The 212,391-nt window shown below is 40.9% G+C and overlaps 11 protein-coding genes across 20 annotated transcripts in view; 5 read left to right on the top strand and 6 right to left on the bottom strand.

Annotated features, from left to right (window-relative positions):
• The window catches only part of scml2 (Scm polycomb group protein like 2), a 29,820-nt gene extending 17,813 nt beyond the window's left edge, over positions 1-12,007 (top strand). Inside the window, exons 7-14 of one of the 3 annotated variants that reach the window (XM_053676590.1) lie at positions 1,843-2,114; positions 2,808-2,919; positions 4,683-4,886; positions 7,345-7,521; positions 7,722-7,847; positions 9,329-9,565; positions 9,846-10,000; positions 10,142-12,007. In XM_053676590.1, the coding sequence (XP_053532565.1) occupies positions 1,843-2,114; positions 2,808-2,919; positions 4,683-4,886; positions 7,345-7,521; positions 7,722-7,847; positions 9,329-9,565; positions 9,846-10,000; positions 10,142-10,267 (1,409 nt within the window). In that variant the 3' untranslated portion in view covers positions 10,268-12,007. The remainder of the gene's footprint in view (positions 1-1,842; positions 2,115-2,807; positions 2,920-4,682; positions 4,887-7,344; positions 7,522-7,721; positions 7,848-9,328; positions 9,566-9,845; positions 10,001-10,141) is intronic. The other 2 variants (XM_053676591.1, XM_053676592.1) reach the window with 2 other exon arrangements.
• On the bottom strand, positions 10,798-21,015 carry si:ch211-161f7.2 (retinoic acid-induced protein 2). 2 transcript variants are annotated; one of them, XM_017459254.3, is made up of 3 exons: positions 20,708-21,015; positions 16,546-16,617; positions 10,798-14,262 (listed from the first exon to the last, which is right to left on the bottom strand). In XM_017459254.3, the coding sequence occupies exon 3, from the start codon at positions 14,226-14,228 to the stop codon at positions 12,759-12,761; it is 1,470 nt and encodes a 489-aa protein (XP_017314743.2). In that variant the 5' UTR covers positions 14,229-14,262; positions 16,546-16,617; positions 20,708-21,015; the 3' UTR covers positions 10,798-12,758. The 2 variants fall into 2 exon arrangements, with proteins under 2 accessions (XP_017314743.2, XP_017314744.2); XM_017459255.3 differs by lacking the exon at positions 16,546-16,617.
• A 3,597-nt stretch (positions 21,016-24,612) lies between these two features.
• Positions 24,613-81,654, bottom strand: nhsb (Nance-Horan syndrome b (congenital cataracts and dental anomalies)). Of its 2 annotated transcripts, XM_053676589.1 has the most exons (10): positions 81,108-81,654; positions 39,605-39,757; positions 37,901-38,034; positions 36,706-36,750; positions 35,253-35,315; positions 33,792-33,987; positions 33,286-33,417; positions 29,034-32,024; positions 28,790-28,913; positions 24,613-28,628 (listed from the first exon to the last, which is right to left on the bottom strand). In XM_053676589.1, exons 1-10 carry the CDS (start codon positions 81,385-81,387, stop codon positions 28,031-28,033), a joined length of 4,716 nt encoding a protein of 1,571 aa, XP_053532564.1. In that variant the 5' UTR covers positions 81,388-81,654; the 3' UTR covers positions 24,613-28,030. The 2 variants fall into 2 exon arrangements, with proteins under 2 accessions (XP_053532564.1, XP_017314746.2); XM_017459257.3 differs by lacking the exons at positions 37,901-38,034; positions 39,605-39,757; positions 81,108-81,654 and adding an exon at positions 37,372-37,555 and having other exon boundaries at positions 36,706-36,753.
• An 8,986-nt stretch (positions 81,655-90,640) lies between these two features.
• On the top strand, positions 90,641-102,780 carry ace2 (angiotensin I converting enzyme 2). The gene is made up of 18 exons (XM_017458347.3): positions 90,641-90,868; positions 91,228-91,386; positions 91,736-91,829; positions 92,753-92,896; positions 93,146-93,258; positions 93,490-93,595; positions 95,200-95,297; positions 95,476-95,648; positions 95,801-96,027; positions 97,303-97,447; positions 98,369-98,467; positions 98,679-98,801; positions 99,491-99,669; positions 99,811-99,869; positions 99,989-100,089; positions 101,265-101,381; positions 101,816-102,010; positions 102,461-102,780. Exons 1-18 carry the CDS (start codon positions 90,686-90,688, stop codon positions 102,561-102,563), a joined length of 2,418 nt encoding a protein of 805 aa, XP_017313836.2. The 5' UTR covers positions 90,641-90,685; the 3' UTR covers positions 102,564-102,780.
• A 169-nt stretch (positions 102,781-102,949) lies between these two features.
• On the bottom strand, positions 102,950-109,523 carry LOC108259566 (uncharacterized). Its single transcript, XM_017459150.3, has 5 exons — positions 109,397-109,523; positions 106,052-106,247; positions 105,506-105,622; positions 105,148-105,287; positions 102,950-103,888 (listed from the first exon to the last, which is right to left on the bottom strand). Exons 1-5 carry the CDS (start codon positions 109,403-109,405, stop codon positions 103,643-103,645), a joined length of 708 nt encoding a protein of 235 aa, XP_017314639.1. The 5' UTR covers positions 109,406-109,523; the 3' UTR covers positions 102,950-103,642.
• A 5,675-nt stretch (positions 109,524-115,198) lies between these two features.
• Positions 115,199-121,458, bottom strand: LOC108259565 (uncharacterized). Its single transcript, XM_017459147.3, has 5 exons — positions 121,405-121,458; positions 120,358-120,961; positions 118,361-118,492; positions 116,876-117,012; positions 115,199-115,851 (listed from the first exon to the last, which is right to left on the bottom strand). Exons 1-5 carry the CDS (start codon positions 121,411-121,413, stop codon positions 115,612-115,614), a joined length of 1,122 nt encoding a protein of 373 aa, XP_017314636.3. The 5' UTR covers positions 121,414-121,458; the 3' UTR covers positions 115,199-115,611.
• Positions 121,459-124,074: 2,616 nt separating this feature from the next.
• LOC108259564 (uncharacterized) lies at positions 124,075-130,857 on the bottom strand. Its single transcript, XM_017459146.3, has 7 exons — positions 130,550-130,857; positions 130,311-130,417; positions 130,076-130,172; positions 127,404-127,761; positions 126,861-126,989; positions 126,115-126,254; positions 124,075-125,049 (listed from the first exon to the last, which is right to left on the bottom strand). Exons 1-7 carry the CDS (start codon positions 130,556-130,558, stop codon positions 124,825-124,827), a joined length of 1,065 nt encoding a protein of 354 aa, XP_017314635.1. The 5' UTR covers positions 130,559-130,857; the 3' UTR covers positions 124,075-124,824.
• A 136-nt stretch (positions 130,858-130,993) lies between these two features.
• Positions 130,994-147,987, bottom strand: LOC108259563 (cytoplasmic tyrosine-protein kinase BMX). Of its 2 annotated transcripts, none has more exons than XR_006981233.2 (19): positions 147,832-147,987; positions 146,825-147,001; positions 146,410-146,514; positions 146,008-146,089; positions 145,725-145,844; positions 145,358-145,419; positions 145,049-145,230; positions 144,495-144,548; positions 143,566-143,604; positions 141,704-141,758; positions 139,627-139,706; positions 139,337-139,464; positions 138,944-139,006; positions 137,641-137,812; positions 135,816-136,032; positions 135,323-135,387; positions 135,089-135,196; positions 131,674-131,831; positions 130,994-131,540 (listed from the first exon to the last, which is right to left on the bottom strand). XR_006981233.2 is itself a non-coding variant. In XM_017459143.3 (19 exons), exons 2-19 carry the CDS (start codon positions 146,993-146,995, stop codon positions 131,466-131,468), a joined length of 1,947 nt encoding a protein of 648 aa, XP_017314632.1. In that variant the 5' UTR covers positions 146,996-147,001; positions 147,832-147,987; the 3' UTR covers positions 130,994-131,465. The 2 variants fall into 2 exon arrangements, 1 of the variants encoding a protein (XP_017314632.1); XM_017459143.3 differs by having other exon boundaries at positions 135,078-135,196.
• A 4,284-nt stretch (positions 147,988-152,271) lies between these two features.
• Positions 152,272-159,608, top strand: zgc:113276 (uncharacterized protein LOC553748 homolog). Of its 3 annotated transcripts, none has more exons than XM_047151495.2 (10): positions 152,272-152,375; positions 152,695-152,866; positions 153,023-153,195; positions 153,321-153,536; positions 153,930-154,224; positions 154,334-154,491; positions 156,907-157,146; positions 157,375-157,536; positions 158,706-158,795; positions 158,943-159,608. In XM_047151495.2, exons 2-10 carry the CDS (start codon positions 152,695-152,697, stop codon positions 159,111-159,113), a joined length of 1,677 nt encoding a protein of 558 aa, XP_047007451.1. In that variant the 5' UTR covers positions 152,272-152,375; the 3' UTR covers positions 159,114-159,608. The 3 variants fall into 3 exon arrangements, with proteins under 3 accessions (XP_047007451.1, XP_053532515.1, XP_017314627.1); XM_053676540.1 differs by having other exon boundaries at positions 153,321-153,543; positions 153,967-154,224; XM_017459138.3 differs by having other exon boundaries at positions 152,300-152,375; positions 154,358-154,491.
• Positions 159,609-160,760: 1,152 nt separating this feature from the next.
• On the top strand, positions 160,761-172,136 carry pir (pirin; the record flags this gene model as incomplete). The annotated part of the gene is given in 9 exon segments (NM_001200994.1): positions 160,761-160,859; positions 160,944-161,036; positions 164,998-165,078; positions 166,205-166,411; positions 167,389-167,473; positions 169,163-169,207; positions 170,598-170,680; positions 170,780-170,846; positions 171,781-172,136. Coding segments are annotated over 9 exon segments (876 nt in total). The 3' UTR covers positions 171,900-172,136.
• A 141-nt stretch (positions 172,137-172,277) lies between these two features.
• On the top strand, positions 172,278-193,658 carry vegfd (vascular endothelial growth factor D). Of its 3 annotated transcripts, XM_047151497.2 has the most exons (8): positions 172,278-172,872; positions 173,001-173,156; positions 182,650-182,869; positions 183,733-183,923; positions 186,091-186,218; positions 186,641-186,747; positions 190,916-191,066; positions 192,762-193,658. In XM_047151497.2, exons 2-8 carry the CDS (start codon positions 173,064-173,066, stop codon positions 192,775-192,777), a joined length of 906 nt encoding a protein of 301 aa, XP_047007453.1. In that variant the 5' UTR covers positions 172,278-172,872; positions 173,001-173,063; the 3' UTR covers positions 192,778-193,658. The 3 variants fall into 3 exon arrangements, with proteins under 3 accessions (XP_047007453.1, XP_017314631.1, XP_017314630.1); XM_017459142.3 differs by having other exon boundaries at positions 172,278-173,156; positions 190,916-191,063; XM_017459141.3 differs by having other exon boundaries at positions 172,278-173,156.
• The last annotated feature ends 18,733 nt before the right edge of the window (positions 193,659-212,391 follow it).

Below are 212,391 nucleotides of genomic sequence, written 5' to 3'. Positions count from 1 at the left end.
AAGCTAGGCGCCCTTTCAGCCTTGCTGAAATATGAGCACTTTATCTGATCTCATTTGCGATGCGGTGTACAGAGCCAATAAAGGAGAGAAAGCAGCGAGAGACAGAGGAGAGGAGAGGTAGAGAGAGAGAGAGAGAGAGGACAGGAGGGGGAAAGGGTGCTTTTGTGTGTTTTCCACAAAGCTTTTCCTTGTGCCATTTTGCACCTTTCATTGATGGATTGGTTGACACTTTGAATTGCAGATATCTGATCCTCGGTCGTCCTGTGTGTGTGTGTGTGTGTGTGTGTGGACGTGGGCCAGAAAGGCAAGGAATTGAAGGCATCAGAGTTGTTTGATTAGTACTGGCAGAAAGCTTGGAGCTGAGATTAATATTTTATCATCAGGTCTCTCCATGAAAGGCTTTGATGAATTTAAGATGAACAACCGGCTGCATTTCTAGATGCTGGATTTACTCTACGCTAATTTTCTGACGTTTTTGTTTTCCAGTAGCGTTTTCTCCTCATAAAAATGTTTTTTTTTTGTTTGTTTGTTTGTTTGTTTGTTTTCTTTTTCACATAACAGCCCATGAAACCATTCCCATTGAATACATCTGCGTTCGTTCAATTTGGAATCAAACGATTCACGTTGAGAAAGGACTGTAGCTTTGTTTGGGAAATTTTTTGGAACAAAGAGATTGAGAGAGAGAGAGAATCTGGTGATAAGATCAGTAAACATATGTCTGTTTAGGTGGGTTTTTTTAGCTTACAGCTGCATGTCACACAGACACGGTAAACCGTGTGAAAAGCGCGACGGGAGTAAACAGGCTTGTCTGTTTGCTGATGAGTGCATTTTGATGTAATACATGCCGACAAGGTGTGGAAACCCCCCCACCCCCCACACGGGCATACCTGTATGTCAGGTGATCGGGGTTAGCACTGTCGATGATGATGGCATGTTGTTTACGTGTGCTTGCTCAGTAACTTATTACGGACCAGTAACGCGACTGTTATAATACGCAGAGGATCCTGTTTGGGAGCGCAAGCAGAGAACTCCGCCTAACTGTCCTGTCACACACTCCTGCGTCCTTTGCAGAAAACGTAAAGTGCTGACACTGGAGACTCCTTCTGTAGGCTAAATGTTAAATAAAGGCTACACTTCGCCATATCAGCTAGAGGTCGGACGATAGTGGATTTTACCGATAACCGATTAATCAAGCGATTATTATTAAAGTTATTAAAGTTGATACTGAATGAGAATGTAACACTCGGAGGAAAACACTGCTGAACTTTATTGCAAAAATAAACAGCAATGACTGTACCGTGTACAGCACTGAAAATGTACTGTGCTTTTTTCAGTGAAATAAATATTAATATATATGAACTATTAGCTAATAATATTGAAGTCAATAAAAGATGTACATTCAAACAGAACCAAAAAGTAACACTCCAGATAACAAATAAAAATACAGACATCTAAAATGAATAAAAAAAAAACACTTCAAATAACACAACAAAATTGGTCAGTGGTAGTTCTTATTTCGCCTCTAGAGGCCGCTCTCGTACAGTATAATGACAGCGGCTCCTTCTCAGCCGCGCCTGTAACCGACGCAAACGCTATTGCTGTGGATTTTTAGCAGATAGCCGATAGTTTCAGCCACCGCTTATCGGTCGACCTCTAACATCGGCAAGTATGCGTAAAAGTTCCTGACCAATCAGATTCGCTGTAGTAGCCTGTAAAAACCTGTACATTATTGTAGATATGCACGTACTATACTGTGTATATATGTTTATATAATATATGTGTATACACCCACAAAAAATCATATATATGCCAGTCTAATTCATCTTCTTCTCCTTGCTGCAGGTGCTCTCCCTAAGAGCCCGATTCCTTCGCTGTCCCCGTCCCGATCGTGGCGCCGCTCCATGCAATCCCCGTACCAGCTTCCGCACCCGCTGCCCCCATTGCCCGTCAGGAAGGGCGTGCGGGGCCGCCGGCCCAAGAGCCAGACCATCGCCATGCTAAAGGCCATACAGAACGGACAGACGCAAACGCAAAGCAGCGTGCACAAGAGCGTCGAGCCTGAACACCTGGAGCCCAGGCTGCACAAAAAGAGAGGACCCAAACCTGGCAGCAAGGTAGGAGTCACAGGAGGGTTAACGCGCTTCCCTCCAAACGATGTCGACAAACGTTCATCCATCCGCAATGAAGCGCATTTTTATAACATGACTCTGAGCGGAAAAAAGAAATGAACGTGTAGGGTTTGTAGGCGATTTGACAATTTATCTACAAAGGAAATGCAACGTAAATATTTTACGACAGTAAATATGAGACTATGACGTTTCCTTATGGCAGTTCATTATGAATGCGAGAGATCGGCATATATATTTCAGACCAAAAGAAGACGAAGAAAACGATTTCTCTTTGTAAATGTGACAAAAGAATGACCGTTTTAGTTTTAGATGACTGTTTGCTATTAGTAAAAAGAACAGGACCCCACACCCACACCCAAACCCCCCGCCCCGAGTTAATCAGAACCAAGCGTTGGTGCTTACAGAGGGAGTAAAATAACTGAACAGAAATGAGTCGTACTGTTTTGTTTAGGCTCTTGCTAATGAGACTAAATGTTGGTTAGCATGTCAGGAGGGATTATCCAAATGCAGTGTTTATTCACAGTGAAGGATCATTTCCTTCTGAACGCTTCATTAAGCACAGCACAGGAGACTAACAATAGTCAAACAGATTTCCCAATTTTAACTGTAGCTTGCTGATAGTCAAACCCAGGCCTTTGTTTTCTCCTAACGTCGTTTTTACTGTCCGTGTCTCTCCAGAGGAAACCGAGAGCCCTTCCTCCTCTGTCCAGTCCGTCTCTGTCCTCGTCTGTCTCGGATGGCCGACTCTCCAGTCTCCAAATGACCAAAGACTCCGGAGTGTTGACCACAGGTAACTCTTGTCTCTTCACGTGTGTATATGCGACGGCCTCGATATAGTTCCCATACAGTTGGTGAAATGTTTCTCTTTTTTTGTATTTCGACACTAAAGTTCTAGTTGTAGTAATTTGGCGCTAGTACGCCACAATAATTTTTTTTAAACGGCCAGTCCACATACATCCACATCCGTCCAGACTGAGGACAGTCCTCCCCAGCCTGCACAGAAACTTGTCCCCATTATCAACGAGTTCCCACCGAGTTCATCTTGATTCACGAGAGTGTGTTTTTACCGAGGACCAAATGAGAAAAGAAATTAGCTGGCAAAAAGATAAGAACTTCTTACCTCTAATTATCACTCACTTTGACCGAAAAGTCTACATGATCTAAAAATTAGTTAATCGTACGTCGCTCTGGATATGGGCGTCTGCCAAACGTCGTAAATGTAAACGATAAGAATGTGTCAAGGATGTAGAACCATAAATTATTGTCTGTATCAGGGTTCTCAAACATTTTTGGTTAAAAAAAATAAATAAATTCATGGACCCGTTCAGTACAGATTTATTTCCTGAACATTATAAATACATACAATAACAGGTTGTGTATTTATTACAGCCAGGGAGCTTTCTACTGAAAGCTGAACATGACACATTAGATCAAATCTGGGATAATTGTGATTTTCAAAATGAAACACCCCGCCCCCCGGCTCTAATTCCAGGACCCCATTTTGAGAACCGTTGACCTATAGAGGAGCTGCTGTGTTCCATTACCTTTCTTCTTTATACGTGTGTATATTCACTCTCAGGCAATTTTGTATACCCGTTTGTATACAGTGTAGCAACGATATCCCTGTGCGCAATTTGTCTAGGTGTGTGTGTGTGTATATATTGTATATTATATGTGATATATTATGTAATGCATTATGTACGAAGTGCAAACCCGTTACTATACACTAGGTGGAGTGAATATAAATAGTAAATAGAAAGCCATTTGGGATTTGGCCTAACTGTGGTATATATATATATATATATATATATATATATATATATATATATATATATATATATATATATATATATATATATATATATATATATATATATGTATATATATGTATGTGTGTGTGTGTGTGTGTGTGTGTGTGTATGTGTATATATATATATGTATATGTATGTGTATATGTATGTAAATTTTTTTTGTTTTTTAATCCATGTGAAGATTTTCAGTGTAAGCATAATTTCCGTACATAAAGCCTAGAGAAAAGAAGAAAGTGCAGCGTTACTGGTAAATGCAGTACAGGCGGGTTTAGTACCCGAGGGCCTTTAAGAAAGCCTACTTTGTCTGAATTGACATTTTTAAGGTATGTCTTCAGTTTGAATATATGTGGTGTTAACTGATTTTAAACCTGACTGCAGCATCTGTAGTGTATGGTTGGTTACCACGGGCAACAATACTTAAAAGATGAAACCCCTATGAAGCCGCTGCCTTTAATGCACTCCTGTGTTAATCAGTGTGACCTTTAAGGCCGTTTACGCTAAAAGCGCCACCAGTGGAACCAGAGCATATGTATTTGTTGCTCGGGGTTAATGAATGAATAACACGGAAACAGCTGTCCTAACATTCCGTTAATTGCGACTGCAATTACGTGCTACCGTGCTCATTAATCCAGTGAGGGTTTTCCCACCGGTGCCGCTGGAATTTTTCGAACCGGAATCTGCCGTGCACTGTTTAGACGGCGAAGTCGATCTCGTCTCACAGCGAAGTCTTTCTCTTCTTCAGTGTGCGTGTACGTGAATAAGCACGGCGAGTGCGGCCCACATCTGGACCGGAAGCTGATGCTGCAGCTGCCGGATCATTTCGGGCCCGGCCCGGTGAACACAGTGCTGCAGCACGCCGTGCAAGCATGTGTGGACTGCGCGTACCAGCCCAAAACGCTCTTCAGCTTCCTGCAGTCGCAGTCAGACGGCGGAGAGATCATCCGAGGTAGGACTGTGTGTGTGTGTGTGGGTGTGGGTGTTAAACACGTAATTAAATCTAAACAGTCGCAATATAGTCGTTGCGCGAGCTGAAATATGCACGCTCGACTACGAATCCCGTACACCGCCAAGCCGGCGCGTTTATGAAATACGACTATATTACTTTCCTAGATAAAATTGTGTCTGCTTGTCTGTGCCGATACGAGATTTGGAAAGCTCATGTGTCCGTACGAATTAATAAGAGGAAAATCTTATAAAGGAAAGCAGCTCGTGGTGTGTTTGTGAAAGGAAGCCTGTCTGGGCAGCGCTGATGGTAATCAAGAATGACATTGTGTGTAACCTGGTTAGGAGCATTAGATTGGGGCTTCTCTCGGGGGGGAAGCATATACTTACGTGTGTGTGTGTGTGTGTGTGTGTCGGTGTGGCCATCTGTTGTGATGGTCTGCTTCCTTAATTTAGCCAAACCCTCACAATTGAAGACTGGGAATAGTGACAAAGGAATCTCCCCTCATATTGCGAACAGATAAGAGGGCCTAATAACTGCTGCTGAATTCAAGTACAAAAGAACTATAATGTGTGTAACTATACACGCATCGTCAGTTCAAATGTTTGTTGTTTGTTTACATGCAAATATAGGCTACACAAACTGCTCTAGCTCAGTAAAATTCAAATGACATTTGCAAAGACATTTATTTGCATAGGGGAAGCGTCCCTGATTCGACCCCGAGCTTGGGTTCAGCTCTCCGTAGAGTTTCCTATTCTCATCAGGGTTTCCTCCGGGTTGTCTGGTTTCCTCCCATCTCCGAAAAAAAAAACATGGCTGGCGAAGAGAAATTACCCAGGAGTGAATAAGTGTAAGAATGAACGGTGTCCCATCCAGGGTGTGTACCAGGATCGACTGCAGGATAAAGTGCTTACTGAACGCGAGTGAGTGTGAGTGAGTATTTGCATGGGATTGTATCATGTCCTTATGCAAAACAGTCTCTTTTTTTTTTCTCCAGAAATGAGATCGAATTAGCGTTGCTTCTCCTGAATTGGGAAGCATGTGGAAATTGCATTTGCGTGGACGTGTAAGGAAAACCGAGTGGCAGAGAAACTGAGCCGTGATGTGCGTGTAGGTGTGCAGCATGTTCACGGTGTTACCGGTTGTACATGAAAAGAGCGTGTAGCACATACTAATAAATAAATAATAACTTATCTTAAATGAATTAAACATAACTCATAAATAAAACACAACTTTAGCTGCATACGTTTTTTTTCTGTAGTTCACACTGTCGTGTTAAATGATTGTTAGTGTATTTATTGTGTTTTAGTGATGTTTCATATATCAAAGCCACAATTTGTTCTGTAAATTTCTATACACTGGAGTTTGTTTGTTTTTTTTAAACGGAACGGGTTAATTCAATTTCATTTACTCGTGTTAAGTGGTAAATATCTGCATTATTACAGGACTGCTCGTCTTTGTTTGTGCTGTAAAAGTGGAATAATAGGACGTGAAGTAAATAAATACACTCGGTCATTCGTTGTGTTCATGACAGTAAAAAATTGCGACAGGTCTAGTTTACATGCACTAAACTAAACCGAACATTATTCGATTTTGGCAGGTTTCAGACGGAACGAGTTTATCCAAAGCGACTTACAAACGAGGAATTGCAATTGGGAGTTTGATTTGTTTGCGGCGACGCATTGCGACGTCCAGTTCCGTTTTACGTTCACGCCATCTGGAAGACGCGCTCATCCGGACCAACTTCCATTTGATCTCGGTTATACGACTGGGCAGTCGAGGGTTAAGGGCCTTGCTCAAGCTCCCAGCAGTAGCAGCTTGGCCGTGCTGGGATTGGGATTTCGCAACGTTCCGAACTCAAGAAGCTCGTTAAAGATTGTGTTTAGATTCTGATATACAACATAAAGACAGCTCAAATGAGGACACTGTTACCTGCATTATGTATGATCTGAAATCGTAAAACCTTTTCAATAAATATTTATCACTCTACCAGCCGGTAATATTAGTGAATTGTGCTTCCAGCCAAGCTAAAGGAAGTACGTGATGGAGGCATTATACGGTGTGTGTCGTGTCAGTGTGGATACAGATCAGAGGATAACGAGACGGACGGGTGTGCTGGTATAGGAAAAACTATCCAAAAAACTAGTTAGTTCCCGATGTCGCTTACATCATAGCAGCTGTAAACAGTTCCCTCGCGTTCTCTCTTAAGACGGATGTTCGTACGACACCAACCGCAAAATCTCACGCCCGCTGTCCGTTCGAAAGTTACAGCGTTACCGTCCCGTCCACACCGGAGACTCCTTTAACAAAGGTTCAATAAACGTGTCGTTACGGAAAACTTCCACCCTAGCGACGGTGCTACATTTTTTTTCTCCCTTTGTTAAATGAACGTTTTGTTTGTTGGGTTTCGATTACGTGAAGTCCGTGTGAAATACAGAGATGTTTTCGCCTACTTTCTCAGTTCGCTCTGACGGAGGGATCCACTATGTGAAGTTACCTCGAGCCTCCAGCGCCTCATTCGTGCTACGCTTCCTCGAGACCCTGTGCCACCATTTGCAGTCGGAGAACCTGTTCAGCAGCCAGCCGTTCAATCCACTCACCGCTAACACACTCAACGCCTACGACAGGAGCAAGTCAGGTGAGTGAGAGAGAGTGTTAACGGGGTTTTTAATAGATTGTGTCATCATATTATCTATGTATATTGTCTATCTACATTCCGTACATTTGGTCAGAATATCAAAGGACGCTGATGGAAACGCGGATGTTTTTGACCCTACAGGATGTTGCTTGATTGCGAGTAAGTAATAAATGACAATTGTTGTGTTGTCCGTCTTGCAGTGAAGGAGGAGACGTCGGAAGCATTGTCTATAGTGCGCGGTAGCAGACGCTTCACCAGAGACTCCTCCGCCTATAGCACGCCGACTCCTACAAACCCACCGAGGACAGACACACACCCCTCAGAAGGTATACTCATACTTTGTTTGTCTGAGAGTTGGGAGAGAGCGAAAGTGTGGACGGTCGACGTGTTTGTTGATGTCTTTATTGGTTGCATGTAAGCCAGCTGGGTTTCTGCAGACTCTATAGAACCAATCATGGGTGAGTTTCCCGATAACGATGAATCTTAGTGAGTAACGAAGACGTTAAGGACGAGCGTTAAGTACGTAAGTTGATGTAAGCCACGCAAATGAATGCATCAAGTTAACACTAGGGCAATGACTCGCACTTACTCGATATAACTGGAAGATTTTCATATAGAAATTAGTGACCTCTGTCTGTTTCGGGTGGAACTGCATTTAATCGCAGAAAAACAGTTTACTTGTTAATTTACGAGCGAGTTTACACCCTAAGTTAATTCCGAAGGGTTTCAGGAAACGCTCATTAAATTAAAGAATGTTCTAGCAAACGAGATAACGATGTACTTAGCGGTACGAACGTTTCAGGAAGCCTAGCCCAGACATGGCTAAACCTCACAGCTTAACACAGAGCCGAATGAATGGTGTTTTTGGGCTCACACCCCAGTGCCTCTTACAGTATCTAGCATTAGCATTCAAGTTAATTGGCGGGATAGAGTGTTTCCTGCTGCTGCAGCTGAAAAGCCCGTGGCAAGAGTTCGCCGCCTCTCTTTCCCTCATTAAGCGACGAGTGCCTCTGTATTCATCCATTTCAAATCCCTCACGCAGCCCCCCGATGCTTAATTAAAGCACCCACATTGTTACCTAATTAAGTGCCACAGACGTTGTAGGACCTTTGACAGCGTTTGGTTTGGTGGTGGGGTTTTTTTGGTTGTGGTGGTGTGTGTATACGTAATCATCCAAAAACCGCTCAGTGTGCTGCTTTCTATTTTTCTGCGAGAGCTCCCGAGTTTGTGTAAATTCACGTATTAGGAGACTCACCATCATGAAACGTAGTTCAGCAGCTTCAAGTCATGTAATTGACGAGTTTGTGTCATTTTATGCACACGGCCTAGTTTATTTGAATCGCACGCAGAAATGTACTGAACGGCTACGTTTCATATCAGTGAAAACAATCCGACAAAAACAACCATAAATGAAAACGAATAAGACTGCACAAAAGAAAGTGATGGCACCCTATAACAGAAGGAAGGGCTAGTGTGTGTCGAAGGCGGTCAATACGCGGCACCGGCTGCGCTGCATTGCTGGAAGTTTTAGCACGTGCCATGTTTAGTAGGCGCTCTTTCACCATTTAGTGGTCATTTTGTTGTTTTCAGCTCTCTGTGAGCTTTGCCTTTTATGAGGTTTGTGGGGGTATGTAATTCGGCTGTCCCGTGAACATGCTTGATAACGTGCTGGTGATTCGCACCGATCGACGTATGGACGCAGAATTGCTTTTTGTTTGGTCTCTGTAGTACTGTAATGTACTTTGGTCCAAAGTAAGTACATACTTCAGTCTGGTCCCCTGTCTCCCCGGTCCCTGCTTCTTCTCAGCAGAAACTCTCCCCTCGGAAAACAGTGTCTCTGCTGAGCAGCATTTCTCTGAGGAGCCCATGGACACGAGTTCTGCGCCAGCTCGGCCTCCCACGCTGCGCGGTACAACCGAGCATCGCAATCCAGCCGGGAACAGCCCGCACTACGCTCCCCAGCAACCCCCTCTGCGCCGGGTCACCTCCAACCCATCTGAGCTGGCCACCACACGCATGCTCAGACGAGTGGAAGGTACGCTATGTAAGAGATTTACTAACATTTACTTTTATGCCAAGTTGAATGTTATGCCACCAAAAATATTCCCGTAATCCCTTTTACACACTAGAGGTAGTACTTTATCATGCTACAGATCAGCCGAATTTAATAATAACCTGATTTGCACTGGGGGTCGCATCATTTTGATTGCAGCTGTACTTATTTTAATATTTAGTGCAAGTGGAACAATACTCATAGACCTTGTGTGTGTGTGTATGTGTGTGTGTGTGTGTGTGTGTGTGTGTGTGTGTATTTGTTCGTTCAGCTGCCAGCTCTACCACCGGTCCAGATCACCACACAGCTGAGCGAGAGGCGTCCAACAGGAGCCCGTCCTCATGGAGCATAGAGGAAGTGATGCAGTTTGTGCGGGACGCAGACCCTCAGGCCCTAGCGCCGCACGCCGAACTCTTCAGGAAGCATGTAGGCGCTGTATACACATGCGATATAAAATGTCTCTGCCATTTATTATAAGACCTGTTCTAAACGCCTTACAGGAAATTCATTAGAATGAAGACACATTTGTTAAATAGCATTCGACTTTCTGCTGTTTTCTGCTTGCAGGAGATCGATGGCAAGGCTTTAATGCTGCTGCGAAGTGACATGATCATGAAGTACATGGGCCTAAAGCTGGGTCCTGCTCTTAAACTGTGCCATCATATTGAAAAACTGAAACAGGGCAAACTGTAGCCGGAGTCACTCGAGCACGGCGAACGCACTCGGCCTCCAGCGGGGGGCGTCCGAGCACATGAAGTCCCCTTGCAGTTAGAACCGGACCAGGACATGAAGATGGATTTGCTTGGAGCTGACGTAAACACCAAACCCTCGTCTCGAAAAAGTTGAGCTGAATGAGTTGAAGTGTGAACATTGGAAAAACAAGCAACAACAATCATAAAATAAAGCAAACCGTCGAGCATGCGTGAGACGGGCTTGTCAAAGAGTCTTTTAGACAGCAGGGGGACAAAATGCTCCTCTCACAACACCGTTTTTTTAATAGGGATCATTTTAGACACAAACGCGGGTTAAGTACTGCCACTACCGACCTCAGCGCCTGTTTTCGTGAGAAGGAACAATGCAGGTACTATTCAGCAGCTGGACTAAGCTGAATCCCAAAGGATTTCTTTGTGACAGAACCATGCTGACACTGTACCACCCCCCCTCCCCCGCTTTTTATACTGTACTCCCTTCATTTAGAGATAAAAAAAAAAAGGAGGAAAAAACCCCCACAAAACACACAAGAGGTAATGGAACCATCATTTATTATTTAGTAGAGAGATTTACACGCTCGTTTATATGTCAACAAAAAATCTGTAACATTGAACAAAGCTGTTATAAAATAACCACTAAAACCGTTTACTATAATTATATTTAAACTAAATTTCCTACTGTTAAATCAGGAGTGCTTTTACTGCAGCAAGACCTGATCAACATATAAAAGGCAGCTATCCGTGTTTCATTATATAGTATGAAGTCGAGGGGGTTAGCACAAATCAGTTTAAATATACTGGAACAACTGCTTTTTTTTCTCCTTTTTAATTTATTACTCCTCAAGATGCCAATGTTTTATGCTTTTTTCATTTATTTATCCACTTGTTAAATCAGGCCATCGTTTATCAGACAGTTTAGCAAAATGTTTTCAATTGACGTAAACGTCTGTATACAATCATCCTTATTTATACGAGTTATATACGGGTTAATGTTTACAAAAATAGGTTCTGAAGACATCTGTGGTGGTTTCAGTCGGAATCACACACACCACTGGACCTTTTCATAGATAGGATAGTACTTTAAGGATACCAAATTAAGCATTGATTCATTCATTAAGAATAACCCCCGGGGTGTGAGTTCATCGGCAGAGAAATGTACACGCAGATACGCACATTGTTGGTGGGGTGAAATTCTCCAAGCCTAACCCTGCTACCATAGAACTGAACTGTAAATCCGTATGAGGGGAACCATTTCACCAAACCAATGATCAGACTTCACACTGACGTCACGTGTGACCGAGTTCTCAGCTCAGTCACGATAATCTAATCCCAGTCATTTTATGCTAAGTGATCTATTGCTATTTTCTTTTTGTTGTTGTTGTTGTTTCATATTTCTGTGTTTTGATGCTATTTCAATCTTAATGAGCACAATGCTGCTTTTCTTTATTTAAAAAAAAAGAAAAAGAAAAAAAAAAGGTATACATTTATACGTGTGTTGTTAGTTCTTAGGGCATCTCTACATTTCTGTTATTCTCAGGTTCAAGTTTCCATTTATTTGTATACTTTTCTACAACAGCGTAAATTGCTTGCATCACATAAAAAAGGTCACATTTCTTTCGTATATTTCACTGGAACGAAACTTGAAAAGAGGGTTCATGTTTGACCTCATTTTTAAAAATATAGCCATTTCCAGTACACCTTTTAAAATAAAATTTCACAATGATATCGTTGACGCCGTGTTTTACTTCTTAAATGATTCACTGTAATAGATAGATAGTATTAGTAGTATTGATATTTAACTTGGGCCTTCACCATGGATCACCTGCAGTGACCGCTACTTGAAACGGATTATAGCTATTCTAAACATGGCAGATGCTCTAATCCAGAAAACTTGGAAAACATATCCTTATACTTTTCCAAACTTGCAAATTCGAAATCTGAAAATATCGAGTTAAGAAAAAAACAAACAAACAGGAGTTAGGGCTGACGCGTAAGTGAATACGTTAAAAACTAATGCATGGCATATAAGTCATTTCATATGATTAAGCTCTAATAGTTTGCTTTTCTAAACCTAAAAGAGATTTTAAAGTACTTGCACAAAAACACAAGCTCAAAAAGAAAACAAACAAACAAAACAACCTTTGGCCATTTAGTGCATATTTGATTTCCCCTCCATTCTGACGTCGTTCCGACGGCGCCGCCGGGTTCTAAGAGACTCCACTGTACTGCTGCAGTAAATGGGAAAGGTTCTGCTGTTCATGGGTTGGACATGAGGACAGCGGGCTTAAATATGGCAGATATGGCTGATCTAAGATCGGTGCTGAAGTGAGGTAGCCTGACTAGACGACCAACAATGCAGCCAGGTTGCAAGGAAACTGGCATTTTGAGAATTAAACCCAGCTACGGTTCTAAGAAAGCAACCGAGATGGCTGAGGTCCTGCAAAAGCTCAATCCAATGTCTGAATCGGGAACTCCTAGAACTTGCTCGGAAGAAATGTCATCAAATCCTGTTTTTTGATTGGAGGAACATTTATATTCTGAGAGTTCATTCTCTTTTGCTTGACAACTCTGCGCTTTAAAACTTGTCCCTGTGGTGGCCTTACTAGCTTCTCACAAAACATGACCGACGTGTCCGTGGTAGACCGAGTCACTCTTGGTATCTGCTTTGGCGTCATGACTCTGCCATTTTGGCCTGAATACTTTATGGCATAATTTTTAAAATGCTCTTGTGTTGTCCATCCGTACTGCATGCTAAACCCCACATCAGAGTAGCCGTTCGACTGACCGGTCACTCGTGTTTGCGGACACTTCACGGGCAGGATCAGCTTTGTTGATTCTTCATTCGTTGAATTCCTTCCATGATGTTTTAGCTTAGAGTCTTTGCCTGGCTCGAGGCGTGATTTGTTCGCCATGGAAAGGTCCAGAGCGTTGTCTTGACAGAAAGAAAACTGGGCTTCTTGCTTTGTTTGAATTGGCACAACCTTAACTGTGAGGTCAAGCACTTCTTCCTGAGAAGCTGGAGGGGGAGGCTGAGTTGGTAACTGCAGGAAATCATAGCCAGACATTATGTTGTGGGTACACACTGGAATGTCTTCTGTTATGGTCTGGGTGCTTTTACTTGTTTTCATGGAATGATTTGCTCTGGAGTCCGGAAAGGGTGGGATTGGGATTGGTATAGGTAGAGGCACTGGCAAAGGAACAACAAGTGGAAAGGGGACTAGCAAGGTGGCAGGAGGAAGCAGGGAAACCAACGGAGAACCAGTATAGAGGTGAGACAAAGTGGCGTCTGGGGGGATGAAACCTCTACTAAAGGCATTTAAAGGAAACAAACTACTCCGTGGACAGGCTGAGGAACTGTAATTTCTAAGGAAGGGAAAAAATTCTCGCAAAGCAGCTAAAAATTCAGAGCTGTGCGTGGCGGTGTTCTCTGAAGGTTGAGACATATTTGACTTCCCATCGCCACTCTGTGACAGGTTCTGAGAGAGTCCGTTATTCTGCTGCAGTGACTGCGGAAGGTTCTGCTGTGGAGTGATTGGACATGAGGACAGACAGCTTAAACACTGCATATGAGGCTGATCAAAGATCACTGGTAGACGGATACAGTCTGATGTAGGTGTAATTACAGGTGTGGCTATTGTTTGAGGGTCTACTTCCCCTGCTAGTTGCACTTCAACAGGCAGCATGACTGGACTGCCACCAAAGCACACGGGCTGCACGGAAGCTGGCGTTTTCAGAATTAAACCCAACAAAGGTTCAGAGTAAGGAATGGAAATGGTTGAGTCTTCGACAGCCACTTCTGAAGAATGGACTGGTCCTGTAGGCGTGTTTGAATTTTTGCTCCAAGTCTCAGGAGGAAGAGTGTGCTCTTCCAAAACCTCTGCTCCTTTATGTGCTTCGGTTTCATCCCCTCCAAACTGACAAGGCTCACATTGTAAGCCCTCCATGGTGAACACTAATACCTGAGCATTTGTGGTTTTCCTAGAAAAGAATAGAACGTATCGTCAGTCAAATCTATATAGAATTATATATACATTATTAAACTGTGAAAACACACAGACCGTTCATTTCTCCCGGGATGAGCCAAAGGATGTGTTCCATGCACGTATACTCAACGTGTCCATGATAAAAATGAAAACCTGAGCACTTAAACCAAATTGCTTGGCCAACATTAGTGGTTTTTTCTTTCCCTCGTCATTTGTGTGATATTCTGTTTCTGGGTTTTCGAGCTCTTAGCTATGTTAACATAACACTTCAACATAAAAGTGTCTTATGAAACTGAACGCGTCATAAAGTGTTGCTCGTCTGCGCCCTGCGCTGCTTCATTTCCTCACCGCTCGTTGTCATTTCGCATGCATTGTTAGCCAATGAAGTGACGTAATCAATAACCAGCCATAAATTCGAGCATTTGTTTAAACCCTTGGAATACAAACACGTGTCTGACACCGTGAATTCTGCTTGACGGGCCTGAAAATGACCAAACAGCCTGCCAAGAACTCTGAAATAAATAGTGGCCATAAAAAAAGGCCTTTTAAATGGTAATTCAGAGTTGGAAAGTCTACAAGGTCGCCTGCCGACTGTGCCGATGATTTATACGAGCTGAGGAGTAACTATGTCATAAACCAGAGATTTAAATGAGTCAGCGTTTCCAAACACACCAAGTACCCGCCAAGGTGACACTTACTTATTCACAACCTTCCCAAAAAAATAACTCAAAGGATCCAAACTCTGATTCCGCCTCAGAGCATAAAAGAAAGTTTGTTTTACACGCAGCGTGTTGTGGCAATAACCGAAACCTTTCGACTTTAGAAAGGACCTGTAAACATCATAAAGTACTTATGTAGCAATTGATTACAATTTTTTTTTGTTTTTAAATCTGAGAATGGACAGGCAAAAGTGCTGGCACTGGAGACTCCTTCCAAAAAATGTTATGCTCTATTTTTCTTTGTTAAATAACAGCAGGATTTTTAATCTGTTTATTATCTAGTCTTAGATTATGTGCCGCATCTGCCCTGTGAATTAGCTCTTAGCATAGAAATGAGAAACCTCCTGACCAATTAGATTCGAGAATTCACCAGTTTTTAGGGTATAAACAGAAAATTAGTAGTCACTATTCACTGTTATCGACTCTTGTTCATGCACTGTGCATGCTTTATGTCTACCGAATGCCTAAATCAGCCTGCGCTACATCAAGCAAAGTACGATGTCCAGACCTACACACGAGTAAATATTAGTATGGCGAGTGAAGAAATTGTACGTCTTTGTACATCTGCGGTTATGGTGCGCTCGGCGTTTACATGAATCACCATCATGTCTAATGATCACCAGCAGAAAGCAGCCCTGGTTTGGATTACTCTGCGTGAAGCAAAGAGAGGGGACCGACCTCACAAAATATCAGGCACTGTTTACACGAAATCTTTACAGTCTCATAAAGCTCTGCATCTCGAGGCTTTCGAGCTAACCCGAGTCACATGTTCAGGTGAAGAAAACGTTAAAATTCAGTAAGTGTAGATATTACCATAGAGAGTAAATCGATGTTACTGCATCTGAAAGGCAGGTCAAAGTCAGGGATAAAAATTTTTTTTTTTTTTTTTAAAGCATCAGTAATATGCTCTAAGTGGCATAACACAACGCCACCGCATCTGCACTTAATATTCTTATCTGTTTTCATATTCAGATTTAAAATGGAAGTGGGTGCAGTCTACTTACACCGGTTTTGTTTGTGTGAGCCCGACCACTATTCCCTGGAAACACGGGAAAGAAATGCTCAGTAATGTGGGAGAAATGGTTTTTTATGTTTTGTTTGGCCTCCTGGAGTAAAGCACGCGCAGATACACGCTGGATTCGTGCAAAATACACAAATGCAATCTCTGGAAACATGAAGAAGGACTTGACAAGCCGCAAGAAATGTCAGAACTTTAATACCAGTGCTCATAAGACATTAACGTGACTCAGGTGCACGTGATCTCTTGTGGAGTGCAGGGGCTGATGGGGAATGAGATGCCTATGAGATCTCCTATTCGAGTAATGCTAACAAAGATGGTCTTTTTTCCGTGAGCGGAGTTGGCGTAATGTCCACATATCGCAGATGCTGCAGATCAGAAATGCGTGCGCACCACCGTGAACCCGTTTCCAATGCAGACACTGAGAAACACTTCACATGCGTCTCATTTTTGTCTTTGCCCGAACATTATGAGCTGGTTTCTTAGTCTTTTGGGGTATTTTGCTTTCATTTCAAGCTTCATATGAAAGTAACAACCTCACCTTTGGTTGTTTTGTCCTGCGGGAACACAGTCTAGCTGTACACTCCTAGTCTGAAGCCTTCGGGCAAGTTTTCTGAAAGTAAAAAAAAAAATAATAAATAGTCTGCAGGAATTTGTATTTGGTGACGCAAGTGAAGGACGTTGTGTTCAAACTGCAGGACGACCTGAAGGCCGGTGTTGAGATCCTTAGCTCTTAACCCTTCACTCATTCATACATGTATTATCTTCAGTCACTGTTTTATCCTGGTCAGGACTGCTGTGGATCTGGAGCTTATTGTGCACAAGGTAGGAATGCACTCAATCACAGAGCATTAACCCTGAAACGCGGCGCTATTACCTTAGATCACACCGAGTCCTCTTTATAAGACCCACGCCTAGACCTCGTTAACAAAAAATGGTAAAAAGTGAAATTCTTGCTTGACATCCCGACGCAATAAACAAACGGAAAGGGTACTGCAAAGCGTCGTGCCGTATCCGTAGCAGTGGATATAATCAGTGTTTGGCTCCCTGCCTTCGTTTCCTAAAGCACCGAGATGTTCCTTTGAGGCCAACGTTAATGAGCTGAATAAGCCATATACGGAACTTAATATCCTCCGTGTGGAAAGCCACTGGGCCAGCACAAGAGAGGCTAAAAGAAATGAAAGAAGATTACGAGTGAAAAACGACCCTCTCTGGTGGGTTTAAGGAGAAAATAGCACCCATTACAAAATTAATATAACTATATTGGGCTTTTAAAATCATATAAGAGGAGCGGCACCGGCGTTGGTCTCATACTGGTGTTGCTGATTGCTATTCAGTGCAAGTTTGCGTTGGACAAACACGTGATTAGAAAATATTTAGACATCCACGTTATATATGCTATTAGACCATGTTTTTTTGTTCCTTGTGATAATTTAGCCAGTGTGCATGTTGGAAAAAGTCTAGGGTGCCATAATTTAGCATAATGGCTTACAGGTTTCAGACTCCATCTCTCCGCTTAAAGAGTGGGTGGGACACTTACGAATGTGGCGGGACAAGGAAGTTGGCTCTAGGTACAGTACTTCATGCTGTTCTCAGATATCAGTGTAAAAGTTAGTATATCGTTAGGAAGAAAGGCATAAAATTGCGCAGGTTTCCGCGTTTCGCGGATGTTCCTTCATTATTTCAGGTATCAAAAATGAAACGATTTGCATCACCCAATATAGATGTGATTCAAATGTTCTGTAAACATTTCGGAGTAGCACGTCCTTCTCAGCAGCTGTTGCGTCCTCGCTGCTGTATTACTCGCCCAGATTCTGTCTGATATAGCTTTTGATGTCTGTTTTATCTCTCGTACACCGCGTTCTTTGATGTGGAAACGTGATGCAGGTACAGAGCTTGAGAGAGTCAGGACACTGACGTCTTTTGATTTAAAAATGATTTGTGGAATTCGAGTTAGTGGTTAGCACGTTTGCCTCGCACCTCCGGGGTTGGGGGTTTGATTCCCGCGTCCACGCTGTGTGCGCAGAGTTTGCACGTTCTCCCCGTGCTTCGGGGTTTCCTTTGGGTACTCTGGTTTCCTCCCCCAGTCCAAAGACATGCGTTGTAGGCTGATTGGAATTTCCAAATCGTCCATGGTGTGTGAATGGGTTTGTGTGCGATTGTGCCCTCCGATGGGTTAGTCCAGGGTTTACCCTGCCTCATATCCCTTCCCTCGTGCCCCTGCCTCATGCCCCAGGCTCCCCCATGGCCCTGTGTAAGTTCAGCAGTACAGACAATGGATGGATGTTTTCAGAGATAAACTATAAAACGATGAACAGGTAACACTGCCACCTGACCCCGCCGAGGTCCCTGATTCGATCCTGAGCTTGGTTTACCGTTTCTGTGGATTCTCATATGTTCTCCAACCTCCCAATTCCAACAGTAGGTGGACTGGCTACTCTAAATTGCCCCTGTGTCTGTGTTTGTGTGCATGGTGCCCTGCAACATGTCCCCACGCCACACCTGACCATAAAGATGCATGAATGAACGAACGTCTGAGCAGCTAATATCAGTCGCGATGAGATAATCTAAGGTGTATTACTTTCAAAATGTCTTGATAATCTCTATCCTATATTCAACAGAGGTTATACGCCACCATCTTTGATTCAGGTGGAGACTGAGATGGTCATGGCATCTTGTGTGCTGGTTTTGGATTGTTGCCCTCTTATATATAGAATAAATTCACATTTCAGTTCCAAGTTGTTAAAGTTATTTTCGTGTTTGCAAAACACGTAAATAAGCGACAGAGACTGCTTCCACTATCCAATTAGAGATGCGCTGCTTTGACCCAGCATCACCTCTACTGTGGATAAAGCTAGCCCAAAGGGAAGAACCCGATATTGGTATGTGTTATGTAGGGGAGTATGTGGTATGTAGGGGAGGCCAGACAGTAGTACTGGGGGCTAACTGCCCAAATAACCTCATGTCCCCTGATACGTCCCTCCACGGCCCCTCAAGACCGCTCCTCCTTTGTCTGCTTGGCCTTTATGACCATTCTCAGATCAGGCCTAGTAGCAGGCGACGACTGTCACACTCGCCTTCCGTGCCTCCCTTGCACTAGCGCTGGTGAACTCGACACAACAGGGAAGGAACTGGCTGAGTGCCGCCGTATGTCCGGCTCGCCCAGCAGGTCTGTCTGGTAGGCCTGCAACACTGTCATTGTCTGCAGTGACCCAAAAGCAAAACCCACTACCGCATAGGCCTTGCCCACCTATGCCGTGGTGGTCTTACATGGCTTGGAGGGCAAAGCCTGCCCCACTAAATTAACTGCCAACAAAGGAGTGAGGTAGCTTGCAAGAACCTCCTCCACCTTCAGCATTGCTAAATAGCCGTCCTGTCCATTCCCCACGATGGCCGGATAATCAGACATCGCAGTGTTATGTATGATTTTCCCCCAGAAGCGTGATATTTTGTCATTCACTTCTGGAAAAAAAGTGGAGTTTTTTGCAGTGTGAGGGAGATTTATTTTCATTGGGGAGAAAAAAAGCTCATCCAGCCTTAGTAATCACTTCAAGCAGCTCTTTATATGCTTGAGAGCTGCTCTGAGTTTTTAGCACACCCTTCTGACTCCTCGGAGTCCGCCATAGCGAAAAGAGGAGTCGCGACGTGAGCTCCAAATTTCAGCGGAGAGCAGGACCCGAAAGACAGAGAAAGAGATGGAGCAGCGCTCGTCTCCGGCTCCTCTTCCAGATCCACACGAGATCCCCCGGACCTGAGCTAAGCGAGGCTCTGAAACCCATCTCCCTTCGGCCGAGAAGAGAGCGAGTCACGAGCGGAGCTGCCTAATTGTAAATTAACAATGTGTACAGTCAGACCTCTGGAGGATCCACCCCTAAACACTTCACACAGAAAGTGTGAAAATACTTCTCTCTCTCTCTTTAAAGGGACAGAAAAGTAAAGATATTTATTTATTTATTTATTTATTTATTTGTTTATTTATTTATTGAAAAGATTCAGCGTTTCTTAAAAAAACCCAGAGTAGTTTTGAGAGGTCCACAGTCTCACTGAAGATAATAAGGCTGACAGCGCGGTCCGCAGGTGCTGTTTTTATATCACGCGACACGCTAATTGACACGTCACCTGATCACAACAGGCCAATAAACAGTCACGACGTTACACACGCTTCAGATACCGGTCACGCGCGAGGGCGCTTCCCACGGCGTGTCGCTCGCGCAGCGTTGCGTTCCACAGAAAGATCATTTCAGTGGATGGAAATAAAAGTAGTCTTAAAAGGCACTGCACTGGCTCAGATCCAATCACAGCTCCATTCTCTGTAACGTGTGGTTGGAACATGGAGCACGTCATGAAGCTGATACCCACGCAGTGAGCACCAGACTGCTGCTGGCTGATGGGTTGGTCTGGCGGCTGCGTTTATAAACCATTTCATGGCTCGGTTTGGTTTTGTGACCGCTCCTTTATCGCCGTTTGCTTTGCTACAGCTGATAACAAACCCTAAAAGAGCACTAGTCATATACCTTCACTTCTGCACATCATCATCATCAACAACAACAACAACAAAACAGAGGAAAGGAGTAATGGAGTGGAGTAAACATCCACACCGCAGCGGAAGTGCGCAGTGCAAATACGCTCCAAAGACGCGGAGTAACTGCGCGCGAACCAATACATGTGTTTATAAATATGAATAAATTACCCCCAGGTCTTACCTCTCATACGCGTATACAGCTGGAATCCTCTTTCATCACACACACACACACACACACACACACACACACACACACACACACAGCCACGTTAACCGCTCCGATACTGAGACTGCATGCCGGGGTCTTTCTGCTGGAAGTGTGTTATTGGGCAGTCGCGATAAGCAGCGCACTCCATGGACAGCCTTCTGGACCATTCTGCTCTGCTCAAGACCATCACACTGTTCCACTGGAGGTGGATCACACAATCACACAAGCATCAGAATACACACTGCTGGCTTTATTTCAAGTCACTCACACTAACTAGATTTGTGTGTGTGTGTGTGTGTGTGTGTGTGTGTGTGTGTGTGTGTGTGTGAACATGCATTCTTGAAATTACATTCTTGAGCATAATAATAATAATAATAATAATAATGATAATAATAATAATAATAATTATTATTATTATTATAACAACAACAACAACAACAACAACAATAATAGCACATCTGGGGTATATACTACTACTACTACTACTACTACTACTACTAATAATAATAGTAATAGCACATCTGGGGTATATAATAATAATAATAATAATAATAATAATAATAATAATAACAACAATAATAAATAAATAAATAAATAAATACTTTAAGGAAGGGGTTCTCAAACCTTTTGCCACCAGGGACTCAAAGAACAAACAAAAACGAATAAATAAATGTATTTCATGAACTCTACAAACATTAGCCTCATTATTCAAGTATATTCTGACTATTAGAGCATTTCAGTCCTGAATCTTCACCTGACTTTAGATCCAGTCTATAGGCTTTTATTTATTTATTTATTTAGTTAGTTAGTTAGTTAGTTAGTTATTGAGATTTGGATTCATTTCAAGTGAGCAAACAAACCGGGTATAAAAACAATAAGAACTCTAACTCAATAAATACAACTTTAATAACTGTGGGTTTTTCAAGCAGTAACAACAGACTAAACCCATTGATGGCTGTACCTCTAAACCCCGGCTGTACCTCTTTTAGAATTCTCTGCTTTAAGGTAATTTAGCAATGTAGGTCTTAATTCATCACTGTAAGAACTGACATTTACATTGTAGGTGTTAAAGCACCACTATGTTGATGCAGCACTGCAGGTGGTAATTTAGCACTTGTGCCATTTCTTATCAACGTAATTACTATCATTTAGATTAGGAGAGTAACATCAATGTAATATACATTATGATTAGGATTCATTCTCGCAGAACACTATTACAAGGAACGTATCATGGCAACATGACAGATTATGATGATGTGATGCGTTTCCCACAGGATATAAATGTTGTCATTGAATTAGTTTTGTCATACGATGCACAATATGAGCAAACTGTACTTCTTGGTGTAGATGTGAGATTCACCAGGCCATGGTATATCTTATTATCAGCCACATAACTGAATTAGGTCTGGAGGTTGCATAGAGGAGTGAGGAATTTGAATGTGGTCATCATGGCCTTTTTCGCTTGTTATCCCTAAAAGGCTCATTGTTTTCACTGCTTGCCTCAAAGACTGAAATCTTCCCAGTGTCCCAAAGCCTAAAAGCCTACGGGTCAAAGGGGACGACCATGGAGCAGCCCTCTTAATCGGCCTTTAACCACGTCTCATCTACCACCTTAATCAGCTCTCAATGGCTGGGTTTTAGTTTCCTACAGAGTACTGAGTGGTGCATTGTGGGCTTCCACTTCAACTGAAGAGTGTTTGAAGGTTGTTTTTTTCCCCCGGTGATGTTTTACTGATTCACATGGTGAGATGGATAAAGTCTGGTTCATAACAGGATTTTGTGGCAATGCATAAAACAGTTTACTGATATTTTAAGCATATTAAAGAGCTTGGTAATGCACTGAATCATTTTATTCGCCACTTCTAAACTGAAAAAAAGAAAGATTTTAGGGGTTGCCAATGGAAACGTTTCTTGCTTCAGCCCACTGAGTATGATGTTCTGTACTGCCCTCTTCTGGTTACATGAAATAATATGCAACATAACACAGTGTAAAGTCAATAAATACTATATTGTCTCATCAAATGGACTTCTGATCATTTAAACTAGCCAAGCAAGTGTCATATTGCACTCTGCATTGCACTCTGGGATTAGAGTCCAGAATTTGCCATCTCCACTTCACTTCACTCTGATTCAGCCAAGCCTTACATGCAGAATTCAAGCCCATAATTGAAGAGGCTTAATGAACTGCTATGTCAAAGCTACATGTATTTAGCCCCCTCTTCTAGTAGTAATTTATTAATTCATTTGGATCAACTTGGAAAATTTGCTTTAACCCTGGTAAGGAGGGTGTTGCTTGCCTTATTGTGTTATATTACTGTAAAGCAGTAGAGTTTCACAGCAGGCATAATAATGTCAGTTTACCTTGATTAAAAAAAAAGGGGGGACCACAGTGCATCCTGGTGGTTGATGGTGCATGTGAAAGTAAACACTTGTGCTTTTAATAATTTCTAGTTAGTAATGCCTTTTTCTTTTACACAACTAACTGCAGGGTCAGGACTATTAAATAGAGTGCCTACATAATATTGATGCACCTCGTGTACTGATAAACCATTTAGGACAGTAGTATTTGGTTTGGTGTATTATTTGTGACACCAAAGACATTATTATCTGCTGTCATTGTTTCATTAGTACTACGTAAATGTTATGACAATAAAAAGTTTAATGTGCACATCACAACAAAGCTGGTTCACTGATGTAAGCTGGTCAACTTGTTGTCTTGGGCCATTAGTACTTCGGTGTGGTCCCTCAGCGCTATGCTTGTGAATCGATGACCTGATTGGGGATGCCGTGGTCTGTGCAACTGTTTGTGCTGTGAGTTCAGAAAAGAGCAGAGCAGAGCCAATGGTTGTGAGGTAATTTGGTAACACTGAATACCACTGACAAGTAAGTTTACATGCTTTATGTAGGGCTTACATGTTGGGTCTATTTTCATGAGAATGTACCATCAATCAATCAATCAATCACCCAACCAACCAACCATCCAGCCAATCATTCACTCAAACAACCAACAAAAAGACCATTTATCCAATCAATCAATCAATCAATCAATCACCCAACCAACCAACCAACCATCCAGCCAATCATTCACTCACACAACCATCAAAACCACCATTTATCTAATCAATCAATCAATCAATCAATCACCCAACCAACCAACCAACCATCCAGCCAATCATTCACTCAAACAACCAACAAAAAGACCATTTATCCAATCAATCAATCAATCAATCAATCACCCAACCAACCAACCAACCATCCAGCCAATCATTCACTCACACAACCATCAAAACCACCATTTATCTAATCAATCAATCAATCAATCAATCACCCAACCAATCACCCAACCAACCAACCATCCAGCCAATCATTCACTCAAACAACCAACAAAACCACCATTTATCCAATCAATCAATCAATCAATCACCCAACCAACCAACCAACCAACTATCCAGCCAATCATTCACTCAAACAACCATCAAAACCACCATTTATCTAATCAATCAATCAATCAATCAATCAATCAATCAATCACCCAACCAATCACCCAACCAACCAACCATCCAGCCAATCATTCACTCAAACAACCAACAAAAAGACCATTTATCCAATCAATCAATCAATCAATCACCCAACCAACCAACCAACTATCCAGCCAATCATTCACTCAAACAACCATCAAAACCACCATTTATCTAATCAATCAATCAATCAATCAATCAATCAATCACCCAACCAATCACCCAACCAACCAACCATCCAGCCAATCATTCACTCAAACAACCAACAAAACCACCATTTATCCAATCAATCATTCAATCAATCAATCAAAATCAAATGAAATAAAAACAACTGAGGTTCTTTTTTTTTTTTAATGCAGTCACATTTATTGGCCTTCTCTATGCACAGTTACTAAGCAAGCCAGTTGGGCTGGCAAGGAATGGTTTAAATTTACAATGGAAATTGTCACAATGTTTACTAAAAAATAAATACAAGGACACAGAGAGTTGCACAGCTCAAAAGTATACAAAGGCGTGTAATTAATGTAAACTTTGAAAACATTTTTACAAAAAAAAAAACAAAACAAAAAAACAAACGACCGTGTAACAATTTTTTGTTTGCTTCTTTAAAAAGATTGTATGTACATGTTTATACAAAAATACAAAAAACAGATGCGATCTGAAGTGAAGAGACTTTGAGTGACAATGCTGTCCAGCACAGAGACTTTTGCAGTTTAACCCCCGGTCATTCATCCAGTTTCTGCTTTCTTTACTTCTTTATTCACGTTCGTACCTGTACAACCCTTTGGCAAAAGCATAATGTGCTTCCCCATTTGTGCAGTGTGATATATCCGGTGATATGTGTAATCATTTCATTAAAGGAAAACACAAGCTACAGTAAGATTCAGTGAGGACATGAAACAGCAGTATGTGACCTGATTGGAAATTATTTCCTCTGAACATGTGATTGGACGCTGAGGTACTGACAGTCGGATGAAGCTAAACTTCGGAACAAATACTTCTAAAGGCTTTGCATTTCATTCTCCTTTTCCAATACAGATGTCAATGTAAAGCCTGAACAATGTTTAGGATTCCTAAAATCCTAAAATACAGCTACCGTAATCGGAGTTTTGTAATAGGAAGATAACATGGGCAAATACATGTACACTGCTACAATATCTTAAGATTTATGATGTCACTAGTGTTGAAGGTATCTTCTTACATAAGCCAGTTGGTGGGATTTTAAAAAGCTGCTATGAAAATGACAAATGGCACGTTTAATGGCAATGGAATTAGTAACAGAATATGACCTGGGTATAAAATCAGTTTAGAGCACCAAAAACAGCTGAATTAAGTTTCATATCTTACAGCAAATATGTAAATTATGCAAGTTTACAGCGAATTAGAAATATTTCGTTTTAAATAAGTACAGTATTTTACCATTGGCTAATACACCCCTGATATGAAATATGTTCAATCATAACCTTTTTAGTTAAATAAAGCTTTATTGTTACTCTTTTCTATATTCATTAACAAAATAATTCTCTGGATAAAATATCCCTTAATGAAAAATATTTGATATTTTATTCCTATTAAATGTTGCAATCTAATAGAGGATTTTACAGATTTCGTATTTCTATAGGTATGCATATGACCAAACACGGATTAAAAGGTACAGTCCATATGTTTTCAGTGTTCTGATTTAAAAAAAAAAAAAAAAAGAAGAAGAAGAAAAAAAGATGATATTAGACTAAAAAAATAATGGAAAGCATATGGAACATTTTTCAGTGAATGCTGTTACTGGAGTACTGTTATAGCATATATAAAAAAAATTTATACAAAGTATTGTCAGGACATACATAAAGTATTGTCAGGACATACAGTACATGGTAACTGAACAGTCCAGAAAAAAAGGCTGACTTATTTTTTTTTTATATATATATTTGTTAGTCACACAACCACATATATACAAATAATGAGCAAAGCATTCTCCTAGCATTGCAAATCAGCAACGAAGAGATGCAGCTACATAAACGCAAAACAGTTGATCATTCAAAGTTGATCCCCTTTCTTTTCCACAATCTTTCCCCAGAACCAGCGCAGATATCCGCCAGATACACCCATCTAGTCTAAACCTGTCCACGGAATTCTCTAGATTTGTATTACATTTTTCTTTTATACCAACAGTGCTTTAACAGATTGTCCAGTTCTTCCACATAAGGGATATAAAGCTGAGTCTATACATCCAAAAAAATAAAAATAAATCAAACATCAACATACTCATAAAACATATCACCTACTGAACATACAAATACTCAATGAATGCAAATGATTTGAAAAAGATTTTTTCCCCCCCTTCAGGTAAGTATGTCCCTATGAATTATAGACCCTTATTGCATGCTGTACAGAAGACAAAAAAAGGGGAAAGGGAGCACCGTGACAGTACTCAGCAGAAAACTATGATCTGAAATGCACTGATTCACAGCTTGTCCATCCTCCGCTTTTCGGCACAGTGTAAGCTTGACAAATCTCGCTAATTTCTAACATCTCTTGCTGAATGGAGAAAAAAATAAATAAAAAAAATCACTGCAAACTGAATTCAAAGTAAACAGCTTGCACAACGCTAAGGGTATTCATAGAATACAGTTCGTGATTTCATTACTATTGTATTCATCTTAGACGTTAAACCCCGTCATGTTCTACACCTACAAAATGTGTACACAATTAACATAACAAGTAAGTGCTTTAAAATGTAAAATATAACAGAATCTTTTCTGGTAGTCTACGCTCAAAGCTGGTGTTAAGAGAACGATAGTTAAAAGCAACATGGCCGCCGGTAACTGAAAATATATGCTCTTAATGTCATGTGAGAACTAACACATGGGCTCATTTCTATCATACATGAACATTGCACCATTCCTTTGTATCCAGGATGTTTAAAGGAATTATCTTTGCCAATCTCCGAACAAGTGCAAAATATTTGCAGGTTTTGCAAACCAATTCCTTTATGCACAGAGAGTTCTCAGCCATAGAAAAATGCCTATAATCCTGGAGACTCATTCTGTCCTCCTGAATTTACAGAGCGTCTGTTAGGAAAGGCCACAGTGTGATTGTCCTGTGTAAGCCTAACTAAAGTCCCAATTATGATTCACAACATTGGGAAGGTCGTTATTTGGTACTGTAATAACAAGTGTTGACAATGCTACAGTCCACATGTGCTAGTTATATGTAAATTCACTTTAAAAACACCAACTGATCTTGGGGAAGCTTGGAGTACTTCGATACTTCCTGACTGAGACTTTAGCAGGGTCGTGTCTAACATTTCCTTTTAATTTTGCACCCTACCCAATACTAATCACTCCGTGAACGAAATCTGAAGATAAAGGAACCGGAAAGTAAAGTGATATGTTTTCTACATCTACACACAATGTACACCTTTCACATTTTATGAGTGGAAAAAAAATAAAAGAAAGGATTGGCTAGTGGTTTGGTTTTTAGGAATCAATATCCATCACGCATCCATATACAAAAAGTACCACTACCACAAGTGGTACTTGTGGTAGCACAAGTTCTAATAGCTTAACAAAAGTTCACTCAATTAATGGAATACAAAGTTCAAAGTGAACAAGGAGACTTTTTTCCACTTAATTCTTAATTTTAAGATCTAATAGAATTGAGAGAAATATGCCCATATATCACTTTATTGTTCTGTATTTTATTCTATTTTTATTCTGAGGGATTTGTTGTTTTGTCATTGGTTAAAAAAAAATAAAAATACCAGAAGGGACAAGAGATACCACTAGGAGGAGCGGTCATCATGTGGACTTCCATCAGAGTTTTCAGTTTCTCCTTCAGAGATTGCCTGCATGGGGGCAGTGTATAGCCGGCTGCGAGTACTGTACCTGCTGCTGCTGGCTGCAGGTGGGACCCTAGAACGACCTTGCCTGGAGGCAGCAGACATAGTAAGGGTTTTTGTAGAGAAACCCTCAATATTTGCCTTGGGGAAAGTACTGGGGAGTGGCTCTGTGCTGGCTGGAGACTCCTGCATTGGTGAAGGGGGTTCCTCTGGTTGCCTGGAAGCCTCTATTTCACCTGGGGACTTGGGAGTGATGGGGCTCTTGAGGATTTCTGTTGCAGACATGCGGTAACTGGAGTCGGTGCGACTGCCCTTCTTCAGCAGCAGTAACTTAAACTCCTCATTGGAGGTGCTGGATTTTTTGGCACTCCTGTAAATGGGTCCTGGTGCTCTCTGAGAACCGGATGCAGGAGCTGGGATAGTTGGAATGATTGGACATGTCACAGGATGACTAACTGGACCAGTGACAGGAGCGACACCCAGACGACTCTTCCCATTGAGCTCCCCTGAGTCTTTCCGCCCAAGAACTTTCCTCTTCGATCTAAAATAAAATAAAGTTGCACAGGATTACAAGATGACAGGATTACATATACTATGAAAGATTATTCTTATGGCCACCAAAATAGGTTATCATATATTTTAGTATATCTTGTATATAGTATTTTAGTTTTTTTTTTTTTTTTTTTAAATATTTGAGATTACCTGTGTATCATGGCAAACAGATCTTCAGTTGTGCGTAGTTTATTAGGCGAAGGGAATATACTATCATCATCAAACTTAGAGTCGTCAGTCAGAGGAGAATTTGAATTGTCACTAGGCGTTGAGTCTGTGGAAAAAAATGACACTCTTTTGAAATTCTTTTTTTTATGCAACGTAGAAGACTTTTATTTCCCCCCTATAAAAATGCATTTCTGCGCTTCTATTAATATGTTTCAATCTCTATTACCTTTGCTGAAGTAGTCTTCTGTGTCTGGGGTTGACTCGTCCTCGTGTCCATCATGTGAGGCACTTCTGGTAGTGACACATGTCTCATACGCCTCCTCTTTGCTTTTGATGTCACCCATTGTGTAAGTGTGTGACGAGGATTCTAAACTTCTGGCGGGCAATTTATCTGGGCTGTTGCACAGTACAAAGTCACTCCTGCGTATTTCACTGTAAGCAGGAGGAGACAGTGTGCTGCTCAATTTCAACGATGGTTCTGCCAGAGGTTGTGGCCTGGGTGCTTGACTGTGTTCACATTTAACACTTTCATCTGACAATGCTTGTTCCTCATCTGTACACCTGTTGCACTCTGCTTCTTGCTGAGCATCATGCGTCTCACAAGCCTGGGCTGTTGGGGTTAAGAAGTCTTCTTGTCCGTTGGTTGGTTGCACAGGTGTTCTGAATGCTGTCATGGCCCAGTACGTTCCCGGGCCATGCCTTTCCTGCCTGATTTTAATCCCCTCATGTTGTATAACAATGGCTTCTGGAGGTGGGCACTGAGATTCACACTGCTGCACAGCAGGTGGTTTGTAGGCTGGTGGTTTCCTGTTATACCTATTGTCAGCAGGCATAGTCTCAACTGTTACTGTGGGACACTTGGGTCGAGTTGATTGATCAGCATTAGAGTGCTCAGAACCATGGTTGCCCTCTGCTGGTTTATCAGTAGATCGCAGATGAACTGACCTCAGAACAGTTGCAGTGATTGCCGTGTGGCTTGAGCTTGAAGCCTCTGCACTTGCAGCAGCACGAGCTTCTGCTAATGCAGCTGCTGCTGCAGCTGCTTTCTGTTTGTTCTGATGAAGGAGGTGTATCTGGTTCCTGTGGGCAAAGGGCTTGGTGTGAAGAGCACTTAGGTCAAGGTGACTAGGTGGTGCCTGGGAATCCATATCTCTCCTGCAGGAAGAGCTTGCATCTCGATGGGCAAGCTGCTGCTGCTGTTGAAGAGAGGAGAGTGATGATTTTCTTTCTGGCACTTTGGGTTTCCTCTTGCCATTGGTTGGGGAAAGTGGAGCTGGGAAGAATGCAGATGGAAAGGAAGATGTAGGTGTCTCTGACTGACTGGAATATCCACTTGATGGGGATGCCAATGCTGCAAGTCTCTCAGGAGAGCCCAGTCTGAAGTCACCTTCTTGTGGTGGAAGTGTTGGTGAGGTGGGTCTTGACCTGGGGCAACAGGCCTGAGTTGCCAGATTCTCTGGTGACTTGACACATTCAATAACTGTTGTACCCGTAGCAGTGCTGGAGTTGGACAGTGACCTGTAAGGATCACTGGATTTCAAGTCATTAAGGAGCCAAAGGTCTGCATAGTCTGACTGCACAGCACCCTCATCCTTAAAAGAATGTGTGTCAGAAGAACTAAATGGAGAGGAGCAGTCTAGCATTTCTCTGATATTCTCTAGACCCCAGGTGCCAAGCTGCTTGTCACAGAGACCTGCAGTGTCAAGGTGCCTGTCAGAACCAGCCAACTCCAGCTGCAGCTTCATCTCCCTGGAAGACAAAGGCAGGGGCAGCTCACTAGTAATCTTTGGTTCATTCTGCTCTTGAACATCCACACTGCTGTTCGTTTCCTTTAAAGAAGAGCTACGTTTTGGTGGGGGTGGCTTAGCCTTTGGTTTTCTTAAAGAAAGACACCCTCTTCCAAGTGTACTCACTCCCTTGTAATCTGGTTGAGGGTATTCACCCATGCCAGGTGCAATGTTCCCACTTGGGCCACAGTCGGGGTCAATGGCTGCATAGTTGCAATAGCTTCTGCTACCTTTAAAACCACAGTCCAAGTGAACAGAGGTGTAGAAGCCTTCCGTGTCAACAGTGTAATGTGTAGAGCTCTCTAATGTTTCACCCGAAGTTTGCCCACTAAAGCATTCATAAGTTTCTCCACTAGAATAACTGGGACAACTTATACCACTCTCATCTTCTCGAGAGCGCTTTGGGCTAAAGTCTGGAGGACAGGGTTGATCCTGCTGGTCCTGGTTGCAGTTCCACTCCCCATCACTAGCAGTACTAACACCTGCATCATCCATCTGATCTGTAGCTGAAGAAGTGAATGAACTAGACCTGTGTCCCTGACCTTGTGACCTGTCCATGTGGTAGGGGTCAATAATGAAGCCAGTAGTATCGTCAATTATATGAGACCCAGTGTTGAGAGACAGTTCTGAATCACAGTGTGAAGAACCAGTCAAGGGAGGTGAGGCAGCTGGTGGTAGTGTTTCTGAGGTCTGTGAAGGGCATGTTGAGCTGCTTCCGCTCCAGTTTCCACTCGAAGACTGATGGTCTTCTTTGTGGTCAATTTGGCTGCCAAGCACACCTGTGGTCGAGACAGAGTGGATGGGGCTGCTGAAGGTGTCTGAGCTGGAGGAGATCTCACAGCTTCCCATGTCAGAGTTACGCGGAAGCCGAGACCTACCCCTCTCAATCCAAGCATTTTCAGGACTACCTCCATGCTGTATCCGCTTTAAACTTTCCAACTGGAGCTCTGGCATGGCTTGGTCATCTGTGCTCTCCTCCTCATCCTTGAGCATCCTCCGTCCTGGACCTGGAAGGAAGTCCTCAGGCTCATAAGGAGAGAGCTCTTCGTCATCTTCCTCATCATCATCATCATCATCATCATCATCGCTGTCATCTTGCTCATTGTCCCGGAGCCGACTTCCTTCTCGGGGCAAACTTCTTGAACGCAGACGAGTGCCCAAAGCAGTGGTGTAGGTTGGATCCGAACGATCTGGTAATGAAGTGATATTACCAGTGGAGTGGGAGAGGGAAGCTGGAATTCCTTGGCCCCTCTGTGCACGGATACGCCTACGGGATGGAGCAGCAATCAAGAAGTCATCGGTCTGGCAGCCAGAGTCCTTGGTGTTTAGTGTCCGGCCACTAAGTGACAGCTCCTCCTGGTACAGGGACATGTGTTGGTTGCCGTGGGCTACCGTAGATCGTTCTCTGGCCACAGGAGATTCATCTGAGTCTGGTGAAAAGTAAGAGCATCTTACAACTCCAGTTTTGATTTAGTCAATTAGATACAAAAGGTTACTGTATAAAAAAAAAACGAATGATTTTTAACTGATTGTTAACGAAAATTTCAAGTAAGTGTGATGTTTAATGCTTCAAAGCCTTAATGACTTAAGCTGAAGAAAGAAGCGTTGCTGCATTGCTGTTCTAAATGACAGAAGAAGGAAAATTCTGGCAAACTGACCTTCCTGTTCATGAGCTACCTGCAGTTTCAAATTCCAAGGTAGTTTGTCAGAGACCTACCTTTAACGAAATCATTGAAACCTAGCATATCTCATCAGTTACGACATTAGCATCACTGTTAATTAAAACATAACTGGAAGCATTTGCTACATCATGAAAAATACCACAAGATCCCAGAAATGTGTGTTTTAGCTTAAAGTTACGTTCACATTTATTCATTTAGCGGACGCTTTTATCCAAAGCGACTTACAAGTGAGGAAATACAAGCAAAGCGATATATCAAGCGGAGAACAATTCAAGTAGTGCTGCCGTACATGATTTATAATCGAGTTCTAGAGAACATTAACATTGGTTGACATACCAACAGTAATTCCGAGTGTAACGGTGCAGGTTTTATCAAAGCCTCTAGTAATGACATTGTGTTTTTATTTTACAATAAATAATTGAGCTGCCAACCGGTAAGTTGCAGTTCAATATAATATACCTGCAGAAGGATATCATGAATAAACATGGGCTGCTTTTAAAAGTTGTTCATTTAATAATTGGCAGCTCAATTTTTTATTGTAAAATAAAAACACAATGTCATTACTGGAGAATTACAGTTGGTATGTCAACCAAGATATAATGTATGTTTCAACATGCATTTTATGCTAGTTTATGAGCTAATAGCTATAGGCAGCTTTGGACAGGCTTTAGGTGCCTATAAAACGTTGCAGATGCATAAACTGTAGATAAAATTGCTTAAATGAACAATACAATTTTTTTTGTTTTGTTATTCAAAGGCATTCTCATTAGAAAATAGTTCTCAATCTCATTTGCAATCAACAATTCATAGCTAAGTTGATTAATCAGCATAATACTCAGTTTTAAAAGCAAACCTAACATATTAGGCCTAGATGGTGTTGGTAATATAGGTTACATTTCAACTGTAAAATCAAAAATGTGATTCCAAAGCATATTCTAAAAAAGACAAAACGAACAAAACACACACACAATAAGACATTGAATGAGCATAGTGTATCAGGTAGTCATACCCATGTCTTGTTGCACTCGTCTGGGAATGCCTGTGATAGTTTTCCGCCTCCTTAGTTTCCTTCGCCGCTGCAACACAGACTGGGAATGAACCAACGAGCAGCGAGCACTGGCTTCTCGGTCAAAGCCTGCACCTGCAATCCGAGACATTCAGCTTCAGAAACAGGTGAAGGTATCCTTCTTACAATCATACTTATTTCTAATAATCTAGTGCAGAAAAAACGCAGAAATGAGATATACAGTAAACATTTTTGACATTTAAAGGTAGCTGTGAACGGGTTTGAAATCCAGATTACGTTTTATGAATCCTGCTTGTGCAGTTATTGTTTTTTTGTTTGTACATGCACGTGATATTTCCTAAAAAAATTTAGTTGGTCCCAGTCACAGGCCCCATGTACTCCAGGCCACACGAAAATATGCCCTACGTTAGAACAGTCATCTAATCTGCACTCACACACTACACTTGAATAATCTGATTAGTATAGCAGATTTATAAATGGAGTTTTACCAGTAACATTGATAGGGATGATGCAGGATGAGATGACTTGAGACTCATTCTTCACCCTTTCATCTGGTGTGGGGAGTGGAAGGGCTTTCGACCAGTTGGTCTGCTTGTCCAGTGTCGTGGGAACGTTGGGAATGGGACACTTCGGTCTGTGGCCCAGGGCCACCAACTCCCCGTCTGTATTTGTATTGGTTCCAACCTGAGTCACAATCATTTTAGAAGAGTTATATGGAATGGCCTCGTAAAACTGAAAGCAGACAAACATTCAGCATACAGCTGTGGTCTTAAAGTGACAGGAACTACATTTTCTGCACATAAATGTTGCATAGTATCTTCGTCAAGGAAGCAGTAGTGACCATGGGTCAGAGAAAGAACTAAATAGGAAGAGGCAGCGAGGAACGGAGATAAAAGAGGCACAGAAATAGCTGGAGAGAAAAGAAAAGACAGAAGTAGAACTGTCAGGAAAATATCCAGAGTCAGGAATTTGGTCCAGATCCTATTCCATTAGTACAAAATAAGAACAAAGGAAAAGGTACCAAAGAATTCAGCAAGGTTGTGACCTGCAATAGAAGCTTAAAATAAGTCACTAACCTCCTGCCAGATAAACAATAGCTTTAAGGGGGGCATTGTTCCAATCAGGTACTTCAGACAAATGATATTTCCCCTTCATGTGAGCCTTCTGAAATGTTCACAGTGGAAATTCTGGCCCTGATTTACTAAAACAATGAGCACTGTAGGCAACACTGTGCAAAATGTTTTTGATAGGCTTGGGGAGCTTGGATACAAGCAGATAGTGAAATATAATTTAAACCGAAATTGAATGTAATCAGAGTGTTTCTTTGCTTCCGAAAGATAAATGTAAAGAAAGCATTTTCACAGGTTCTGTGAAAAATAGGATGTTTTAGGTAGGAACACCCCGGATTGCGTATTCATTAAGGAAAAAAAAAACACAAAATGGATGAGACATGCTTATTTTCTCATATAAAAGACACACTCCTCCATGTTAACACATTTTTATAGATGGAAAAACGATATTAAATCAAGGCCTATGAATAAATGTTAGTATTAATGATGATACGTTGACCACAACAGCGTTTGAAGATGAAGAATCTTGGGGAAGTTAATGACATGAGCAACGGTAAGACATGATAGCATGAAGCACATGACTACATCTACCAGGGTAGCTGTGCTATAAGACGAGTACGAGAAAAGAAAGGTTCTCAGACAGAATTTACAGTATGATGTAATGTCAAAGAGTATTATATAAAATAATATAATATATAATATTCTAACAATTTGATTTATTCCGTTTGGAGAGTTTTCCTACACACGGAAATGATATGTCTGCTAAACCTCAAGCCTTGCCCTTAACGCTACCCATTAGTAACTTTCCATACAAATTAGGACGTAAGATTTGAAATGAATTTGCATTAGAAGTCAGCTCTCAGAGAGCCGGGAGAATACCTTTCGCATCCAGGGGATGAACACGCAACACGTTGTAGGGGAGGTGGGACGAGAACGCTCATGCTAAAAATAAATAAATAAATAAATAAAAGACAAACACAAAGGCTGAACATTGATGGTTCAAAAGAAAAGACATACGGGCAAAATGTAAACAAAATAAAACCAATATAATAATAATAATAATAATAATAATAATAATAATAATAATAATAATAATGGCAACATGAATCAAGGGAAGATCATCGTGACACCAAACACCAAAATCTGGTTGTTTAGAAAAGGAAAGCAAAGGCAACCGGCTCATGTTTTCAACAGCTATACTGAAAAAACCCCATGAGTTAGGATGAGTTACAAGGGGAATATGTATGGAATTCAGTTTGTGTCAAAAGTATTGAACGTAATCTTTGAAGGAAAATGCGATAGAAAAATAACACTCTGAAACGGAACACAGTGACCTGAGTGTCTTCAAATAAACAGCGTTCTTTACGGAGAGTTTTTTAAGCTTCGTTTCCGTTACTCATGGTTTATGAATGCGCCGCCCGAGTTTTCACTGATGCCTTCACAGTTTACGTTCTGGCACAAGCCTCTCGTGTAGGCGGGGCTTGACAGTGATTTACTCTCATTGGCTAGTGAGATTTGGATGGACAGCTCCCTGACCTGGAAGTAGAGAGTTCAGTGGCGTGACTCCTGGATGCGGTTCTCTGTGTAGTTATATTGTTTGCGCTTTGTAGTGGAAATAACTTCCTTCAGTATATTAGTTTGTAATTAATATTTTAGGTGTGGGTCGTCTCATATGACTATGAGCTCCCAGGAGCGGCACGGAACCTCATCATCATCCTCCTCAGCTGGACGCTCGAGCTGTCGATCCAAGTCTCACTAACCAATGAGAGTAAAGTGCTGTTAAGCCCCACCCACACGTGAGATTTGTTCCAGAGTGGTGAACGTAAACTTTGTTGTTCATTTGAAGACCATGTTACATTTTTGCCACTGAGTTCACTGTTTTCAGTTCCAGAGTGTTTTTCTTCTTTCTCAAAAAAAGTAACCTTCAATTCTTTTGGCACAAGATTAATTCCATAAATATGGCAATCTGGAACACAATGCTTAAGCTAATGAGACATAAAACGGTTATGCTGTACTTCAGAGTCCTCCAGACCTGAAACTGTGAAGGACGGGATAAAGACTGCATTCCTGCACTGGTTTTAAACCCTCCTGGACTTCCCCTCGCCAGTTCCTCATGGACTCTTTGTCACGATTTTAAGGGACATTAGAGTACAGTAACACTGTATTAGCACAGTGGAAATTAGTCAACATACAGTATGTATGGCGTAGGGATGATATTGGATGTGCTTCATGTCAGTGTCCAGCCCATGACCTGCTTAACACCTGAAAAAAAATCTAACCCAAGCATACTGAGAACACTTCATATCTTTTAAGTCACCCTGTTATCACTTACCTTTCTCTGTGCTGGCTGAGACTCCACCTCCCTCGAAGGTCTCTCCTGCTGCATTATGGGAAATGATAAACGTATCAAGAACCAGAAGAGTCTCCAGGAGAGCAGCTACATCATACATCAAAATGCTTTGCGAACGATATAGCGATGTGACCTTTTTTTAAATGATAAAAACTATAAAAACATATATAAAGGGTGATCCATTTAAAAAAAATGCTTGATGATTGTGAACCACACAGAAAAACTAAAATACAACAAAATAAATAGACAACAGAGTGGTATTTAGGGTGACCAGATGACCGCTGGGGAAAAATCAGGACAACTGAAACTGATCATATAAAAGATTGACTTTAGACATGCTTTATTTAAACGTTTTTACATCTATTTTTAAAAAGATATTTGTTCAAAGCGTTCACCTGTCAGCAAGCAAACCTTAAACGTAGTCAAATTATGGAGACCAAGTGGCATAGTGTGTAAAATCGGGACTGTCCTGATTTAGTTACGGAATCTGGTCCGCCTAGTGGTGTTAGAAGGGATATAAAAAGGAAAAAAAAAAATGCTGGTAAGAATGGAAGTCGTTTTACCACCATGGATCTAAACCAAAAATAAATGACATTCATGCGGGCATCCTTTAGAATAAAAATGACAACATTAAAGCAAAAGCAGCACCTGGATAACTTTCCTGGGGAGAGTCTGCATGTCGGACTCTCTGGTGCTTCTTTCCTATTCCAAGTGTTGGCGGAAAGAGGAAAGAAGGAACCTGAGATCTGAGTGGATCTTAATACAACTCAGTCAGTAAGAAGCCAAACATAACTAATCATATAGCACTACGGCCAAAAATGACTATTCAAATGTTTTATTTCAGTCACATTGTGGATCTGATTGGTGTTTCTGAAGGCCAGCTGCCCAATGGGCATTAACAACAATGTGAATTACCTTCCTCTGCATTGTCTGATATTCAGCTCTGTCCAGCTGTGCCATGAAATACAATCAAACAAGATATATAATTACAAAAAAACTTACAGTATCACTGAAAAACCTTAAGCTTTTACAGCACGAGTGGTTTATAGATAACGCAAGTTAACAGCCAAAACGTAGGAAAAATAGTTACGTTAGTTTCCGCCAATCTCAATCAAGATACAAAGCCCAAGCGCCATTCTAGACGCTAGTACTGTACTATAACTGTAATAACGCTTACCATATGTGAGTGTCGACTCCTCTGGTCCTGTCTCCTGATGGAGTGAGGGGAGGGGAATGTGGGCATGGGTGGAGCCACCGAGATGGATATGGTGACCCGATTGCGCTCTCTGCTGGTTGAACGCTGGCGCTGCTCTGTATCGGACAGTTTGGGTTTGGATTAGCAATATAGTAAAAAAGGGGGGTTTAATAATTACTCCACCGGTGTTAAACGGGCAACTGTCAGGTATTTCTATTCTTTGGGTGGACATTTGGTCCCCACCAAGATTTAAAAAAAACAAACAAACAAAAAACACACAAACACAAAACCATAAATTTTCTGAACCGCTTATCCTACACATGTGTGCGGGGAGCCTGGAGCCTTTCCCAGGGGACTCAGAGCACAATGTGGAGGGCCTTCACAGGAAACCATCACCGGGCACAATCACACACACTATGGACAATTTAGAGATGCCAATCAGCCTACAGTGCATGTCTTTGGACTGGGGGAGGAAACCTGGAGTATCCGGAGGAAACCCCAGGAGCACAGGGAGAACAGGGCGGTGCCAGGAATTAAATTCGCATCCGCGGAGATGCAAGGCAAATGTGTAACCGCTACAGTCATTGTTCCTCCCCAATAGCTAGAGTCTGTGAGTGATCAACACCTTCTGATACCACTGTCTTCAACAGTCTCTTGTGGATTACTCAACCATCAAGAAGTCTGAATATTCAGCTTATCCTGGAACACAACGTCAATATGTCTATCTTGGTGTGTTCTCTATCATCACGCTGTTAACAGCTGTCGATTGTTGTTACGTACATTATCTTGCACTGTATTACAAGATAGCTTGTTCAACTTGTGTGTCAAACTGCACTGTGATTAGCATTAGTAGCCCACTTGTGTAAGAGCCATCTTAGCAGCATTCCTGGACTGTTATTTCCAGGCAGGCAAAACCGTTTCTCCAGAATAAACGGCGCAGAGGCTTGACCAGAGAGTAAGCCGAAGGTTTAGTAACGCAGCCGTCCCATGTTAGCCATTACGAGCATTACCACCGAACTGCCTCTACTTCTTGTACAATGTAAATAACATACTACTCATTCATTTGCATCAGATTGCTTCATGCAAAGCTCACCTGCATTCGTGAGTGAAACTTTCTAACACCAGGGGGCAGTATCTGCCATATATTACACAAAACTCTTGATGCTTGTAAGGCTTGTTAAACTGTATATTTGTTCAGAATATAACTAGGATTATGATCCGCATCCAGAGGTACGCATGCGTCATTCATAATTTCACTTTTTCTTGCTACATGCCGATAGGCTTAAGTAAACTGAGAACAAACGGGTCTACAAATGTTACAGTATTTAACCCTTCTGGCCTGTTAGGGTCAAAATAATCCATCTTAAATCTTTTTTTTTTTTTTTTTTTGAAGGTGGACCAATACTAAAAGGTATGCGACTCTTTCTGTGCTTGAATCTAGCAACAAAAGAGGTGATCGTTAGTACCTGTCACATCTCTTACGTGCATGCTTAGTTACCATCACAAAGCTGCACAAAAATGTGAAGAGATTCTCTGTTTGGATTTTCTTTTATTTATTTTTTGTTGTTATTTTAACCCTATCACTATCGAATATATAAAAGTAGGTGGCTTGGGCCAACGGGACATCAGTGTCAAGCAGTGAACATGGTTATACACCGCAGTTGTTGAGAAGCTGGGCCAACTTACCTCTGTGTAGTGCCCGTAGACTGAACTGGGCATGGCGGTGCAACTCTTCCAGACATGGCTGCCGTGTGCTGGGGTGAAACACGCTGTGCTGCTGGTGCCATGGGGCTTGATAGTGAGATGTTAACTTACTCTCAACGTCCAGATTCGACACCGCTGCAGAGAGACACACAGAAGAAGAGAAACGAACCGTTCAAAACATGGCGAGAGGTCAAGAGGTCACCTGATCATCACACCCATACCATATGTGGACCTTCATCACAAAGTTGGAAGTACAATTGTATAGAATGTATTTGTATGATGTAGAATTACACTGAAACGAAGAGGCCCAGACCTGTTCCAGCAGGACAATACCCCTGAGCACAAAGCGAGCCCCATGAAGACATGGTTTGCCGAGGTTGGAGTGGAAGAACTCGAGTGTCCTGCACAAAGCCCTGACTCAAATCCCACTGAACATCTTCAGGATGAACTAAAGGACTGACTGCACCCCAGACCTCCTCACCCAACATCAGTGCCTGACCTCACTCATATTCTTGAGGCTGAATCACCACAAACACGCTCCAAAATCGAAAAGAGCGAAGGTTATTATAACAGCAAAAAGGGGGCGGGGATAAATCAACAAGAATATATTGGTCATATATGATGGTCAGGTGTTCACAAACTTTTGGCCAAACGGATCATTTTCCTTAATAAATAAATGACCAAGTATAATATTTTTGTCTCCTTTATTTAATTGGGTTCTCTTCATCTACGGGTGGCTGTGGTTCAGGTGGTAGAGCGGGTTGTCCACTAATCGTAGGGTTGGCGGTTTGATTCCCGGCCCACGTGACTCCACGTGCCGAAGTGTCCTTGGGCAAGACACTGAACCCCAAGTTGCTCCCGATGGCAAGCTAGCGCCTTGCATGGCAGCTCTGCTACCATTGGTGTGTGTGAATGGGTGAATGAGACACAGTGTAAAGCGCTTTGGATAAAAGCACTATATAAGTGCGCCATTTACCATTTACTGTTAGGACTCGTATGAAAATCTGATAATGTTTTAGGTCATATTTATGCAGATAAATTCTAAACGGTTCACAAACTTTCAAGCACCACTGCATAAAGTGAAAAAGATTTCCAGGTTTGGCCCAGATTTTGTCACGGGATTAGACCGCATGCCAAACAGAAACGCAGTTCGATTCCTAGCACTCGTTCAAACTCAGTACAACTCACGCACATACACCGAAAGATGTAAGGATGCATCAAAAAGAATCTTCCGTCAGTTTAAATGATGAGTATTTCTTTGCTCCCATTTCTGAAACCTCAAAAGAGAGAGAGAGTGGAAAAAAAATATAGACCATCCTCTCTCCTACCCTCGCTCCTCTCTTTTCTCTCCCTCTTTAAAGCAACATCTGCCCATCAGTATGCACCGTGCGGCCGTGCCCGTGAATAGCCCCGAGTCAGCCGTATCTAAGCAACCCTTCATATCTAATTTACAGTGAATTAGCAGATCCTTATCAGACCACAATTGCCAGCAATAACAGGAGATGCTCTTTTTGCCCAACAAACAGAGAGAGACTGTTTGAGTGAGAGAGAGAGAGAGAGAGAGAGAGAGAGAGAATATTAACTGCCTCCCTTTCTCCTTCTAACATAATGTCATAATGCTTCAAGATGTATGTATAAACTTCAGGAAATTGCATCATTTGTTAGGTTCTAATCTACATCAAAACATTCAAAATGAACAAAGTATTCATACCACTGAATGAACTCATGGAGGGTCTGGAGTCTATCCAAAATACACTCAACCCAAAGTTGGAGAACATCCAGGATAGGATGTTCTCCAATGCACACACTCACTCAAATTTAGAGGAAGCAATCCACCCCCCATACACCAACAATAACCTGAGCTTACGATCCAACCTAGTACCACATTATACTAAACATAATCAAAGACATGGAAGAAATTCCATCCATTCGTCTTCCTTAACCCCTTCATCCCGGGCAGGGCCGCAGAGGAACCGGAGTTTATTCCAGAACACTGCATGATACCTACACACTGCTTGGGATGCCTGTCCATCACATGGCACCATAGACACCCATTCACACCTAGCAGCAATTTAGAGGAACCCCAGTGGGACACAGGGAGAAGATGGAAACCTTTGCACAGAGAGCAATCCAAGCTCATCAGGGAATTGAACCAAGGACCTCTTGAGCTACCTGTTGCACCAACATGCCACCATTACGACCACTTTTTCAGTCTCCCTGACAACAGCGTTCCAGTTTCTCAATGGAACCCACACATTTTACACACTTCATCGAGTTCTTATTGGCAAGTTAGTGATGTGATAAGCAGGTGTTGGAGTGTGTCCAGGCTAGATTAGTACACTGCTACTCCCATGCAACAATAAATCCAGGAAGTACATGAAGAGTATTACTGAACATACGTGGACGTATTACGGTTCTAGGAACCTGCCAAGCATAACCGTCTAGCTGCAATTTATTTCCGTTATCTGGTTTCTGGTCTAAACTACAGAAGATGGATGATAGCTTAAAATTCGGATGTCGATTTAGGTCTCTGAAGAGAAAGGGGTGAGGAAACTCTACCTGAGACAATAGAACAACAAAAACGTGAGAGGAACCAGACTCAAAAGGGAACCCAATCTATTCTGATTGACAAAAGACTGTCTTTGTTTACGTTTGTCTCCATGCTGGTAACATCTACACTCTACACACAGTAACCCAACAGTGTCCTGACTCATCTTACACCAGACTCTCCGCGCAAAAATAATTCCTTTGTTTGTTCTGATTGAAAATGTCCGATAAGTCGATTACGCCAGTGCGGGTTGGACGGGTTCAGTAAAAAGACCACTTTTCTCTCAACCATTCTTGACATCCTTCTCTTTTAACGCTCTTTTAAATCTCTCTTAATCTCCTCACCTCAACTTCCTTCTCTTCCTTTTTCTTTTCTTTCCTAAGGTTTTTATTGGGTCACATTTTCCTTAACACGCAACAACCTCTGCTTGTCGTCTTTTCTCGTTCCTCTCCTTCCTTGTGTGTCATCTCATCTCGCTTTACATTTCCATTTCTCTTCATTACCTCCCTAGCTGTGTGGCTTAATGACCAAATCAGATCTGATGCTGCGGTGTTTTAGAGCGCACACTCTATTACTCAGCACCAGCCCCAGCGCTCGGTTTCTGCTTTGCATCATCATAAACCGGGTGCTGCGGACCAACGACGTGACCTCTACTGAGCTCTACTCCAACGCAGCTCTGAATGTGGATGAGTCCAAACCGAATCAACTGGGACGGGCGACATGCAGAAGAAGGGCAAAGTGGGTGTTGTTTCAATCCCAATCACTGAGAGTACTACACAGATACGAACAGCATTCATTCAGATATCTCACACACAGGGTAAGTCTGGACGGAAACCGAGAGTTAGAGTTAAGTCCACTGCAGAACGTTGTCAGAGAGCAAATCTCAAAAAGACGAGGCCTTTAGTTACTGTTCAAGCCCGCATTGAACGTGTAGGCACCCTACCTGCAGTGTCCTCCCCCCGTCCTGCATGTTTACTCTTCTTCTTTACCCTCCTCTTCCTCTCCTGCGGGCCCAGAATGGGTGTCTTTCTGTGCGAGTTGCCCATTCCTCCGCGGGCCGGTTAATGTCAGAATGCAGAGAGGAGAGCTCTGCACCTGCTCCTATTGCCTTCCTTCTGTCTCTCCTGCTCTCTATCCATCTCTCTCTATCTCTCCCCCCTCCCTCTTTCTCCTCTCTTTTGCGCTGTCTCTCTCTCCTGCAGGTGCATGGTCAGCACTGTGAGTGGGGAACAGATTCTTTGCCAGTGGCAAAATACACACTACTCAAACATCGCTCAAGAAATTAGCCACAACAACAACAAAAAATCCAAACGATTACAAATTCTGTCAACAAACACTTTTAAAACGATTGAAACCGCCCATGTGAGTATATTCACCCCAGTTCATTCCTGAACAATCTTGGGTTACTGTCTTTGTGGTGTTTCGCGTGCTCCACCTTCCAAGAACACGTCAGTTGGTGGACTTGCTTCTCTTGAACGATTTGGTGTGAACAAGTGTGTCAAAGCATGTGCATGTGCATGGCGCCTTGTGGTGGACTGGCGTCCTATCCGGGGTGTGTTCCTGGCTCATGCCCTGTGTTGCCAGGATCGGTTCTGGATCCACCATGACCGATCATTACAGGATATTATACGAATGAATGCGTATTAAAAAGATATAACTCTGGACACTACTCTGAATAGATTCCAGTTTGGAAAATGACTTGCATGCTTCTAACATTCATCCCATTTAGAAGGTTTAATATGGAAGGTTTATCTTCAGTAACTGCTGATCGACTGGCCAGTCGTGGTGGCTCTGTCGCCGATTCCAAGAACACTTGGCACGAGTCAATAACACGAAGGTCGCTTGTTGCGAAGATGCTAAGCAATAACAGGTATTAGTCAGATTTTATGGTTTTTATACCTCAACTCACTTGAAGTACATTCTTCGAATAGCATCCATTTGTGTGCTTTTGAACAGAGTGACAATAAAGTGTCAGGCCTAATTAGACATGGCTGAACCGCTGTCTTAATGGTTTTGATACTAAAACACACACTGATAAGTTCTGAAAAGAAAACAGCCGAGGTTTAGTGTAAGATCTTCTAAGAAAATGCCAGAAAGGAATCTATACGTATTGAAACCATTGTGGGAATATGACCAAACATGGTTCTAATATAGCACCAAGCTACTCATGAGTGCTTTTGTCATTTCTAAATATACAGATCTATAAAATCATGATGCATCATTTACAGAGCCTACGATTTGACCCAAAGCAAACACAAGCTGTGACTGTGACCTAAAATGCACTTCCTCTCTACTGCAAAATTCACATCCACACTCACCCATTTTTAGAAACATGAGGACTTTAAAAAAGAAACGGATAAGAAGATATGGAAAAGGAATGTTGTTAGACACTTGGATGTAGGGCATCTCTCTCTCTCTCTCTCTCTCTCTCTCTCTCTCTCTCTCTCTCTCGCTAAAATTCACAATTTCTATAATAGGCAACAATTCCTAATTAGATCATGCTAGGCATTAGCCATGGACCCTTTAATTCAAAGCTGCCATGACATCTCCGGTAAACAACCCAGTGTGTCGGGGTCACCAGTGTACTGTAATGTACCGTGTGATGCCACAGTCATTTCCGGCACTGCAGCAGGTCACAGAGACAGACGTAAACAGAGACGGACAGTCTGTGTAATAGACACATCATCGACACGGCAACTTAGAGGAAGCTGTTGCCCCACAGCTTTCCTCATTCTTAGGAACATCATGAATTAAATCAATGATAACACTTTGGAACTTTAAATGAACAACTTTCTGGGCAGACAGTGATAGTACCGTTACTATTTTCATCGTAAATCTCTTGGAATACCCGAAGACATAATGCTTACACTTCACATGAGGTTTTATGGATTCTCCGGATATTTTGAAGAAACTTTTGGAATGATGAGAAATTCTGACCTTAAAAGACTCCACTGTTGTTTCTGAACCGTAAACAACGCAAAAACTATGTACATTTTTGTCTGTATAAAACGAAATACGTTCAAAAATTGCTACGAGATCTAACATTGTAAACAAAATGTGCTACAGGTTCGCCCATTCGATTAAATAATAATAATAATAATAATAATAATAATAATAATAATAATAATAATAATAACAATAACAACAACAACAACAACAATAATAATAATAATAATAATAATAATAATAATAATAATAAATCAATCAATCAATTTTCCCAATTTTATTTTACTAAAATAATAAACAAGGTGTCTGACATGGGGACTTTAAAAATAATAATGAGCTCTGCAGCACAAATAGAGCTCCAAGTCGGCTAAAATGACCTCTTTCCATAGCCTTCTGTATTGTCCGAAAGCTACCGTAGAGCACTTTCTAACCGTTATAACATAGTTGTATGACCGTATGTGACCTCTTCACAAAACAATGCAATCATGTGACCAGCATGCTACGTATTTTAACTCCATGGGCTGTGCAGATTGGGACCACTTGTGTTCAAACAGTGAAACGGCGTTACACGAGTACCTGACAGAAATCTGATTTCATGTGACTCGCACATTTCTCATCACATTTTTGCGTCGCGATGCATCGCGTCACGACATCTCCCTACACCCCTACCAACTAAATAAATAAACAAATAAATACATGCCCCTTCACAGCATAACAGAGCCAGTTGTTTCAGGAGTTCCGGATGTCAGGCTCGGACACAAAACTTTCTCAGACGCCGAAATTGTGAGAAACAAAAGTGATCTGATTTCTCACTGTGTGTCGATTTGCTTCTCAAGCGCATCTAACTGCCACCTGATCATCGAATAAATACTGTTTATGGCAACAAAACAGGTCTATATACAGCATCATTAACATGTGAGTCGACTTCACAGTAGCACGTAATGCTGTAGTAAAGAGATCAGGCATTATTATTGTTATACAGCAGACTAATCACACAGTTAAAATAGACTCTAATGCGAGAATGAAGGCGTACGGTACCTCTTGATCTAATTGGAACACAGCAGGCCAGAGTGATCATGCTGGAGAAGAGACTTGTCTGACACACAACACGGTAGAAAATGAATTTTTATGCCCACATCTTCACAAAAACACACATAGGCTCAACTGCAACATCTGTATGCCTAATATCTAACCCTTTCTCCTCATTTATATCCTCCATCCGAGGATGGTACGGCCCATCAGCACTTGGTTTGCTCTTAATCCCTTCGCAGGACGGTGAATATCCTGACTGAGAAAGGAAAAGGGGGGGTTGTATTAGGATAATCCACAATGCAGGGCTACACCATCTCTAGAACACTCTAGAACACTCTATAACACTCTATAACACCATCCTCTGTACGCTGTAATGAACATCATGTAAGTTTCAGCACATCCACAAGGCACATGGACTCACGGAATGAGGATCTGTTGATTGCAGGTTTTAAGCATGGTCCTAAAAGATAACGAGGAATCTTTGACGGATATTATCATACTAAATGTCTTCACGATTGTAAACCCTGAGAGACACACTCGCACACACACACACACACACACTCGCACACACACACAAAGAATCCATATATACCAAAGCAACGCACAGAAACTATACAATCGCACACTCCTTTTTCTCTAATAGTATTGTTAAGGCGTACATCTACTGTCTGTACCAGTCAGTGAACTGAATTTCAGTATGTGTGTGTGTGTGTGTGTGTGTGTGTGTGTGAAAGCATCCCTGCTGTCCTCATTCTTAATCCCCGTTAAGCCCTCATGCCTATGACCTTGGCGCCAATGGCTCCTGCGCTAGGTGAGTGTTTAGCACATTTAGAGGTGCAAAGCGCAGTCATACTTTTACCCAGACAAATCCAGCCTTGACCACTGCGACCGGCAGCCTGAGGCTCTACACGCAGTCCATTACACGCACATGTTCACAGGCTGAGTCATGGGCCAAAGCCAAAATCGCCACCGCAAACCTCCTCCTGGTCAAGCGTTCAGCAGCGGCTCCTGACCGCACGGAGGTTTTCGTGAGGAGGGACGACGTTAATAACGACAACAACGTGAAGCCCAGAGCCTATCGCACAAAAACCCACAGAAAACACCTGAAATTTGGGCCTGTGATGAAATTGAGGTGCTTAGTCACCGTGGTGCACACGCATTTCTAATGTACAGATATCATCCAATCTAATGTACAGATATCATCCAGTCTAATGTACAGATATCATCCAGTCTAATGTACAGATATCATCCAGTCTAATGTACAGATATCATCTAATCTAATGTACAGATATCATCCAGTCTAATGTACAGATATCATCCAGTCTAATGTACAGATATCATCCAGTCTAATGTAGATATCATCTAATCTAATGTACAGATATCATCCAGTCTAATGTACAGATATCATCCAATCTAATGTACAGATATCATCCAGTCTAATGTAGATATCATCTAATCTAATGTACAGATATCATCCAGTCTAATGTACAGATATCATCCAATCTAATGTACAGATATCATCCAATCTAATGTACAGATATCATCTAATCTAATGTACAGATATCATCCAGTCTAATGTACAGATATCATCCAATCTAATGTACAGATATCATCCAGTCTAATGTACAGATATCATCCAGTCTAATGTACAGATATCATCCAATCTAATGTACAGATATCATCCAATCTAATGTACAGATATCATCTAATCTAATGTACAGATATCATCCAGTCTAATGTACAGATATCATCCAGTCTAATGTACAGATATCATCCAATCTAATGTACAGATATCATCCAATCTAATGTACAGATATCATCCAGTCTAATGTACAGATATCATCTAATCTACTGTAGATATCATCCAGTCTAATGTACAGATATCATCCAGTCTAATGTAGATATCATCCAGTCTAATGTACAGATATCATCCAATCTAATGTACAGATATCATCCAATCTAATGTACAGATATCATCCAGTCTAATGTACAGATATCATCCAATCTAATGTACAGATATCATCCAATCTAATGTACAGATATCATCCAGTCTAATGTACAGATATCATCTAATCTAATGTACAGATATCATCCAGTCTAATGTACAGATATCATCTAATCTAATGTACAGATATCATCCAGTCTAATGTACAGATATCATCTAATCTAATGTACAGATATCATCCAGTCTAATGTACAGATATCATCTAATCTAATGTACAGATATCATCTAATCTAATGTACAGATATCATCCAGTCTAATGTACAGATATCATCTAATCTAATGTACAGATATCATCCAGTCTAATGTACAGATATCATCCAATCTATAATCCCCGTTTTCCCTCTCTTAAATCTTTTCAATGTATCCTACAACAGAAATACATCTCAGACACACCGTCTGACACGTCGCCTTTTTGTTGTTGTTGCGGAAACGTACGATATTTAATTGCGATTACTCGCTATAAAACAAGATCTTGGCACCATAAAAACACACAACCCTGGCAACCCGGACTGGACCGTTATGAACTTAAATCTAAATGATTTGGACAGCAATGTTGTTCCAAGCTAACACAGCCCTTACTCCTACCACACACACACACACACACACACACACACACACACACACACACACACACACACACACACACACACACCTCCCTGATAGAAAACAGCCAAAAACAGCACTGTAATGAGCTGCAGGAAGAGTTTGACTCCGTTCACTGTCACTTCCTTTCATTTTTCTCCATCCCATCCTCCATCACTGTCTCTCTACTTATATTTATATTACAGGGTTTTTTTTTTTTTTTCGTCTTCTCCTACATCTTATGAAGCAACTCTGATGCTGATATTATCATCATTAAGATTTGAAATTAATTTCCTGGATACTCTGAGAAAACTGAGATTGAACCTCCGGGCCACATTTCCATCTAGACACACACACACACACACACACACACATTCATTTGCAGCTTAATGACTACACATACAAGTGTGTGTGGGTGTGTGTGAGTGAGTGTGTGTGTGTGCGTTTGGAGGAAGGAAGAGAGAGACGTCTGTTCCATCATCCTTTGACCCGCTTTATGTTGTGCCCCGTCTGGTGGAGTTGTGCTGGCCGCTCCCATGCCCTCTGCTCTGCTGCAGGAGTGATGGAAAAACACTGAGTGTATGTATTTCGCTTTAGGGTAAAAGGTTGATCCTAACTGCTATTTATAGGTTTATCAAGGCACATACTGTACATGTTTTCTTTTCCAGAGTAAAATGATTTGAAACACCGCCCCCTTGTGGCAGGAAGCGGACATCATGATGCTGCATTCACATTATTAGTTTTAGGACGAGATGTTCAGCGCTACAGCGCATCTCAGTCTCACCTTTACAAGTGCAACTATTACAGCAGAATGCACGCAATAAGACAGCTCTTTGTTTGAAAATCCTGTTCCCACAATTTCTGCTGCACTATTTTATCTCTACATTTATAACCGAATCTACTTACTACTCACAACACTACTGCCAAATTTGAAAGAAATGAGCCGCATCTATTTAACATCACGATCATCGGCGTCATCCAAATCCGTCACTGTCTCGTCACCAGTCCCTACAAGATTTTTACAGCAACTGTGCAGAAACTAACGCGAAATCCGCAATATTCACGGACGCAATATTCCGAGGAGCTTGCCATTTTTCAAAAATAATAATAATAAAAAAAGAGTCTCTCGTTCCATTGCACCCTTTACAGGCCTGAAAAGCTAGTATTAAGGACACTTAGTGAGAACACTATCGGTCGTCTTGATCAGCATGTTTATGGTCCTGTAGGTCATTCAGGGTCTGTTTGAAGTGCAAGATCTCTCACACACCTCGTAAACCTTTACACACACTCATGTTGAGACATCACCACGGCTAAGGTATCACTCATTTGCAAGCCTGCGTGCAAATTTGCCCGAGGGAACGAGGCCAAGGCAGAGCTTAAAACAAGCGAACTGGGTTTCTCCCCTCAACCCCCCTGACCCTTGACCTACTAATGTACTCGATCGTCTGGAGGAGCCTCCAGGGGATAATAGTAGACCAGACGGCATTCAAAAAGAACTACAGAAATAAAGCTAATTGAAGGTGATGCATGAACCCTGTCAGAGAAAATGACTACACACACACACACACACACACACACACACACACACACAGTTAATGTGATACTGATAACATAACATACATCCGCTATAGATGTCCACGAATGAGTTGTTTCTATACAAACAACAACGTATCAGAATCTTAAAGGTTGCAGCCTTCCTGTGCACACACGATGCAGTATTAGACCATAAGCACATCATAACGAAACTAAAGCCGAATCCTGGACTTTTTCTCAAATTTAGAAATCCCGGCCGGACGTTTTTTTTTAAGGTCTGAAAAAGAGGACGTTTGGTCACTCTAACAAAAGCATCTCAGAGAACAGCTGGTGTTCACTTCTACCGAATTTAAATTTATTCGCGTATTCGTGAGCGCAAGAGAGAACCAGAACCGAGAGAATCAAGCAGCTGTCTGTACTGTGTTACGTCAAAACATTCATTTCTTTGGTTTTAAATGGAATTTTTTTTTCATCCTCATAGTATTCCCTTTTTTTATTTATTTATTTTTTTTTACCAAATGTACAGCACACAGTATGTACTGTAATATACAGCCTAGACACGAGTATAAGTAAGTATACGTTCACTGTAGCGTTGATACTACACATTCAGTAATTAAACAACAACAACAACAAGTTTCTTAAGAACGAGTCTGAATATTACCCGTTACGCATTGTGGCAGCGCTTTACACCTTCTCGTCACTAGAGTGAAACATTAAGCTTCCTGCACAGGGCATGACGATCCTCTCTACATGCTTTATAAACGCTGGAAACGCTACAATGGGAGGAATAAAAGGAAGAGTGTAAGGAGAAGATTTTGAGGTATTATCGAGTAACGGTGCTTCGCACCATCTTAGTAAATCCAAGAAGAGAGTAGAGAGTGCACACTGTTACGGCTAATCGCGTGTGTGTGTGTGTGTGTGTGTGTGTGTGTGTGTGTGTGTGTGTGAGCATGCCACTGCAGCGGGGTGGGGTACAGCCACATCGTGCAGCAGCACTGCGGAACCCATGGGGTGAATAGAAATCTTCCCTCCGTGTGTGTGTGTGTGTGTGTGTGTGTGTGTGTGTGTGTGTGTGTGTGTGTGTGTGTATGAGAGAGAGAGAAAGACAGGGAGAGAGGAAGTGTGTGTATGGAGACAGAAAGACACAGATAGAGAGAGTGTGTGTGTGTGTGTGTGTGTGTGTGTGTGTGTGTGTATAAAAAAAGAGAAGCGGGAGAGGTAAAGACTGATGGCTGGGTTTGTGTGTGTGTGTGTGTGTGTGAGAGCGCATCGGAAAGAGAGACACAGACTCATATTCATCACTATCTGAGCTGCCCATTATGACAATTTTTAACGTCAGCACTCACCTCATCAGAGCAGTAACTGTGTGTGTGTGTGTGTGTGTGTGTGTGTGTGTGTGTGTGTGTGTGTGTGTGTGTGTGTGAGACATTTCGCGTCAGGCTTGTTGGCTAATGGTACAAGAAAGCCATCGCCCATGTTATTTTTAACTCTCAGTTTCCATGGAAACCAGCACATATGCTGTGAGCCGTGTGCCCTGCTGTGTGTGTGTGTGTGTGTGTGTGTGTGTGTGTGTGGATGCAGCAGTTCATCCTACTTCGTTCAGTGTTGACGTTACTAACAGTATGACGTGTGTGTGGTTTTTTTTGTTTGTTTTTTTTCCTGCATTTTGTTGACGTCAGACTGACAGTAACGCGCGTCTCGCCCAGACGTCTCGTTTCCTCACAGCTCGCCGAAAAACAATCCGAGGTCCGGAAACACACGAGAAAGATGATGACGGGAACACGTCACACGCACCGACTCGACTCGGCGTCTAACCCGTTTCCGTGAGAATAACTCGTTAATAACTCATTGCGTATCGGTCGACACAACACGACGTGGCGTGCTACGTGTGACTCGTTACTCTGAGGAATGTTTCCATACGAAACACAGAACGATAAATAACGCTTTTCATCCAAAAGCTCGGTCTTGAGGATTCATTGGCTCTGAATCTACTGTCCTGAGAGAGCTCGGTTTTCTACACGGTGAGTTAGTGAGCATTTCCATCGAGTATGTGAGGAAGAGTATATTCCACGGCCAAAAACAAACAAGCCCACAGACGGCTTTTCATCCCCTCTTGCAATGTAAGGTTACTATGGAAACTGCTTAAAGATCAGGGTCTCATGGTGCTTTCACACGGCACGGAGACTCCGAAACTTCGGAGATGAAGTCTCGTTTTTATTTATGAAAAAAAACCAGCTGGTGCTGAAACACTTTCTGAGTGTACACTGGATCCGGCGCTCCAGATTCATTCAAGTCCACGATGAGTACGCACACACACACACACACACACACACACACACACACACACAGTCTCGCATGCTCCCATTCAATAAACCCTAATGGCAAATGCAGCAGAGAGACTGGGAGGCCGCAGCCAATAAGATGGCAGTGTGTGTGTGTGTGTGTGTGTTGGGGGGGGTTGATGTGAGGCAGTTTTACGCCAGCAGTCAGAGCCTTGCTGCTGAAATGAGGTCACGAGCGACGAGGAAACACCTACCACCATCGACAAAAAACGACGAGCAAATGCAAAAGATAAAACGTACACTCCGCTCACACCTGACTAAAGCAAGAGGTTCACTGCATTTAAAAAAAAAAAAGTCAGTGCAAATCACCTAGACAAAACATTTCTGGATTTTAACATTTCCTGCGTGTGACTATATTCAGGAACAAACCATATTTACTGCTGATAACAGACGTTATATGATATTATATTATGTTTAGCGCCAAGTAATAACTAAAGGAAATTCCACACGCTTCCCAGGATTCAAAATCCACAATAAATAAATAAATAAATAAATAAAAATTCCTTATCCGTACACTGTAAGATTGGCCATGATGTGTGTCATCAGGACCAGAGGTGCCGAAGGGGTGAAAAGCTCTGAATGGTTGAGTGGTCTTGTACTCAGAGGCAGACTGGTGGGATGGGGATGGGGTTGCCAATGTAAGCATTTCTCAGCGGGGCCAAGACGGTTTTATTCTCACTGCAGGACACAAGGCGGGGGGACATCCTTACCAGAGTGCCAACCCAGCACAGAGCACGGACAATGTGGGAATGCCAATCAGCCTCCAGTACAGGTCTTTGGACTGGGAGAGGAAAGCGGAGTACCAGGAGGAAACCTCCGAAGCACGGGGAGAACATGCACACTCGGGATTCAAACCCCCAACCTCGGAGGTGCGAGGCTAACCACTAAGCAACCGAGTATATAAAACTATCCTCCCATATAACTGTTAAAAAGTGAGATCGAACACCATTCATTACTCCTGTTTTGAAGCAAAAGATAATTATTAAAACAAATAAATAAATCTAACGTAGATAAACGGAAGAAAAGTGTGTATTCTAGCGGTGCCACAAAGATTCTGTCTTCAGTGAGGCTTATTCAGTGATGTATATTTTATACGATAGACCCGAGGGAAGTACTCCCCGCTCCGAAATGGAATACCGTACATGGCACACTGAGTGGCCATCAGCCAATACAAACACTGTGTGTGTGTGTGTGTGTGTGTGTGTGTTTTCCACCATCCCTAACTCCCACCGCAGTGTATCCTGACCTATATATCCTCACTGTCTGCCACGCTCGGATACTTCACTGCATCTCGTGAGCGTTAATAGTGCGCTAATCTCACCAGCAGTGCTCAGTCAGTATTTCAGTCGAATTCATTAATCAATGAATGAATTGACGTATTATCCACCCATTTCTCCGAGTGAGGGTTGGGTTTAAACATGCTTTATTAAATCTACAGGGAACACATTTATAGCTTCTCGGATGCGCTGTTGACCATCAAACGTTTGGATCAACGTCGATTCGAAATAATTTAACGCAGCATCGTTTCCTCACGGAGCGCCGACAGAAGGAGGCTGATGAAATCTGAATCACCTATTCTCAAATTAATATTGATAAAAATATACACACCCCCTGTCTTTTTTGCTTTTTTCGTGTCTCACGAATCCTCCTCCGCAGTCGTTTAGTCATCAGAGCCTTCTGGTCATCCTTTTCCCTCTCGCGTCAACAGGAAACTGATGTCCTTTTTAACCGTTTGCAGCTATGTTTAATGTTTCATTGTGGAACGTCGGCGATGTAAGTTACATTACGCGAGTAGTGATGGGGGCAAGATGACCGGGACTGGAGTCACCGTTTTGCTTCATATTAACAAAGACTGGCAATCTGTGATCATTTATTTCATCATCTTAGTCTCAAGTCAAAAGTATGACTTCTAGAAGATAAACACGAGGTTTCAAATCAGTACAGAAATGGTACCAAGACTGTATCTTTCCACTCTGGAACGCAAAAACCTAGCATTCTGACCCGAACGGAACAGAACACCAGGGTTGGACAGCATGCATGAATAGAGACCGTATACAAGTCCAGTCCAGACAGCACTTAGATCCGGGACATAACTTACACGCGACTCTCCGCACAGATACACAGTCTGCCTTGGGCTACAAACCACAGCTCAGAGCCCATGTGGTTTTCGGGGGTACCGCATGTTATTGGATGACTGATGTAGGTGTATTGTATTCAAAACAAACCATCCGCCCTAGAACAAGTTTTCATTAGTGTCTAAAAGAGCAGCCGGATGAATGGAGTCAAAAACTGCAGGATGTCACTGGTATTTTAACCATCCAAAGTGTTCACAAAAGGTTATTTCCGGCAGCTAATGTTATGCAAAATCTTCAACAAACCGAAAGCACGCACATGTAATTATGTGAATATCGTAGTTAAGATACATATGTAAACATCCATCCATCTTCTACACCGCTTCATCCTTCTCAGGGTCACGGGGAAACCTTGAGTCTATCCCAGGGAGCATCGGGCACAAGGCGGGGTACACCCTGGACAGGGTGCCAATACATATGTAAACAGGTTGTTTCAATATTCCAGATTTTTCTCATTCAAAATGATATCAGTTTCGGGCAACCAGTCCTACACAACCTGTATACGCGGGATCTAAACGATGGCCGATTATCCACGTCCCCGTTTTCCCTGGATTACCTGTTGAATTCTCAAATCTGATTGGTCAGAAGGTGTCGATTCTTTCTCCGACAGTCATTCAAATCACAGCTTGATACAGTACTACTGCTCTCGCTCTCATCCGTTAGAATTTCTGCAGTTACACACCGACGTGAATGCAGGACGCTCTCCAGTAATCGAAGACTAATAATAAACAGACTTAAAAAAGGCCCTGCTGTTATATATTCAAGAATTCATTCATTATAATATAATGTTTACGAGTTACGTTTTCTAGTAGTTTCTTTATCAGCTTCGGTATTTTTTTTCTAAACAGACGAAAGCTGTTAAGAATTAGCAGATGTGGCGCTAATTAAACGAGGCAACTGTATCGCCTTTTTGAGATGCCGAGTGCCTGATTTACCCCAACCTTAAGCTTTAAGAGTTCACTACAGTCTACTCACGTGATGTCTCACACGCTGTCTCCACATACAAACATTACATAGATCAGGGAGAATGTTTAAGACATTTTGAAGATAATTTAATCCTTTAAAAACCTCTTTATTTATTTACTTATTTTGAAATCCCCACGGCAGGTTTTTGTTAGAATTATGTTTAATCATGGATGTGATAAGCGGTTCCTGCTGGAATGGAGGACGCTCCACAGTAATCTAAGACTAATAATAAACAGATTAAAAAAAAGTCTTGTCGTTGAACACAGAAAAACATCCTATGCATTGGTATCGTGACGTTTTCTATAAGGAGACGTTTATATATATATATATATGATGTTTTCGGAAGGAGTCTCCAGTGTCAGAGCTTTGTTAGGTTTTAGAGAATGCGGGGGAACGTGTTTCATGGACGTCCCACAAGGTGAACGGTAACGAGACACAAAATGACATGTCATTCTTTCTTAAATAAAAATGGAGATCATTGGCGAATTGCTGTAGTAGAACAGAATGAAAAGATCCTGAAATACTACGCTCCTGTCATGTAGAGTCGATGATATTAAATCTGCTTGTCTGCCACAGGGAGAAGTGTTGTTTTTCTTCTTTCTTTTCCTGTGCACGCTCGGTGGTTTAGCGCTCTGTTTTGCTTTGCAGAGTAAGACCAAAACCACAGCCATAAATACTGTGGGAAAAAAGTGCTGGATCTACAGCGCGGTTAGCTTAAGTGTAGCGCCTGACAGCGAGACATAGAGGAAATGTGGAGTAGACGAATGAGATTTTTTGCACAAGGTGGAAATCTGACTGCTAGTTTCACGTTCTTTCCTGTTTATGTTTTGCACAAACAAGCCCAGGCTGTAGTGTTTATAAGAAACAGGATATTTATCACCGAGTGCCAGGCCTGATGAAAGCTAATGGGAAGGTAATGTGTCGAGGCACAGGCATGAAACAGCGACAAATTAACGGCCTTAAATTCTCAAATGAAACTTTTTCTAAATATATTTTGATATCTTGAACCAGGATTTTATTTTTAACCTTTTTTTTTTTTTTTTTTTTTTAACTACAAGCACATTTTCAATTTTTGCCGGGGGGGGTGCAAACTTTTGCACTCATTTATAAAAGTGGAATATCGGTGCCGCATCAAACCCAAGTCCCGGTATTGTACATTAGAAGCCTTACACATATTTGAAAACAGGAGTAAGAGGAGAAAGGTTCGTTTAGAGTGAGAGATTTTTGTTATTTTTGTTTGTTTTCAGCCGTCGGTATTCGCTTGGAAACATTTAGATTTGCAGGAAGGTCTTTCTGGAGTGATGATGTGAAGCACTAATGACTTTATTAAAACATGCATCCTGCAAGAAAGACTTTTCAGATGGAGACTCCATGACCAAGTAGGACATGCTATAAGAAAATAAATCAACAACATGGTTGTGTTACGCGGCACGACACAAAGCACGGTTACCCCACTGGAGATTATGATCAGGAGATTGTGATGAACCCCCATGTGGAATTTCTTATTTAAAAAGATCAGAACACGATCAGAAGCTAACAATCTTGCTCTTGAAAGTTTGTGAAAGGGCAAAAGGTTCGACCGGCAGGACATTTTTGACTGATTGCTTCTGATTGGCTTATTAGTGACGCTTATTATTATATTCATTCTGTGAAAAACTAAAGACCAGATGCTACTCGGGAGGCTCCTTTCATTGTGTGTGTGTGTGTTGACGTGTGGTCTCTCTCAAACCAGCCAACTGCAGGTTGACATTTCTTCCCCCCTCCCCCCCCTTTTTTGTCATCACTCTGCCATCAGTATTTGCAAAGATGTCAGACAGGTTTGCCATGTGTGGGGTCACTCCTTCACGAGTCCCAGAAAAGCAAAACAGTTTCACAAAGGGGGCCAACCACAGCGCCACTGAATAGCACCCTCTGTGCTCCGAAAAACGGCGAAGCCAGGTGTCAGACACACGAGAGAAAAAAAGGAGGCGTGAATGATAAATTGAGAAAAAAAAAAAAAAAGAATCACATGATTAACATCACAAGAGGTACTGGTGCTGGAAAAAAAGAAATGTTCGCAAGCCGCACAGAATCTTTTCATTACTCCCGCCGTCTTCGTCTACCGAAGAACCCGCTTCTGATTTCACCAGCAATAAGTCACATGATCAGGTCAACACTCTTGCCACCATTCCAACACGGATAACTCAGCAGCATGCTTGCAATCATTCGCTTGAGACAAGGACCAATCCTGCACTTTAAACGCTAAGGACATAATCTGACCGCAACGCCATCTAATCTGGAGATTAGTAGGGTAAGATCATCCCATGCTAACAGGTTTAGTATCAGGGTGAGTGCAAGACCTAATAAGTACTAGTGAAGCAGAGCAAACACAGGCAGATGAATCCTCCAAACTGCGAAGCAGCAAATGAACAGACTGCTGAGCAAGTTGGTGGCCATATGGCACACATTGTCAGGAACACGCTGTTTTAAGGGCCCCAAATTCCCACATATCTTCATCACATAAGGAAACAAACAAACAAACAAACATATATTTTTAAGTCTTTTCAAATATAAATGCAAACTGAATATTAGTTGGCTGGAATGCGAGCTTTGGGAATTTTGTTTTGAATCAGCTCCACTGTCTCAAGCCATGTGAAAATATTGAAGTAAAACGAACAATATTAGGTACGACTCACGCAGGTCTATTATTGACTACGTGAACTGTTGTGAGTTTTTCCCCCTGGAAATCCTGAGCGCTCCTGGACGCTGGATTCTGATTGGTCAGAAGGTGTTGATTCGTTTTCTATATGTCATGCAACGTGGGTTGGAGACGGATGCAAGAGCAGTTAAAGCTTTTATTAAAGACACAGGAGGACAAATCCAAATCGATAGGTTAAAACGTAGTCAAAAAACAGGCACAGGGTCAGGTGATGAGCAAACGGGCAAAACTAGACAGAGACGAGAAATCAAGAAACGAGGACGAGAGCAGGATCAAAACACCGGGAAATAAGGACAAAGAACAAAGGCGTGGTATGGCTCTGGCGGCAAAACACTGAAACAGGATGCTTCGCACGGAACAAAGACACACGGGGGTTTGAATGTACAATGTAATCAAGGGAATGACGCTCCACTATTGTCAATATCAAATGTAGTAACATTTTAGACCTCATCGACAAGCATAATAAAGTAGGCTTTTCCCCATATTTCTACTAGCCCTAGCTCTGTAACCAGTAGAACATCAAGCTCGAATTTTTTTACAGCAGAATGCTACTATAGAGGACTTATTCCTGTGAAAATTTCAGGTTCGTATCTGGTCCCCCACCAGAGATATTCAACCTGAAAGTGAGGGGAATTTTAAAAAATTGCACTCTTGCCCCCATAAAAAAATTTAACAAGCAAAGTCTCAGATCTGAAATGTTTCGCATGGACTCTATACTTGCCTAGGTAACCCCTAAAAAATTTAAGCCTGAGACTCGAACCCTTCCCATTGTAAACCGACCCTAAATGTGGAACTGTGAGCAATCTTGAGCATCACATTTGGACTTGAGTTCTAAGTCTAAGGAACAAGAATGTCCAAAATGTTCGTAACATCTATATAACCAGAATTCGTTGCGCGCCATGATACAAAATGGCCGTCGCAGTTGAACCAAGTTAAATAAAAAACAAAACGAACAAACAAAATGGTGGTTCTGCAATGTCAATACATACAGGGTCAAAAAAAGGAAAATTCAAAATGGCCAAGCAACCTGTATTGGACCACTTGAGATGGAATGACCCAACAGCAAACAGCCGACGGTGCAGCAGCTAGACATAAATACGTCTTTGAAATCCAGCGTGCTGCTGAGAACTTCACACTCACACGTATGCCAGTTTACCACATGGTGGGTTGGGGTTGGGGGACCCTTTGGAAATTACAAGGCAAGTTAATTGTGGTTCGGCATAGCTGTAATTATTCAACTGAGTAAAAATAGACGCCTTCAATTACTCGGAGGTGGATTTGTTACTGTTGGACAAACGAGGCTCTGCATGCTCCTGTTTTCAGGACTGAACGGACACGCCTTTAAAACATGAGAAAAAGTTTTTTTGCTGCAATTATAGAAAATCTTCTGACCGATCTAGAAGCGTCAACAATGCTGTGGTATGAATACTGTATTATTGCCACTTTTGTGGACAAAAATGATCCTTGTTGGAAAAAGTTATTCTAGTCTTCTACCTATAGAACACTTTAAAATAAATATTTTATCCGCATAATTATTTTTATTGTGTTTCTACTCTATTTTATTATTTAAGGGGATGTAACATAAGGGTTAAGGCACTTTGTGGTGAGCCCTTCTTCTCTTTCGTTCTCGACATGGTCACATGATCAGTTAGAGCACATTTCCTGCGATGTCCACTGGAGCAGCTGCACTCGCCTGCAGCGTGTCTCTGTGCTGTCAGAGCGACGCATGTCGGCGTGGGCATCAAACCACGCACAAGTGCTCCGGCGAGCCAACATTAAAGCTCCCAGAATACACTGTGTGGATGTCCATGAACACCAAATTATCCACCGTGTCCAGGATACGTTTCATTCTCATCAACTACTGCGACTGCAATGTGCCAACCTGTTAGAAACCCCACCGACCAAACCATAACATGTCATGTGTGAAAGTCATCCTCCTTAATTTGACCCAAAATTACATTTGTAAGATTATGTAAATGGAAGGATTTTTTTCTTCATATATATACAGAAACTCTAATATGGAACATCATTGTAGTGATTCTGAACTTTTTTTTTAATGAGTTTGTTACGACATTAACTTGCATAATGCATCCGTTTGCAATATCAGGATTGGTTATTAATATGATACAAAAAAATAAAAAATATACTAACAATGAATCAGCTTTAACCTTGTTCAACGTAAAAAGGGATGCTCTAATGATTTAAGCCACTTTAATGTCTAAATGGCAACTTGGAGGAACACTGCCAAGACCTCAAGGACATGACGGAGTGAGAGGAGAGAGACAGAGAGCGGGGGACACAGCGAGGAGAGGGGGATGGTTGAAAAGAAAGTACGACAGAGAGAGAGAGCATCTGCACTGATAACAGAGAAAAGACAGAAAGACTATGCTGGCCAGCTCCTAGTCCAGACACGCAATTCACCAAGCCAGTAAACAATTGTAAATTTTAGTGGTCAGCAGATTTGCCTCACACCTCCAGGGTCGGGGGTTCGATTCGATTCCCACCGCTGCTCTGTGTGTGCGGAGTGTGCGTGTTCTCCCCGTGCTTGGGGGGATCCTCCGGGTACTCCGGTTTCCTCCCCCAGTCCAAACACATGCATGGTAGGCTGATTGGCGTGTACAAAGTGTCCGTAGTATATGAATGGGTGTGGGAGTGTGTATGTGATTGTGCCCTGTGATGGACTGGCACCCTGTCCAGGGTGTACCCCGCCTTGTGCCCCATGCTCCCTGGGATAGGCTCCAGGTTCCCCGGGACCCTGTGTAGGGTAAGCAGTACAGAAAACGGATGGATGGATGTGTTCTCAAGATCTATTTGGTGGCTACAAAGTAGCTCGTGGTAACTCTTATACTGAGACAGAGTAATCAATAGAATTAAACTGTTGTAGCAACATGAGCCTTTAATCACTGGAATGGTGCATGAAGACATGCTGGAGTCAGTGGTGTTGCGATGTAGAGCATGCCACAGTGAGCGAACTCTCCGAGCGTACAGAGTTTTTTTCTCTACCCATTCCTACAAAATACTTAACTGGAGGTTATGAAGTTGTCAATCAAGTGACACGGTAACTTGTAGTAAGTTTGTGGCCACATGTTATTATAAATAACCACCATGTCATCATGTAAAAAACAAACAAACAGACCAACCAACAAAAAACTTAAATGCTTTCAGTTTCAGTGCAGCGAGAGATTTATACTGAGAAAACCCAACACCTTCATATTAAAAGTACCCAAGTGTTTCTGGAGATATCGGGCCCGACGTGAAACGTCCTCACATCAAAACAAACATAAAACCATTGCATAACCGGCACGCCCTTAAACACAACCCCCACAACATGTGTTTGTTTTTAAGCAGGTAAAATTAGACGAGGAGAACTCTTCCTATTCCAGACAAGCCATTTATGTTTCAGGGTTTTTTATTTTTTTAAATATTTTTTTTTTATTGTTGTGCAGCCTTTTTTAAAAAAAGATGTATTTAAGCAAAGCACACATCCTGCAAACACTTCATTCAACAAGACGGTAAAAGATACACCATTCCCCATATTAAAACATGGAAACGTCAACGGACACTTTGGTTATGAAGTGATACATGTGAACGTACATGCACACTTCCGTGCGAACATTCCCTTACTGTGCTTTGGATCCACGCACACACACACACACACACACACACACACTCATGATTTAATTATGACAATTCCCTCTGTTGCAGCTCATTCAGCCAAGTCTCTCCTCTCTGTTTTTCCTCACTCTCACGCTGTGTGACAGAACCCACTCACACATTTCCACAGCCAAACACACACACACACACACACACACACACACAGAGAGATCCCGTCTGTTCATTTTGCAATAACAGGTTTCCCCTCAGTCACTGAAACACAGAGAGGATTCCTCTCTCTCTCTGTGTATGTATGTATGTATGTATGTATAATATATATATATATATATATATATATATATATACACACACACACACACACACACACATACACACTTAGACGTCCTTCACAGCACCATAATTCGTTTATATCACAAACTTCAACAATTTCTGGTCTACTTTTATTTATTTAGTAGAACTTTTATCCAAAGCTACTGACAACTGAGCTGGTCAGGTTTCTAATTTGCTATTAGAACATCAGCTGGCGTTCTCTGAAAAGCATGCATACTACATAAATACGATTTCTTTTTTCTAGCGTTACGATTTGCGACGCAACACGCGCAACCATTAATGCGTCTCCGTGCAGGAAGAGTTTCGATCTCTTAACGCACAAACGACAAACACAACACAAATGGCATGCTATTCACTTCTTATGAGCTCTACCTAGAGTATAACGTGGCTTCGTGCACCCTATACAGTGCACTACGTTTAGTGTGCACCATGAGATTAGGCCACAGGAACAAATGTAGAAAAACAACAGAATAAAAAAACAAAGTGGAATGAATAACATACCCTGCTTAAGAAAAAGAAAGAAAAAATTAGAAAGGTCGTGAGTGCATACTGTGTGAATTCGCCCTGTTTGTTACGAAACCCCTAAATAAGATCTGGTCCAACCAATTAACTCCAGAAGTCACATAATTAGTTGATTACGGTCCACCTGTGTGCAATCAAAGTGTCATATGATCGTCACGTGATGTCAGTATAAATACACCTGTTCTGAAAGGCCTCTGAGTTTTCAACACCAGTGAGCAAGCGCTCCAAACAGATCAGAGACAAAGTTATGGGGAAGTATAGACAGAGTATTTGAGCCAGATCCTGCAGGGACAGGATCCGGCACCTCTAAAATATAGCACACCTGTGTTTCGGAAGCTTTTTATGTGGATCCGGCACCTCTGCAGCTGGAAGTAAAGTTTCCCACAGCAATATTATCAAAACAAATAGGTTTGATTTTTAATCAATAGCCTCTTTCACGTAACGTAATCACCTCAAGGTCAGAGTTCAGCTGAATTGGTTGTCACACAGCAAAGGACTAGAAAACTGGTCAGGATCGAAGGACCAGCAGAATACAACCAGAAGAATCCGTGTTAACTTCACCAAAGGGGGTTAACACTTTCACAAAGCACTGTAACTGCTCGTTCATTTATTTCTAGAAAGTTCCATGATACTGTGGCATATGTGAACATAAAGTGGACTTCCATGAAAGCTCTTCTTTATAAAGAAGTCTATGGGGTCATGCGCTTCTGATTTTATGTCTCGGAAAAAGTTTAATATAAAATAATAATATGGCGAAGTATGGCAAGCGCTCAAAAAAACAATTCTCGTGCTCCAGCCACAAAATCACAGAGACGCATATATGGACATGACTAAAATTACAAGACCACTGACTTGGTAAAAAAAAAAAAAAAAAAAAAAAAACGCAGGCAATTTGAAGTGCAATTTCTCAGAGGAGGAGGGAGAAAAACATCTGAACCGATCTGAACCGAAACAAATTCACATAGAAGCACACACTTATCATGGAATCACCCCATGGAAGGTCTCCATGTAAATCTAATCCTGTGCGTTAAAACGGTTTTTCTAATCAGCGTAGATGAGCTGAACACAATCAGAAGAGCCAGAAGTACAAGATTCACTTTACGTTCAAGTGCAATGCGCTCCACCCGTCTCTAAGTTTTTCCACAGACCTCTGTGGTTTTGGTTTGCTGGGTGATTGAGCGCAGACAGGAAGTGAGAGAGTGGCTTTAAAAGTTTCGGCACACACACCTCTCACATGCCCGTGGAACGTGGATATACTGAGCCTGGGATGTCTGCCAAGCCACACAGCTTTGGGCATCTGTCTATAAGTTATGAGTCCGTTCTAGCATCCCGAGATGCTTCAGATACACTACTTTTTCTCCTGGGTGCCTTTGCAAGACGTAGTCTTTTAGTCTTTTTTTTTTTGTGTGTGCGTGTGCCAGGTTTTCCCGACCCTAACACAACTGAGCCAACCCGTTAACAAGCCTTTCAGGTGGTTAAAGTGTGTGTGCATCCAGATGGGGTAATAGAGGCATTCTACCATGGTGTATGAGCGTACAGAAGTAGGCTGAATCAGTGACTGGAAGAAAGATCTGTAAATGTCTCACTTTCTCTGTGCACATATTCTACAAATAGAAATGAAAACAGATTTTAGACTGACCTGAAGTCAGTCATTCAAAGTCATACTAAAAGGCCTTCTTCTGAAAGTACCAGGTTAAGTTCTTAACTGTTTAACATTTTCAAAAAAAAAACGCCCAAACGGTGGTCTGTGTGTGGTCTACGTGTGCTTTCAAGATATACAGCATCTAGTCCGTTTAAATGGAATCCTGGAGCATTTTCCACTTTGCTTTAGGTAGCACAGGAATGTGAGAACACCGCAATCACAGCAAACACAGTAAAACAATCCGGTCTGAGAGCATCTCAGTGAGGTGGGTTCTATGCAATGCAGTGATAAAGTGATTCGACTTTGAACTCGTCAACTCGACAGATGAGGGTATTTTTCAATCCGACATGCTCCTCAGCGAAAGTTATTTTTTTTCACTATTCAATTAGCTTATTCACACTTTCCTCCTAAACTATTGGAACGGCAAGGCCAATTCTGTAGACTGATCCCAGATAGCAGACCGACACATTGAATCAACGTCAATGCATCAACCGAACTATCGCTGAATCAATGCTGAAATTTCACATTGATTTTTCATCAGGTTTGCACCCTGAAAGAAGTTCTGTCAAAGATGAAAAATGGATCAAGATGGACAAACATCAATATTTGTCCAACTTAAATGAAATCGCTTATTTAACATCGACTCAAAATACAACTTATGTACAGATTATGATAAACTGGATAACATTGGAGGGATTGACGTTAAATTTGAAATGAAGCCGACCAGAAATCAGCACTGACTCACGGTTTGTCTTTTCAACACTGAAAAGCAATTCATTATCAACGTGGACTCAGTATTATTTAGCAGTGAATATTCAACCTCAACCAAGATGATGATTCTGATGAAATTCCAACATTGAATCAATGTCACCTTAATGTCTGAGAAGACAAGGGTTGAGAATCAAAAGATGAATATGAAGAGAGTTAAGAACTCCAGTTTTTATTTATATATAGCGGTGTTTAATGACATTGCACATTTTGTATCAGATCACCAAATTTGTCGGCGAGCAAAAATATCGGAACATGCGACTGACGGGTGTTTTTTGTTACCCAGGTGTGTCCTTTCATATTGATTGTTTAAACAATAAATATCTCTGAATATCTGACTCTTGGTTTTAGTTTGTGAAGACTGCATTAGTTGTTAAAAAGGGGACGCCAACATGAAGATCAGAGAGCTGTCTATGGGAGAAAGGCAAGCCATTTTGAAGCTGAGAAAAGAGGGTAAAGTCAATCAGAGGCTGATGATGATGAGCCAAAACACACTGCCAACTCAACAGAGGACTTTATCAGGTGGGAAAACGTGGAAGGTTTTAACCAGACATTAACCCGATTGAGCATGCATTTCACATCCTGAAGAGGAGACTGAAGGGAGAAACCCCCCGAAAACAAACAACAACTGAAAAAATCTGTGGTAAACGCCCGGAAAAGCATCAGAAAAGCAGAAACAAACAATTTCATGATGTCAGTGAGTGGCAGGCTTGATGCAGTTACTGCAAGCAAGGGATATGCAACCAAATATTACGTGTAATTTACTTTCATTTACTTCAAGACTGATCTGTTCCAATACTTTTGCCTGCCTAAAAATTGGGTGGCTGAAATCCTAAAATCTCGTATCATATCCATCTTTTGATCTCAAACCCAAGGTGTACAGCACAAACAAATGAACTAGCCTCGCCGTTCCAATAGTTGTGGAGGGGACTGTATGCGCACTGTGAAACCAAACACCAAACCGAAAACGAACCAGCGGTATCACTGTTCCTCTTGGCAAACGTATGTGTGAAAGCACCGTGATAAGTACATGATACTCTATAACAAAGCAGGTAATCCTAATCCCCTAAGATTTTCTGTACAATACCAAACTCCCCAAAACAGCTTTCAGATTCTGCCAGCATCTTCATAACATGTTTTGTCTGTGGTGTGCCACGCTAATGTGCTTACACTAGATTGGGGCAAAGCCGACTGATTAGGTGACGATTATAAAGTTCTGTTATTTAGATATTTTGTTATTAATCTCCACAGTTTTTGCCATAATCTCTCTCTGTGATCTCTATAATAAGAAATCATAAGCTCCATGAGATAACAGAGGAAATCTGATACTGAAGATTTATACCAGAAATTTTACTCGTGTTCATAAATCACCAGGGTTTATAATTCAGTGGAAAAAAAATAAAAGCACCTCAGATAGAGGGATGCTTTTATTCTTGCCTTAGTGCAGAACTGCTAAATATTGCACGCTTATTTAAAAACCTGTCTGACAGCACATCAGCCGGTGGCTAATCTCTAGAGGCTTATCTTATACAGCAGCTGAACTGTGCTCATCCAAAGCCAGGGACATCATCACCATCATCATCATCATCATCATCATCTTAATTGGCCCAAAACCCTATGACAGGCAGCTAGGGACAGTGTGGGTTTTTAAAATGAAGACTCAGCATTCTTACAAGGAAAACATCAAGCTTTATTTTATTTCATTTTTCCTTTATGACCCAAATTTCCCTGAAACTACCTGCATTGCAGTGGCAGCTAAGGGCCTCCAGGACGCCGCTCTATTCATTATTTAGGCTTCAGTCGCCTTCCATTCTCACTTTATACCGCGTGAACAAACAAGGTCAGGCGTGTTTGGAATGAAAGCACCATCACTACTACCCCCGTCAACTCTCTGACCCTCACCCAGACTCATATACATACCGAAGCTGATGATTTAAGACTGGACTTTGCTTGCTCTAGCACTAAGCAAAGCTGCCTTCTGTAGTTATTCACTATAATTCTGCAATTCTGTTAGCAAACAATAATTACAATTAAATTACAACTGTGCCATTAAAAACATTTATGGACACAAACCAGTCAGCACTTTCCAGGCCAAAAAAACACTATTAGCGTGATATCTACGTCCTCATAACGGCACTGAAAGAAAACCAGCCCTAAAAACGCTAAATATGACAATCACTGTGATCAGGACCATAACCAGAATCCACATTATACTGAGGTTCAGGCTGCAGCAAAGTGACCCATATTTTTCACATAGCATGATGATGAATGCCCCCCCCCCCCCTTGTCATTCCACTTTTTTACTTCATTTATGGACTTTAATGTTTGGATTTCTTTATATTTGCAGATTTCTTGAGTTAATACCAAAGTGTGGTGAAAATTTCATGCGAATAACCTCTTGTAAATCTCTGCTACTTGCTTAGAAGCATATTTTGTTTTGTAAAGTTTTTCTACGGCACTTTTTTTGTGTGTATCAAACGGTAAATGGGAACTCATTGCAGGTAGGAACTACAGTCGTGACTGGGGAACTGAAGAAACGACGGCCCGCACACGCTCCAGGACTGGTCCAGGAAATCGTTTGAGCCTCACGTTTGGATGTGTTCAATTAGTGTGAATGAATCCTAATAACCATGAAGAGTAATCACATTTCTATAACCACACCAAGCCAAAAAGCAGCTGAAGCAGAATAAACAATGAGCTGCCTGATTTCTTTCTCGAAGAATTGAATTCACAACAATCACAGACGTCTGGATCTTTTTCTTTCCTCCATGGCAAGTAACATACAAACTGAAAATCTATGCCTAAGGACAAGCCTTATTTACTGTAATTATTCTCCATGATTTATATAGGCTGCTTTATAAACACAGCTAAGAACCTCTAACCTTCTTTGAGAAATAAAACACAGACCACCAACTATTTACCCTACCCTCTAATTCCAAACCAAAAACCCACGTCTCAGTCAACCACGGGAATTCCTACAGGTATCAACATGCCCAGAGGAAGCAGGTCCCACATCCCCGGCCACATGGATAACGGAATTCCTCGCATCAGTCACAGAAACCTGTGGTGACACGCCGATGCATATCTTATACCGCAATATGTAGTCTGCATAACTTATGTGTGTTGGTGGTATGATAATAATGTCATCTTCAAAGCGTTTGTCTGATGTACTGCGGTAGAACAGGATGCTTTTGGGAAACCAGCGTAGTCTGGGAAAATTCAGGAGGTTTCTCTGTCCACGGAAATCTAGACTCAATAAAACAACCACAGTGAAGTAAAAAAAAAAAGATTTCAGATGTACTTCACTGAAGCAGTCTCAGAGGTTGGAAGCAACAGTACAACTACTTTGTTACTATACTTAAGTCTGTTTAAAAAAAAAAAACAAACAAAAAAAAACACCTTTGCTTTACTTGAGTTGTTCTTTCACGTAACACTTTTGACTTTTACTGTCCACATTTTAAAAGAAAAAATCGTACTTCCTACATTTTCAAACAAGTCACGTGCAAAATTTTTAGAATTAGACAGCTTCAAGGAGTTGATCTCAAATCACTACCAAATCTAAACTTAAACACAGACGAATTTTGGGATAGCATTTAAAAAAAATTTAGGTGGATAATTTTTTTTTATTCGATTAGAAGACACGCGCATAAACTACGAATGTACAAAACGCATTTACTGAATAAATTCCTGGATGCGCAACAAAAAAAATCAAAGACTTTGCTTCAACAAATCATGTGATTGGATAATTGGCTCAGAAAAAGTAAAAACGGCGGCGAGCGAGAGGTATGTTTGGATAGATGACGAGGAAGTGATTTCCCCGGAAGTGACGATTTTGTTCTCTTGAACACATAGGATGGAAACAGTGCTTTATTCGCAACTTGGATGGAAACGTAGCTACAGTATTCTATCTGCTGCTACGTACACTTTGTATTCATTAAGGCAGTTTGTATTGTGACAACTTGAGGTCGACTGATTGATCAGTTTTGCGGATTAATCAGCACCGATAAAAAACACACCGATAGTTTTTCCCAGTTGCCGGTCTGTTGCAGAGAGGCTGAGAAGGGTCCGCTGTACGAGAGCGGCCTCTAGAGGTGAAATAAAAACTATCGCTGACAAATTTTGTGGTGTTATTTGAAGTGTTTTTTGATTCATTTTGGACGTCTCTATTTTTATTTGTTATGTGGAGTGTTACTTTTTGTTTCTGTCTGGATGTAAATCTTTTATTTACTTTAATATTTATTAATAGTTAATGTATATTACTATTTATATATTCATTTATTTTATGTACAGTACATTTTCATGGTACAGTCAGTACTGTTTATTTTTGTAGTAAATTCCAATCGGCAGGTACCGCCCAACTTAAAATCCACTATCAGTCGACCTGTAGTGACAACTGACTGTTAGCATTCAGCTAGTTTGTATGAGCAGAGTTCTTATCATGCTACATAACATCTGTGAGCTTAGGAATAAAGCTGTTTTTAGTTAGCCTTAGCTACCTAAAGTTTTCCCACATTACTTGGTTGAATATATATCTTCTTTTTTTTCGGCTATGGTGTAAATTTTCCTCTCCTCACGACCTTTTCTTTCTGGGGCGTGTATAAGGCCTTTCCATCATGCAAGCAAGCATCTCTACGACAAGCCTTGTTGAGAACCTTGATGTGTCTCCAGTGCAAATCAAAGGGCATTAAACATTAAAAGTACCGTCAAAGCCAGAAGCCGTATGAAAGTAGGGCACACAGACAGCTAAGAGGCAGAAAAACTGTCGACGCTACTCGGCTCTCTCTACTGTTTTATTCAGGGATGTATTAAATATGTAAAATTATTGTACATGCATGTTCAAAGATTCATGATTTATGAAGAAAAAAAAAAAAATCGTGTTAAATTTGCAACCTGACTCTCCTATATTTGTCCAGGCACGTTTTTAAGATCAAGGTAATGAGAGATCGGTGTTAAAATGCCAGACAAGGTGATACGTTCAGACACCAAAGAGCCAGTGAGGTTTCATGGTGAAAGATAAGGTAATGGAAAGTCAGCAAAGCTAGTCATATTCCTCGGGGGTGAGACAACACCTGCCACTAACCCCTAAATCACACATCATGTCACCAAGTGGGCATGCTGGGAAGTTTTATAGGCGTGCTTTTAGGATGAGGGTTTTTAGGGCTTCCCTTGTGCTCTCACTCTGCTAAAGTGATGGAAGATGGGACGTCACTTTCTGGAGGATCTACCATGGGCTAGAGTGTTCTCCCAGATCCATTTGTTTATCTTTGTCTAGACCCAGTAAAACACGGGTGTGTTGTAATTCCCATCCCTCAATCCATCTTGGTCTCCACCTTGTTTGGTGGACTGAACAGTCAAATCATTTATTTTTTATTCTGCCAAACAATTAACTGTTATATTCTCTGACAGTTATTCAATCAAAACTTTACAACAACAAGACACTTTTTTCCACCATGAAGCTTTATACTCAACTTTCTATATATATATATATATATATATATATATATATATATATATATATATATATAATATATATGTGTATATGTATATATGTGTATATATATATATATATATATATATATATATATATATATATATATATATATATATATATATATATATATATGTATATGTATGTATATATGTATATATATATATTGTGTAATAATGTTTTAAGCATTTTTTATTTTATTTAAATTTTTTAAATGTGATTTTTAGTCAGTCACATGACCTCTGCAGGTTTTTTTTTTTTTTTTGCAATCCCACGAATGCACCTATGTACATAGTTTGAATTTTTTGTGAGTTTATTTTAATATAAATACACATTTTCTTAAAACTGAGGTGAACCTCATTGAAGTTATGAATAAATTAAGATAATATACGGTATATTGTCCGTTTCATAATTATTGTTAAAAAAAACCAAACTAAACCACAGTAAAAGCTGTTAGCCTGGATAAATCTGATGTCTACTGAAAAGAAAATTAGAATTAAATGCTAAACGGTGCAAAAAAAAAAGAAAAAGAAACGAAAAGCCAAAGAATCATAAACTATTTGGTGATGGTAAGCTAAGCAGTAAGACAAAGACCACAGAGATTAATATCAGCAACCCCCTTCCTAACTTCAGGCCCAGGTGTGTTCCTGTGTTAATCTCCTCATATGCATCTGGCTGTTAGAAAAACAAAAGAAGGGAATGGCAGTGACCCCGCTGTCCTGACTAATTATTCATGAGGGTGGACCCTAAACTCTCCGTCATCACGCGGACGTTTGAGTGACGGCGCCACATTTATTCATCGTATTTCACTGAGACACACTGCTGAGGCCATTATAAACACGAGGGAAGAAAAAGAAGTAGAGTAGAGAGGTGCAGAAAGACAGACTGTTACTCCTTTTTTTTTTTTTTTTTATATATGCAGATCTCCGTATTTTTTAATTATTCTGAACTGGTGTCTAAATACCCAGAGTGATTTTATTGAATTTCATTACCCCTTTCGAAGCATTTTGTATGGAAATGTAATGGCAATTAATTGGACAGTAGTTTATTCTTACTGGGATTCCCAGGAAATAATTGGGAGGCGTTACGGGTAAAGACTCTGCCTTAGTAAGAAAAAAAAAGGACTATTTATGTAGCTGATTTGCACAACAGGAGGAAACGCCCGAGAGTTTTAAAAAAAAAAAAAACGATGTAGATGTTGGCCCTTTGGACAAAAGTAACGTAGTTATTCGCCAAAGGAATAACAGTCAGTCCAGGATGCAGACATTTCTTCCACCAATTTGACTGATTTGTGTTACACTATAACGCCAAAGGCTTGTGGGCACCATGACACTCATATCTGCTGTTTGAACATCCCACTCCAGATTTACTTCCTGCTTTGCTGTTATAATATCCTTCACTCTTCTGCGAAGGCTTTCCACTAGATTTTGGAATGTGGCTGTGGGGATTTGCTCATTCAACCACAAGAGCGTTCGTGAGGTCACGCACTGAGGAAGTCTGGGGTGAAGTTGAAGTTCCAGTTTATCCCAAAAGTGTTGAGTGGGTTTGAGGTGCGGGATCTGTACAGGAGCTCTTTCACTCCAAACATGGCAAACCATGTCTTCATGGAGATCGCTTTGTGCACAAAGGCACTGTCATGCTGGAACAGCTTTCGGCTTCACCGTTCCAGTAATGGGAAATTGTAGTGCTACAGCATACAAAGACATTCTTTACAACTGTGTGGTTCCCAAAAACAGTTTGGGGATAATGGCTAAGCCAATTTCAGAGCAAATAGTTTTTATGCATTTAATTCTTTAAAATCAAAAGGAAAACAGCCTTCTTTATAATTAGGAGCATATATTCCTTCACACGTGTAGGTATTTAAATAAGTCGTGTTAAATAATGGTAGCCAAGCTAGCTATCTAAGCTCAACAATATCAGTCAACTATTTTTAATAATACGCAGGTATGTCGTGATCACGTCCAACATGTGATCAATCGGGCAGCTGCACACGTCGAAATCTGCAACACACGTTGGGTTGAGACTGCACCGTAAGAGTTGCCTCTCAGCACTTCCTGTGATGTCTCATGATGGATAGCTTGAGAGGAAGTTGTTTAACACTCATTTCCACCACATTGTCTTAACCCCGTTGTTAGGCCAAAACGCACCTCAGGGCAAACATTGCAGTGAGGATCTCTTCATGACCGTTTGAACCGATCCATCTGGCGGTGTCAGAAACGGTAATAAATAAAAAGTCTGCCCTAACATCAACAGCATGTCTCAGAGGAGTTCATCACAATGAGCCTGTAATTACAAGTCTACCGAGGTTCGATGAGAAATGTCTAGGGTGAAATTCTACGGTGGATCCTGACGATTTCAACCTTCAACTCTACTTTTCCATCAATTCTGCAAACTCTCTCTGCAAGGACTTGGCAGTATTTCCTGAAACGTTTGATTCCTCTTACACCACAGCAATTACATTAAAAAAAAAAAAAATTCTTACAGAACACATCTTATTCATTGTTAGCTAGATTCAAGTTCATTCCTGTTATCACTTATACACATTATAGCAGCTATAAACAGCCATTTCCGTCTTTATTTTTTTCTTTCTTGAAGTTAACAAGACAGAAAAGTCTAGCTCGTCATTGCTGAGAAACTGAAAGGTGGAAAACCCTCTACCTGCTACATAAATCCTACATATACATCTCCTTAAACTAAACCTTTTCTGTGCTTCTTAAAGGCTGTGTGTGTGTGTGTGTGTGTGTAGCGAAAAAGCACTTATGCTGTAAGACCAGAGGCTGGCCAATCGGAGCTCCACGATGCTATCCAAAACAACAAGGATGATGTTTTACCCACCGTGCCTTCACTTCCAGGTCACTGGAGGCCCGTGGATGATGATGATCATCAGAATGGCACGCTGCTTTTCTGTTAGCTCGAGTAAGAAGCGTGATGTGTGCACTGAGTGCTGTTTGCTTGTCCACAAGCACTAGTATGTGCCTCTATATTTGTTTGTGTGAAGCTGGCCTAATAAACCAACAGGACAATGAATTTCGCTGCAGGGCCACTCTGAGCTGAGCAAGAGTGAGGAGGGGGGGTGCAGCAGTGAGGCCTGGTAAAAGGTCTGGCCACATCTCCCTAAGGTTTCTATTACTAAGCAGACACAGTGTTGAGGACATGGCATTTACATGGCACACAAGCTGGCAAGCACACAAGCTGGCAAGCCAGTCCCTCCATTACACGTTACACATTACACACTGTGGAGTTCGTGCTGTTACGCTGGAGTACTGAATCTCCAGCATCAGTTCTATGCTAGAGTTTTACAGTCAACGCATGTATCATGTGGTTGGGGGTCTATATTTCTGAAGAGTCAAGATCTGACAGGAATGCTGCTTGACTGTTTGTCGTGTTGCGTCATGAACACTTTAAAAAACAAATTTTTTATTTTTTTTTACAGTTTTGAGAAAATCTCAATCTTATGATGAAAACGTGTAGGACCGCCCTCGTCAGCATGTCACAGTGTAGCTCTCTCACAGATAATACGTTACTGTATTTGTTTCAGTAAATGTGTCCGATTCTATGCCTGCACAAACCGCTATACTTCTCATACAGTGGTTCGTCTCGGTGGCTGTGTTCGCCAGATTTGAGATGGATTGAATTACAGCTCTAAATGTGAGACGGAAGATCGTGGCGTAGTTGGTGCCGGGTGATTTTGTCGCTCGTCATCTGAAAGTTCAATAGTCCAGTATTATCTGAGAAGAACAAGCATCAGCCCAACTAATAGATGAAGAACTTAAAAAGGAGGTACGTCTGTCGTTTCCTGAAGCTTGAAGTTGAATCGAAGTTGAATGTTTAATAATATTTTGTAATCATGTTCTCACTTCGACAGTGTTACGCTTTTTCTTGTTCTCATCTTTTGTGATAGTTCTGTTCAATCTCACACAGCAGTCATGTATCGATGAGAATTTTTTCATCAGTTTTAGAGAAACCGTAATATATCGTGAGATATGTCATTTAATAATATTTGGGATATAATAATTAATTAACATAGGGATATAATATTTGGGCTAATGTCCGATCTAAATGTAATCTCTGCAGCAGAGTCTTTGTTAAGCATCAACACATTTACATATAAAAAAATTCAGACATACTCTGCTCTCATGGATATCAAACAATTGCAAACAAAACAGGTTTATCAAAAAAAATTAAATATGTTTGTTAAATATAGGTGTGCAACAATTATTAGCACCCTTATGAATTCCTATGAGAAAAATATATTTGAAGTATATTCCCATTGATATTTTAAAAACCTTTAAGGACACCTGGGTGACTAGGAACAGGAAATTGTTCAACCATGACTTCCTGTTTCACAGGGGTATAAATATGAGGTAACACACAGGCCAAATTCCCTTAGTCATTCATAACAATGGGTAAGAGGAAGGAATATCGCTGTGATGTGCAGCAAAAGGTTGTTGAGCTTCACACAACTACAATCTGAAGTCACCGACATCACCACAAGCTGTTTGGAAGGGTTTCAAGAAAAAAGCCTCTACTCTCATCCAAAAACAAACTCGAGCGTCTTCAGTGTGCAGACACTACTGGAACTTCAAATGGGATCGGGTTCTACGGTCAGATGAAACCAGAATAGAGCTTTTTGGTAATAAACACAGAGGTGGTTTTGGAGCACACAGAGAGGGAGCCGTATGGAAAAGTACCTCATGCCCACGGTTAAATATGGAGGAGGATCTTTAATGTTTTGGGCTGTTTTTCTGCAGAGGACCTGGACATTTTGTTAGGATACATGGCATCATGGACTCTCAAATATCAACAGATATTAAATGAAACCTGACTGCCTCTGCCAGAAAGCTTCAAATGTGCCGTGGTTGGATCTTCCAGCAGGACGATGATCCAAAACATCATCAAAATCAACACAGAAATGGTTTACTGACCACAAAATCAAGCTCCTGCCCTGACCATCCCAGTCCCCTGACCTGAACCCCATAGAAAACCTGTGGGGTGAACTGAAGAGGAGAGTCCACCAGCGTGGACCTGAAATGTGAAGGATCTGGAGAGATTCTGTGTGCAGGAACGCTCTCAGATCCCTCGCCATGTATTCTCCAACCTCATCAGCGTTATAGGAAAAGACTCGGAGCTGTTATCTCGGCAAAGGGACGTAGCACAAAGTATTGACTAAAAGGGTGCCAATAATTGTTGCACACCTATATTTAACAAAGATATTTTTTTTTATAAACCTGTGTTTTGTTTGCAATTGTTTGATATCCATCTGAGCAGAGTATTTTCGTGATTTTTTTTTTTGTAACAAAAGATTAAACAGTAAAGACAAATTTTTCACAGCCTTCTCTGCTCATATTTACCCAGGGTGCCAATATTAGTGGAGGGCGCTGTATCCTAATTTCTGTAAAACTGCTTTGTGACAATACCTACAAATTACAGTTACCAAAAAAATGAAACGGAATTTAATATATCAGATCGAGCTTCAGTAAAGTCTAGATGAATTCGACTGCACTGTCACTGCGAGACATGAGTAGACTCGGGTCTCATTCCCAAAACCTTGCATTAGCAGGTGTAAGCATTTCAGTTATAAACAATGACACACTGGTGCTAAGCGAAACAAATCAGTGGCGCTTCTTTAGATACTGCGTGAAACCGGACTTTTTATGAATCATTATCAAAAAAAAAAAAAAAACTGAACCCATACTAATTACATGGATGCAGCTCCTTTCTAAAATTCTGCTTAGATTCAAAGGAACCGAAATCTGAACCACTGCACATGGAGATGTTTTTTTTTTTTTTTTCAATTTACTGTGTAATTAAATTGTTTTGTACAAGTTTGTACAACTACATAAATAAACAGTCTAATATCTGCCAATTATTTTCATTACTACTAATGATTTTATAATATTTCATAAATGATTCACCTGACACAAGAATATCGAAATCTGAAGCTTTACCCCAGTGACTTTTCTTTTGCCTTGGAGTGCAACATCAGCAAGGACTGCAGCTAGTCAAAGATGCCGAGACAGAAAAAGTACCTACGGAAAGGTACTTTGATGAAGGTGCAAGCCTAACGTTCTGCTTCGTCATCCGTTCCCAAAGTACCATAATCATCTTAGCTTCAAACGCACTATAGCCTCAGGCTAAACCACACATCCTGAGCACTTACACACCTGTGCAATTACCGCCCTTCTGTACAGGACCGTGAGCAGGACTGTAATCTCTTTGGGAATGATGGATGAACCCATGTCTGATTTAGACCAGACGGGGGGTAGAATTCTTGATTCTGATTGGTCAGCACGTGTTGATTAGTGTTCTAGAACAGCAGCAGCAGTCGTCCCAGTTCACAGCCCAAAGCTTCCATCATTTGAAGTGTCTTTTCCACCCACATATTTCCACCTTAAGAAAAATGCGTGTAACTACTAATATGATGAAGTTTCCTGTGCTGCAACGTCTATTTAAAAATTATGGAAGGAGTCTCCAAGGTCAGAGCTTTTACTTTAGGTTTTCGGACACACAGGAAAGAGTGTTTTTGCGAGTGGGGGGGCGGGGGTTCTGTCGTTTTTTTATTCCTTATGTGTTTCATATGATATGAAATATCTTGCTTTACATTACGTTCCCACCATTTGTCTAAGTTCCTGAGGTCCAAGTCAAGTCTCAAGTCTTGGTTCTGTTTTGAACAATAGTTCTTTCTGCTAGTTCTTGTAATGAACTAGTGTATGAGGCTAGATCAGTGTTGAAATATTAAAACTGATCACGTCTACAGAATGTCTTGTTCATTTATTCAAAATCGTCTAATAAAGCACACACGGTTTTTACATAAATCGCTAATTTCATTTTCATACACAATTAAAAAAAAACTATTATTTTCAAGCTATCATATTTGATCCGAGAGTTCTCCCTAGAATTAATCTACCTAGAATTACAAGAAAACAGAACATTCAGGAAAGATATTACTTTATTTATTTTTTTTTTTCGGTCATTTAGTACTTAGACCTAAACAAAAATTCAGAGCTCTATCATCTAATAAGACTTTTCATATTTATGAAATATGGTAAACAACAATGAATAAAAATTTCATTTGGAATTTTTAAGCATTTTTAACATTTAAGCTGGCAGTTTACTTTGCTTTGTTTAGGACCAAACTACATCTAGAGTGTTAGAATTTTTAAAAAAAAAAAAAACATCATCCAGTATTTGAGCTACAGTTACTGTTAATAACGTTTTATCTAAGCATCGTTACTACCAAAGTGTGCATTACTGTGTACGTAAAACATCAGTGAACATGCCATTACGTTACATGAACAATGATGTAAAAATATATCTTTATAGAACTCTGTGAGCTCTCTGTAGAAACACACCGTTTCAATACACGTAACAAGTGTTTGCACCAACAGATACTGATTGTAGCGTGAAGCTAATTTCTACGTTTAGAAGTGGACTATTTGACTGGGAATAATGCGTCTGCCATCTAAATTACAGCTTCACTAAGCCAAGCGTTTTTTTTTTTTTTTAAAACCTCAATCTCAGCCTGGAGACCATACATTTCAGTGTGTTTATTTTGACTGCAAAACGCAGCAGGCTCACAAAAACGCCTAGTCCGTCTCCTCTTATTAGACGCTCGCATGGGATATTATACACCAACCCACATAAACGCCAACACACACGTCCCGGGACCACACACTGGCTCTCGTTTTTCGTAGCGTGTTTGCACAAGCTTACGTCGGACTTTCGTTAGCGATTAATCAAACCGGCTCGGGTCAGGCCCGACCCCACACCTCGAACATGTCGACACGCTCGTCATATCAACACGCCGCTCGAGGCAGCAGCAGAACGGTACGTTTCACGTATCTGTTATGGGGATTTCGAATTCGGATAAGTACGGAATCCAGCACAGTGGCTGACGTGACAGAGTATATTTTACAATAACAGCACGTCACAACGTGTTTTATTCTCCTTATACCCCAGTGATTTTCCAACAATTTCAATTAAATCAACTTTCTGCTTTACCATATCAATGATTTATACATCTTTCTTTGTTAAATAACATTGTTTTTTTTTTTTTTCTGGAGCGTCTGGCATCCAAGTCCCTGTGAATCAGCTGTTAAAATAGAAACGATAACGTATTAGAACGCGTACATTAATATAAACCCTTATGATCTGAATTACAGCTGGCGCTACGGTCAGAGCTTCTGTCACAGAAAATTAATCAACACCTTCCGACCAATCAGATTCTCCTATTTCTCCTCTCCTATTTTTCACAGCACCAAAATAGAAATGTAAAAAGAAGGATTTTCGGCCATGTTGTATTTTTTTTCTTCTTTTCCTCTCACGCTACTCATGATATCACTCACAGAAGGATTCTGCAAGTCCGAGTTTATTCTTTGAGTTTCAAGATAGCTCGAGGCAATCCGTTTGATCCTGCACAAGTTCAGGGAGATCTTGTCATATTGAATCAAGTCAAGTTTGAAATCACTTCCTTCCCTCAAGATGATTGCGTTGACATTCAGCATTCTTAGGGTGCGTCTCAATCAGCTCCCTAGTTCAGTAGCCGGGGCGCTGATCGGGAAGTCGGCCATTTTAAGTCCATCTCAATCGCAAAATCCTTCCGGTGCACTGGGACGTTCGCTCCCTAAAAAAATCCCACGATGCACGGCATAAACCAGGGAGCATCGACGCTCACTATGTTCCCGGACTGGAAATGACGTCATATTTTCTAAATCCTCGACAAAAATGGCAGACAAACTCTCAGCCGACTTCGTTTACAAACGTAAGTATTTTGTTATAGTTGTTGTAGCGCTCAAACTGTTAGTACGAAATCATGTATCCGGACACTGAGTCATCAGTGTCTCAACGTGTAGTGAGCCAGGTCCTTACCAGTGCCCGGACTCGTGTACATGATATACCGATTCACGACCTAGGGAGCTGATTGAGACGCAGCCGGAGATTAGACCCATGTGTGAAATGGTGGTCCTGGAACCGTAATTATAAACTAGGAGGCTTTCGGTGGCTGTTTGGCTACCTGACCTAAGAACAACCTTTAGACCAAAGCTCATGGCTGACATGACCTTTGCCCCTGTGGAGAGACACTCAGACTCTCACCAGCCAAACTGGGCTTGGGGAGGGGTGCAGCGACAAGGCCAGCCAGTCTGCCGGTGTTATCTCAGTCCTGCTGAAGCTCTCTGGGGGACTTTCAACAAAGAGAACCCACGCTGTGCTCTCTGGTGCATACCAAAAGCAGACACGCTCTCTCAGCGAAGATGGCTTAAGCATGGCCAGGCCACGCATAATAAGCCTGGTTAAAGTACATGAAAGTTTATGAACGATATTCTGGCACTGTCTTGTTGCCCTAATCCATTGACGTTCACTATTAGTGCTCATAGCGTTTGTTTTTGATGTGATGTCTCTTTGGTTTGCATCCCCCTACAGGAGATGAGGGGTCAGCCTGAGTGGGTGGAGGGAGCACGAAAAAGAGGACTCATTTCCCTTTTGATCAGACCCTACACGGAAAAATAAAGAGAGAGATTATTCTCTCGTTTGACCTACATGGCTTAATCTTTCCCTGTCCAAATCAGTTCGCTCATGTCGCTCTGAGACCGCAGGCTGCTTGACAACGAAAACCCATGGTCACATACCACAGAGTGCAGATGATTTCCAGCCAGCAACTGGAGTGCTGGATGCACCGCTCCTCCGTCTGCACCTGAGCATCTTCTTGCAATCACAGAAATACAGCCCTCTCTGAAAATCCCCTTCCAGCCCGAGTGCCAGATGTGAATTAAACAAGAGCGCCTACTGCATAAACATGCCCATGTATTACAATGATGTACCTCATCCTGCATATAAACTTCCTACATTATTGAGCTTAAGGCCACATACAATTTAGATGAAAAGGCTCTACGGATATAAAACGAATGAAGCCTGGAATGTGTTTTTTTTTTTTTTTTTTTTTTTTTTTTGCAGTGCATGCACACGGAACATTTTCCTATTAATATTAAACCCAGAGCAGCCATGGCGCACCTCCCTCACCCTGAAACCTCCGAGAACAATCAGCACCACTTACTCGGGACCACGGCGACGTGTAAAAATCGACAAATCCATTAGAGCGCGACTGTTTAGTGGCAGTTTGGATCATGGGGAGGCGAACGCGCAACTGGGGCGCGACGCAGGTGCTGGTTACGCATGCAGGCGTGTGATACATGATAATGTGGAAGTCTGGGGGGGGTGGGGGTGTTCAAGGGCTCACCTATACCTTAAGGACATATTATTATAATTATTATTATTATTATTATTATGAACATATTGCAAGGTAGAAGATAGGAGTCGATGCGGGAGAGAGTCTACTTACGCACGGCTTCCAGTTTGGGGTCGAGCGCCGCTGCTGTCTGCTGCATTTGGCCTATTTTGCCTTGCAGCAGGCGCACGCGCTGGCTCGTGGCGACGACGTCGTCCTCGAGCTCCTGGAAGATGGAGCACGCGTGCCTGGCCAGGTCGGCGAGCTGGCGGAGGCTGCGCGCGAGCGCCACGTTGCTGATGGAGCGCAGGTCCTCGAAGAGCAAGCCGTCATCGTTGGGCACGGCGTGCCTGCACAGCAGCTGCGGCTCCACGATCCGTTTGGCGAACGGCATTTTTTGCAAATCCGAAACCGATCTGCACTCCTTCCCACCAGAACCACCACCAGAACCAGCACCAGAACCAGCTGCAAACTAATCCGAGGAGGGGGAAATGTTAAAAAACAGCGCTGAAAATTTAAGCCAAACTCCATGGATCCACCATCCGGGCCTCCATAGCTTCTCCCATCTCACTTCATCATATCGGGATGGAGTGCGCTGGAGGCGGCGGTCCCCCCCCACCCCAGTGAAAGTCTCCTCTCTCCTCCTCCTCCTGATCCTGATTCTTCCTGCACGCTTTCGCTGAGCTGCTGTCCTTTTCCCTTTTTTTTTCTTTTTTTTTTTTCTTCCATCCAACGATTTGGAGGGGTTTTAAAGGAGAGAGAGAAAACGCGGGATGGAGTCTCTGGGAGAGAAACTGCACCTGCGCAGACCTGCATTAAAGCACACAACCAATTACATCAGACCTAAAAACCCCTGCTGAAAGAAATACAGATAAATAAATAATGGGAACCCGCATATCAATTGTAATGGTTATAATGGGAACTGTATTGGTTTTAATGGACTCTGTAATGGTGGTCAGGGTCGGGGCTTCGATTCCCACCGTGGCCCTGTGTGTGCGGAGTTTGCATGTTCTCCCCGTGCTGTGGGGGTTTCCTCCGGGTACTCCGGTTTCCTCCCCCAGTCCAAACACATGCATGGTAGTCTGACTGGCGTGTCCAAAGTGTCCGTAGTGTATGAATGGGTGTGTGACTGTGTGTGTGTGATTGTGCCCTGCGATGGATCGGCACCCTGTCCAGGGTGTACCCCGCCTTGTGCCCCATGCTCCTTGGGATAGGCTCCAGGTTCCCCGTGACCCTGAAGAAAAGATAAGTGGTATAGAAGAGGGATGGATGGATGTAATGGTGCCTGTGGGTCTCTACAGGTAATTTCTTGCCTTCTATTGGTGGCATGTTATGTCTAGTGGATACCATTAAGTTCTGATAATAGTTTTAATGATTAGCTGATGGTTTGTACTGGTATTTGTAGTGGAAACCATTAGAATTTCTTTGGTTTTTGATTGTTTTTTTTTTTTCCCCCAGCAGGGACGTTTCTTCTAAGGGCTCTTTTCACACTTATTACTCCGACTGCTGAAAGTAATACCTTTTGCTCTGTTTGCTATTTGTTTTTGGGTAACGCCCTGTGTTTCCAAAGAAGTGCTGTGGCACTGTTCGGTACTGTAGCTAGCCAAGCGCACAACACATAGTCGTTTAATTAAACGACATAATGGTCGAGGAAAATACGCCGCAGTATGTAGCGACAAACACATTCATGCTACAGTACATCTTCACACCCCTTCATTAAATAGAAGTTATTCGCTACAATAATATTTCAAACGTGGACACACCCTTATGAAACGACCAAACTTAGTAGGCTAACCTACCTCTACTCTCAGCGACTATCTGTAAATCTGAAATCAGCTACTGACGAACAAACTCGGATACATGTGAACCGTTCACTGCTTGCTAGCTAATGTAACCACTGAAATGTAAGTAGATAGCTAGCTAGCTAGCTAAGCGCAAGTAAGTAAGAAAACGACATAACCATCGTGATGAATACGGCCAGTATGTAGCTACGAGCGATCACATGTAACAGTACAAATAGTACAGTACATCCTCGCACCAACATTTTGTGTGTGCAACCAACATTGTTGTTGTTGTTGTTGTTGTTGTTGTTGTTGTTGTTTTTAACATTCCTAGCATCCAGAACACATGGCATTTCAGCAGTACTGCAGCTTTGTTCTTTGGCTTGGAAAAACATTTCAGAATATTAGACACAAAGTCATAAAATCATTTAGAATGTTAAAGACAGTCACGTGGTATTAGTCCATTGTTGAGGAAAAGTACAAAATAAAGACAACCTTTGACAACATGTGCTTGAATGACTCAGTTTTCAGGCGTGTAAATTAAAAGATGGCACTCACACATACATTAGACACATGGTATAAAGGCAGGACAGCATTTAAATTTATTAATTATTTTTTTGCTACAGGCTTAGTGGGAAGTGTACATAAGGACTTTCTCTTCTTTTTTTTTTATTTTACTTTTTTAGATAAGTCTTTATGGTGTCTTTTGTTCCGGAGATTGTTTGTGCTTAGGGGCAAGCATCATGCTTTAAAAGTGCAAGTTAAGCTAAATGAACTTTTCCCAAGAACAGGCTCAATGGTGAAATGATTAAACCCAAACACAAGAGAAAGCTTGTGACCTTGAGTAAACCTTGAACTTTGGAAAATACTTGACAAACTGACACGGAACATAATGCGTGTAAAGTCATTTTAAACAAGGCGTGCTGAAGTGTCAGATATTTCCCAGTGACAACAGCGGCATCTGCTGGTACTGCAGTGCTACTGCAACTGCTTTCCAGGTGCTGATGTGAAATCAGAATAAGAGGATGAAAAAATAAAGTGCACAGTGGTGGCATGCGGAATCTTAAGTATGAATAAGTTCACTGTTTGAGGTCAAATATATTTATCACTACAATCTACTGGTACTATTCTATACTCTGTTTTATACCGTAACTGCTTACATTCAGTAATACACGTGAAACGTGAAACACCTAGAGCATATCTTTGTTAAATATAGGTGTTAAACAATTATTGGCACCCTTTTAGTCAATACTTTGTGCTAGCTCCCTTTGCCAAGATAACAGCTCTGAGTCTTCTCCTATAACGCTGATGAGGTTGGAGAATACATGGCGAGGGATCTGAGAGCGTTCCTCCATACAGAACCTCTCCAGATCCTTCACATTTCGAGGTCCACGCTGGTGGACTCTCCTCTTCAGTTCACCCCACAGGTTTTCTATGGGGTTCAGGTCAGGGGACTGGGATGGTCAGGGCAGGACCTTGATTTTGTGGTCAGTAAAACATTTCTGTGTTGATGTTGATGATGTTTTGGATCATTGTCCTGCTGGAAGATCCAACCACGGCCCATTTGAATCTTTCTGTCAGAGGCAGTCAGGTTTTCATTTAATATCTGTTGATATTTGATAGAGTCCATGATGCCATGTGTCCTAACAAAATGTCCAGATCCTCTGCAGAAAAACAGCCCAAAACATTAAAGATCCTCCTCCATATTTAACCGTGGACATGAGGAACTTTTCCATACGGCTACCTCTCTGTGTGCTCCAAAACCTCTTCTGTGTTTATTACCAAAAAGCTGTAGTTTGTATACCCCTGTGAAACAGGAAGTCATGGTTGAACAATTTCCTGTTCCTAGTCACCCAGGTGTACTAAAAAAAAAAAAAGTAAACTATGAAATCATAGTGGTAACAATAATTGTTGCACACCAATATTTAACAAAGATATTTTTTGATAAACCTGTGTTGTGTTTGTAATTGTTTAATATCCATGAGAGCAGACTATTTTACTGATTTTTTTTTTAAGCAAAAGATCAAAAGATTAAACAATAAAGACAGTTTTTTTCACAGCCTTCTTTGCTCATATTAACCAAGGGCACCAATATTAGTGGAGTGCGCTGTAAAACAATAAGAATCAGACTTTATTGGCTGGGTGAATTAGAATATACATGGAATCCAACTCCGTCTTGTTCTTATCTGTCTTGTTGTGCTTGTAGATATTACACATTACAGTAAGATAACAGCGACAAGAACACAGGCAACATGGGTAATATGAAACAAGTTTGCTATGAACAGAAGTGGAGACTATATACAGCTATTGCACTGTGAGTGAAGAAGAAGAATAGTGCGCCGAGGAGAAAGATAAATATGGCACACAAAAGTTATTGCTTTGTGTAAACACTACACATTGCTGTCAGTGTTATAGTCATGATATTTCTAAAGATGCGGCAGGAAATTTCTCAGCCACACTCTAGTATAAAGTGTTGCAATACAGCACCCCCTCCTGGTGATTTATTAAATCCCCACATTCTTGCAATATGATATGCAGATTGATTTTAAATTCCTTCCTTCACATGTATTGTCCGTTAAACCCATATTCCAATCTAAAATGGTAAACTAAATGACTTGTTTTCTGAATTTACTCTTTAAATTCTGTCTAGAGCTGGAATATGATGTTTTAGAATCTTACCTTACAAGCGGAAATTTTGCTGTATATTTTGACCGTCTGTTCGACCTGGAAGAAAGGACAAGTGGATGACAACCACCTAGAAATAGCAACTTCTCACAGACTGTAAAATACCTCAATTATGAGTGTGGTGAAAGAACCGGAAATGCAGAAACCCTGGAAGTGTTTGTGTAATCAGCCCATTGAGGTTATCCTCCTGTCTGATGTCATTTCTACGAGGTCGTCATCTGCATGGCAAAACCTGCGGCTGCTCATGGCCGAGCACGCAGCGATCCAATGATGCCATCTTTCCGACGTCTTTTAAGCTATTTTGCCTGCGTTTTCCATATATATTCCATATATCAGTGATTATAAATACCTTGGTGTCCACCTCAAAAACAGGCTGTTTACAAGAAGAGTATGAGCAGACACTAGTTCCTGTGCAAACGTAGATCCTTCGATGTATACCAAATTGCTGGAGACCTTCTAAAAGGTCTGTGGTTGCAAGTACAATATTCTTGCAATCAGTCGGGGGAGCAGCATCAGAGCTGGCGAGGCATCTGCTGCAAACTGGACACCCTGGAGGTGGTGGTAGAAAAGCGGATGGTGGACAAAATTGAGAGGATCCTGGTCAATAGCAAACACTGCTTCCATGCCACACAGGCCAAACAGCAGAGCTTCTTCTCCAGTAGATTATGGCAGCTTCACTGTAACAAGGAAAGGAGAGAAAGAATCCAAAGAAGTCATTCTTGCCCACTGCAGTCCGACTCTACAATGAGCCTACAGTGAGGTTTGGGACATCGGAGATGATGGACATGTCTACTGATTTTGCATACCCAATTACTACACTGTGCACATTCTTACACACACACTGCCACTTTACTTATGACGACTGTGCATTTCTATACACACTCTACCACAGCTGCTCATCACACATGTCTAATGTACAGTTTTAAGCCTGCCAACCTGTAATATATTTTATACAGTTAATCTTAGTCTGTAAATCACTTGGACAGCTACTTATATGTATATTTTAATTCCCTCTTTATTGTCAGTTTATTGTGTATTTTGAAAGTCTTGTGAACTGTTAAGACGTTGTGGCTTTTGTTGTGGCTGTTGTGACACCAATTTTTCCCCCTGGGGATCTATAAAGTACTCTCTAACGATCTATTCGCTTTTCACGTTCTCATATCGCCCTCTGCTGGTGACCTTTGGGTGTGTGTGTGGGTGAAACTAGTTTTAAAAAGGGTGGCTTTATTATATTTTAATTTCTAAGTAATTATATTACTTATAAGAATGAAAAATGAGAGAAAATCTGAAAATTCAGGATTTGGATATTTATTATATATGAAACAATCCGTGATTGTTTTGCTGAAATAAAATGAAAAACAAACAAACCAAAAAGGATTTGAGTTGAATCTCATATTCTATAAGCTTAAAGTTTGGTGTCATTTACATAAAACCTGTATTTTTCTGATTTGAAATTTGTATTTAAGGTTGTGGGTTTTTTTTTTTTTTTAAATTAATTTATTTATTTTATCTCAATATAATAACCCGTAACTTAGGAATTAAGTAACAAATCTTAGTCTGAGGAAGTTCAAAACAAAGAATTCAAATATATGAAATTCATATACTTCTAAGCTCCATAAGGTGTAACAGTATTATATGTAGATATCCAGATTAATATTAAGATTAAGGTTATCAAAATTATATAAGCACTTGCACTGATAATGAATCGTTATTTATAACAATACAAACTGTACAGACTAAAGTATCACATTTATAGACGTGTAATCAGGATTGCTATCAGGATTATTTAGAGTGATACTAAGCTTCTCCTAGCGCATGTAAATACACGGTTAATGTTTCCTGAGCTGCTCAGGAACAAAAAAAAGTCACTTCAGGTGTCTTGGAGAAAGAACAAATCGGTAATGACTCTGTATGTGTAACTGTAATGTATTAAGAGAACTAGCCAGCTGATGGGAACGCCAGTGCTAGTGACGAAACTGGGAAATCATGTGATCTCACTGACGTTGACGGACATGGTTGTTGGTGCCAGAGTTTATACAGAAAACTTCCATTGATCCGTACTTCTACTGGCAGAAAGGCCTTGTTGATGAGAGAACGGCCAGACCGGTTTGAACTGACCGAGATTATGGTAATTGACCATGCTCAGCGGAATAGCATCTCAGAACGCATACCATATGGAACATCGAGGTGGCTCGGGTTCCACTTTTGTCTACCATGAACAGGAACGTGAGGCTACAGTGGCCACAATGAAACTAGACAGTTTCAAGATGGAAAATGAGCATGTTTTCCCACGTAATGATGAAAGTCACTGAGATCACATTTTCCACCTGTTTCTAGAAACAACAATAAAGGAAGTGGGCTTTCATAGTAAAAGTTCTGTTTCTCTTTCTAGAGTGCTAGTTAGGGACCAGATGGGGGAATTCTTTGGAAATTTTAAATATTGCATCATCTTTTTCATCATTTTTGTGCAGAATATAGGATAGTACCAGATGTTATGTCTAAATCATGTTTTTACACAATGGACACACACACACACACACACACACACACACAAAAAAACATTAATAAAGCCAATGACTCAGCAAAAAGCGCACAGTTTTAATCATTCAACTTATTTATGAGTTTAGTCTTGAAGTTTCTGTGCTGTTTAATGTAGGTTTCTTTTTCTGGAGCTGGCTGTTCAGTCCTCAGACTACAACTTGTCCTAATAGTTCATTACTCACAGACAGGTGGGACTTGTTCGTAAACATTATTATCACGTACACGTATCAGGAACGCTGTGACCTAGCTAAGACCTTTCATCACGTCTTGGTGTTTTGCGTTATCACATGGATAACTTCAGCTTAAAAGTACATGCACTTCTTGTAATAGAAATAATCCACACAAATAAGATAACAAAATAAAGAGCTTTATTTATTTATTTATTTTTAAAAATACTGACATAAAATCTCTCGCAATATCTGAGTATATTATAGGCTAAGTTTGGCAGTGTATTTTACTGTGAACAAACGCAGCCAATGGAAACCACCTTCCTGTTTTATGTGAAAAGTGACAACCGGTGACTCAAACCGGAAAAAGTCAGCTTCTCAGTTGTAAGCTTGATTTAATATTCTTGGTACGTCTGTGACCCATTTTACACTGGGTGGTTTTTAGTAAATGTCATGGTCTCACCCGAGTATTTTGAAACGTCTATCTGCTTTGATTTGTGCACTCTTCAGCCCGGATGAACTAAAACAGGTATTATGACCTGTATCTAAGTTTTAGTGATGGGAAAGTTTACCAAGAATATACCTCAATATCTCAAAAACATCAGAAAGAGTAAAACTATGACGAAGGTCGTATTATTAAAGTTTTGGTTGGTTTCATATTACATACTGACACACCTCAATAGGCAACGTCATTTAAACAAACAAACACGTAAAGACAGAACATGTACCGAGCATATAATATTTTATGGGATACCATAAGGATGGAACCAGGGACCCTGGAGTTTTAAACATGAGGGTGTAATAAGTAGCAAGAGTTTTGCTATTGTCTGTTCAAAGAAAATGGTGGCAAACACTGATGAAGTTTTTAATCTACACCAATCACCAATCATTTACCTGGGGAAGAGATGTCACCAGGATGCACTTTGGGAAGAAGGCGAGCTGGTGGAGGGAGTGTGATGCTCTGGGCAATGTTCTGTTAGGAAACCTTAGATTGTGCCATTCATGTGACTGTTACTGTGACACGTAAAACCTACCTAAAGATTATTGCAGACCAAGTACACCTCTTCATGGTAACGGTATTCCCTAACATCACTGGCCTCTTTCAACAGGATAATGCGTCCTGCCGCTGTTAAAAACGGTTTGTTAGAACGGTTTGAGGAACATGATAAAGAGTTCAAGGTGTTGACTTGTCCTCCAAATTCCCCAGATCTCAATCCGATCGAGCATCTGTGAGACGTGCCATGGAGGCCCCACCTCGCAACTTACAAGACGTAAAGGATCTGCTGCTAACATCTTAGTGCTAGATACCAAGCACACCTTCAGAGTTCTCGTGGAGTCCATGCCTCGATGGGTCCGAACTGTTTTAGCCGCAGGGGGCGACTCTCTCCAGACTCATGCTGAACTCTGCTACTCATTAGGCCTAATTTGTTACACCTGGGTTTATCTCTATTTAAACAGCCTTAGACTAAGTCAGTCTTGAGCCAGTGTTACATGTTGCCGGCTGCAAGCTAGGTCTGTGTAGTTTTCTGTGTAGTTTTGTGCTTTTCTTTTTTCCCCCTTTATTGTTGCTCTTTTTACCAGTAAAGACTCTATTGTGGATCGCCTCTGCCTCTTCTCTTGGATTCGTTACTTGGGGACTAGCTCTGTCAGTACACTCAGTGACTGTACATGAGACCAGGCCTCCGACCTACTGGCAAACAACTTTCTGCAAGAAGATTTTCACTTCTCAAACAGAGTTTATGCCCAAGTTTGACCTTTCCACGAGTGGTGAACTCACACTCTGAGTTATAATCCCACATCAAAAGGTCTCAGGGTTTCTCAGGTTGTTTCAGGGAGCCTTTCCAATCAACAATACAAACAAAAAAGGTTTTCATTTGACTCAACCTCACACGTAATATAATAAATGCTTGTGGTTTGTGACTCAATCTGATTTATCTGCTGTAAAGAACTTCCAAAACATCCTCACACATCACTGTGTGTCTTCTGACCTTCTGAAGGCAAGAAAGGAAGCGCAAACCCATCTCTAAACCTTTTAACCAGTTGTCTTCCTCAGCCATAACGTGTACAATGCCATCTTCTGTAACGTTCCTTGTCCTTTAGGCCAAATGTCTTCTACGCAAATCCATGATATTTATCTTCATCTTCACAAACATTTAACGTGATTCACTGAGGAATATCGATAGACCGGTACGTTCAAGTCGGATTGTTCTGATGGACGTCAGGTTGATTTTGGATGTAAGTTACAGTATATAAAATCTCATCATCTTATTAAACAGTTATGAGGGAATGTAAAAAAACAAACACCTTAATACACAGTTAATAAACATAAAAAAGAAAAGAAAAGCTCCTCAGAGGGCTGTATGAGGAAGATAAAATGATATTTGAAATGCCTGTACGTTGAAATGCATAAGCAATGAATGATGTGTGCGTGTTTTGTTTTATAGCTCAGTTCAAAGGGTGTAGAGTACACTCTTGATAAGACGGTGATTTGCTGAGACGCTGTCAGTGCTCCGGGAAGATGTCTGTTCTGTGCGTCTTGGTTTTGCTTACGGCTTCTGCGGCCTGGGCTCAGACAGTCGAGGAAAGAGCCAAAGAGTTCCTGCAGAAATTCGATGAGGATGCATCTCGCCTCATGTACCAGTATAGTCTCGCATCTTGGGCCTACAACACGGACATCACAGCGGAGAACTCCGACAAACTGGTGAGCGCAGTCGGGCCTCTGTTTTCCTCCCGTTCATTTTTTGCGATCTCTGTGTGATGAACTTCCTAATCGAGATGATTTGAGTTGCAACTGCAACCAAATGGAAAAAATTTGGATGCACATCTGACTCCTTTTTAGGGTCCTTTCTAAAAAATAAAAAAAATGCAATTGAATGAGCCTAGAATGCAATAGCTAAAGTTTTCAAATGGGCAACGGATAAAGCTCAAATCTGAGGACTGACGAATATGAGCCACAGTTCAGTCCAAAGGCCTGACTTACTGTATATAAAGTAGTATAAAAAAAGATATTAGTCATTTAATTCTGAGAGTAATGACACTAAACTGGGACTCTTTCTGTAGGCAGCACAGGGAGCAATCTGGAGTGAATACTACTCTAAAGCATCCGAGCAGTCCAGTGCTTTCCCTATCGATCAGATTTCTGATCACGAGGTTAAGCTCCAGCTGCGATCACTCCAGGATAAAGGGTCCGGTGCGCTGTCACCAGATAAAGCCAGCTATGTAAGTACAGCGACGTTGTCTGGCTTAAATGCCAGTATTTTCTAGAAATGTATATCTGTGTGTATGTCTCACTTGTCGTCTTCAGCAAAACAGAAAGATGTGATGTGATGTGATGTGATGTGGTTCGGTTTTATTCAATTTCATCCAAATAATGTCTCAAGCAAACAAACAAAAACTCTAACCTTAACCTGTATCGTGTCATGTGACTTGGAAATATTTATGACTGGAATATGGTTTAATACAACACGTGTATGTTAGATAATCATTTCTCTTCGCTTCAGACACATACCTTACGCTACATGCTTATTCACTTTTTGTCTTTCTTACAAACTGTCTGTCTGTGTTGCAGCTAAATAAAGTCATGAACGAGATGAGTACTATTTATGGCACAGGAACCGTGTGTAAAATCGATGACCCCTTCGACTGTGAGAATCTGGAACCAGGTACTGCCACTAGACGGAGAACACGCTACTTAGAGTCATAAACTGGAGCTCAGTGGGGTTGATTTTTATTCATTTTTTAAAAATTATGCCACAGCGCTGTCGAATTCCCAAATCTGATTGGTCAGAAGATGTTGATTCAATTTCTCTGAAATCACAAGTCTATATCATTTCTAAGACAGTACCACACATGGACACTGACTAGTGCACATAGCCTAAGCCTAATAATTCACTTGAATATGTATAATTGTTGATATGGTGAAGTTTTTTAGGATAAAGGACATGCTGTTGCAGGACAATAATGAACTTTTATTCGGGGTAATAACAGGAACTCTGCATCATGTTAGGACGTTGTTTTCCTTAAGAGCACGTCAGGCTGTTTTATTCTTTACATATTCCAGCCTTCAAACTTGGTTTGGTTATCCATTTTTATTTAATAAAATGAAGATAAATAAATAAAATGTAGATGTGACCGGAACAGGTTGATCTGGATCACTCTAATTAGTCACTTTTAGCACACAGCATATATTTGTCTTACAGTTGATTGATCAAGAAGTACAAGTACAGCCTGTCTAAATGGTGAGAGACGTCTAGACTAGAGAAACGGCTTCACCAGACAAGTGCACTCATTTAAATCTTTTTTTTTTTTTTAAAGCCATTTGAATCTAAGAGTGGACAATGAAGAAAAGGAAGAATGTTTATTAAACTTATTTAATTGGCAAAAACAGGATCAAAATCCACGTATACAAGAAATTGTCGTTTTTAAAGTGCAGACACAATTAAAAAAAAACGTGTTTTATCCACATCGGTCACTTTGATAAGTCACCGATGAAGATAAAACACTTTTGTTTTTGTGGCTTTAAAAAGTTTAGGCGAATTTCTTTCCGCTTTATTTGACCTATATGTGGCGTCTGTTTCCTTCTCAGGCTTGGAAGCAATCATGGCTGACAGCAGGGACTACTACGAGCGGCTGCATGTGTGGGAAGGCTGGCGGGTGCAGGTGGGCAAGAAGATGAGGCGACTCTATGAAGACTATGTGGACTTGAAGAACGAAGCTGCCAGGCTGAACAGTACGGCACCTCGAGTCTGATATAAACTCGACCTTGTATACCATCCACTGTCTCATAATTAGCTAAGCGCAGAACTACTACCTGACACAGAATCTATACATTGGTCCTGTAGAAACAGCCGTTTGAGTGGAGATTGCTTTCGAATTGTAATGTGAAAGGACATGAATGTAGAATTTATTTGTTTATTTAAAAATAATAATAATAATAATTGATCTATTTTCCTGCTGTGTCTCGGCGCTTTTATTAAAGATTTTAAAGACCATGGAGACTACTGGAGATCTAATTATGAAACAATTGATGAGCCACAATACAGCTACACTCGAGATGAACTGATGACAGATGTGAGACGCATATATAATGAGGTATGTCTGATCATTTACAGCACATGTCATATAGGCTAACGAGCTAATTGCCGGTTTTGAAAACGCAGGTTAAATGATATTTTTATTGATGGCGCACAGTAGACGAGTATTTCCTTGCCACTAGATTATATGCACAGTTACTTATGCGACATTGTTAAACGTGCTACACACATGAAATTCAGTTGAATGCTAAGAGTTGTACTTATAACTGGATCTTGTACTCATATTTAGATTCTGCCTTTGTACAAAGAGCTTCATGCATATGTGAGAGCCAAATTGCAGGACGCCTATCCTGGCCACATCGTCTCTAACGGAGGTCTTCCAGCCCATTTGCTTGGTAAGGCTAACATTTAAAAACCATATGTTTGAATCTACACTATGAAATTATGGCTCAAATCGGGCCATTCTGTAGTCCAAAAATTAAGCAGAGGCTGTTAGTTACAGTTACATAGCACTTCTCTAGACAATCAAAGCACTTTACATAGTATGTAAAGGGGGAAATGTCCTCAACCACCACTGGTGTGTAGAATCCACCTGCAGCCACAGAGCACCAGAACTCCCATCACACACCAGCTATTAGTGGAGATGAGAGCGTGATGTAGTAAATTCAGAGATGGAGATTATTAGGGGGTTATAGAGAAGAACCAGTGGGGGAATTTCGCCAGGACACCACGGTTATGCCCCTACTGAGTCAGGACCTCAGTTTAACCTCTCATCCGAAAGACGGTGCTGTTTTTACGCTATAGTGTCCCCATCACTATACTGGGGAATTAGGCCCCACACAGACCACAGGGTAAGCGCCCCCTGCTGACCTCACTAATACCACTTCCAGCAGCAACCTGATTTTCCCCAGGAGGTCTCCCAATCCAGGTGCTGTCCAGGCTCAACCTTGCTTAGCTTCAGTGGGAACCCAGGCGAGAACTGCACGGAGCTCTGGCTATATAATTATATCTATGTAAATAGATATAATGTGGGCTGATCCTGATCCCGCTCATGCAATTGTTATTAGGGCCTGAGCTCGGATGGTGCGAGGACACTATCGTATCGGCTTCATTTATTATTCTTCCACATTCTCTTCCAAAAGGAATCGCATTTTTGAGGGCCTAAACATACTCACTCATGCGTCAGAAGTGGCAAAAATTCACATCTGATATAGGTTTTAGAATTAGGTGCGTCAAAATGGCTCGACGGCGCCACCTACAAAATTTCAACGATATATCTGTACACGAAAATCGGTACACATATGTAACCCATACAAAAAAGTCTCTTAGGTCTTTGTTTGGCCTGTGAGCTTCATATCTGACTCCCTGACAGGTTAAAAAAAAAAACAAACCCTGCTTGCATGACCCCAGCCTGCAGGATCCCAGTCCCGATGCACACTCGTAGTCTCCTATTTATATCTGTATTTGAATACAAAGTGCGTTTGTACATCTGATCTTTGGCTCTGTAGGTTTGACCTTCGATAAAGTTTGATAAATCAAACTGTTTTATTATATAATTAATATGGTGTCAATAAATTGTGTGGTGGCTTTTATTGCGCTTTGGCTGAACATTTGGACGGACATTATTATTATTAATGGTACTAACAGGATAAGACTTTACATACAGGTTCCCTTAACTAACATTATTTACTATATTAATTAATTTCAGCACTAGAGTAACAAGAACATGAACATATACTAATTAATGGAACAATTATCTCCTTTTTAAATCTCTGCCTGTTAGGATTTTCTTATTAGAAATTGCAATCGTGTTAACTAATGCTGTAAATCACATGCAAACGCAGTAGTAGTATTCGTAGTGTTTACTAAATATACCAAACTTAACATGTTACAAAGCAAACACATGAGTACAGAGCAGGATTGTAGATCTTCAAACTAAAAGTAGTAAAGCACAGAGTTACAGAGTCTGATGTTTCCTCTTGTGTGTGTCATTTTTCAGGTGATATGTGGGGAAGGTTTTGGACCAACCTTTACTCACTCTGTGTCCCTTATCAAGACAAGCCTGATATCGACGTGACCTCTGCGATGATAGCACAGGTCAGACTACATACGTTATCAACAATCAGCGACGGATTATTTTTTTTTATCTCAGTACAAAGGTCCATTTCAAATCATATTTCACGTGCTGTCTGATTTCTGCCACTGGTTTCCTTTATCCGTTATCCATTTTTAGCTGTAACATGATGATTAGGAAATATTTTATGGTTGGGTTCAGGGCTGGAAAGAACAGCGGCTGTTCGAGGAAGCAGAAAAGTTCTTCGTATCCGTGAACATGTCGGCCATGTTTCCTAACTTCTGGACAAACTCAATGTTCGTAAAACCCAGTGATGGCAGGAAAGTGGTGTGTCACCCCACAGCATGGGACATGGGCAACCGTGAGGACTACAGGTATGCAGGACACCTCACTCATCCATTTATTCTGGGATTTTGGTTATTGAAATAATTGTGTTTTTTTGCATTTTGGGCAAATCCTCATCATTGTTTCGTCATTTGTATAATCAATGGAAACTGATGTATCGATTTATCTTCCTCTTCTCCAGAATCAAGATGTGCACTACAGTGAGCATGGACCATTTTCTAACCGCGCATCATGAGATGGGACATAACCAATACCAGATGGCCTATCGAAACCTACCTTACCTTCTCAGAGACGGAGCCAACGAGGGCTTTCACGAAGCAGTGGGCGAGATCATGAGCCTGTCGGCCGCAACCCCATCTCACCTGCAGTCACTGGGGCTCCTGTCGCCCGACTTCATAGAAGACACAGGTTTGGAGACATTAGCTACATACCAGACACATTCACCAATGAAGGGTACATTTTGATTTTGTTAATCAATACAGTTTTCAAAATGTATTATAAAACACACAAGTAATTTAGCCTTGTACCAAATATTAGCAATATAATCACATTCAGACTCACAGAGTAGATTCCTAATCTTGGGGAGATCCAAGTGGGAGTGCACATACGATGGAGGTCATGTGATATGGACAAAATGTTTTATACAAAGAATAGGAATATCTATTTTTCTTTGACCTTTCCACTATTTCACAATGCCGATTAGGCCGTACACCGCTTGAACACATTCCCTGTAGTAGAAATAACATTTTAAGCCCTCCCTTTTGTTATTTCAGTTAATAATCTTACAGCATACTATTCAGCAACTACAATGAATTATAGAGTAATTACAGCGGAACTAATAGGAAAGGTAAGTAGTCCCATTTTTGGTGCATTCCTGCCTCATGTCCAGTGTTCATGGGATCCACTGCGGCCCTGACCGGAAACCAGATACTGAAGATGAATGAATAGACAAATTAATAAACAGACAGACAAACATACAGCGGGTTAAAATAAGTACTGGACGCGTCAACAGTTTTTACAGTAAATATATTTCCAGTGAGGTTATTCACATGAAATTTTCACCAGACATCAGCATTCACTCAAGAAATCTGGAAATATAAAGAATTCACAACATTAAAGTCCATAAATAAAGTTATGTGTAATAAAGTGGAATGACACGGGGAAAAAAGTATTGAACACGTTGAGAAAGGTACATCAAGAGATAAAAGTATCAAATTGAACACGTGCCAAATCATTTACTGATTTCATGATAATTAGAAAGTAATTAAAAGCACTGCTTGGTGTCATGCTCTTCACCGTTGTGTTCAATCAGCAGATTCAAACTTGTTGACTTAGAAAAACTGGAGTATAAATATATTCAGCATTTACAGGAATGACCAGGACGCAATAGTTCTCCTTCCTCCCAAACGATGCGGCTGTGGTTACTGTAAAACCCTGCATATACAGTATTTACACAAACTTTTGTGCTTTATGTGGAAAATGTATTGAGTTTTTAACCCAAATCACCGCTTGTCCAGGACTATGCCTTGGGTTGGCAGGTCTGTAACATTATATGATACGAACAAAACAAAATCACATCATGTCCCTTAAAATGAAACATTTTGAGTTTCATTTTAAGTTGAAATGCAATTCAGATTTGTCTAACCTGAAATTATTTACAGTATATCCGCTCTGCTTTTTCAGAGACTGAAATTAACTTCCTGATGAAGCAGGCCCTTACCATTGTGGCGACTTTGCCATTCACCTACATGCTGGAGGAATGGCGTTGGCAGGTGTTTCAGGGGACTATCCCCAAAGAGCAGTGGATGCTCCGCTGGTGGGAGATGAAGTGAGTCTAAGACCTTTTAAAAATAGTTTCACCCTTATGATGTGATTGGAAAGATTCCTTTATGATGCAGCTCTCTCAGTTAGTCACACACAGTCCCCTCCAAAACTACTGGAGCGGCAAGGCCAATTTACTTCTTGTGCTAAACACCAAAGACATTTGGGTTTGAGATCGAAAAGATGGATATGAGATGAGGCTTCAGGATTTCAGCTTTTATTTCCTGGTATTTACATCTAGATGTGTTAAACAACATACACCATTAAACCTTCTGTATCAGACCACCTCATTTTACAGACACCCTGTACAAAATAAAAGTCTCTTTAAGTAAATTAAAGTAAATAACACTTCATATTTAGTTGCATATCCCGTGCTTGCAATAAGTACATCAAGCCTGTGACTCACTGACATCACCAAATTGTTGGTGTCTCCTTTTGTGAAGCTTTTCCAGGGTTTTTCAGCAGCTTCTTTCTCTCTTCAGTCTCCTCTTCGAGAGGTGAAATGCTGCTCAATTGGGTTAAGGTCTGGCGATTGACTTGGCCAGTCTAAACACTTTTTCCCCCTTGACGAAGTCCTGTGTTGAGGTGGCAGTGTGTTTTGGATCATTGTCTTGCTGCATGATGAAGTTCCTCCTGATTGATTTGGATGCATTTTCTCCCATGATTGATCCTTTTTAACAACAAACACAGTGTTCACAGGTGAAACCTAGGGATCAAACTAAGTGCACACATTAAGAGCTATTTATTGTTTAAACAATCAATCTAACAGGTGGTCTGATACAAAATGTACTATGTTGTATGGTGTCTTCCTTATTTCATTACCAATAGCGCGTTAAGTGGAATTGAATATGTGGCACATAAACAGTTTTCTAGTCATAACACTAGTGCACTAGGCTAATAATTCTTCTTATTGGTTTGTCTATTACAGACGAGAGCTGGTTGGTGTGGTGGAGCCTTTACCTAGAGATGAGACATATTGTGACCCACCTGCTCTTTTCCATGTGTCTGGGGATTACTCATTTATCCGGTATTCACTCGTAACATATAAGCATTATTTGATAAATGTATACACGAAACACATTTGTGATTTAGGTTCGGACGAGATCGTAAAATACAGTGTAATATCAAAAGCAAATATTCTTTGATGCTTGAAAAATATTGTATGAGAACCCTTTCCTTTCATAGTGGTAGCCCTTCTGAAAAAGCTGACAACCGTTTCCTGTTTGTCTGTTACACAGATACTTTACGAGAACGATATACCAGTTCCAGTTTCAGGCTGCGCTTTGCCAGGAAGCTGGCCACAGTGGTCCTCTTTACAAATGTGACATCACAAACTCCACTAATGCTGGCAACAAACTTAGGTATACAAAATGTTTTGCTTTCACAGCTTCAAATCTGATTGGTCAGAAGATGTTTATTCATTTCCTATAACCTTAGGTCTGATGGCTGCAAAGCCATCTGATATTGCATTATATTATTATTACATTACATTATTATTACATTGCAGTTTCCCATTGAAGCTAAGCAGGGTTGAGCCTGGGCACTACCTGGATGGGAGACCTCATGGGGAAAATTAAGGTTGCTGCTGGAAGTTGTATCAGTGGCAGGGACACTATACTGTAAAAACAGCACCGTATTTCGGTTGAGACGTTAAAAGGAGGTCCTGACTCTCTCTGTAGTCATTAAAAACCCCTGGACACTTCTCGTAAAAGAGTAGGGGTATAACTCCGGTGTCCTGCCCAAATTCCCCCATTGGCCTGTCCAGACTTGCAAGCATATGTCATTGCTGTGGGGGAGTAAAACACTTCCGAATGTGCTTTTGTTGGAAAAGAATCAAGTTTGTGGTTGATTATAACAGCATGCTCTCTCATGGTTTATTCCTCACTAGTTGAAACTCTTACGAGAAACATGTGTTCAAGTTAAACAGACTGGACACCTGTCTGATTTTTCCCTTATTCCCGATAAAGATTCCACATTTCACTGATTTGTTTAAAAACAAAATTGTAAATGCGAGGAATGACACCAACTTGTATCATGTGTCTACCGACAGGCATATGCTCGAGTTGGGCCGATCAAAATCCTGGACACGGGCTTTGGAGGACATCTCGGGTGACACCAGGATGGACTCCCAACCTCTGATGAACTACTTCAGTACACTGTATGACTGGCTTAAGGCTGAAAACCAGAAAAACAACAGACAACCAGGGTGGGATGCTGCTATCGATCCATGTAAGCGCTCAGTGCCAGAAAATTCTACTGCTCCTCACTGTTAATGTGCTAAAATACTCTTTCAAAAATAACTGACACAGCGAGGTTTCAAATCCAGTAAATGTGATTTTATTGCTATTAATACACTTTGCTTGTACACAGACTCTGAAAATGCTATTAAAGTGAGAGTGAGTCTAAAAGCTGCCCTGGGAGATAATGCAGTATGTTTTTTCCTTATATACATATTTATTTCTATATTCTTTATAATTTAGTATATTTTTTAGTAGTAAATATTCACCACACATGCTGATGAAGACGTTCATTTGTTTTTTATTTTCAGTACCAGTGGAATGGCAATGAGATGTACCTCTTCAAGGCCTCCATGGCCTTTGCCATGCGACAATACTATTTAGAGACCAAGAGTGAAGTTGTTGATTTCATGTCAGTATCAAACAATATGTATATGTGCATATATATATATATATATATATACACACTGATCAGCCATAACTTTAAAACCACTGACAGGTGAAGGGAATAGCACTGATTATCTCATTACAATGGCACGTGTCAAGAGGTGGGATACATTAGGGACTTTGCAACATTGACATGGGCCAAATTGTGATGGCTAGACAGCTGGGTCGGAGCATCTCCAAAACGTCAGGTCTTGTGTTCTGTTCCCAGTATTCAGTGGTTAGTATCTACCAAAAGTGGTCCAAGGAAGGACAACCTGTGACCCAGAGACAGGGTCATGGGCGCCCAAGGCTCACTGATGCATGTGGAGAGTGAAGGCTTTCCCGTCTGGTCCGATCCCAGAGAAGAGCTACAGTAACATAAATTGCTGAAAAAGTTCATGCTGGCTCTGATAGAAACGTGTCAGAACACACAGCGCATCACAGCTTGCTATTTATGGAGCTGCGTAGCTGCAGACCGGTCAGGGTGCCCATGCTGACCCCTTGTCCACTGCTGAAAGGACTTGGGCATGTAAGCATCAGAACTGGAACAATGGAGCAATGGAAGAAGGTGACCTGGTCTGATGAATCACATTTTCTTTTACATCATGAGGATGGCCGTGTCCGTGTGTGTGCGTCGCTTACCAGGAGAAGAGCTGGCACCAGGATGCACTATGCGAAGAAGGCAAGCTGGTGCTGCTTTGAAACCTTGGGTCCTGGCATTCAGGTGGAGGTTACTGTACTTTGACATCTACCACCTAGCTACACATTGTTGCAGACCAAGTACACATCTTCATGGCAACGGTATTCCATTCAGTTCAGGAATGGATTGAGGAACATGACAAAGAGTTCAAGGTGTTGACCTGGCCTCAAGATCAGGAATCTGTGGGGTGTGCTGGACAAACAAGTTCAATCCATAGAGGACCCACCTCACAACTTACAGGACTTACAGGATCTGCTGGTAAAGTCTTGGTGCCAGATCCCACAGCACACCTTCAGAGGTGGAGTCCATGCCTCGAGAGCTGTTTCACAGCACAAAGGGGGCCTAAACAATATTAGTCAGGTGTTTTAATGTTATGGCTGATTGGTGTGTATGTGTGTGTGCATTTATAACAACATATTCAGGTTGAATCAATTTCATTTCGTTTAAATCACTGTCTCCAGGGCAGAGAATATCTACACATACAAAGAAACTCCAAGGATCTCTTTTTACCTGGTGGTGACTGATCCTACTAACGCAACTAGGGTTATTCCCAAAGCAGACGTGGAGGCCGCTATCTGGTGAGAGCACTGCTACTCTGTTATAGGAAAAAGAGAGGGGGTTGTGATACACAAGGCCGATGTGATTATTTAAATAAACAACAGCATGTCAGAAAGTGTTTTAATCCTCCTACACCACAGCGGTTTATCAAACGCATAATTAAAAAAAAATACAAATGAAATAAAGAATGACACATCGTGCTAGTGTGGTTTATAGAAGACACTACAGTCAGATCTGCTGTCATCGAAACGTTCTGACTGATCAGACTTATGCATTCAACCGCATGATGTAATTACTCTCGAAATGTATATTATGTGTATTGAGAAATATAGGTACTCCCCAGATGTGAAGGTGGCTTGGTACTGCAATTGCATCACTTTCTACAAGAAGTTATTGGTAGTGGTTGTAGTTATTGAGCGTGAAATCCCCCTCCCACCTGTTCTCCCCTGCACAGGCTCTCCAGAGGTCGCATCAATGGGGTTTTTCAGCTGACAGACGACACACTGGAGTTTGAAGGCCTGCGTGCCACATTGGCTCCTCCCACAGAGCCAAAGTTTGAAGTGTGGCTGGTTGTTTTTGGCGTGGTGATGGCCTTGGTGGTTTGTATTGGCGTTTACCTCGTTGTCATGGGCACCGTGAACAGGAAGAGGTAAGCTCATCAGGAAAAACACATACAGTGTAAACATGACACAACTCTCAAAGCATGGATGTGAAAAAGAGTGGTTTGCCAAATTGGTGTGTTGCATAATTCTGCTGGTTGAATTGAGAACAATGGCTTACGCTGTAAATCTTTGATATGAAAGTAGTAGTGTACACAAACTTATAATCGGCTGACGATGAATTTGCCGCAGTTTGCGAGCCGACTTTCAGGAAAAGTGTTTGCTTTCTCTTTTCGGATGGCATTCGCATGAAATTCGTTTTTTTTAGATTTAAACGGATTTTTCAAGTATATTACAAAACAGCTGCTTATTTTTCCATTTCATGACAACATCTTGGGAGCGAATATCGACCGTTCTTCCGTCATTATTGCTTAAATGTTCGATTCACATGGGATGTTTAATCAAAGCCGGTATGTTCAATCGACTGTTTTGATTTATAGGAAAGCCAAGAAAGCGGACAAGCCTGAGAACCCGTACGAGGAACATACTAATGGGACGGTGAACAAGGCTTATGAGAGCGACAGTGAGCAAACGGGGTTTTAACCAACTGATCAGCACTGATCAGGAAATGATCATAAGCAGTGATTAAAAGACACAATTAAAAGACTTAAAATCAACTTCAAGAGATATATTTGACTGTACAAATGAAGAGATGGACCAATGAATTTTGCGAACATGCTCAAACAAAATGTTATTCATGTGTGAGAATGTTGCAGTGAATCGCTGTACATTGTAATATTATAAATTTGTGTATTATAAATTCTCTCTCTCTCTCTCTCTCTCTCTCTCTCTCTATATATATATATATATATATATATATATATATATATATATATATATATATAACTTGCTTACATATTATACTGATATGTAATATTAAAAGTAGTACAGATATTATATATATATATATATATAAAGCACAAAACAAATGTTTTTTAAAATATATTTTAATACATTATATTGATATTACATATTGAAATGTAACAAAACAACATGCAGCACACCAGAAAACGAAAACACATCACAATAAAAATAGTTTCTCTGTTAATGAATTCGTGTGAGACACTAAGGGAAAAACCAACATAAAGCGTTTCAGTAAGTTGTCCAGCCATCATGAGTCACTGGAATCAGCTTCTACAAGTCTAATTTAGGCGAAGTTCAGATCGGACGACTGAAGGCCATAACGTTAAACCATTCCGTTAACCCCTAGTGCCTAGTGCTGAAGGGGCGTGGTCATCCTGGAATAGACCACTCCGATCGAAATAGAAATGTTGTTGATTTGCATTGGACCAAAACCATGTCAGCAAATTACTGTACCTCCGCAAGATGAACAGAGCTCTTTATAAATTACATGGAATATATACAAATATAAATTAAAATAAAATATTGTACAGTCTACGGCAAAGGCATGCACACGCCCGTGAAAAAACACTGATAATGTAAAATTAATACACTGTGATATGATACATATTACATAATACTGCAATGGCAGTTAAAGGTTACATAATAGCTCCGGTACACCTCTAAAGAGAACGTGAATAAAATAATAGTATTTAGTATTCGTACATTAGACTCCATATTTCTGGAATAAACTCAGTTATGTAGAGTAGAGCCTGTTTTCATTAGGATTTTGACTTTGCTGTATTTTGTGTACACACTATGAGGAAGGAATATTTTTCTGAATCTCGATCTTTGTCTTTTTGTTCAGCCATGCACACAAGGTCAGATTCTGTGCGGATGAACCAACCACTGCACTGGGCTGATTCGAAGTGACGGCAGTTGTCCTTCGTACATGAGAGGTAGAAGACAAAAGGCCAAGTGTTGGGGTCATTCTTATAGATAGAGTCCAGTTTGTCCTTTTCCCAGCACTGAAAAACAGAATATTCATCAGGAACAGATGAGTTTGGTTGGTCTGCAGGCAACATATTGATAAATGTATTAACTCTTAACCTACTGAACTGCACGATAATTGATGTTTATCACTGTGTTTTGATAGTACGCCATGTTGACTCGATGTGCGGTGTAATCTTTACGGTTATTTACACTCACTGAGCACTTTATTATGAACACCTTCGTATTTATGCAGTTATCTAATCAGCCAATCATGCCTTGCTGATGAGAGAGGTCAACGGAGAATGGCCAGACTGGTTCAAGCTGACAGAAAGCCTACAGTAACTCAAATAAGCAGAAACGCATCTCAGAATGTGCTACAACAGTAGTACGACATGTCAGGTTCCAGTCCTGTCAGTCAAGAGGAGAAATCCGAGGCTGCAGCGGGTACAGGCTCATCAAAACAAGACAGTTGAAGCCTGGAAAACGTAGCCTGGTCTGATGAATCTCAATTTCTCTTGAGGCACATGGACAGTAGGGCCAGAATTTGGCACCAATGGCATGAATCCATGGACCCAACCTGTCTTGTGTCAATAGTCCAGGCTGGTGGAGGTGGCGTAATGGTGTGGGGAATGTTTTCTTGGCCCGTTAACACCAATCAGTCATTGCTTGAGTGTCACAGCCTATTTGAGTATTGTTTCTGACCGTGTGCATTCCTTCATGGCCACAATTTACCATCTTCTAATGGCTAATTCCAGCACGATAATGCACCATGTCACAAGTTCAGTGTTCTTCAGTGGCGTTCCCAGCCACCAGTCACTGTACCCGAATCTAATAGAACACCTCCGGTGTTAGATGTGGTAGAACGGGAGATTCGAGGCATGAAAGTGCTCCTGAAACATCTGCAGGAACTGCATGGACCAGAATCTCAAAGGAATGTTTCCAACATCCTGAGGAATCCATGCCATGAAGAATCGAGGCTGTTTTGAGAGCAAAGGGAGGCTCTACCCTCGTATAAGTTTTCCACTTATCCAAGTCATTATTTAGAACTAACTAAGCCCGTCAAATGCGTTAAAAAGAATTATAGATCCAATCACCAAAAAGTCCAGGCACCTATACATTTAATGAATGATATATTGTTGACCCATCATACTGTACAGTTCAGCTGTATCACATGAAGTGGAATTACCACACTAAACACAAACCCATATACACTCACGTTTGATTATTTATCTCCAGCTAGCATTTAAAAAAAGCGAGGATTGGTCAGGGGCTTAAAGTGTGTTTGCGGTCTTACCTCGACAGTCAGGACGGCTTTGTCCTCTATGAATGTACATTTCAGAAATTGATTTGAGTTGCTGATGTTCAATACAACAGGAACACCCTTTCCCAGATCCTCTAGCATATTTGGCTTGTAGTAGTAAATGGTGATGTTGTCTGAAAGACAGGAAATATGAAAATAAAGATGTCAAAAGAGAGAATTCCCATCAGCATTTTATCACTTGTGGGAAAACGTTTTGAACATTACTTCATGTCGAGTCCTACAGAGAAACTTGGATTTGGTGCAGTTTTACCGACTTGATGGAAGATATATCAGGAATCATTAATTACTATTTTTACACAGTGGTTTAGAAAAATGCAGATCCCATACTCACTTGAGGAATAACTCATGCAGGCCCCTCTTCTTTTTTGTTTGATGTTTTTGGCGCAGATGGTTGTACGGCGTATACCCTGGATCAGCACTTGACTTTCTTTATCTTTTTTAAAACACCCTGTGCCAAGGGAAAAACAATGGGACAGTCACTTCACAAATATTTACTTGCATCGAACTAGTGCATTAGCTGCGTAATGGCATTCCCATACATCATTTGGCCTCCCACCCATTTTCGCTCTCTTGGGATCCCAGCCACAGATGGCTGTGATATCTTCAGGATTCAAACTAGCAGTCCTCTAAATGCTTTTCTGTTGCACCACTTGGGGGGGGGGGGTTTAATATAGTATGTGATTAGACCTACAGCAGTTCATATTTTTCCAAAAAGGCCGGATGAAGACATGATTTAAACATGTCTGTAACTGTTATTAAGTATAAATGCAACATCAGCATCACGGTATGTTTATTCGGTAACGAGGAAGATCTAAAAGCCTCACTAACATCATCATCATCATCATCATCATCATCACAGCGGATTTATCGAACTCACCATTCATCTCTTGAGTAAGTTTTCCATCGACGACACATTCACCTTTTACACTGATGCCCTCGCCATCTGACTCTTCAGACTCACTCAGATTCTCTTCTATGTCATGATGTGTGTTCCTAACCATCTCCAGATGAAAGTACAGGGTGATGTTCTCCATCTTGCTGTCAGCCTTCAGGCACGCTTCGGGGATTTTGCTCTGGTGTACAAAATTGATCAAAAAATTGATTTAGGCTGATATACAGTAAAACCAATCTGCAGTAAGTGTGCAATGTAATGGTATGTCGGTATGTTCAGAATACACCCCCAACTATTTTTAAAAGTGTTTTATCGGTCTGAATGTGTTCGTGTTCCAGTTCTTTCAAATGAACCGTGAATATTCAGACAGTGATTAGTTTTGTAGTTCTCCGATTTTCCCTCCGTCCCTTTGTAATACCATTTAAAAAAAATAATTTTTTTTTTTTTTTGCATGACACTGCTCAGGCATTGATATTGCACACTGACACATATTTTTGAGGAACTCAGTTTTGTTTGCTCAGCTCTGAGCACAAATTTCACAGTACACTCTCATGCCATGTTGTGGAGAGATTAAAACCTCCTATTCTATTTGCAACAAAAGCAGGGATTAAAGCCAGCATCTACAAGAATATAAGCAATGATATAATTTATTGTTTGAAATAATTAGAAAAAAGTGTTTGTTTTAGAAAAGAGTCCAGGAAGGACTATTGTATACACACACACATAAATAAAAACAGTAACGAAAGATGTTAGAAATGACGCAAAATATTTCATATTTACTATTCTTAGCGAATTCTGCTGTCATCTGCTACACGGTTGTCATCTTGAAAGAATGACTGAGACATTGCTGTAGTTGTCACTATTTCCTCTCGCGTAAAGCGAAGTATGTTTCCGTGCAGCCCGGAGACCTCCAAGTGAGAGGTACTTACTTCCAAGTGGGAGGTATTTACCTCCAAGTGGGAGGTACTTTACTGCAAGTAGGCAAGATTTCAGAAATGGGTGGAATTTTGGGGAAAATATAGAAGTGATGGTGAGTATGTGGAAGTCAACCAATCACGCCGAGGTGCCCGGTGATAAACGAGGACAGGAAGTAGAGACACTAGTGAAAAACACCGATTTAAAACTTAATATCAACAGTTTTTTCTTGTGGTTGTAATTTCTTACAGCTTTGTCGTTATTGTATGCATGTCCAATGCCATTCTATTTGACGACTGAAGTTGTCTAATGTATAATAATTGTCGAATATTAAATATTCATCTGAAATTCAACAGTATCTAATGGAAACAAACTTAATAAAGATGCCTCCCTCTCCTCTTTTCCTCTTTTTCGTTTGCGTTTTGAACTACGACGACTACTCCCACAGTCTGCTCAGTTCGGCACTGGCTCATCTGAAGGCAGCGTGGGCTTTCCACACTCGTGCTCGATGAATTATATCATTATGTTTAGATTTTTAAAAAATATCAGCTTGCTTTTTAACGAGGTTAACGAGGCGACCTCCCACGTCACGTCCCAGTCGAAAGCTGAAGAAGCCGCCTCCCAAGCCGTGTTCCTGTCCGAGGTCGACGAGACGGCCTCTCAAGCCCTTATGTGTCACCATTGTGCTCGGCTGTTTAGTGTTTCACCCTTGATTCCATTTAGTATTTAAACCCCCCGTGTCTCTTTATTCGGCGCGGAGTATCGCGTGAGTTTTCTGAATACCAAGCCGTTGTTCTTTGTTTCTGCGCCATAGTTTTGATCTCGTTCTCGCCCTCGTTGTCCGATTCTAGTTTAGCCACGTTTATGCCTGTTTGCAGGTCGCCTGACCCATTGCCTGTTTTGGACCTAACCTTTTGATTCACGTTTTGGATATGTCTGCCTGCCTCTCTTCAATAAAGCTCTTATTTGCACTCACATCCATCTCAACCTCCGTTACGTGACAATAGTTGAGTAGATGGTGAGAGATGTGGAATTTTCAGAGAGATAACGCCGAGGGAGAAACCGACTGGCAGGTTGAGTGTAAGTTAAGTTTAGTTAGAGAACATGTGGTACGTGTATGATTAAGTGAAAAGCTTAAAGTTGTGACATAAATGAGAGAAACAGATGCTATGTAGTAATTTGTGAGCGTCATCGGTTATTACTCACACAACATCCTGCAGAGATATTTTTGGACGACTAAAGGACCAGTTAAGGTGGAAAAACCTTCTGGTCAGAGGAACAATGGCAAACAGATGTTTATAATTGTCCTGGAGGAAGAACGGATCTTTTCAGAGGGATCTAGACACTGAAAATGCTGGAACATTTTCACCGAACAAAATAGTGGTTGTGTAGAAAAACGACACAATTTTGTGACACGTATTTGTATATTTATACAGTAGGGTGAGTCAGTGAATGAAGACAGAGCTAATGTGTGAAGAAGAGACAAACAATCAGTAATGAAATTCAGGATGAACTAGTTAACCATGTCATCAGTCATGATTACTGTGTTTCATTCATTCATTCGTTCATTCTGTAGGACCTCTATTTAAATAAGCACATCAATAAATAACTTATCAGTGCTTTATATTGCAGTACGGTACATAGCTAATATTTGCTAAGTACTGTAAATTTAAATGTTAACTACAGAAAGTTTCTGGTATATAGGTGATTGTACTGTACATAGTGTCCTGTATGAGGGTTGTACAGTGGTACTTGCAATGATACGATAATTACTCAGATTACTCGGGTCATTTTTTGCGTCCGTTGTGAACATGCAAGTACATAAGAGGTAAGCAGAACATATTAAATGGAACAGAACTAAAACGTTAAGTGGAGTTTAAAAAGAAGTTGATTCAGCTAGAGTCTGCTTCACTGTACACTCAATAGACCACAAAAGAACGAGTCCGTGTGAGAGGGTGTGTGCGGGTGTGTGCGTGCGTACGCACATGTTTTTGTATGTCTACAGTAAGAAAACGTGGATGAGAAGCAAAGCCCACTGCTAATGCCGAACTCTTATAACGGGAACCAGGGACGTCACAATACTGAGCAGGAGTGCAGTCCCTACGCTTAACACAAACGTCTCGCACGAACTGCACGGTCAAGCCCTGAGTTTCTACACGATTTAACATCGAGTGAGTTTCTTTGCATCCTACAGCGCTACAGAACTATCCTGAAATCCATCACTATATAAAAGACATCTCAAGGACATCATATTAAAGACATCTGAAGGCAATTCAGACAAGTGCTATGTCGAATCCGGCAATGCTTTCTCTAAACTATCTGAGCACTTTCGAATAGCACATATTACACATTCATGCATAGAGCCTGATATCTTACAACGCTAACATCTCAGTAGAATGCAGGACTGTACTGTACCTGTGCCATGCTGCTGCCGTGGAAGAGAGAGAAGAGTGAGACGTAACACAGGATCTGGGGATATTTGAAGCACAAAGTGGGCTGGACTAGTCATACATTCTCAGTCTCTATGATGTCATGACCACATTAAAAAAAAGAAAAAAGCAAAGTGACAGAAATGAGGAAACAGCAGCCACGGAAACAACGTGCAGAGTGAAGCTAATCATTTCAGATTTTTATGGGAAATCCCCGCAAGGGTTCCTGAAAAAACCCTCAGCCTTTACTCTACCATTCTATACTGCACTCTCTCTTTCTCTCACTCTCTCTCTCACTCTCTCTTTCTCTCACTCTCTTTTAAACATGAAATATTTTATTTAATATGGATAGTAATCCATCATTAACTTGAGAGCCTCTTACCTTGCATGATTGATTCTCAAATCATTTTCTATGCGATATTAGGAAGTAGTCATCAAGTTTCTTCACTTTCATGATCTATGATCTGAACATATGATGCTCAAGCAGGTCTGGTGTTGGAGAACGAGCATTCCTCAACATCACGCCCAGCTAATCTATTTATTAGCTGCTAAACTGCTAATAAATAAACAAATAAATAAATAAAAAAGCGAACAAACAACAATAATAATGAATGAATGAGTAGATAAATAAATGAAATAGTGCATATCTATTTATAGTGCATTCATATCTTGTCACTGCATACGGTTTTTGTTTTACAGAGTTGTGAGGGTCACAGTTTTTTACACCACATTGGTCTTGTTTTTGAACAAAGTTGCTGATGGAAAAAAAAAAAGTCCAGTTTCTGTAAGCGTAGGCTTCGGGAAGTGGAACGTGGAAGTGCAAGCAGTATATCGAAAACACAGCTCCTAAAACCACAACGTTCTGAGGTAGATTCTTTTTCTGCACAGAATTTTATTTGTGGGTGGTGATTATAGAGTGACCTTTCAACCCTCACCCTTTAGCTTTATAGTGATTTTAAGTTCTCATTCATGTAAATACTTTTACATAAAGACATCGTGTTTCCATAGATACTGTTTTGTGTTTTGTTTTGATTTGCATTACACCTTATCTGCACTTGCATCCACCTTCGCCTCCTGAAGCGACTGAAAAGTCATGACATTCTCCATGAAAATAACTTTTACCTGGAACAACAGACTAGCTATACCAAAGATCACCAGTGTTCAAGGTCATTTGAGTCTGCCCTAAAGGCTGCATCTGGCATGGATAAAGCAGTTGAGCTCAGGTCAGGTCTAGCACACAAATTCAGCATTAATTGAACATTAAAAATGCACAGAAAACCACTACAGTGGATGACAGTAGCATTCTTACCCTGGTGAAGAAAAAGCCCAACAGTTGAACATCCATCCATCCATTTTCTGTACCGCTTATCCTACACAGTGCCAATCCATCGCAGAGCACAATCACACACACTCTTGCAACCATTCACACACTACGTACAATTTGGTAATGCAAATCAGTCTACACGGCATGTCTTTGGACTGGGGGAGGTAACTCCACGCACAAAAGGTGGAGGCGGGAATCCCCAACAATAGGGGTGTGAGGCAAGTGTGCTAACCGCTAAGCCACTGGGCCCCCCTAGATCAAGAACAATATATGTATATCCATGTCAAAGTCAACAATCAAGAGAAGACAATAACTGTGTCGATCCCCAAATATGTATGTCCCTGACACTACGCATGTGCCCGCTTGTAATCCAGGCAGGATGTGGTTTGGCGTTGTCCTGCTCTGGGTGGCAGCGTATGTTACTCCAAAATGTGTACATATCTTTCTGCATTAATGCTGCCCTCACAGATGTGCAAGTTACCCATGCCATGGACACTGACACGCCCACATACCATGTGCACTGACACTCCCCCATACCATGGGCACTGACACACCCCCATACCATGTGCACTGACACTCCCCCATACCATGGGCACTGACACACCCCCATACCATGGACACTGACACGCCCACATACCATGGGCACTGACACTCCCCCATACCACGTGCACTGACACTCCCCCATACCACGTGCACTGACACTCCCCCATACCATGGGCACTGACACGCCCCCATACCACCCAGACGATCGCCTCACCTGTTTCACATCACCTTCTTATTTCAACTTCTCACATCGCTATTAGTCCTAAACTGCCCCTGTCCCAACTTTTTTGGAACGTGTTGCATACATCAATTTCAAAATAAACATTTATCTTCAAAAAAAAAAAACCTATGCAGCTGATTACGTAAAACATCAAATACCTTGTTTTTATACGTTTTTTGTTTAAATACAAGTCAAAGTACATTGATAAAATAACTCCTCTTTGTTTTTATGATCATTTTCCATACTGTCCCAACTTTTTCCGAATTTTGGATGTAGCTCTGTACTCAAGACTGCCATCGTGGGGTCCATGACTACTGAGATCAAGTCAAGACCGAGTCTTAAGTGTATTGAAAACAAGTCAAGATGAAGTTCAAATGAAAGTGAGACAGAGTCACGATTGAAATAATAATAATAATTTAAAAAAAAACAGGGGACCTACGGTGGTGGGGACTCCTGGGCTGGAATCTTTACTGTATACACATGCACTATGACATGAATTTACAATTTCTCAAACCAGAAATAAAGCAAGGCTGCATTAAAGCAAAAAAACCCCCAACAAGTATAAGCAGAGATAGAGAGAGAGAGAGAGAGAGAGAGAGAGAGAGAGAGAGAGGAACCATCAACCCTTGTGGACAGTAAGTAAACAACACAGGTCCTGTAGAAACAAATATCATCTACACAGGGTGCATTGTCAGCCTTGTTAAAATATCATAGTGACATTGGATTAATAGACGATTTACCAGCTTTTCCATTACAAATATGGCCAAATACAACAAATATTTGTTGTTGAAGGCACTTTTTGAACAACTAGTTTTAAAGATACCGTTCAAATGATGAGGCTGATGTCAAACTTCTCACACCTTTCTTGTTTGCTGCGTTTTAGTGATGGTACCCAACGACCCAGTGACCCAGATACTCGAAGAGAGAAAGTTTTTACTACCGCGAGTTTCCTGACTTCTTTAAATAGGTGAAGTCGTTTCTACATGAAAAAACGCGCCGTTTTACGATAGTCTGGTCTGCTGTGTGTGTGATATCGACCAGAAATGGTACAATTTCTGAATATGAAACCAGTTTATTCCAGTAAAAGGGACACAATACCACAAGCTTAGCATTAACCCTCTACGTAGCCACCTAGCAAAGTGTGGTTAAGCCAGATGCTCTTCCAGAAACTTTAAACAGACAACATTTCACAGAATTTATGAGCATGCAAAAAAAAATTAGGAAATTAAATGTTTTTACTGCTTAAATAAATGGACAATCTAGTTCAATCTAGTTTAGTAATAAGATGCTATGAAAGCATGGAAGTCAAATAAAAATCAATTTACTAAGAAAAAATATTTAGAAGAAACTGTTTATCATAATATGAATTCAAATGTACATTGTACACCTTCATTATTCAAGATACTAACAAAGAGCCTGTACCTTTTGACTGAAATAGGTGTGGGAGAACATAAAAGGCCAGAAGTTTGATCAGTTACTACACCGTGAAACCAGTACTTTATAGGTCAATGTGAAGTTTTACTGGGAGCCAATGCCAGACCCAGACTGGTCATCGGGAGCACCAGGAGAATTCCCGTTGGCCTGATGACTGACTTGGTCCGCTGCCCTGCTGTTTTTAAACATGAAAATAAATAAATAAATAAATAAATAAATTTAACCATTATTATTTTATATTATTGCATGTCCAATGTACTCAAGTAAATAAGTCATAAGAGAAACTGAACATTTTAATGTATATGTATGGTTGAATCTCAGGTGTTTTAAGTATATTTAAGTCTAAAAAAACCCCCACATTTAACAACTAATGTGGTACTTTAATTTTAACTAAAAGAAATTTAGATTCTGTGCTCACAAATTACATTAAGGTTAAAAAGTTGTTGTTTTCCAGCAAGGTGGAGATAGTTCTGTTCATAGCAGTAGACCTAGTAAAGAAGTGACGGCTACATGAAAAATGGCTGAAAAAAAAGAAGTATTTTGTTCACCTCTCTTCTGCACTTAATGTACTTTTGTGAGTGAGAAGTAGAGCGTTACTGGGAGCTTTGCACTTCTGGTGCACAACCGGCCTGAAATTATGTCCCAGTCCGGGCCTGGCCAACGCGGTGTGGATAAGCTAGCGGTGATGTGGCCATATCTTCTAGTTCTAGTAAGGGCTCTGGCTGCTGCATTCTGGCCTAACTGGAGCTTGTTTGTGCTCCTAGTGGAACATCCAGACAGTAAGGCACTACAATAATCCAATCTAGAGGTAACAAAAGCATGAGCTGGTTTTTCTGAGTCATGTAGTGACATTACATTTCCGATCTTAGCAATATTTCTGAGATGAAAAGGGGCTATCCTAGTATCTATATGAGTTTCCAATGACAGACTTGAGTCAATAATCACAACATGGTCCGTTACTGCTGCACATGGTGGAACTGAAAGGCCACCTAGAGTTACTGTGAGATCAGAAGGCTTACTTATAACTGAATGTGGTCTTAGTATGTCGGTTATGTCAAAATTAAGTAGAAGAAAGTTACAAAGCACCCAGTGTCTGATGTCCTTTACACATTCCTCAACTTTATAAAGCTGGTGTCTCTCATCTGGCTTTGCTAGGCCTACATACAACATAAAACTGTGGGTCATCAGCGTAACAATGGAAGCAAATACCATATTTATGAATGAAAAAAAATACCCAGAGGTAGCATATCTAGAGAAAAAAGCAGTGGACCTAAAACAGAACCTTGTGGAAAAACCAAACTTTAGCTTAGTAAACATAGAGAAGTCACCATTTACATCTACAAGCTGATAATGATCAGTCAAATAAGATTCTAGACAGTAGAGGGTCATTCCCTTAACACCAACTAGATTTTCTAGTCTATCAAGGAGAATAATATGATGAATGGTGTCAAAAGCTGCACTAAGGTCAAGCGGCACAAGAAAGCAGACACAACCCTGATCAGAGGCCGGTAGTAGGTCATTTACTACTTTAACCAGCGCTGTATTAGTGTCATGATGAGGCCTAAAACCTGACTGATTTCATGACTGTTACTCCTATGTAAGTATGAGCATAACTGATGGACTACGACCTTTTCTAGGATTTTTCTAGATTTATAATTAAAATATTAATTATAAATCGAAAAGTATTAATTTAAACTCTGCGCATCTATGATCACCGCAGAAAGCGTAAATCAAAAGTAATTTGAATTCAGTTTGATGTTAAAACCAGTCAATATAACTGAGCCAGAAGGCAAATTTAATCCATTATAAAATGGCCATAATCACATTGGTGGATGACCTCAGACACAGATCAGTTCACAGTGGCGCTACTACCACGAAGTGTCTAAAAGGAGTGCCTCTAAATATTACAAGTGACTATATTAACTGTGGTTTTGGGAGGAGCATCTGATTTAACCACAGTCACGAACACACTCGGCACTCTACTATGGACGGCTATGGACATTTTTTTCCCCCTTTCCATTCTTGTGTGTTCTACTATGATATGCTTTCTGTTATCCAACATTCTAACAATTATCTAGCTAATATCAAACGCCCATATGACTGCTCTGCACCTGTTCCCTCCCATTGTCAAAACTTAAGCTAATAAATACAAGACAAATATGACCAACATACAATAATAATAATAATAATAATTTTGGGGCCCCTTTCAACTGGAGCCCATGATAGCCTGTGCGTAGCCCGGACAGAAGGAATTACTTCTTGACAAATATTGTTCATTATTTCTTTTTATTACAATACAGAATGTTTTAAGTGGAATTCACAAATGGATAATTACAAGATATATATATTTAATCATACAATGGAAAACTGCAGATCTTTCAACAAAGGTTAGCTGCGTAACATAGCTTGTTACATTGTACACGTAACAATTCGAGTAACATCACACATTCATATGATGAGCATTTAAAGAAACAGAAAACTGCAGCTGGAACCAGGTCATTTAGTTGTTTAGTCTTTTTGGACTAAAAAAACTACACTAGTACATTCCTATGAAATCTAGAGATGAACTTAGCGCCAGTCTCTCTCTGCTGATGATAGATTTACAATGATCAATATCTTATAACTGAATTTCATTGCAATTTAATCCACATCTCTTCATATGAACTGTAAATAGTAGGGTCTATTGGGGTGAAATACACAGTTGTGATGAAGGGAAAATTCTGAAGGTATTTTCTTCAACGTTCTCCTCTAGTCTAGTACATGCATAGGCTAAGCCAGACCTTGTGTGGATGTACCAACCATGGCATGCGGCCGACTCAAAGCGCCGAAGTGTGTCCTTCTGAGTCGTGAGGAAGAAGACAAAAGGCCATGTGGTTTTGTCACTCTTACAGATGGACTTCAGTTTATCTTGCTCCCAGTTCTGCAATACAGTTTTCAACACATTAGGTGAGTTCACAAGGCCTGCAGCTAATGATGTTTATAAACAGCTCATGCATTCTGAACTGAAGATCTAATGGAGAATTTAGCAGTAGACCACAAATCTTTTTACTGCACTTTTCTTTTGATTTTGAAGTATTTTTTTTTTTTTTGCCATTGACGCCTCTTGGATAAGTGCAGTGCGTTTAAAATTAAATGAACATTTTGGCCAAAATTTTAATTGATCTCTTATAGCAAATGAAGTCAATGTTTGGTGTCTGAAATTGGCGTCTCCAGTTAGAAGGCTGTTGTGGTTAACTCTTATAGCTTCCAGTTTAGCATAGCACAAACTGAATTACTAAATAATCACTCAGGGCCTGATATACTATGTACATAAGGAGGTGCAGTGCAAAGCACAGCTTGATGGTATGGATAAAACCCCCCCCCCCCCCCCCCCTTTTTTTTTCATAGCAAATCATGATGATCACCATCAGAGCCCCTTGTGACACCTCTTCAAAACCATTCTGCAGATTCAACTTCATGGCATGCTTCAATTCACAAACTTGTGTGATATCACCTTGAGGTAGAAATGTCTGATTCGACAATAAGGACACTCCCCAGTCATCTAGGCACTAAATCGCGTGAGGCAAGCTGACCACCAGAGTGTTCTCAACAGTTCTCCCAGTCTTTTTTTTTTTTTTTGCCAAAGTAATCATTACTAGAAAGGCAGGTTTATTAGAAGGTAGAGCAAGATTTTCATGAAAAACGTTCAGCCATAGTGAGGCAAATCAATGGTCAAAGTATATTTTATCCATGGGATTCTGGAGGTGGGATCCCGAATCAGAATGGATCAAGGGGTGGGATTTGAACCCCCAGCCTTGGCGGTATGAGGCAAATATGCTAACCACTAAGCTACCATGTCTTCCAAAACAAAACAAAAATCCCCAAATACTTATTTTTACTAACACTTTTGTTAAATACAAATGTATATAAGAAGGCAGACAGTTTTTCACTGGATTATTCCTTACCTCAACAGTGAGAACTGCTTTATCATTCTTGTACATGCATTTCAGAAATCGATTTGAACCGCTGAAGTTTAATATGACAGGCTGACCTTTGTGCATATCTTCCATATTTGACTTGTAGTAGTATATTGTCATGCTATCTAAAACACAGAAAACATGCAAAACTTAAAATGTGTTATATAAACAGAAAATTACTGTTAAAAACACACACACACACAAAGGACAAAGCATGATTTGTTAAAAACAAACAAACACAAAAAACAAACATATATATATATATATATATATATATATATATATATATATATATATATATATATATATATATATATATATATATATATAGGTCATTTTGAATTTGATGGTCGCAGCACGTCTCAAAAAAGTTGGGACGGGGGCAAGAAAAGGCTGGAAAAGTAAGTGTTACTAAAAAGAAAGCTTAAAGGAGGTTCATTGGGAACAGGTCAGTAAGATGATTGGGTATAAAAAGAGGATCTTAGAGAGGCGGAGTCTTTCAGAAGTAAAGAAGGGCAGAGGTCCAACAAGAATTTCAGATGAATGATCCTGAATGTAAAATTGCGACGACTATAAATATCTCATTGTCTACAGTACATAATGGGACATAAGGGACAAGGGATTGAAAATCAATACTGCATGCCCGTGATCTTTGAGCCCTCAGGCGGCACTGCATTAAAATCAGGCCTGATTCTGTAATGGAAATCACTGCATGGGCTCAGAAACACCTCCACCTCTGGGACAAAGCTCATTTAAAATGGACCGAGGCGACGTGGAAAACTGTTCTGTGGTCAGACAAATCCAAATTTAAATTCTTTTTGGAAACCCTGGACGCAGTGTCCTCTAAACTAAAGAGAAGTGAAGAGGAGAGGGACCATGAGGCTTTTTTATTAGCACTCAGTTCAAAAGCCTGCGTCTCTGATGGTATAGGGTGCATTAGTATCTCTGGAATGGGGAGCTTGCACATCTGGAAAGGCAACATCAGTGCTGAAAGATATATACAAGTTTTAGAGCAACACCTGCTTCCATCCAGAGACTCCGCCTCTCTAAGATCCTCATTTTATACCCAATCATGTTACTGACCTGTTCCCAATTAGTTGCAAAATGTTCCTCCAGCTGTTTATTTTTACTAACACTTACTTTCCCAGCCTTTTGTTGCCCCCGTCCCAACTTTTTGGAGACGTGTTGCGGCCATCAAATTCAAAATCAGCTCATTTTTCTCATTTCTCATTCTCATATCCTCATGTTCTATTGTGAATAACAGAGTAAGACTTATTTTTGTCATCATCCGCAAAAGTGTATGAATGATGGAGAGAAGCCAATTTGATGTGTTGCTGCATGCACTGTGCTTAAACTGTGCATTTAAGCGTGTACACCAGATTTGTACACCCATTACACACTGTTTGTATAACACCCTGTTGTTTTGTGCAAAATGTGTTTACACCTAAAAACAATCTATGATCGTGTACCTACCGTATTTGTAATTATTCATGCAAGCCCTTCTTCTACGTCTTGGGGTGAAATGTTCAGGCTGGACGATGGTGTGTCCTAAACTCTGGATCAGAACCTGATCCTTTTCGTAATGTTTAATGATAGATTGGCAAACTGCGGAGGGGAAAATACTGTTATCCCACAAAAAGGTCAATATGCACATATTTACTTGAACAGTTTTATGTACTTTTGTGAAACAACATAAATACTGTTTATAGGACTTATTATCTGCAATAAAATGTATTGTATTGCATTGTAACAGTTCAGACAGCTTGTATCTAGTATCAATTGGATACAAATGGAGTCTTATCAAACCACTTTATACAGTAAAATGTTATTGTTTGCGATCTGGTCTGTAGAGACGTAACTGAATTGTATTGCAGACCTTCTGACTTGAAAGCAGGTTCACTGCTTTAGCAAGGTCCATTAGAGATACCTATCTTGGTTAACTGATGTTTTGTTCTAGTTCCTTACTTTCTGGACCACCAGTGTGGAAAATTTGGGGGATTTCTGTGCTCTTTCCTTGCAAGTAGCAAAGTAACCTTGTGACCATAACCCCACGTGGGTAGCCTATATAAAGTTCCTTCCACATCACATTTGTACTATTTCCCGTTCTTGTTGTTTTTTTTCTGAGAGAGAGGTTGAGGATGTGGATAAAAATCTGAAATATAGTTCCCTGCACGAGGAGTTTCAATAGTTCACTCTTTGACCTCAGTATATAAATGAAGCTTGCAAACTATATAAATACTGCTAATAATTCATGATTCTTCCTCGGACACTGTGTGTTTGCAGAAGCTGAGGTTGCTGAATGCTCTAAAAGGGAAAGGAACGTCCTTTGCTGTATGGCTGCAGCAGGAACAGAGCTTGGTTGCCAGAAAGCAGAAAAGTGAATGCTTTTACAGGAATGCAGAGTGAGTTGCATGGGAGCTGTTAGTATCTAATTCTGGGGAGCCTGGTATAGGTGCAGTATATGCACAGACAGTCTCCGATGTACTCACAGTGGCTGCTTCTCATTCACTAAACTCGAGCAGTGAACCCACTCCTGAGTGCTGAGAGCCTGCCATCAGGACGTTCAGAGGATCAGAGCGTAATGCAGGAGTGTGGCACAGAAGCAGTAGCAAACACACTGCAGGATGGTATTAAGGCTGCATTATGGAAATTATTGCTAGATCTCCCAATCGACACAGCTGCGTGAACGAACAACCCAGTAGAGATATGTGGTGATACACGTGGTGGAGATCTAGCAACCATATTCCTGCAAAACTTAAAAAAACAACAACCAGTGGATGAATGGAGTTATGTAGGATACAGCATTGGCCACACTGGTGCTGCTGGGGTGTGACAGTCTTTCCAAGACATAAAGTGTCAGAAGTGCTGAATTTGAAAACACTGAAAATACAAATTCACTTATACAGTAGCTCATTGCTGAACAGCAATAGATAACAATATCACATCTTTAAGTGATTCTCAGTCTCTCATGATCTGGAACCTAAAGCCTTTTTGTTGATGATAATGGCCAATGACAAGCATGAACTATATAGACTACCTATCTAGGGTTATGGACATGAGTTGACAACTACGGTACTTGTACTCAGCATTAAATAAGCACATGAGTATCTCCACTACGACCAAGGGAAAGCACCCTGGCTATTCCTGGAAGGCATGTACATTTCGAGCAACTTTCCTGAAACTAATCTTTATCATGTAACTTCAGGTCGTCTCATTCTTAAACGTTAGAAAAACATCCCCCAAACCTTCTCAGATCGAACATACAGCGGTTATATACGTTCCCAAGTTTCAGTCATTTTACAGGGTGCATTAGCATTTAGCATAATGTTTGTTTACACTTCACTGGTAGTTTTGTTGGACCTGTTCTGAATTTGATGCTCACCGATATGACTGAGCACTGTCATCACTGTACCACATGTTAAACAAACAAACAAACAAAAAAGTATGTGATTCTTTGGTTTAGGCCTCACCTGATGTAATCTCACACTGCTTGGTGTAGGTGCACCAGGTCATGCAAAAGTTTTTGCTCTTAGACAACACTTCATCCACAGAAAATGTGTCTTCTGTATTGTCTTCTGTACCGTCTTCTGTATTATCTTCTGTACTATCTTCTGTACTGTCTTCTGTACCGTCTTCTGTACCGTCTTCTGTACTGTCTTCTGTACCGTCTTCTGTATTATCTTCTGTACTGTCTTCTGTACCGTCTTCTGTACCGTCTTCTGTACCGTCTTCTGTATTATCTTCTGTACCGTCTTCTGTACCGTCTTCTGTACCGTCTTTTGTATTATCTTCTGTACCGTCTTCTGTACCATCTTCTGTACTGTCTGTATTGTCTTCTGTACCGTCTTCTGTACCGTCTTCTGTACTGTTTGTATTGTCTTCTGTACTGTCTGTATTGTCTTCTGTAATACCTGCCACACATTCAGACTCTAGCTTCTGTGGATATTCTCCTTTTTCATCTAGACACACGTCTCTAACCATGACCAGATGGAAGTGCAAGAGGATGTTCTCCTTTTTGTTGTCAGACTCCAGGCATTCATTATTTTTCTCATCCATACTCAACTGCTGTATAATCTGCTAACATGATAAGAAATGGACTGATTTAGGCTGATATCAGGATTTAAAATAATAATAATAATAATAATAATAATAATAATAATAATAATAATAATAATATAAGTATAATAATACTTATAATAATAACAGTATAATTAGCCAGTTGTTATATTATTCCTAAATGTATTGCCCATCTAGCACTCAGATCCTGTCGTAGTGATTAATTGTACGTATACGTGCAGGGCAGCTTGTTGAGTCACCAAGATAAATTATCAAATAAATAATGTGAGTCTTGAATGATTAAAGACAAACTTGTTGACCATGTTAAATTAAAAGAAGGAAATTGAGACTAAATTAATTCAGGGCAGCTTTTCTTTAAAACATGTGAGTAACCTCTACAGACAGACAGACAGACAGACAGACAAACCGACACACACACACATGAATAGAGAGTACTATACCTGTTCCATGTTGCTCTTCTGGTTATCAATGGCTCTATCAACAGTGCAAGTTAGTGTGGGTTTTATAGTGTCAGTAGTGGGTTGAGCTTCTGTGTAAATATTCACGTGTGGAAAAAAAAGGAAGTCTGTTGAGTAGCCAGAAAGTAACATGTACAGTTACAGGAAAGTTCTGGAGCATGTATGAGTCAACTGTAGATTAGTTGCTGTATTGTTTATTTATTTTATTCTTCAGTGCTCACAACACAGACCATTAAGATACAGACCATTAAGGTACAGACCATTAAGGCACGTTTATTCAATGCTTTGTATAAGTGTTGTGGTAGTTCAGTAAGCTTTTCTGTTTCAGAGGAACTCAGATAGAAACTGGAAACGTGTAATACTATGGTCACAATGTGTCTAGAAATGCACCCGTCTCACTGAGGAATGGGAAAGGGAAACAAGGGAAGTGAAAATTGAAGGGAACATTAGTCAGCAGGTCACTTAATTTTCCTTTGTGCTGTTATTTACATGAAATTTCACTTATTCGGGTACTTTTATTTGGTCACTAACATGAGTTCATAGGCAGTGCTGTCTATCACGCTGTCTATAATAACGCCAGGGCCGGATTTAGTGATTTGGGGCCCTAAAGAAAATATAGGAATAGGGGCCCTAATTTCAGTGCTTTAACATCGATATTTTCAGCCCGGCTGTTTCGCTTCATTTTTACTCTGTGTGTCTTACACGTGATGTAAGTTTGGTACTTTCTTCCTGAATCATTTCAGCAGATGTGCAGTACAATTGTGTAACAGTCCAATGTAATAGGTACTGTGTGTGTGTGTGTGGTGGGGTCGGGGGGGACTCCACGTTGCGTTTAGCATAACACTATGGGAGCGACTCTCGCGCGCGACCGGTATCTGAAGCTTGAGTAAAATCATGCCTCTATTTAGAGGCCTGCCGTGATCAGGTGACGTGGCGATTAAGCGTGTCGCGTGATATATATATGGCACCTGTGAACCGCACCGTCAGCCTTATTATCTTCAGCGAAACTGCATGTCGGTTGTTTGTATAAAAAACAAAAGACGCTTCATTTCCTCTCTTTCTTTTTTCAATATCTCTGAACTTTTCTATCCCTTTAAAAAAAAGAGAAGAAAAAAAAGTAATGAGCGAGAGAGAAAAATATGAGTGAGAGAATCCAGGAAGTGTGTATGCGCTCAAGTGGCGGCTTTTTGTCTTGTGGTGTGAGGAATGCCAGCCAGACCCAGTGAAGTGCGCAATAGCTACAGTCCTGGAGTTCTTACAAGGACGTTTCTCAGCGGGGTGGGCTCCTTCTATAATCAGGGTTTACGTGGCCGCTATTTTGGCCAGCCACGCCCCTGTTGATGGAGCCTCTGTGGGGCAACATCCTCTAACTTCGAGATTTATGCGTGGTGTCAGGAGGCTGAGGCCCATCTGCTGGCCGTGCATACCTTCCTGGGACCTTCTGTGATCCTGGAAGGTCTGTCAAGGGCCCCATCTGAGCCCTTAGAGTCAGTCTCAGAGAAGCTTCTGACTCTAAAGGTAGCTCTTCTGCTGGCCCTGACATCTCTCAAGCAAGTAGGAGATCTACAAGCTCTCTCTGTTGCCCCTTCCTGCCTTGACTTTGCACCTGGATTAGCCAAGGCCAGATTATTATTCCTAAAGTGTCTAGGTCTGCTGCCCAACCTGTGGTGTTGCAGGTTTTCTGCCTCCTCTGTTCCTCACACCGGAACATGAGAGAATGCACCGATGGTGTCCAGTAAGGGCTCTCTGTACTTACGTCCACCCCTCTGGCCAGTGGCGTAAGTCGGAGCAGCTGCTGGTCTGCTTGGTGGCGACAGTAGAGGTGATGCTGAGTCGAAGCAGTGCATCTCTAATTGGATCGTGGAAGCAGTCTTTATCGCTTATGAGGTGCGCGGTCTCGCTACGCCTCTGGCATAAGGACTCATTCCACTAGGGCGTCGCCTTCTCGAAGGCTTTGTCCTTACAGGATGTGTGTGCTGCTGCAGGGTGGCCTACGCCACACACATTCATTCGATATTACAGCCTGGATATTCATTCTGACCCGGGCTCGAGTGTCTTGCAGTGACCCTCGGGCTTGGGTCTTTTTGAACAGGCCGTACCCTCGGTATGACGGAGTGGGTATTCTCGTTCCCACACTGTTACGCTAAACGCAACGTGGAGCTCCCTTTGAAAGGGAACGTCTGGGTTACGCATGTAACCCTGTTCCCTGAGAAGGGAACGAAACGTTGTGTCGCTTTGTCATACCGGGGCAGGCCTGCGAATTGCGTCTTCGCTTCAGATAATAGAGGCTGACGGCGCGGTTCACAGGTGCTGTATATATATGCGCTTAATTGCCACGTCACCTGATCATGGCAGGCCTATAAATAGGCATGATTTTACACAAGTTTCAGATACCGGTCACACGCAAGAGGCGCTCCCATAGTGTTATGCTACACACAATGTCTCGTTCCTTCTCAGGGAGCAGGGTTACATGTGTAACCCCGATGTTTCTTAACCATAAGTTTCTGCAGCGTTTTCATGGCCCTTGGTAGCCTAATGGTAAAGTCCACCCTGGCTAATGCTGTCCAGGACTACCTTTTGTTTGCTATTAGAGAAATGATAACCACAATCTAGCAGCAATAAACACAGTCAATAAGTATACACACGAACAGATACTGAAAACACACTTATACGTTTCTTTATTATGTGAAAGCCATAAACATTAATGTGTACAAAACTGCAGAGTTAGATAGTTGACATGATGATCGTTATCATGTATTGTGTGAATACAGTAGATATAAATATTCAATAGTACTATAGATATTGGTATAAAACACTTTTCACTACTATAACAGCATAAAAAATAATAATGCCCGTTAAGCACGAAGCACAAAAACAACAATTATTAACTTTACATAAAACATTCTTGGAGCATTAAATTCTTCATTCTTAACGAGAACATTCAGAAACGATACAGAATAAACTCGTGCACAATACAATTTAACAGATGTATCAAAGAAAAGCACATACTATAAAAATGAGTGTGAAAAAAAGTGTGTAAAAATCAATAAATTGTGATATGATACATATTTACGTAATACTGCAATAGCAGTTAAAAGTTGCACATCAGCTCGGAGTAAAAGTGGGCATTTAATACTGATCAAAAATTGCTTCGCATATACAAGACATTACTAGAAGGCTAGTGCCACTAATAAGTACAGTAATTAAAATGAGTAACATTTTAAGTCAAGTGTGACGAATTATAATGAGAGAAAAATATCATTGGCTTGATTAATGTCACATGATCTCAGCACCGTTGTGTTTATTCTGGTGATCATGAAATCATACCTCTTACCAATGTGAATATGTTGTAGCTGAAACCCACAACCCAAGTTTAGGGGTCTAAATATCTAAGAAATGTTTTTATTTGTTTCCTAACTGGATGATGATGTAGAAGGTACTCTCACTGTAATTTGTTCCTTGGTCCACGCAGACCAAGCCAGAAGGTTTGGTGTGGATGAACCAACCACTGTACGCAGCCGACTCAAAGCGACGGTGGTTGTCCTTTGTAGTTTTCAGGTAGAAGACAAAAGGCCACGTGCTCGGGTCATCCTTACAGATAGACTGCAGCTTGCTTTTGTCGCAGCACTGAAACAGAAAACCAACACGACAGAACTTTGTAGCCCATCGGTTCTTACGGGAATAACAAGATCGGAGTCTATGCGAATAGTGTCGGATAATCTGGACTTCAGTTAGAATCCTTCATGGTTCTTCAGTAGATGTGTCTTCATTCAGAATTAGCGAAGGCCCTCAGTTGAATTAGAATATGTCTTCAAGACTACTTGACATTCGGCGTGAGTTAAAATGTTTATACACGGTCATTTAGGCTAGAGGTGTGTGCATGACCGGTTTATAAATCCCACTCGTGGCCAATCCGGAAGGACACCTGCCTACTCCTGCAGACATTCATGACTATTCCTGCCCATTCCAGTAGACACGCTGGACTAATCCTTCCCATTCTCACAGACACTCTTGATCAACTCCGCACCCTCCGCTGACACTCTTGACCAATCTCACCCATTGCTGCAGGCATGCCTGAATAATCCCGCCCACTTGTGCAAACACTCTTAACCAGTCCTGCTCATTCTCGCAGACGCTCTTGACCAATTCCAAAGATACTCTTACTCAATCCCATTGACACTCTAGGCTAATGTACTCGACTAATCCCAGCATTTATTTATTTATTTTATTTTACTTTTGACCAGTCTTGCAGTTCTTGTTTTCACCTGCCTGCAATATTTTCTGACAAAATTACTGTTTTAACTTCCACTATTTTACTTTCATGTCATATGGCAGGCGTCCTTATTCAAAGCAACTTATAGAAGTGAAAGGCCATTTGGCTCATTTATACAACTAAGCAGTTGTCGTAGCTTGGTGGTGCTCAGATTTGATCGCCTGACCTTCCAAGCAGTAGTCCTAAATCTTAACAATTAAGCTACCAGTGCCGACAGCACCACTTTTTGTTGAGTCCCATGAGTTCCCAGAGTTCCCAGTCCCATGAGTTCCCAGACATGATGCGCACTAACCTCTGTATTTGTACTCCCCTGTAACTGTCTGTGTATTTTACATGTTTGATACTGGATCTGTAAGACATGTTTTACAAAACCCCTCGTTTCACTACATTTTTGTGTTCTTGAATGGACCGTTTCTTACCTCAACGATCAAAGCTGGTCTGCCGTTCTCACACACGCATTTAAGGAAGTTGGTCGAGCCGCTGAAGTTCAAAACAACAGGAACGCCTTTATCGAAATCTTCTGCTGCATTTGACATATAGTAGTAGATTGTGATGTTCTCTGTAAGACAGGCGGCATGCATGCTTTAAATTTGGACTTAAGAATGAGAATAGTTTTTCACTCGCATGGCATGATTTGTTAAAATAGTCATCCGGGCAGTTCCTCTTCTACAGCGAAGCCCTGAACGTAGCGCAATTTCACTGACCTGGAAATCTACACTATATGACCAGAACGATAGTATCACATCCATTTGTGTGCCTTCCACAAACTGTTGCCAAATAGTTTGAAGCACACAAGAAAGTCTTTGTATTAAGTTCCTTTACTGGAGCTTAGAGGCAGAGCACAAACCTGTTCCAGTAACGACAATGCCCCTGTGCACAGGAAAAATATGTTTCACCAAAGTTGGTGTGGAAGAACTAGAGTGCCGTGACCATAATCTATGAATACCTTTGGGATGACTTGAAACTCATCACCTTACATTCTAAAAACTAGGAGAAAGCCTTCCCAGAAGAATGGTGGCTATTATAACAACAAAATCTTATGGATGTGATTAGTCACTTATCCATGTGCTGTACTTTGTATATGTATTTTATATGTAGTATTTTTTTAATACTTATTTTGATTAGCCAGACTATCATGTAGCTTGGAAGTTGATCCTGTACTAACCTGTGGTGGCATTGCTTATGCAAGGCAGTTCTCGTTGGTGGATGTTTTCAGGACAGATGGCCTTTTGCAGTAAACTCTGGATCAAAACGTGACCTTTTTCGAAACGTTTTCGAATATATTCTCTGTAAGCTGAAGAAACAGAAGCTTCATGAGCACTATGCACACATACACTGACACTTGACTACTAGTTCTACTTTACTATATGTTGACTGGATATGAACTGAATTGGTACAGCATATGGTTGCACAAAGGTCTCAATAAGTCTCGATACATTCAGTAAGTGTTGACGTGTTGACGTGTTGCTTATTCGACAGTGTTCTCAAATCACATTTTGGCACGTAGAACAAAGAGTACAATCGTGTCTGCGGTTCTGGAGTTAACCAAATGTGTGTGAATGAATGTTTTAAAGAACGTTTACAGTGGTTTCTTTTATAGGTCAGTGATGTAATACGCATTGCGAACAGAACTAAATGAATCACTGAGGTTAGTTATCAGTTTACTACAGCATGGTAAACAAAAAATTTACGTTGTTTTAGCCCTGACCTGATGTGACCTTAGTCTGCTTAGTAGCCACAACAAAGTCACTGAGGGTGCACCCTGCGGCACCACAGCTGCTGCAGGGGTTTTGGGAGTCGCATCCTCGTGCTTGCAGAATCGCTACACTTGTGTTAGTCATGGACACGAGCAGAATTTCCTTGTTCGTGAAAGAAGCGCCTTCCATATCACCGCTCTCCGCGTCACACTCTTCTGGCGCCTGTGGGTTTTCTTCATCTTTATCCAGACATGTTTGTCTAACCATGGCCAGACTGAAGTCTAAAACGGTCATTTCCCGGTGGTAGGGTCTCATGCTTTCAGACTCTGGGGATTTCTTCTGTGCCTCAACACTCGCCCGGTGCAAAGTCTGCAAACACAAGAAAAAAAATGAACGGAATCCTCAACGGGCGTGATAACAGCGAGTGTTTACAATACAGTGAGGGAAAATAAAGATTCAGACCCTTTAGTGTTTGTTATTTAACAGCGCATACACCCACTTCAAATTTACACATAATGTTTGACTTTGTATGTGTAAATATGCAACAAACAAGAAGTTTGTACTGAATTCATAAGCGTACTGTGGTTGGGACGATTTCACTCGAGTAGCGTTCATGGTGAAGGTGAAGGAGTTCCTAATGGCCTCAGGGACAACATAATTAAACAACACTCGCTACAGAGCCAGAGCAATATTCAGGTGGAAAGTTCATGGAACCACATCTAATCATTCCCAAAACAAGTGTGCCGTGTAAGATTTCACACCATCCTCACATCACAGATATGGAAGGTAAGAGAGAATCCATCAGTCACTTGAAAAGAGCTGCAGGACGACCTGAAAGCAGCACGAACAGCAACCGATGAGAGAGCGATAAGCAATGAACTGCACCAATCATCTCCCTTCTTACCGCCTCTGCCAAACTCCTCGAATAAAGAAGCTCGGAGATGCACATCTAAAAGCATTTAGACAAATCAGAGCTCTTTTAGGAACAATATACTCAGGTCAAATTAAACAAAAAATAGAACTCGTTGGGAATCATTTTTGTCAGTTTGTCATATTTGGAAAGCAAAGGGTTGCCCGTATGATTCAAGAGCACCATACACACAGTGAAGTACGGAGACGATATAGGGATGCTACTTTACACATCATCAAAACATGAAACATGAATGGAAAGACATACGGGACTTTAGAGGAAGTAAGTCTCCACTTCTTGTTTGTCAAATTGACTGCAACCAAAAATGCATCTTTCACTTCCTGTGCAGTTCCCATAGACGTTGTCTGTAGAAATTCTTTATTGCGGTTATATAACAATCAGTATCATCAGTAATGTCAATAAGTAGAATAATATACTACATGTGAGTGGTAGAAAGTAACAAACTACATATAGTACTTTCATTACAGTACTTAAGTACATGGGTACCGTAACAGTACTTTTTAGAGTATAATGAAATCATAGTACTTTTGCTTGATTTGGGGGAAAAAAAAAATCTAATTTGATCACCATTACACAATTAATTACTCATTTAACTATTTTAACATTTCATCACTTCACACACTGATTCAAGTGAAGTGAGTCACAGCGATTTTACTCAAGTCAGTGTGTTTTGAAACTTTTCCTTTAAAGAGTAGAAGTAACGATAAATTTTTCCATCCATCCGTCGTCTGTACAACGTATCCTACACAGGGTCCCAGGGGAGTCTGGAGTCTGTCCCGGGGAATTCGGGGCACGAGGTGGGGTACACCCTGGACGGAAAACCCTGAAGCATGGGGAGCATGTAAATCTGAGGTGTGAGGCAACCGTGCTAACCACTAAGCCACTGTGTAGCAATTTAATGTGAATCAAAAAGCACTCATGTATATGGATCTTTATCAGCTCATTAGTCCTGTAATTGAGTAACGGTTACATACTGTACAAACAGGAACCATGAAGCTGTGATCTGGAGTCTTATTAGGCAGAAAGGCTATTTACTGACGCTTAGCACTGTGTAACGGATTTCATTTAATCGTGTAGTAAGGTTGTGGTAACCCTGGGTGTTTCTGCATTCATTATGTGTATGTATGTATGTATATGTGAGGAACACCTTTTGTGCCTGAAAAGATCGATCTCAACATCATATAGTCTGGTGGAAAGGGGGGAAATATGCAGAAGACGCTGGAAAAGCACAGAACGTACAGGTGGACAGTTTAACTGCTCAGGACAAACAAGGGACTCATGAAGAACTCTCACAGAACATAAACACGTCATGCCGTGGATCATCCAGGTAACGACACACAGTATTATTAATAAAGGGTGTGTGAACTATTGAACCGGGTAATTTTTATAAATTCAGCTATAATCTTGCCTCGTGGACGATATGTAAACATCTGTTATATGAAGTAGCTTCTTCAGGACAGGACTAAATAAAATATAACATGGGAATTTTATGATCCGTCTTATTTTGTTTAAAGTATTAAGATTTTGCAGATTCTACAAGGGGTATGTAAACTTTTGGGCACAACTGTAATTTAATAAATCAGACACCTGATTCATTCACAGCTCACTCTGAGTGTGTATGTGTATGTGTGTGTGTGTGTACCACTGTGAAATGGTTCTGAAGATCATTTATCCGTACTAATATATATATAACACCTGAGTGAAACTGGACAGCCACAGTGATGTGTTGTGTGAAAGAGAGAAACTACTCACCAGGAGTGGAGACCCTGAGCTTAGCATCATGGCGAACACATTCGGAGGCAAATGCTGAGTTTCGACATCATTTATCATCAGGAGCTTGTCCCCTTTCCTACAGAATGAAAGAGGCAGAAACCATAACGTTATTCCATATGCTACACTGTTCATCAGTAATGTAAATGACACACTCACATTAAGACGACAGTGAAAGTATAACTGAATGTATTTGTGTGGTGCTGGTCTTTATTACCTGCCAAAATCACTAGGCGTACTGGTCAAAACATTATCCACTTCATAACAGTGCTTGCCTTCGACCACAGTGTGAACCAAGGCGACACCGCCGCTGAGAAAACTCTCCTAGAAAAACACTTGTTCAAATTAGGTGAAGTCAACTCAAGACAGATAAAGCTTTGTTTTTCATAAACCACTGGAATAACCTTTATCAGCTTAACCCGACAGACAGACGGACACACAGACGGACAGACGTACCTGTTCCATGTCGCTATCCTAGCAGACAGTAACGACTCTGGCGACAGCGTGAGATTTTGCTCTATTATAAACCATTAGGTAGTGGGTTGGGCTTCAGTACGGACACTTATTTGTAGCATATGATCTCACTGAACCGAGAGCATGCCCACAAATAAAAAAGGAAGTGTCGCAAAGCCACAGTGGGGGAAGAAGAGGCCAGAAAACAATATGTTAGTTACAGATTAGGAAGAAGCCAAGCTCAAGGGGGAAAGGTATAAAGACTTGAATGAGAGAAGAGGTACACCGAATAAGGATGTAAGTATTAATAGATTGTGTGAGGTCGGGGAGGATTTATTCAGACTTGATTCTGACTCACAATGACAGTTCCTTTTCTTTTATTGATTTATTTATTAATCTTTCTTTAGATTAGAGTACATCAATTCTCTTAATACAACCTTCTTCTTCTTTTTCTTTTATTTACTGAGGCAAACATCTGGTAACACCTTTACCAGACAACGACGTTCCCATAAATACATGAAGTACTAAAACCTCACCTAATTTTAGTGAGATATTCTGGTGAACAGAGGTGGTTAAGTTGCTATGAGCAAACAGGAAATATCATGCTCACTAAACCCGATAGATGTGTGGGCCTCTAGAAATACTGATACTCATTCTGTAGTGTGCACTTCTGGAGCATGCAGAGGTTTGATTTATTACAACTATTCTCTACTTCTCGCTGTTTTGGATGTCCAAAACAAATCAACAAATCATTCAGGTGTTACTGTGCATGAAACACAGAGGAAGAGGGTTATTATTATTATTATTATTATTATTATTATTATTATTATTATTATTATTATTGTCGCATAACAAGATACAAATACAAGTTATTACAGTAATGTTTGCAAATGCACAATATAAAGTTCATGTAGTGTAATCATTGTTTACTGTCCTCTACACATGCACTGAGATCATTAAAAAGCTTCTGAAAGCTGGGCCTCTCCTCTGGAAGCTGTGAAAAGAGAATGACACATATTTCACCATATGTAGGCTTGAATGATTTTTCAGTTTCAGTGTAATTCTTATTTGTTGGGAGAGAGAGACAGAGAGAGGGGAGGGGGGGGGGGGGGATTTAACATGATTACCTCATGCCAGCATGATTTCATAACTTGGTAGATCTGATCTGTGGCCAGCTGGGGTCTATACAGGCGATGACCCTGCATCACTCTCTCAGCTACACGTGCATTATCATAGTGCTCATAGGGCTGCTTGCCCAGACTGTACACCTCCCACATCAGCACACCTACACGACAAAATCAGCTTCATCATCATCATCATCATCAACTCAATGCAAAATACTTACAGTATTTATTAGCACGACTATTCCTGAGGGAAACTAAAGCCGTTTCTAGGTATAAGTGGTACATAAACAGTCGCTTCAGAGCTCTTAAGTGCAAGCGCACCTGTAAGAATGCAGATTTGTAAAACTATAAAGGCATGGGAAAACCCGTATAGCCGTGGAGTATCCTGACAGAGCAAACAGCCAAAAGTGATGGAAAATATACCGACATCACTACTACAAGAAAACATAAATATATATGATAATGTGTTGATTTACGTTACCTTCTAACCTCGCTAGGACCACCTGAACAGATCACATCGGGTCAGATGAACAAACTCAGATACAAATAATCAATCTGCCTTACATGTAAGGCTTACTAAGTTATTTAGAAATGGATGATAAAAGTACCTACTATTTGTGGTATTACATTAGGGGAAAAAAAACACCTCATACACCTCACGAGTAGATAGCATACTTGGCTAGCATTAAGCTAATGTTGCAGGATAGACCTAAATAAATAAAAAACACCAGAACACGAGGCAAATAAACAAGTACACAAAATAAGGAAGTAAGCATTAAGAGTTTGTGTGAGGTCACGGAGAATTTATTCCCACTATATTTTGATTCACAGTAACAGTTCCTTTTTTGATCTTCCTCACTGATTAACTGTTTTTGTTTTTTTTATATATATATATTGAATTCCTGGAATGAGATAAGAGTTCTGATTGATTTCAGAAGCGTCTGATTTATTGAATTTGACTGTCGTTTCACTTGTTTATGCTTTAATTTGTCTTATCACGCACTTATCACGTACTAATGTTATAAAGTTAAGCAGCCTGATCCACTGATATCGGCACTTTATTGTACAGTGTCGATAGTTTGCGCACCTGGATGCATGTGAGTGAGCGTAAAAGTGGATGGCCTGCTGTTCGTTGGTCAGGCTTGTTGTGAAGTCGCAGCACTGGCACTCAGAGTTTTGACCAAAATTGGGTTTGTCTGCGAGTAATATAGTGCCAGTTTAACAGACAGATAAAAACACTTAAATACCACGAGTCACATTTAAATCAGGATCGTGTTGGATCATGCTGATAATCGTTATGTTAAACACGACGACGCTCACTCCCCTGTTGTAGACGTAATTTTCCTTCAAATTTGGCAGTAGCGTTGTTTTCATAAGTAGATTAGGTTATAAATGTAGATGGAGCGGTATCGGAATGTAATATACGAAATACAAACCGATCAGCCATAACATTAAAACCACCTGCCTAATATTGTGTAGGTATTCCCTGTGCTGCCAAAACAGCTCTGACCCGTCAAGGCATGAACTCCACAAGACCTCTGAAGGTGTGCTGTGGTATCTGGCACCAAGACATTAGCAGCATATGCTTAAAATCCTGTAAGTTGCGAGGTGGGGCTTCCGTGGATCGGAATTGCTTGCCCGGCACATCCCACAGATGCTCGATTGGATTGAGATCAGGGCAATTTGAAGGCCTCTTTGTACTCAAACCATTCTGAACAATTTTTGCAGTGTGGCATGACATTATCCTACTGAAAGAGGTCACTGCCATTGAGGAATACCGTTGCCATGAATACGTGTACTTAGTCTGCAACAACGTTTAGGTAGGTGGAACGTGTCAAAAAAGTATCCGCATGAATGCCAGGATCCAAGGTTTCCCTGCAGAACATTACCCAGAGCATCACACTTCCTCCGCCAGCTCGCCTTCTTCCCATAGTGCGTCCCGGTACCATCTTTTCCCCAGGTAAGCGACACATACACAATTGGCCATCCACAAGATGTAAAAGAAAACAGGATTCATCAGACCAGACCACCTTCTTCCATTTAGCATGGGCACTCTGCTATTATAGTCTCTGGTTATGCAGCTCCATACACAGAAGCTGCTATACACTGTGTGTTCTGACACCTTTATATCATAGCCACCTTTAGTTTTTCAGCAATTTGTGCTTTAGTACCTCTTCTGTGGGACCATCAGTGATTCTTGAGCGCCCATGACCCTGACGCCGGTTCACTGGTTGTCCTTCCCTAGACCACTTTTGGTAGGTACTAACCACTAATATATATAAATATATACACACACACACACACACACCCACACACAGGATTTTTTCCATTTGGTGATTAATAACCCTTACATTTCACTTAACCCAACATCTAATCATGTCACACTTTTTTCCATTTCCAGGGTTGGTGGTGTCAGTGAGGAGGGTTTTAGTTTAGTCAGAGTTTCATCCGCAAACAGAGATCCTGCTTCACCACAACAGAAGGACACAGTGACTAACACTGCTACCGGTTTGTCAGTAGCATCATGGGATTTATGTTCAGGTGATTCAGCTTTGCGGCTGCATTTTGGTACGTTAATATGTTAAGCAGACCGATGAGCCCGATTTGGATGATGTTGATAATCCAAGTGAGAACTCCTTTCAGCGTATATTTCTTTACAATTGGGCAACAATGTTGTTTTCCCATAAGTAGATGTACAGGCAGGGTGTCTAAGTGGAATTAGAATAGAGTCTTTTACATGTGATTGTTCAGTTTGGGGAGTAAACAGAATTGAAGCTGCCATGGGTTTGTGACACGTGCAGAAAAAAGAGAGATTTCATAACTATATAGAGTAGAAAATTGGGCCATGTGAAGGGTTTTTTTTTCCAGGCTGCCATACAAACATTAAAAAAGAAAGCAAGTAGGATGTCACTTAGGGATCCCTGAGTTTAGGAACTACTATATTATTATTATTTATAATAAGAATTTGGCAGACGCCCCTTATCCAGAGCGACTTACAATGATCTCATTTATACAGCTGAGGAGTTAAGGGTTAAGGGCCTCGCTCAAGGGCCCAGCAGTGGCAGTTTGGCAGTGTTGAGATATGAACTCATGACCTTCTGATCAGCAGTCCAACCATCTTAACCATTATTACTCCCACTACCACGTAACACCAAATTCTATCAATATTATTGCAGATTAGATACTCAATCAAATATTAACAGCAGCATGGATGAACTTAGCCTGCCCTACTTGTGGTGTATTTACTGTAAAATGTTCATAACTGAAAGGTTAGCTGAAAGGTTCATCACACAATACAGACTTTTTGGTATTTGTGAAATGATGTGGCGCTGTGGTGAGACATGAGCAAACTTTTCAAGTAGTATAGCACACGGTTTGCATCAAGAAAAATGTAGTAAGTGACAAACCAAATGCCCACACATCGGACTTGCTGCTAAACCTCGTGTAGTTCAGAACCTCAGGGGCCGACCACTTCACAGGAAACTTTGTACCTGCAGAACTGGTGTACTGATCATCCAGTACATATCTACACAGGGAACAAAACACATAAATAATAGGCAAAAAGCACACGCATATGCAGTTCTGTACATGCAAAACTGAGTTTGTGTCCGTCAGTGTTTGGTGTGAGTGTGTGTGTGTGTGTGTTGGTCACCTTGCCATTCCAAAGTCAGACACTTTGACAGATAAATCTTTATCTACCAAACAGTTCCTCGCAGCCTGCAATCAAAATAAAGGAAAACAATGAACAAAAACAGATGGAAGATCTAAACATCTGGAGATGACTACATTCTGAAGGTGATAACACATGGATCTGACAGTAGGGCTGGCTGCAAAGCAAAAATATATATATATAAATATTAACTAAGGAATACAACACTTGGGGGTGTGCTATTATAGGAAACGACATGGTGGTGTGATCTGGAAAGCCAGGAAGTGGATTTGTAACAAAGCAAGTTAGTTCCCTTTTATCACGATCAGGTTATAGTATCTACAAACAGCTGTTTATGTTGTGCTTCTGGTGTGGAGAGAAAGAGAAAAGAGAGAAGTGGCGGTGGCATTAATGATCATGTAGCACTTCACAAAACGCATGAATTCATCAAACCACAAACAAACATTCCTCATCATTCTGGAAAGTGTGTTCTTACTAGATCTCTGTGAATGAACTGCTGACCCTCGAGGTAAGACATCGCCTCACACACATCCAGGCACATGGTAAGGAGACGCCGAGGACGCAGCTCTTTCCCATGATGCCTCAGGTACTCCAGCAGGCAGCCGTTACTCATGAACTCTGTCACGATGTAGATGGGAAAGCACTCGGTACACACACCGTGGAGCCTCACAAGCTTAGGATGCCGGAATTTCCTTCGAGTGCACAGTGACACACAGACACTGTATTAAAGAAATGATGCTGAAGCTTGCGCTTGATCGGAATAGTATTATGGGAAAGGTTTCACATATTTAATGTGCGATGTTGTGTAGTAAATGAAACAGATTCAAGTATATCCTGTCACCTCACGCAGGCACAAACATGGACATGCAGTATTTTTATTATTATACTACTCGGGAAGAATGACAGATTATTCGAGTGACTCGACCGTTCGAATTCCGAGCTTTAATCCCTGCAAAACAAAACCAATAGGAACCATCACAGAAAGTCTAATGGTTTCTACTACAAATGCCATTACAAACTATCAGCTAACCATTAAAACCATTACTATTATTGGTCCTTAATGGTATCCACTAGACATAACCTGCCCAAAATAGAAGGCAACAAATTACCCATAGAGACCCATTGGGACCATTACAGTTTCCATTAAAACCAATACAATTCCCATTATATTACAAATTCTCTGAGGGTTTCTATTGTTTTATATTTTTATTTTTTTTCCAGCAGGGATGTTATTCATCCATGCCTGTCACATGCATATCTTTCACATATCTATTGCCTTAAGAGTGCTTTCACACTTGCGATGTGAAACAATCTGGCGATTTATTACTGCCTCACTCATTATCCTGGCTTGCCAGCTCGCTTAGATGACTTATTATTAGTTATAAAAGTTCAATAAAGAGAAGAGAAGTTGTTTGTGTGACTTGACAGTGAAAGCGTGACCTCACATCACGTACAAGTGAATGTCCCAACAATAGCCAAGTTTGGTTTTTAAGTTATATTGCAATATTGGAATACAGGCAGTGAAATGTTTTCAACATGTCGTAAATCTCTTCATATTTACTCACTCACAAGGCAGACCATCACTCTGTCTGTGATTTTTTGTTTCATTCACATGACGCCCCAGAACCTCACCCCATCCCCCAACCCCCAACCGCTAATATGTGACCTGGTTTTGAGATTAAAAACAAAAAATCCATTGACTCTGAACGTTTTTTCCTTTTCTTTTCAGAAACACTCCGCTGTGCGTCAGAACTGTTTTTAAAGTGGCCGTCCGCCCACCTTACACCTGCTTCTCGTGCAACACCTGCGTGGTGGTTGAAAAAGAAAGAAAGAAAGAAAAAACCCACCCTAAATCACCGAAGTGATGTTTACGTATATTTTCTTGGAATTAAATTAACATGCCAACCCCTCAACTTAAAGGTATGTCCTATTCTAAGATTTGTTCCCTATTCCTGTTCTCCCCTTTGCTATCCAGTGCCTGATTTAACTTCTGCATTACATTACAGCTGTAGGCAGAAATACTTTATACTACTACTGGGACCTGACTTGACACACTAGCCGATATAAAATTAGAGATATAAAGGCTGTTTGAAATCTTTCAAACAGAAGGCGGTATAATGGAATTTTGAGTATACCTGAGTAGACTTGAATTGTTCCTGAGAACAGGAAACGCATTACACAGTTGCTAACCACAGTCACACACTTATACTAACACACTGCCCTGGACTTTACCACCGATATAGTCAGCCAGCACCGAAAAGGGAAGTTGAAGAGGTAGCACAAGCATGACGGAAACCTACATCATGATCTGGGCTTCCTCTATAAACTCGTCTGACGACATGCAGCCCTCTTTCACCATCTTAATGGCCACCTGGTGTTTGCCCTTCCACATGCCGAGCTGGACCACTCCGAACTGGCCGCTGCCTAGCTCTTTCACCAGACACACGTCTTCTCGTCTCAGCTCCCACGCACCTACGAATCATACGCACACACGAATTAAACTCATACGGAACATGTACTGTAAAACCCACATCCCAGATCGCACACGTACACGTCTACCGAGGTTGGAACAATATGTACAAACTGTTGTATGGCTTAGCAATACAACATGCAGCTCTTTTTCTAATTGGGAAGACAACACGGTTAATGCGTAATCGTTTACATATACATATGGGCCGACTTCTTTCAGTTCAGTTTTGCTTGTATAGTAACAGACGTGTATTGTCTCAGCTTTACAGAAATCTGGGTGTAGATTTAAGTCTAAGACAAAGGTGACAAGGTAATGGAAAAACTCCTGATGGCATGCGGAAGGAACCGGACTCAAGAGAACGTGTCCTCTTCTGGCTCACACCAGATAGAAGGATCGTAAATCATTACTCTTCTACAGCTCTATACTATAAACTCATACGGTACTAGGTGTGCTAAACAGATGCGGAGTATGAGCAGATTGTGAATGAGTCCTGAGATAAGAGTACACCAGACAGTCTTTGTGATAAGAGCAGCGATTTAAATCTACAGCAGCCTATGCAGGTGAGGTTATCCACTGAAGAGAAAAAAATTGGGCATATAGTGGTTTTCGGAAGTGTAAATCTTATACAATCTTACAAACGGGTATCCGTGTAGAGGAAGAAGGTGAGTTTTTTTTTTTTTTTTAATTAGCAGGTAATCTTCATGTCACGTTGCAGCGGTGTAAACTGCTCACCCAGTGTCGAGGTTTGTGTGCAATCTGGGTTTCTTTTTGGGAGCGTCATTTTGAAAGTTTGCAAATTTCCATGTTGATTTGGATACATGGGGCGCAGAGAGGCTTAGTAGTTACCCTCACACCTCCAGGGTTGGAAAACGGATGGATGGATTTGGATACATATGCTGTATACTGATTCTAACCACAAAAGCAGAAACAGTGCCACAACCAAGAAACCTACATGCTGTAATACTGCAAGTTAGTTTGCTGGGCCATGACCCTGTCTCGTGTACTGTATCCGGTTAATTTTGTTAGCCTGATAACTTTAAAATAATCTGAGATGTGACTAAGTGCACAAAGAAAAATAAAAAATGACAGCCTGATCATGTCCTGCTGTGCGTTTCAAAAAATGTTTGCCTCACCCTGTGCAGACTGAGATGTGAGATCGGTTTCTGTAGCAGGAAGCCGCAGTCTTGTAAGCAGGCCTAAAAAAAGCAAACAGGATTTCGAGACAACCACAATTGTTCCTGCAATTTGAAATCATCTTCAAATCACATCTGAAGTCCTGACTGTTCTATGAGAATGAGTCACGGATGTAATATGGACCACGCAATGGTTACAAATCGGAGCGAAAATTCCACTGATTTTACTCATGTACCATGATTCACTAATTCTACAATGAATGTAGTGTAGTAGTGATATCACTAAGATGTACACGGGGGTGTGTGTGTGTGTGTGTGTGTGTAATGGAATTTATAAATAGGTTAATGTTTTCTGATGTGTGTATCTGTTAAATAGGTCAAGAAATGACACACCTGCCGCGTTGTGTTGATGGTACTCTATCATTTGGGGAATGGATTCAAACAGGTGGTTCTCTGCCAAGTAATACAGCCCTTCTGCATTGACGTTAATGAGATAATGCCTTACGGTCCCTTTCACTTCACTGCAAACACAACACACTTTTAGTATTAGACTTCTCACTGCAGGCGTGACGTTGAGATATACTGATGGTGGAGAGGATGTGGTCAAAACTTTGTGTGTATATGTAGGGACATTTAGGCTTGAGGAGGAGAAGAAGAAGAAGTAAAATCTCCTCTGTACTCACTCTAGTGCTCGGCTAAAGAGCGACACTGTGTATACTCCTTTTTGACTGGAGTCTCTGACCACGAATGATCCTTCTTTACCCTGTAACAAAAGGTGAGACCCTTATTATAGTAGTAAAGTAAATTAAATATATAAAAAAAAAATACAGTATCATGTCAATGTATGCTCACTGGCTACTTTAAAAATGATCTACCATCAATCTACCATCATCTGACAGCAAGGAACAAAAGCATGCGGATACAGGACAAGACATTCAGTTAATGTTCACATCAAACATCAGAATGGGGAAAAAATGTGACCGCATTGACTTTTACCATAGAACGGTTCCTGGTGCCAGACCAGGGGATGCATTTCCAATCTTCAACTCTCCATTCTCAATGAATGGAGATGTGCCCATTGTAGCCGGAACCCCCTGTGCTCTAAAGCTGTTTTACTGTTTTGTAATTTTGAGATGCTTTCTGCTCACCATGGTTGCAAAGAGTGTTAGCGTTACCGTCACAGCTCTGGAGAGTCGGAGACGGATGCACGTGCAGATTTAAAGTTTTACTAAAGATGATGACAAAACATAAAAAGACAACACATACGAGGCGAGAGAGCATAACCTGACAACAGAGGAGAAACAACGCAAGAACCAAGAGTGCGGTGCAAACAGTGATTAAATACAGGTACAGGTGGTCATGTGACTGTGATGCAGAGGTGCAGTGGCTGCTGGGAACTGAAGTCCAGAGCTCCCTCCAGCAGTTCATAAGAATTAGCATGGCTTTCCTGTCTCCTCGAACCAGTCTGACCCTTCTCCTCTGGCGCATTCTCTCATCGACAACATGTTTCCAGAGGCTACTGTGTGTGAATATCCCAGGAGATCCGTTTTTAAAATACTCAAACCAGACTATCTGCCACTAACAAGCAGGGCATGGTCAAAGTCACCAAAATCACATTTTCCCCATTCTGGTGTTTGATGTGAATATTACCTGAAGGTCTCGACCTGCATCTGCATGTTTTATGCATTGTGCTGCTGACAGTTGACTGGCTGATTGCATGGATATACAACCCCTGGCAAAAATGATGGGATCACACACTTCATAGCGAATAAACAAATCACAGACATGACACAAAACAACTTTTCTGGCTTCGTGAAACGTACCTCAAACAAATGAAATGAAGTCGTTTTATCCATCCGTCTTCAACCGCTTATCCTTTTCAGGGTCGCGGGGGAACCTGGAGTCTATCCCAGGAGGCACCAGGCACAAGGCAGGGTGCACCCTGGACAGGGTGCCAGTCCATCACAGGGCACAATCACACACACCCATTCATACACGCCAATCAGCCTACCATGCATGTCTTTGGACTGGGGGAGGAAACCGGAGTACCCGGAGCACGGGGAGAACATGCAAACTCCACACACAGGGCCACGGTGGGAATCGAACCCCCGACCCTGGAGGTGTGAGGTGAACACGCTAACGCACATTAAGCCACCGTGCGCCCTATGAAGTTGTTTTAATTAATGGTATATTTATTTCCAGATCACATAGAGGAAAAAAATTATGCAATCATCAACAAACAAAAAAAAACATCACACTTAGTACATTGTTACTCCTCCTTGGGCTTTTATGACAGCCTGAATTTTTTGAGGCATGGACTTCACTAATGAAAAACAATATTCTTCATCAAACTGGTTCCAACTTTCTTAGCGATCAGCTTTGCAGGATGGAGTCTTGTCATGGACCATTTTTTTTTTTTTTAAATTTCCACCATAAATTTTCAATTAGATTGAGATCTGGACTGTTTGCTGGCCATGCCGTTGAGTTAATCAGCCCATAATTTTTCCTCTACTTGACTTGGAAAATAAAATATGCCATTGAATATAATCATTTAATTTAATTTGATTGAGGTATGATTCACGAAGCCAGAATGTTCACTACTGTGTCATATATGTGACCTGTTTGTTTGCTATGAAGTAAAAATCCGTGTGAGCATCCTCTAAGTGTGGTGATACCAACATTTTTGCCAATGAAAGTGCTGGTGAGTGTACACGAGAGTCAAATGATGAAAGTAATAAACGTGTGAACAGCGCCACCCACCTTCTCGCGTAGCAGCTGCTCCGTCTTCACTCGAGACATGTTGCCCACATACCAGCTGGATGAGTTCAATTCAATAAACCAAGTTAAGACAAATTAGCTGAAAGTACATCAACTTAATGCTTTTTCTCCATGTAAGAGTGTAAAAAATGCAAGTCCAATTCAAGTCTCAAGTCAACAGAATGTAAATGAGGAGTATATGAGAACTTCAACTGTACACTAACAATAAAGAACAGTACTGTTCACAGTAAAGGGAAAAACCACAACACAGTGTAGATCAACTGTTGTGTGCAAGTTGCAACTGCATTTTTAGTCATATTTTTTGATGTTCGTTGAGACATTAGAAGACATTAGTACTTTGTTTTGATACTACACGTTTTTACACACATAAAGGAACATTAAGGTCCAATCACTTTTTGTTTTGGACATCGTTTAAAACTTTTTGTCTCTTTTGTCACAATGAACAATAAAACAATGAAGCTCAGAAGACCACATCGGATTTCACTTCTGTCAGCCAAGAACAGGAATCTGAGGCTACAGTGAGCACAGGATCACCAAAACTCAACAGGGCTGTTTCTTTGCTTTGTTTTTTTGGACACATTTTAGTGAGTCTGTGCTCAGTGTAGCCTCGGATTCCTGTTCTTGGCTGACAGAAGTGGAACCCAGTGTGGTTTTCTGCTTTGGTAGCCTCTCCACCTCAAGGTTTGATGTTCTGTGTCCTGAGCTGCTTTTTTGCTCACCACAGTTTTAAAATGTAATTATTTGAGTTACGTTATCCTTCCTGTTGCCTTGAACCAATCTGGCCATTTTCCTCTGACTTCTCTCATTAGCAAGGCATTTCCACCCACAGAACTGTCTCTCACTTGCTGATTTTTGTTTTTGCTTCTCACACAATTCTGAGTAAACTCTAGAGCAGTGGTCACCGACCCTCTTCCTTGAGATCTATTTTCCTGCAGGTTTCATTTCCAAACAAAACCTCACACCTGTTTTAGCTGATCAAGAACTTCAGACCCAAGGTTTAGTTGCAGGGGGTGGTGGGGAAACGTCCCTGCCACTGTTCCTGCACCAGGAGACGTGCTGGGGGTAACGGAGTGAAACGTTGTTGATTGGTGGTACCTAGCTGACGACCCTGCAGCTGACCTATGGAAACAGCAGCACTCAGCCGGTGCCAGTGGGGCTTGTCACAGCCTTAGTCACTGGGAAGGTCTGTATGGCTCTGGTTGTGTTAGGCAAACATGCCTGAGTGGTATTAGGTATAACAGGAGGAAACCATATGTAACCAGTGGCAATGAGGGGCCAGTGGGGAGGCCTGTGTGGAAATACTCAAACCAGCCCGTCTCGTAGCAACAACCGTGCCGTGATCCAAATCACTGAGATCACATGTTTTCCCCCATTGTGATGGCTGAAGTGAAAATGCTAATGTATTTGCTGATATGAACAGAGTATATGTCTCATTAACAGCAGTAACATTCTTAAGTAAACATATTGGTCTGGGGGCATTTTCAGGTGTCCTATGAATTTCGAGATAGCCGACTGCAATCCTTCTGTTACATGAAAGGATGTTTTGAACTCTCTGCAGCCGAAGGCTATCGCGTATGGTGCTCCTGCCAAAGCTATGATGCACTGCTCTGTTTACACTGGCTGTAGGCCAAAATAAATAAATGAATTAAAGCAAATACACATGCACCAATAAAAATTCTTTTGCTGTAACTTTCACACACATGGTGTCAGGGTAATTACAGAAACACTTCTTGTTCGCAAGTCACTATTGACAAGTGTAAGTCAAGTCGGGGGCCATTTCTCTCATTTCACACGAGATATCATTTGAACGAATGTCAGTGAATAAAACAGTTAATGAAACTCACGGATAGTCCTCTATGTGGTCATCAACCAGACGTCTCAAACTGGACATGAAAAGAATAAAGACTGTTAAATTTGCCACAGCCAGAATTTTTATTTCCTTATCTTTGTTTGTTTGTTTGTTTGTTTAAGTCTGCAGTGGTTTCAGGACTGGGTTTGACAAACATGTCATATCCCCCTGAGTCTCTGTTCTGTTTCTGAATTCCTGTGTAGTGTATATTAGCATCAGTACGTGTAAAGTACTGTCTCATATCAGATGAGATCATACATATGTTGTAAATAAAATAAAGCACAACAGATTAAACGTGTTGATGTCACCGTCTAGTGCACAAGAGATAACAACCCGTGCTTTCTCCAGTAAAAAGGAAAAAGACGCGCTGTGATTTTGATTTGATTTGATTTCGATTTGCTGGGTCTCTCCTCTGTGGACCTCCTGGACATTTCATCCTTCTCACTGTAATATTTAATGCATGTATGATATTTCACATTGTGTTACACATTGTATTAGGACACTCATGAAATACATCCTGAAGAAAAAAAGAAAATCCTTTTTGACGGCACGTTTGGTCATTTGGGACACATATTTTCATTGGCATGGGAATTTACTTCAGTGTCTCATGGCATCGATAAATCAAATCTCAATAATAGGATGTGGGGGAAACAAAAAATTCCCTATGTTTAGCATTGCATGTTCAACGCAGATTGAATGACTACATACAGTTTAAAGGTGCTGATAGCAATCACAACCATCACAGGGTTTAGAAAATATATTTACGAAAATCAATTTTTTTTCCAAAGTTCACTGTGAACAGTTTAGGCAAAAAAAGAATCGCAGTAGGAAATTATTCACATTTTATAAAGGATTTCTTACAGTAGCAGCGTTACACAGCATTTTTGTTAGGCGATTACGGAAGCAGGAAAAGTACTGGTTTACCTGTGGTTGCCTTCCACTTCCTCCATGTAATTAGAAGGGACAACTCCTTCAGAACTAGACAGAGCAAATGATGAATAAAAGGATAAATGCACAAACATGTAATTAAAAGTTCATTACAAAGCATACGGGGGGGGGCAATAGAAACCCTCATGGAATTTCTATTGGTTTTAATGGTTAAAATGGGAGTTGTATTGGTTTTAATAGAAACTGGAATGGTCTCTGTGGGTCTCAACTGCTAATTGGTGGCCTTCTATTAGTGGCATGGTATGTCTAGTGGATACCATTAAGGACCAATATTGGTAATGGTTATAATGGTTAGCTGATGGTTTGTAATATTTGTAGTGGAAACTACACTATTTGTAGTGAATAATGGTTGGTTTTGCAATATTATTACACCTGCAATATGATTATATATATATATATATATATATATATATATATATATATATATATATATATATATATATATATATATATATATATATATATATATATATATAATTTTAATTTAATATTACCCAGTATTCTTTATTGGTTTAATGGTAATGTGTTACCCAGCTGTGTCTCTGATTTTCCACCAGTCACCCGACAGCTTTTCCAGAGAGACGTATCTGTTCCCCTTCACAAGACTTAGCTCTCCAGACTTCCTGGCAGTGTAGTCATACAGAGCCACAACCTCCACACAAGCACTGTCTTCATCTTCCGGGATGGGAGGAAGTTGAATTCTCTCTGGGAGCTGTAAAGGTGCACTGTTACGCTGATCCAAACCCATTATACTCACTCCCACCACCACCATCATCACCATCATCATCATCATCATCATCATCATCATCATCATGAAGGGGTGTAAATTTCCTGCTCACCTTTGCAGATGGCAAAGGAGGTAATGCCATTTTTCGAGAAGTTGCTCTGAGCTTCATTGATTCTGCAAATAAATAAATAAATTAATTAATTAATTAAACGGCAGCTACGCCCCCCCCCCCCCCCCCCCCCCCCCCCCCAGTTAATTACCTTTCTGCAAAATACAACAACTACAAAATATGATCAGATCCGGCCAGGTTTTTTTTTTCTTCTTCTTCTTCTTTTTTTTCTTTTTTAACAGAGCCTTTTCTTTTTAGTTTTGTCATTAGTGTGAAAAACATCTCACAGCTGAGGTCACTGAGCCTCATTCACAGAACTGCATGCCATCAATTAATACAAAAGCCACACACCTAATGGTGAAAAACACACCTTTGTGCCAGTCACAGCAGCCTGGAGCATTCTTTACAGTCTGGCCACAGCACTGGAACATTCCGTCTTCCCAGAATGCTTTGTGGTACTTTGCAGAGAGCTTGTCATTATCCCTTATTACTGTGAATAAGCATATATACATACATATACATACATATACATACATATATATATATATATATATATATATGGGGAGAGAGAGAGAGAGAGAGAGAGAGAGAGAGAGAGATCTGAGCATGTTATTAATCACACTTAGCATAAGCAAACTGCATAAATATCTTGCCTTGCATCACAGCCTCCAACCAGATCGTCCTATCTGCGTCATCCTTTGCAAACATGTACAGGATGGATTCATCATATGCGATCTAATGGGAAAGGATCAAAGTATGTTACGGCAGAAAATCACCATTTTGATCGTCTTTTTTGCTGCAGGTTTATTTTTTTTTGGTCTTTTTTTGCCGCAATTAAGTCACATAGATATCCAACGGGTTTTCCCAGGCTGACATAAATAGTATGAGTCCTAACCTGAAAAAAAGGAAATGAAAATTCTGAACATCAGATTAGCATTGTGCAAAACATGTCAAAATTATTGGAAGTCACTAGCGGTCACTTTTCAGAAATATAGTCAAAATTGTGTGTGTGTGTGTGTGTGCGTGTGTGTGTGCGTGTGCGTGGTGATCAGAACCTGAAAGGGGAACATTCTTTCTACAGGCGCATTCCTCTCTGCCTCAACTTTTTCCACATAGCAGATACTTTCTGTCCGAATTGACCCCTTTTTTCTCTTTTTCTTCTGCAAAGAAATAAAATACATACAGAACAACAGCAACACTAACAAAAGTCAATGCTTTGCTTTAAGGTTCAATTAACTCACATTATTTACTGTGTTAGTTATCATTACTATTACAAACTTCACTATTAATCATCCGAAATAATTCCTTGACAATGAATTAGTCATTAGTAAACCGTTAGAAATGGGAACGCAGTAATGGTAAGGGATTTAAAACTTTGTAAGCTCTCATGTAAATGTTCTTAAATATCTACACATTGTGTGAGGAATCAGTAAACGCTGAATGTAAATTAGTGTCTTGTGAAAGGCCTACCCCCTTTTCCTGTTCATAGTAAATCAGGGCCTGGCTGGTCAGAACGAAGAGCCGCTCTTTATAGTTCCTAGGAGATATTTTCTTTTTCTGCTGGGACATCTTCAGCAGGATGCCTTCCATAATGATATTGGCTTCACTCATCTGGGCCACTTTGGCATAGGCACTACACATGCACCACTGAACACACACACGCACACACACACGCATGGAATGATGTCTGCTCCATGGAACACTCCAAAAAAAAAAAAAAAAAACACTCCAAAAAAACCTCACTCTGTCCAGCCATCCATTTTCTGTGCCAATTTTCCTACACAGGGCTGCGTGGAGTCTGGAGCCAATCCCAGGGGACATGGAGCACAAGGCAGGGGACACCCTGGACGAGGTGCCAACCCATCGCAGGGCACAATCGCACACACACTCACACACCACCAACAATTTAGACGACACAAGTCTTTGGACTGGGCGAAAAATCCGGAGTACCTGGAGGAGGCCCATGAAGCACGGGAAGAACATGCCAGCTCCATGTGCAGAGAGCAGGCATCGGCCTCAACCCGGGAAGTGTGAGACAAACGTGCTAACCACTAAGCTACCGTGACCAAACCCAAATCCACCGCAGTATATTTATCAGCAAGTAAATATCCTGCATATAGGCAGATTTATCGAATACGTCCCACTTTCTGTATAACATTATTAAACCAGTCTAATTCTTTTCTTTCTTTCTTAAAATTTTAGTACGTATTTCACGCTGGAAGTTGTCTAGTTGTTTTGGTAGGTAATTTAGCTTACTTGAAACATTTACTTATAGGAAAGGTTAAGTCATTTGCCCATAAAACAAGACACTTTGTCCAGAAATGTCCAGAAATACTCATAGTAATCATAGAATTAATTGATCATAATATCATAATCAGGAAAAAATGGACTATGATTGTGCTACGTCAGCACACTTTAAAACCTGTCGCTTTAGTAACATTACAGTTATTATTCATTAGGAAAATATATATAGCTACCTTCGCAGGCAGAAAAATGATCCGTCCGGCTTCTCGGCACCGAATTCAATATGCACATGGGTTAGTTTTTCTGATAACTGCTCAAAGAACATGCAGCATCACAAAGGCTTCAGTGTGGCTTAAGGGCAGTGTTTGCCTATCCTATTTGCATGGCCCTGACACTCAGCGGAAACACAGACCGTCTTTGTCTGGAGCTCACACCTCTCAGTTTCACCTGCGCATTGCAGTAAATGAACATTCTGTGTTGGTGGTACTAGCAGATTTTGGCAAATTAGTAGTATGAGACTTTCACATCAACAACAATAGAAGAGCAAACCTCCCATGCTGTCTATTTTTCCCAAGTTTGCTCATTGTAAATATGATAGGCTCGTTCTAATACGTTCCCGTTTCTATAGTAACAGCTCATACGCAGTTGTACGGCAGATGCTCCACATAATCTACGACTTTTAATAAAGACATTTCTTCAATGGTAAATGGTCTGCACTTATATAGCCCTTTATTAAACCTTAGTGGTCCTATAAAGCGCTTTACACTGTTTCTCATTCACACACCGATGGTAGCAGAGCGGCCACGCAAGGCGCTAACTTACCATCGGGACAAACTTGGGGTTCAGTGTCTTGCCCAAGGACACTCCAGCATGTGGAGTCACATGGGCCGGGAATCGAACCGCCAACGCTACGATTAGTGTACAACCCGCTCTACCACCTGATCCACAGCCGCCCTTCTATTTACAGCATTGTTTAAGAAAAGGACAGGATAGGATGTGGGGAAGCTTTTTAGGAGACATTTATGTACATGTTTGCACAGAACAAAAAGGAGTGGCTCTTAATTTCATTGTACATATGTATAGTGACAATAAAATGAATAAAATTCATTCATTCATTCATTCATTCATGTAAGGACTCTCTGTCAGTGTGTTGTAATTCTCATGGTGCTTTGCAAATTTTCCCAGCATGGGAAAGTCTTCAGAACAAAGGAATTTATTCATTCCAGTTTCTCTGTTAAACGACATGGTGGGAACAACGGTTTATAACCTAAGCCACAACAGGAACTAACTTGTCTTGTGGACATTCCAATACATTACATGTGAAAGCTGTTAATGGATCATTAATGAATGTAAAATTGCAGTTGTTGGGAAAATTATAATTGTTGGGGGGGATTGTTGTGCTGTTCTGTTAGTAACTGGGTAAAAACTATGTGTAATTGTTAATGTTTTCTGTGAAGAGGCATTTATTTGTCATTTTTGGAAGGAGTCTCCAAGTTCTCCAACACGGGAACGTCTTCTTGGTGACGTGACAAGCTCGACATATTTTTTTTCTTATTTTCTTTTAACAGAGGGCAAAAAAAGAGGGGGGGGGGGCTTTGTGAGAGAACAACTGTTTCTTGCTGCTACACTGTGAGGAAACGATATCTTAGCAAGTGAACATAATTTGAGTATGGGGAAACTTTATCTCATATTTCTAATAATGAAATTATTCTAAATATAAAATATAATATTACAAATAAAACCCTAATAATTCACTGAACTCGACTGATTGTGTAATGGATTCTCCCAAAATTTGTATATTTAAGTTCACTTAACTTGGTGCTCATATATACAGTACTGAACTTGTTTATTTCCGCAAACTTGGTGTTTATATAGTGTACTTCAACAATTAAGTTCATTTAAATGAGCTGTAATTTCAAGTACACTTACATATTTAAATGAACTCAACTTGAAAATTCAACTGAAATTAAAAAAGGATTATAAATTAAATCAAATTGACTAAGTTCTTATTACTTTTGACTGTTTAAGCTTTGTGCAAACATACCCAACTGAAATAAAACCTACTGAACAGCAGATTGAATGTCTTTATTGACCAATATTCACAAAAAGGACTCACAATTATGTTAATAGGTACTGAGCATGTAAATGTAATAGTGCCGACTCAAAGTCTGCAACAATGAGACCTAAACATTTTTCTTAACCAAAAAGCCGCTTTGCCGAAGACCATATTTTAGGCTTGAGGGTGTTCTGACCCATTGACATCAGGACACGCTGAAATCAGACGTGTTTGCGAGTGATTTGGGGTAATTCAGGTCTAATGCATAAATAAGACCAAAGAGCAGACACATTGCTTGTGGGACATCCTGAATTTTGTCCATCACCCCTTGGCCTTCATGTATTATCCCAATAGAGGAAGTCAAATGCAAGGAGTTGGGGGGCTGAAGATCTGTCCTCGAATCAGATCCCCACTGGCACATCAAGGATAGAGTTGCGATGATCAGACTCCTAGTGAAGAAACAGGTATAAACAGAATATTGTGATCATGCATCAAAGGTTGACCATCAATGCATGTTTATCAGAATGCTCACTAAATCTATCAAACACACAAATCAATTCTATTGACGAAAAATGAGGTATTTTCAAAATGAATAAAAAGACAACTAAAAATAAGAACTGTAATGTAATATTTGGGCTCATTCCATGCAAAAACATGGAACAATGATCATTTATCTAGCACAAGACATAACGTTTAAGTGTCACGACCATCCTACACTTCACAATGTAACCTGATAGAGCTCTGATATCTGAATCACACAAAGGGAAGTGACACGGCTGCTGCAAAGGTCATATAACTGAACATGCTCAATGTACCATTCTGTCATTGTTTTACAGACAAAAAGAATCCCAGAGTTCACAGCTACAATCTGTGATATCTGCATAAATTCTGGGAGACCAGAGCATGAACCAGCACAGATAGCCATATCTGCACGGTATTCAAATCCATCAGCTGTCACAGAGGAACACTGTTTTGGTGCCATTTGAGGAAACACCTGCTGAATATGACCAGGAAATGAGCAGTGAGGTTTAAACGTTGTCCATTTGCCCTCAAAATGCATTGTCCAAAAATCCGACAGTGGTCCAAAGGCGTTAATCAGCTGGGGGGAGTGCTCTAAGAAATGATGCTTTGGTTTCAGTCTAAATCCAGGAAACGTTGATCGTAGGAGTTCTCTGTGCTCCGCAACTCAAGAAATCAATGGACTCTTCTGTATGTTTTGATGCCACAGCCAATTCAACTATATCTTCAAGCAGCATCAAAATTCCCCATGAACTCTCTCATTCTGGGACATCATGCATGGAAAGATTTAGAATTATGGCTGCGTTGTCCTTCATTATAAAATGTACCATTAGGAACTTAACAAACATATTTCACTGTTAAAAGTCACACACAAATAAGTCTGTCAATATAATAATTTTACTTACCGAATTTAAACTGGTACACGATGAAAAAAAACCCTTCTTGAACTTTACAGCAAAAACCAACAGATGAAAAGGATCACCTTTTGTAATTATCTACCAATCAATGCATTAGTTCTCTGGTTGCCAGGCAGAACTCCTTGCGTGGCCAATCACATCAAAGGAAGACCAGTGTGAGCTGTTTTAATGAATCATGATTTTGAGTTCAGAACACTTGAAATCTTAAGTTTATGTATGTTGTAAGTAAATAAGTTAAACCAACTTGTATTTTTGAATAATGGGTCCAAAATGCAAAATGTTAAGTGATGTTTAGTCTAGATGTTTAGTAAAATGCTTAGATGTTTAGTTAAAACCGTCTGTTTTAGCTTTCATATTCTGTTTGCGGAAAAGATTGCTTAACAATAAGGGGGGTGGGGGGGGGGGGGGGATCGCCAATTATTTCAAGCTTGAAATGAGTAAAAATGTCTAGAAACAAGCTTTATAATCATATATTTGGTTTATTGGAATCTTAATGTAAGTAACACAGACAGATTTGACTATATTCAAGATATCATCATGTGGTTAGATGTCACATTTTGCAGTGTACAACGCAAACGATAACAGGCTCTAACTTGTTTCACGGATGTTATGCAACATTAAACGGAACTATAAATGGATCAAATGCATAATGCGTCATGCTAGCTGAGGTATAAGAAGAATGAAACGCTACAATAAAGTTTGGGGAGTAAAATTGGGTGTAAAAATTCATACACAGCTTCACAGAATCAGATTTATTTTAACTTTAATTGCTTTTTTTTTCTTACCTAGATGAGTTGTCCGGTTAACTGAGTATAACTTTTCAGTTTTGAGGTGTAACTTTTCAGACATACTTCATGATGAACGTTCTTTAAGCTACTGAATACCTTGATCGATGTACTGTATACCTGCGTGTACCTTCAGTGTACAGTAGTATCTTCTTGCTTGTTTTTGTAGGGTGCCAACAAGAACACGCAAACATTAAGTAATACGTTATAGTGCCTTTTACAGATTACTGCATACAAACAAGAGAATTAAAAATGCTCTGGTCCTTCTGGTTAGTTAAGAGTTAAAAGCAAATTGGTGTGCGTGTGAGGAGCCGAATTTTGACTCGCTGTTGAATGGCATAGTTATTTTTAATACTGACACTCAACTCTTGGAGCCAATCGGAGTCCAGTGTATGTAAAGAAACAACGGCTAGAGTTACAGGGGTCTCATACAGCCTGCCTGCAAACTTCACTTCGTACAACAGGTCTCCGTGTTTCAGACCTTGAAAACGATTTATCAGGTAGTATCCGCTTAGTAAATCATTTAAACTTGATGGTTCACTTTATACTTTATAATACCATGGTGCTGTTGAATTCTCAGATCTGATTGGTCAGAAGGTGCTGATGCATTTTTTGTTTTCTACCAGCAGCTCTGACAGCTAGCAGTAACAGTTCCTTCCTACTTGTATGGGAGACGGCTTATTGTCTTTGATTCCTTAATTACGGTGGTCGTAATATTTAAAACCGTACAAAGAAAATGACAGGGTTATGACGATGTTATTTTCTGATATAGAAGTGCCTTACATTCTAGGTATTTCTCTGTTTGTCTGTCTTTCTGAGATGTTGGATGTGTTGATAGTTGGAGCAGGTCCTCATGCTCTCATCCTGGCTACCCTGCTCTTGAACCCCCAGCAGCATGTCAGCTCCTCCAATGCAGAAATCCTCCAGGGGATACAGCTCAGCAAGACGAATTCCAAGACTGGACGGACCAAGAGCAAGAGGAGATCTGTTGGTATGTTTAATCATCATACCGTTATCTTGGCCTGATCCTAAAAACACTTTTATATCTATATAAAGCATTAGTTTATATACTCCAAAGAGATCCCAGTAAACTCCATCAAATGAGAAAGCAGCATGTCTGTTTTCACAAAGCACTGCGTTTCCACAGATACACTGTCAGAACTGCACAGAGACCCAGAATGCCCACAGTGTCCTCATGTGAACTTCAAGGTGGTGGATTCTTATGGAGAATGGGCTTCCCTGTGGGAGAGCCAGTTCACTGCCCTCAATATCCCTCACCTTCGCTCACACATGCTGGTACACACTAACCCTCTCAATAAGGTAAAAGCAAACTGAAGGTAAAAATCATCTGACTTGTTAAATGCAATCGAAACTAAGCTACTACTGCCATTCATAATGTCTCAAAATCTAAATCCTAACAATATTATTCTTGTGTGCAATCCCAGAAAGCCTTGCAAGAGTTTGTGCTGGCGGAGGATCGTGTAGCTGAGCTTCACTCTCTCCCTGAGAGGGTCTACATTCAGGATAAGAACGCCTTCTTTAATGACGGACGCCTCGGCAAGCAAAACAGGAAGCTTCTCAGCGCTGCTCGAGGCCTGCAGAGAAACTTATATTTTAGCCTGCCAGGAACTCAGCTCAGTGTGGACTTCTTCAAGGAGCAGGTCTGGGGTCAGTGTGGCATGGATCAAAACCATGGCTGTACTTATAATTACTGAACCCATGTGCGTGGCATGGGAAGAGGAAATGAACGTACTCACCTGCAATGTAAATGTATGATACGTACAGTGTGATGTATGTGTGGGACACCGACTTGCTGAATGACTAATGACTAATAAAAGTGCACATAAAGCATGGAATTAAACCATAACGTTTAAATGTTTTAATAAAACATTGCTGGGAAATGCCGCTGCATCTAGAAGTGGGAAAGTTCTTGACACTTTTAAATAAATGTCATATAGACATGTAAGCTTGTATTAGGATACTGCTACGGACTCTGTGCATGGCAGCGTCTAGCGCCTCTTTCAGTTTATTCAGTATAGCACTGCCTCAAACAGGTGCGCAGGTACCAACTGGACCATGTCCTCATTAAAGGCACTGTGGACAGAATTACTCCACTGCTCTCTGAAAAACAAAAGAAAGTTGAATTCTTTCGAGTGACTCTAGACACCGGGGACACTCTTGAGGCCAAAAGAGTGGTGCTAGCCACAGGACCCACCAGAGAACAGATGGCAAATATCCCTCCATGGGTGAGAGCAATTGCAGAGAATTACCCTGAAGAGCGGTTGCAGCACACGGTGGAACTGATGCACCTCCTTTCGCAACTCAAAGCTAAAGGCAGTCACCTCACAGGTAAGCCGGGTTTCAACATACCTTCACTGACTTGGCCTTATAATTTCCTTTGGGGCTGTTATTCACAATATGAGAATAACTGATGTGGCAAAATAACTGATCAACGCAGACACTCAATGCTGTACTATCACAGGCCCACCTGCTGTATGCCATAGCAACCAGAGAGTAATGGTAATTGGTGGAGGCCTGACCAGCGCCCACATCATCTCCATGGCTCTGCAACAAGGTGCAAGTCAAGTGACCTGGGTCTTGCGCAAACATGTACAGGTAATCTGACATGAGATCTCGAGGAAGACGGTTAATATATAACCCCAATTCTGAAAAAGTTGGGACAGTATGGAAAATGCTAAGAAAAACAAATAAGAGTGATTTGTAAATGTACTTTGACTTGTATTTAAACAAAAAAAAAAAAAACATATAAAGACAAGGTATGTGATGTTTTAGCTAATCAACTGCATGGTTTTTTGAAGATACACGTTTATTTGGAAATTGATGTATGCAACACGTTCCAAAAAAGTTGGGACAGGAGCAGTTTTGGACTAATAGTGATGTGACAAGTTGAAATAAAAAGGTGATGTGAAACAGGTGAGGCGATTGTCTACTCATAGTATCCTCCTTAAATAAGGCCTAGACCTTTAAGAGCAAGGATGGGTCAAGGCTCGCCGATCTGCCAACAGATGCATCAGTGAATAATCCAACACTTTCCCCAAAGATAAATCGGTAGGATTTTGGGCGTTTCACCTTCTACAGTGTACAATATAGTTAAAAGATTCAAGGAATCCGGTCAAATCTCGGTGCGTAAAGGGCGAGGCCGAAAACCACTTCTGAATGCGCGTGATCTCCGATCCCTCAGACGTCACTGTCTTAAAAACCCTCATGAGTCTGTAATGAGATCCTGACATGGGCTCGGGAATACTTTGGTAAACCTTTGTCAGTCGACACCATTCGCCGCTGCATCCACAGACGCAAGTTAAGACTTTACTATGCAAAGCAGAAACCGTACATCAACACTGTCCAGAAGCTCCGCCCACTGCTCTGTACTTGGGCTCATCTGAGATGGACAGTAGCACAGTGGAATTGTGTTTTGTGGTTCGACGAGTCGCCATTGCAAATAGTTTTTGGACAAAACAGCCGTCGTGTTCTCCGGGCCGAAGAGGAAAAGGACCGTCCGAGCGGTTATCAGCGTCAGGTCAAAAGCCAGCGTCTGTCATGGTATGGGGGCGTGTCAGTGCCCATGGAATGGGGGTGTGTCAGTGCCCATGGAATGGGGGTGTGTCAGTGCCCATGGTATGGGGGTGTGTCAGTGCCCATGGTATGTGGGGGTGTCAGTGCCCATGTTGTTCAGAGCAGAACAACGCCAAACTACATTCTGCCCGGATTACAAGCGCATGGTTGCGTAAGCAGAGAGTGCGGGTGCGCGCATGGCCTTCTGCAGTCCTGACCCGTCTCCCATTGAGAACGTGTGGCACATTATGAAGCGCAAAATCAGGCAAGGAAGGAACTGTACAGCTGTGCAGCTGAAGAAATGCATGATGGACGAATGGGGGAAAATTCCACTTGCTAAACTTAACCAACTGGTGTCTTCACTCAGCGCCCAAACGCTTAGTGAGTGTTATTAAAAGAAGAGCTGATGTTACACAGCGCTAAACAGTCGACTGTCCCAACTTTTTTGGAGTGTGTCGCAGTCATCAGATTTGAAATGAGTGTATATTTTCAAAAATAAATTCACAAAGTAAAACATCAAATAATGTGTTAATAATGTGTTTTCAATATAGTACAGCGTGAACTGAATTTTCAAATGACTCTTATTGTTTGTTTGTTTGTTTGTTTGTTTTGCATTTTCCATACTGTCCCAACTTTTTCGGAATTGGAGTTGTGAAAGGGCAGACCAATTTCCATGACATATCATATTCACCAAACATATACCTCAGAAATTTTGGCATAGAGCAACATGCAAATATGCACCACTATCATTACTACCATCTACTGATGGAGCTGGAGAAGAGCAGTGAATGTGCAGAGCTGGGAAGGTGATGCTCTTCTTGTGCTGTCTTTCAGCCCTTTGTGGTCTAGAGGCTGAGAGGACTAGAAACTGATGTGGTCTTCTGCTGCTGTAGCCCGTCTGTGACTTGTGGCTGCTGAGATGCTTTTCTGCTCACCATGGTTGTAAAGAATTACTATAGCTCGGACTATTCTCGCTCATCAACAAGGCACTGCAGAACTGCTGCTCATCTGATATTTTTTGTTTTTTTCCCCACCCAATTCTGTGCAAACTCTAAAACACTGGTCACCAATCCTCTTCCTTGAGATCTACCTTCTTGCAGGTTTCATCTCCAACCAAAATCTAACACGCCCATTTTAATTTATTTAAGAAATTCTTAAGGCAATGATTAGATGGTCAGGTGGGCTATGGTAGGTGGGATACGGTCAGGTGGGATATGGTAAGTAGGAAGGTAGATCTCCAGGAACAGGGTTGGTGACCACTACTCTAAAGAGTGTAAACTGAAGCTCTTGACCTATATCTGTATGCACCGTGCTACTGCCACATGATTGGCTGATTGGATAATTGAAATTAATGAGCAGGGTTATACATGGTTCTTTCACAGAGGCTCGTGAGTGTAGATAAAAATGCTGCTCAAAAGCTACTGTTAATACATCCAGTATTTTCCACTGTCTGTGCAGCTGAAACAGTTTGATGTTGGAGATGTGGAGAGTCTGATCGGCCGCTACTCGCACATTGAGCACGGTATCAAGCTGGATGGCCTGGCCTACCTGCGGCAGTTCTATGGAGAGAGGAGTCTTCACAGGAGGCTAGCAATGATCAAACAGGCTCGCAAAGGAGGAGCCGTGACACCGGAGGCGTATGCACACCTGCAGCCTTTCATTCAGTCAGGGCAGCTGCTTGTCAAGCCATACTGCCAGGTATCCCCATTGACTCGCTCATTGAGTCATTTACTTGTTTGAAGAAACCTTAGGTTCATTAAATATCTGACTTGTTCTCCTTCATATTACATGGGAAATTTGTCATTAAATTACAAAACGTGAGACATGTTATGTCACTTATACTAAAGAAAGCCACATTGCTTGCATTAGTATTATATTTTTATCAGCAGTTAAAAGCCATTAAAAGTCAGTAATGTCTGTGTGTAGGTGACTGAGGCAACGTGGTGCTATGAAACTCAGACGTGGAAGGTCTCCCTTTGTGATGGTGAAAAATGGACCGGTGACAGGATCTGGCTTGCAACTGGCTGCAAGCTGGATGTTAATCAAGACCCCTTACTTTCAGACATCAAGAAGCATTTCCCAATTCAGGTCAACCTTTCCTTAGCTTAAGATAGTAAAACAGTATGTAGAAGAGTAATTTGTATGGAACGGTCAGCATTGTAGGCCACTCAAGGAAGTTTATTTTAAAGCATTAGTTTAGATGGGTGTTTAATTAGGCTTTAGAAGTCTGAAGTTTGCTTCTTTACCTATGCACTAGAGCTATGAGGGTAATGTAGCTAGCAGGTAACAGAAACTTACAGGCACTAGTTTTGCATTGTGCTTCAAAAACCCACTATGAGACCTTAATATGGACATCTGATAGTTTATGAAACAGTTAGTACCATCGGTCTTCCACTACAGGATGGCCTTAGTCATGCTTTCAGTGTCTTTTTATCAGTCAGTTGTTTTCACACAGGTCGCACTTCTGCATTCATCATTGCACTGTTTTTTTTTTGTTTTTTTTTACCTCTACATTGTTGGTTGAAATGCAGCCTCAGGCCATGACAGATCCAGATCCATGTGATTCCATAACAGGAAATTGATGTGCTTTGCATTAGCTCTTCTGACATACTGCCTCTGGGTGTTGTCTTCATGAATGTACAACAGTCTGTCATATTCTGCTTTACATTTCTATAAAAAATGTTTTGTTCGATGCAACCTGTCCTTCAGCATGGCCCGTTAAAGACTTCTCACAGATGAACAAGGCTTTGACTGGATTGCCTTCAGTTTTGTAGTCTTTCAGTTGCATTTTCTGCATTTCCCTTTCTTAAACTTTCGTGCGATCTTCATGTCTCGATCTTCATGTCTTCATGTCGTATTACTCGTGTTGACCTGCTTGTCGACACAAAACTATGTTGACTGCTCTATGAATCTGTTAGTGTCAGTGTGTTAGCTTAGCCATTTTCAAACCTCTCCTTGAAGCGTCTCAGTATTTGTAGTTAGCGTTTAATACACTGATGAAATAGCTAAACACTTAGCAGAAGTAGATGTGTTGGTGGTGGAATTTAACAATTACTTTGAACATTTTGGAAAATCTATGGAAATCTTGCTACTGTACATCAGGATTTCTGTAAAACTCCTTTGTGGCAACGTTTATTGTTAAAAGTGCTATACAAATAAAATTTAACCGAAATGCTTTAAACTGTCTTCCATAGCTGAAGTCTTTTGCATACTGACTGTATGTCCTACTGAAGGAAATGATCCTTGATGTTTTGCAGGTGCTTGAAGGATGGCCGTGTATATCAGAGACACTCCAGTGGGCTCCTGGATGTCCTGTTTACCTGATGGGACAGTATGCAGCGCTTCAGGTAACAGATTTTGCAGCTGTATTATGTATAGTGCTGCAATATTGTCCTCTTTGAAAACGTCTCAGCTGATCTTGAAGAAAATATGCACGTTTTAATGTTTATTTATTTTTATTTGTGTATACGCACGTCCTTTTATGATATGGCCAGGTTGGTCCCCATGCTGTGAACCTCGCAGGAGGCCAGGCGGCAGCTTTGCGCATTGCCAAGGATATCATAGATGAACACGGCAGTGAAGAACAGAACACTGAAACCACCAAAGTGGAAAAGTCACGAACTGAAGAGTACATTTCCCACATGCATGGCCTCATGTGGCTCTGATGCTGAAATTTAGATCTGTTGCACTGCAAGTGACATTATGTCTGGCCAGAATTCATTAATAAAGCTATCATGACCAAGTTTGCCACCGTGAAGCTCCAGCCTGATGGTGGATGTTTCTATGTCTGCATGCATTAGATAAGGGTGCTAAGTCCTTGTATAGTAACATCCTGCCATGACTCGCCTTCCAGACAGATGTAGTGCACTAGTTTGCAGATGTAGTGCACTGGGTATGCAGTTAAGACTATACTGTACATACAGACACTGGCCATTTTAATAGGAACACCGGTACACCTGCTTGTTCAGGCCGTTATCCAATCTTCAGAAAATCATGCAGATACAGATCAAGAGCTTTTTGTAGTGATGGCAAACTGAAGGATTCCTCCCATTAAGTAATGCTGTGTATAGAATAATAATTGTAATAGATTTTGTTGTGAAGGAATAGTTCACCTAAAAACAAAATCATTGAGCAATAAAAAATTGCAGGTTATAATGTTACACATTCACCTCAATGAGTGCAGTTATATCTCGCATTAAGTTTGTTTCATACTGTTAAGTTTGTTTAATACTGTTGAATTTAAAAATGAATATTTAATATTAGACAATTATTATACATTAGACAACTTCAGTCTTCAATCAAAATAAAATGGCATTGGACATGCATACTTAAAACTACAAGAAAAAAGTGTTGATATTTAGTTTTAAATCAGTGTTTTTCACTAGTGTCGCTACTTCCTGTCCTCATTCATCACCGCGCACCTCGGAGCGATTGGGGACTTCCGCATACTATTCGTCACTTCCGCATTTTCGCCTAAATTACGCCCATTTATGAAATCCCGCCTACTTGCGGCGTAAGTACCTCCCACATGGAGGTAAGTACGTCCCACTTGGATGTCTTCAGGCTGCAGCAATACGTACTTGCATCCACGTGACTCATTCGGCAGCCTATCCAGTGTGCGCATGCGCAAAGCAATTCACGCCTCTACAGAATGTAAACAACATAGCTGCTCGATTCGAGAAATTTTGGGCTCGATTTTAATTCTGATTATAGAGTTCCCGGAACTAATAAAGTCGATTCCAGAGATTGTGTTCGACTCAAAACAAAACACAGACAGAAAAAAAATTAGCTATTGCTGAAATTTTAGTTAGGACCGCCATTTGAAGAGTTATATAGCGCTAACGCTGGTTATTACCGTAGCTCCTTCAGTTATACAGTCTTAAGATGCCTTAGGACTGCTAACGATGTTTTATTGTAAGCAGTTGTGTAATTTGTACAGTTTACCAACGAAAATGTCTTTTCAGTGTTTTCATGTTGAGTGAGAGGTTTCTCTGAAAGACTGAACCGAATCAGTATCACGGTGTGGAATCGATTCTTAAGAGTCGGATCTCATTCCACAATGTCTGGGACCCTTAAGAATCGAGTCTTAAGAGTCGGATCTCATTCCACAATGTCTGGGACCCTTAAGAATCGAGTCTTAAGAGTCGGATCTCATTCCACAGTGTGTGGGACCCGGAAGAATCGAGTCCCAGATATAATTAACTGGTTCCACTGGTGGAGCAGCAAAACATCACTGTATTATTGATAACCACACCATAACACAGACGTTGTAGCTTTGCGTCAAGTGCCGAAGTTGGTAAGAAAGCAGATTAAACATGATGAAGCCAAGAAAAGTGAGTAAAGTGGTTTTAAGCAAGGAGCAGTCTGAGGGAGTCGGAGCAAGAGTTCAGAGGAGCATCGGGCGAAAAGAAGTGGGTTTATTTAGCCTTCATCGTTAAAGTACGGTGATGTATTTAGTGTGTAAGACTGAAATGTTTTGTTTGGGTTCTTCTCAGCTGAAAAACCTGGATCCGTTTCTGATGCTGGATGAGTTCTGTGTGAGGAAGCCTGCAGGGTTTCCTGATCATCCTCACCGTGGATTTGAGACGGTAACACTCATCTTCTGTTCATTGATCACTTATTTCGATTTTATAGCTTTACATCTATATCAAAAAACACTGTGTATTTCTCAGGGAAGCTGGAGGTCCGAATAATCAATGTAGCTTAAGTTTATTAAATAAAACACACACAAACAATTAAGTGATGTTTCACACATTAAATAGACATCTATCCAAAACCTGTAGGTCTAATAAATATCAGACAATACAATACAATACAATACGTATACTGTATACGAATCACATTATTGCAATAATTATTATTAAAATGATCTTATTTAAAAGCCCTGGACATAAGACAATATATTAGTTTTTAAATGAATCAGTGTTTCTTGTTTAAACAATAAATAAATAGATGAATAAATAAATAAGCATTTGTTGAGAATAGCCAAGAGGTCAAGAGTTTTGATGAATGTCGTTAGCCTTCTCACTGTGACTCAGCACTGTGGCAGCCTGTGTGCCCTTGTTTCACCACTAGAGACCGCTATTGCGCAACTATTTTATTAAAAGTACACTTAAGGTGTTTCACATTTGGTGCTCCAAATAGTTTCAGAGCCATGACTCAGGATTTTTTTTGTGCATATGTGAACACAACAAATGAACTCCGACTCCTCTAAAGTAAACACCTGTCAGTTAAAAAAAAACAAAACAAAAAAACAACTCAAATGGCTTGTGGTTGTGTCGTCCCACAACCAGAAGAGGTGTACTTGGTCTGCATCAATGTTTAGGCAGGGTTTTCGTGTCAAAGTAAAATCCACATGAATGCCAGGACCCAAGGTTTCCCAGCAGAACATTGTCTAGAGCCTCACACCACCTCCGCTGGCTTGCCTTGTTCCTGTAGTGCATCCTGGTGCCATCTCTTCCTCATGTAAGCGACGTACACACACCCGGCCATGCACGTGACGTAAAATAAAACGGGATTCATCAGACAAGGCCTTCTTCTTGTTCCATGGTCCAGTTCTGGTGCTCATGTGTGCTTTTGACAGTGGATCCCGGTCAGCATGGGCTAGCATTAACTTATTCAGCAATCCCCCCCGACAGGTGCCATTGTAACGAGATGATCAATGTTATTCACTTCTCCTGTCAGTGGTTATAATCTTATGCCTGTATGTAGTGTATACCTGTATTTTATCTACCCCAACCACTCACATCAGCCAATACTACATGCAGTAGCTCAGAAGCATGAAGCACAAGTTGATTTCGATGGTTCAGCATCAAATATGTTTCTGGTATTTAACTTCAAATCTTTTTTTTCCTACTCTGGTTTTGTTTCCTGCTAGATCAAAGCATTTCAAGCCAAATTATAATTCTGACCATGGTATTTTTTGGCATTTTAAGCACCTCGCCATCACCAGCCAAAATTTTTGGGCGTACTACTTGGACAAATGATTTTACTCATGTTAACCACCAGGGGCAGTGTGTAACCACTGAAGTCACATGCGTATGACGTGTAACTCAGTGTCCACAGACCAATCATTCCATTTTTCTTTTCTCGCGTCACAGGTGTCCAAGTCACCAAAGCTTTTTATAACCTCTTATTTCCATTCTACCTGAGCGTGTGTCCTCTTTTGTGATAATACACTCATTACTTTTGAATGTTGCTGAGCAGTATACGGTATTCTCCAGTCTTGAGTCAGTTTTTATCCCTTGCATGCTCTACTGTGCTGCACGTTGTGCCAGCGATACACTTTTTTGTTTGTTTGTTTTTTTACTTTTTTCATTTACGTTCACCGCTTTTAGCAGATGCTCTTATTCAGAGCGCTTTATTGAAGAGCTTTGTAGTCTCTGGGTTTTTAAAAATGGATGACCTGTGCAGCTGTTCAGTTGGTGAATCTTGGTGAATCGGTAGGTCTCTGCTGTCCAGACAGGCAGGGGGAGTTCATTAGATGACCTGGGTTCCAGGACAGAGAAGAGTCTCGAAGCGTATCTTCTTTGTGTACCGTGAGGGAAGGTGGGCCTGGATTCGAACGCGAGCATCTGTGTTTTACATTAGATGTAGCAGCTCCAGGAAGCCAGGAGGGAATGCAGCGATGGGGGTGTTTTTTGTATTTCACTTGATCACCTCTATGTTTGACTGCGCTACACAGATATCATTTTTCTGCATACCGTGTTTTATGCCTGGTTCCTCTTGGTTTCCGGTGAGACTGAGCGACAAGCGCATTTTCCCATCTGTTCAAGTGTTCCACATTCTAGCAGGTTCTGCTGCTTATCTGAGCTTGTGGCTTGTACTGTGATCATCGTGGAATATGGCAAGTGCCAACATCTATGATTTAGCTGTATCGTTTATCATTTTTGATACAGGAGACACTACTCTGATTTTTCATGTTAAGCAGCAGTCAGACCAAACAGGAATCAGGAGCAACACCTGACGTGGATCGGACTGTAGAGCAGCCTGCATTTATATTAATTTAACAGTTGTATAAAGAAAGCTTATACACTTGTATAAGAATGAATAGCAAAAGCTTTACTGAATGTCAGCTCAATATGTTACTCAGAAGCGCTGCAGTAACAACGAGCACTCATATATAGTGCTTTAACAAGTGTAATAGACACAAAGCAGCTTTACAGATCTAAAATCCCTGAAAAGACATGAGGAAGAAACCTGTTGATATGTGACCACACACACACACACACACGAATAAAGGGCGTGCTCACGCTTGGCTTGAGAAAAAAGGGAGCGTGATGCCGTCACGCCCACGCATAAACGAAGAGTGAATCAAACACTGGGAAATTTGAACTGGAAGGTTTCCACACCCCGTGCGTGTTGGAAGTGGACTTTTAAATAACAGTTATGGATTTATAAGGAGATCTAGCTTCAGTGAATTGATCCCAGTTTTCAAAGGAGTGGAAAGTTTTCAGAGGTGAAATAAGAAGGATGTGATGTTACTCTGCTATCCACCAAATCACTACAGGGTCTCTACAGTTCAGGGGCGGACGTTTTCGGCTCAGGACGCGAAACACTAAGCTTAATTCGGAGATCAAACCGGCGCATCCAAAGGAGCTCGTGGAGACGTGAGGAGAGAAAGAGCAACAAAGATCAAAGCAGCACTTTGTATAGGCTACATCTCTAACGGGATATACAGTGTGTATATATATATATCATAAGAAACCGCGTACAATCAGGTCAACGTCAGGTTACTCAATAACAAATCACTATACTACAAATACAAAACAAACTGTGTTTCCTATAGTTAATTACACCCAGACACTCGATCTCATTTTGAGTTGATCTTGCTCGGGCATGTGGCGGGGAGTCGCGTTGGCCGGCTCAGGTGGTCCGAGGTGCAGAAATCGAAGTTTTAATGCTCCTCTGTGATCCGAGGAAGGACGTGTCTCGGCGGGATTCTTGTGAATGCGTTTGTTCTGGGGAGAAATAAAAGTGTACAGAAGGGTCTGGCCGCTCTGTGCGTTGTTCTCGACCATTTTGGCGCCAGTTGGTTCCAACTTGCAAGTGAAAATAAGACCTTGTCGCCGTTCACCGGTTGTAGTTCCTTGAACCACTTTTGGTAGGTTCTAACCACTGCATACTGGGTACAGCCAACAAGACCTGCCGTTCTGGAGACACTCTGACCCATCACAATCTGGCCCTTGTCAAAGTCGCTCCGATCCTTACGCTTACGATTGTTGTTTCACAATAATAAGGCTGTGAAGGTCTTGGGAGAGCTCTTACTCATCATGAGATGTTTCTTGTGTGACACCTTGGTAACGAAAAGCCTTTTTATAGACCATCAATTTATTAACCCAGCTGATATTCATTTACACTGATAAGGGGTGTAATTACTTACGGATTTCAGCTGATTCCCTGCCTTACCTTGCCTTGGAGAAGTGTGAAAATTTCATGTGAAGAGCCTGACTGGAAGTGTATTTACTGTAAAAATGTTGACGCGTTCAATACTGATTTCCCTCACTGTACACGTGCTATTATAAAAACCCGTGTCTGTTCTCTCCACAGGTGACGTACCTTCTGAGTGGTGCATCGGCTCATGAGGATTTTTGCGGACATTGTGGAACACTGGAGACTGGGGATTTGCAGGTAGACCACACACGAGGCCTGATTAAGATCGACACAGAGTCATCAGTGGATGATTTTCGGCTTTGATTAACAGGAGTAAATCCTTTGAAAAACAATGCTCTGTATTGAGATGTAACAGTGTGCTGAGAATCTAAAACAGTTTAATCGTGCTTGTCGGGCAGGTGTCAGGTGTCGGTTTAAACTGACGAAGCATAAATTAATAAAAGATTCTCATTTCTGCAGTATGTTGCAGTATAAGAGATCAGACCTGTGGGACGTTTCCTATAACTCCAGTGTTGTTAAAGCTGTCTTTCTGTCTCAGGGGTCAGTGAGGAAATAGGCTTGTGATATATCTGCCCCCCCCCCCACACACACACACACCAATGTTCTTATTCAGCACCTTAGCAGCACTCGGCCACCCGCAGGACCAGAGAGTTATGAAAGCTGCTGACAGTGTTTCACTCCGTAACTCAAACCACAGAGTTATGCTCTAGGTCTGAGAGCATGGATGGAAAATTTCCGTAGTGAAGCACAGAATAAGAGAGGCAGAACCCAAAGGGCACATGAAGCCGTGTTTGTAAAAAATGTTTCATTTTTACAACAAAGCAAGACCTGCACTTCGTTTAACCTAAAGATCACATTCGCTGTCATTTGCTGCTTTTTTTGGACCAAAAGGTCAGAGCAAGCAGCGTTTTATTGGAGATAACTATAAGAGTAATAGCACTTTGCCGTGTTATATCGGCTGAGATGTGCTTCAGGTCATAGGCTTATTATGTGACACTAAATTATCTGAATCAACCACTGTTTTCTTTTTGGGTTTTTTTTTTTTTTTTAAATAAAAAGTACTTCATTCACCCCCCACCCCCCCTCCCCCTCCCCTCACCCAGACAGTTGAACTGGGTGTGATCATCAGACAAATATCACCCAGTATGAATCTTGACTCTAGGATTAGAGGATTAGAATTGGTCACAGTACAGAGCTTTGTGGGTTTTTTTGCGGCTTGGTTTTTTTTTCAGACCTGGTCATACTGAATTAAACAGATTTAATCTTAAACCAGTTCAGGAATGAGCCTGAAAGAAAAATAATTTCTCAAGTTGGTTGGTGTGTGTGTGTGTGTGTGTGTGTGTGTGTGTGTGTGTTGCGGCAGTGGATGACTGCAGGACGAGGTGTGGTTCATGCAGAGATGCCTCTATCAGATGAACCCATGCGGGGCCTTCAGCTTTGGGTGAACCTGCGAAAAGCCGATAAAATGGTGGAACCTCAGTACCAGGAACTGAAGAACAGTCAGGTTCCTAAGCCTAGCATAGATGGTGTGACTGTGGCCGTCATTTCGGGAGAAGCCCTCGGGGTGAAGGTGAGGATCAAACATCCACAGCGGCCCTTGAATCACGTGACTAGTCAGTTTATACTATATAAAGTTACTACACCTTATTTGGATTTGAAACACCCCCTCAACCCCCCTTTTATCGGACAAAAGCAGGAAATTGGGAACAGACTTTAGGGGGGTGGAAGTAGGGTTTTAATGTTGTAAATGTGAATTGTGGCTGAGTCTGGGTCCCCCAGGGCAGAAACGAGTGGAAGTGACCCAGGACTCAAGCTAAATTAGGTCAGTCAAGCAGCCAAGTGTTGCCTGAAACCAGACGCTCGCTGTTAGGCTTATACTCTGTTATCACATCTGCTGAGAAATACGGATTGTTTAGAATGTTCAGTCTGGGAGAAGATGAAAAGTATTTCTAGAGCATTGTAAATAATGTACTGCTATATTATTATTATTATTATTATTATTATTGTGCTTAGTAGTAGTAGTAGTAGTAGAAGAACATGATAATACTGGTGATGCAGACAATAAAAAAAAAAACTGAAAAATGTATCTTAACAATGTATGTGACAAAACTGATTATTTAATTCAAATAACCAGGAAACTAAAACAAGATTAAACCTTATTAGGAAGATATTGAAGTATATTTGGTCCAGACTGGAATATATGTCCTTAAATCATTTTGAAGCTCCCAAAAACAATGCTAGACCAATGTTATAGACAAAAAACCCCGCAGCAACAGTAAAAACAGTGTACACTGCCACCAGAATCGAAAAATGAAGGAAAGTTTCCCGTCGCTGTTGAATCGTCGAATAAAAAACAAATTCCCGTTTGTCTTGCTTCAATCCGAGAAGTTTAGCAGTTATTCTGAAAAAGTAGAATATTCAGTCATACAGTTAGAGTGATAAAGCAGTGTGCTATGTACATCCAGGATCCTGGAAATGGGTTTATTTAGAATTATAATATAATAATATAATATATTGCTTTATTTTTCTCTCTCTCTCTTTTTTTAGTCAAAAATCTACACCAGAACTCCAACGCTTTATCTTGACTTCCGACTCAGTGAGGGTGCAAAACACGTGCAGCCAATACCCTTGGGTAAGAATCAGTGTCTGTACCGATTGAATTCAGTGAAAAAGTTCAACAGAAACCGTGCTGTTTCACCGAATATACCCATCATGCACTGGCAGTGACTACAGATCTCATCTAAAGTGCCGCCAGCTGTTCTCTATTCACAGATGTCTGTCGTACGCCATGAAAAAGTAGACACGAGGACGATTACTCTCCTCCTTAAACCCTCACCGCAAAACATGCCCCGTACTCTTAAACTTTCACTTCGACTAGTCAACACAAACATCTATCCCATATCGTGAGCACTGTCAGAGCCATGCTTCCGAAGACGTCATTGGTTCTTACTGCGGTTCACGGTGATGATTACGAGTGTTTCCGGCGTTTCAGTCAGACGAGCATGCTCACTGACCATCAGATACCTCGGCACGGCCTTTTTTCTACCAAAAACTAGTGTTCTGCACGACAGAGTCTACATTTAGAGAAAAACAGCTGTAGGGAAATGAATGGTTGCCTTTTGTTGTGGTTTCGCTTTTTTTTTCTCTGGAATGTCCAGAGTACTCACGCTATGAATGTAAGCTCCGTCCTTAAGGTCATTCTAAAGGGAGCGTTCACTACAGTCCGGGAAATGATTCACGCACGGATCGCCGACTGTAAGACTCGTAACGTCCAGTAAATGAAAACTGTTGCAGAAATAATCTTGTATATTAGAAGGCAATGGCACCGTCAGTTGGCAAAGGGTGGTTACGCCAAGTCCTAAATGCAGAGCTGTCAATAACTGTGACAGCTGGTTTTGTTTAAATACATAAACATTTTTACGTTCGTAGAATAAATGTGCTTAAATTACATGTTCTGTCATATTCTCAGCACGACATGAAACAAATTTACCACAAAAAAAAAACACACTATGATTGAATCTTTATGAAGGGTGCCAATAATTCTGGAGTTGATCTCAAGTGGCACGAGTTTTGAGTATTTGAGTATTTTGGAGACTCCTGATCTCCTGAGATTTTCACCCAACCGCAGTCTACAGTTTCTAAAGTCCACAGAACGGTGAAAGAGTCGAGAACACGGCGTGAGCAGCAGTTCTGTGTGGAAACGCCTCGTCGTTGAGAGAGATCAGATGAGAACGTCCAGACTAGTCTGAGCTGCCGGGACGGATATAGTAACTCAAATAAGCACTCTTTACGGCTATGGAAGCATCTCCAGAACACACAGCACGTCGAAGCTTCGAGGAGTAGAACCCGACGTGGTCTCCTGTTGTAGCCCACGTACCACAAGCTTCGATGTTTTGTGCGTGCTGAAATGCTTTTCTGTTCATCACGGATGTAAAGAGTGATTAAGAGCCACGCTTAAAAGTTACCGAGATCACACCTTTCTCCCATTCTGATGTTTGATGTGAACATTACCCGAGGCTCTTTATATTTCCTGAATGATATAATGCGCAGCACCCGAGTGCTCGGCGAGGATTCTACTGCGCATTAATGAGACAATAGCTGTTGAGTCATAATAGTTACCAGCCTGTTTGTGGCAAATAAATGGCCCACTCCCGTGCATACGTATCCTCAGAGAATGACCTCAGAAGACTTTGTTATTTATCAGTGAGCTGCAGGCATGTTCATGCACTATTCACACTCGTGACCCCTTTTTTTTATTATTATTAATATAATCCAAACACGTAGAAAATGTATTGAGGACGTATTCTGTTCTGCTGACTAGGTTGGACCGCTTTTATCTACACACTCTCGGGAATCGTGCATACTGGTGAGTACTAACTTCCTTCGACATTTCCATTTGCGTGCAGACACAAGAAAGCTTTTGTGTGAAATCCGTAATATAGAGTCTGGGCATCTTTTTTTTTTTTTTTTTTCTTTTTTTCTTCTCCCCCTCACAATTCCGGTATCAGGGTCTTCTTGTCTTCCTTGCAAGTCTGAGTAAATCTTGATTTCCACTTTCTCTCCCGGCCTTGGACACGACACGAACCCATGAGGTTCCCTCTGTGATCTCACTCCAACGCCAACAGCGCACACCCCTGGCCTGAGGAACAGTTACTACAGCGCTGTTTGAAGTGTTGATTTATTGAGTCGGTTTTGATGATTTCCAGCTTGGAGGCGGATTTTCTACACGGTCATTAGTCGATGAATTTTCCAACCTGGTGTGTTTGTGGAGACTTTTGTGAAAACAACGCGCCTCTTGAACGCATTTGTATCGCGCCTGTATATTGCGTAATGAGCGTACGTTTGTTACTTTCTTTTAAATTAGTTTCTCTTCGACGTTTTTGCATTAGTCTTCATATAACTCCGTTCTGTATCGAGTACTACTTTGACAACAATGTAGACTATTACGTTATAATCATCTCCTTGTCGAGAGCTGGCATACAGGAACCAGATGGAATCCATAATAAACAGGTATGAAAAGTGTAAATCCCCTGCTTTAGCCCGCAAGGAAAGTGTTTTTTTTTTTTTTTCTTTCAGTCAGATTAATCTTTGCATGTTTTCTGAGCTCTGTTTGGAGTACAGGGAGAACATGTTTAAACTTCTTCTATCAGCTCCAATTAAAAAAGAAAAAAAAGAAAAGGAAGAATTTCAGTCTTGGATAAGGAACGTTCCGCTTGGATCGTCGACAAGCGCGGGAAGGCTTCCAGTTAAACGTTATCTGATCCAAATATTGATGTAGTGCTCTCCATTTCAAGTGTTTTAACTAATTCTGAGCAAATCTCATAGGTTATCTGCAGCTGACATGAAAGGTCCTTCGAGTATACGTTGTTGACTGTGTATTTGACATAATCGTTAGCAGATGATTTGGAACGGGGGGGGGGGGGGGGGGGGGGGTGAAAGCTGCTTCGATATTGAAGTTGTTTCAAGAAATCAACAAATTACCATTCAGCGCAAACAAGTCGAGCAGCTGTGTTCGATAAAGACATCATAATCATTCAGCATCTAAAGAATGAGCAAAGGCATGAATCAAAGCGAGGGCAGGGCACTCTGGGAATACTTTTCCTGCCCACACGTTCTTCTGATTCACAGCGTTTCTACGGAAGACCCGTTTCTGAAGCAGCCGTCGGTCATCGGTGCCGGGTATTGACGGCAAGTTATGTAATACTGAGTCATTTGTTTTAAATGCATGGTTTCAGTATTTTACTTCCATTCATTAGGGCCAGAAGAAGCTCAGAAGGAAGTCGAACCTCACCACACTGTGGTTTTTGAGGATGGTGACTGTATCCGAGTGGAAAATAAGGTACGGATGCAATAGTATTTTCTTTAGCTTCTTTAGTTCACGTTGTTTTACAAGTGATGGAATTGACCTCTGACCTGATTTTTTTTGTGTTGTTGCCAGGCAGTTGAGGTGGCACACTTTGTGCTGATTGCTGGAGAGCCGATCAAGGAACCGGTGGTGCAGCATGGTACTGTCATTGCAGTTAAAATAACAAGAAACCATTAGTGTACACGCCATGGATTGGTCAAAAAAAATAGAACCGGTCCATTGGAAAGACACCATGTCTGTTGGCTTTGCAGTCCAGGATAGTGGGTTTGATGATGAGGTTAAAACACACGATGTACCTTTTAATGTGAGGGTATTTATATCTACAGAAAGTGAACCATTTTCGTTCTTTATTAGCTAAATCATAAAGCTGATTACAGTGTTTCCCACTGCATCGGCCGTGTATGTCCGGGAGAGCCCATGAAAAAGATCAGCGAACTGTTAGGGGAAAAAGTGATAAGAACACACGAGGAATTCAACTCCGGCTTTCCGGTAGCTCTCTCAGTCACACAAACAACACACACACACACACACACACACACACACAGACCTTGCACAACTAAGCAATAGAAAAACGCCACAAAACTTGTGTTTTCACTTATTACTGAATGGAGTCATAGATGAGTAAAGTACCAAAGCCACTACAGAGGGGCTACGAAATAACTTGAATAGAAACAAGTGGACGGTGTGTAAAAGCTTGAGCGTCTATTATCGGCGGTAATAAGTTCCTAATCCGACCGGCCCTATATCGATCCGGAGTATCAACGAGTATCGCAAAAGGATTAACAGCTAAGTACATGAACATGCCAAGTTTAAGACTAAATGTTTTGTCCAAATAATTGTAGCCCACAAACTGAAGGAACTGTAAAAAAAAAAAAACAACAACAACAAATGGAACAACCCACTTTTATTCCTGTGTGGTTCAACAAGTAGAAATATAAATGCCGTTACGTTAATGCTGCTTTTCCTTAGTCATTGTTATATTTCATATCCAGCGTGATGGTGTTGAGGAAAAGTTGGCCCTGTTAACAGACAGATGTGTCATATCCTGTATCTGTGTCTCTCCACTGTTATAGGCCCATTTGTCATGAACTCCGAGGAGGAGATCGAGCAAACCATTACAGACTACAGAACATGCACAAACGGATTTGAGAGAGCAAAACACTGGCAATCAAAAATACGTGGGACAATGTAAATGTGTGGAATTTTTATATGCTACTGGAAAAGCACTTTTATTATCTTCACATCTAATCTACAGTATAAGCTGCTTTTATTTACTCTGGTGATCTGAAGGCCACTCATTCCGTTTGCCGTTTGCAATCCTGTCATTTATTTAATTGTAAGCTCATAGGTTATAGCTCCTGTTGACGTGTTTAGAGTTGCACAGACACACACAGCTCCACTTACAAACCATTAAAGAGTACTGAAACCACCTCCGTTCGTCGTCTCGTGTTTCAAACTCCTTTTCAGGACTGCCGTGGAATGACGTTGTAAACATACACACATGCACATACGGCATGTGAAGAAGTGAGTCAGCCTCGCCCTGCCTCTTATTGCGTAGCACTGCTGTGTTTAGGAAGGGATACAGACTCCAGCCTCTCGTCTCTCTTCCACCCCATCACCCCATCCCCTCCCTCTCTCTGCTCAGCCTGCGTGGTGGTCTGGTTCACATTTAAAACCACATGTTGCTGTGTGTGTGTGTGTGTGTGTGTGTGCATGAGGAGTGAATGAGGAGCTTTGCGCAGCAGCAGCTTGAATGGGACGGGGCGGATATGCCAGCCTGCCTGTCTGCCACCGGCGTGCACGTGGCTGGAAGATCTGAACTCCAAACTGGACCGTTCCATCTCCTGCACACACGCATGAGCGTTTCCTCACTGTGCAACGGGGATATGCGTAGAAGGACGGAGGTGCCATTTCCAAACACCCATGCCATATCCAGGCTGCATTCCTGTTGAATCACTGAAGCAAAAGAGGAAAGGAAGGGATTTCTCCTCCGACAGAGGACGATTCAAAACACTCCCAGATGTGCGTGGCTTGTTTTTTTTACTTCAGCTTTTTTAAGAGAGGAAACTCCATTTGGCTCTTGAGGTGTCTGCCCTCTCTGTGACAACTCTCCTCTTCTGAACAGTGGAACCATCTGACTTGTCCGTGTGTATTTGTAAAACAGAGTAAGCGTGACCTTGAGTCTGAGAGAGAGAGAGTGTGTGTGTGTGTGTGTGTATGTGTGTGTGTTTGTGGGTGTGTGCGGTCTTGGAAAACTCCTCAAGGAGCATTCCGTGTTTCCTTTATGTGTAAGGGGACTGGCTCTTCATAGTAAGCCGTCTGTAGATTGTACCCCAGAGACCAGGAGACGTACAACATGTGGACTCTGCTTTCCATTTGGTTTCACGTGCTGCTGCTTGCGTATGTCAGACTACTGATGTTAGCGACGGATGTCCTGGCTTCAATCAGAGTGAGTAATGTTTGTAATTCATACTCTTGCCTCCAGACAGCTACTACCATAGCACCTTACTTCATTCATGTGTACACTAATACTGGCCCATAACATGGCCAAATCAGCTGGGGGGTATTTTATCTTATTAGATATACTTTTCATAATTAGTAGTAATTCTCATAGATTTAACATGAGTATATTAGTGATATCTATATGTATTGAGCTCAGACTGAAAAGTGACGTATACATAAACATTACTAGTGCGTGGTAATACCTTACGATCAGATGTCACCATGAAAGTGTCGACCTGCACACTAACACCTTTTACTTAATATTTTTATTTCACTTATTTACATCGAAGGGATCACACAGAACTTCTGGGTAGTTGGTATATAATACAGAGGCAACACAATTTCTGCTTATCCTGCAGTGCTGTACCTCTGTGGGTAACAGAAAATGAGCTAACATGGTACCGGACCAGATCTTATAGCATTTTACTGGAAGTTCAGAGTCTTTAGAATTTGCTGTGACCCATCATTAATTAGCCATACACGTTGATTTAATTACAAAGACCCATCCACTCGTGTATCTTCATCCGTGCAGTGGATTCAATGCATTTCAGGCCCCGAGTTCCTGTAGGATTGTTTAATAATACCCGAATCGTAGTGAACAGAGCATGCGTTTTACTCCTTCACATCTGTCAGTCTAATCCACTGCTACTCAGACAGAGGATAGAGAGATTTCATTCATTTCATCCACATGTGGTCTGCAGAGGCTCTGAGTCGGTATTTCCAATCCCTCATTCATCTACTGTAGGCTGGAGATTCTAATCATTTTGTGTGCATGGTAAAGGATGTAAATAGCCTAATTAAGTGTTTAATACTAATAATGGTGTCGAGGAATAAAGTAAATGCAAGACTATATGTTTTAGTAATATTCCTCTGAGCCCGTCATAGAACCTTAGTTCCAGTGGTTTCGGGACGCTCTCTGACATTAGCAAATTTGGAACAATATGGATGATTGACCTCATCCAACAAATGGTAAGGTTATGGTTAGGGATGGTATTTCAGATAATGAAAGCACCAGATGAAATGCAACCATATCTTCTTCACTTGGAATGCATACAAATTCCTCATATTACTCATCAACACCTGCAGCAGATTCGAATTTCCATGATCGAGATTAATACAGAGTATATGTTGACCCTAACCATGTTAAATGTGAAAATAATCTGTCGTTAATGGAGCACTGAAAAACAGATTTATGATGGGTGTGGGAGATGAACAAAAACATTTATCACAACTATAGCATGGAATAGTGGGGTCTACATCTGCAGACTAACACTGGTGGCTCATCTGTAGGGGCGAGCGGGGCCCACGGTGTGTACTGGCTGTTTAATCTTCACGATTACTTTATTCACAACTCCATATGTCTTTTGAGAGACCCCAAAGATTTAAAAAGAATGTTTCGATTTGACCGATGTTCCATTGAGACACTGATTAGCCTTTCAAATGTTTCACAGTCATGGGGCAGCACACTCATTGCCCTGTTTAGCTCCATAGGGGTATTATTGCAGCAAGCTCTATTAGAGGCCCAACTGGGCAGGAATCACACTGCTCTGTGCTTGCTCTGTGAACATTTTCAGTGGAGGAGCAGTCCTGGTTTTTACACCAAATTGGGCCAGTTTAAATTGGCCAGTTTAAATTGGCCAGTTTAAATTGGGCCATCTTGTGGCCATCAAGATCTTGTTGCAGAGCAAATAATCTGAATTAAATGATAACTTTCCACAAACAAAGGGACAGTACATGTGCAGACAGTGTGTCTACGATGTACGGAACCGTTTCTATTGTAAGATATATATATATATATATATATATATATAAAGGTTGGGAGAGGATAAGGGGGACTATAGAGTGGATAATGTCTATATATGAGAGATACACGTTCAGCACAGTGACCATGTTTCACATTTAAAGACAAAGAAAAAGAATATCATTACTCCTGGTTAGTCTAGAAGCTGTCCTGTTGGTGCCTTGATGGGAAACACGTCTGCTGTATCAAACACAGTTGAACAAAGGTATGTCTAAAACGTCTTCAAACGAGCCGCATAGACTGTCTGCTGGATGACCGCATGTCCTCGACTCTCAATTTATGACAGGGTTACTCTCGACTTGAATTGTTTTGAGGCTGCGTCATGATTAGTGTCCTAGGGTTAACTGAGTTAACCCACAGCAGGCTGCTTTTAAAACAATTGAAAACCTTTACCTTCTAATTGGGCAAAATGTAACTGCCATCCTTCCACATTTATTGACACACTGCCTCTCAGAGCCTCCCACAATATTTTTGTCTTGATGGCCCAGTGGCTTTAAGTAGTCTACACTGACAAATCTGCATTTCCATTACAGGATTAAGAGGAGGAGACTGCGGGCTGCTTCAGAGATAAGAGTTACTGCTGGCCTTTTGAACTTCATGTTTTAACTCGTTCTAGTTGCTTGTCATTGATTAGATAGACAAAGTCCATCTGAAGAACAGAAAATGTTTGATCTCCAGATCACCAAAAGAGACTAGCAATGAGAATTATCGTATATGGGCCCTACTTATGTGTGCATAAAGGTGAATGACCTCAGCTACACTATATGGCACTCATACTATATGTGGGCCATCAACAAACACAACAGTCTGGAATGCTGTCGCATTAATATTGCCCTTCCCTGGCCCAAATTCTCTGGTTCCTGGTAGGATATGGCAGAATGTGTCTCATTCACGTTTATAGCTTTTAGCCAATGCCTTCATCCAGACCAACTGATAGAAGTGCTTCGTAGTCTATAGTTCACTAGGTCAGGGAATAAGAGTACCATCAGTCTAAAAACTCTGTTGGGAGGATAGTACAGTAAGAAAAATAACACAAGACAAGGATTTAAAAAAGCAAACAAACAAACTAAATGCTTGGTGAAGCGTCACGTCATTAGTCTTTGTTTGAACACAGCCAGTGACTCAGCCGTTCAGACAGCCAGAGGAATTTCATTCCACCACCTGGGTGCCAGAACAGAGACAGGTCTTGATGCATGTTTTCCTTGTACCCTGAGAGACGGTGGGTCTAGTTGAGCAGTGCTAGATGCACTGAGGGAGCATGGTGCACAATGTGGTGTGTGATAAGTGCTTTAAGGTAGTTGGGTGCTGGTCCATTTTTGTCTTTGTAGGCACGCATCAGTGTTTTAAATCTAAAAGAAGCTACAGGAAGCCTGTGGAGGGATGATAACAATGAGCCAGTGTGGGGAACACTTGGGGAGGTTGAAAACTAGTTGTGCAACTGCATTCTGGATTAGTTGCAGATGTTGGATGGGGTGTAGGGACAAACCTACCAGGAGCAAGTATCATTAGTCCAGTTTTAAAAATGAGAAGGGACTGAACAAGCACCTGAGTGGTCTCTGTGGATAGAAATGGTTGGATACTCCTGATATTGTAAAGGAAAATCTTGCATGAGTGACTCTGTTATGTGCTGTAAGGTGAGAAGGACTGTTGGTTGCCCAGGATTACCACAAGTTTGTGTGCACTGACAAATGGTGAGATCTGAGAGTTGCCCAGGGAGATCACAAAATCTTGGAATGGATTTCCCATCCAGCGAATTATAACAGCTCTGTCTTGCTGAGATTTAGTTTCTGATTGCTGTTATCCATGAGATGTCTGAGATCCCAGAGAAAACGTGAGTGTCTGAATGATGAAAGGAGAGGATGAGTTGAATGTCATCAGCATAGTCTGTGTGGCTCAGGTGGTAGAGAGAGTTGTCCACTAATCGTAGGGTTGGCGGTTCAATTCCGCCAACAAGACACTGAACCCCAAGTTGCAAGATGGCTAGCTAGCGCCTTGCCTGGCAGCTCTGCTACCACTGATGGGTGAATGAGAACCAGTGTAAACCGCTTTGGAGCCGCTGAGGGTAAAAAAGCACAATATAAGTGCAGACCATTTACCACAGTCATGGTATGTAAGCCCATGCAAGGATATGACCTCACCAAGAGAACAGGAATAGAGGGAGAACAGGAGATAACCAAGCACTGAGCTTTGTGGGACACCAGTGGAGAGTCTACTTGGAGCAGATGTGGATCGGACCTGCCTGAGTCATTCTGATGCCCACTTAACCAAGCACTGAGCTTTGTGGGACACCAGTGGAGAGTCTACTTGGAGCAGATGTGGATCGGACCTGCCTGAGTCATTCTGATGCCCACTTTTGCTTGGTGCCTCCGTTACCTTAAAATCACTTAATTATTATTATTATTATTAATATTATTATTACTACTACACCATTATTAGCAGCTGCACAAAGATTTTCCATTCTCAGATGTCCTCCCTTTACATTTGAAAATCCTGAAAAATAGTTATAAGTCACTGCCCTTAGCCTTTACACAAGTTTTTATTTGACCGTCGACCATGTGATACTTCGGAATGTATTTTTCTGAAAAAGAAACCACCGAGCATATTTAGTATCTTCTAACCACTGCACTGTAAACAAACCCCCCCCAACCTTTTAGAGTCTACAGGCACGCAATAAAAAAAAGTTTAGTGCTGAATGATTAATAAATAAATGATTGTTGGGCCTCAATCAATGTAAAGCTGTCAAACATGCGTCATGCGTCAGCCTCCTGACTGCTGTGAAGTGTAAGCTGAGCCAATCGCTGGGACTTAAAACCTAGTTCAATATAGTTCAGCTAAACCCACCACCAAACAGGTTAGCCTCACAGTTAAAGTTGCCATAGTAACTGACCTAGATAAACTGATAAAACCTGGATAAAATAGCTGAACTTGTTTCTGGAATGAAAAAATCTGGATTTGTCCAAACTCTCTGTTAACAGATCACTGGAATATCCCTTAGATTGCAGTGTATTCTGGACAAGTTCTGCTACCTGAAGTCTGTAATGTTTACTTTACTTGGGCTTCTATGATCACTTAGCATCGTTATCTTGACCTAATGAGGAACTGAAATGGAGTCTAAAGGAAAATGATGTAGGTGTGTTAAAAACTGTAGTGGTAGCTAAAGGCGTTTGCCTTTGAGTGCTAGCAGAAATATTTTAAACACTCCCATGTGATAATGCCAGGTCTCCAAGTCAGTTTTAATTATAGGGATAACTCCCTTTTCTTTTTTACTTTTAATCGGTTTCTTCCTTTAGTTTATCTTTCTTTGTCTATTTTTTTCTTCTCTTCTATTCCTCCCATCCCTGTGAAACTCAGCTGCTTCGCTTGTGACTTTCCCATCTCACAGATGTATGACAAGATTCCGTGCTTGCTGTTCTTGTCCAAGTCAGATCCACCCAGCATGTTGCAAACACGCTGAAAGCCAGGCCAGTATTGTTATTTGCTTTGAAGCTGTTTAATTTGCAGGATATGGTGTTGACTGATGATGGAGGGAGGGCTTGGCCTGCTTGTTGTGGTGGTGGTGACCGACTCAACTGAGGTCTCGCTGGTATTTAGGACAGAGCTGATGGCGCTCGAAGAGGTTTGGCTTTGGCAGTCATTGTGTTGGGTTTTGTGTCTGGCATGCCACTAGGGCACTCACATTTTAAGACTTAATTGGAAGTATAGTGTGGCTTTAGGCTGAGGTTTATTCTTGTTGTTGACCTTTATAATTCTGTCTTTGCTATCTGCTCCTTCTTTAGTAAGAGTTTCTCTAACATTTTGTTGTGTTGTAAAGTGACAATATGGTTGCTATGTTTCTGACCCCATGTTTTACAGTCAGCCCACCCACCCTTCTACACTTATCCCCTTACTATAAGCTGTGCTTCTTGGATTAAACATGAGCCTGTGATCAGCCTTTATCAATGATACTTTTTTGGGAGCTTTTTTATATTCAAGATCCCAGATGGCCACAGCGCTGTTCCCACATGCTTTACTCCATTTCAGAATGATTTAGCGTGTCTGTTTAAGCTCCTCAAACCTTCACTAAGACGTTAGTGAGTTGATTTGAAGCTGAAATCATTAATGTCTGATTTGGAATGAACTCCACAAGCTTAAAAAGTGGTGCTACTTGTTGTTTGCCAGCTCTTGGTTATCTCCATTTGTCAGTAGTTGATGTCATCTGGGATTTTGCGAAAGCAAAGGCAATCTCTATTCATACTGAATTGTTGGCTAATTTCCTAACTGCTGGTCGGTGAATTAGTCCATTAGTTTTTCCTGCACATCTAAACAGGTCCAAGGGGAAATGTGTTCCAAACACTGAGCTAATGGAGTCATATTCCAGCATGCATCCTTGTCCCAGCTGTTTCGGGTGGGCTGCTCTCAAAGGATGATCTGTGTGTTTGTCTTGTTCCAGATGCTGGTTTGTATAGGAAAAAGACAGAGACAACTGTTCTGAGCAAATCTAATTTGTGACTGATGATAAAGTATGTAAATGCAGAAACATCTGCTGCTTGTACCTGCTGCATTATAGGTTGACTCCCTAAAAGTTTTAATCCTTTACTGAAAGTAACAGTGGCTGCAGTTTTTTAAAGGACCAGTCAGGAAGTGCTGAGGCTGTATATACTGAAGCCTATAAGAACATTATGGCTGGTTGGTGACCCATGGAGGCATGGACTTCACAAAACTTCTGAAGGTGTGCTGTGGTACCAAGATGTCAGCAGGAGAAACTTTAAGTCCTGTAAGTTGCGAGGTGGGGCCTCCGTGGATCGGACTTGTTTGTCCAGCACAGATGCCGAGATTTGGACTGAGATTTGGGAAATTTTGAGGCCAAGGTAACAACGTTCTTCGAACCATTCCTGAATATTCTTTGCAGTGTGGCAAGGCGCATTATCCTGCTGAACGAGGCCATTGCCAAGAAGGGGTGCACTTTGTCTGCAACAATGTCTAGGTAGATGGTACGTGTCAAAGTAGCAGTCACATAAAATCCAGGACCCAAGATTTTACAGCAGAAATTAATAGAATTTCCCAGAGCATCACACTGCCTCCACCAGCTCATCTTGTTCCCACAGTGCATCCTGGTGCCATCTCTTTCCCTGGAAGGCGATTCACACACCCTGCCCTCCACATGATGTAAAACAGAACATGATTCATCAGACCAGGCCAACTTTCATTGCTCCATGGTCCAGCTGGGATGCTCATGGGCCTATTGTAGGCACTTTTGATGGTGGACAGGGGTCTGCATGGCCACTTTGAGCAGCCTGCGGTTGCGCAGTCCCGTACGCGGGTAGATGTGCTGTACTGTGTGTTCCGACACCTTTCTATCATTAACTTTTTCAGCAATTTGGTCTATAGTAGCTCTCCTGTGGGATGGATCAGACCAGATGGGCAAACCCATGCTCCCCAGTTCACCAGTTATCCTTCCTTGGACCACTTTTGGTGGGTTCTAACCACTGCATACTGGGAACACACGACAAGACCTGCCGTTTTGGAGACGTCTGACCCGGTCATCTAGCCGTCACAATTTGGCCCTTGTCAAACTTGCTCAGATCCTTACGCTTGCCCATTTTTCCTGCTTCCAACACATCGACTTCAAGAGCTTACTGTTCACTTTCTAGCTAATATAGCCCATCACACAGGTGCCACTGTAATGAGATAATCAATGTTATTTACATCATCTGTCAGCGGTTTATTGTATTATCAGTGGTGTATTTACTATATATGTGCTGTTTTAGATGTTTGCAAACCCAAACTGGGTAGCATTAGCATTCTTTAAATGAGCTACAGTTTTGTTTTGGTTTTTGTTGTTTTTTTCCCAGTCTTTTGTGGTTATACTTACCAAGTGTAGCTTGTCTTGCTTCTGAATGCAGACTCCCTCATTTGTCCTGGCCAGGGCTGTGGTGGATCCTGAGCCACTCCCAGGAACACTGGGCACACTGAAAGAAAATAAAGATTATCGTTGCACGTACAATATTCAATTTCAGTTCAATTCAGTGAGATTTTCACTCTCACACTTCCTCCACCATGCTCGACCGTAGGTATGATGATCTTTTTGTGTAATTCGGTGTTTGGTTTACGCCAGATGTAACGGGACACCTGTCTTCCAAACCGTTCCACTTTCCACTCATCAGTCCACAGAACATTCTCCCAAAAAGTTTGAGGATCATCAAGGTGTGTTTTGGTGAAATTCAGACGAGTCTTAATGTTCTTCTGGGTTAGCAGTGGTTTTCACCTCACCACTCTTCCATGGAGCCGTTTTCCCCCAGTGTCTTTCTGATCGTGGAGTCATGAACAGTGACCTTTATTGATGTAAGAGAGGCCTGTAGGTCCTTTGATGTTGTCCTTGGCTCTTTTGTGACTTCCTGGATGAGTCGTCGCTGTGCTCTTGGAGGAATAAAAAAATTCTATTTGTGTTGATTTGATTGAACAGGTCTGGCAGTAATCAGGTCTGATTGTGTCAAGTCCAGTTGAACCCCGTTATCAGTGCAGTTTCATAGATTTGAAGAATTAGTAACAATATATGTTCACACAGGCCAAGTTAATATTGGTTAACTTTTTTGCTTCAACAAATAATGTCGTTTAAAAACGGTATACACAAAAACAGAAGTCATCAGGAGAGGAGCAAATACTTGTTCACAGCACTGTAAATTCCACTATAAATTTTACATTTATAAATGTAGTCCTAACGAGCCAGAGACGACTGTGACATAACTCCCTGAGACGATGTGAGGAAGAAACCTTGAGAGGAACCAGACTCAAAAGGGAACCCGTCCTCATCTGGGTCCTAATTTCCCTTCTATAACTGTATACTCAAAAAGTGCAATTGTGTAAACAGGAACTTATGAGCTGATGAGCAACTTATGAATCTGAACATCAGAGTCATTTCTGAATTCATTATAGTTTTAACTTGAAGTCTGTACTGTTGACGTTATAAACTGTTCAGTTAAGGAAACTCGAGCGCAAAACTGTTTGGACAGCGGTTGCAGTCCTAAAGCTATCCAAGGAAGAACAGCTACAGCCATCTTTACGGTTTCTATACGGAACCATCCACAGTAATCTCACTGATCTTCAGGCTGTCCATGCTTACATGACATAATATTGTTATTATTTTATTCAAATATTTAAAAAGATGCAATGTGACATCATATCCCTGCAGTAAGATCACTATATAACTATATTATGTATATATTTTACTGCACCATATTTGCAAAGGTCACAATAAAGGCTATCATTTTTTATTTATGTATTCATAAATAAACCTACATGGGTAGTGATATTGTGCTCGCTCTTCTTTTTGAACACACATAACATGCCCTTTTTGATCTGTTGAGGGGAAAAAAATCTAATAAAATCCGTGCATCCCGAAAGAACTTTCACTCTGTTCTCAAGACTGCTGCCAAAAGTCGTGAAGCAACATAACTGGAGTTCTTGTCTTTTTTTAAGATCGTCCAACTAGGGTTAAGAAATTACACTTGCCTCTGCTGCTCTCTTGTGGTGAGAATGAGTGCGGTCTTATAAAATCTAATAATTTTGATAACATAATAGGCCATTTTTCTTTTCGCTTACGTTCCCAGTCCTTGTGCCACCTCATTCGTGTTAATGCCTTACTATAATCATCATCCTGCAGGAAATAAACCAGGAGAAGTGGGAGAAAGACATCAGGTCAGCTGCAAGCCTGGATGAGCTGCTCATGTTGACTGACTTCCCAGACTGGAAGCTGTGGAGGTGTCGTCTAAAGCTGAAACATGTTGACTCGGCCTCCTTCCCAGAATTCCGTTCGCCCTCAGTGGGATCGCACAGATTTACACGCTTTGCTGCCAACTCTTACAGCCTGGAGGTACTCAAAGGTAGCAGTACAGATATATAAACACACACACACACACACACACACACACACACAAATGAGGCCACACACATAAACACAGATCAAACAATGAAACATTTGTCTCTAATTACATGTGGTGTACCTCGTTACAAATTAAAAGGAAATGAAAAAAACATTTGGATGATGTATGAACTGGGAAGGGAGTCAATAGACTAACTGAAGGACTGAAAAAAAAAAAAAGTGTGAATAGTGCAGTGGTGAATTGAATCAGCAATTAATACAATAAATTATTATAAGTTATTTATATATATATATATATAAAACTGTATTATGTAATATCTCTCTCTATCTATCTATCTATCTCTCTATCTATCTTTATATCAATCTCAAAGATTAGGTTTGTAAACATCTTTGTGTACACTGTCTGACATTACGAAATGGATGAAGCACCATACAAACCAAACTATAGATAAGGCTGTTTATACAGTACATACTGAGTTACATGATGGAAAAGAAATGGCATTGTGAGGTCAACAAGATCTAGAACACCCCAAAGTGATGATAAAAATAGCATGAGTCAGCAATGTCTGAGCACTTTATAAAGCTGGACTTTCACTGGATGGCCAAAAGGAAACCAGTAATGATCAAGAGGAGAGGAAAAGAAAAATCGATGTATTTTATTATCATTAAAATAGTGTAGTGTACCTGTACAGTGGGTAATAATCATTTGAACAACAAATTCGGAAAATTATTTTTAAAAGGCTATATTCAAAAGTTTACGGTTTAACAGTATATGGAAAAAAAAAAAAAAAACCTCTGTTCCCTAGAGATTGAAGCTTTGTTGAAAGAATCCATATCATTAATGTATACTGTGCTTTGTTCTAGCCATTGATGAAGAGTGGCAGAAAACGCAGTGCATGCCCCGGGAGACGTGTGTGGATGTGGCTCAGGAGCTCGGCACTAGCAACGACATGTTCTTCAAGCCACCATGTGTCTCCGTGTTCAGATGTAGTGGCTGCTGCAACAAAGAGGGGGTCACGTGCCGCAACACCAGCACCACCTATGTTGATAAAATAGTACTGATCTCTCTTTCTCTCAACACTTTCACTCTTTTTTGTTGTCGTTTTAACCAACTGTACATTGTACAGGGTGCAGCCTAAGTCAGTTATGGAAAGGGTACAGAACACACAGACTTGAGTGTAATACTCCATTATTAATTCATTTGAGTAAACGTAAAATAGTCTTCAAGGAAATTACTCAAGAGTAAGCAGGTGATCTGGTAAAGACCTACCTGAGTATTTACTTCACAACGTTGCGTATTGTTTGCGAATGAATATGCCTGCAATTGACAACTAATGTGAAAATGTCCTGTTTATCTATTCTGTTCTTATGTTCTCTAATCAAGTTAGCTATGCTGAACTGACCACCACCTCAGTTATCAACCGTATCTAGTGGATATTTAAAAGTCTACCGTTGGAAAATGCAAGATTTTTTTATCTGAACAAAAGGAAACACGATCAATCATGTCAAATCTTCGTTTTTCCACCTTTAATGCGGCATCCAACAGAATGAAACTGGGAAACAAATAGAAATGTTTCAATGAAAAAAAAGAAAAGCACACGCCTTAATGCATCTTTGTTAAAGCGCCTCCTGCTTGTAGTACAACACTCGGTAGTTTCGCCTGACTTGATCTCGTATGCAAATCTTAATTTGGCAGATTTATTCTACTCTTCCTTGCAGAAATGCTCCAGGTCTGTCAAGTTGTTAGGAAGTCTCCTGTGCACAGCCTTCTCCTAAGTGATTCCACAGGGTTTCAATAGGATTTAGATCTGGTCCCTGATTGGGCCTTTTCAGAATGTTGAAGCCATTGCTTTGTTGACTTGGATTTGTGCTTTGGGTCATTATCATGCTGGAAAATAGTTTTTTTTTTTTCTTTTTTCTCCTCTTCATCTTTGGCTGTCTAACAGAAGCCTGAAGTTTTTTGTGCTGAAATAGATTGGTATTTGGAGCTATCCTTGATTCCTTCTATTTTGACTAAAGCCCCATTCTCAGCTTAAGAGCAGCAGCTTCATAGCATGATGCTGCCACCACCACCACATTTCGCCACATGCTTTGGGGTTATTTAAATAGACTTTGATGTGTTTTCCCCCCATTCTGACTAGCCACCCTGCCCACTAGCCCAGAAATGAAGATTAGAAGAGACTGTTGTCGCATGCAGGAAGTGAACAGTACTTGCCAGATATTTCTGCAGCTCCTTTAGCGTTGCTGTAGGACTCTCAGCAGCCTCACTGATAAGTTTTCATCTCGTATATCTTGTCAATTCTGGAGGGAAGTTCTGTTCTTGGTAATGTTACTGTGGAGCTCCATTTTTCCCACTTGTGCTATAATAAACTCCACATGGCCTTCAGTGTTCCATGGTAATGTTTTGGAAATGATTTTGTACCACTGTCCTCACTGACACCTTTCGACAGTGAGATCCCGTACATGCTTGGTAAGCTCTTTACATGTGAAGGCGTTAGCAGTTGGATGAAACCAACAGGATGTCTGGAAAGTCCTACAGAAACAGGCGAGCTTTATTTGGGGTTAATGAAAATCATGGCATTGATGACAACAGTATGATAATTACTTTTGAGCCCGAGTCGGAATGGGATTGGTTAATTCTGAGCACAGTCGCGTTGCTCGTTATAAAATGGTGTGCAGCCAGGTTATTATGAGTCTTTTTCCTTTTTTCCCCTGAAATGGGTCTGTTTGTTTTTCACTCAAATTATTTTGGTTGCTATATTACATTAAAGGTAGAAAAAGATCGGACATGATTTATCTTGGTTTAATCACAAAATCGTGTGTAGACCTTTTTTTTTATTTTTTTTATCCACGGTGTATAAAGATTTATAAAGTTCAACACCAAGTCTAGTTGAGACGTAACTGGCCATAACTTAATTCACAGTTATTCTTAAAAATACTGGGCTCTGTTAATACTCTTAATACTCTGTGAATGGACCAAATCATTTGTGACCGGCATATTTAGGCGTAGTTCAGCTGTCTGAAAGTTTTAGCAGTTTGAAAAATCCTATCATATGTAATGACCAGCTTGGCATTTTAATCTTAATCTTATTTGTTTAATCTGCGTACGCCGTTTTACAGGTGGTAATCCTTTAGGAGGTATTTTTTAATAGTTAAAAGCATTATAATGTTGTTGCCGTTGGTTATTAGTAAGATAATTGTTGTTGGATCTGTTCCTTTTAGCTTCTGAGTGTGGTGCCGTTTAAGTATGGGCCCGAGCCGATGCTGATCAGCGTAGCTAACCACACGGCGTGTAAATGCCAGGAACCGCAGATGATTCGCAGACAAGCTCTGCCACACAGGAAGAGCGGGTCAGTATCGGCTTCATTATCTCAAATTAACACTGTGCCTTACGTCAGTGGCATCATATTCTGTCTAGTGAGTTTGAGATTGATATTTATTCTAAATGTTCACCAAGAGATGCTAGAAATTTTTACACAGGTCCGTGGTCTGACGATGGGCCGGACAATCATTTCAGATACACTTCTTAATCTGACAGCTCCACATGACAAAGTAATAGTAAATGGAGATAGTGATTTCATTAAGACAGTCTGTTTCTGGAAGAGATCTTCTAAACGTCTCCTAGATCAATTAAGGCTGTGAACATCCACAAACCAGCCCCTTATCGTCTGCACAGTGTCAGATGTGTGGTGTGCCAAGCTTCATCATTGGACTCATTTCTGTGTGCGTGTGTGTGTGTGTGTGTGTGTACACACTTAAAATCCAACCACAGGTGTTTTCCCATTCGCCAGTCAGAAGACTCCAGAAGACTATGTGACCGAGGGCTCATATGGGACTGTGTGGAGGATCGGTGTGTACCTTATCCCTCCAGCAATCAAGGTCAGAAAAGCATGCAGCTCACTTTCTATTGCAGTTTAGTTATATTTGGCAGGAAGTCAGCAGGAAATCCACTAGATGTTGGTTAAAGGACATTCATATTATAGCTTGCTTTAGAAAGACTTGTACTCGGTTTTAGATTTTATAAAAACATTATGTCCCTGGGTGGCATGGGGGCACAGAGGGCAGCATTGCTGCCTGACCGCTCCTGCGTCCCCGGTTCTATCCTGGGCTCGGGTTTCTGTTGTGCACGTCCTCTGTTGGTTTCCGCTGGTTTCTTCAGTTTTCTCCCGCTATCCAAAAACATACAAGTAGGCCGACTGGCTCTGCTAAATTGCCCCTAGGTGTGAATGTGTGTGTACACACGTGTGTGAATGGACTGGCATCTCATCCAGGGCTCTGGATCCACCGCAGCCCTGACTAGGATAACGCGATTACTGAAGCTAAATGAATGAATGATTACATTCATGTCGTTTTAATCTTGAGAGCAATTAGAGCCCTTTGTAAATATGAAACTATAGCAGGACCCCCAAGCATGATGTCAAACCAGTTAACTGCTATATGCATCTCTGATGCATTCACCAGAGGTCGCAGGAAGTTCTGAGCTGTTTCCTCAGCAATTATGTTTCATATTGGTACTTTCGTGCTTGGGCGTTTTGCTGATTCTTGGCTTTGCACTATCCCTGTGCCTTTATTTGTCCATGGCCTTTTGTGGGCCAACTTTGGAATAATTCTCTCTCTTTGTAAATACTTATATATAGAATAGAAGGCTTCATTGCAGAAATTTGGATCCAACAGTACTGGGGAAATTCCAGTTTGCGCTCTCTGTGTTATGGGAACTTTTGAGGGATCACACCCAACGACTACAGAGAATTTCAGACACCATAAAAGAACTGCTGAAATCTGCTGAACCTCCCCAAAACCATGCACAATGATCAGTCATCTTAAATCATGAATCAGTTATTTGAAGGGATGCTGTCTAAGCCCCCTGAATGGAACAGGACCTAGTTCTTGAAGCACTACCTGAAAAGTATGAAGAAAAATGCAAGGGCCTCATAATGCATTGTGTTATTCTCTTATCTCTCTTTATATCTCTCACCTGGGCTCACCTGGGCCATGGTACTACCTGACTTCATGCAGATTAGCCGCAGGAAGCAGTACCCCATTCTTCATGTGCCACTTAACAAATCCAAAATAAGATGGCATGTTTACTGGTTGTGATCATTCTACAGTAGATTGATTCCTCAAACAAACCTTAGAAGTTAATTAATGAAGCTGGATTGAGTTATCGGACATAAACGTTTTCCTAGCACTAAATTAAAATGCTCAGTTTAACCTTGTTTATCTTGAAAACGCCTTCTGCTGAGCAGTTTCAGCACATTCAGTGTCCAACAGCAACTAAATACAGGATCAGGCCAAATACAGGATCATGTCAAATCATCAAACAAGCCAATCCAGCTCAATAATGTGTAGATGAAGAATGGAGCCCAGGTGGCATGAACCTCTTATGAACTGCCAAATAAAAATAACCATGTCTCTCAGCCACAGTTGATTCAGGTCTGTCTCTGCACAGATCAAGCACATCGGCATTTTCCAACCGATCCATTTGAGCAAGAAGAATGTTTTTGAGGTTAAGGATATCCTGAAAAGAGAAGAAATGCAATGTGAAGAAAGGACTCTTTATTGTGGTGATGGTGCACATTTCTATGCCGAGAGCCAGTTTTGAGAAAACAAAGGCACAATTTCCTCTTGTGGAAAATAGAAAGTGTTGTGTCCATCTGTTCGCCCTTGTCCTTATTAATTCCATTGTGTATGATTCAGAAAATTGCAGTGGAGCCATGTGGTCATAGTGGCATCTTCTTTTTAAAAAAAAAAATGAAAAGAAACTTGAGTTGAGAATTCAGAGAATAATGAGTTTCTGGGATTTACAATAGCCATGTAACAATGTAGGTACTGAAGGTGCAGAACATCTATTTATCAGCCTGAGTGACCAAGGAAACTTGGAGTATGTCAATGCCCGCCCCTTTCATATTCACCTACAGACCTGACTCAAAGAACACCACAATACGCCACTGCACTGCCAAGACAGTCCTCAGGAAATACAATTAAGCAATCAGTTTTAGTCAAGGTCAAACAGCCTCCTCAGAAATGGACAGAGTGGTCAGAGCACACTCAACTAAACCTGCAATAAACTTTCTTTTCCTAGAGAAGGTTACAGTGAACTAGTAGTATGCACACCATTCTCAATTCAAGGTACCCTGGCCTTCACATCACTGTTATAGTAAAAATTCATTCATGGTGGACATCCATTGATGCATGTGCCATAAATCACTGGAGGTCCATATCCCACTGGAGCTGAGACTTTGGAAGTAGCATCATTTTGGCTTACTCTATATGGATTATGTGTGACTCCAAGCAACAGTGAATGTTCTGTCTGGTCAGCTTGGAGGCTGAAGGCGACCTTGTGGAACTTGTTGACTTCGCTGATCGCTTTTCTCATAATGAAGCTTTACAGGGAGCATCTGGACCAATCATCTTCAGATCCAGATATCTTGCATGCTTTCATTCCAGCTTCCTGTGTGATTTTCAAGCAACAGTTCTTTTGTGAGCATTTTAACATTGCGTTGTTGTTGCCTTTTGGTTTAATATTGCTTTAGTCTGTGTAAGCTTATTTTGCCAACTCTAAAACATATTTTGCGATCTTATTTGAATGTAATTTTGTTTGGAACGCTGTCGTTGGACATGATTCAGTACATCTCAGAACGTGGATTGTCACAACCATATCGACAGGCTAGTTCGTGGATTAAATCAAGTTTTCCATGGCCACAATTCCTGTCAATTATCTTAGAATATTTTTAGATTACAACCCCAGTTCCAAAAAAGTTGGGACAGTATGGAAGATGCAAAAAAAAAAAAAAAAAAACCCAAAAAGAGTCATTTGAAAATTCAGTGCACGTTGTACTATATTGAAAACACATTATTAACACGTTATTTGACTGTGACGCACTCCAAAAATGTTGGGACAGTCAACTGTTTACGACTGGAGTGAAGACACCAGTTGGTTAAGTTTAGCAAGTGGAATTTTCCCCCATTCATCCATCATGCATTTCTTCAGCTGCACAGCTGTACAGTTCCTTCGTTGCCTGATTTTGCTCTTCATAATGTGCCACACAATGGGAGACGGGTCAGGACTGCAGAAGGCCATGCGCGCACCCGCACTCTCTGCTTACGCAACCATGCGCTTGTAATCCGGGCAGAATGTGGTTTGGCCTTGTTCTACTCTGGATGTCAGCGTATGTTCCTCCAAGATGTGTACATATCTTTCTGCATTAATGCTGCCCTCACAGATGTGCAAGTTACCCATGCCATGTGCACTGACACTTCCCCATACCATGTGCACTGACACGCCCCCATACCATGTGCACTGACACGCCCCCATACCATGTGCACTGACACGCCCCCACACCATGACAGACGCTGGCTTTTGGATGCAGCGGCGAATGGTGTCGACCGACAAAAGCTTACCAAAGTATTCCCGAGCCCATGTCAGGATCTCCGTTACAGACTCATGGCAGTTTTTAAGACGGTGACGTCTGAGGGATCGGAGATCACGCGCATTCAGAAGTGGTTTTCAACCTCGCCCTTTACGCACCGAGATTTAACCAGATTCCTTGAATCTTTTAATTATATTTAACACTGTAGAAGGTGAAACGCCCAAAATCCTACCGATTTATCTTTGGATTTTGGGCATCCAAAGTTTTGGATTATTATCATTTTCAAAATCACTCCTCTATGTTTTTATTAGCATTTTCAATACTGTCCCAACTTTTTTTGGAATCGGGGTTGTAATTTTCATAAAACTCATTCTGGGGGTGTAAGGCAGGATCTTCACTGCTGTGCTTTCTAATGCATTGTCATTTTAATGGAATGCACTAAGCTCTGCATTGGGAGCCTAGTGGACATGTCTACAGGTCAACTTTTCAGAATACTCTACTAGCAAATATTTGTGTTGCAGTGGAGCAGTAATCAACCCGATTCTGTAATTACCTTCTAGTCTTTTAAAAATACATTTAACAATTTTGCTTTGTTTTTTTTTTTAAATCAGAAGAGGTGTACAGGGTTGAAGGGACTGAGTGTAATGATTAACAGTCTGTTACCGTTCTTGTTTCAGCAAAAACTCCTTCCAACACAAAGGCAGAGGATTGTGAAATTGACATTGAAAAATGTGAATGTATTCCCAAAGAGGTGACATCCACACGGAGATATGCTCCATGTCTGTGTGCAGCCAGGAGGAGGCAATTCAACCATACGTCATGCAGGTAGCAGTCATTTCTCCACATCTACAATGCGCTCCACTAATATTGGCACCCTGGGTAAATATGAGCTAAGAAGGCTGTGAAAAATAGTCTGTATTGTTTAACCTTTTGAACTTTTGTTAAAAAAATTCAAAAAAATACTCTGCACTCATGGATATCAAACAACTGCAAACATAACACATGTTTATGAAAAAAAAATATATATATATAGCCGTGCAGCAATTATCGCTACGCTTTTAGTCAGTACTTTGTGCTAGCTCCCTTTGCCAAGATAACAGCTCTGAGTCTTCTCCTATAACGCCTGATGAGGTTGGAGAATACATGGCGAGGGATCTGAGAGCGTTCCTCCATACAGAACCTCTCCAGATCCTTCACATTTTGAGGTCAAATAGTGCTTGAAGATAATGTGAGGCCATCTGTCCAAAAGTTCAAGTTGAACCGAAAGTGGACCTTTCACCAGGATAATGATCCTAAGCACACGAGCAAATCCACCAAGGAACGGCTCAAGAAGAAGAAATGGAGGGTTACGGAATGGCCGAGTCAAAGCATTTGAACCCCATTGAAATGTTGTGAGGGGATTTGAAAGGGGTCAGTACAAGCAAGAAAACCCTCAAACATCTTGAAAGAACATCTGAAAGATTGTTGCATGGAAGAGAGGTCAAAAATTCCAGCTAGTCTTGTGGATAATTATGCAAAATGCCTATAAGTAGTTTTTCTGCTAAAGGGGGTAATATGAGCTTCTGAGGCCAAGGGTGTACTTACTTTTCCCACAGGAATATGAGGTCTATTAATATGTCTGTTGCATAAATGATTGAAAACGTGAATTTTTCTTGTGGTTTTCTTCAAGTGTATCATATCATGTCATATATATATATATATATTAGAGATGCACCAATGTATGGTCCGATAAAGGAAATTTTTCCCGCTATGGGCCATCGGTCGATAGTTTAAAAACATCTGATCGTTTAAAAACATATGATCAGGGCTGATCATATCCTGTCAATCAAATGAGGGCGGGAAAACACATGCTGTGGTGCTGTGTGTAAAGACGGCGTCTCTTGTGTGGAATGAGGACAAACCTGCAGTGTGTGATCTCTGTAATCTCTGCACTGATCATATTTCACACCGTTAAAAGATGTAAATGGGGATGAGGTGATGAAGTATATATTACACAGAAAAATATATTAGTAGAGTCGTATATTTGATATCCAGTGAATGTTAAGATATAAAAAGTGGATATTATATATGACCAGTGTGATGTCAGTGATGGAGTAGAAATGCTTGTGTGTGTGGAGAGTGAATGTGAGACTAACAGGAGGATTTTATCATTCAGTCAGTGTTGATATGAATTAATAACATTCAATAAGTTAATAATCTTACTTTCATCTTCAGAATGGAGTTCATGTGTTCATGTTCATTAGAGTCATGTGTTTTGTGTTGATGAGACCAGTTAAAGAATTTGCATTTCTTTCAGAATTGTGGAATTAATTATTATTCATTTATAAGAAGGTATAAAAGACAGAACTATCGGTATCGGTATCGGCCGATACCACTCTGAGTAATCGCTCATCGATATCGGCTGAGAAATTTAGTATCGGTGCATCTCTAATATTATATATATATATATATATAATATAAATTAAACTGTCATACATCATCTGTGATATTCAATATATTTTCCATGTATGCATTCCTTTACAGCTGCAAGAGAAAGTGAAAGCATACACACAATGCATTCATCACACCTCGGACAATCTGCTTCTGCTGGAGCTGCGATCGAAGATACATTCTAATTTATTTACAGTTTTATTTATAACACTGCTTTATGCACACGAGTATAACATTTAACCCCACTTTTCACATGACTGTGTTAAATCACTTAACCTCAAATAAAAGAACCATCCCAGCCTAGTCATGATATGTAAATAATATACTGGTTCCTGTGCACTGAATATAGTAAAATATAAAAATGTCCTACTATAAAGAATGGTATGTTTGAAGTTATTTCATGTGATGCATGAGAAGCATATTGTGGATGTGCATATGGTACAGTATATGATATTTAATAATTGTGTACATAGTAAATTCACTTCAATCTATTGACCAAACATTTTCATATTGAGTCACACAAAATATGATTTAGTCATGAAATGCTTATTTCGTATATGTATTCAGTGTGATTCAGAAAATGTTGGTTTTCAGTGTGAGACTAAGCCTTTGTGGATTATTTTATTTTATGATGATGGGACATGCAGTAAATGACCATAGAATACACATTATAATGTACAGACCTGGCGCAATGAAGTGCAAGAAATATTTTATTGATCTGTTTGATGTGACGCCATATTTATGACTGAAGGATTCTGGAGTTCCTGACCGGCATTTGTCAGAGACAGATGTGTAGAGGTTTTATGTTTAATGTTGTTTCTTCCTTTACCAGTGGATTTACTGAATAATAAATATCTTCCTGTACAGTATGTATCTTCTGGCCATATCTACACATCTACTAAAGCTACACAGTTACACACTGGCTAGTTCTAACCTGCACGTAACACTACCACAAACTTTTGTTTCAGTTAATAAATCCTGAAAAAGTCATCCTGCTGTTTATTTACCAGACCAGAGAAGACCATTTTTATTTTATTTTTCAAGTGCCACAGCTTAGTTTTGCCAACCTATCCAGCAGTGGGTTTCTCTGCTCCTTAAAGTGCCTTAACGTTAAGTTAAACAGCCAGGTCCGTAGGTATTTGGACGGTGATTTTTGTCATTTTGCCTCGCTACACCACAGCAATGGATTTGATATGTGTAGACTTTACATTTATTTCAAGGTTTTAACAAAAGTATTGCATTAATTATTTTTTTTGCAGAGTCCCACCATTTTCACAGGCTCAAACGTAATTGAACAGGCTAACTTAATCAAGTATTAGGATTATTTTTAATACTTGGATGCAAATCCTTTGCAGTCAATGACTGCCTGAAATCTGGAACCCATGGACATCAACAAATGCTGCGTTTCCTCCCTTGAGATGCTTTGCCAGACCTTCACTGCAGCCGCCTTCAGTTGCTGCGAGTTTGTGGGTCTTTCTGCTTTCAGACTTCAGTAAGTGTAAAACTTGCTCAGTTAGGTTGAGGTCATTGGACATTTAAGAACATTTAATTTCATTGCCTTAAGAAGCTCTGGGGTTACTTTTAAGGTATGTTTTTTGGGTCATTATCTATCTGTCCTATCTGTTTTGCAGCATTTGAGCAGAAAGTATAGCTCTATACACTTCAGAATTCATCCTGTTACTTCCATCAAAAGTCACTGATAAGCGCCAGTGACCCACTTCCACTGGCAGCCATACATCTCCATGCTATAACACTTCCTCCACATGTTTTACAGATGATGTGGTATGCTTTGGAACACAAGCCCGTCCTTTCCTTCTCTGTACTCTTCTCTTCCCATCACGCTGGTACAAGTTAATCATGCGTCAGAACTGGGCAGGCTTTTTTTTTGAGAGGTTTTATAGCAAGTCTAATGTGGCCTTTCTGTTCTTGAGTGTTTGCAGTGGTATGCTTCTTGAGGTTCATCGTCTGTATTTACACTCATGAAGGAGTCTCTTGAATGTAGAATTGTAGACAATGATATGTCTACCTCCTCCATAGTGTTCCTGACTGTTCTAGTATCTGGACCTTAAGCGGGCTAATTTGCAGTGAATCAGCCACACCCTTGAACAGCACTGTCAGTCTGACGCTCAGTGATCTCGGCCACACATTCACATTTGCCCAACAGTTCTGAGACACCGGTCATGGCGTCGAGGACATAGTTGCTATAATGCTATAATGGTGATCTTTACAGTCACACCAAGCTTAATGTAACTTTTTCTTTTTACACTATTAATGCTACGAGTTGTAGACGTTTCTCTATTACAGAAGGCTTTTGTCGACCATCTCCACTTCTGACAATAAACTCTTTTCTCAAGATGTGTACCCTTGTGTTGTTTTCTTTGATTTGAACAGATCGCAGTCGTTGCTTCTTTCACTTGTTTCAAGTCTTTATCACATATGAACCTTTTTTCTGAACACTGAATGAAACACTGTCTGTTTCAGTTGATGTTTTATTTCCTGAACAGTCTCTGTTCATCACATAATATTTCACTGCCCTGTAAATTGGCTTACCCAGTTCATTAGAGGTGTAAATTACTTTAGGTTGCCGTACCCCAACAGAACATCTGATTAGCTCTGCTTCATCCTCAAATTCATTTGCTTGTTCACTTTTCATTTCAGAAACTGGTTCCTCTAACTCAACTTGTTCTCTAGGTTCATCTGCAGATTTGGACTCCACATGGACTCACATACTGAGTCACATACTCACAGAGCCCTTAGAAAATGGATCATGAACAGCCGCTTGACTACCTCGGTGGCGGTGTGCCGCTTTAGTTGAAGCCAACATTTGGCGAGGCGGGGAAGCGAATCCATCTGGGCTCAAGGGGTGGACATTGGGTGGTAGATCCAGCGATGGAGCTCTGCCACTGGGTTTTGTGGGCAGGGTAAGAATATTCTTGTGTAGAACTCGTTCTTGTCCATCTCCATTCAAGGGCTGAATTACATAACAGGGCTATTTTCTCCTCTCCTATCCTTCACCACATGGACCTTGTTCTCCCAGTAGGCTTGTATATTACCAGGTCCTCCTCTTTCTGATAGGTTCCTGTCTAATATGTGATCTCCAGGTTTATGGACTGAGCTCCATGTGTTTTGGTTGTAGTATTTTTGTCCTCTTGCGGCTGTTTTTTCAGGTTCTTTGTCACAAAGTCGTATGCTTCCTGCATTGATGCTTTCCATTTTTTAGCATATCCTTATTGGGAAACGTGAGTCTCACTGGCTCTCTTTTTTGAAAACATCAGATTGATCATCAGGTTCTCATCCAAACAAAAGGAAATATGGAGAGTATCCAGTGGATTGTAAACATGGACAACTTTATTGAGGTTTGGTTTTTGCATCTCCTCTAGAGTTCTCAATATGCTTAACACAGTTCTGTTGAAACCTTCACCAGACTGGATCTGCTTGCAGATGTTGGGGTAGTTTTTGAGTGCTGGATTCCACTATAACTTTGCAACTTCCCCAACAGTTTGTTTTCAAATTCTCTGCTTTGTTCATGATGAATTTTGGATGGATATCCTAAGCGAGGTTTTAACTTATCAAAGATCTTATGAGCTGCTGTTTGGCCAGATTTATTTGATGTTGCATAAGCCTATGCATATTTGGTGAAGTGGTCTATAATTGCTAATATATATTTGACTCCTACCTTACTCCTTTCAAGGTGCAAGTAGTCAATTGCAATCATTCCAAAAGGGGAAGATGTTTCATTGCTCTGAATCGGTGTCTTGGTTATTCTTTTGGGTGTTCTTTGTTTTAAGCATCCTCTCCAATTTTTGGCCAAAAGAAGCATTCCCTAGCAAGTGATACTATTGTGTCCGCACCAGTGTGTAACTGCTTGTAGATCACAGCTAATATCCAGTTTGTCCCACTTTACTGTCTTCATCACACAATTCAATTCAATTCAATTTTATCTGTGTAGTGCTTTTAATAATGGTCATTGTCTCAAAGCAGCTTTACAGAAACATATAAACACAGGATGGAGATTTTAAGTATGTGAATTTATCCCTATTGAGCGAGACGGCGGTGAGGAAAAACTTCCTAAGATGTTAAGAGGAAGAAACCTTGAGAGGAACCCGTCCTCTCTGGGTAACAATGTATTGTGTGAAATGAAGTCTGTTCGGCGAGTCAAGGTTGTTTGGACAAGTTTATAATACAATAGCAGTGAATCCTTGTTAATCATTGTTGTGTTAAACACAACAATGTGCAAAAGCTTTCAATTACAGCATAGGTTAACATAGCTGTTTGGGTTAAAACTAAGAAATCACAAGAACTCGATGTTTAATACACCATCCTTAATGACCTCCAATATAAAGGTTTTTTTTCTATTTGTTTATTTTAAATTGTTAATCCCATTGCTTGAACCATTCAAATGCTTTAAAAGAAGACGAGTGCTAACACACTAATATTCTCGTTCCTCTTGCCATACCGCCATTCCTGTTATTATAGTCAGGTCTTTCAAAAGCCAGCCATCTTATCTTACTGCCATGGCAACGACAGCATTATGGTCTCCTGTATGGGCTGATCACACAGCGCCGTTTACCTTCCATGTATGATAGGTGTTATACATAAAAATGCACTATAGCACTTTGGACCGTCCTCAGTCCCCAGGGTAACAGTCAGATAGAATGCCGTACTTCCTGTTTTTGGGCCAAATATGTCCAACATCCCCTAACATATGTTCATTGAAAAAGCCAGTATGACCATTGTCTCAGAGCCTGACACCCAGCAGCTAAAGGTGTAGCATTGCATCTATTATTCCATGTTATTTTGAATACATAATCTCTGTGCTGCAAATATATTCATGGCTATCTGTTTTAACTGGGTGAGATTTGTGGCACCTTTTAGCTGCTGCTGTAGCTGGCCATTCGGATCCACTTATTTGCTCACAATATTCCCACTGGGTCCTGGCTTTTCGGACACCCTGTAGAAATGATGTACTGCTAAATGGGTGTACACATATCTCCTGCCCTTATATATATATATATCGGTTATAGTTAAGGGGCATGATGGGACAACTGTATACTGCACACAGTCTCACAAGCCTACCCCTCACCCAGCTATATCCTTAGCATTGCAACCATAAAACATGTAAGGAACTGGGTTTTGCGTTACTGATCCAATTTCAGCTGATACTTTATAGATTTCACGCTCACCTTTTGGGCAATTCAAGACCCTTGACATGTAACAAATAAGCAAAGACTGCTTTCTGCATCTTGAAGAAGCAATTTTACCCGTGCCCTCATTCTAAAACATCCAGATGCCTCATTACCATTCATAGTGGAAGTATATGCTTCAGAAAATTGCAGTGGAGCCATGTGGTCATGGTGGCATCTTCTTTTAAACGTCAAGTCTTCTGAAACGGAACTTCTGGGATTTACGGCAGCTTTATAATAAAAGTAGATATTGAAGGTGCAGACCATGAAAGTTTGTGAACCCTTTAGAATTTTCTATATTTCTACAAAAATCTGACCTAAAACATCATCAGATTTTCACACAAGTCATAAAAGTAGAAAACGAGAACCCAGTTCAACAAATGAGACAAAAATGCTACACTTGGTCATTTATTTACTGAGGAGAATGATCCAGTATTACATATCTGTGAGGGGTAAAAGTATGTGCACCTCTAAGATTAGCAGTTAATTTGAAGGTGAAATTAGAGTCAGGTGTTTTCAATCAATCTGATTACAAACAGGTCTGAGTGAGTGTCCTGTTTTATTTAAAGAACAGGGATCTATGAGAGTGCAGTTATTACTGCACAAGCGGCTCACACCACATACTGAAAGCAAAGGTGCACATACTTTTACCCCTGACATATGTGCAATATTGGATCATTTCCTAAATAAATAAATGACAAAGTATAACATTTTTGTCTCATTTGTTTAATTTGGTTCTCGTTGTCTACTTTTAGGACTTGTGTGAAAATCTGATGATGTTTTAAGTCATATTTATCCAGAAGTATAGAAAATACTAAAGTGTTCACCAACTCTTAAGCGCCGTTGTATTTATCAGCCTCACTGACCAAGGAAACTTAGAGTATGTCAAGTGTAGCACTGGGCACTCTTCCGTGGTTCAGCTTCATATTCATCCACGACATGGCTCAAAGAACACAATAGGCCAATGCATTGCCAAGACAGCTTGGCTTACTCAGTATGGATTTTGTGTACTTCAAGAATAAGGGCCAGTGAATGTGAATGTCTGGTGAATGTCTGGTGAATGTCTGGTGAATGTCTGGATATCTTGAGGCTGAAGGCACAGTTGTGGAACCTGATGCCTACCCTGGTCACTTTGCGCATTACATTGCTCATCATTGCTTTTACAGGGATCATCTCAACCAAACATCTTCATATCTAGTCATCTTGCATGCTTTCATTCCAACCTCTTGTGTAATTTCTAAGCAGCATTTCTTTGTGTTTGAAGTTATTTCATTTGATTCATGAGAAGCATATTGTGGATGTGCATATGGTACAGTGTATGGTATTTACAGTAATAATTGTGTACATAGTGAATTCACGTCAAACTATTGACCTTATAAAACTGTAACTAAGAAGACAAGTGCTAACACGGTAATGTTATCATTCCTCTCGCCATAGCTCCATTCCTAATATTATAGTCTGGTTTTTCAAAAGCCTTACCTTACTGCCATGGCAACAGCATTATGGTCTCCTGTGTGGTCCGATCACAGCGTGCAGTCAGGTAGAATGCCTCACTTCCTGTCATGACCAAATATGTTCTTAGAGCCTGACATCCAGCAGCTAAAGATGTAGCACTGCATCTTTTATTGCCTATGATTTTGGATTGCTGTGCTTCGAATATATTAATCAGTAACTGTTCTATCTCTGTCTACATTTCTTTATATATATATATATATATAGCAGTAGCTACTGCAGAACAAACAAAGAAAAAAATACTTGAAAATTAACACTCAAAACAAGTTCTTTACAGTCTTTTTCCATCCTGAAAACACTAGAGATAATCACATTCGTATTCTTTTCCACTTAATTTAAAAAAAAAAAGAAGAACATACTGATATATAGGTCCCTCAGCTTTGATTCCATATTACAGTGCAGCCTTAAGTAGTCCTGACAGACATGGAAAGAAATGGGTCGAATAATTGTCAGAAAATGACAGTTTTTCTTTAGATGTAGGCGGACGCTCTTCACATTATTTGATAAAGGAAGCACTTTATTATACTGTCACTAACCTCACACCATCTGAGACCTGACTGATTGCCTCTCGGGGAATATGAAGACAGAGAAGATGTATTTTTCCAGACATTTCCCCCTTTTTTGTCTACACTGCCTGTATATTTCTACATAAGAGTCACATTTATACATGGTTGCAGCGGTTAAAGTTCTGACAAAAGACATTCATTTGTAAGGATAGAATACATGGGAGTTATTCCATCGGGCCAAGTTGCTACACAATCCCAATAGGGTTTGTTTTTCAGACAAACAATGCAAAAAGAAACAAGTAAACAACAACAAAAAAATAAGAACGGAGGGCTGATGGATGAAGAGCAGGCCAGGTACCACGGTTGATTGATTAAGGGCTCTTATACTCGTGGCATGTAAAATGCCTTAAAGGAGACCTATTTAGAACCTTTTTACAATATGTAATATTAGTCTCCGGTGTCCAGTGAATGCGTCTGTGAAGTTTCAGCTCAAAATACCACATGGATCATTTATTATAAGAGGCTGTAAATGGCCCATTTTGGGTGGAAGCAAAAAACAAAACAAAACAAAACAAAAAAACACTGTTTTCATGTGTGTCTCTTTAAATGCAAATGAGCTGCTTCTCCCCGCCCCTTTCAGGAAGAGAACAGCTGTGCTTCGGATACTATGGCAACAACATTAGATGAGGAATCTGCTAACAAGCTCATTCACAGAGCAGTCTGGTGTAAAATGATTCACACAGAGCATACACAGTTTTCGAAAAGACAATCGCCTTACTGTATTGTGCATAATAAAGGTGCGGTTACCAATTATACGGACAATAAGATTACAAATAGAAATGATGACATAGCACTGGTCTCCAGGAATACAACCAGAGACGACGGTAACTTTATCCGCATTAGCCGTGGAATCTGCTAACACGCTCATTTGAAAAGGCGATCTGCAAACATTCACAAATTATTAAGTGTGATATTACGTCTTCTGGATTTGAACCTGGATCACAAATCGGTGTTATTGATCCATGCTTCAGAATAAACCTTTTAGTATGTGCTACTTTATATTGACCCTCGGTCACAAAGCAGTCTGGTGTATAATGATTCGCATGGACATACATGAAATTAGCTATTTTCCTTCAAAAATAAAACGTCTCCACTGCGTCTTCAGTGGGTCTGAGGCCGGGAGTACACGAAGACTCTTCCGCTCATTTTTACAGCCAACAACAGCACACTCACAACGCTTACGAACCCCAGACATTCTTCTCATCACTGTAGCTGCTCCAGCACGGAGAACACGGCGGACTGTGTGCAGCTCACTATGAGGATCTATGCTAATAGGGCAGAAGCTGTCACCGGTTGTGGGCGGGGCTTGTTCCAATATGATGTCACGTTGGCGAGAAAAACGAAAACGACTCATTTTGAGACACTGTTTATGATTTATGGGGAATATATATATTAAAGGAGTGGGTGGATTTTTACCATTACAGAGTGGTTGTGTACACACACTGCTGACTCACATTTATGTTCAAACAACATTTAAATTTTGCATAATAGGCCCCCTTTAAAATCTTTTCATAAACAATATTATATATTTGTAGCACTAATGCATAAATACTCTCAAAATAACTGACCAAATTCTTACAGTGAGGTTTTATTTGCAATGACTGAAATGTCTGCACACACACACACACACACACACACACACACACACACACACACACGCAAAGAAAAATGTATGCACTACGTTTAATTAAACTATACTCATTCCTTCATGCACAAACGAACCTGGTTGATTTATTTATTTATTTTCCAATTGCTCAGGTCAATCAAGTGTCTTCCTGGGACTGAATTGATTCTGATTGTCATGCACCATGTGTAGGTGTTCCCTGCCTGCGCTTTTTATTCTCCGGCTCTGATTGGAAATCAGCGATTCTGCAGGGACTGACCTTTCTGTGATGAAACCGAGTTCCTCATCATTGCTTCATCTCGGAGCTCTTTTCCATTAAACGTTATAAAGAATTGGTGCATTGTCCCAATTGATTGAGACCATTGGGAGATACCACGACATGCACGACTTTTACCTGTCATTACGGCTAGCAACGAGGCCGACGTATTCCAAGAAATACACTGGGGGTATGAAGATACTTGGCAGATAAAGTTGTAGAATTTGTCTTCACTTCTAGTTTAATTTGACCTTCTTTTTTTATTTTTTTTAAAGATATTTTAGTTTCTCTTTATATTCTTTAAAAATGGGATTCTAAAGAAATGACACTGACATTTCATAGCTTTTTATTAGAAGGTTCTATCTGGATGTAGATACAGGATATCTTCAGTTTGTAGATACAGGATATCAAAGTCTAAAATATTAATCTACATTTACAGCTCAAAAAAAAAATAAAAAATTCTACAAGCTTCATCAAATGTATATTATTGAAATGCAACTATACTGCTGAAATAGTTGACGATTATAGACAATTATAGCACACAGGTTAAACGCACAGGTAAAACTTTATTATTCTGTGAGATATATTAGGTCTGTCTGACTTTTTGTTATTAAATCTCAGCAGAGATATCTAGTTTGAGCCAATAAAGACTACATTAAGATCCTATATAATTATATATAATTATATAATAAAGATCCTATATAATCCTATATATTAAGATCCTTTTCCCTGTAAACGGCTTACAAAATCTGCTATTTGACATTCAGGTGCCAGTTACACTGGAAACTTTAGTCTATTAAGCACATTACATGTAGCTAGTTAGCTTTCAGTAATGCTAATATTAACAAAACCAGCAAGTACAGTAGTAGTACTTTTTATTATTTTAAACTCTCATGGAGCATATGTACAACACCTACAGCTAAAAGTTACTTTTAACAAATAAACAAATGAGACAAAAATGTTATACTTTGTCATTTATTTATTTAGGAAATGATCCAATATTACATATCTGTGAGGGGTAAAAGTATGTGCACCTTTGCTTTCAGTATGTGGTGTGAGCCGCTTGTGCAGTGATAACTGCAGATAAGCGTTTGGGGTAAGTGTTGATCATCTGCACATCGGCTCGGAGGAGTTTTATCCTGTTCCTCAGTGCAGAACAGCTTCAGCTCTGGGATGTTGGTGGGTTTCCTCACATGAACTGCTCGCTTCAGGTTCTTCCACAACATTTCTACTGGATTAAGGTCGGGACTTTGACTCGGCCGTTCCAGAACATTCACTTTATTCTTCTTTAAGCGTTCTTTGGTAGAACGACTCGTGTGATTAGGATCGTTGTCTTGCTGCATGACCCACTTTCTCTTCAGATTCAGTTCATGGACAGATGTCCTGATATTTTCCTTTAGAGTTCGCTGCTATCATTCAGAACTCATTGCTCCATCAGTGATGGCGAGTCGTCCTGGAACAGATGCAACAAAACAGACCCAAACCATAATTTTACCACCACCATGTTTCACAAATTGGATAAGATTCTTAAGCTGGAATGCAGTGTTTTCCTTTCTACAAACATAATGAGTCTCATTTAAACCAAAAAGTTATATTTTGGCCTCATTCATCCATTATCCTTCTGGCATGTCCACGTGATCTTTAGTAAACTGCAGAAGGCAGGAATGTTTTTTTTTTTTTTTTTTTTTTTTTTTAAATGTGTTAAACAACATAAAACACAGCACATTTTATATCAGATGACCCAATTTATAGATAAGCAAGAAAATATTGGAGCATGTAACTAACAGGTGTTTCTTGTTACCCAGGTGTGTCCTGTTAGATTGATTAAACAATAAGTAGCTCTGAACATCTACTCTTGGTTTAACCTTCAGTTTTACCTGTGAATACTACATTTGTTGTTAAAAAGGATAAGCCAACATGAAGATCAGAGAGCTGTCTATGGGAGAAATCCTACTCATTTTGAAGCTTAGAAAAGAGGGAAAATCAATCAGCGGCTTTGCAGAAACACTGGGCATAGTGTAACCATTAGTGTACTGAGCAACAGACACTGAATGGGTCAACCAAGGAAAACAACAACATCTGATGTCAGAAACATTGTGAGAGTTGTGAAGAAAAACCCAAAAACATCAAGTGACATCAACAACCTCCAAAGGGCAGGGGTGTTGGTACCACAATCCACCATTTGAAGCAGACTTCAAGAGAAGAAATCAGCAGTAAAGTCGGAAAGGCAGATTGGAATTGGAAAGAAATACAGTAATAAGCCACAAAAGTTCAGGACCCAAGATTAAATTCTACCAAAGTGATGGAAAGGTCAAAGTGTGAAAAAAAGAAAGGATCTGCTCATGATCCAAAACAAACAAGCTCATCAGTGAAACATGGAGGAGGTAGCGTCATGGCTTAGGCTTGCATGGCTGCTTCTGGGACCGGCTCACTAATTCCTATTGATGATGAACTCATGATGGTTGCAGCAGAATGAAGTCAGAAGTTCACAGGAACATTTTGACTACAGATTTACAGAGAAATGCATCCAAATTAATCAGAAGGAACTTCATCGTGCACCACCAGAATGATCCAAAACACACTTCCAACTCAACAAAGGACTTCATCGGGGGGGAAAGTGGAAGCTTTTAGACTGGTTGAGTCAATCACCAGAGCTTTTCCCAGCATTTCACCTCCTGAAGAGGAAACTGAAGGAATTTTTAAAAAATCTTTCTTTGACTTTTTTCTCCATTAGGGTTTTATTTGAATCAATTTACTTGTCTGCAGGGAACAGAGGCAGAGGAAAGCAGCACAGTGGGGTGTGTGTGTGTGTGTGTGTGTGTGTGTGTGTGTGTGTGTGTGTGTGTGTGTGTGTGTGTGTCACTGTCGGCAGCACTTGCTGATATTTTGTAGACACTCTTCAACTCAAATTGTCAAATCAAAAGAGAAAAGGTCAGACCCTCTGCATCTGCCCGAGTGCCTGGCTCCATTGTCCCTTTCGTCCCCAGAGTCTGCTTCACTGCAGAAAAAACGCAAGTGTCTTCTTTATCTTCTTTATGGCTTTCACTAACTCCAAGATATCGTATTTGGACGTGTGGAGAAATTCACACAAGCACTTGTATATGATGTTGAGAATGGTGAGGGTCATGGGTAGGTTTTGTGGTTTGTCTTATGAATTTTCCCACATTATATCCTAGAATCCCTTCAGAGTCTTCATGAGGGCAATAATGTTTGATTAGATTCTAAATCAGCCCAAAACAGTACATTACATATTGTCATATTATATACACATTATATTACAGTGTGTATATATATAATATATTGTAACACTTCCCAGGTTTGCATTGGGAATGAGGAAGCTGGAGGCAGGAATGGAACAACTCAAAAGGCACATTTGACTTGACCCTCCTATTATGTTGAAGAAAAAAAAAAGTTACCTGCATTATATGGCTGATCTCGGGCAAGCCATAATAAGAATATTTGCATATTTCAAAGAGAAAAAGAGAGATTATCCAGTATTTCAGACATCTCAAATGTGGAAATGGGTCAAATTGAATTACATCAGGAAATTCAGACAATACGACATTTAAACATTTGAAAACATTTCTTTTACTACTTTCAAGCTTGGACTATTCTTGTTCTATTAACAGATCATTTTGTTCATTTTAAGCATTTAGTTCTAGAAAGAAGCTAAGATATCTGCTAATAAAATAAGATAATGTAAAGCTTGAAATTAGTATAAATATCTAGAAATAGGTTTAATTACCGTCTAATTGGCTTATTGTAATCTTGTAATAGGAAATAATAGATACATTTGACTATTCTCGATATTATTGATAAGACATAAGTTTTTTGCAAAACTGGTGCAGAGCGGACATTGACAGCCCAGGCAACGCCTCCCCAGCCAATGTTGCGCACCTCCCACCTTACGCTTCACAGGACCCATCCAAAAATACATCCCTCACTAATGTTTGAAAACCTGCCCAATTTGTCCCCAGTATAAGTGGATGGGTGAGGCAAGGACTAACCGCTGCCTCCACTCTATGCTTTTGTCTCTGGAATTTAATAATGCTGGGCACCAGTGGATATTTGTGAATGTTCTCACCTGCACCAGTTGTGCACTTCCCAATGCCCCACATTGAATCAGGCTTTGATGGACGGTGGTCTAGTTATATCCTGGGTCCACCAAGGACTGATGTGTACTCCCTTGTATACTCACTGACACAGTACATCCCTGCCAAGTTGTAAGAATTGCCCAGGCTTTACCTCAGTTCTGGTGGGTGCGGATGGTTCTACCTGTGTGGCGAGAGGGAGAGTTAGGGGAGATATCGGCAGTGAAGAAGAGGAGGAAGGGGCAGGGACACCCCGGGAGTGGGGAACTGTTTTGGGGGGAATTGGACCCCATTTCTGCAGTGAAGGGACAGGGATTGGCAGGGAGAGGAGAGGGAAGAATGAGAGAAGGAGAAGGGGGGCTCGCCTGCCCCCAAATACTCTGCCAATTGGTCCTCTGCCAGCTGGATCACCTCACCTAGCAACGCTGGACGGTTTCACTGGATCCACCCCACCGTCCCTTGCAGTAGCGATGAACTGGTCCAGAACCATGAGGTTGAGTACTGCTTCAATGTCATAACCCTCTGCCAGCAGCCATCTTCGGCAGGTGTCCTGGAGATGCTTGGCAAACGTGTACAGATGGTTGCACTTACAGAGAGTCAGTGAGTGGAAATTCTGATGGTGATATTCAGGGGTTTGTCCGACCCATTCCAACCTGTCCAACCTGCTTCAGGGCTGAGTACTCCAACAGGTTCACCACATGGAGCTATTGGGCCATGAGGTGGGCTTCCCCTGACAGTAAGCGGGCGCCCACTGGGCATTGGGCCACCCACACGCAGTCTGCTCAAACAACTTGAGGACCTCCAGTCATTCTGTAGTCCTATCTTTGTGAGGTTGATGTGGGCTGGCACCATGGCTGTTGCTGGAATGACCGCCTGCTGGACCTCGAGCTGGGCCTGGATGCACTGCTCCTGGTCTTGTCATAGCTGGAGGAGGGCCTGATGCTGGGTCTGGTGGAGGCTGATGATCAGTGATGAGGACTTCATGACGGCGCTTTTTCCTCAATCCCGGCTTTCAGCACCAGTGTAACACTTCCTAGGTTATATAGGGGATGAGAAAGCTGGAGGCAGGCTTGGAACAACTCAAAACACTGCTTTATTCTTTTACTTTTTAATAGTTTTGTTTCATATACACACAGGTGTGCTGGTTGGCTTTCCTTCTCTCACTTTTTCTCTGGCTTCTACAGGGGACAACTGAAAGCACAAAGAGACACAAACAAATCAACTCTCACTAATTACACACAGGTGAGAATCATTACACGTTACCTGCTGGTTACCTGCCTCCTCTCCATCCACAGCCAACACTGGACCACGCCCCCACTGCCTCATATATATATATATATATATATATATATATATATATATATATATATATATATATATATATATATATATATATATACAGCTCTTTATTTTGCGGAACTGCAAACTGTTGCTGTCATGCCACATGTTGCAACTCATCAGTCAGTCTGGAACAGATCAAATGAACACATCATATAATGAACAATAGCTTTCTTTTTATTCTTCTTTCATGTCAAATGTTAAGTGGACCAGAAAGGCCTTATTTCACAAGTTGTTATTCGGAACACAAGTGGGATTCGTCCAGGAACAAGAGCGCCTTTGTGCTATATTTTATCTCTATTACTAGAAACGAATGGGATTATAAAGAACACTAGAACAACAGATGTGTCAAATCCCTGTGAAACACGATACAGTTTTCATTGAGAGTGAGAAATACAAACAGTTCAGAGGCTTCATTTTGGTTATCCTGGAACTACCTAAACATATGAAACATTAAAGTAACACTAAAAATGACAACAGAGTCTACCAATTTCTGCTTAAGGTGTAACATTTGGATATTAGGATGGTAACTGTGCTGTGATATCTGTGATCAAACACCAAGAAAAATGTAAATATAGATATATTTGGCAAATAAAATGATTCTGATTCTGGTCACTGCGATGGACTGGCACCCTGTCCAGGGTGTACCCTGCCTTGTGCCCAATGCTCTCCAGGTTCCCCGTGACCCTGAAAAGGATTCTTTTTACTTTACTTCTTAAAGTCTCTTTAAATTGCAATGTTGTCCTGCCTGCTGGATGTACTGTATAGTGCACATTTTCTTTCATTCCTCAAAGCAAATTTTCTCCAGTTCCACCAAAATAGATGGAGAATGTTAGTGGAGAGCAATTTTCAAGTTTAGTTTTCAATTTGATTTTAGTCTGGCCTTTTAAAACTTTCACAAGCCATTGTTTTGTAGGGTTTGCCCTGTCATTGTTTTTCATTGTCCTGCTGGGAACATTGTCCTGCTGGAATTGCTTTGGCAATGTTTTAATGACCTTCCCATCTCTTTTCCTCCTAACAAATTCTTCTTGAAGCTTCCTTGGTCTTCATGACAGCAGTACTGAACTTTTAACTGTGAGGATTTGCCATTTTAGCTGCGAGACCTCCCAAAGCCAGAGATATTTCTTGTGCAAGCATACAATTGGACACTGGTGGATTTAAAATTAGCACAGGCATACACTGTTTAACATGTTTAGTGTGAGCTATTAAAATTTAAATACAATTTAGATCATTTAGCTACATAGGTTTTAGACATTTTATTTTAAAAATAAATCCGAGGACATCTAAATACATTATTTAATTTTATTTCTGCGGAGAGTCAATTCAAAATAAACAGGGCAAAAAAAAATCCCATTGAAAGATACTCAAATCTGATATTGCAATACAGCAAACAGAGAACAAGTAAGGAGTAAAACATACAGTAGATAAATAGAAGGATTTGCATGTTTTGAGGACAGACAAATATAATCATATCAGAAAGGCTCTATTGAGCAAAACATTAAAATATTTATGTGCTGAGATAAGAATTTTCAAATGTTTGTAATTTGTGAAAAGTTGTGATGGGTTACACTGTTCAAAGGGACATCAGAAACAAGTAGAACTCAACACCAGTGGCATCAACAGTCCTTTCAGACATTTGACCTATTCTAATCAGTCCATCTACTGGTTACAATGATAATTCCATATAAATCCTACAATCAACCATTTGAGATATCTCATTGCAAGAATGATCATCTCTGATTGACACCTGGACAACAATTTACTGTATCTCAACTGTACTGTACATCTTGGCAGTTGAGGGTTAAGCCTTGTTGAGGGCTCAGCAGTGGTAGCTTGGCAGTGCTGGGATTTGAAGTCATGACCTTCTGATCAGTAGTCTAACAGCTTAACCACTGTGCTAAGACTACCCCATATTAGGTCATGTTAGGTGACATGGACAGGATCCACATCTGCTCCACTGCTATCCAACAAGGTTTAGTGCTGGGTCCTCTTCTTTTCTCCCTCTATATGTGGTTTCTGGGTCATATCCTCACATGGGTTTTCATAGAATTGCTATGCTGATGACACTCAATTCATCTTCTCCTTTCCTCCTTCGGGATCTCAGCATATCTGACAGACATCTCATCATAGATAGCAGCTGAAACTAAATCCCAGCAAGACTGAGCTGCTTTATATCCCTGGAAATCCATCCTTATATCAAGATCTTGTGATTTCCCTGGAGAACTCTCAGAGCTCACCATATGATTCTGCACACAATCTTGGAATAGTTCTGGACAACTAACCGTCCTTCTCGCCTCACATTGCTGCCCTGACTCTCACACCGCCTCATTGCACGTCTTCCCTCCACTTGCTTTCTGTAACTGCCCAACTCAATTTGAAAATACTGATGCTTGCCCTCAAAACTAAAAGCAGCCCACCTATCTTACAACACTTATCACACCCTGCACTGCACCATGCTCCCTTTGAGCCACAAGCACTGCTCAACTGGACTCAGCAAGGTACAAGGAAGACATACATTAAGCCTTAATGTGTATTTTCTTTTAATGCTGTGATAGCCTCCTCTAATAGCGATTTAGCTTGCTGATAATCTTAGTCCCTAACCTAGTGAACTACATTGAGAATGTGTTTTTGATAGCATCTATAAAGAGCTTCTATAAGTTGCTTTTAATATATAACCACTGGGTTAGTGGCTGGGTCATTTTCACTGACAGTTGAATCGATGAACCCCTCCCCCACCCGACGCCTCCGCCCAGCTCCTTGTGTCAAATAAACTCAGCACCGAATTCGCCTCAGGCGGAGGTAGTGGTTTTCACACAGACAGTTTGTCAGATTTATTAGGAGAAACAAGGTTTGTATGAATATATTTATCTATAAAACCATTACGGTACACTATAAACAGCAAAAATGTGCAATAGCAGTCCAGTTTACATGACGTTAAATTCACTGCTATGTTCGTTAGCTTTGGCTTGGCTTACATTTACTTCAAAGTCTTTATATAAACACCACTTTATCAGCTCTAGCAATACATTTCTGAACGCCTTCTTGTGTATAAACAAAGGAGACACCATGTTCACATATTTGTTTAGAATGTGGTATATTTGACATTTTCAAAGGGTAAACAGTGACTTAATATAAATAAGCCCATTCATGCAATAAAATTAAATCAGTGTTTTTGTAAAAAATTAAACCATCCTTTGGGTTGAAAAACAACCCATTTGCTAGTTTAAAATTAACAACCTAACTTGATGGGTTAGTTTAGCCCAAAAGGTGTTCTGTCCTGTATTTACCCAGCCGTTAGGCTAAAAATAACCCAAATTGAGTTGTTTTTAACCCTGCGTTTTTTAGAGTGTAGGTAATCCTGGATAACCTAAATTATATTTTATCTGAAATGTGCTTTTTTATTCATTAAAAAAATGATATATTGGATTTAAAAAAAAATAATTTCTAGTTATATTTAATGTAGTACATCCATTAAACAGGTTAGTTCCTGTTATCACTTACACTAAAGCAGCTATAACTAGTCATTCCCTCAGCATACTCTCTCTCTCTCTCTCTCTCTCTCTCTCTCTCTCTCTCTCTCAGTTTTCTCTACTAAGAAACCATAATGCCCTCTGTTTTGACCAAAGCTCAAGAGTGTTGAGGATTATGCTTACAGTCTAAGAGACCCTCAGGCGAGTAAAATATATAAGCAAAGTTTTTTGATGGATGGAGAAGTGACAGCTGAGGGCAGAACTGGGTACAAGTGTCACAGAATCCCATTGGAATAGTCACAGTCTCAGTGGGGAAGCTTCAAACATGCAAACATTAAACAGGCAGACATGCTTGCAAGGATTTTGCTAGTTTCTACATCATATTGAGCAGCACCATCTAACAAAACGCCATGTTTTCTGTAAACTAGACCACAAAGACAGAGATTTCACCAATCCCTTTCTTTACTGGTAAATACAATGACAAGCAATATTTACCTTATAAACAGAGGTTAAGGATTATTTTTTGTTTAGCAGGTCTTCTGTAAATATTTCTTACTCCTTTCCTAATAATCCATCCAGCACTCATCAACACTCTCAACAATCAAAACTGGATTTTGTTAGGAGCCTCAAGTGCATCTGAATAACCCTGCATATATTAACTTGAACTGTTGAAGATTAAATAGCTTGAATAGCTCATGGAAGAAGATTTTTTTTTTTAGAACTGTTTGTCCTTCCAGGAAACGAAACAACAGAGATGGATCTTCAAGCTCAAGATTGTTTTTTCACATGAAAACAAGTGCTCCTAAATGCAACAGTACGTGATGGCTCAATGACCTGATTTCCACTTGACACGTTGTTTTAATCCAGTCCCGTATAATTAGAGTCCCACATTGTTATTGCATTGCAGAGGTGGGTAGTACTGCATTACATTTACTTGAGTAACTTCTTGAAGAAAAAAAATATTTAAGAGTAGGTTTAGAGTAAGAGTAGGTGGGTAAGAGTGTGTGTGTGTGGGGGGGGTTCAGTCTATCTGAAAAGAAAATGTGAATATAAATTTGACCGCACTGGGCCATGTTGTTGTCAACATATGAGCGCACTCAGTAATCTAAATGCGGGAAATACCACGCAATCATGCACTCACTGAGCCGAAAGCAATGGAGATACTGTAAGTGTTCAAAAGACACTTTTTGTTCGAAAATACATGTCATAATCTAAGTATGGTGGTATCTAAAGCATAAATTTCCTGCACAGTCCATCAAAAATGAAATGCTTATGGTGAAATGATTATGAGAAGATCCGAGCTGTTGTCAAGTGGCCAGGACCAACTACCCTGAAACATCTCTAATGTTTCTTAGGGTTTGCACATTACTATTGCGCCTTATCAGGGACTACAGCCAGGTTGCGACACCCCTCACTAGGCCCACCTCCACCTCCACCCCCTTCGTGTGGAACCCTGAGGCAGAAGCCAGCTGCACTAAGCTCAAGAGCTATTCACCTCTGCTCCTGTGTTTGTGATCCCTCGCGGCAATTGCCATTGCACCAATTTACACCTCACCTGATTGCAGCAATGATAACACCTGTTCCTCATCTACTCACCTAATCAGCAGTGTATATAAGCCCCAGTTCTTCAGCCACTCATCGCCATATTGTTCCGGCTTCAGTGTGGTACACGTCTAGCCTTCC

Source organism: Ictalurus punctatus, chromosome 27 (assembly GCF_001660625.3).
Source record: "Ictalurus punctatus breed USDA103 chromosome 27, Coco_2.0, whole genome shotgun sequence".
NCBI classification, from domain to species: Eukaryota; Metazoa; Chordata; class Actinopteri; order Siluriformes; family Ictaluridae; genus Ictalurus; species Ictalurus punctatus.
The sequence above is the reverse complement of the archived record's forward strand: the minus strand, read 5'-3'. Positions and strand labels throughout refer to the sequence as shown.

Excerpts from the sequence above, each read along its gene's own strand:
- si:ch211-161f7.2 (XM_017459254.3), bottom strand. The coding sequence starts at position 14,228 with ATGGAGGGCTTACAATGTGAGCCTTGTCAGTTTGGAGGGGATGAAACC.
- nhsb (XM_053676589.1), bottom strand. The coding sequence starts at position 81,387 with ATGCCGTTCGCCAAACGGATCGTGGAGCCGCAGCTGCTGTGCAGGCAC. Across the intron at positions 32,025-33,285 it reads ACGAGTGCAACAAGACATGG|ACTCAGATGAATCTCCTGTG; the intron begins GTATGACTACCT and ends ACTTTTCACCAG. Across the intron at positions 28,629-28,789 it reads CTGTTTGCCATGATACACAG|ATCGAAGAGGAAAGTTCTTG; the intron begins GTAATCTCAAAT and ends ATTTTATTTTAG.
- ace2 (XM_017458347.3), top strand. The coding sequence starts at position 90,686 with ATGTCTGTTCTGTGCGTCTTGGTTTTGCTTACGGCTTCTGCGGCCTGG. Across the intron at positions 99,670-99,810 it reads GGATGCTGCTATCGATCCAT|ACTCTGAAAATGCTATTAAA; the intron begins GTAAGCGCTCAG and ends GCTTGTACACAG. Across the intron at positions 102,011-102,460 it reads GGCACCGTGAACAGGAAGAG|GAAAGCCAAGAAAGCGGACA; the intron begins GTAAGCTCATCA and ends TTTGATTTATAG.
- LOC108259566 (XM_017459150.3), bottom strand. Across the intron at positions 105,288-105,505 it reads CTGCATGAGTTATTCCTCAA|ACAACATCACCATTTACTAC; the intron begins GTGAGTATGGGA and ends CCTGTCTTTCAG. Across the intron at positions 103,889-105,147 it reads AAGCCGTCCTGACTGTCGAG|TGCTGGGAAAAGGACAAACT; the intron begins GTAAGACCGCAA and ends TCTGTTTTTCAG.
- LOC108259565 (XM_017459147.3), bottom strand. Across the intron at positions 118,493-120,357 it reads GCAGTGTGAGATTACATCAG|TTTGCCAATCTATCATTAAA; the intron begins GTGAGGCCTAAA and ends TCCCCTCCGCAG. Across the intron at positions 117,013-118,360 it reads CATGAATAATTACAAATACG|ATAGCATGACAATATACTAC; the intron begins GTAGGTACACGA and ends TCTGTGTTTTAG.
- LOC108259564 (XM_017459146.3), bottom strand. Across the intron at positions 127,762-130,075 it reads GCTCAGGGTCTCCACTCCTG|ACTTTGCACCGGGCGAGTGT; the intron begins GTGAGTAGTTTC and ends TTGTGTTTGCAG. Across the intron at positions 126,255-126,860 it reads CATAAGCAATGCCACCACAG|AGAACATCACAATCTACTAC; the intron begins GTTAGTACAGGA and ends CCTGTCTTACAG.
- LOC108259563 (XM_017459143.3), bottom strand. The coding sequence starts at position 146,995 with ATGTGTAGTGCCTATGCCAAAGTGGCCCAGATGAGTGAAGCCAATATC. Across the intron at positions 145,845-146,007 it reads GTTGGAGGCTGTGATGCAAG|TAATAAGGGATAATGACAAG; the intron begins GCAAGATATTTA and ends GCTTATTCACAG. Across the intron at positions 135,197-135,322 it reads TCTGACTTTGGAATGGCAAG|ATATGTACTGGATGATCAGT; the intron begins GTGACCAACACA and ends TTCCCTGTGTAG.
- zgc:113276 (XM_047151495.2), top strand. The coding sequence starts at position 152,695 with ATGTTGGATGTGTTGATAGTTGGAGCAGGTCCTCATGCTCTCATCCTG. Across the intron at positions 154,225-154,333 it reads TAAAGGCAGTCACCTCACAG|ACACTCAATGCTGTACTATC; the intron begins GTAAGCCGGGTT and ends TGATCAACGCAG. Across the intron at positions 157,147-157,374 it reads TTGTCAAGCCATACTGCCAG|GTGACTGAGGCAACGTGGTG; the intron begins GTATCCCCATTG and ends GTCTGTGTGTAG.
- vegfd (XM_047151497.2), top strand. The coding sequence starts at position 173,064 with ATGTGGACTCTGCTTTCCATTTGGTTTCACGTGCTGCTGCTTGCGTAT. Across the intron at positions 186,219-186,640 it reads CTGCCACACAGGAAGAGCGG|GTGTTTTCCCATTCGCCAGT; the intron begins GTCAGTATCGGC and ends ATCCAACCACAG. Across the intron at positions 186,748-190,915 it reads TTATCCCTCCAGCAATCAAG|CAAAAACTCCTTCCAACACA; the intron begins GTCAGAAAAGCA and ends TTCTTGTTTCAG.